This window comes from Oratosquilla oratoria, chromosome 20 (genome assembly GCF_046742065.1).
Source record: "Oratosquilla oratoria isolate Oo_2021 chromosome 20, ASM4674206v1, whole genome shotgun sequence".
In the NCBI taxonomy this organism is placed as follows: domain Eukaryota; kingdom Metazoa; phylum Arthropoda; class Malacostraca; order Stomatopoda; family Squillidae; genus Oratosquilla; species Oratosquilla oratoria.
The window spans coordinates 20,772,045-21,009,544 of NC_134796.1; the positions used below are offsets into that span (position 1 = coordinate 20,772,045).

At 39.5% G+C, this 237,500-nt stretch overlaps 2 protein-coding genes across 11 annotated transcripts; one reads left to right on the forward strand and one right to left on the reverse strand.

Annotated features, from left to right (window-relative positions):
- Positions 1 to 4,338: 4,338 nt before the first annotated feature.
- spict (magnesium transporter spict) lies at positions 4,339 to 226,827 on the forward strand. 3 transcript variants are annotated; one of them, XM_076203688.1, is made up of 12 exons: positions 5,007 to 5,114; positions 24,328 to 24,468; positions 31,197 to 31,263; positions 37,969 to 38,015; positions 44,993 to 45,115; positions 55,989 to 56,131; positions 56,332 to 56,440; positions 56,885 to 57,048; positions 68,819 to 68,920; positions 89,702 to 89,886; positions 101,533 to 101,715; positions 226,811 to 226,827. In XM_076203688.1, the coding sequence occupies exons 1-11, from the start codon at positions 5,105 to 5,107 to the stop codon at positions 101,711 to 101,713; spliced, it is 1,272 nt and encodes a 423-aa protein (XP_076059803.1). In that variant the 5' UTR covers positions 5,007 to 5,104; the 3' UTR covers positions 101,714 to 101,715; positions 226,811 to 226,827. The 3 variants fall into 3 exon arrangements, with proteins under 3 accessions (XP_076059804.1, XP_076059803.1, XP_076059802.1); XM_076203687.1 differs by lacking the exon at positions 226,811 to 226,827 and adding an exon at positions 144,598 to 149,602; XM_076203689.1 differs by lacking the exons at positions 24,328 to 24,468; positions 226,811 to 226,827 and adding an exon at positions 4,339 to 4,355 and having other exon boundaries at positions 101,533 to 113,691.
- LOC143036390 (protein O-mannosyl-transferase TMTC4-like) lies at positions 128,512 to 227,101 on the reverse strand. Of its 8 annotated transcripts, none has more exons than XM_076203683.1 (16): positions 227,040 to 227,101; positions 217,249 to 217,419; positions 216,876 to 217,107; positions 209,212 to 209,392; positions 206,837 to 206,964; positions 206,373 to 206,472; positions 194,359 to 194,476; positions 188,746 to 188,900; positions 187,866 to 188,065; positions 179,363 to 179,537; positions 176,686 to 176,817; positions 169,373 to 169,504; positions 166,498 to 166,659; positions 152,974 to 153,167; positions 151,052 to 151,314; positions 128,512 to 128,845 (listed from the first exon to the last, which is right to left on the reverse strand). In XM_076203683.1, the coding sequence occupies exons 2-16, from the start codon at positions 217,403 to 217,405 to the stop codon at positions 128,838 to 128,840; spliced, it is 2,337 nt and encodes a 778-aa protein (XP_076059798.1). In that variant the 5' UTR covers positions 217,406 to 217,419; positions 227,040 to 227,101; the 3' UTR covers positions 128,512 to 128,837. The 8 variants fall into 8 exon arrangements, with proteins under 8 accessions (XP_076059798.1, XP_076059795.1, XP_076059794.1 ...); XM_076203680.1 differs by having other exon boundaries at positions 151,030 to 151,314; XM_076203679.1 differs by lacking the exon at positions 128,512 to 128,845 and having other exon boundaries at positions 148,646 to 151,314.
- Between the last annotated feature and the right edge of the window lie 10,399 nt (positions 227,102 to 237,500).

Sequence of the window (237,500 nt, forward strand, 5' to 3'; positions counted from 1 at the left end):
ATTTCAGAGGGATTAGCCTGTTGAGTGTAGTAGGGAAGGCTTATGGGAGAATCTTAATTGAGAGGATTAGGAGAGGAACAGAAGGAGTAATTGGTGAGGAACAGTGTGGATTTAGGACGGGTAGAGGTTGTGTAGATCAGATCTTTGTGGTAAGACAGATATGTGAGAAAGCTATAGGAAAGGGGAAGGATGTTTTTTGGGCTTTTATGGATCTGGAAAAGGCTTATGATAGGGTAGACAGAAAGGCACTGTGGGAGGTTATGCAGATTTATGGGATAGGAGGAAAGCTTTTGGGAGCTGTCAAGAGTTTTTATGTGAGTAGTAGAGCATGTGTTAGGATTGGAAATGGAGAGAGTGAGTGGTTTGAAGTAAAGGTGGGACTTCGTCAAGGATGCGTTATGTCGCCCTGGCTGTTCAACTTATACATGGATGGGGTGGTGCGAGAGGTGAATGCTAGGGTAGTGAGTCAGGGATTGGAGATGGTTAAAGAAAATGGAGAAAAGTGGGAGGTGAGCCAGCTGTTGTTTGCGGACAACACTGCGCTTGTGGCAGGGTCAGAGGAGGGATTGAGGAAGTTGGTGGCAGAGTTTGGGAGAGTATGTGATAGAAGAAAGCTAAAGATAAATGTGGGTAAAAGTAAGGTGATGAGATGTACAAGGGGTGAAAGTGGCAGTAGACTGGAAGTGAACATTAAGGGAGAGCGACTGGAGGAAGTGGATAGTTTTAGATACTTGGGTGCAAGTGTAGCAGGAAAAGGTGGAGTGAAGGTGGAGGTAGAATGTAGATTGAGAGAAGCGAGTAAATGCCTTGGTGGTTTAAAGAGTGTAATGAGAAATAGACATTTGGGAATGGATGCGAAGAGGAGACTGTATGAAGGAGTGATTGTGCCAACAGCACTGTATGGGGCAGAAACGTGGAACATAAGAGAAGAAGAGAGAAGGAGTTTGAATGTGTTTGAGATGAGGTGTCTGAGAAGTATGGTGGGGGTTACTAGGCTGGATAGAGTGAGAAATGAGGAGGTGAGGAGGAGAACAGGGGTGAAAAAGGATTTGGGAGAGAGGGTTGATGAAAGAATATTAGGATGGTTTGGACACATGGAAAGAATGAGTGAAGAAAGACTAGTAAAGGAGGTATGGAAGGCAGATGTGGAGGGAGTGAACATGAGGGGACGTCCTAGGATGAGGTGGATGGATGGGGTGAAGGGGGCTTTGGGGAAGAGGGGAATGTCTGTTGAGGAAGGAAAGGAGAGGACGGAAGACAGAGGTGAGTGGAGAATGGTTGTATATGGATGATGTTGTGACTGCATGAGGAGGAATGGGCGGGGGGTGGGGGGTGGGGTAGTATGTGTGAGTAAATTTTGACGCAGCCCGAAGGGATTTCTCCCCGTCCTCTCCTTATATGCAAAGGGGGACGGAGAGGGGGGGTCGCCGATTAAATGAAGCGGCCTTGCTGTGGATGTACTGTGTCTTGCGACACTGCTTCTGACCCAGGGCGGTGGGCGGGGTGCAGGGATGGCCCGTCATCCAGGAGGTGCTCAGATGAGAGGAAGGGTGGGAGGGGTGTGGAGTGTATTTAGGGATGAAATGGGTGGGAGTGTATTTATGCCTTTCCCTTTTTGGCTACCCCCCTTGGAAGGGGGAAGAAGCCTTGGAATATGTATGTATGTATGTATACATTTTTTTGTACTTGGTGACCACATCGTTGCTGCATATTCCAATCTTGGTCTTATCAGAGTGATTAGTATTTTCTTCACCATTTCTTCATCCAGGTATGTAAATGCAACTTTGATTGTTCTTATTAAATTATAAGTTTCACCAAAAATCTTATTTATTTGTTTCTCAGGTGACATATTATTCATAACAATGACTCCCAGGTCCTTCTCATTTTCATTTTTTTTATTATTCCTTCTTCTCCCAATTTATATGATCCTGTTATTCTGTTTTTGCTTTTTCCAAATTCCATTATACTACACTTTTTAGTATTGAACTTCATCTCCCACTTCCTACTCCATTCCCAGACTTTATTTAGATCACTCTGTAGTGATTCATAATCTTTTTCCATGTTCACTTTTTTTTAATAGTTTTGCATCATCTGCAAAGAAGCTCATATAACTTTCAATTTCTTCATCCATATCATTGATATATATATAGCAAACATTATTGGGGCCAAAACTGTTCCTTGTGGAACACCACTTATTACTTCATCCCAATTTGAGTGTTTGTCTCTTATCACTACTCTCATTTTTCTTGCAAAAAGTCTTCCATCCATTTAAGTAGTCTGCCCTGTATTCCTCCTTCGGTTTCTAATTTCTTAAGCAACTTCTTATGTGGTACTTTGTCAAAAGCTTTTTTAGGTCTAGAAATGCACAATCTTATTATATCTATTAGCCTTGAATAGAAACATATTAAATTGGTGACGCATGATCGTCATTGTCTGAATCCAATTTGTCTTGGATTTAGCACATTGTTTTTTCTAAATATTTTACCCATCTACTTTTGACAATTCTTTCACAAATTTTTGCTATTGTACTTGTTAGAGAGACTGGTCTATAGTTGGTAGGGTCTTCTTTATTTCCCCCTTTATATATAGGTACTATATTTGCTTTTTCCAATCTTTTGGAACTTTTCCTTCTTTCAAGGAACTGTTTATTATGCTATGTATTTTGTCGGCCAGTTCATTCCTGCATTCTTTCAGAATCCAGTTTGCTATTTCATCTGGTCCATGCGATTTTCTGACATCAAGATTACTCAAGTGTTTCATTATTTCATTCTTTGTTACTTCTATTTCTTTCATAGGGGGGGGACTTTCTCTTTCTATTCGATCTCTTCAGGTTGTATGTTCTCCCTTGTAAACACTGATTTAAAATGCTTGTTCATAATTTCCGCCATTTCTATTTCCTCTGTGTATTCAACTCCTTCTTGTCTTAATTTCTCCAAATCTTGTTTGTTTTTCAGTTTGTTGTTTACAAATCTGTAAAATGATTTTGGTTTATCTTTACATTTTTCTATGACATCTTTTTCATATATTTTCTTTTCCTCTCTGCACGCTTGTACATATTCATTTCTATAACAAGTATACATTTTCCATTTTTCAGGTCTTTTGTCATTCTTCAATTTGGTCCAAGCTTATCTCTTTTGTCTTTTATACTCCCTACAACTTTTGTTGTACCAGCACTTTACATATTCTTTTTCTTGTTTTTGTCTTGGGACATACTTTTCCACTCCTTTTCTTTTTTTTTTTTTATAATTTTTTGTCAAAATATTCCATTTCTCCTCCACTGTTGTTTCTTCTTTGTATATTCCTTCCTAGTTTTCTTTATGAAAGAATTTTCTTATTTGATCAAAGTTTGTTTTTTCATACATCAATCTTCCTTCTCTATATTGTTCATTTCTTTTCATATATTTTTCCTCATTTAGTTCCAGTTCAATCAATATGTGGTCACTTTTACTTATTGGTGTTTTATATTCAATCTTTTCCACTATTCTTGGTTCAGATGTGATTATTACTATTTTTTCGTATTGACTTTAGGGGGATAAATGTGTTTTGTGCATTAATAATTAGATCTGCCAGATTGCTATACATCTCATCAAGGTACGCGTATCCTCCTTGACCCACTTCTGATTATCAGCCCCGCAACGAGAATCAAGAATGTTTGAAACGTCCGGATTGTTTTTCGTATTCAATTTCAAATAGGTTTTTATATTGTCAAAGTTTTCTGCCGCTGAACGTTGTATATAAGTTTCACAGGAGTACCCCAAGATTAACTCGGTGGGGCGGCCACACATATTAAACTTACACTGTTAGCATTACGTATTGAAAGGGATGGGAAATCTGTCATAAGTCATAATATTTTCCACAGGTGAAGATTATTTCAACAAATGATTTTGATCAGCTGAGGACAGGACCCCACGCTGCAGATATTAAAAGGCCGCAAGAACACAGGATTTCATGAAGGGGGTTCAGAACAACATTCATGATAAAATCATATGTAGCATTACAATAATTAGTAGTAATGCCGCTTACTGTCAAATAACCGGCCCCTTACCCCCATCCCCATCCCAACAGTGACCTGCATACGCCTCAGGTAATTCTGCCCAAATGCACCCTTACATGAGTAAGCTATTATTATTTTTTTCTATTTTAGTAAAGCATACATTTATGAGAGGTAGGTTACTATTAGAATAACTTAGTGGGTTAAAAATCTGTCATGATCGTTTGATAATCCTTCTAGAGTTTACAAGATCACACGTTCACCATCTTTCATGTAATAGGCAAATCACGGAAGTCCACTCCAGGATGGCAGAGAACACTAGTATGGGTTTGGACAGTGTTGGGTTCAGAGCGATATCGTCAAAGTAAGTTTCATTGTATCTAACCAACGCCTTTGGATTACGCTCATCAAATAATATATATATTATATATATATATATATATATATATATATATACATATATATATATATATATATATATGTATATATATATATATATATGTATATATATTTATATATATATGTATATATATATATATATATATATATATATATATATATATATATATATATATATATATGTGTGTGTGTGTATTTACCTAGTTGTATTTTACGGGAAGGGGAGCTATGCTCGTGGGGTCCCGTCTTCATATCTCATTTTATCTAAACTATTTTTAAATTCATGTATTGTTTTTGCACACACACACACACACACACACACACATATATATATATATATATATATATATATATATATATATATATATATATATATATATAATATATACATACATACATACATATATATGTGTGTGTGTGTGCTCAGCGGTGATATATCTATGGCAGAAATCAAAAGACACAAATAAATAATTATGTTTATTTGAACGATATATGTAATGAACAATTTTATTTAAATGTGACCCTAATAAAGAGATTTTTACATAATACGGAAATTATCAATGTGCAATAATTTACACAATGTATAATTGTACCTTGGTACTCTATTTGTTTACAGTTATCACCTGGCAGATAGATAAGACTCATGAGGGTTGGAAGTCGATACGCGTAAAGTTAGTCGGACTCTGATTGTGAGCTCACCAATTTTGAACAAGAATGGGTGATGGTATGTATAATGTGCGTTTAATCATTTTATCATAAAATGGGAATAAAGGGTGTTAGATAGAATCTTGCATTCCAGTGGAGTTGATGACGTAGCCCAGTGCTACTTCACTTATAAATTATTTGTTGGGTCCAATTACAAAGCTATTTAGTATTTGGGAATTTGCCATGTTGAAAAGAACGCAGACCGTTGTTTTTTTCATTTTTTACAGGGAGAACACATTTATTTCAGCATGTATGTTTATGGGAATAGATGACTGATTTGATCATTTGTAAAGAAAAAATAATCATGAAAACGAGATGGTCCTGTATGATTTTATTTTATTAGCTAAAATGGAGATATTAGTCATCTATTAGATTTTAATAGTCCCAAATGCATGGACTGAGGATTATAAAGCTCGTGTCACCTGATTGGTTTTTATGCGATTCTCATTCTGACAATTCTGATATTTGTTTCCATTGCGACCCAATGTTTGTGACTGTCTCCCAACTCCCACACCTGGTCAAGTGAAGGCAGAGAGAAACATGAAGTTGGGATATGGAAAAGCTGCAGAAAATGACAAATTGTATGAATTGTTAAAATGGTATCAAAGTCTATCTATGTAAGTTTTACTTTAGGTACAGAGTAGTCTAAAATGAATTAAAGTAGAGGAAATCTGGCCATTGTATTGCAGTGTCTGTAGACAGAAGGGTAAACTTTTGGAAGTACACACCTGCACCATATCGCTATAGAAAATAATTAATTTTGTAAATTATAATACATCAACATTATATGGTATTTTCTTGGCAGAAATCAATAACAAAAAAGTTGCTAAAACTGATTTACTAATAAATGAAGTCGTGGCGGTTGAATGATATACCATGTTTGTTTTGATAGGTGCCAAGGTCGAAGAAATGAACAGATAATAAATTTGTCAATTCTAATCTAACCTAACCTAACGTATATAACTTAACTTATATTTAGTAATTCAGTACCTCAAATTTTAAAGATCATCTGGGTTGTTGTTTTTGCCATGGATGCTAATGACCTGATTATTATTGTACCTCGGGCAATTGACAGAAATGGCAGAACCCCAGGTTCTCTCATAAAGTCCAAAGAAGCCCTATTGTCTATGTAACAGCACTTATTAATGTCACCTGTAGTTGGAGAATGCCCAGTCCACAATGTGAAAGCCATTGTCTAACTGACAGTGACTGAACTGGACAGACGACAACATGGCGTCTTGACCGTACCCTAGCGGTTTTGTTTGTTAATAGATTTGCTTGTAGGAAGATGTTTTGTTATTTATTTCCACCAAGAAAATTGCATATTATGTTTATGTATTATAATTTACAAAAATAACATTGAGTTTTGTAATACTATATTGTGTGGGTATGCACAACTAAAAAAATAATGACAGAAGAAGCCATGAGAAATACACGGGACCTGAAGAGGGAAGTTGCATTGCTCCTGGAGCAAGGGATTGTGTCAAGCTGGACTGGGTTGGGTTAGGTTAGGTGTGGTTTCTTAAGATAGACATGTTTACTGGTAGATTTTTATCAATATGCAATATAGCAATAGAAAAATAATAATTTTGTAAATTATAATACATCAATGTAATATGTTATTCTTGGCAGAAATCAATAACAGAAAAAAAGTTGTTAAAAGCTATACACAAACAAATGTAGCCACTTTGATTGCTTGAGACACCATCTTTGTATTGTGAGATGCGGAGGTCGAAGAAATTAAAGTATGATAAATTTTTCTCTTCTAATCTAACCTACCTACCTAGCCTAACCTGCATTTAGTAATGCAGTACCTAAAATTTTATAGAGGTCATCAGGGTCGTCATCGTCATCTTCGACCTCTGAATCTATCCAAACAAAGATGGTGTCTAAAGGAGTCGACTCGACTTTGCATAGCTTTTACAATGTTTTCTGTTATTGATTTCTGCCAAAAGAAAAAAGTATTTATTACATTGATGTATTATAATTTACAATATTTGATTTTATAATGCTATATTGCGTAGATATGCACTTCTAAAAAAAATACCTGTCTACCTAAATGTGCATAGTTGGGAAATAAGTATCTGTGGTAATCCCTAACTGGAAGATTGATTATTGAATGGCCATTAAAAGACCATGTGCCTATCATACCTCACCTTGAAAGTGGCAGTTGACGGGACAGTAACCATGTACTTTGGTAGTGCGTTCCATGGCTTGATGGTCCTAATAGCAAACCAGTTTAGCACATTGGCTTAAGAACCTAATGTGGGGGGGCATCTTCAAAGTATCTCGTAAACGTCGATCATGCTTCATTATAGCTGTCGCTGTCCCAGTGTTGGCAGGTCATGAGCCTCATAGTATTCCTTGTAAGTATGAGCCCTCAGCTGAGGTACCAACCTGGTTGCTGTTGTTGGACTTCTTTCATGGTGCTTGATATTACTGGGTTCCATAGTTAAGTATGGATCTGACCAGTGTCAGGTGGAGTGTGTGCAAGGTTTTGTCATTATTGTATGTGAAGCTCTACTTATATTTTACTGCATTGAATGACAGAAGCCACTCTTTACTCCACTTTTGAAGGTGGTCCATATTCCCTTACAGCCTTTTGATGGTCCTGTAGATATTGGTGTTAGGTGCAAAGAATCTTATCTTCACTGATGTACATGATGAGTAGCACAGCATCCAGTATGGACTCTTGCAGGTCCTCGTTTTTGATTGGGTGCCATTCTGAATGTGCACCTTTGATGTAAGATTGGTGGTTGATTATCTACTATCATGGAATCAGTACTATCACAAACCATGTGGATGCAGCTCAGCAGAACAGACAAACAAATGTTGAAAGTCATAAGTTTCAATTCAGATGGTACAGTGTAGAAGCCCTAGGAAATAGAATCTTATAAGATAGATGTGGTTAGCAATGGTTCTTTGACCCTTTCATAGGTATCTTTGTGCAAGGCACTTTCATTGCTTTCCAACCCCTCTCCATAATGGCAGACATCGGAAATGTGATAGATCAGTGTTGCATATATATGCTAGCACCTAATCAGTATGATCAAGCTGTACAAGGATTTCAGACTTCACAACCATAGCCATTCCAACATGTCAAAACTTTATGTGCCCTTCTCACCATACATGCAACCTTATCAAGCTGGATTAAGTCACTGAGGTGAGGTACAGAGGCTGTATCATACCACAGGGGATAGGTTAGTCCTACAGTGGACCATTAAGACTGAACTACTGCAATTGCCACTACTACTACTTTGAAAAAGTACCTTACAGTCATCTTATGTGGAAACTGGGGCATATTGGAGGACTAAGAGTAAATCTTCTTTAATATATGAAAGATGTTTTTAAAGAGAAGGTACCATAAATGAGGAGAGTAGTATAGGATAAGATGTCAGGATGGAGAGCAGTGACCTTTGGATTCCCATAATGTTCATTGCTATCACCTATAATGTTTCTTATCTATGTTAGTAACGTGATGGAAAGTACAAGAAGCTATACGAACATGTTTGGAGATGACACAAAGATCATAAGAAGAGTGAAAAATGAGGAGGACTGTTGCCTGTTGGAAAAAGATCTAGACACTATATTCACATGGAGCCAAGAATGGAAGATTAATTTCAACTCCAAAAAATGCAAATAACTGGAAAAGGGCAATAGCTTAAAAGACCATCATTGAAATACAGTATTCCTTGGGAAGTGAATCCATTACAAAGGTAAAAAAGAGAATTATTTGGGGGTGTTGATAAAAGGCTGTGCCACCAGATAGGCATAACAGTGTGATTGTCTGAGAGACTGATTGCTGTAGAACATTAAGATGGTTTTTCATTATATGGGTGAAGAGATCATGAAAAAACTGAAAGAAACACTAGTGCATCCAAGACTGGTATGGTCCCCACACAGATTGAAAAACACAAGCATGGTTGAGAGAATGTAAAGGGCAGCAAACATACTGGTTCCCAACCTGATAGGTAAGTCATATGAGGAAAGACTAAAAGCACAGGATCTGCCAACATTGAAAAAATAAGGAGAAAGATGTGACTTGGTTACAGTTATCAGGTCACTAAATGGGAGAGACTACATTAATAGAAGTGGTTTCTTAAGTAGGGATGGGAGGACTTTAAGGGAGTGTCGCATCACTTTATAGAGTAGGTGATTTTTTTTTTTTTTCAAATATGTGTTTAATGAATATAGGTATAAATACCCCTTACATTAGTGTGTAATTCCTCAGGGTATTGTGTTCCTCCCATGTATATATAAGGCATAGTGAATATTTGATGGAGATATAATGAGCTCTAGTTAAGCTCTAATTACTTAATGGAAAATCCTTCCACATCATTCAGCTTGGTATGAAATGAAAACTTAGAGTCTGGGGAACAAATCTTATTGAATACATTTTTTCAAACTTACATTAGTGTGTAATTCCTCAGGGTATTTTGTTCCTCCCATGTATATATAAGGCATAGTGAATATTTAATGAAGATATAATAAGCTCTAGTGAAACTCTAATTGCTTAATGGAAAATCCTTCCACATCATTCAGCTTGGTATGAAATGAAAGCTTAGAGTCTGGGGAACAAATCTTATTGAATACATTTTTTCAAACTAATACCTCTGATTTTTTATTAATTTGTTTCTCTGAATAATTAAAAAATGCTGCAAAATTCAGGTTTCATAAATAAAAATAGAAAAATTCAAATTTCTTTTATTTTTTACTGTAGAAAATAAAGAGCATGATGTTTTCTTTCAAATGAAACAAAAATGACAAAAATCCATAAAGAACAACTGAAGATATTACAACAGAAAGAACAAAAACATAAACTTTACAGGATGGGGGATTTAAATTTTTGCGACCATTTGTTTGATGGTTGCAATGTATAGCAAATCTCCAATTTCCTCTTCTTTGCTGATGAGGTGTGAGGTGAGGATGAGTGGTGTGGTGTGGGTGGAGGAGGTGTAAGGTAGGCGTGACTAGTAAATGGTTGCAGAGTGTAGCTTTGCTGCTTTTTTCCTCTTTCTTTTTCCTTCTTGTTTCTATTTCAGGCACTCACAGGCCCTCTCTATATTCTGCCACTTCACTCTCTTATTTCTTGTTAATTTTTCCATGATCACAGCAACAGTACACAGTGAGGAATCAAAATTGATGCGTATGGTGCGAGCGCCAGGAGCAACATCACCTTTGACCTTTGCTAGAGTACTGGTGCCCTGTCCACTGTCTTTGTGGGGTATGCTGGTGGGAGGAGTAGTCATATATCTCCATAAACACAATTCTGTAACAAAAAATGAAATAGCTATAGAAATGTTGATGCTATTTCAATATACAGAATGTTTTTTATGCAATGGGGTTGCCAGAGGTTGTCAATATCTTATCTATTTTATGCTGTATAAAAAAAATAGAAACAAAATACAGTTGTATAACTTTGTATGAGTGTTGCCACCATCATAGAGATTCTTTTGAAATGTTTACCTTAAATTCGCTCATGTATCAGAATTTTTCGAATGATTGCTGGCGACGCTCCCTTAAGAGGTCATGAAAACAAATTGAGAAAAACTAAATAAAGAATGTGAAGAAATACAGTTTCTCAAACAGATGCAAAATTTTTTGGAATAGTTTAAAAGACAGTATAGCCCAGACTGGAACAATACAAGAGTTAAAACCTAAGTATGATAATTGGAAAATCAGAATATCACTCAAATTTGAAGCTCAGTATGATGATTTAGTGTAAGAAACAGAACCCCATGAGTGTTGCTCCTTTTCTCTACACTACAATAAGGTAAACACACTATCATGCACACATGATGGAAGGTACACACACATGAGCTGCCAAACTGTCAACAAGTGCTCCAGTAGGTTGCATCCAAAAGATGAAATTTCTCAATAGTGCAAGAAGAGCAGGAGGCCTGGGTTGTATTAAGTGGGAAGGGGAATGCTTGTGGTTGCCCAAGATGGTCTAGTGCAGTGCTATTAGTGTCTATCGAGTGAAAATAAAAGGGAATCAGGGTGGAACAAGGAAAAATGGTGGCAAGATTGAGGCAAACGTCGACACAAGTGCAGAGTCCTCTAGTGGCACAAAACCAAAGCTTAATGTAGATAGAGGCTTTGAAACTCCAAGGCGATTCCAAAAGCTAAGTGAGGATGAAGCTTTTTTTCTGGATTTGGTAAGTACAAGAGAAAAAACTTGAGTTGAATTATAGACAGAAAAAGAGTTTTATCAAGAGTTCATGGGATAAAGAAATCATGAATCTTTAGAGATTATGAATCTAAGAAAGGAATACTTCAAAGTAAAGAAAGAGGTGTGTGATTTAAAGAAAAAGAATACTGAAATAGATAATGAGCTAAGTGAATGAAAAAAGAATCAAGGTAAAATGTGAAAATGAAAGGATGAAAAACAAAGATACCACCTATAGTGAAACTTAAAAAAAAAAAAAGTTAAATGATAAAATACAGACATTGTATAAAAAAAATTAGGAGAGGAGAATTTGCAAAAGATAAAAAAGAATGGAAAGAAAACCAAGAAAGTGAAAAAATAGCTTTTAAAGATATACATGCATACATACATATACCAAAGGTTTTTTCCCCCTTACAAGGGAGGTAGCCAAAAAGAAAAAGGCATAAAAACCATTCTCACCCATTCCATCCCTAAATACATTCCACTCCCCTCTACCTTCCCTCTTGGCACCTCCTGGATGATGGGTCATCCCTTCATCTTGTCCACTGCCCTGGGTCAGAGACAGTGATGCAAGACAGAGCACATCCACAGCAAGGCCGCTTCATTAAATCGGCGACCCCCCCCCCCTCTCCGTCCCCTCATGCAGAAAAGGAGATGGGGAGAAATCCCTTCGGACTGCGTCAAATTTTTCTCACACATACTACCTCACCCCCATCCCCCCACCCATTCCACCTTATGCATCACAACATCATCCCTATACAACCATTCTCCATTCACCCTTATCTTCTGTCCTCTCCCGTCCTTCCTCAACAGACATTCCCCTCTTCCCCAAAGCCCCTTTCACCCCATCCATCCATCTCATCCTAGGTTGTCCCCTCATGTTCATTCCTTCCACATCTGCCTTCCATACCTCTTTTACTAGTCGTTCTTCACTCATTCTTTCCATGTGTCCAAACCATCCCAATACACTTTCATCCACCCTATCTCCCAACTCCCTTACCACCCCTGTTCTCCTCATTTCTAACTCTATCCAGCTTAGTAACCCTTACCATACTTCTCAGACACCTCATCTCAAACACATTCAAACTCCTTCTCTCTTCCTCTCTTATGTTCCATGTTTCTGCCCCATACAGTGCTGTTGGCACAATCACTCCTTCATATAATCTCCTCTTAGCATCTATTCCCAAATGTCTATTCCTCATTACACTTTTTAATCCACCAAGGCATTTACTTGCTTCTCTCAATCTGCATTCGACCTCCACCTCCACTCCACCCTTTCCTGCCACATTCGCACCCAAGTATCTAAAACTATCCACTTCCTCCAGTTGCTCTCCCTAAATGCTCACTTCCAGTCTACTGCCACTTCCACCCCTTGTACATCTCATCACCTTACTTTTACCCACATTTATCTTCATCTTTCTTCTATCACACACTCTCCCAAACTTTGTCACCAACTTCCTCAATCCCTCCTCTGATCCTGCTACAAGCGCAGTGTCATCTGCAAACAACAGCTGGCTCACCTCCCATTTTTCTCCATTTTCTTTAAATATCTCCAATCCCTTGCCCACTACCCTCTCGCACCACCCCATCCATGTATAAGTTGAACAGCCAGGGCAACATAACACATCCCTGACAAAGCCCCACCTTTACCTCAAACCACTCACTCTCTCCATTTCTAATCCTGACACAAGCTCTACTACTCTCGTAAAAACTCTTGACAGCTACTAGAAGCTTTCCTCCTATCCCGTATATCTGCAAAACCTCCCACAGTGCCTTCCTGTCTACCCTGTCATAAGCTTTTTCCAGATCCATAAAAGCCCAAAAAACATCCTTACCTTTTTCTATAGCTTTTTCACATATCTGTCTTACCACAAAGATCTGATCTACCCAACCTCTACCTGTCCTAAATCCACACTGTTTCTCACCAATTACTCCCTCTATTCCTCTCCTAATCCTCTCAATAAAGTTCCTCCAGTAAGCCTTCCCAACTACACTTAACAAGCTAATCCCTCTGAAACTACTACACTCACACTTGTCCCCTTTTCCCTTGTAAAGTGGAACTATACAGGCACTCCTCCAGTCCTCCGGCACTCTACCCTCTCACCAGCAAACATTAAATAACTTCACCAGCCAGTCCACCATCACTGTACCTCCTTTTTTTTTTCAGACATTCTGCATGGCATCCATCCAGACCAGGTGCCTTACCTGCTCTCAACATTTTAACAACTTCCTTCACTTCATCCTTTCTTATTTCTCCTCCATTTTCCTCACTCATCACTCTCATTTTCTTAGCACTTCCCACTGGAACTACCTTTCCCTCCGTATCCTCCTTCACATTTAGCAACTCCCTAAAATACTCTGCCCATCTTCCCCTTACTGCCTTCTCTTCCATTATCATCTCTCCATCTGCATCTTCTACCTTTTCTTCTCTACTTGATTCGCCTCCTCTTCCTCTTTTAATTTCTTTCCAAAACATCTTTTTATTACTTTCAAAATTTTCTGTCATACTCTTACCCCATTTCACATCTGCTCTCCTCTTTGCCTCTTTAAAGATATAGAACAACAAGAAATGCAGGAGAATGCAAAAGACACAATTATTCAAGTAAAGAAAAAGCAAATTAAGTTAGAGATACAGTGGATAAGAAAAAGTGTATTGCATATGGACTAAAGGAAAAAGCATGGTCTGGTTAGGTACTTGAGAGAAAAAGAAGAGAAAGAAATAGCAAGAACAATTCTAAAAGAAATAGAAGACAGAGATCAAGAAATAGAAAAGGAAATAGAAGTGTATAGAATGAGACAATACACAAAACAAAGAAATTTACCTCTAAAGATATAATTAAGGTCATAAATGGTAACAAAAGACATATTAGCAAAATCAGGAAAGTTAGCAAAGAGTGAACACTATCACAATATATGGATAAAAAGAGAAATGAATGTTGAGGAAAGAGAGAGAGTGAAGACACTAAGAGGTGAATCTAAAAAAAAAATGTGAAAAGAATGGAGATTTAAAAAAAGGAGTTCTATTGGAGTGTGTAGACATGAGGCTGAGAAAATGGTATATTCAGGTAAGGGAAACAAAAGGAACAGAAAACAAGATAGAGAAGAAAAAAAAATGAAAGTGGCTTATACTAACATAGATGGATTGATCTCAGGATTATATGAACTAAATGATTACCTATCAGAAGAAAAACTAGACATACTGGGAATTGTGGAGACAAAATTAAGAGGTCCACTACCACCACATAGTGTTGGACATGGATTATATATTCACTGGATGAAAAATAAAGACAAGAAACAGAGTGTAGGAGTCATGTTTTTGGCCAAGAAAAACTTAAAGGTGACAAAGGTTATAGATTGTAAAAACTGTGGAAATGATCGTGACAAAAGTTGAGGATAGTGACATAAAAAGTAGAAAGTTTGTGGTGATTTATGTGTCCTCAAAAATGAGCTTTTGAAAAGAAAATGGATATTCTAAAATGTTAGAAGATACAAGGCATTCATTAAATGAGATGCCGAAAGATGGAGGAAACCTGGTACTTATGGGAGATTTTAACTGCAAAGAAATCTGTTGGGAAGAGATGACAGTGAAAGATGGAGAGGATCTGTGGGGAAATGTATTACTTGACATAACTATAGAACATACAATGACATGAGTAAAAGAAAATACCAGATATAAAATGAAGAACTGGAGACTAGATTTAACATTTACATCAGACCCTGAAATTGTGGATAAAATTGAATACAAGACACCATTTGGGAAGAGTGATCACATATTGAAGTTAGAATTTTAACTAAAGGAGGAAATATAGAGAGAAATGAGATACAGAAAAGGAAGACTGATGTGTAATAAAATGGACTTTGTGAATGGTAAACTCAAAAGCAAACAGGAAATTATGAAAGTACATCATGGAATTATAGAATACATAGGAGATTTAGAAATGGCTAAACTCAGGAACAATCACATCAAATCTGTTTTCACCAGAGAAAATGTATAGCATTGGGATGAAGGGTGTGAAGTGGAATTCCCCCCACCCCCATGAGGGAAATAATAACACAAAAAGAAATAATGGATAAATTAATGAACCTTGTCATCAGGAAATCCCACAGCCCAGATGGAATTGCATATTGGATACTAAAAGAATGTAAAGAACTAATGGACAAAATATGTAATATAATAAGTTGCTCACTCAAAGAAGGAAAAATACCAAAGGACTGGGAAAATGCCAATATTGTACCAATATATAAAGGAGGAAACAAGGAAGACCCAATAAATTACAGACTGGTTTCCCATACTAGCACTGTAACCAGAATTTGTGAAAAAGTTATTAAGAACAGATGGATAAAACATCTGGAAGAAAACAATATACTAAACTCGAGACAGTTTGGATTTAGACAAGGAAGATTGTGTGCCACAAATTTGATTTGCTTCTACTCAAGACTAATATAATACAAGAAAGGGACAGATGGGCTGATTGTGCTTTCCTAGACATGAAAGCTTTTGACAGAGTATCACATGAAAAATTATTAAGAAAACTTGAAACCATAGGAGGGATACAAGGTAAACTACTGAACTGGATGGAGGATTTCTTGCATGGAAGGAAAATTAGGAGAAGAGGTGATTAGTGGAGTTCCACAGGGATCAGTATTGGCTGCAATAATGTTTGCTGTTTATGTGAATGACATGGATGAAGATGGATGAGCTTCTTTGCAGATGACACAAAATTGCTGAGGAAAGTGAATACAGAAATGGATTGTGAATCATTGCAAAGAGGTCTGAACAAGGTTTGGAAATGAATCAAAAGTGGGAAGTGGACTTAAACATTAAGAAATGTAGCATAATGGAATTTGGATAAAGTAAAAAAAAAAAAAAAAAGAATATCAGGACTATAAAATCGGTACAAAGGACATAAAGAAAGTGGGATCTGAAAAAGATCTGGGAGTAAGCATCACAAATGACATGTCTCCTGATAAACGGATAAACTTAAATTACTGAATCAGGAACAAAGAAGAGAGGTGACCTATTGACCATCTATAGAATCATGGAAGGTGTGGAAATCCTTGATAGAAAAGAATTACTAAATTGGGATAAGAGAAATACAAGAGGATATGAAAAGAAACTCAAAAAGGGCAGTTATAGAAGAGACCTAAAAAGAAAAACTTTCCCCACAGAATGGTGGGGGTCTGGAACAAACTGGATGAAACAATAATGTGTGCAAAAACTAGACATGAATTTGAGGGCAAACTAGACACTTGAGATACAAAGATGGGACACCATGAGTGTAGCTCCCCTTCCCGTAAGATACAACTGGAATTACTAACCTGGATCAAAAATGAGAAAGGGTGATCTATTGGCCATTTATAGGATTATGAAAGGCATGGAAGTCCTTGATAGAGAAGACTTATTAAATTGGGATAGAAGAAAAACAAGGGGACACAAAAAAAGAAAACTTGAAAAGGACAGTTATAGAGGAGATCTGAAAAAAAAAAGTTTTCCACACAGAGTGGTGGATATCTGGAATAAATTGGATGAAACAATAGTGTGTGCAAACACCATATATGAATTGAAGAACAAACTAAATGTTGTGAGATGGGATCCCACGAGCATAGCTCCCCTTCCCCTAGAATACAATACAGGCCAGAGATTAGTGGAAGGAAGAAGGAGAAGCAAGTGTGGTTCAATAAAAGGTGTGATAGCAAAAAATATGTATAAAACATGGCTTGGGGAAAATGGAAAGAAAGGAGAAGCAGTAAAATAAAAGAAACTAGAACAAGCCAGAAATGACTTTACAAGAGTCTGCAGGGAAGAGGTAAATTATTTTGAAAGGGGTGTTGTAGATAATTGCAGAGATGAATCAAAACTGTTTTATAGGTTAATCAATAGTAAATTGAGACAGAAGTAATCACTGAACTAGGTAGAAATAATGAATGATAGTTATCTGTCATCACAAAGGAGAGCAGTTTTTAGAGGAAAGAAAAGTGAGTAGTTACTTGGATTTAGAAAATATTAATCTAGAAATGAAAGTATTGCTTAATTTTTGGGATCATTGTGAGGAAAAACTTCAGGACCTGACAGCTCAAACTGGATGCTTAAAAAGTGTAGGGAACAACTGGTAAGATCCACAGTCATATTGTATGTTTATTAAAAGAAGGAATAGTGTTGCATGATTGGGAAAAGACTAATGTGGTACTAATTCACAATGGTGGAAACAAGACCCCACTAAACTATAGGCTGATGTCATGGACCAGCATAATAGTGAAATTATGTGAAAGGATTATGGAAGATTGGTGGGTCAAATTCTTAAAGAGATATTCGACAATCAGTTTTATTTTAGATTTGGATGGTCATGGGTGTCAAACCATTTAAGCTTTTACTTAAGAGTGATTGATGTGCTGCAAGATAGAGAGAGGGGTGGGTGGAGTCTGTGTATCTCAACCTAGAAAAAGCTTGTGATAAAGCATCTCAGAAACACCTTGTGTGGAAATTGGAGTATGCTGGAGGACTAAAAGACAGACTATTTGAATGGATGAAGGATTTTTTGAAGGTAAGGTTTATGAGGACAGTAATAAAGAATAAGATATCATGGTGGAGAGCAAAGATCAGTGGGGTTGCACAAGATTTGGTGCTAGCAAGCACCTAGAATGTTTTTTGATCTTTGTCATTGACATGATGGAGGGTACAACAAACTATGCCAATATGCTTGCAGATGATGCAAAAATTATGAGAAGAGTGGAAAATGAATTTCAGTACCAAAAAATACAAAGTATTGGAAATGGACAATAGGGGCAAAAAAACATGTTTTAAATTCTCTAGGAAGCAAATTCAATACAGAAACAAAAAGGGTGAAAGATTTGGTACATATATATATATATATATATACCAATGGCTTTTTCCCCCATACTAGGGAGGTAGCCAAAAAAAGGCATGAAATCCACTCCCACCCATTCCATTCCCACATACTCCACTCTCATTTACCCCTCCTCCCTCCTTTTTATCTTTGCTCCACTTGGATGACAGGTCATCCCTGCATCTTGCCCTCTGCCCTGGGTCAGAAGCAATGTATCAAGACAGCACATCCACAGCAAGGCCACTTCATTTAATCAGTGACCCCCACACCCCCTCCATCCACTCATGCAGAAAAAGAGAAGACTAGGAGAAATCCCTTGAGGCTGCATCAAAATATCATTCACACACACTCTTTCACCCCCAATCCCCCATACACTCTCTTCCATGTGTCACAGCATCATACACATTCTCTACACACCCTGTCTTCTATCTTCTCCATTCCTTGCTCAATAGACATTCCTCACTTTCCCAATGCTCCTTTTACCCCATCTTATCCTTGGTCGCCTCCTCATGTTCATTCCTTCCACCTCTGCCTTCCACACCTCTTTTACTAATCTTTCTTTACTCATCCTTTCCATGTGTCCAAACCATCCCTATACTCTTTCATCAACCCTATTTCCCAACTTCTTTTCAACCCCCTTTCTCCTCCTCACCTCCTTATTCCTCAATCCATATAACAAAAGGTGCAGTGAGGCTAAAGAGAGAAGAGACAAAGCCTGGAAAAGATGGAAAAGAGACAAAAAAACATCCAAATGGCAAACATATATAAAACTTAGGAATGAATATGTGAATATATGCAGAAAAAAAAAGAAACTATGAAAAAAATATTATGGACAAGTGTAAGGATCAACCTAAATTCTTTTATAGATATGTAAATGATAAATTAAAGGACAAACATGAAATTGTAAAGCTGCGTGAAGGAGATAAAGAACATATAAATGACACAGAAATGGCAGAAGTTATGATCAGACATTTCAGGTCTGTTTTTACAATTGAGAGCTCCCAAATTTGGGAAGATGGATAACAAGAAAGATCCCCTAAAATGAAAGAAATAAGAGACCAAATAAAAAACCTAGATGTTAGGAAATCGCATGGACCGGATGGAATTGCAAATTGGATACTGAAAGAGTGTATAGACAAACTGATGGACAAATTATACAAGATAATAGACTTTTCACTCAAAGAAGGAAAGGTACCACAAGACTGGAAAGATGCAAACGTAGTACCAATATATTAAGGAGGAAACAAAGAAGATCCTACAAACTGCAGACCAGTATCCCTTAGAAGCACAGTAGCAAAAATATGCAAAAAAGTTATCAGACACAAATGGATCAAACACTTGGAAGAGAATAAAATATTAAACCCTAAACAATTTGGCTTTAGAAGTGGAAGATCGGCGACCACAAACTTAATATGCTTTTACAGATAATACAAGAAAGAGATGGCTGGGCAGATTGTGCCTTCTTGGACTTGCAGAAGGCTTTTGACAAAGTACCACATAAAAAGTTGATAAGAAAATTGAAATAATAGGAGGAATACAAAGTAAGCTACTGAAATAGATGAAGGATTTCTTAAGTGGGAGAAAAAATGAGTGGTACTTAGAGACAAAAATTCAAACTGGGAAGATGTGAAGAGTGGGGTCCCGCAAGGCTCTGTATTGGCTCCTTTAATGTTTGCCATATGTATAGATGAGGGAATGAAGTGTTACATGAACTTCTCTGCTGACGATGCCAAATTACTCAAGAGAGTAAGCACAGAAGAAGATTGTAGATCGTTACAAGAAGACCTGGACAAAATATGGGAATGGAGTCAGGTGTGAAGTGACCTTTAACATTAAGAAATGTTGTATAATGGAATTTGGAAAAAGTCAAAATAGAATATCCGGTCAATATAAAATTGGTAACAAGGAAGTAAAAAAAGTTGCTTCAGAAAGGGATCTGGGAGTGATTATCTCAAGTGACTTGACACCTGATAAACATGTCAATAAATTAGTTGGAGAGAGTTTTAACTTATTAAGGTCAATGAAAGTGGCCTTTGACTACATGGATGAAGAAATGGTAAAGAAAATAGTGGTTGCACTGATAAGACCTAAACTAGAGTATGCTTCAACACTATGGGCACCTAGCACAAAAAAAAAATAGAAAGATTTCAAAGAACAGCGACAAAAATGGCAGCTACACTTTCAAATTTGACATACAAAGTTTGGAGAAATTACATCTATCAACATTGGAACAGAGAAGAGAAAGATGTGATTTGTTGACCATTTACAGAATTGTGAAAGGGATGGAAATTCTTGATAGAGATGACTTATTAAAATGGGACAGAAGAGAAACAAGAGGACACAAAAAGAAGCTAAAGCACAGTTACAGAAGAGATTTGAAAAAGAATAGCTTCTCACCTTCCCACACAGAGTGATTGATGTCTGGAACAAACTAAATGGAGAAACAATGAGTGCCAAAACTATACAAGATTTTAAGAAGAAATTGGATGCGTAGAGATACGAAAATGGGTCACTATGAGCATAGCTCTCATCCCATAAAATACAACTAGGTAAATACATTCCATGTTTCTGCCCCATACAGTGCTGTCAGAACAATCACTCCATACAATTTCTTCTTAGCATCCATTCCCAAATGTCTATTTCTCATTATACTTTTTAATCCTCCAAGGCATTTACTTGCTTCTTTATGTACATTCTACCTCCACCTCCACTCCTCCCTTTCCTGCCACATTCACACCCAAGTATCTAAAGCTATCCACTTCCAGTCTCTCTCCCTTAATACTCTCTTCCAATTTGTTGCCATATTCTCCCCTTGTACATGTCATCACCTTACTTTTACCTACATTTATCTTAAACTTCCTTCTTTTGCAGACCTTCCCAAACTCTGTCACTAACGTCCTTAATCCCTCCTCTGGTCCTGCCACAAGCACAGTGTCATCAGAAAACAACAAATGGCTTATCTCCCATTTTTCTCCATTTTCTTCAACCATCTCCAATCTCCAGCCTATTACCCTTATGTTTACCTCTTGCACCACCCAATCAATGTATAAATTGAACAGCCAAAGTTATGTAACATCTCTGATGATGTCCTACCTTTACCTCAAACCACTTACTCTCTCCATTTCTAATTCTAACATAGGATTAACTACTCTCATAAAAACTCTTGACTGCTCTTAACCACTTATGTATGACTCAAATTCTCATGCACAGCATTGGCTGCCATATGTAATTTGCATCACAGAATCTGGGGATAACTCATGTATAACTACAAAAAATATACATAATCAAGACTCAGATGCCAACATCCATGTGTACCCACGCATGTCCCATGATGCCTATGTAGGCATCATTGTACCGAAATGGAACCGCTTTCCTCCTATCCCATATATTTGCAATATCTCCCACAGTGCCTTCCTATCTGCCTTGACATAAGCTTTCTCCAAATCCATAAAAGCCAAAAAACCATCCTTACCTTTTCGTAAAGTTTTCTCACATATCTGCCTTACCACAAAAATCTGATCCATGTAACCCCTACCTGTCTTAAACTCACACTCTTCCTCACTTATTACTCCCTCTGTTTCTCTCCTAATCCTCTCAAACAAAACCCTCCCATAATCCTTCACAACAACACTCAACAAACTTATCCCTCTGAAAATACTACACTCACACTTGTCCCCTTTCCCTTGTAAAGTGGAAATACAGGGTGCGGCAAAATTATGGCAACTCATTCATTTGCATATAATTTTATTGAAACAAAGAAATTTCAAAGAACGACAACAAATAACATTAATATGGACCTTTGGCACTATCATATTCAAGCGGTTTCAAAGTGGCCTCCTTTGGCGGCGATACAAAGCCTCAAACGCTTCTTGAAATTTTCGGCGATGGGCTGCAGCTCCTCCGGCGTGATTCTGTCCCACTCCCGGCGCAACGATTGCTTCAGCGACTCCAAACTTTTGTGGGGCTTAGCACAGGCCCTGGCCTCCAAAATCGACCATACGCTGTAGTCCATCGGGTTTAGATCCGGAGAGTACGGCGGCCATTCCGCAGATGTGATGAAACCCGGAAAATGGGCTTTGCACCACTCCTGAGTCGTTTTTGCCCTGTGGGCCAGAGTGGAATCCTGCTGGAACGTCCATTCTGCATCGCCAAAGTGCTGCTGGGTCCACGGAAGTACCACGGCCTCGAGGATGTCGCGTCGGTACACGTCCTTGTCGATTTTGACCCCCTGTTCCACGAAAACCAGGGGTGTCTTGCCGCTCGTTCAAATTCCGCCCCATACCATGACGGACTGCGGATTTTGGTGGTGTTCGATGATGGTTGAGGTGCTGGGAGCCTCTGTGGACCAGCTCCTGTCGTTTTGGCGGTTGTGTGCTTGTTCCACGGTGAACAGCTTCTCATCCGTGAAGACGATCCGCTCCCACTGCTGACCTGCGGCCCGGCGAATGAGCTGGCGACATCGTTGCAGCCGTACGCGCTTGTTTTCGTCTGTCAGGAGCTGAGCTTTTTGGATCTTGTAGGGCTTGAGTTCGAGCTCCTGTTTCGCCATTCGTCGCACTGATCGGTCGCTGATGCCAGTTTCACGGGCGATTTTCCTCATGGAGACCCTCGAATTTCGCTGGACTCGCTTCTTGATGATCTGCCTGTTCCTGGGAGTGTTGACGGTGCGTTTTCTTCCTCTTCCTGGACGGTCGCCTTCATGACCAAGCTCCTTGAACCGCTTGACTGCTTTTGAAATGACATCTTTACGAACACCGAGCAAACGAACAATGTCACATTGACGTTTTCCTTGACGATGCAGCTCCAATATTGCGTTATGTTTGTTTGCCATTCTGAAAAAAAATAGGAATTAAGCATTACAAACTTGAGATAAACATAACTAGCACAAAAAAGTACGGAGAATTCAGTATAACAAAAATTATTTGGCTGCAATAAAATATGTTCGCGGTAGGACAAATTTAATTTGGTTGCCATAATTCTGCCGCACCCGATATATGGGCACTCCTCCAATCCTCCAGCACTCTACCCTCTTTTAGACGAACATTAAACAACCTCACCAGCCAGTCGATCATCCCTGTATCTCCCTTTTATAGACACTACACATGACACCCATCCAACCCAGGTGCCTTACCTACTCTCATAATTTTAATAACTGCTTTCACCTCCTCTCTCTATATTTCTATTCCATTTTCCTCACTCATCACTCATTTTCTTAGCTCTTCCCACTGCAACTACATTTCCTTTCCTATTTTCCTTCACATTTAGCAACTCCCTAAAATAATCTTGTCCATCTTCCTCTTACTGCCATCTCTTCCATTATCATATCTTCATTTTGTAGTGTTGATAAAAAACAATCTGTCACCTGACAGACATGTCAGCAGAATTGTGAGAGGAACATGTTGACTGCTGCAGAAGACTAAAGTAGATTTTCTCTATATGGATGAAAAGCTGATAAAAAAAAACTCAGAAATTCTGCTCCTTCCAAGATTAAGATATGCATCAGTGGCATGGTCCTCTACACAGAGTGAAGGATGTAAGCAGTAGTGATAGAATCCCAAAGCAGCAACATAACTGGGAGTGTCTGGCATATAAACCACATGAGGGGTTGGATCTGCCAATTTTGGTAGATCAAAGAGAAAGAGGCAGGTTGACAAAAGAGATATCTTGATTAGGGATAGGAAGAATTTAAGAGGCCATGAGAACAAACTAAGAGAGACATGTCTAAATGATGTGAAGAAATACATTTTTACATATAGATATATATATATATATATATATATATATATATATATATATATATAAATATATATATATATATATATATATATATATATGAATACTTGGAATGGCTTAAAAGGTGATATAGCCCAACCTGGAACAATAATTGAATTCAAATCTAAATATGATAATTGGAAATTAGATGTATAGACTAAGTTGAAACCCTATATGAATCTGAGGGTATGTATGATAAGTTTGTGAGTAGGAGACAGGACCCCATGAGTGTTGCTCCTTTCCTATATACTACAATTAGGTAAATACATATACACATGTATAGAAGTGTTACATTTTAGAACATAAGTCAGGTGGAAGTGCCCAGACTCAGGCCATTTGTTTACTGTGATGTGAATAGGCAAGGATAATTATGTATAAAAGAGGGAGTCTAATTAGAGAGGGCCCACTCTAGCAGAACTATTATTTGTGATGCCATTTCCCTACAGTAGTTAGATGTGAGGCAGCTCTACCGTGTAGACATCCATCCCCTTCCCATCACACAATGTCCTTTGTCAAGGTCATTAAAAGGATTTTGATGGTGTTCTGTGTCACTATGCTTGCTGGAGGCATCTTTACATTGTGGCTTGGTGAGTTGTATTAGTGTCATGGTTGCTGTCAATTCCAAAACTATCTATCTCTTAAGGAGCACTTGAGTGATTGGCCTTAGGTGTCTACATAGTTTGGTATAAATGGGCATTAGGGAAAATTGTAGAAGTAACTCCACATTCTCATGTTGCTTTCTTGTGCTATTTATTTATTTTTAATTTTTATTTATTTTTATTTTTTAATCACCTGTAGCTAGATGGTCTCTAAAACTAAAAGCATGCCATTTTGGTTATGGGATAAAATCACCTTACTATATAAAAAAGCATTGTAATTGTCCATGTCTTTACTGTTATCCATATTATTTTTATTGTTGTTATTCTTATTATTATAATTATTATTACTATTATTAGTAGTAGTATTACTAAAGTTCATCAGAGAATATTGGGATGGTTTGGGCATTTGGAAAGAATGAAGAAAGACTAGGAGAAAGAGTGTGGAAGGGAGAGATGGATGGAGTGAACCTGAGGGGAAGACCAAGAATGGGATGGGTGAATGGATGGGGTGAAGGGGCCTTTGGTACAAGGGGGATGTCTGTTGAGTAGGAATAGGAGAGGGCAAGAGATAGATGTGAGTGAATGATAAATTGATGGAGCCTAAAGGGATTTCTTGTCTGCTCTACAAATTCTTAGTGGATTAGCATGGGAGGGTCACCATATAATGAAATGGTGGGGTCAACCAGGCTTTGCTGTTGGACCCTGCTGTGGAGGTGCTCTGTCTAGCTGCAATGCTTCTGACACAGGCAGGGTTAAGGGACAGGGATGACCCTTCATACACAAGGAACTAAGATAGAGGCAACAAATGGGTATTAGATGGGTAGGATAGGTGAAGGGGGGTGGGTTTTTGTTATTAATATTATTGTTATTATAGTTGTTGTTATTATTATTATTGTTATTATTATTATAATTATCATCTATTATTATTATTGTTACTGCATTCATTCATTTAACATTGTTCAATAAATGAAAGGTGTTTTCTTTTGAAAAAAAAAAAAAAGTTAATGGCATACTGAATATAACAGGTTTTTGGTACTTAGGACTGTTAAACTGTTTTACATGAATTCTGTTCACATCTTACAGGTCCTATCAACATCAGTATTTATTACTATATTTAGATTTGACAGGATTATCTCTTTCTTGTTCAAACTATAGCTAGTTATATTTCTAGACATCCAAGATTAAAATAATTTTATCCCAAGTCTCATTATTTGTTCTTTGTATTTTAGGGCTCTACTAATATAATCATATTTTGATGTAGATTATATTTTACTTTTTAGTTTAAATATACCTGAAAGTCTTATGCACAGTTCTGTGATAGTAAAACTATACTTCTACTTAGGCTATCTCAACTTAGGACAAATAGTACTTTTGCCAACTAATAAGTTTTCCTTGAGGTTGGTTTAGTATTTTAGGACAACAGGCTATTTTGTTACAGATGTTTTATTTTTTTATATATACCCTAAAATAGAGAGTGACACAAAAATCACTGAGAGGTTTTAATTGTTAATAACTGCCATATCATTACAATATAGAGTAGATAATGGAAATTAATTTGGATTAATCCCGTTTTATCAATACATATGAATATACATATTAATTTTTTTTTTCCATTTCCAGCTTCACATATCCCTCCTTTGCAAAACTTTTCCTTCACAGCTTTAAGGGTTTTATAGTCCCAGTTCCCATATTTTCCTAGTAATATTTTCCATCAATTGCTCCATATTTTCTGGTTTGTTAACATTACCTCCTTGAGCCCCTACAAGAACAAGTCAAGGCTGGTCAAGTCTAGGGAATGTGGACAGTTGACAGTAGCAATTGTGAGTAATGATTCTTTGTCCAAACCATTGCCTTGCAACTGCTCATACCACAAGAGAGACAATACAGTTATTGAGGCAATGTTTTTGACTAAGAAACTGAAGTAGTTGAAGGAGAGTATCACTAGGGAAATCAGAGAACTGGACCATGAAGCTATCATGATACATGTTTTGCAAAGGTCATGAATATGTGAAGCTGAAAATGGATGCTATATAAGCTGTCATCTTTACATAGTGCATACCGTATATACTCGTGTATAGGTCACACCAATGTATAGGCTGCAACACTAGTTTGCGGTTATCGAAGTGGTTATTTGTGGTTGACCCGTGGATAGGTCGCACTATAATCTGGCGATTTACAAGACCCATTCAAACATAAGAAATATCAGATATTTACCTTTATTTCAAAACTTTACCCACAAAATTTTAATATCAGGACACATGTAGATTGTCCAACTCACGTGTGCTCATAATGCAAACTTACATAAACAGTGGTTGCATTTCTAAAACTATAATCATAAATAAATGGTTTTTGGGCTGTTATGGATCTGGAAAAGGCTTATGATAGGGTAGACAGAAAGGCACTGTGGGAGGTTATGCAGATTTATGGGATAGGAGGAAAGCTTTTGGGAGCTGTCAAGAGTTTTTATGTGAGTAGTAGAGCATGTGTTAGGATTGGAAATGGAGAGAGTGAGTGGTTTGAAGTAAAGGTGGGACTTCGTCAAGGATGCGTTATGTCGCAAGTGAACATTAAGGGAGAGCGACTGGAGGAAGTGGATAGTTTTAGATACTTGGGTGCAAGTGTAGCAGGAAAAGGTGGAGTGAAGGTGGAGGTAGAATGTAGATTGAGAGAAGCGAGTAAATGCCTTGGTGGTTTAAAGAGTGTAATGAGAAATAGACATTTGGGAATGGATGCGAAGAGGAGACTGTATGAAGGAGTGATTGTGCCAACAGCACTGTATGGGGCAGAAACGTGGAACATAAGAGAAGAAGAGAGAAGGAGTTTGAATGTGTTTGAGATGAGGTGTCTGAGAAGTATGGCGGGGGTTACTAGGCTAGATAGAGTGAGAAATGAGGAGGTGAGGAGGAGAACAGGGGTGAAAAAGGATTTGGGAGAGAGGGTTGATGAAAGAATATTAGGATGGTTTGGACACATGGAAAGAATGAGTGAAGAAAGACTAGTAAAAGAGGTATGGAAGGCAGATGTGGAGGGAGTGAACATGAGGGGACGTCCTAGGATAAATAAATGCACTTGCATAAAACATTTTATAGTCAACTTGACAAAAAAATCAATAAAGTTTAACTGTCAACTGAACAGTATACAACAGTATAGAAGAAAAGCTGATCTTTCTGCTTTCTCCATCCCCTCACTACCTTTTCTGAAACCCCAAACTCCCTTCCTGCAGATCCGTTTCCATGTTCTGGGTAATCCACCACTTTCAGCTTAAAACTTATTTCATAGCTCTTTCTCTTACCGATACTTATGATTAGAGTTTGCATATATTAGGCCTAAAACTCCATATGTTCTTATAGTACGGTAGGCCTAATGGAAGTTTACGAAAATAGTATTTTTTATTATTTAAATTTTTTATTACGAAAATCTTAATTTTTTTTAAGTTATGTTATAGAATGTTACATTACGCTACAAAAATATAATTTGCGCACATATCATAGAAACGCAGCCACGAGTGAAACAGGTAACGTATGGTAAACAAAGGGTAATAATAATAATAATAATTATAATAATAATTTTGTTTGGCAATGAATCAATATACATGAAATGCAAATAATGAAAAGAACACTTAGTTCGAAATAACAATTTCAATTGCCAAGGATAACACAAAGCATATAAGCTTATTTCCATTGTGGTCGCATTGCTTATAAACATAAAGTAATAAACACTATAAAACATATGAAAGAGAATATTGTATGACTTAATTGTAATTGATATATGATTTTGTAGCCACTGAAATTCCGTGTCATTGTCACATTGAAATCACCAATTGTTGCGACTTCGGTAACAGGTTGCACCTCTGATTTGGTGAAATATTTAGTTAAAAAAATTGCGACTTATACGTGAGTATATACGGTATGTGTTGATCTAAAAGGACTAATGCAAATTAATTTCCAATGTTTCCTCTACATTGTATCAAATTCTATAAATTGTAATAATAAAGCAGTTATTAAATTCTATAGATAAAGGCAGTTATTAAAAATTATCCCCCCCCCACGTGACTTTTGGGTGACCCTGTACTTGATAGGATTCGTTATAGATGAGAAAATATTTTGGAAATTATATATTTCCTCAGATATTTGTAATTGTAGATATTATACAAGAAACTGCTTTCACAGTGGTCATATTTATTGATGTTAGGTGTGACCAACAACTGATACTTGCTCGTGATGGTTCTGCAAGATGGTTGTCACAACAAATTACCTCCTTGCTGCCTGTCTTCAAAATCCATCAGAACACTCACCTCTGTCTGGGGGTGCATTCTTAAAGGGCTTGTGCAAACTCAGACCAGACCCAGGATCTCTGTCAAATTCAACTGGATTTCCTAAATATTTTCACACGAAGAGAGCTGACATCTGGCAGCTGCTTCCTTCCTACTCCTATAAGCTGGGAGACATGGAAAGGGTCCCACATTTAATACAGACAACATTCCAAAGTTTCTTTTCATAGAGATCTATGGGAGTCTGAGGACTTGCCAACAACTTTAGGGCTACATGTTTCCAGTTTATGAATTTTAGTCACAGTAATGATTATTATGTTTATAATTGTTGTTGTTGTTATTATTGTCATTATTATTATTATCATTATTTATTATTATTATTATTATTATTATTATTATTATTAATTATTAATAATAATAAAGAAAAGAGGGAGGGAGGGAGGCGTGGTGAATGGGGGGGGAATGGATGGAAGGGGGGGATGAAATGGGTGGGAGTGGAATTATGCCTTTTGACTGGGCTACTTTCCTTGTAAGGGGGAAAAAGCCCTTGGTATATGTATGTATTATTGTAATATTATTATTATGATTATATTATTCAGGGATGGAATGGGTGGGAATGATTTTATGCCTTTTTCTTTTTGGCTACTCCCCTTGTAAGGGGGTAAAGCCTTGGTATATGTATATATGTATGTATGATTATATTATTATCATTATTATTATTATTATAATAAGAGAGGAAGAATTTAAATTTATTTGAGATGAAATGTCTGAGAAGTGTGATAGTGGTGCCTAAGCAGGATAGAGTGAGAAGCAAGGATGTGAGGAGGAAAGTAGGGGTGGAAAAGGAGTTGGGAGATAGAGTTGATGAAAGTTTTGGGATGGTTTGGACACATGGAAAGAATGAGTGAAGAAAGATTAGTAAAAGAAATGTGAAAGGTAGAGGTGGATGGAGTGAAAATGATGGGGCGGCCAAGGATGAGATGGATGGATGAGGTAAAAGGGGTGTTGAGAAACAGAAGGATGTCTGTTTAGGAAGGAAGGGAGAAGACAGAATGTAGGGGTGAGTGGAGAATGGTTGTGTATAGATGATGCTGTGATACATAGAAAGGAGTGGGTGGGGGATGGGGAGGGGGTTTAGAGAGTGTGTGTGAATGATATTTTGACACACCCTGAATGGATTTTTCCTTGTCTTCTCTTTTTCTGTGTGAGGGGACAGAGAGAGGGGGTCACTGATTAAATGAAGTGGCCTTAGTGTAAATGTGGTGTGTCTTACTGCATTGCTTGTGACCCAGGGTAGTGGGCGAGATGTAGGGATGACCCGTCATCCAGAGGAGCCAAGAAAAGAGGGAGGGGTAGTGAATGGGAGTGTAATGGGTGGGCTGTAATGGATGGGAGAGGAATTATGCCATTTTTACTTTGGCTATCTCCCTTGTAAGAGGGAGAAAGCCTTTGGTATATGTATGTATGTATGTATTATTATTAGGATAACATCATTGTTGTGATCATCACCACCATCACCATCATCTCCATCTCCATTGTCATCATCTCCATCATCTCCTACTCCTCCTCCTCCTCCTCTTCTTCCTCCTCTTCAGGTGAATCTTAAGGTTACTTTAGGATCATAAGGACATGTACTGTTACATGTTAGTAGTTAGTCCCATGCACTCTATAGTTTTTTCATGCTTCTTTTATTTCTGCCATCTGCACTTTTTTGTTTTGTTTTTTTGTTTTTACTTCTTTTTTCACTTTTTAACTTACTCATCAGTATGTACTTTAGTTTAAATGCAACTAGTTTTGTGTTTAATGTAGCTTGATGTTAACCTTGAATATAGCATCTTGTAGAACAGTTGCTGAATTCAGCAATTCATGTCTGTAATATATTTTGTAGGGCCTCCAGTGAAACAAATGAAAGATAGGTATAGGTCATCTATATTGCTTTTGTAGGCATCAAGCCCAGTGACTATGACTGAACAGGGCCTAGATATTTGCTGAGAAAAAAATTGCTTGGAACCATCAGATTAATGTGTGCAGTTACTTGTTGTTTTTCAGTGTAGAACTCTTTGTAGAAAATAAGGTAGTAAAAATGTTTGGACTTTTGCACCCATGATAGTTTGCTTTTATAGAAGTCATAAAACCTTTGAGAATAAAGGTATGAACTTTGTGTACAAGTGAGACTTGATTAATTTCATTCATGAGTCTAAGAATAAAATAGTCTGTAATTTTTGTTTTATGGCTCTACCTCTGTGTTGTGATTTATTTTCACAGGGAATCCTGCTTGAGGACATTAATTTTCTACAGTTGAAGGTCAAACAGTACAAGTTGTGGTTTACCTAGCAGGCGACGTTCATTTATATTTCAACTATTGATATAATGTATAGGTAACAGTGAAGTATAATTATGACCTAATTGAATTACAGTATTGATGATACATTTTCTTTCAATGCAGAAACAAGTACATCTTTACCCTCTCCCACTTCTCCTGAAGTAGCAGAAGCCACACCATATGGCCCAAGGTGGGTTTACTGTAGTGATGATAATTGTACAATGATATACTATGTTCCTCTTGCCTTTTAAGCAGGTAAGTTATTTGATTGTAAATGAATCCTTATGAACAACTTTAATTGATCAATCATTCTGAACTTAAGTCAGAATAACATTAGGTTGTGCACTAGTGTTATTCTTATCTGTTGGTGCTACAATGTTCAACTTTCAAGCTGCTGTACTGAATATTGAGAGAGTGAAATGAGGAAGGTGCCCCCCCCCCCCAAGAAAATATAGGCCAACAACTAAGCCCCAACACAGATGCCAAATGGATGCAACGTTCTTCACTTCCTCAAGGAGTTGTGGACCAGAAGGACCAGGCCAGAAAGTTGCTCTTTACACTTTCCCACACAACTCCCCATTATCTCAATTTCTTGTATTCCTGGTTTTTTTTTCACAAGGAGTTCAGTACACTGGTACCTACCCTCCCACCACTCCTCCTATTAGCCAATGACATAGAAACCAATCCAGGCCCTTACACTTGGCCCCATATGCTCTAAACTCATAAACTATAGACACACATCTGTAAAATACAACACTTGCCACTACTGGTTCCACATAACATGTACAACACCAGGGACTAATGATGGGTACCTGCATGTGGTGGTCCAGCAAGAAGGACAGCAAAGCTTCCAATTCTCAAAAACCCATCAACTTCCTCACCTCCAGGAGGTGCAGTCTTCAAGTCCTGAGGCTCAGTCTCTGGATTGTGCCCAAGATATCTCTCTATTAACTTCAACTATTTTTCACACACTTTTGCACACATGGGGAGCTGACCACTGGCAATTGTTCTTATCTTCCAACCTCTTTCAGCCAGTGATCTAGATACAATCCCAGGTTGATAAAGTTACAGATAGCAGTCCAGAGTTTCTTTTTCACTGTCAGTTACTTAAAAAAAAATGGAAGGAAAAAACAGAAACCCAAGAGACAAAGAACCATCAAAAAGATGCTTAGACATAAGTAGGGTCGAATTGCCGTGGGGGTAATCCCGAAAAGGACATGCCTGAACGAAACACCAAAGACGTACCAAAGGTTTGATAAAAAAATATTTTCTGGTTTTGACAGTGGAATTATGTATAGAGGGATAGAAATGAAAAGAGAACCCAGGTTCAAAAATATAATGAGAAATAGGGAAATCAATGACACTTTGGCAGCATCACCCTCTTTCAACTTCTGGACGCTTTTTTTTTTTTTTTTCTACAAGTAGTGGCTTGGTGGCAGGCGCTTGCTCGTTTTGCTCGCGGGAGCTTTGCGCCCTGGGGCTCCACCCCTTTGTTAACCCAGATGTGTAAATAAAAGAAGTTTATGCAAAACATGGTTTTTATCTAGTCACACGTGTAACATTACGTTTCTTAGCCGCAGGAGAGTTGCATTCTTCGTCATCTGTCCCATCAGCGTATTTATCCACGCATATTGATTTACGTTTTGGTGTCTTCTGCCCGCCATCTGTGTCTTCATCACTCATACCTTTGATCTCTGTCAGTATGCTTTCAAACTTCTCTCGCAATTCCTTATTCTCTTCCTTCAAATTGTTACGCAATTTCCAATTCTCTTTCTTCAGCTTGGTTAAGATGTCTTCTTCTACTTCGCATTCTTCTTCCTCTTCTACTTCGCATTCCTCTTCTTCGCGTTCTTCTATTTCTTCTATATACACATACACATATACACCTACACACACACATATATGCATATACTTAAACACATACATTTATATACACATTGACATATATGCATTGGGGGCCCTCAGAGGATCGACGGGGCCCCCAGAGGATCAGCGGGGGCCCCCAGAGGAGCAGCGGGGCCCCCAGAGGATCAGCGGGGGTCCCCAGAGGAGCCACGGGAGCCCCCCAGAGGAGCCGCGGGAGCCCCCCAGAGGAGCCGCGGGAGCCCCCCAGAGGAGCCGCGGGAGCCCCCCAGAGGAGCCGCGGGAGCCCCCCAGAGGAGCCGTGGAGGCCCCCCAGAGGAGCCGTGGAGGCCCCCCAGAGGAGCCGTGGAGGCCCCCCAGAGGAGCCGTGGAGGCCCCCCAGAGGAGCCGTGGAGGCCCCCAAAGGAGCCATCCCATGAATTCAAAGGGACCTATGGCCTGTCGTTACAAATTATACATTTCGATATAATGTAGTCTATGCTTCTTTGCCGTTTCATCTCTTGGCATCGTATCGGTAGTAGATATTGTATAGTCAGTCAGCCTTACGAAAGTGTCCCCCAAACACCGTCATATCTTCCAAACACTCTAATTTGTCAAACATATCGTCACTGTATTTGAGTTGTTTATAGTTCTCTAGAATGTATTTGAAGGCAATCACCCTCCTTTGGAACTCATGTATAGACGCTTTCACCTTAAAGGTCTTGGTATCAGCATACAACCCAGGGAATGTTTTACTTAGTCTAGCTGCCAACACCTTATCTTCTTGGAACGTTTTCTTCGCTATACCCTTGGTAGCCATTAGCCATTAGCCATTTCCATAGGTGGTTCTGTCTACGCCTCTGTCTATGCTTCTTCGCCGTTTCGTCTCTTGGTATCACTTGGACTGCTTCGCGAAAGGGCGTTTCACGCCCTGCCCTTCGGTCGCGGCCAATCAATCATCTCTGTTGCCGTGATGTCAGCGTTTTTGGCAAATCAGTCATCTGCGTTGCCGTGACGTCACCACTCTCGGCCAATCAGTTGTCTCTGTTGCCGTGACGTCACCACTCTCAGCCAATCAGTTGTCCCAGTTGCCATGATGTCATGGGATGTTACCAAAACACCACCGTGACCGAGGAAATTTAGAGACAGTTTTGATTTCATTTTTTTTTTTTTTTATACTTAGATTACTCATTTCTTAAGAACTTGTTTGCTTTTGTTTTATCATTTTTGTATTTTTCAAACAATTCATTTGTCTATTTTGAAGTAAATATACATATTTAGTCAATGTTGGAATAATGATCAAATTAGGGAAAAAAAAATGACTTGATTTCTTTTTATTTAGAAAATGTTAAATTCAATGACAAGAAAATAATGGGTACTAAATAAAAAGAATGAATACCAACTGGAAGAAACAACAAAAGTGAAAGGACCATTAAAGTAGTCATACAAATTAAGGAGAAGGCAGCTTTGAGAAGGATGAAGAGTGGGAATGCAGCAGGACATATAGGAGTGACAAGTGATCAGTTAAAGGCTGCAGGAAAGGAAAAATTGAGAAAACTAATATGTATGTGGAGAGGGAGTTCGAGAGGATTGGAAAAGAGTACAGATACTCCTCATTTAACGACCTACTCGGTTAACGACAACTCGGAGTAACGACAGGCTTTATGACGTCGTGTAACGTAAATCTCCCGAAGTTACGACGTCGTGTACGATAATTAAGTTGGCTGAGGCAAATTTGTATGATGTTATAAATGAACTTGTACGGTGGATATTAGCTGTGAGGTAAAGTGTTCTGAAGCTTAGGTCTACATTACCATCCTGCAAGCTGCAAAAACTACCTGGGGTACAGTGTATACCGGTAGTGGTAATTTTTTAGTTTCGACCATGGGCGCAATATGACAATAGAAAATTAATTATTAATTTTGTAAATTGTAATGTATCAACGTAATATGCAATTTTGTGAGCGGAAAAAAAAAAAATGCTAAAACAGATTTCGTAAGTAACGAAGTCATGTCGGAGGAATGGTACACCATGTTTGTTATGATAGATGCCGATGTCGAAGAAATGAAAGGATGATAAATTAATTCGTCTAACCTAAACTAAACTAACCTAACCTGTGTTTAATAAATCATTACCTGCAAATTAAATGTCATCCGGCTCGTCCTCGTTGTCGTCGTCTTGAGAGACGTTGGCAGATGACAAGATGGCGTCCCGAGCCTATGCTACCGACTTTGTTCATTAGCATATTTTCTTGTAGCAAGGTATTTTTTACTTTCATTTCCGCCCACAAAATTGCATATTACGTTGATACATTTTAATTTACAAAATTAATAATTAATTTTCTATTGCTATATTGCGCCCATGGTCGAAACTAAAAAAATACCCCGGTATTCAATATGGAATGTCAGCATACGCGGATTTGGTCATATACGGTAATTTTAGGAACCTAACCACTGTAAATAAACAGTAAATAAAGCTTTAATGTACTGTATAAAAGAGGGAAAATACACGAAAATAAAGATACATGTATTGCTGGACATTGTACATACAGTACATGTACGTATATGTATACACTTTCGCTTAACGACCAATTCGGTTAACGACGGTGCGCTGGTCCCAATTGTCGTCGTTAAACGAGGAGTACCTGTACTTCTTTTCCAATTCTCTTGAACTCCCTCTCCACCATCAGTCTATTTAATAAGGGAGATACTACAAATTTGCCAAGTATAGAGGAATAAGGCTACTAGAACATAGAGTGAAAGTATATGAAGTGTTAGAGAAGAGACTTGTATGTTAGAGATTGGTAACTATCAGTTTGGGTTTCGGTCAGTTAAGTCCACTCCATGGGTAATATTTATTACAAGGTAATTGTAGAATTACAACCAGGGAAAAAAGAAACTTTAATACATTTCTGTGGACTTGGAAAAGACTTTTGACAGTACTGCAAAGATGGTGTGTGGAACAAAGAGGACAGGAGGAAATAGAAGGAAGGGTAGAGACTGGTGGGATGAGGAAACAAAGAAGGTTGTTGAAGAGAAGAAGTGAGCTTTCACAAATTGGATACAAAATAGGATGAGAGAATCATATGGGAGGTACAAAGAAAAGAAAAGAGAGATAATGCATAAGATAAAGGAGGCAAAGAGGAGAGCAGATATGAAATGGGGTAAGAGTATGACATAATTTTGAAAGTAGTAAAAAGATGTTTTGGAAGGAAATTAAGAGAGGAAGAGGAGGCAAATCAAGTTGAGAAGAAGGTAAAAGGTGTAGATGGAGAGATGATAATGGAAGAGATGGCAGTAAGAGGAAGATGGGCAGAGTAGTTAAATGTGAAGGAGGATAGGGAGGGAAAGGTAGTTGCAGTGGGAAGCGCTAAGAAAATGAGAGTGATGAGTGAGGAAAATGGAGGAGAAATATTGAAAGATGAGGTGAAGGCAGTTTTTAAGATGACAAGAGCAGGTAAGGCACCTGGGTCTGGATGGATGTCATGCAGAATGTCTAAAAAAAAGGAGATACAGTGATGGTGGACTGGCTGGTGAGGATATTTCATGTTTAAGAGAGGGTAGAGTGCCAGAGGACTGGAGGAGTGCCTGTATAGTTCCACTTTACAAGGGAAAGGGGGACAAATGTGAGTGTAGTGGTTTCAGAGGGATCAGTTCAAGTGTAGTTTGGAAGGCTTATGGGAGGGTCTTGATTGAGAGGACTAGGAGAGGAACAGTGTGGGTTTGGGACAGATAGGGGTTGTGTGGATCAGATTTTTGTGGTAAGACAGATGTAAGAAAGCTTTAGGTTAAGGTAAGGATGTTTTTTTGGGCCTTATATATTAGGAAAAGGCTTATGACAGGGTAGACAGGAAGACATTTAACCTACATTAGATCTTTTTTTAATCCCTTAAGCTCATTATTTAGTTTGGAATTTATTTTCTTTAGCTCACATATCCCATTGTTAGCTTGAAAAAGACCTTTCATTAGATTTACAATCTCTTTCCTTAGTTCTTTGAATTCTTTCTCCCACAATTCACTATAAATACTCATCTCCCTTTCCATGTCCAAGATTTGATTCAATTTTCTTATTTCATACTTAACAAAACCAGAAAAAATGTTTTCATTGTACAGTTGGTGTTTCAAGGCCTCTGTTTACATTTAATTTTGGCATAGTGCCTCCAGAGGGCTCTGCGTTTGAGTCGACATTCGGCTCAAAATCATTGTTTTTATTTTCTTGCATTTTCTCTCAGATTGATTTAACACTGCAGATAAATCATTTTGGGTAACCACAAGGGCTCCCCCTCCCATTCAATACAAACCAGGCTTTATGTTTTCCTTGCACTATTGAAATTTTTTGTCTTATTCGGCAGCCTTCGGAACTCTAGTTTAGAGGTGTTGACATTATGTACATGGGAGAAAATTAATTACAAACAGAAAGTGGAGAGGTGATTCTAATATCCATCTCAAAGGACCACAATGTGCAGGTTTCCTTAGTCTCACATTAAGAAGTCTCTTCATTATTGGGTGCTTTAAGAGCACATCTTTCAGTAACAGTAACTTGATGGAACAGCTGAAATGTGATAAGGAGAAACACCTCTCACTAGTAAGGCATACAGAGAAAGAAGTGGTAATCAGTACTTTAATTGGGACTAGACTGAAGTATCAGGAAGTGCTGGTTGATAAATGGATTAGCCCTTAACCCCTTCCATACGATGACACTGACACCAACGTCATGAGGGGGGAGTGCTTATACGAGGATGCTGTCATCAGCTTCTTCATTATATTTTGTAGTTGTAGCTGAGTGATCCTCATATTCTGTGAACTGGCTTGATCGTGTTTTCTGTGGTTATCAACATTCAATGTGAAAGGGAACAAGTAATACAGCTGTAACTTTATATGTTATATTGTACGTATTGTAATGCATCATCAAACACCAGGCAGCCGATGCTGCACGCAAGAATTCAACTTGTATTAAAGATGTTAAATCTTTAATTATGCATTGGTTCAAGGTAATAGATATGTAATTATAGACAGATCTTTCTTTGCTTTGATTTATAATTTTCTCTTTACAGTCTCTACTATGGCTTGGGACTTTCCATTGCTTCTTCAGTGTTTATTGGTAAGTCTTGCATCTCTTATGCTGTTTTGTTATATGATAAGTATATGGTTGGATATTTTCAAACTGTTGTTGTTGGAGGTAAGTGTAAAAGGTAAGAGACTAGAGAAAGTAGTGAGCTATTTGGGGTCATATGTAGTAGGTAATGTAGGAGTGAAGGTGGAGGGTGAGGTATAGAGAAAGAGAAGCCGTGAATATCTACAGAGAATGAAAAATGTTATGAGAAATAGGTATCAGTTGATCAATGCTAGGAAAAGTATAGTAACTTAGAATTTGAAAGAGGCAGAAAGAAAGAGCCTAAAGATGTCATAGAGGAAATTTTAAAATATGCTAAGGGATACAATGATGTATATAGTGAGAATGTAGAGGTGAGGCAGAGTTGGGATGGGAAAGGAAGTTGGCAGATTGGGTTGATCAAAGAATGCTGAGAGAGTTTGGACTTATGAAAAGAATTAGCAAAGAAAGACTAGTAAAAAGTGTGAAAAGTAGAAGTGGGTGAAATGAACTTGAGGGGAAGATCAAGAATGAGGTGGATGGACAACTTTAAAGAAAAAATACAGAATGGAACACTGAGAGTAATAACAGGATACACCAAAACCACCCCAATGGGACACCTATATACAGAAACCAAAACACTCCCCATAGACCACGGGGACCAATGTAGTGATCCTTCAAGATGGACAGCAAAGTTACCCATTTTCAAAACCGATTAACCTATTCACTTGCTCTGAGGGGCTGGCACTCAGGCACTGTACTGGGCCCAAGATATCTCTTTATCAATTTTAACTGTATTTTTTACACTTTTTCACACAAGTATACATACCGAAGGTTTTTTCCCCCTTACAAGGGAGGTAGCTAAAAACAAAGGCATAAAATCCACTCCCACTCTTTCCAACCCCACATACCCCACTCCCATTCCACCTCTCCCTCCCTCTTATCTTGGTTCCTCCTGGATGATGGGTCATCCCTGCATCTCGCCCACTGCCCTGGGTCAGAAGCAGTGTCACAAGACAGCACATCCACAGCAAGGCCACTTCATTAAATCGGAAACTCCTTTCTCTTCCCCCTCGTGCAGAAAAAGAGAAGACAGGGAGAATTCCTTTTGGGCTGTGTCAAATTATTTTTTCACACATACTTTCTTACCCCCTATCCCCCACCCACTCCCTTTCATGCACCATAGCATTATATGTACACAACCATTCTCCATTCACCCCTATCTTCTGTCTTCTTCTGTCCTTCCTCAACAGACATTCCCCTCTTTTCCAATGCCCCTTTTACCCCATCCATCTCATCCTTGGTTGCCTCTCACCCTTAATACTCGCTTCCATCCTGCTGTCACTTTCTCCCCTTGTACATCTCATCACCTTACTTTTACCCACATATATCTTCAACTTCCTTCTTTCGCACACTGTCCCAAACTCTGTCACTAACTTCCTCAATCCCTTCTCTGATCCTGCCACAAGCGCAGTGTCATCAGCAAACAACAACTGGCTTATCTCCCATTTTTCTCCATTTTCTTTAACCATCTCCAATCCCCAACCCATTATTCTTGCATTTACCTCTCGCACCACCCCATCCATGTATAAATTGAACAGCCAAGGTGACAACACAACCCTGGTGAAGTCCTACCTTTATCTCAAATCAACTCTCTCCATTTCTAATTCTAACACAAGCTCTACTACTTTTGTAAAAACTCTTGACTGCTCTTAACAGCTTTCCCCCTATCCCATATATCTGCAGTACCTCCCACAATGCCTTCCTGTCTAACCTGTCATAAGCCTTTTCCAAATCCATAATGGCTCAAAAAACATCCATGCTTTTTCCTAAAGCTTTTTCACATATCTGCCTTACCACAAAAAGCTGATCGATGCAACACTTACCTGTCCTAAACCCTCACTGTTCCTCACTAATTACTCCCTGTGTTCCACTCTTAATCCTCTCAATCAAAACCCTCCCATAAGCCTTCCCAGGTACATTTAACACTCACACTTGTCCTATTTTCCCTTGTAAAGTGGAACTATACAGGCACTCTTCCAGTCCTGCAGCACTCTACCCTCGTTTAAACAAACATTAAGTAACATCACCAGCCAGTCCACGAGCACGGTACTTCCTTTTTTTTTGCATGACACCCATCCAACCCAGGTGCCTTACCTGCTCTCATCATCTTAAAAACTGCCTTCACTTCATCTTTCCCTCCATCAAAAAATGTCATATTCCCCCACTGTCTCCCCATAGAACATGTACATCCTTAACCACTTCCATACTGTGACGCCTACGTAGGCGTCATGAGGAGCAAGTGGGTACGTGATGATGCCGACGTTGGCGTCTTGATTTTATTTATTGCAGTCGTACATACGTAACCTCCATTCTCTCTAAATTGGCTTCATCATATTTTCTATGGTTATCAAAATTCACGGGTGGAAGAGAACGAATGATTGAGCACTGACTTTATTTTTTATAATGCAATTATTATGACGCAACATCGCACGTCGGGCAGCTAATGCTGCCAGATGTGCGATGTGCCCCGGATTGAAGAGGTTAACCTGAAGATAAGATTTCCCTGGATGAAACCATCGAATTTGCGGAGAAATTTATTGCTGCACTTGAGCAATGGCCATTTATTTCTGAACAAGAAATTCTGTGGATTTACAGCCTTCAAGGAAAACTCATCAAAGAGAAGCCCAAATACATGAAATAACGGAAAATCCAGGATATTTTAAAGAAAATCTCCACCCCTACACCACAGCCTCGGTCAACGTCACCTCAACCAGGACCTTCTAGTGCACCGGACCTACCTCTACCTAACACAAGGAGCAGCACACCAGCAGCATCGAACCCTACCCCAGAAATGCCTGATGTGAGTTTACCTGGGTTTTTACATGACATCCAATGAAGACCTAATCCCTGATATCACCCTTGCTGCTTGTAAAACTCCATCCACCTCTATGTAATTCACCTCTGCAGTGATTGTGTGGGTTCTACAATTTGTGAGCAGAAGAAATCACCTACCATTGGTAAATATAGTACAGTACCATGACTCATTTCTGTATTTATGGATTCTTTTTATCATTTACCTGTACCTGTATTTCTCTTATTTAACTTCTTTATTAACTTCTTTAATGACTACTTAATTTCCTTATCTCTAGTACAATTTTTTATTAATTTACAATGAATTCCTGCATAATCCGTAAAAATTTATTATCAGGTCTGGTAAAAATCCTGAGGATTTTGGATAATCGAGACGACTTGTATTTGGATGAGGAAATGGTCAAGAAAATATTAGTTACACTGATAAGACCAAAATTGGAGTATGCTGCAACAATATGGACACCCAGTACAAAAAAGAATATAAAGAAATTAGAATACAAAGAGCAACAACAAAGATGGCACCAACACTCTCCATATTAACAAAGATTGTCCAAATTGGAACTACCAACTCTGGAACAAAGAAGAAAAAGAGATCTAATGACTATAGAATCATGAAAGGAATGGAAATCCTAGATAAAGATTTATTAAAGTGGGACAATAGAAAAACAAGAGGACATGAAAAGAAACTCAAAAAGGATAATTATAGAAGAGATCTGATAAAGAATAGCTTTCCACACAGAGTGGTGGATACCTGGAATTAATTAGATATGGCAACAGTGTGTGCAAATATTATTCAAGAAGTTAAGAACAAGCTTACCCATCTGGGGTATTGGCTGCATGTTATTGTGGCAAAGTAGCATGCAGTTGATACTTTAGAGTCTATATGGGGCGCCCCTACAGACCAGAGCCATACATCATTTTGTCTGTGATAGAAGAGGACTGTTCACCGAGAATGATGGCACTTTTATTATACTGCAACTGCCCCTCTTGTTATGCAGTCCCCCAACCCCTTGTTGCTGTTCTGTACCATTTCTGTGAATATTCATTTCCTTTTTTCGCCTACCCTGTGGTGGGAGATAGAATGCTGCCACCAAGTCTCCCCACTTGAATCGTAAGAGGCGAGAAAAACGGGACGGGGATTGGGACTAGACATCCTGCTCCCTGTAGCTCCACAGGGGACATTCCTAAAAAAAGGAAAGGCATAAAAGGGTCTAGGAGTTTTCCAACCAGTACCCTAAGGTTTGGGTCTTTTAATGTGCATGGATGTAGTACAGATGAGAGTAAAAGGGAAGAGATAGGCAGTATGTTTGTGAGAAGAAAGATGGATGTGTTGGCTTTGAGTGAAACTAAGTTGAAAGGGAGGGGCAAGTGTGAGTTTGGGAGTGTAGTTGGGAGGTTCTCAGGAGTGAAGAGAGGGTGAGGGAGAGAAGGAATGGCTATACTAGTAAGTGAAAAGAGAGGTAAACATGTAGTGGAGTGGAAGGAGGTTTCTTAAAGGTTAATGTGGATGAAGATGAAACTGGGAAAGGAGATGTGGGTCTTTGTAAGTGCATATGGGCCTGGTAATGAGAAGAGTGTAGAAGAAAGGGAGGCTTTTTGGATAGATTTAAATGAGTGCATAGAAAGATTAGGGAGAAACATCAGTGTAGTAGTTTTGGGAGACCTTAATGCTAGGGTAGGAAATGAACCAATAAACGAAGTGGTTGGGAAATATGGAGTTCCAGGGAAGAATCATAGTGGAGAGTTGATGGTGATGTGTCTAGAGAGTTGATGATAATGTGAGTGTAGTAGTTTCAGAGGGATTAGCTTGTTAAGTGTAGTTGGGAAGGCTTATGGGAGGATCTTGATTGAGAGGATTAGGAGAGGAAGAGATGGAGTAATTGTTGAGGAACAGTGTGGATTTAGGACAGGTAGAGGTTGTGTAGATCAAATTTTTGTGGTAAGACAGATATGTGAGAAAGCTATAGGAAAAGGTAAGGATGTTTTTTGGGGGATCTGGAAAATACTTATGACAGGGTAGACAGGAAGGCACTATGGGAGGTATTGTAGATATATGGGATAGGAGGAAAGCTTCTAGGAGTTTTTACGAAAGTAGTAGAGCATGTGTCAAGATTAGAAATGGAGAGAGTGAGAGGTTCGAGGTAAAGGTGGGACTTCATCAGGGATGTGTTATGTTGCCCTGGCTGTTCAACTTATACATAGATGGGGTGGTGCGAGAGGTAAATACAAGGGTGATGGGTCAGGAATTGGAGATGTTTAAAGGAAATGGAGAAAAGTGGGAGGTGAGCCAGGTGTTGTTTGCGGACGACACTGTGCTCGTGGCAGGATCGGAGGAGGGATTGAGGAAATTGGTGACAGAGTTTGGGAGAGTGTGTGATAGAAGAAAGCTGAAGATAAATGTGGGTAAAAATAAGGTGATGAGATGTACAAGGGGTGAAAGTGGCAGCAGACTGGAAGTGAAAATTGAGGGAGAGCGACTGGAGGAAGTGGATAGTTTTAGTTACTTGGGTGCGAATGTGGCAGGAAAGGGTGGAGTGGAGTGGAGGTAGAATGTAGATTGAGAGAAGTGCATAAATGCCTTGGTGGATTAAAAAGTGTAATAAGAAATATACATTTGTGAATGGATGCTAAGAGGAGACTGTATGAAGGAATGATTGTGCCAACAGCACTGTATGGGGCAGAAACATGGAACAAAAGAGAGGAAGAGAGAAGGAGTTTGAATGTGTTTGAGATGAGGTGTCTGAGAAGTATGATGGGGGTTACTAGGCTAGATAGAGTGAGAAATGAGGAGGTGAGGAGGAGAACAGGGGTGGAAAGGGAGTTGGGAGATAGGGTGGATGAAAGAGTATTGGGATGGTTTGGACACATGGAAAGAATGAGTGAAGAAAAACTAGTAAAGGAGGTATGGAAGGCAGATGTGGAGGGAGTGAACATGAGGGGGCGACCTAGGATAAGATGGATGGATGGGGTGAAAGGGGCTTTGGGGAAGAGGGGAATATCTGTTGAGGAAGGATGGGAGAGGACAGAAGACAGGGGGGAATGGAAAATGGTTGTATATGGATGATGCTGCGATGCATGAGGTGGAATGGGTGGGGGGATAGGGGAGTGAGGGAGTATGTGTGTGAAAAATTTGATGCAGCCCTATGGGATTTCTCCCCATCTTCTCCTTTTCTGCATTAGGGGACAGAGAGGGGTGTCGGCAGTTTAATGAAGCATTCTTGCTGTGGATGTGCTGTGCCTTGTTACACTGCTTCTGACCCAGGGCAGTGGACAAGATGCAGGTATGACCCATCATCCAGGAGGTGCCAAGATAAGAGGGAGGGGAGTGGAGTGTGATAGGGATGGAATGGGTGGGAATAGTTTTTATGCCTTTGTTTTTTGGCTACCTACCTTGTAAAGGGAAAAAGCCTATGGTATATGTATGTATATATGTGTGAATTGTGGACCTGCTTTGATAATGTTGTCAACGTAAAGGCCATGGATTGATTGATTGATTGTTGCCAAACATGTGATCAACAACATGTGATCAAACATGTGATCAACAACAAACAACAACAACAGAAAGTTCATTGTCACTGAAGGAGAGATATATTATACATGTCTCATAGTTTGATGTAATAGTAGTGATTTTTGCATAGAAAATCACAGACTGGAAACACAAAAGCCCCTCAGTGACTGGCAATGGTCCCCAAGCTTTATACAGTGCCATGGGAACAATTACAGTACAAATAAGAATGCAAAGTTTCTGCCTAGAGAAATCTATGGGATGGCCTGAAAACTGTTGCTGACTGCTGTGGGGAGGGTTCAAATCATTGAAACTTTAGGTAGCTTTTGTTATTATAACTACATATGAATGTCTTGTTGCATTGCTTAGACCTAAGTGATGAGGCAGGTGACAGGGATGACTTTTCATCTATGGTGTGTTGTAGGAGGGACAATGGGTGTGATGTTGGTGTATGCTGTGACTTGGCCACTTCTCTTATAATGGGGAAAAGGCCTTTAAGCATGTTTGTATATGAATTAATGAAATGATTAATTATTATTTTATGGGAATAAAGTGCTTAAGTTGTTGGGCTTGTATTAATCTCTCTGGCATTTTTGTTATTATACAGGGAGCAGTTTTATCATAAAGAAGAAAAGTCTGCTTGCTTTAGGGAAGTCTGGAGGTGTACGAGCTGGTGCTGGTGGCTATGGATATCTTAGACACTGGCTTTGGTGGGCAGGACTTCTGTCAAGTAAGTTTTAAGTTGTAATAGGTTGTAAAGTTCCTCTAAGCCCTTTAATCACTTAATTAGGGTAGATAATTATTATTCCTCTGTGATGCCCATTTTCCACCCAAAAAACAAAATGTCAAATGTCCATCAAATGTGCCGTCATTTGGTAATAGATGTCTGAATTTTATAATGACAATAATTTTCATGTAAAGTAGAAACAGATTTTCCTGGATCTTCTTGGATTTTTTTTTTTTTTTTTTTTTTTTCTATGTTCAAAAAAGACCATGAGAAAGTGGGGATTTAACCTTTGTTATTTACAGATATGCTGCTTATTTATAGCCATTGTACTTCAAAACACATGTATCTACTTATAAGAATATATAGAAATTGTAAAACCTAGCATTTGATGGTTAATATCATAAGAAATATCCATATGAAAATATGCACCTATACAGTTATGCACACAATAGAACCTTTGGAATTCATGGAAATGGTGCACATACAACTTTATAATAATTTATTTAGTACAGTAGTCAATACATACATATACCAAGGCTTTTTCCCCCTTCCAAGGGAGGTAGCCAAAAAGGGAAAGGCATAAAAACACTCCCACCCATTTCATCCCTAAATACACTCCACACCCCTCCCACCCTTCCTCTCATCTGAGCACCTCCTGGATGACGGGTCATCCCTGCACCCTGCCCACAATGAAGCGGCCTTGCTGTGGATGTACTGTGTCTTGCGACACTGCTTCTGACCCAGGGCGGTGGGCAGGGTGCAAGTAGTCAATACAAAAATTAAATCAATAACCTTTGGCCATGTTATGGGGAGAACTTTTGAAATTGATATGGGGTACAGTTATCTATGCCAGTAACTTTGTGAGTGCTACTGAAGCCCATTACGCCTTTTAGTTTTGTGGGGTTATTGGTCCTCACATTTTGTAATTTTGACCAAACTGGTTTTACACCAATATTACCACCTGTAGAAGTTGAAGAGGACAGTCTCATCCTCACTGTCTGGACCATCATCATCACTGTCCTCCAACTGTTCCTCAGTTTCTGAATTTTTGCAGCCAAAATCTCTTCTATTTCCTCTTGTGTTATCTGTAGATAGAGCTTTAATGGACTATGTAGTGGTAAGTAGGATTATGATAGGAAGAGTTAGGGATGTACATATGCTAAGGGGAGAGGGTGGGGGAATATCAGATCATTTTCTGGTGGAAGGTAAGTTGAGAGTGGAGGACAGATGGAGGAAGAGGAAAGGGACAAAAGGTAGGGAGGTGCTTAGGGTGAACTCTCTAAACGAAGAGGAAAAGGAGAAGGAGTACAAGAGGAAGCTGAAGGAGGAGTGGGAGGGAGTGAAGGATAGAGTGCAGGTAGGTGTGGAGGAGGAATGGGGATGGTTCAAGGAGGGAGTCACAAAGTGTGCAAGGATGGTGTGTGGAACAAGTAGGTCAGGAGGAAATAGAAGGAAGGGTAGTGAATGGTGGGATGAGGAAATGAAGAAGGTTGTAGAAGAGAAGAAGTGAGCTTTCACAGATTGGTTACAAAGGAGGACAAGGGAGTCATATGAGACGTACAGGGAAAAGAAAAGAGAAGTAAAGAAAAAGGTAAAGGAGGCAAAGAGGAGAGCAGATTTAAAATGGGGTAAGAGTATGACAGAAAATTTTGAAAGTAATAAAAAGATGTTTTGGAAAGAAATTAAGAGAGGAAGAGGAGGCGAATCAAGTAGAGAAGAAAAGGTAAAAGGTGCAGATGGAGAGATGATAATGGAGGAGAAGGCAGTAAGGGGAAGATGGGCAGAATATTTTAGGGAGTTGTTTAATGTGAAGGAGGATAGGGAGGGAAAGATAGCTGCAGTGGGAAATGCTAAGAAAATGAGAGTGATGAGTGAGGAAAATGGAGGAGAAATAAGGAAGGATGAAGTGAAGGCAGCAGTTAAGATGATGAAAGCAAGTAAGGCACCTGGTCTGGATGGATGTCATGCAGAATGTCTTAAAAAAGGAGGTATAGTGATGGTGGACTGGTTGGTGAGGTTATTTAATGTTTGCTGGAGAGAAGGTAGAGTGCCGGAGGACTGGAGGAGTGCGTGTATAGTTCCACTTTACAAGGGAAAGGGGGACAAGTGTGAATGTAGTAGTTTCTAAGGGATTACTTGTTAAGTGTAGTTGGGAAGGCTTATGGGAGGATCTTGATTGAGAGGATTAGGAGAGGAAGAGAGAGAGTAATTGGTGAGGAACAGTGTGGGTTTAGGACAGGTAGAGGTTGTGTAGATCAGATTTTTGTGGTAAGACAGATATGTGAGAAAGCTATAGGTAAGGGGAAGGATGTTTTCTGGGCCTTTATGGATCTGGAAAAGGCTTACGACAGGGTAGACAGAAAGGCACTGTGGGAGGTTATGCGGATATATGGGATAGGAGGAAAGCTTCTGGGAGCTGTCAAGAGTTTTTATGAGAGTAGTAGAGCTTGTGTCAGGATTAGAAATGGAGAGAGTGAGTGGTTTGAGGTAAAGGTGGGACTTCGTCAGGGATGCGTTATGTCACCCTGGCTGTTCAACTTATACATGGATGGGGTGGTGTGAGAGGTAAATGCAAGGGTGGTGGGTCAGGGATTGGAGATGGTTAAGGAAAATGGAGAAAAGTGGGAGGTGAGCCAGCTGTTGTTTGCGGACGACACTGCGCTTGTGGCAGGATCGGAGGAGGGATTGAGGAAGCTGGTGACAGAGTTTGGGAGAGTGTATGATAGAAGAAAACTGAAGATAAATGTGGGTAAAAGTAAGGTGATGAGATGTACAAGGGGTGAAAGTGGCAGTAATCTGGAAGTGAGCATTAAGGGAGAGCAACTGGAGGAAGTGGATAGTTTTAGATATTTGGGTGCAAATGTGGCAGGAAAGGGTGGAGTGAAGGTGGAGGTAGAATGTAGATTGAGAGAAGCGAGTAAATGCCTTGGTGGTTTAAAAAGTGTAATGAGGAATAGGAATCTGGGAATGGATGCTAAGAGGAGACTGTATGAAGGAGTGATTGTGCCAACAGCACTGTATGGAGCAGAAACATGGAACATGAGAGAGGAAGAGAGAAGGAACTTGAATGTGTTTGAGATGAAGTGTCTGAGAAGTATGGTAGGGGTTACTAGGCTAGATAGAGTGAGAAATGAGGAAGTGAGGAGGAGAACAGGGGTGGAAAGGGAGTTGGGAGATAGGGTGGATGGAAGAGTATTAGGATGGTTTGGACACATGGAAAGAATGAGTGAAGAAAGACTAGTAAAGGAGGTATGGAAGGCAGATGTGGACGGAGTGAACATGAGGGGACGTCCTAGGATGAGATGGATGGATGGGGTGAAGAGGGCTTTGGGGAAGAGGAGAATGTACCGGTATGTTGAGGAAGGATGGGAGAGGACAGAAGACAGGGGTGAATGGAGAATGGTTGTATATGGAAAATGTTGTGATGCATGAGGTGGATTGGACGGGGGAATGGGGGTGAGGTAGTGTGTGTGAGCCAAACTTTTTGACGCAGCCCGAAGGGATTTCTCCCCGTCCTCTCCTTTATATGGGAGGACGGAGAGGGGGGGGGTCGCCGATTTAATAAAGCGGCCTTGCTGTGGATGTGATGTGTCCTGCGACATTGCTTCTGACCCAGGGCAGTGGACAGGGTGCAGGGATGACCCGTCATCTAGGAGGTGCTGAGATGGGAGGGAGGGTGGAGGGGTGTGGAGTGTTTTCGGGGATGAAATGGGTGGGAATGTTTTTGTGCCTTGTCCTTTTTGGCTACCCCCCTGGTAAGGGGGAAAAAAGCCTTGGTATATGTATGTATGTATGTATGTTATCTGCCAGTGTCTATGGAAGCCAGTCTTCTTTATGTGACCTTTTTGTAGTAATAATGATAATTTATGAACTTGTGATACAGTACAGTACAGTTTTCATCTCATTAGGTCTGGTCAAATGCATGTTACATATTGTCATCATAATTCATGTCATTCTTATTTTATATCGTGTATTTTCTTCTACACACATTTCTTTTACATCAATGTTAACTGTAATAAGTGGAACTTGAGAAAAAAATGTGAAACTCACAGGTTAATAGATATAATGCAAGAAAGGGACGGATGGGCAGACTGTACTTTCTTGGACTTCAGAACAAGCCCGTGCAGAGGGGGGGTGCTGGGGGTGCCCGAGCACCTGCCCCTTTGCCCTGTGCTCCAAAAGTGCCCTTCACAAAAATATATAAAAATGAAAGAAAAATTATTTCTCACAGGCTTTTTCCATTTTCTTACCATTCAGAAATTATAATGTGGAAAATGGTGTTGCACCCTACCAGATAGTTGCCAAATACGAATGATACAAAAGAGTGAAGTGCCCAATTTCCTGCCCAAATCACCTGCCCCTTGCAATGTTTGTGCATATTACTGTTACAGAAGGCATTTGATAAAGTACCACACAAAAATTATTAAGAAAATTTGAAACAACAGGAGGTATACAAGGAAAGCTATTGAAATGGATGGAAGATTTCTTGCATGGAAGAAAAATGAGTGGTGCTCAGAGACAAAAAATCTACTTAGATAAAAATGATAAGTGGAGTCCCACAGGGTTCAGTGCTGGCTCCAATAATGTTTGCTATATATGTAAATGACATGGATGAAGGTGTAGAATGTTGGATGAACTTCTGTGCAGATGACACAAAATTACTAAAGAAAGTACGGAAAAAGATTGTGAATCGCTACAGAGATATCTGAACAAGGTCTGGAAATGGAGTAAAAAATGGGAGGTGAGCTTGACATTTATGGAATTTGGAAAAAGTAAAAAAAAAAAGAATATCAGGACTATATAAAGTTCATGCAAAGGAAATAAAGAAAGTTGATTCCGAAAAGGACCTAGAAGTAATCATCACCAAAGACATGTTCCCAGACAAGCAGATAAACAAAGTAGTCAGGGAAACCTACAATTTATTAAGATAAATAAAGGTGGCTTTTAACCCCTTCCATGCGGTGCCGCATACGTAGGCGTCATGAGGAGCAAGTGGATACGCGAGGCTGCCATATCGGCGTCTTGATTATATTTATTGTAGTTGCCCCTCCGTTATGACATACTCTCTAAACTGAATGTAATCACATTTTCTTTGGTTATCAAAATTCACGGGTGAAAGAGAGAACGATCAATATAAGTGGTGACTATATTTTATGATGCGAGTATTATTACGACACGTCGTGCGGCTGGCATTGGCTGCTGCCCGCGAGATTTAAGGCCCGTACTGAAGAGGTTAAATATTTGGATGAGGAAATTGTAAAGAAAATACTAGTCACACTGATAAGACCAAGTTTGGAGTATGCAGTAACAGTATGGACACCCAGTATAAAAAAGAATACTGTATAAGGGAAATAGAAAGAATCCAAATAGCAATTACAAATATGGCCCCAACACTTTCAAAACTGACATATGAGCAAAGATTGTCTAAATTGGAATTACCAACCCTGGAACAAAGAAGAGAAAGAGGTGATTTATTAGCCATTTACAGAATTATGAAAGACATGGAAGTCCTTGATAGAGAAAACTTATTAAATTGGGATAGAAGGAAAACAAGGGGACATGAAAAGAAACTCAAAAAGGACAGTTACAGAAGAGATCTGGAAAAAAAATGCTTTCCACACAGTGATGTCTGGAACAAATTGATTGAGAAGACTTATTAAATTGGGATAGAAGAAAAACAAGGGGACATGAAAATAAACTCAAAAAGGACAGTTATAGAAGAGATCTGTCAAAAAAAAAAAAAGCTTTCCACACAGAGTGATGATGTCTGGAACAAATTGGACAAAACCATAGTGTGTGCAAACACCATACATGAATTTAAGAACAAACTAAATGTTGCAAGATACAAAGACGGGTTACCACGAGCATAGCTCTCCTTCCTGTATAATACAACTAGGTAGGTAAATACACCCTTGGGTGATCAGCAGATCGGCCAGCTGATACTTTGAGTAATAAACTGTCAATAGCATAATTTTAAGCATCACAACACCACAATGCATTTCTATTTTCACTCCAAAGCCTCTATATCATGTTTATATGCTGAATTCATATCATGAGTGCATAAACATGGCCAACATGAGCAATTCCTGTGACACCCGTGGTGGTCACATTCTTATTATGTATTAATTATACTATTTCACTACATTTCACAACCATATTATGGGTATTTTCTTCTACAGATACTGACATACATCTATCCATCTATGTACCAAAGGCACCCCCTTACCAGGGAGGTAGCTAAGTGTTATCAACCCATTTGATGTCCAGTGTGCATAGGCATGTTTGGAAAAAGTAAAAATAGAATATCAAGGAATTATAAACTTGGTGAAGAAGTAAAAAACGTGAGCTTGAAAAGGGACCTAGGAGTAATTATCAGCAAAGACATGTCACCAGACAAACATATCAATAAAATAGTTGGAGAAACCATCAACTTACTAAGGTTGATGAAAGTGGCTTTTGACTATTTGGATGAGGAAATGGTAAAAAAAATAACATCGTAAGGGTGTTTTTTGGGCCATTATGGATTTGGAAAAGGCTTATGACAGGGTAGGCTGGATGGCACTGTGGGAGGTATTGCAGATATATGGGATAGGAGAAAAGCTGTTAAGAGCAATCAATTTAGATTTTAATGGTAAGAAATTGGCTAGTTATGATGTAAAAGCTCTATTTACAAATATAGGCGTGGAGAATGTATTAGTTGATGCTAAGAGGGTCATATCTATGCATCTGCTATCTACATAGCATGCCTTTATTAGAGAGACCAGTTTCTCTGGTGCTTGAAGTTCTCTGAGGATCCAGTAAAGGTAGAGGGGAAGGAGACAAAAGAGTTCAAGGTAATTAGTGGACTGAGGCAAGGGTGCATCTGAGGATCTAGTAAAGGTAGGGGGGAAGGAAACAGAAGAGTTCAAGGTAATTAATGGACTGAGGCAAGGATGCATCCTATCTCCAACACTCTTCAACCTCGTGATGTAAAAGGCAGCCAGGGAGAGTCTTAACCTCTTCACTCCGGGTCACATCGCACGTCTGGCAGCATTAGCTGCCCGACGTGCGATGTTGCGTCATAATAATCGCATTATAAAAAATATAGTCAGTGCTCAATCGTTCGTTCTCTTTCACCCGTGAATTTTGATAACCATAGAAAATATGATGAAGCCAGTTTAGAGAGAATGGATGTTATGTAGGTACGACTACAATAAATATAATCAAGACGCCGACATCATCGCGTACCCACTTGCTCGTCATGACACCTATGTAGGCGTCACCATATGGAAGTGGTTAACCACTCAGGAGCGAGATTTGACACCGGAAATATAGGGCTTTTAGCCTATGCAGATGACGTTGTGATGATAGCCAAGAATATGGATGAGATTAACGAAATATTCACACCATTCCAGAACACAGCGGGGCAAGTAGGCCTGGTGTGCAATGAGAGTAAGACCGCAATCATAAAAATGAGTAGAGAAGGTGGCAATAGAGGCAACATGCAGGTCGGAACCCTAAATGTGCAATATACAAACAAATTCAAATATTTAGGAGCCCTTGTAATGGAAAAAAATGAGATGGACATTGAAATAAATGAAAGGATTGCAGCAGGAAACAGATGCTACCATGCTCTCTCTACCATCATGAGAAGCAAAAAGGTTAGCAAGAAAATGAAAATGAGAACATACAACAGTGTTATATGGATGTGAGACTTGGACATTGACCAAACAAAGAAAAAGAAAACTTGAAGTCTTTGAAAACACCATTATTAGAAGAATTCTGGGCCCAGTGTATGATGCAGAATTGGGAGAATGGAGATGAAGGCACAATAGGGAAATTAGAGAACAGACAGGACGACAAATACTGCATAATTTCGCAAGTGGGAGAAGGGCAAGGTGGGCCGGTCACTGTGCCAGGATGGAGCCAACAAGATGGCCAAAAATGGTGATAGAGGGAAGTATAAGGGGTAGACGCCCCCAGGGAAGACCTAGGTACTGGTGGAGCGATGGAGTGGCGAATGACGTGGCCCACATTAACCCTGACCTACAAAATTGAAAGGAAACAGCGGAGGACAGATTGGTCTGGAGAGGCATAGTGAAAGCGGTGAGGGGACTGCAGTCCTGATAGCCATTGGAGTAAGAGTAAGTGAGAGGGTCATAAACAATCTTAATGATGATGATCTGCCAGTTCCCAGAGTGGATTATGGTAAACTTGTATCCCTGTATTTATCTAGTTGTACCAGGAAGGGGAGCTATGCTCGTGGTGTCCCACTTTTGTATCTCGCAGTTTGCTCTTAAATTCCTGAATGGTTTTTGCACACACTATTTTTTCGTCCAGTTTCTTCCAAGTGTCCACCACTCTATGTGGGAAACTGTTCCTCAGATCTCTTTTATAACTATTTTTTTTAGTTTCTTTCCATGTCCTCTTCTGTTTCTCTTATCCCAGTATAACAAGTCCTTTCTATTGAGTATTTCTGTGCCCTTCATGATTCTATAGATGCAGTAGGTCGCCTCTCTCTCTTCTTTGCTCCAGAGGCGGTAACTCCATTTTAACCAGTCTCTCTTCATATGACAAGTTTGAAAGTGTAGGAGCCATTTTTGTGGCTGCTCTTTGGATTCTTTCTATACTCTTTATATTCTTTTTGGTACTGGGTGACCACAATGTCGCCACATATTCTAGTCTAGGCCTTATCAGTGTGACTAATATTTTTTAAATAATTTCTTCGTCCAAATATGTAAATGCCACTTTTATTGATCTTAGTAGATTATGAGATTCTCTGACAATTTCGTTTATTTGTTTATCATAGGACAAGTTGTTTGAGATAATTACTCCCAAATCTTTTTTAGATCCCACTTTCTTTACCTTTTTAGTTCCAATTGTATATTTTCCTGATATTCTATTTTTACTTTTTCCAAACTCCATTATGCTACACTTCTTAATATTGAATTGCACTTCCCATTTCTGACTCCAGTTCCATACCTTATTCAGGTCTTCCTGTAGTGATTCGCAATCCTTTTTGGTTTTTACTTTCCTTAACCCCTTCCATACGGTGCCGCACACGTAGGCGTCATGGACTTAGATCTCGGTGGCAGCAGCCAATGCCAGCCGTACGACGTGTCGTAATAATACTCGCATCATAAAATATAGTCACCGCTTATATCGATCATTCTCTCTTCACCCGTGAATTTTGATAACCATAGAAAATGCGATAACAAAAGAATTAGAAAGAATGTCATTATGGAGGGGCGACTACAATAAATATAATCAAGACGCCGATATGGCAGCCTCGTGAATACACTCGCTCCCCATGACGCCTACGTGTGCGGCACCGTATGGAAGGGGTTAATAATTTAGTGTCGTCTGCAAAAAAGCTCATGTAACATTGCACACCATCATCCATGTCATTCACATAAATAGCAAACATTGGAGCCGATACAGATCCTTGCGGAACTCCACTGATCACCTTCCAACCTGAATATTTTTCTCTGAGTACTGTGTCAAATTTGGTGCTTTTACGTTCAGTGGGAAAGAATATAGGAAACACAGAGGTCTTGCAATGGGAAGTCCTCTTTCTGTAGTGTTGGCCAGTCTTTTTATGGAAACTTTGGAGGTAGATAAATACAAAAGGGTTATGGGCAGAGGCACCACGTGGTTAAGGTATGTGGACGATGTTATCGTAATGTCAGAGGATACCAACATTGGATGTAAGTTAAATAATCTCAATAATATCCATAAGTATATACAGTTCACTGTAAAGATGAACATTGACTGCAAGTTATCATTCCTTGATACAATGGTGCACAGGAGGGATGAAAAGGTAAGATCCTCAATGTATAGAAAACTGACTAATAGAGACAACTTTGTACACTACTTCCCAGGACACAGTGAGTAACTAGAAACTGGCATGCTCATAGGTGTCTTCAACAGGGCTTTTCGTATTTGCAGTGAGGACCTTTTAGAAGATGAATTATCTCACATAGATAGTACCTTTAAGAAATTAAGATATCAGGGGGATTAATTTGCAAAATGAAAAAAAAAGCTAGGAACTTTTTCATGAAACTAAATAACCAATTTCTTGAGAGAAATAAAATACATTTCAGCTCCCAACTCCAAGAAAACCAAGGTTATTGACAGATTTCTCATGAAAGGTGGGGTGAAAATAGCAAAGGGTTATAATGCAAAAGTAGGAAAAATGATCAAGAACAATAATAAAAAGATATTGGCCCAAAATATTCTTGGTGACATTTACCGCATTCCATGTAGTAAGTGCACCTCTGCATACTAAGGCAAATCAGGTTGAGGTGTCGAGAAATGCCTAGCTAAACATAGAAAGGACTTGAGATAATGCAGGACGTCCAACACAATCGTTCAGCATGCTGACAAATGTGGACATTTGCCTCACTGGGATGGGGCCGAGATTCTACACAAGGGATTAAAAAGGGGCATGAGAAAATGGTTGAAGCTGCTTATATCAACACTTTTGCAAACACCAATGACAGGGAAGGTTTGGTATGTTTATCTAAGGTAGTTAGTAAATTGATAATAGATTCAATAGGGAAGCATGTACTTGGTATGGGACATATGGGAATGGGAATCTCTAGACAGCCCATGGGATGACCTGTTCAAGTTTCCTACATTGAATGTGTATGGATTTAAGATTCACCCAGTTTTTAGACAAGCTTTCTGAAGAAGACCGATTCGGTTGAAATGTTTGAGTTCCAGCCCATCTTTGTTCTTCCTCCACCCACACAATCATCTGTCAAATCCAATAGTTTTATATATATATATATATATATATATATATATATATATATATATATATATATATATATATATATATATATATAATCTTTTCAACAAAATCTCTAATTTCATATTGCCCTTTGTTTTACAGTGGGGTTAGGAGAAGCCTTAAATTTTGTGGCATATGCCTTTGCTCCTGCAACACTGGTGACTCCCCTTGGAGCATTGTCTGTCATTGTCACAGCCATTCTTTCAGCCAGATTTCTTGGAGAAGCTCTCAATATTCTTGGCAAGGTGAGACATATCATAATTGTTGATGGATATAATTATGTTAAGCAAAATATGTTTTCCATAGAGTATGAGTGGAAATTAATCTCTGAACATAAAATAATGCTGTTTCATGTGTTATGTCCATAAGGTATTGACAACAAATAACAATGCATTCAGTTGTCCAGTACTGATGGTTAAATAGTATTTTGTTGGAACACCCATAGGTTGGATGTGCATTATGTCTCCTTGGCTCCACAGTTGTTGTCATCCATGCACCACAAGAAACGGAGGTTAGCAATATGGAGGATCTCAGCTCAAAACTGGCTGATCCAGGTTAGCATATTCTCAAAGATTTGGATATCAAAAGGACCAGTGATGGGTGCCTGCATGTGATGGTCCTGCAACATAGACAGCAAAACTGTCAATTTTTAAAACACAACAACCCATTCACCTCTATCAAGACTGTCTTCAGACTGGGCCCAAGATTTGTCTCTATCAGCTTCAATTGTATTTGTTACACTTTTACACACTTGGAGAACTGACAGTCAGCAACTGCTCCCCTCTCTCTACCACTTTCAGCTGGTGATATAGAAACAGTTCCACACTAATGTAACACATTCCAAACTCTTATTCCTTAGAGATCTGCCCAATGAAACTTGAAGCAACAATTGATTGATTGGAATATATGAAATTTATGCTCAGTTTGTAGATATGTACATATGCTTGTATAAGAGATTCTCATGGTAAACATTTACTTCATGAGCCTCTTATTTGCAGGGTTCATTGTATATGTAGTCATTGTTGTGATAATGGCTTTGGTGTTGATGTTCCACTTTGGCCCGCGCTATGGCACAAGGACTGTCATCATCTACATAGCCATATGTTCCCTCATTGGAGGATTCTCAGTGCTAGGATGCAAGGCTTTAGGGCTTGCTGTAAAGGTAAAACCTTTGGTGATTTTTTTGTTTTTTTCTTCCAAAATTAGAATAATGAACTGTAGGATTTTAATCAGTTTTCAAAAACTCTAGAAGTTCATGTATATATTGATATGTGATAGTTCTGTCAAGTTTGAATTTTCATCTGCACAGAGGAAGAGAGGAGTTTGTGTTTGAAATGAAATGCCAGAGAAGTATGGTAAGGGTTACTAGGATGGATAGAGTGAGGAATGAGGAGAAGAGTGGAGATGGAGAGGTAATTGGGAGATAGGGTTGATGAAAGAGTATCGGTATGGTTTGGATACATTGAAAAAATGAGTGAAGAAAGATTAGTAAAAGATGTATGGAAAGCAGAGGTGGAAGGAGTGAACATGAGGGGGCAACCAGGGATGAGATGATGGTTGGGGTAAAAGGGACATTGGGAAAGAGGGGGAATGTCTGTTGATGAAGGAAGGGAGAAGACAGAAGATGGGTGAATGGAGAATGGTTGTGTATGGATGATGTTGAGATGCATGGAAGGAAGTGGGTGAGGGATGAGGGTGAGGGAATGTTTGAATCATATTTTTGACATAGTCTGAAGGGATTTCTCCCCACCCTCTCTCTTTCTGCATGAGGGGATAGAGAGGGGGAGGTGCTGTGTCTTGCTACATTGCCTCTGACCCAGGGCAGTGGGCAAGATGCAGGGATGACCTGTCATCCAGGAGGAACCAAGATAAGAGGGAGGGAGGGGGTGAATGGGAGGGGAGTATGTGGGGATGGAATGGATTGGAGTGGATTTTATGCCTTTGTTTTTTTGGCTATCTCCTTTGTAAGGGGGAAAAAACTGTTGATATATGTATATGTATGTAGATATGAAATATATTTAATAAAAGTTATGTGCAAGACTGAGTTACATGACATGTAAGGTTAATAGTTTTTTTATAGGCGATATGTCATAATGTCATTTGAGGTGATGAGAAGCATCTGAATCATAGAGATGCATAATTTTAAGGTAAATATGAACCCATCCTCCTAACCACTAATAGTCTAAAAACAGTTCTTGAGAGCCACACTCAAGGACAATCAGGAAAACTCAGACACCCAACAAACTTGACAAAATAATACATTGAGAATAATAGAAGGATGCACCAAAACCACCTCAATAGAACACTTGAACACAGGAACCAAAATCCTTCCCATAGAACACATTATGAAAATGATAGTTACTCAGTTCTGTGCAAGAGCCCTCAACACTACTCACCATATTACACACTCCATCGTCATTGGAGAGGAAGTCTAGCAGACAAGCTCCAACTTAGCGTTTTGTCACTTGGATCAAGGAAACAACTTGTTATTTTTGGGATGATTGGGCTGTATTCGAGTGACCGGTAAGGTGTAAAATCCAGTTCTGGAAAAAGTATAGTATAGCATGAAATGGAGGAAAGAAAAGAAGATAAAAGAATTTATGAACCAACCAAGAGAGGCCTGGATATGAGTCGAGTGGAATCACCACTAGGTGTAGTACCAAAGAGAATGTGTCTAAACTAAACTCCAAAGACTACTCAAGGGTGGGAAAGCAATGTTTTTTTGGGGATTTCATAGGGAAAGGGGAGCAATAGGAAAAGTTATGGATACAGAAAGAGAAACTAGGGTTAGCAATGTACTCAGGAATCAAGACATCAATGATTTGATGGAAGAATTGATAGTTTTGAAAATAGATTATAGAGCTTTGCACAAACTATAAACTTATGTAGAACTAATGAGGAAATAATTAGAGTTGAATGATCTAAAAAGTGAACTAAGTATGATTAAAACAGAAAATGAAAGAAAGGAAAACAAGGATAGAAACAGAAACAAAGAGCTGAAGAAAGAGGTCCAAGAACAAATACAAGCAGTGACCGAAAAAGTTGGAGAATCAATGAGAGAGATGGATCTCCTTGAAATAACAAATCAGTGGAAACAGGAAAGTGAAAATAAAAAATCTCTTTCAAAGAAATAGTACAACAACAGGTAGAGGAGAATGCAAAAACAACAGTAATGTAATCAAAGAAAAGGAAATTGAGGTGAGAGACAATGGATAAAAAGAAATGCATCGTGGTTTATGGTATAAAAAAAAAAGAAGAGAAAGAAATTGTGAAGGAAATATTGAAAGTGGTTCAGGACGAGGGTCAAGAACTGGACAATGAAATTGGTGACGTGCAAAGAACAGGCACATACTCTAAAGAAAAACACTATAGGCCAATGAAAATCAAACTAAGGACTTGAATGATAGCTGAAGAGATACTATCAAAAGCAGCAAAACTAGTGTTCTGGGTGGCAAAATTAAGACACAACGAAAGTCAAGGCACAAGTATATTTAGATACACAAAAGAACACAAGCACAAAAAATGCGTGCGGCAGTCGTCAAGGCTGCTTGAATACTGACTACTGACGCCACGCTCACATTTTTGGCGCCAAACCATGGCGCGCACCACATCTACTAAATCTTACAATAACACAATCATTGCACTATACACGACAAACATACAACATCACAATACAAGTTAATAGATATATTTATATACACTGTGCCAACACATCAGCAGTGAAAATTTAAAAATGTATGGATAGAAAAGGAAATAAGTGAAGAGGAAATAGAGAAAGATAAAGCACTAAGAAATGAAGCTAAAGGAAAAAATGAGAGAAGAACGAATTTTTTTTGGAGAGTACTGGAACTGAGGCTGAGAAAATGGTACATCAGAGAAAAGGAAACATAAACCAAAAAAGAGAAAAAAGAAGAAATAAAAGTGGCATACACAAACATGGACAGTGTGATTTTTGGAATAATTGAACTAAATGACTATTTGTTATTAGAGAAACCAGACATAATGGGAATTGTGGAGACAAAATTGAAAGGTCCCATATCATCAAGTATGGTGGGACAAGGTCTGTACAACCATTGGGCAAAAAATAGAACAGATAAATAGGGGAGGAGTCATGTTATCGACTAAAAAGAGCTTAAATGTCACAAAGATAAAAGAAGAAAAAGATAACGTGGAAATTATCATGATTGAAGTTTTAAATAGTAATATGAAAAGTAGAAAATTTACAGTAGTATATGTTCCCCCCAAAACACAGGCTTGGTCTGATAGTGATCATTCCAAATTACTGGAAGACACAAAGAATGCACTATCCGAGTTACTGAAAGATGGAAGAAATATAGTAACTATGGGTGACTTTAACACAAAGGAAATAAATTGGAAAGAAATGACAGTAAAAGATGGAGAAGAACTCTGGGGCAACACTCTACTGGATATGATCAATGACTATACATTGACTCAATGGGTCAAGGAAAATACCAGATATACAATGAAAAACTGTTGAGACTAGACTTATTATTCACATCTGAGCCTGAAATTGTGGACAAAATGAATTACAAGGCACCAGTTGGGAAGAGTGACCACATACTAATAGAGTTCATACTTAACCCCTTCCATACGGTGACACCTACGTAGGCGTCATGAAAAGCAAGTGGGTACGCGAGGATGCCGACGTTGGCGTCTTGATTATATTTATTGTAGTTGTACCTGCGTGACCCCCATACTCTGCAAACTGGCTTCATCATATTTTCTATGGTTATCAAAATTAACGGGTGAAAGAGAAAACAATTAATATAGCGGTGACTTTATTTTTCATAATGCGAGTATTATGACGCAACATGGCACGTCTGGCAGCTAATGCTGCCCGCAAGATTTTGGCCCGTATTGAAGGGGTTAAAGAACAAAATGATGTGAGAAGAAATGAGAAACATAGCGAAGAAGATTGTACAACAAAATGTACTTTGCAAGACTTAGAAAAAAAATTCAAAACACAAACTGGGATAATTTTTCAAATGAAGAAACAAAGATGGAAGAGAAATGGAACATATTAAAAAGAAAAAGAAAATACAAGGAGGGAACAGATGAATATGTACCAAAGAAGAAACAAAAAAGGGTTTACATAAAATGTTGGTATAACAAAGTGTAGTGATGCTAAAGATAGAAGAGACAAAGCCTGGAAAAGATGGAAAAGACAAAAAAAAATGTCCAAATGGCAAACATACATTGAACTGAGAAACGAATATGTAGATATACGCAGGGAGGAAAAAAGAAACTACAAAAAAGATATAATAGATAAATGCAAGGACCAACCTAGTCTATTTTACAGATATATAAATGATAAACTAAAAGACAAACATGAAATAATGAAACTGTGTGAAGGAAATCAAGAATATATAGATGATGTAGAAATGGCTGAAGTTATGATCAGGCATTTTAGGTCTGTATTTACAATTGAAAGCTCACAAATTTGGGATGAAGGACAGCAAGGAAGATCCCCTGTAATGAAAGAAATTACGGTGACACAGAAAGAAATAAGGGACCAAATAAATAACCTTGATGTTAGAAAGTCACACGGGCCTGATGGAATTGCAAACTGGATATTGAGAGAATGTATAGATGAACTAACGGACATAATACACAAGATAATTGACTTCTCACTCAAAGAAGGAAAAGTACCACAAGATTGGAAAAATACAAATATTGTACCAATATACAAAGGAGACAAAGAAAATCCAACAAACTATAGACTGGTATCCCTTACAAGCACAGTAGCAAAAATATGTGAAAAAGTTATTAGGAATAAATGGATTAAACACTTGGAAGAGAACAAAATACTAAATCCTAAACAATTTGGTTTTAGAAGTGGAAGATCATGTACCACAAACTTAATATGCTTTTACTCAAGATTAATAGAAATAATACAAGAAAGAGATGGGCAGATTGTGCTTTCTTGGACTTACAAAAGGCTTTTGACAAAGTACCACACAAAAAGCTACTAAGAAAAATTGAAATAATAGGTGGAATACAAGGAAAGTTATTGGAATGGATGAAAGATTTCTTGAACGGAAGAAAAATGAGGGTGGTACTTAGAGACAAGAACTCAAATTGGGAAGATATGATAAGTGGAGTCCCTAAAGGCATTGTATTAGCTCCAATAATGTTTGCTATATATATAAGTGGTATGGATGAAGGTGTAGAATGTTATATGAACTTCTTTGCAGATGATGCGAAACTACTCAAAGGAGTAACTACAGAGGAAGGCTATAAATCTTTTCAAGACCTAGACAAAGTCTGGAAATGGAGTCAGAAGTGCAAAGTGAACTAACATAAATGTAGCATAATGGAATTTGGAAAAAACAAAAGCAGAATATCATGTCAATATAAAATTGGTACAAAGGAAGTAAAAAAAGTAAACTCGGAAAGGGACCAAGGAGTAACCATCTCAAATGACATGACACCAGACAAACATGTCAATAAATTTGTCAGAGAAACTATCAGCTTATTAAAAGAGGAAGAGGAGGTGAATCAAGTAGAAAAGAAAAGGTAAAAGGTGCAGATGGAGAGATGATAACGGAAGAGAAGGCAGTGAGAGGAACGTGGGCAGAGTATTTTAGGGAGTTGCTAAATGTGAAGGAGGATAGGGAGGGAAAGGTAGTTGCAGTGGGAAGCGCTAAGGAAATGAGAATGATGAGTGAGGAAAATGGAGGAGAAATAGGAAGAGATGAAGTGAAAGCAGCTGTTAAGATGATGAGAGCAGGTAAGGCACCTGGTCTGGATGGATGCCATGCAGAATGCCTGAAAAAAGGAGGTACAGTGATGGTGGACTGGCTGGTGAGGTTATTTAATGTTTGTTCAAGAGAGGGTAGAGTGCTGGAGGACTGGAGGCGTGCCTGTATAGTTCCACTTTACAAGGGAAAAGGGGACAAGTGTGAGTGTAGTAGTTTTAGAGTGATCACCTTGTTGAGTGTAGTTGAGAAGGCTAATGGGAGTGTCTTGATTTAGAGGATTAGGAGAGGAACAGAAGGAGTAATCGGTGAGGAACAGTGTGGATTTAGAGGTAGAGGTTGTGTAGATCAGATTTTTGTGGTAAGACAGATATGTGAGAAAGCTATAGGAAAGGGGAAGGATGTTTTTTGGGCTTTTATGGACCTGGAAAAGGTTTATGACAGGGTAGACAGGAAGGTACTGCAGATATATGGGATAGGAGGAAAGCTGTTAAGAGCAGTCAAGAGTTTTTACGAGAGTAGTAGAGCTCGTGTTAGGATTAGAAATGGAGAGAGTGAATGGTTTGAGGTAAAGGTGGGACTTCATCAGGGATGTGTTATGTCACCCAGGCTGTTCAACTTATACATGGATGGGGTGGTGTGAGAGGTAAGTGCAAAGCTAGTGGGTCAGGGGCTGGAGATGGTTAAAGAAAATGGAGAAAAGTGGGAAATAAGCCAGTTGTTGTTTGCTAATGACACTGCTTGTAGCAGGATCAGAGGAGGGATTGAGGAAGTTAGTGACAGAGATTGATAAGGTGTGTGAAAGAAGGAAATTGAAGATAAATGTGGATAAAAGTAAGGTGATGAGATGAACAAGGGGAGAGAGTGACAGCAGGCTGGAAGTGAATATTACAGGAGAGCAACTGGAGGAAGTGGATAGTTTTAGATACTTGGGTGGAAATGTGGCAGGAAAGGGAGGAGTAGGGGTGAAAGTAGAATGTTGATTGAGAGAAGCGAGTAAATGCCTTGGTGTATTAAAAAGTGTAATGAGAAATAGATATCTGGGACTGGATGCTAAGAGGAGGTTGTATGAAGGAGTGATTGTGCCGACAGCACTGTACGGGGCAGAAACATGGAACATAAGAGAGGAAGAGAGGAGTTTGAATATGTTTGAGATGAAATGTCTTGAGAAGTGTGATGGGGGTTACTAGACTGGATAGAGTGAGAAATGAGGTGAGGAGAACAGTGGTGGAAAGGGAGTTGGGAGATAGGGTGGATGAAAGAGTATTAGGATGATTTGGACACATGGAAAGAATGAGTGAAGAAAGATTAGTAAAAGAGGTGTGGAAGGCAGAGGTGGAAGGAGTGAATATGAGGGAGTGTCCTAGGATGAGATGGATAGGGTAAAAGGGGCATTATGAAAGAGAGGAATGTCTGTTGAGGAAGGACGGGAGAGGACAGAAGATGGGTGAATGGAGAAGGGTTGTGTATGGATGATGCTGTGATGCTTGAGGGGGTGGGGGATAGGGGGTGAGGGAGTATGTATGAGAAATAAATTGATGCAGCCCAAAGGGATTTCTCCCCATCTTCTCCTTTTCTGCATGAGGGGATGGAGAGGGGGGGGGGGTTGCCAAATTAATGAAGTGTCCTTGCTGTGGATGTGCTGTGTCTTGGGACACTGCTTCTGACCCAAGGCAGTGGACAGGATGCAGGTATGATCCGTCATCCAGGAGGTGTCAAGATGTGAGGGAGGAAAGAGGGTGGAGGGGAGGGGAGTATGTAGGGGATGGAATGGGTGGGAGTGGTTTCTATATCTTTTTTTTTTGGCTACCTCTCATGTAAGGAGGAAAATAGCCTTTGGCATATGTATGTATGTAAGATCAATGAAAGTAGACTTTGATTACATGGATGAAGAAATGGTTAAGAAAATACTAGTTACTCTGATTAGACCAAAATTGGAATACGCTGCAACATTATGGTCACCTAGTTCCAAAAAAATATATTTAAATAAACTGGAAAGAATTCGAAGAGCAACGACAAAGATGACTCCAACACTCTCCAATTTGACATACAAAGATTGGATAAACTAAATCTACCAATCCTGGAACAAAGAAGAGAAAGAGGTGCTTTGCTAACCATCTACAGAATTAAGAAAGGGATGGAAATTCTTGATAGAGATGACTTACTAAAGTGGGACAGAAGAAAAACAAGAGGACACAAGAAGAAACTTAAGGAGGACAGTTACAGAAGAGACCTGAAAAAGACAGCTTCCCACACAGAGTGATAGATATCTGGAACAAACTAAATGAGGAAACAATGTGTGCTAAAACTATACATGACTTTAAGAAAAAAAACTGGATGCAGAAAGATACAAAAGTGGGTCACTATGAGCATAGTTCTCTTCCCATAAAATACATACATACATATATATACCAAGGCTTTTTTCCCCTTACAAGGGAGGTAGCCAAAAAACAAAGACTTAAAAACCATACCCACCCATTCCATCCCCAATACACTCCCCTCCACCCTGTACCCTCCCTTTTATCTTGGCAACTCCTGGATGGCGGGTCATCCCTGCATCTTGTCCACTGCCCTGGGTCAGAGGCAGTGTTGCAAGACACAGCACATCCACAGCAAAGCCACTTCATTAAATCAGCGACCCCCCCTCTCCATCCCCCAATGCAGAAAAGGAGAAGACAGGGAGAAATCATTTCGGGCTGCGTCAAACTTTTTCTCACACTACCTCACCCTCCATCCCCCACCCATTCCACCTCATGCACCACAACATCATCCATATACAACCATTCTCCATTCACCCCTATCTTCTGTCCTCTCCAGTCCCTCCTCAACTGACATTCCTCTTTTCCCCAATACCCCTTTTACCCCATCCATCTCATCCTAGGTCGCCCCCTCATGTTCACTCCCTCCACATCTGCCATCCATACCTCTTTTACTAATCTTCACTCATTCTTTCCATGTGTCCAAACCATCGCATTACTCTTTCATCCACCCTATCTCCCAACCCCCTTTCCACCCCAGTTCTCCTCCTCACCTCATTTCTCACTTTATCCAGCCTAGTGACTCCTACCATACTTCTCAGACACCTCATCTCAAACACATTTAAACTCCCTCTCTTTTCCTTTCTTATGTTCTATGTTTCTGCCCCATACAGTACTGTTGGCACAATCACTCCTTCATACAACCTCCTCTTAGTAACCATTCCCAAATGTCTCTTTCTCATTACACTTTTTAATCCACCAAGACATTTACTCGCTTCTCTCAATCTACATTCTATCTCCACCCCTACTCCTCCCTTTCCTGCCACATTCGCACCCAAATATCTAAAACTATCCACTTCCTCCAGTCTCTCTCCCTTAATGCTCACTTCCAGTGTGCTGTCACTTTCACCCCTTGTACATCTCATCACCGTACTTTTACCCACATTTATCTTCAACTTCCTTCTTTCACACACTCTCCCAAACTCTGTCACTAACTTCCTCAATCCCCCCTCTGATCCTGCCACAAGTGCAGTGTCATTCACAAACAACAGCTGGCTCACCTCCCACTTTTCTCCATTTTCTTTAACCATCTCCAATCCCTGATCCACCACCCTTGCATTTACCTCTCGCACCACCCCACCCATGTATAAGTTGAACAGCCAAGGCAACATAATACATCCCTGACGAAGTCTCATCTTTACCTAGAACCACTCACTCTCTCCATTTCTAATTCTGACACATGCTCTTCTACTCTCGTAAAAACTCTTGACAGCTCCTAAAAAGCTTTCCTCCTATCCTGTATATCTGCAAAACCTCCCACAGTGCCTTCCTGTGTACCCTGTCATAAGCCTTTTCCAGATCCATAAAATCCCAAAAAACATCCTTACCTTTTCCTATAGCTACTTGGAAGAAAATGGACAAAGAAACAGTTTTCTAACACTATTCAAGATTTTAAGAAAAAACTTGATGCATAGCTCCCTTCCCGTATAATACAACTAGGTAAATACCAAAATCTGATATACACAATCTCTGCCTGTCCTAAATCCACACTGTTCCTCACCAATTACTCCCTCTCTTCCTCTCCTAATCCTCTCAATCAAGACCCTCCCATAAGCCTTACCAACTACACTTAACAAGCTAATACCTCTGAAACTACTACACTTGCACTTGTTCCCTTTTCCCTTGTAAAATGGAACTATAAAGGCACTCCTCCAGTCCTCCAGCACTCTACCCTCTCTCAGACAAACATTAAACAACCTCACCAGCCAGTCCACCATCACTTTACCTCCTTTTTTCAGACATTCTGTATGGTATCCATCCAGACCAGGTGCCTTACCTACTCTCATCATCTTAACAACTGCCTTCACTTCATCCTTCCTTATTTCTTCTCCAGTTTCCTCACTCATCACAGTTATTTTCTTACCACTTCCCACTGCAACAACCTTTCCCTCCCTATCCTCCTTCACATTTAACAACTTCCTAAAATTCTCTGCCCATCTTCCCCTTAATGCCTTCTTTTACATTATCATCTCTCCATCTGCACCTTTTACCTTTTCTTCTCTTCTTGATTCGCCTCCTCTTCCTCTCTAAATTTCTTTCCAAATCATCTTTTTATTACTTTCAAAATTTTCTGTTATACTCTTACCCCATTTCACATCTGCTCTCCTCTTTGTCTCTTTTATCTTATGCTTCTGTTCTCTTTTCATTTGTACCTCTCATATGAATCCCTCGTCCTATTTTGTAACCAATCTGTGAAAGCTCACTTCTTCTCTTCTACAACCTTCTTTGTTTCCACATCCCACCAATCACTACCCTACCTTCTATTTTCTCCCATCCTCCTTGTTCCACACACCATCTTTGCACACCTTGTGATGCCCTCCTTGAACCATCCCCATTCCTCCTCCACTCCTAGTTCTACTCTATCCTTCACTCCCTCCCACTCCTCTCTCACCTTTTGTCCTTTTCCTCTTTGTCACACTATCCTCATGTCTCAACTTATCTTCCCCTTAGAACATGTACATCCTTAACTCTTCCTATTATACTCCTATCTACTATTACATAGTCCATTAACGCTCTGTCTACCACCCTTCCATCCACCACCCTCTCCCATGTGTACTTATGCTTGACTTTCTTCTGAAACACTGTATTTGCTATTATCAACTCTCTAGACACATCTCCACCATCAACTCTCCACTACAAATCTTTCCTGGAACTCCACATATGCCAACCATTCCATCTATTGATTCATTTCCTACCCTATCATTAAGGTCTCCCAATACTACTACATTGATGTTCCTCCCTAATCTCTCTATGCACTCATTTAAATCTATCCAAAAAGCCTCCCTTTCTTCTACACCCTTCTTCTCACTACCAGGCCCATTTGCACTTACAAAAACCCACATCTCCTTTCCCAATTTCACCTTCATCCACATTAACCTTCATTTACCTATTTCTTCACTTACTAGTATAGCCACCCCTTCTCTCCCTTGCCCTCTCTTCACTCCTGAGAATCTCCCAACTACACTCCCAAACTCACACTTGCCCCTCCCTCTCAACTTAGTTTCACTCAAAGTCAACATATCCATCTTTCTTCTCACAAACATACTACCTATCTCTTCCCTTTTACTCTCATCTGTACCACATCCACACACATTAAAAGACCCAAACCTTAGGGTACTGGTTGGAAAACTCATAGACCCTCTTATGGCTTTACTTTTTTTAGGAATGGCCCCTGTGGGGCTACAGGGAGAAGGATGCCTAGTCCCAATCACTGTCCCATTTTTCTCGCCTCTTACGGTCCAAGTGGGGTAAATACAAACAAAACCAACTTAATGCAATAAAAAAAATACACTTGCAGCACACTTCTCATACATACATAACCTACCACCTGTACCACATGACCCATCCATACACAACATATTCATATAGATCACAAAATAAGAACTCCAAGATGGATCTTTTGCTCCATCAGACATTAGCCTCACAGAAAAGTCCCTCCCAAGAGAAGCAAGAACCACACTAGCACAACTGCATCCAGCTCCAGCCACAGAAACAAACTGCTCCAGATGAAATCATCATGCAGAAGACACTAAACACCTTATCCTGCATGGCCACACCCTAGCTATACCTAGACAACAACACAGTATCATATTTCTTCCTTGAGCAACTTATTGACCAATCTACTGATCTACTAAAGTATTTTGAATATCATGATATAAAATCCCTGTCTTTTCAGGAAACAATTCTTGGAACAAATGAATTCACTAATTGGTTGACCTGGTTTGCACTTCTGAGTCTCATAGTGTGTGTCACAATTCAGATGAGCTACCTAAATAAGGTATTGTATATGTGTTTGTATATATGTGTATTATAACTGTGTATATCATAATTCAAATAAGTTGTCCAGACAAACAAGGGCTTATCTTTCTGAACTACACAGATGTAACCCCCATGACTCCCATCACATTGGCTTATACTTGTATACTTCTGCCTTTTGTTTATTGTGACCAGAACATCTCCATACACCTGTTGTGAATATCACACACTTTTCTAAAAGTGTATTGATAGATTCTTAATTTTATTCATTCTTGTTTAGTTAGATATTTACCTCATACATATAATTTTCTCAGATGGCTGGTAATTATAATACACCAATTCCTAGATGGAAAAATGTTACAATTGGAGTTCATCAGGGTTTCATTCTTGGTCCATTTCTATTCATAGTATTTATAAATGATATAGACCACAGACTAAAACCTATTGTCTCCAAATTTGCTGATTATACAAAACTGCAGAATGGCAAGTGATCATTTAAACCAGTTAGATATTCAAGAAGATTTAGATAAACAACAGCAATGATCTGAAAAGTGGCTAATGAAATTTAACAAAAGTAAATGTGAGGTTATGCACATATGTAAAAATAACAAAAAGTACAATTACAAGTTATTTGGAAATTCATTAACAAAAGTGGATAGTGAAAAGGATCTTGGTGTAATTATCAGTTATGATTTCAAATTATCTGAGCACTGTATTTCCACCTCAGAGAAAGCAAATAAGATCCTAGGATTGCTTGGGTGCGAATGTGGCAGGAAAAGGCGGAGTGAAGGTGGAGGTAGAATGTAGATTGAGAGAAGCGAGTAAATGCCTTGGTGGATTAAAAAGTGTAATGAGGAATAGACATTTGGGAATGGATGCTAAGAGGAGACTGTATGAAGGAGTGATTGTGCCAACAGCACTGTATGGGGCAGAAACATGGAACATAGAGAGGAAGAGAGAAGGAGTTTGAATGTGTTTGAGATGAGGTGTCTGAGAAGTATGATGGGGGTTACTAGGTTGGATAGAGTGAGAAATAAGGAGGTGAGGAGGAGAACAGGGGTGAAAAGGGGGTTGGGAGATAGGGTTGATGAAAGAGTATTAGGATGGTTTGGACACATGGAAAGAATAAGTGAAGAAAGACTAATAAAAGAGGTATGGGAGGCAGATGTGGAGGGAGTGAACATAAAGGGACGTCCTAGGATGAGGCGGATGGATGGGGTGAAGGGGGCTTTGGGGAAGAGGGGAATGTCTGTTGAGGAAGGACGGGAGAGGACAGAAGACAGGGGTGAATGGAGAATGGTTGTATATGGATGATGTGATGCATGAGGTGGAATGGGCGAGGGGATGGGGGGTGAGGTAGTATGTGTGAGCAAATTTTGACGCTGCCCGAAGGGATTTCTCCCCGTCTTCTCCTTTATGCATGGGGGGACGGAGAGGGGGGGTCGCCGATTTAATGAAGCGGCCTTGCTGTGGATGTGGTGTGTCTTGCGACACTGCTTCTGACCCAGGGCAGTGGACAAGGTGCAGGGATGACCCGTCATCCAGGAGGTGCTAAGATGAGAGGGAGGGTGGAGGGGTGTGGAGTGTATTCAGGGATGGAATGTGTGGAAATGATTTTATGCCTTTTCCTTTTTGGCTACCTCCCTTGTAAGGGAGGAAAAGCCTTGGTATATGTATGTATGTATGTCATTAACAAACTATATAAATCATTAGTTCGTCCACATTTGGAATATGATGTATCCATATGGTCACTGAATCTTGTTTAAGACATTGACAAATTGGAAAAAGTACAATGACAAGCCACAAATTTTTTTCTCCAAATATCAGAAATAACATGAAAATCAAATAAAACATATAAATCTATTTGCCCTAAAAAAGCATAGACTTGGGTGATTTGATAAAGGTCTTTAAGATTCTAAAGGAAATTGGCATCAAAAGTCATGAAATTTTCACAATGAATGCATATCAGACTAGAAGCTTTAAGAATCATTTAGATAAATACCTAAGTAAGATGCTGTAATGATTATGATTTATGTTATATTTTTTGTTTTTGTTTTGTTATAATTTGTCTGTCTGATTTTCATTTATTATTAGTTATATGTCAATTTATTATCATTTACTATTTACCTGTTTGTTTATTATTTTAACTATACCTATGCATTTATTTATGTATTTTATTTGTTATTTACATTATTATAGTTTTTATTTATTATTAATATGATTTTTTTTTTTTTTGCATCCGACCTAGATATGGATCAAAAGGTCTCCTGTCGGCATGCTCCGCCTTTGTAATCCTTTGTAATCCTTTGAAATAATTGTATCCAATTGTCAAAAGATAAGAGAGAGGGAGGAGGGTGGAGGGGAGTGGAATATATAGGAAATGGTATGGGTGGGAGTGGTTTCTATGCCTTTTTCTTTTTGGCTACCCCCCGTGTAGGGGGAAAAAGCCTTTGGTATATGTATGTAACTGTCAAAAAGTAGATTTAATTTGGAAGTGGGTAGAAACAACTTTGCCAACCATGTGGTAAATGAATGGAATAAACTTCCTGCAGAGACAGTACAAAAGTCATGAAATTTTCACACTGAATGCATATCAGACTAGAAATAATGGTATCCAACTGTCAAAAGGTAGATTTAATTCCGTGTCATTGTCACATTGAAATCGCCAGTTGTTGCTACTTCGGTGACAGAGTAGTGTTGTCCCTCATTAATGTTGAAATATTTAGTTAAAAAAAGTGCGACCTATACACAAGTATATACGGTAGTTGTATTTACCTAGTTGTATTTTACAGGACGAGAGCTATGCTCGTAGTGACCCGCTTTTGTATCTCTCTGCATCCAGTTTGTTCTTAAAGTTTTGTATAGTTTTGGTACTCACTGTTTCCCCATATAGTTTGTTCCAGACATCAATCACTCTGTGTGGAAAGCTATTCTTTTTCAAATCTCTTCTGTAACTGTCCTTCTTTAGCTTCTCGTGTCCTCTTGTTTCTCTTGTCCCATTTGAACAAGTCGTCTCTATCAAGAACTTCCATCCCTTTCATAATTCTGTAAATAGTCAGCAAATCACCTCTTTCTCTTCTCTGTTCCAGTGTTGATAGATATAATTTATCCAATCTTTGTTCGTGTGTCAAATTTTAGAGTGTAGGTGCCATTTTTGTTGCTGCTCTTTGATTTTTTTTAATACTAGGTGCCCATAGTGTCGCAGCATACTCCAATTTAGGTCTTATCAGTGCAACCACTAATTTCTTTACCATTTCTTCATCCATGTAGTCAAAGGCCACTTTCATTGATCTTAATAAGTTTATTGACATGTTTATCAGGTGTAAGTCACTTGAGATAATCACTCCCAGGTCCCTTTCTGAGTCAACTTTTTTGACTTCCTTGGTACCAATTTTATAATGACATGATATTCTATTTTTGCTTTTTTCCAAATTCCATTATACTGCATTTCTTAATGTTAAAGTTCACTTCACACTTCTGACTCTATTCTCATAGTTTGTCTAAGTCTTCTTGTAGTGATCTGCAGTCTTCTGTACTTACTCTCGAGTAATTTGGCATCATCAGCAAAGAAGTTCATATAACACTTCACTTCCTCATCCATATCATTTATATATATGGCAAACTTTAAGGAGCTAATACTGAGCCCTGTGGGATGCCACTTATCACATCTTCCCAGTTTGAGTTTTTGCCTCTAAGTACCACTCATTTTTCTCCCACTTAAATCTTTCATCCATTCCAGTAGCTTACCTCGTATTCCTTCTATAATTTCTATTTTTCTTACATACATGCATACATATACCAAGGCTTTTTCCCCCTTACAAGGGAGGTAGCCAAAAAGGGAAAGGCATAAAATCATTTCCACCCACTCCATCCCTGAACACACTCCACACCCCTCCACCCTCCCTCTTATCTGAACACCTCCTGGATGACGGGTCATCCCTGCACCTTGTCCACTGCCCTGGGTCAGAAGCAGTGTCGCAAGACACACCACATCTACAGCAAGGCCGCTTCATCAAATCGGCGACCCCCCCTCTCTGTCCCCCCATTGCATAAAAGGAGAGGACGGGGAGAAATCCCATAGGGCTGTGTCAAATTTTGCTCACACATACTACATCACCCCCCCATGACACCTCATGCAATCACAACATCATCCATATACAACCATTCTCCATTCACCCCTGTCTTCTGTCCTCTCCCATCCTTCCTCAACAGACATTCCCCTCTTCCCCAAAGCCCCCTTCACCCCATCCATCCGCCTCATCCTAGGATGTCCCCTCATGTTCACCCCCTCCACATCTGCCTTCCATACCTCTTTTACTAGTCTTTCTTCACTCATTCTTTCCATGTGTCCAAACTATCCTAATACTCTTTCATCAACCCTATCTCCCAGCTCCTTTTCCACCCCTGTTCTCCTCCTCACCTCCTCATTTCTCACGCTATCCAGCCTAGTAACCCCCATCATACTTCTCAGACACCTCATCTCAAACACATTCAAACTCCTTCTCTCTTCTTCTCTTATGTTCCATGTTTCTGCCCCATACAGTGCTGTTGGCACAATCACTCCTTCATACAGTCTCCTCTTAGCATCCATTCCCAAATGTCTATTCCTCATTACACTTTTTAATCCACCAAGGCATTTACTCGCTTCTCTCAATCTACATTCTACCTCCACCTTCACTCCACCTTTTCCTGTCACATTTGCACCCAAGTATCTAAAACTATCCACTTCCTCCAGTTGCTCTCCCTTAATGCTCACTTCCAGTCTACTGCCACTTTCACCCCTTGTACATCTCATCACCTTACTTTTACCCACATTTATCTTTAGCTTTCTTCTATCACATACTCTCCCAAACTCTGCCACCAACTTCCTCAATCCCTCCTCCGATCCTGCCACAAGCGCAGTGTCATCTGCAAACAACAGCTGGCTCACCTCCCACTTTTCTCCATTTTCCTTAACCATCTCCAATCCCTGACAAACTACCCTTGCATTTACCTCTCGCACCACCCCATCCGTGTATAAATTGAACAGCCAGGGCGACATAACGCATCCTTGATGAAGTCCCACCTTTACCTAGAACCACTCACTCTGTCCATTTCCAATCCTGACACAAGCTCTACTCTCATAAAAACTCTTGACAGCTCCTAAAAGCTTTCCTCCTATCCCGAATATCCTCAAAACCTCCCACAGTGCCTTTCTGTCTACCCTATCCTAAGCCTTTTCCAGATCCATAAAAGCCCAAAAAACATCCTTCCCCATTCCTATAGCTTTCTCACATATCTGTCTTACCACAAAGATATGATCTACACAACCTCTACCTGTCCTAAATCCACACTGTTCCTCACCAATTACTCCTTCTGTTCCTCTCCTAATCCTCTCAATCAAGATCCTCCCATAAGCCTTCCCAACTACACTTAACAAGCTAATCCCTTTGAAACTACTACATTCACACTTGTCCCCTTTTCCCTTGTAAAGAGGAACTATACAGGCACTCCTCCAGTCCTCCGGCACTCTACCCTCTCTCCAACAAACATTAAATAACCTCACCAGCCAGTCCACCATCACTGTACCTCCCTTTTTCAGACATTCTGCATGGCATCCATCCAGACCAGGTGCCTTTCCTGCTTTCATCATCTTAACAACTGCCTTCACCTCATCCTTCCTTATTTCTCCTCCATTCTCCTCACTCATCACAGTCAGTTTCTTAGCATTTCCCACTGCAGCTATCTTTCCCTCCCTATCCTCCTTCACATTTAGCAACTCCCTAAAATATTCTGCCTATTTCCCCTTACTGCCTTCTCTTCCATTATCATCTCTCCATTTGCACCTTTTACCTTTTCTTCTCTACTTGATTCGCCTCCTCTTCCTCTCTTAATTTCTTTCCAAACATCTTTTTATTACTTTCAAAATTTTCTGTCATAGTCTTACCCCATTTCACATCTGCTCTCCTCTTTGCCTCCTTTACTTTTTGCTTTCATTCTCTTTTCTTTTCTTTATACCTCTCATATGAATCCCTCGTCCTATTTTGTAACCAATCTGTGAAAGCTCTCTTCTTCTCTACTACAACCTTCTTCATTTCCTCATCCCACCATTCACTACCCTTTCTTCTATTTCCCCCTGTCCTTCTTGTTCCACACACCATCCTTGCACATTTTATGACTCCCTCCTTGAACCATCCCCATTCCTTCTCCACACCCAGCTCCACTCTATCCTGCAAGTCCAAGAAGGCACAATCTGCCTAGCCATCTCTTTCTTGTATTATCTCTTATTAATCTTGAGTAAAAACATATTAAGATTGTGGTACACGATCTTCCATTTCTAAAGGCAAATTGTTTAGGGTTTAGTATTTCATTATCTTCCAAGTGTTTGATCCATTTGTTCCTGATAAACTTTTTGCATATTTGTTCCGAAGAATACAAACTCTTCGGTACTCCTTACACTAGGATACTCTCGCGTAGCGCGAATATTTCTACTGCGAAATTAAAATCCTCACTCTGTGGGTCTGGGCAACGCTTATCCTCAGTAAGGGGCCCCATTGGGGCAAGGGGGGGCCCCTTGCCCTCCACCACAAGTCTCGCACACTATAACTATTCTCTTCGCAGTAGTGACCGCGTTAACATCTCTCTACTATACATGTTTAGTTTTTATCGGTTTCCCCCTTAATGGGCCGATTCTCAGTCAAACTCCATTATTAGCGCGGCAGCGAACCGTTAATTACTCAGCGGTTCTATGTTTACGTCGGTGCCGAAAATCAAGCAATCCGCTTCGATTGTCGCCAGCTCACTCTAAGGACGCCAAGGAGTTCGTCGTCCTTCAATTTCATCGGGGTTTTCCCTACGCCATCCTGTGTCCTGGAATTATTAAGTGCTTCTCCATTTCCTGTATTATTCCCTTAACCGCCACCGGGTATCCTACCCTTCACTGTAAGTATGGAATCTGGTTCCAGTATTGTTGTGGTTTCGCCGAAGGGAGATAAGGGGAAAGGTGCGCAAGCATAGAAAATGGCTTCCCTCTTCACCCCCCAAAAACAAGAGAAGGCGGCCTACGGCTTCAGAGGAGACGAGCAATTCTCTCTCTCCTCCATGGCGTAGTAGACAGGAAGCCAAGTTGTCCTTTATTCCTTACCAGGACGGTTAGCGTAGACGGACATGGGCCTCAGGCCACCTCTAGCTACTGTTCCTGTACGAGATTTTTCCCGGATGAGGTCGCATACGGCTTGCCCTCGACCCATCCCAGAAACTCGACAGTCGCCAGGAAGGTGGTACAACGTCCACTTCGAGTCATTCTCAGGCCAAGTTGTCCTCTTCCTTCAACCAGGACGGTTAGCGTAGACGGACATGCGCCTCAGGCCACCGCTAGCTACCGTTCCTGTATGACATTTTTCCCGGATGTGGTCGCTTGCGGCTGCCCCCGAAACTCGACGCCGGCACGGACAAAGGGGGGGGGGCAAAGAGCCCCTTAGTCTCTTCTACTCAGGAATCCCGCAGTACGCACAACACCCACCGTAGGAAGAGCCGGGTGATCAACGGTGACCTTTCCATGCCCTTTGCTCACAGGGACAGAGATCAGGGACGAGGTTGCAGACGCGGTGTTTCTAGATGGCTTCCCCCCTCACCCGACACAAAGAGAAGGCATGCTACGTCGGCGGAGGACGCGGGCAGTTGTCTCCCCCCTCCTAAGCGTAGTAAACGGAAAGGTTGTACAATAGCCGCCCCGAGTCAGTCTCAGGCCACTTGTCTCCTGTTCCTGCCCACAGGGTGGTTAGCTTCGACGGGCACGCGCCTCTGGCCCCCGCGAACCCCCCCGGGTACGAGATTTTTCCCGGATGCGTCCGCCGGCCCCGCGACGCTGCCGGCGGCTCCGCCCCCCCACGGACAAAGGAGCCGAGTTCGGAGATTCGGAGCGCGTCGGCCTCTTCTCCTCCTCGGGTGGCCCCCACATCCACCTTCCACCCGTCGTCAGACGAGCCGGGTCATCGCCGGAACCCTTTCTATGCCCGGTGGGCAGGAAGCCCGAGATGTGCCCACGCGCGCGTTCGTCGTGGGTGACTCAGCTTCGTCCAGAGGAGGCAGTCTCCCCTTGGCGTCTCCCGGACCATCCGCACCCAGGCGGGACTCATCAAGCGGACATTCCCCGGACCTCCTCCCCACTCTCTGTTCACTCGTCACTACGTTGAAGGAACAGATGGAGGCCCAACGGGAGTTTTTCCGCGCTTCTCAAGCGCGGTTTGTGCACCGCACGGAAGCTCGTGAGGAGTCACCGCCCCCAAGGGCCCCCCTCGACCATCTTCCACTTGCTCGGCCCCCCTCTGTACCCATCAGTGACAGGGATGGTAGCGTGAGGTTCCTCTCTGCCCGTGCCGACCCCTCCTACGCCGACGACGATGTCCACAGCTCCGTAGGGGGGGGGGGGGCACGCTCCCTTTCCCCTCCCGTTTCCCAGTCGGAATCCTCGATGGTGGTCCCACCTTCCTTCTCGGACGTCCTCGCGAGGGTTCGAAGGGCGAATCGACTGGGCCACCCGAAAGAAGAGGAAGCCACATTCAAGTCTGACATCTTCATGACGGCCAACTCTCTCCACCTTCCATGGAGTACGCAGACGGCGAGAGCCATGGCCCAGGCCTCCGACGCTCTCGCAACAAGGACGACCGAGAAGACGCGTTGGCTTCCGGTCCCATTGGAACACCAGAAGCGCTTCTACACCCCATCGGGGTCAACCCTCGGAGCAGCCTCGATCCCGGCGAGGTTACCAGAGCTGGTTAGGCGGACGCCGAGTCGCTGCGCAGACGAAACGTCCTCCTCTCTGGCAGGGAAGTCAGCGACCACCTTCAATCACTGGCTCTGTCCCTGGCGGTGAACTCCTGGCTAGAATGCCTCCTTGCCTCGGCGTGGGAGTTCTTACCCGCACTACAACCCCAGGAAGAATGCGACCTCCAGGCTTTTTGGCAAGCGCGAGCAGAGCCCTGAAGCATCAGGTTTCCTGTCTCTCAACGTCCTGGGCCAACTTCGAGTCCCGCAGGAGAGACACCATCCTCGGGGACCCCAGTGACCCCCTCCTCAGGGAGATTTATGTTCACCCACACGCTGATTCCCCCGGATATGGTGGACTCCGAGATCCTAGACGCAAACATTATAGAGGCTCCGGACTCCCCCACAGGACTCCTAGGAATTCGCCAGCCCCTCCGCACAAGATAGGGGGTTGCCTCTCCCTCTACTGGAGAGCATGGGAAGAGGCCGGGGCAGAAGACTGGACCTACTAAGTCATTAAGACGGGCTATTGTCTCCCTTTTCCACTGTCCCAAACCTCTCCCTCTATCCCATCCAAGTCAGCAGCTTCCACCCGGACTCGGCTCGCGGGCGGGCCCTAGCGGAGGAATCCTCCGTTCTGCTCCAGACAGGAACTTTAGAGGAAGTCTCGACTCCGGACCCAGGGTTCTTCTCAAGGCTATTCCTAGTAGAAAAGACAATAGGGGTGTGGAGACCACTCATCTATTTGTCTCCACTCAACAAGTTCCTTTCCCTGACGAAGTTCCGAATGGCCACCCCAGAGTCCGTAAGGGCGTCTATCAGGGAAGGGAACTTCATGGTGTCGCTGGACCTCCAAGATGCATTCCGCCCAGCTATGCCAAGAACACCTGAGAATGGTCCTAACCTTTGTCCTGAAATTGGGCACAGTAGTCAACCCGGAAAAGTCAGATTTCTTACCAGAACAGAGAGTCACGTACCTGGGTATGCTCCTGGACTCCTCCCTAATGGAATCCTTCCCAGTAGGAAAGGGGATCCCGAATCTCGCTTCTCTAGTTGCACAGGCACTATCGACCAGGTTCCTGACGGCTACACAATGCCAAATCCTCCTGTGCCATATGGCCTCCATAGAGAAATTAATCCCCAGGAGTAGACAAAGAATGTGACCGCTACAGTGGCTCCTCAAGTCTCAGTGGGCCCCGCAAGAGGGAGAACCCCTACAACACATCTCCCTCACCGAAGAAGTCAAGGATTCTCTTCTCTGGTGGAAGGCCCATGTAACCTTCTCATGGGGATGCCCCTCGGCCCATCTCCCCCCGAAGTCCTCCTGTTCTCCGATGCCTCCAAGGAGGGCTGGGGAGCCTACCTCAACGACGATCACATCAGCGGTTCCTGGTCCACACTCGAGCGGACAGCCCATATCAATTGGCTTGAGTTGAAAGCAGTACTCCTGGCTCTCTGTCACTTCAAGGATCAAGTCTCAGGAAAAGTAGTGGGCATAATGTCGGACAATTCCTCGGTAGTAGCCTACCTGAATGAGCAAGGGGGGCACAGTCTCCCAGGAATATGCCTTCTGATGATGGACATCCTCAACCTAGCCAAGAATCTCCAGGTGTCACTCAAAGCCCGCTACATCCCGGGGAAGAGGAATGTCTGGGCGGACCACCTCGGCAGGAAGAATCGGATAATCAACACAGAATGGTCCCTCTATCGAGAGGTAGCGAACTTCATCCTCAGCAAATGGGGCTCCCCTCTAGTGGACCTTTTTGCAATGAGATGGAATCACCAACTCCCAATATATTTCAGCCCTTTCCTGGATCCTCTGACAGCAGGAGAAGACGCTCTTCTGCAAAGTTGGGACAACCTGGACTCCTACGCTTTCCCACCATTTCCCTTGCTCCAGAAGGTACTACTCAGAGCAAGACACGCATCCTACCTTCGGATGACTTTGATCGCTCCTTGGTGGCCCGAAGCCCCATGGTTTCCGGACGCCCTCGAGCTAGCAGTAGAAGAGCCTCTGGCCCTTCAGGGAAGACCAGATCTTCTGTATCCACCCATCAACGGGCCTTGGCACAAGAACCCTTCAGCACTCAATCTTCACGCGTTCAGACTATGGTCCAGATCCTCCTAAAGAAGGGTTTTCCCAGAGAAGTGGTTGAGGACATGTCCGCTCCTATTCGCTCTTCCTCAGCTAACCTTTATCAAGGGAAATGCGCCTTTGCAAAATGGTGCCACTCCAGGAAGTTAGTCCCAGTTCGAGCCACCATTCCTAAGATTGCCTCCTTCCACTTCCTCAGGAAGTCCAAGAAGATCTCCCTCTCGGCAGTACAAAGCTATAGGGCAGCTCTAAATCAGGTGTTTTCTCTGAAGGGCATGGTCCTAGCCCTTTCACAGGAAATTTCCATGCTCTTCAGGCACTTCAAAGATCATGCCCCCCCCAGGGAAATCAGTTCTCCTCCGCGGGATGTGGCATTAGTCCTGAACTCTCTGAGGGGTCCCCCTTACGAACCTCTCCGAGAGGCACATCTGAAGGACCTCTCCTAGAGGACAGTTTTTTCTGCTAGCCCTGGCATCTTCCAAGAGAGTAGGGGAGTTACATGCCATCTCTTATAGAGTCGCCCATTCCAAAGGATGGAAAGAGGTCTCCTTCACTTTCATGCCTCAATTCATTGCCAAAAACCAAGATCCTGCCAAATCCTACCCTAGATTCTGGTCCTTTAGTGTTCCATCCTTAGACGAATTTGCAGGGGGAGAATAGACTGAAACAGTTCTATGCCCGGTACAAGCCATCCGGACCTACCTCAAGAGAACCGAACATCTTCGACCAGAATTAAAGAGGTTGTTCATCTCTACTAAAGGTAGCCCATCACTAAGAATTCCATTTCTTACTGGACAATGGAAGTCATCCGCAGAGCCTGCGACATGAACCACACAGATTGCCCATGACCTGAGGGCAGTAGGGACCTCCCTAGTCATCAGAAAGAATCTGTCAGTCAACCAGGTTCTTCAAGCAGGTATATGGAAGAGCCAGAATACGTTCACTTCCTTTTACCTCAAAGAAGTTATGCGGGAATCTTTAGGGAACTTATCTTTGGGCCCCATAGTGGCTGCCCAAGAAGTCCTGAAAATGATATACCACTCCTCAAGAGCACACAGCCGACCCTGACAACTCATCCAGGTTCTGGCTCGGCAACTGCAGGGATAACTTTCTAAAGTCCTTCTCATACTCTTACATTCCCTTACCTCACCCGCGGGCTCTCTAGCATTCCAAGGGAATCAATTCAAGCCCTTCAGTGGTACAAAAGTGATTATAACCTTTCTGTCTCCACTCCAGGGAACAGAAAGGGGTGCACTTCAAAGTGAGGGGAATGTATAGGGGTCTGGTCAACATAGTCTAGCACACTAGATTTTCCTTACAGCGGTTTCCCAGGCTAGATAACAACTTCCTTCCCTCCTAAGTCCGAGTCTCCTAGTGTAAGGAGTACCGAAGAGTTTGTATTCTTCGGAACAAATGTAATTTTCGCAGGAAAATTAATTTTTCCCTGATACAAACCTGAGGTACTCCTTACCTTTAATGGCCCTCCTCAACCACCCCTCTAAACAGTTCCTTCTCCTTGCCTGACAAACCTTGTGCTTAATTCATACCTGGCTCAGAGAATGGTTATAGTGTGCGAGACTTGTGGTGGAGGGCAAGGGCCCCCCCCTTGCCCCAATGGGGCCCCTTACTGAGGATAAGCATTGCCCAGACCCACAGAGTGAGGATTTTAATTTCGCAGTAGAAATATTCGCGCTACGCGAGAGTATCCTAGTGTAAGGAGTACCTCAGGTTTGTATCAGGGAAAAATTAATTTTCCTGCGAAAATTACATTTTTGCTACTGTGCTTGTAAGGGATACAGGTCTGAAGTTTGTAAGATCTTCTTTGTTTCCTCCTTTGTATATTGGTACGATGTTTACATTTTTCCAATCTTGCGGTATCTTTCCTTCTTTGATTGAGAAGTCTATTATCTTGTATAATTTGTCCGTTAGTTCATCTATACACACTTTCAGTATCCAATTTGCAATTCCATCCAGTCCATGTGATTTCCTAACATCTAGGTTTTTTATTTGATCTCTTATTTCTTTCTGTGTTATCTTTATTTCTTTCATGTTAGGGGGTCTTTCTCGTGTCCATCTTCCCAAATTTGTGAGCTCTCAATTGTAAAAACAGACCTGAAATGTCTAATCATAACTTCAGCCATTTCTATGTCATATATTCTTTATCTCCTTCACCCAGTTTTACAATTTCGTGTTTGTCTTTTAATTTATCAATTACATGTCTGTAAAAGAGTTTAGGTTGATCCTTACATTTGTCTATAATATCTTTTACATAGTTTCTTTTTTCTTCCCTACGTATATTCACATATTCATTCCTAAGTTTTATATATGTTTGCCATTTGGATGTTTTTTTTTTTTTTTTTTTCCATCTTTTCCAGGCTTTGTCTCTTCTGTCTTAGCCTCACTGCATGTTTTGTTACACCAACACTTTATATAAATCTCTCTTTGCTTCTTCTTTGATACATATTTATCAATTTGTCTTCCTTATTTGTTTCCTCTTTGGAAAATTTATCCCAGTTTGTGTTTTGGAATTTTTTTCTAAGTTTTTATGAAATCCTTTTTGTTGTACATTAACCTTCTTTCTCTATGTTTTTCATTCCTTCTCGTATCGTTTTTTTCTTTTAGTTCAAACTCTATTAGTATGTGGTCACTCTTTCCAATTGGTGTTTTATACTCCATTTTGTTCACAATATCAGGTTCAGAAGTGAATATTAAGTCTAGTTTTGATGGTTCCTCATTGTTTCTATATCTAGTATTTTCCTTAACCCATTGTGTGTGTGTGTGTGCTTCAGTAAAATCAGCCATCCAGAGTCCACTGTTGAACAAAGGCCTCTTTCATAGCATTCCATGGTTCACATGACCACTCCAATCTCTGCCACATCACTTCAGCAAACTTCTCTATCTTGTCTCTCCACCTTCTGTCTGGTCTCCCTCTTCCATGCTTCCCATCTTGCTGCATCCACTCAATAACACATTTGCTCTAACACTCCTCAGGCATTCACTCTAACTTACCTGCCCAATTCTACTTCCTCTCTTTTACCACCTCCACAATATCTTTCACTCTAGTCTGCTCTATTACCCAATTTGCTCTCTTTTGGTCTCTCAGCATTATTCCCCATCATTGATCTCTCCATTCTCCTCTGTGCATTCCTGTTTTAGACACTCTGCATGACACCCATCAAACCCAGGTGCCTTACCTGCTCTCATCACTTTAACCCCTTCCATACGGTGCCGCACACGTAGGCGTCATGAGGAGCAAGTGGATTCGCGACGCTGCCATATCGGCGTCTTGATTATATTTATTGTAGTCGCCCCTGTGTTTTTACATTCTCCCAAATGCGCCCTAAATCCCATTCTCTGTGGTTTTCAAAATTCGCGGGTGAAAGAGAGAACGATCGATATAAGCGGCGACTATATTTTATGACGCGAATATTATTTCGTTACGTCGTACGGCTGGCATTGGCTGCTGCCCGCGAGATTTAAGTCCCGTATTGAAGTGGTTAATGAATTCTTTCATTTTATCTTTTGTTATTTCTCCACTATTTACCTCATTCATCACTGTCATTTTCTTAGCGGTTCCCACTGCAGTTACCTTTTCCTTCCCATCATCCTTCACATTGAGCAACTCCCTGAAATACTCTGCCCATCTTCCCCTTACTGCTATCTCTTCCATTATCATCTCTCCATCTGCACCTTTTACCTTCTCTACTTGATTTGCCTCCCCTTCCTCTCTTAATTTCCTTCCAAAACAACTTTTTATTATTATCAAAATTTTCTGTCATACTCTTACACCATTTCACATCTGCTCTCCTCTTTGCCTCCCTTATTTTATGCTTTACTTCTCTTTTCTTTGTACCTCTCATATGATTCTCTCATTTTGTAACCAATTTGTGAATGCTCGCCTCTTCTCTTCTACAACCTTCTTTGCTTCATCATCCCACCACTCACTACCCTTCCTTCTATTTCCTCCTATCCTCCTTGTTCCACATACCATCATTGCACACTTTGTGACTCCTTCCTTGAAGCATCCCCATTCCTCCTTCACTCCCTCCCACTCTTCTCTCAGCTTCTTGTACTTCTCTTCTTTCTCATTTAAGAAGTTTACTCTAAGCACCTTCCTATTCAGTCCTTTTTCTCTTTCTCCATCTATCCTCCACTTTCAACGTACCGTCCATCAAAAAATGATCTGATATTCCCCCACTCTCTCCCTACTCTTATCCTGGTTATCACTATACAGTCAGTGCAGAGCATATTATATACTCAGGAAATATACAAAAAAAAAATATATATATAAAATTATTTTAGAAATTACAGAACATACATACATATACCAAGGCTTTTTTCCTCCTTACAAGGGAGGTAGCCAACAAGGGAAAGGCATAAAATTATTTCCACCCATTCCATCCCTGAATACACTCCACACCCCTCCACCCTCCCTCTTATCCTTATCTGAGCACCTCCTGGATGACGGGTCATCCTTGCACCTTGTCCACTGCCCTGGGTTAGAAGAAATTACAGAAAATTATCAAAAACTTATGGTGTCAATGCTATTTACCAGTGGGGAAGTCCTTGGCCTTGATGACTTGCTGGAATCTCTTGGGGACAGAATTGGCCAAATTCTGACAGTGGGAAGCAGGAATTTCCTCCCACATTTTCCAGTTGTTTATCTCAAGCTTGGGTATTGTAGATGTGTTCTGACAAAGGTGTACCTTCATGATGCCCCATAAGTTTTCTATGGGGGAATATCTGGTGACTGACCAGGCCAATCCTCTATGTAGTCAACCTCTTTATCATTGGGCTACTTTATGTCCACCCTTGAGGTGCGGCAAGGGGTGCTATCCTGCTGAAGGATCTCACACCCAGTTTTAACAAAACACCCCTAAATTCTCCTGCAGAAGGTTAATGCACTCAGAATTGACAGTCTGCCCCTTAGAGAGTATTACGAGGTTCTCCAGACCACCATATCCAAGGGCACCCCACACCATAAAATAGGAAGGGTGCTTAACACTCATCACCGTCAAGCGTGGGTCATATGCTGATGTGGTAGGAGACTTCCACACCTTTGTTCCTTTGCTCTCACTTTACAAAAGGTCACTTTGTTGGTCCAAAGGAGGAGAGCAAGCGGAATACAGGAGTCAAGCTCCGGGAGAAGCAGAAGGTATTTGAAGGAAGTCTTCTGGACCTTCTGGACATCACCCACGCTGATGTGTTTGCCCTGATGACCATCAAGGAGGACAAGGACTTCCTCATGGCGCAGTGTGAGAAGGGGAGACGGGGTTCCATGGTGGGGCATGACAAGAAGTTGGAAGCTGGGGTCTGTCGACAAGAGAGAACTGCTGCATGTGGTGGACGCAAACGGTCGCTGATGGCAGAGGAGACCGTGGAATTGGAGACCTCCTCATCCGCATCCTCCAATCCAGTCTGTTCCTCTTCGACCTCCTCATCTGGTGACGAAGGAGCCTCACTGCCCAAGCAAGCGAGAATGCAGGGGACCAAGACAGTCATGTCCCCTGATCTAGTCAGTGCCCCTGATTGGATGGGGGTTAGCAGCCGTCAGGCTCTTCGAATCGTAGCCGCAACGGCAAGTAGCTTAGGCCATGATCCCCAGGAGCTTGTCCTCAACCCAGAGTCTATCCGAAAAACGAGCCAAGTACCGGGCATCGCTGGTGGGAGAAATCAAGGAGGCATTCAGTCCACAGACTCCCCTCACCGTCCACTAGGATGGTAAAATTGTCTCTCAAGATGACGGATCTCGGGCCGACTGGCTCACCATCATTGTCACTGGTAAAGGTGTGAAGAAACTTTTGGGTGTTCCAAAGCTGCATGCTGGGACGGGCGAGGCTGCCGCCACAGCTGTCTTTGAGTGTCTGGAAGACTGGGGAATCAGTGATTGTGTCATAGGGATGTGCTTCGACACCACCAGTGCAAACACTGGCGATGTCAACGAAGCCTGCACCTTACTGCAGGAAAAGATGGAGTGGTCCCTATTCTCATTTGCCTGCTGTCACCAAGTGCATGAACTTCTAGTTGAAAAGGCTTTTGCCTCATACTTGGGACCTTCTTCTGGCCCTGAGATCAACCTCTTTTCGCAATTCAAGGAGTACCGGCAGTTCATCAATTGGTTAGCAATCCAGCCTCTTTCTGACCTCCCCAAGACCTTGGCTGCTAAGAGGGAAGCCATCATCGAATCCCTGAATGCCATCATGATCCAGAAGCAGCCCCAAGATGACTACAGGGAACTGGCAGAACTCACCATCACCTTCCTTGGAGGTGCTTTTCCTAAGATGACGATCCGGCACCCTGGCGCTCTCCACCAAACACGGTGGATGGCATGCATAATCTACTCTCTGAAGATGTTGCTGTTCAGAGAGCAGATCACCAGCTTGGTCATCCTGGGGGAGATTGTAGGCCTCAAGCACTTCTTCTTCATCTCTGAGGTCTACGTCATCCACTGGGTTGAGTCCATGCTCCCCACCTACGCCCCAGCCAATGATCTCCAACTTGGAAAGGACCTCCTGGAATACCATGATTCTCCTCTTGGAAAGGGATGCTTCAAGGTACTGAACCGTCATTTCTGGTATCTGAGTGAACACCTGATCGGCCTGTCCCTCTTTGACCCTCGGCTCTCTCCCTCTACCAAACAAGCCATTGCCCAAGCCATCCTGCACTGAGAAGGAGCAGAGAAAACCCCAAACGAATCATCATTCCCGAAGAGAGTGTAACAATGGCAATGCTGTCTTTGTTTGCCTCTAAGGTCTCGACACCTACTGGATATTCTTGGTATCTTGCTGGACTTCCTTTCCACAAAACTGCAGAAGTGGGAAGAGGAAAAGACGTTTGGTGACGCCTGCCGCCTCATACAAGGAATGCGTGTGGCCAACGACATGGCGGAGCGAAGGGTGGCGCTGATGCAAGCGTTCAATCTTTGCCTGACAAAAGACAAGGAACAGCACCAGTTCCTCATCCAGGTCATTGAAGACCACTGCCACTGCCAACCCAGCACCTTCTCCAAGGAGAGCCTCCTTGGCCAGATTTTGCCAAAAAAGGGCAGAATATTGCCATGAAGCACTCGAAAAAATGACTTCCCTTACATAGCTGAAGGTGGAATTACAAAATCGTCATCCGCCACCCCTAAATATCACCTGACCATACTAAAAATTTGCATGCGGTAGTTCCTCAGTATAATGCAGAATCCTAGTAAAGTATGATAAAAAATTCCAACTTTTAATTTTTATTGGCACCCTAATGAGCAAAGATTGTCTAAACTGGAATAACCAACCGTGGGACAAAGAAGAGAAAGATGTGATCTGTTGACCATTTATAGAATTATGAAAGGCATGGAAGTCCTTGAGAAGACTTATTAAATTGGGATAGAAGAAAAACAAGGGGACATGAAAAGAAACTCAAAAAGGACAGTTATAGAAGAGATCTGAAAAAAACAGCTTTCCACACAGTGGTGATATCTGGAACAAATTGGATGAAACAATAGTGTGTGCAGACACCATACATGAATTTAAGAACAAACTAGATGTTGCGAGATACAAAGATGGGACACCACAAGCACAGTTCCCTTTACCATAAAGTACAACTAGGTAAATATATCTTCCTTTCCAGTTTCACCTTCATCCACATTAACCCCTTCCATACGGTGCCGCACACGTAGGCGTCATGAGGAGCAAGTGGATTCGCAACGCTGCCATATCGGCGTCTTGATTATATTTATTGTAGTCGCCCCTGTGTTTTTACATTCTCCCAAATGCGCCCTGAATCCCATTCTCTGTGGTTTTCAAAATTCGCGGGTGAAAGAGAGAACGATCGATATAAGCGGTGACTATATTTTATGATGCGAGTATTATTATGACACGTCATACGACTGGCATTGGCTGCTGCCCGCGAGATTTAAGTCCCGTACTGAAGTGGTTAACCTTGAAGAAACCTTCCACTCCACCACATGCTTACCAATCTCTTCATTTACTAGTATAGCCGCCCCTTCTCTCCCTCGTCCTCTCTTCACTCCTGACGCCCTCCCAACTTCACTCCCAAACTTAAACTCACCCCTCCCTTTCAACTTAGTTTCACTTAATGCCAACACATCCCTCTTTCTTCTCGCAAGCATAATGCCTTCTTCCATTTTACTCTCATCTGTACCACATCTATACACATTAAAAGACCCAAACCTTAAGGTTCTGGTTGGAAAACTCTGAGACCCTCTTGTGCCATTGCATTTTTTAGATATGTCCCCTTTGGGGCTACAGAGAATAGGATGCCTAGTCCTATTCTCACCCCATTTTTGTTGTCTTTTACAACTAAGTGGGAACACTTGGGAGTGGGGGGACAGCAATGGAGGGATAGTTGCAGTATATTAAAGTATCATTTCTCTATGAATGGAGATTTCCTCCATCACAGACAAAATTATGTGTGGCTCTGGTCCATAGGTTTGCCCCATATAGACACACAAGTATCATCTGCATGCTGCTGAGCAGCTTTTAACCCCACAATAACATGCAGCCAATATCCCGGATGGGGTAATCCTTTGTAATATATAATATTTTAATACTCTCAAAGCTCTCCTAACTAGATTTTTTTACCCCTTCAAAATTGCCTAAATTGAGCTCCCTTGATAACCTATACAAGAGACACCCTCATATTCTTGTCTCAGAGAAAGCAGATAAAGAAGTAAAATTATATTTTGACCAAAAAATAACTGTTGTTAGAAATAGGTATGTTAGGATGAATGTAACAAGAAAATGGATATGGGACTGATAGTGCCCGCACTGTATTGAGTTGAGACTTTGAATTTGAAGAAAACAAAGGAAGACCCCAAATCTGTTTAAGGTGAATTATTTAAGTATAGTGGGGGTTTCAAGGATGGATAGAATGAGAAATGTAGAGATGAGGCAAAACGTAGGGGTGGAAAGAGCTGGCAAATAGGGTTAAGGAATACTGAGATGATATGGGCATATGGAAAAAATGAATTAAGAAACATTAGCAAAATATTTATGGAAAGCAGAGGTCGATTGAGGGAACTTGAGGAGAAAACCAACAATGATGTGGTTGGATTGGGTGAAGGGGGCTTTGAATACAAGAAGAGGAATGTCTGTTAAAGAAGAGAGTGGTAAAGAGTGGATGGAGGGTGGTTGTATGTAGATGAAGAAATAATGCAACTCAAGAAATGTTCTGTTATATAAAATTTTCCCGAGTGGATGAGGAAGCATGAAGTGGTGGGGTAAATCAGTTCCAGCTCTCAAGCCCTGCTATGGATGTGCTCTAATTTGCTACATTGCCTCTATCCCAAGCAGTATGGCAGGGAAAAACAAGGTTCATACAGGTCCTTAGCAACATAAAAAGTCATGAATTTTTACATTATAAAAATCCAATACTGAAAAGTCCTTACATTCTTAAAAAATTGTCAAAAGTCACAAATTTTTTTCCATTTTTGTGTTTAATCATTTTGCAATAAAAACAATTCCCTTATCAACTGTGGTGGTTCTGACTGTGAACAAAATGTTGTTCTTTAGGTCTACTACCCTTGAGTGAAGTTTTCCAGTCATTTTTGCAAGTGCTGGCTATGTAAAATATCCAGGAAATTCTGTACATAGGTCAGGAAAAAGTGTAAGAATGGGTAATGAAATTCCTTAAAAAGTCATGAAAAGAAATAACCTGGCAAAGAGTGGGAACCCTGAAAAAGGGTGACCTTTCATCCATGAGGTGCTAAGATGGGAGGGACAACAACTGGGTGTTTGAATGAATGCAGGATGTGTATAGGGCAGGTGTATGTTTTGACTTGGCCACCCCATATATGGGGGAAAAGCCCTTTTGATATAAGTATATATCATTGCATTATGTATGTGAAAGACTTACCACACTAAAATATAATCTAACATTGAAATATTTTGCACACATTTCCATGCAGTTACAACTATGCACACTGTCATTTGGGTTCTCATTGCTCTTGAATTTTTGCAGGCTCTTGATATATTCAATACTTCTGTGGTGACACCCATCTACTATGTATTCTTCACATCATGTGTAATTTTGGCATCTGCAGTGCTCTTCAAGGAGTGGGAAGGTTTAGGAGCAAAAGATGTCATAGGTGTTTTGGTTGGGTTTTTTACTGTCGTCATTGGAATCTTTCTGCTTCATGCATTCAAGTAAGGATAACTATTTTTTTTGTAACATATTATTTGATTAATGGTTATAGACTGATTTATAGAACTTTACCAACATGATTTCCATTGTATATCTATATTGTAGACTGAAAGAAGCAAGTAAATGCCTTAGGGGATTAAAAAGTGTAATGAGAAATAGACAATTAGAAATGGATGCAAAGAGGAGACTATATGAAAGGGTGATTGTGCTGATGACTTTGCATGGGCCAGAGACATGGAGTTTAAGAGAGGCAGAGAGGAAAAGTCTAAATGTATTTGAAATGAAATGTCTGAGAAATATGGTCGGGGTTACAAGGTTGGATAGAATGAGGAACAAGGTGAGGAGGAGAGGTGGGGTGGAAAAAGAGATAACAAATATGGCTGATGAAAGAGTATTGGGATGGTTTGGACACATGGAAAGAATGAGTGAAAGAATATTAGTAAAAGAGGTTTGGAAGCCAGAGATGGAGTGAACTTCAGGGGATGACTTAGGATGAGATGGATGGATGGGGTGAAAGGGAAATTGAGCAAGAGGGGAATGTCTGTTGAGCAAGAAAGAGAGAGAGAGCAGGGTATAGGGGTAAGTGGAGAATGCCTGTATATAGATGATACTGTGATGTAAGGAAAGGAGTGAGTGGAGAATTGGGGGGATAGGGAGTGGTTATGTATGAATCATAGTTTGATGCAGCCCAAAGGGATTTCTCCCTATCTTTTTTTCTGCAAGAAGGGATGGAGAGGAGGATTGCCAATTAAGTGAAGCAACCTTGCTGTGGATGTACTGTGTCTTGCTACATTACTTCTGACCCAGGGCAGTGGCCAGGATACAGGGATAACCCTTCATCCATGGGGAGCTGAGATTATAGGGAAAAATTGTGGTGGGTGGGAATGGGTTCTTGCCTTTTGAATTGGCTACCTTCCTTTGTGTGTGTGTATATATATATATATTTTTTTTTCTTTCTTTCTTTTTTAAAGCTGTTGAGGTGTCCATATGAAATTTGTAGGAAGTCTCATGGCCCTCAACCTGTTGGTGAGATACTAGCCAAATCAAAGCAAATTGCCAAAATTATTTTATTGATTGGTTAGATCAGGAGCTGTCAAGAGTTTTTATGAGAGTAGTAGAGCTTGTGTCAGGGTTAGAAATGGAGAGAGTGAGTGGTTAGAGGCAAGGATGGGACTTCATCAGGGATGCGTTATGTCGCCCTGGCTGTTTAACTTGTACATGGATGGGGTAGTGCGAGAGGTAAATGCAAGGGTGGTGGTTCAGGGATTGGAGATGGTTAAAGAAAATGGAGAAAAGTGGGAGGTGAGCCAGCTGTTGTTTGCTGACGACACTGCGCTTGTGGCAGGATCGGAGGAGGGATTGAGGAAGTTGGTGGCAGAGTTTGGGAGAGTAAGTGATAGAAGAAAGCTAAAGATAAATGTGGGTAAAAGTAAGGTGTTGGCTACCCCCCATGTAAGAGGGAAAAAGCCTTTGGTATATGTATGTATGTAAAAGTAAGGTGATGAGATGTTCAAGGGGTGAAAGTGGCAGCAGACTGGAAGTGAGCATTAAGGGAGAGTGACTGGAGGAAGTGGATAGTTTTAGTTACTTGGGTGCAAATGTGGCAGGAAAAGGCAGAGTGAAGGTGGAGGTAGAATGTAGATTGAGAGAAGCGAGTAAATGCCTTGGTGGATTAAAAAGTGTAATGAGGAATAGACATTTGGGAATGGATGCTAAGAGGAGACTGTATGAAGGAGTGATTGTGCCAACAGCACTGTATGGGGCAGAAACATGGAACATAAGAGAGGAAGAGAGAAGGAGTTTGAATGTGTTTGAGATGAGGTGTCTGAGAAGTATGATGGGGGTTACTAGGCTAGATAGAGTGAGAAATGAGGAGGTGAGGAGGAGAACAGGGGTGGAAAGGGAGTTGGGAGATAGGGTTGATGAAAGAGTATTAGGATGGTTTGGACACATGGAAAGAATGAGTGAAGAAAGACTAGTAAAAGAGGTATAAAAGGCAGATGTGGAGGGAGTGAACATGAGGGGACGTCCTAGGATGAGGTGGATGGGTGGGATGAAGAGGGCTTTGGGGAAGAGGGGAATGTCTGTTGAGGAAGGACGGGAGAGGACAGAAGACAGGTGAATGGAGAATGGTTGTATATGGATGATGTTGTGATGCATGAGGTGGAATGGGTGGGGGGGATGGGGGGTGAGGTAGTATGTGTGAGCAAAATTTGACGCAGCCCGAAGGGATTTTCTCCCCGTCTTCTCCTTTTATGCATGGGGGGACGGAGAGGGGGGGTCGCCGATTTAATGAAGCTGCCTTGCTGTGGATGTGCTGTGTCTTGCGCCACTGCTTCTGACCCAGGGCAGTGGACAAGGTGCAGGGATGACCCGTCATCCAGGAGGTGCTAAGATGAGAGGGAGGGTGGAGGAGTGAGTGTATTCAGGGATGGAATGGGTGGGAATGATTTTATGCCTTTTCCTTTTTGGCTACCTCCCTTGTACATACATATAGCAAGGCTTTTTCCCCCTTACAAGGGAGGTAGCCAAAAAGGAAAAAGGCATAAAATCATTCCCACCCATTCCATCCCTGAATACACTCCACACCCCTGTTTCTTCATCCAATTTATTCCAGATATCTACTACTCTGTGTGGGAAAACTATTCTTTTTCAGATCTCTATAACTATCTTTTTTAGTTTCTTTTCAGGTCCTCTTGTTTTTCTTTTATCTCACTTTAGTAAATCATCTCTGTCGAGGACTTCCATTCCTTTCATAATTCTATAGATGGTCAGTAGATCTCTTCTTTCTCTTTGTTCCAGGGTTTGTAGTTCAGTTTGGACAATCTTTGTTCATACTTCAGTTTGGAGAGTGTTGGTGCCATCTTTGTCATTACTCTTTCAATTCTAATTTCTTTATACAGTCGTACCTCGGTACTCGACCGCCTCTATACTCGACCAAATCGGTGCTCGACCAAAAAATTCGAGTAGAAAATGCATCGGACCTCGAACAGATTTTCGGTACTCGACTAGCTCGAACAGCGGGTAAGCGTCAGTTCGACTCAGACCGCCAGCGGAGTAAGACGTACGCAGTTTGTTCGAGTATGTCTTCCCAGATTTAAACTTTTTCGTGTTGCTCTAGCCCTTAATAATGGGTCCAAAGAAAGACAGTGATAAGGGGAAAATTGGTTTCGGTGTTCGAACAAATCGGTGCTCGACCACCACCTCAGAACGGATTATGGTCGAGTACCGAGGTACGACTGTATTCTTTTTTTTAGTACTGGGTGTCCATAGTGTTGCAGCATACTCCAATCTTGGTCTTATCAATGTAACTAATATTTTCTTGACCATTTCTTTATCCAAGGCTACTTTCATTGATCTTAGTAAATTGAATGTTTCTCCAATTATTTTGTTGATATGTTTGTTTGGTGTCATATCATCACTGATAATTACTCCGCAGTCCCTTTCCGAGTTAACTTTTTTAACTTTCATTGTAACAATTTTATATTGTCCCAATATTCCATTTTTATTTTTTCCAAATTCCATTATATTACGTTTCTTGATGTTGAAGTTCTCTTCACACTTTTGACTCCATTTCCAGATTTAATCCAGGTCTTTTTGTAGTGATTTACAATTTTCTCTGTACTTACTCTCTCTAGTTGTTTTGCATCATCTGCAAAGTTCACATTACATTCCATACCTTCATCCATATCATTTATATATATGGCAAATATTATTGGAGTCAATACAGAACCTTGTGGGACTCCACTTATCATTTCTTTCCAGGTCGAGTTCTTGTCTCCAAGTACCCTCATTTTTCCCCCATTCAAGAAATCTTCAATCCATTCCAATAGATTTCTTTGTACTCCACCTATTACTTAAATTTTTCATAGTAGCTTTTGTGTGGTACTTTATCAGATGCTTTTTATAGATCTAAGAATGCACAATCTGCCCATCCATCCCTTTTTTGAATTATTTCTGTTAGCCTCAAGTAAAAGCAAATAAAGTTTGTGGCACATGATCTTCCACATCTAAATAAAAATTGTTTTGGATTTAGTATATTAATCTGTTCCAAATGTTTAATCCATTTACTTTTGATAACTTTTCCACATATTTTTGTTATCATGCTTGTAAGGGAGACTGCTCTATAGTTAGTTGGATTTTCTTTGTCCCCTCCTTTTTATATTGGTACAATATTTGCATTTTTCTAATCTTGTGATACTTTTCCTTCTTTGAGTGAGAAATCAATTATCCTGTTTTTATTTTGTCCATTAGTTCATCTATACATTCTTTTAATATCCAATTGGCAATTCGGTCTGGCCCCTGTGATTTTCTGACATCAAAGTTTTTTATTTGATCCCTTATTTCCTTCTGTGTCACAGTTATTTCTTTCATTGGGGGGATCTTTCTCTCTGTACTTCCTCCCAATTTTGTGTACTTTCAATTGTGAATATAGATTTAATATGAAAGTGTGGATAGAATTGAATACAAGATACCACTTGGAAAGAATGATCTTATACTTATAGTGGCTGAACTAAAGGAAGAAATGTATATGGAAAGAAATGAAAAGCATAGGAAAGGAAGATTGATATACAACAAAACGGACTTTGGAAAATTAAAGAAATTCTTTCAGAATGCAAATTGGGAAAAATTCTACATGGAAGAGAGAAAAGTGGAAGAGAAATGGGATATCTTGATGGATAATTATAATGGAGTGAATAGGCATGTACCAAGACAGAAACAAGAGTGTACATTAAATGCTGGTTCAACAGAAGATGCAGGGAGGCAAAAGATAGAAGAGACAGAGCTTGGAAAAGATGGAGAAAAGATAAAAAATAAATAAATAAATAAATAAATGGAAAATGGCAAATATATGTAAAGAATAGAAATGAGTATGTAAAAGTGCGAGGAGAGGAAAAGAGGAACTATGAAAAAGACATTATAGAAAAATGCAAGGAGCAACCCAAACTATGTGAATGGTAAACTTTAAAATAAACAGGTAATGGTGAAACTACGCTAAGGAAATATAGAATACACAGAAGATCTAGAAATGGCTGAAGTCATGAATAATCACTTCAAGTCGGTTTTTCACTACAAGTCGGTTTTTCACTAGAGAGAAGGCACAGTATTTGTATGAAGGAAGTGAAGTGCGATCTCCTCCCATGAGTGAAATAATAACACAAAAAGAAATAATGGAGCATTTAACAAAGCTTGATGTTAGGAAATCACATGGCCTGGACGGAATTGCAAGTTGGATTCTAAAATAATGCAAAGAAGAACTAATGGAAAAAATATATAACATAATAAGTTGCTCACTTAAAGAAAGAAAAATACCAAAAGACTGGAAAAATGCTAACATAGTACCAATATATAAAGGAGGAAACGAGGAATAACCAACTAACTATAGACCAGTCTCACTAACCAGTACTATAACCAAAATTTGTGAGAACATTATCAAGAATTGATGGGTAAAACACTTGGAAATAAATGATATAATAAACCCAAAACAATTTGGGTTCAGACAGGGAAGATCATGTACCACAAACTTAATCAGTTTTTACTCAAGACTAGATATAATACAAGAAGGGGATGGGTGAGCTGATTGTACTTTCTTGACAAGGTACCGCATAAAAAATTATTTAAAAATTGGAATATATAGGAGAGATACAAGGCAACCTGCTAAAATGGATGGAGGACTTCTTGAATGGTAGAAAGATGAGAGTAGTACTCAGAGAAAAATATTCAGGTTGGAAGGAGGCGATTAGTGGAGTACTGCAAGGATCTGTATTGACTTCAATAATATTTCCTATTTATGTGAATGACATGGATGATGTTTAATGTTATGTGAGCTTCTTTGCAGATGACACTAAATTGCTAAGGAGATTAAAAACTGAAACGGATTGCAAATCACAACAGGAAGACCTGAATATGGTTTGGAAGTGGAGTCAGAAATGGGAAGTGGACTTACATTAAGAAGTGTAGCATAATAGAGTTTGGAAAAAGTACATACATACATATACCAAGGCTTTTTCCCCCTTACAATGGAGGTAGCCAAAAAGGAAAAGGCATAAAATCATTCCCGCCCATTTCATCCCTGAAAACACTCCACACCCCTCCACCCTCCCTCTCATCTTAGCACCTCCTGGATGATGGGTCATCCCTGCACCTTGTCCACTGCCCTGGGTCAGAAGCAGTGTTGCAAGACACAGCACATCCACAGCAAGGCTGCTTCATTAAATCAGCGACCCCCACTCTCCGTCCCCCATGCATAAAGGAGAAGACAGGGAGAAACTCCTTTGGGCTGTGTCAAAATTTGCTCACACAAACTACCTCACCCCCCATCCCCCCACCCATTCCACCTCATGCATCACAACATCATCCATATACAACCATTCTCCACTCACCCCTGTCTTCTGTCCTCTCCCGTCCTTCCTCAACAGACATTCTCCTCTTCCCCAAAGCCCCCTTCACCCCATCCATCCACCTCATCCTAGGACATCCCTTCATGTTCACTTCCTCCACATCTGCCTTCCATACCTCTTTTACTAGTCTTTCTTCACTCATTCTTTCCATGTGTCCAAACCATCCTAATACTCTTTCATCAACCCTATCTCCCAACCCCCTTTCCACCCCTGTTCTCCTCCTCACCTCCTCACCCTATCCAGCCTAGTAACCCCCATCATACTTCTCACCTCATCTCAAACACATTCAAACTCTCTCTCTCTTCCTCTCTTATGTTCCATGTTTCTGCCCCATACAGTGCTGTTGGCACAATCACTCCTTCATACAGTCTCCTCTTAGCATCCATTCCCAAATGTCTATTCCTCACTACACTTTTTAAACCACCAAGGCATTTACTCACTTCTCTCAATCTATATTCTACCTCCACCTTCACTCCACCTTTTCCTGCCACATTTGCACCCAAGTAACTAAAACTATCCACTTCCAGTTGCTCTCCCTTAATGCTCACTTCCAGACTACTGCCACTTTCACCCCTTGTACATCTAATCACCTTACTTTTACCCACATTTATCTTCAGATTTCTTCTATCACACACTCTCCCAAACTGTCACCAGCTTCCTCAATCCCTCCTCCGATCCTGCCACAAGCGCAGTGTCGTCCGCAAACAACAGCTGGCTCACCTCCCACTTTTCTCCATTTTCTTTAACCATCTCCAATCCCTGACCCACCACCCTTGCATTTACCTCTCACACTACCCCATCCATGTATAAGTTGAACAGCCAGGGCGACATAATGCATCCTTGACGAAGTCCCAACTTTACTTCAAACCACTCACTCTCTCCATTTTTAATCCTGACACAAGCTCTACTACTCTCATAAAAACTCTTGACAGCTCCTAGAAGCTTTCCTCCTATCTCGAATATCCTCAAATCCTCCCACAGTGCCTTTCTGTCTACCCGGTCATAAGCCTTTTCCAGGTCCATTCAAGCCCAAAAAACATCCTTCCTCTTCCCTATAGCTTTCTCACATATCTGTCTTACCACAAAAATCTGATCTACACAACCTCTACCCGTCCTAAATCCACACTGTTCCTCACCAATTACTCCCTCTGTTCCTCACCAATTACTCCCTCTGTTCCTCTCCTAATCCTCTCAATCAAGATCCTCCCATAAGCCTTCCCAACTACACTTAACAAACTAATCCCTCTGAAACTACTACATTCACACTTGTCCCCTTTTCCCTTGTAAAGTGGAACTATACAGGCACTCCTCCAGTCCTCCGGCACTCTACCCTCTCTCCAACAATCATTAAATAACCTCACCAACCAGTCCACCATCACTGTACCTCCTTTTTTTTAGACATTCTGCATGGCATCCATCCAGACCAGGTGCCTTACCTGCTTTCATCATCTTAACAACTGCCTTCACTTCATCCTTCCATATTTCTCCTCCATATTCCTCACTCATCACAGTAATTTTCTTAGCATTTCCCACTGCAGCTATCTTTCCCTCCCTATCCTCCTTCACATTTAGCAACTCCCTAAAATATTCTGCCTATTTCCCCTTACTGCCTTCTCTTCCATTATCATCTCTCCATCTGCACCTTTTACCTTTTCTTCTCTACTTGATTTGCCTCCTCTTCCTCTCTTAATTTCTTTCCAAAACATCTTTTTATTACTTTCAAAATTTTCTGTCATAGTCTTACCCCATTTCACATCTGCTCACCTCTTTGCCTCCTTTACCTTTTGCTTTCATTCTCTTTTCTTTTCTTTGTACCTCTCATATGACTCCCTCGTCCTATTTTGTAACCAAAGTGTGAAAGCTCGCTTCTTCTCTTCTACAATCTTCTTTGTTTCCTCATCCCACCATTCACTACCCTTCCTTCAATTTCCTCCTGTCCTTCTTGTTCCACACACCATCTTTGCACACTTTGTGACTCCCTTCTTGAACCATCCCCATTCCTCCTCCACACCTAGCTCTACTCTATCCTTCACTCCCTCACACTCCTCTCTCAGTTTCTTCTTGTACTCCTTCTCCTTTTCCTTTTCATTTAAAGACTTCACTCTAAGCATCTCCCTACCTTTTGTCCCTTTCCTCTTCCTCCATCTATCCTCTGCTCTCAACTTACCTTCCACCAAAAAAGGATCTGATATTCCTCCACCCTCTCCCCTTAGCACATGTACATCCTTAACTCTTCCTTTTATAATCCTATTTACCACTACATAGTCCATTAACACTCTGTCTACCACCCTCTCCCATGTGTACTTATGCTTGACTTTCTTCTGAAACACTGTATTTGCTATCATCAACTCTCTTTCTAGACACATTTCCACCATCAACTCTCCACTACGATTCTTTCCTGGAACTCCACATTTCCCAACTACTCCATCAATTGGATCATTTCCTACCGTAGCATTAAGGTCTCCCAGTACTATTACATTGACATTTCTCTCTAAATCCTCTATGCACTCATTTAAATCTATCCAAAAAGCCTCCCTTTTTTCTATGCTCTTCTCACTGCCAGGCCCATATGTACGTACGAAAACCCACATCTCCTTTCCCAGTTTCACCTTCATTCACATTATCCTTGAGGAAACCTCCTTCCACTCCACTACAGGTTTACCTATCTCTTCACTTACTAGTATAGCCACCCCTTCCCTCCCTCGCCCTCTCTTCACTCCTGATAACCTCCCACTTACACTCCCAAACTTACACTAACCCTTCCCTTTCAGCTTAGTTTCACTCAAAGCCAACACATCCATCTTCTCACAAACATTCTACCTATCTCTTCCCTTTTACTCTCATCTGTACCACATCCACACACATTAACCCCTTCCATACGGTGCCGCACACGTAGGCGTCATGAGGAGCAAGTGGGTTCGCGACGCTGCCATATCGGCGTCTTGATTATATTTATTGTAGTCACCCCTGTGTTTTTACATTCTCCCTAATCTGCTCTTAATCCCATTCTCTGTGGTTTTCAAAATTCACGGGTGAAAGAGAGAACGATCGATATAAGCCGTGACTATATTTTATGATGCGAGTATTATTACGACACGTCGTACGGCTGGCATTGGCTGCTGCCCGCGAGATTTAAGTCCCGTAGTGAAGTGGTTAAAAGACCCAAACCTTAGGGTGCTGGTCGGAAAACTCCCAGACCCTCTTATGCCTTTGCTTTTTCTTTTAGGAATGTCCCCTGTGGGGCTACAAGGAGAAGATGCCTAGTCCCAATTCCCGTCCCTTTCTTCTTGCCTCTTATGATCCAAGTGGAGATACTTGGTGGCAGTATTCTTTTCCCCCACCACAGGGAAGTAAAGATAGAATATCAGGACAATATAAAATTAGAACTAAGGAGGTAAAAAAGTGGGATCTGAAAAAGATTTGGGAGTAATTATCTCAAGCGACTTGTTCTCTGATAAACAAAATTGTCGGAAAATCCTAGAACTTTCTAAGGTCAATAAAAATGGCATTTACATATGTGGACGAAGAAATTATTTAAAAAAATATTAGTCACACTTATAAGGCCTAGACTAGAATATGGGGTGACATTGTGGTCACCCAGTACCAAAAGAATATAAAGAAAATTGAAAAAATCCAGAGAGCAATCACAAAAATGGCTCCTGCACTTTCAAAGTTGTCATATGAGGAGAAACTGGCTAAATTGGAGCTACTGACTTTGGAGCAAAGGAGAGAGAGGTGACCTACTGATCATCTATAGAATCAGGAAGGGCACAGAAATACTTGATAGAGAGAACTTTAAATTGGGACAAGAGAAGCACAAGAGAACATGGAAAGAAACAAAATTCATAGTTATAGAAGAGATCTGAAGAAGAACAGTTTTTCACATAGAGTGGTGGACACTTGGAAGAAACTGGACGAAAAAATAGTGTGTGCAAAAACCATTCATGAATTTAAGAGCAAACTAGACACTGCGAGATAAAAAGGCGGGACACCACAAGCGTAGTTCCCCTTCCCATAAAATACAACTAGGTAAATATACTACAGTCAGGTAAATAAATCTACCATCATTCACACAATCCCCCTTCCATCTCAGTACCACTGAGTTAGCTACTCAAAACACTATCTGTTACATTATTAGCACAAGTCTGCCCTGTGCCAAAAATGGGCAAGAGGAAGAGGAGTTGACCTGTTGCAGGTTGTCAGCCTTCCTTATGTGAAAAAGTGGAGGAAAGGTAATTGAATCTGATGCACACTATGGACTTGATCCAGATACCTTAAGGGGAGACAGTTGTATAGGAGTAATGAAGAAAGCAAAGAAGAGTGCAAAAGATAAGAATAAAGATTGTAAATGGATGAAGAAATTTCTATTTCATAATTTTTTCAAGTGGATGAGAGTAGGGGAGGAAACCATGTAATAAAGTGGTATAGGTAAACCATCTTCAGCTGTTGGGTCCTGCTGTGGAGATGTTGTCTTGCATTGTCTTTGACCTAAGCAGTGTGGCCTAACTTGGCTCCATATTGATGGGGGAAAAGTCCTTTTGGTATTTATATGTAATTTGGTCATAAATTTTTCTGAAATTGTTTCCTACTGAATGATAATTTGATTTCATGGTCAATTTAAGAACATTTGGATGTCATCTGTCAGGTGTTGTGTTGTTTGATATCCAAGGTCATGTTTATAAGAATAATCAATTTGTCAGTTAGCAGGTTGCAACATGAGTCAACCAAGACAAACTAAAATGCTTGTAAACAAATTTTTTTGAAATTTTATTTTTCATCATGTAGTAGAACTACATACATACACCAACAGCTTTTTCCCCCTTACAAGGGAGGTAGCCAAAAAACAAAGGTATGAAATCCACTCCCACCCATTCCATTCCCACATACTCCACTCCCATTCACCCCTCCCTCCCTCTTATCTTGGCTCCTCATGGATAATGGGTCATCCCTGTATCTTGGCCACTGCCCTGGGTCAAAAATAATATAGCAAGACACAGCATATCCACAGCAAGACTGCTTCATTTAATCAGCATCCCCCCATCCATTCCCTCATACAGAAAAAGAGAAGATGGGGAGAAATCCCTTCAGACTGTGTCAAAATATGATTCAAACATGCTCCCTCACTCCCTATCCCCCACCCACTCCCTTTCCTGCATTACAGCATCATCCATACACAACCATTCTCTACTCGCTTCTATCTTCTGTCTCCTGGAGTAGAACTAAATGAGGATAACTTTTCTTTCACAGAGACATGGAGATTGCCCCGATAGGTGTGGCATCCCTCTTCAAAGGACCAACAGAAGGAAAACATAACTCAGACCACATTGAAACTGTGGATCCCCTCTTGTATACTCAACCCTCGGATGAAGAGGAAGGCCTTATCACTTCAGAACCAATGTCTTATGGCTCCAGTAAGAGGGGCTATTGATGGTTAGTTTTAACCAATTCTTAACTATCAAGTAAAGTTAACAAAGGAATGCTAGAAAAATGAGGAAGAAGGAACTACATTGTAAGGTTAAGTTTCTTTTCTCTGTATTAATGATAATGATGGAGATTGCCCCACTGACTGGAAACCTGCATCCCTACAGTGGCTGGCAGCAGTTCTTAGACCCATCCATGATCTCCCTGGGAAGAACCTTGGACTGTTGTTCATATTGTATTAGTGTGTGATAGTTTCTATGTCACCAGATTATAGTAGTAGGAAGAAGGGGGCAGTCACTGGTTGTCAGCTCTCCTTATGTGAAAAGAAAAGGTGGAGGAAATACACAAAGTTAATAGAGAAAGAAATCATGGGCAAGGGGCTTCATCTTCAGATGGTGCTGAGAGTATTGATGGGTTTTGAAGATAGTTAACAAGGAGATTGATTTTCTGTGATATCCATCTTGCAGGATCACCACTTCCAGGTACAGTACCTATCATAAGTCCCTCTGTATTGATACTACTTATTGAATGATGAAGATAAAATGTTATTTAAGTACACACTAAGCCAAAATTTTGATAAGCTAGAAAATATTATACATAGAATGTAATTACTGACATATGATAAACATTATCCATGTAAAATGATCATGAATTTGTGATTGAAAGAGGTGAAATCATGAAATATTGGAACAACACCTAGGGTAAACTATGTAATGCAATTTAAAAAAACCACAGTAGGAATTACTTGTTGGTGGACAATATATCATGGATGAAAGGTAGTTACTAATGTACTATGCTAACATAATTTCTCATTTGTGTCATACAAAGTTGTGATAGTAAGTTACTTTCAACGATTCTGTCTAGAGTGGCAGTTGTTCAATTTTCTGAACAGAATGGGTTGAAAGAAGTAACAGTGATTGTTGCAGCAGCTCAACTAAATGACTATAGTGATGGGAGACGAGTTCATAACAAGGTATTTTCTGTCTCATGAAGCCTAAGTTGAATTCAGCATTTTCACTTTATTGTCCAAATGGCATTATGTGAAGAAAACTGGTGACATGTTCCTGCTCTAGGTAAAAAAAAAAAAAAAAAAAAGCACTAGTGTGGTGTTTCTAAATTAAGACATGTTTTTAATAGGTGGTTAAAGGTTCTGTGAACCAATGAGGAGTAGTGGTTAGCATTATTACTTTGAATGTGGAGGGCAGTTTGATCCCAAGGAGGAGAAAAAGGTGATAACATCACTTCTTGGGCATTAAGATCCTGGGTTGAACCCCAGGGTTAGCACAGGGCTATCCAACCCTACCCTGCAGAGGCAGGCAGCAAAAGTAGTGTAGGTCAATGTCACATGTGAATCCCAGTATTTGATGAGCATACCCATACTCATTACATTGGTTGTAGTCTATATTCATGACTACAGCCATTCCAGCACTGTCCCAACACTTCCCATGCATTTCATTCTGAATATGCCACAATGGCAAAGATACACAGGCTGTAAAATCCCTTCAGGGATAGGCTGGCCATCCTGCAGTAGATCCTCAAGACTGTGTAAATGAAGATTTCTGTGAACTAAAGGGTATGGGTGTATGACAATCAATAGCAGCTGGCCATATATCCACAAGTCTTATTTTTATTTTAATATAATTCCTTATGATGAAGGGAAGTTGTAATAATTTATACTCGTATACCATATACATACATTATCAAAAGATCTTTTCCCCCTTATAAGTGATGTGGCTAAGTCAAAGTATATACCCACCCAATACCCACCAAACACCTATCCAAAAACCCGTTCATTGTCCATCCCATCTTAGCACTTTGTGAATGAAGGGTCAGCCTTATCCCCCACCACAGTGTGTGAGTCAGAGGCAGTGCAGCAAGGCAGCACCTCCATAGCAGGGCCTGACACCTCTGGCTGGTTTACCCTAGCTGCTTTATTATATGGCACCCCTACCTCACCCAGTCATTAGATTTATGGAAAAGACAAGAAGAATACTTAAGGCTTCATAATATCCATGTACAACCACTCTCCATTTCCTTCTATCTTTTGAACTCCCTTGCTTGAATGAAAGTACTCATGCACCCAGTATCCCATTCACTTAATCCATCCATCTCATTCAAGTTCACTATATTTACTTCTGCTTTCCATACTCTTTTTGCTAATTTTCACTTGTTCCCACATGCCCAAACCATCTCAGCATTTTTTCATCAACCTGATCTGCTAGGTCACTTTGTGATCCTTCTGTCTGTCTCACCTCCAAGTTTCTTACTACCCATCCTTATAACCATAAACATAATTGTTAAACACTTCATCCCAAACATGTTTAGGCTCTTCCCTTTTGCATCCTTCAGATTTCACAATTTTGCACAATGCAATGCCATGAGCACAATCAGTCTTCTCTTTAGATTCATCCCAAGATATATATTTCTCACAATTTTTTTCATCCCCCCTGTGTATAAACTTGCTTCCCTTACTCTTAATTTACCTCCACTGGTACATGTGACCCCAAATACTTCCATCAACTTCTCATCCTTTAAACTCACTTTCAACCCCCATGTACACCTTATAACTTTATGCCCACATTTACTGTCAACTCTCTCATGTCACACACCTTCCCTAAATTTGTTGTCATGTACTTCAGTATATCTTCTGACTCAGCTACAAGTACATTGTCATCCACAGACAACAACTGGTTTACCTCCCATTTCACTCCACTCTCACTCACTTATTCTAAACCCTTGCCAAACAACCTTGCATTTTCCTTCATCATCACCCAGACAGATGGAGTGGTTGGGAAATGTGGAGTTCTAGGAAAAAATCATAGTGGAGAGTTGATGATGGAGATGTGTCTAGATAGTTGATGATAACAAATACAGTGTTTAGGAAGAAAGTTAAGTATAAGTGCACATGGGAAAAGGTGATGGATGGAAAGGTGGTAGATAGGGGTTTAGTGGACTACATAGTGGTTACCAGGAGAAGAGTAGGAAGAGTTTTGGATGTACATGTTCTAAGGGGAGAGAGTTGGGGAATATCAGATAATTTTTTGGTGGAAGGTAAATTGAGAGTGGAGGATAGATGGAGAAAGAGGAAAAGGACAAGGTAGAGAGGTACTTGAAGTAAACTGCTTAAATGAGAAAGAAAAGGTGGAGTACAAGAAAAAGCTGAGAGAGGAGTGTGAGGGAGCAAAGGATAGAGTAGAACTAGGAGTGGAGGAGGAATGGAGATGGTTCAAGGAGGGAATCACAAGGTGTGCAAAGTTGGTGTGTGGATCAAGGAAGATGGGAGGAAATAGAAGGAAGGGTAGCGAGTGGTGGGATGGTAAAGCAAAGAAAGTTGTAGAAGAGAAGAAATGAGCATTCATAGATTGGTTACAAAATAGGGTGAGAGAATCATATGAGAGGTACAAAGAAAAGAGAAGTAAAACATACAATAAAGGAGGCAAAGAGGAGAGCAGATGTGAAATGGGGTAAGAGTATGACAGAAAATTTTGAAAATAATAAAAAGGTGTTTTGGAAGGAAATTAAAGAGAGGAAGAGGTAAAAGGTGCTGATGGAGAGATGATAATGGAAGAGACAACAGTAAGAGAAAGATGGGCAGAGTATTTTAGGGAGTTGCTAAATGTGAAGGAGGATTGGGAGGGAAAGGTAGTTGCAGTGGGAAGTGCGTAGAAAATGACTGTGATGAGTGAGGAAAATGGAAGAGAAATAAGGAAAGATGAGGTGAAAGCAGTTATTAAAATAATGAGAGCAGATAAGGCACCCGGGTTGGATGGATGTCATGCAGTGTCTAAAACAGGTACAGTGATGGTGGACTGGTGGGTGAGGTTCTTTAATGTTTGTCTAAGAGGGTAGAGTGCCACTTTACAAGGAAAGAAGGGACAAGTGTGAGTGTAGTAGTTTCAGAGGGATCAGTTCGTTTAGTGTAGTTGGGAAGGCTTATGGGAAGGTTTTGATTGAGAGGATTAGGAGAGGAACAGTGGGAGTAATTGGTGAGGAACAGTGTGGGTTTAGGACAGGTAGGGGTTACATGGATCAGATTTCTGTGGTAAAACAGATATGTGAGAAAGCTTTAGGAAAAGGTAAGGATGTTTTTTAGGCCTTATGGATTTAGAAAAGGCTTATGACAGGATAGACAGGAAGGCACTGTGGGAGGTATTGCAGATACATGGGATAGGAGGAAAGCTGTTAAGAGCAGTCAAGAGTTTTTACGAGAGTAGGGAGCCTGTGTTAGAATTAGAAATGGAGAGGGTGAGTGGTTTGAGGTAAAGGTGGGACTTCATCAGGGATGTGTTATGTCGTCTTGGCTGTTCATTTTATACATGGATGGGGTGGTGCAAGAGTAATGGGCTGGGTATTGGAGATGATTAAAGAAAATTGAGAAAAGGGAGATAAACCAGTTGTTTGCTGATGACACTGCACATGTGGCAGGATCAGAGGAGGGATTAAGGAGGTTAGTGACAGAGGTTGGGAAGGTGTATGTGGGTAAAAGTAAGGTGAGATGTACAAGGGGAGAATGTAGCAGCAAATTGGAAATGAGTGTTAACCTCTTCACTCCGGGGCACATCGCACGTCTGGTAGCATTAGCTGCCCGACGTGCGATGTTGCGTCATAATAATCGCATTATAAAAAATAAAGTCAGTGCTCAATCGTTCGTTCTCTTTTACCAGTGTATTTTGATAACCATAGAAAATTGATGAAGCCAGTTTAGAGAGAATGGAAATTACGTAGGTACGACTACAATAAATATAATCAAGAAGGCGACGTTGGCATCATTGAGTACCCACTTGCTCCTCATGCCGCCTATGTAGGCGTCACCGTATGGAAGTGGTTAAGGGAGAGAGACTAGAGGAAGTGGATAGCTTTAGATATTTGGGTGTGAGTGTGGTGGGAAAAGGAGTGGAGGTGGAGGTAGAATGTAGAATGAGGGAAGCAAGTAAATGCCTTAGGGGGATTAAAAAGTGTAATGAAAAATAGACATTTAGGAATGGATGCTAAAAGGAGATTGTATGGAGTGATTGTACTGACAGTTCTGAATGGGGGTAGAAACATGGAACATAAGAGAGGAGGAGTTTGAATGTGTTTGAGATGAAATGGCTGAGAAGTATAGCAGGGGTTATTAGGCTGTATAGAGTGGGGTTGGAAAGGGAGTTGGAAGATAGGGTTGATGAAAGAGTATTGCCATGGTTTGGACACATGGAAAGAATGATTGAAGAAAGATTAGTAAAAGAGGTGTGGAAGGCAGAATTGGAAGGAGTGAACATGAGGGTTGACCAAGGATGAAATGGATGGATGGGGTAAAAGGGGCATTGGGAAAGAGGGGAATGTCTGTTGAGGAAGGAAGGGAGAAAGCATAAGATATGGGTAAGTGCAGAATGGTCATGTATGGATGATGCTGTAATGCATAGAAGGGAGTGGGTGGAGGATGGGGGGTGAGGGAGTATGATTGAATGATATTTTGATGCAGCCTGAAGGGATTTCTCCCCACATTCTCTTTTTCTGCATTAGGGGACACAGAGGGGGGTGCCACTTAAATGAAGCAGCCTTGCTGTAGATGTGCTGTGTCTTGTGCATTGCTTCTGATCCAGGCAGTGGGTGAGATGCAGGGATGACCTATCATCTAGGAGGAGCCAAGATAAGAAGGAGGGAAGGGTGGTGAATGGGAGTGGAGTATGTGGGGATGGAATAGGTGGGAGTGGATTTTATGCCTTTGTTTTTTTGGTACCTTCCTTGTAAGAGAGAAAAAGCCATTGATATATGTATGTACCACCCAGACCATATACACTTTGAACAATCATGGTAACATTACACAACTTTGATACAGCTCCACCTTCACCTCTAACCACTCACTTTAAACCATCACACAAGCTCTACTACTGAGGAAACACTTTTGATGACCTTTAATAGACTTTTCTCTCTCTCTCATACCTGTATAACACATTCCATAATGCCTCTCTGTCATCTCTGCCATATGCTTTCTCTAAATCCATGAATGCCCAAAAGACTTCTTTAATATTCAACAAGAAATAATTCCATATGTCTTGTTACAAGAAAATTTATATATGCTCCTTCCTTTTTCAAAACCTTACTGCTCCTCACCAGTTACTCCCTAAGTTTCCATTCCAGTCCTCACAATTAGCACCCTCCTATACATATTACCAACTGCACTTCACTGACTGATTCTTCCTAAACTATTCATCAATGGACTGAAAGACAGCACATCATCATCATCCAGAAATACTGCATCATATTTTTCCCCTTTTCCCCTTGTAGTGGAACTATACATGCACTCTTCCAGTCACCTGTGCACTTCCTTCCTTCAGGCAAATGTTAAATAATCTCACCAGCCATTCTGCTATATCTGCTCCTCCTTTTATCAGACCCTGCACATGACAATCATCTAACCCAGGCACTTTACATGTTTTAATTTTTTGGGTCCTTTCTCTTTTCCTATAGCTCTCTTATCTGTTATACTCATTTTCTTAGCATCTCCCACTCCAGCAAAGAAAAATTCTATATCCTCCACAGCATTCATTAACAATTCAAAATACTCTTACCTATCTTGTCCTTACCACCTTATCCATTAGCATTTGTACATCTGGACCCTTTACTTTTTTTTTTTCTACCCAACTCGGCTCCCTCCCTTACTCTTTTTCTCTTCCTTCAGAAACAACATTTTATTATTTTCAAAATTCTATGCCAAACATGTACTCCATTATAAATTTGCTCTCTTCTTGGCCTCCCCCACTTTTTAATTTCCCTCCACCCTCTTTATTTTGTATCTCTTTTAAATTATCCTTTTTTTTTTCTTTTTTGGGGCAACTTTTCTTCTTTTCTGCAACCATGGCCTTCATCCCTAAATCCCATTGTTCCTTGCCATTCCATTTGTTCATTACCATCCTCATCCAATGGGCACTCGCTGTGTACTTTAACACTTCCCCCTTGGAATATAATTCCAAGGGGAAGAGGAATTCTTCCTCTACTTTTGTTTCTTCCTTATCATTCACTGCATCACATACTTCTCTCTGCTTCACTTAGTATTCTCTCTTTTTCTTAATTTATTTTACTAAATACTAGGACTTCTGCCTCTCAATTTTCTTCATTTTCAATTTAACCAACACTCACAGTTTTTCTTCCACAAAATAATTTCATAATCCACTGCCCTCTCCCTTGAACACAATTATGTCCAGAACTCTTCCATCTCGTATACTTGATTATATATGATTTAATTTTTTTTACTTGAGTAAGAGTGGGTCCACATAAACTTATATAAATGAACTTGAACAGTTTCACACATAAATGCAGATGCATACTTGTATTAGATTGTGTATGCATAACTGTCCCCTCCTAGGACCTTGTCAAAACTTGGTAACATAGTTTGGCATTAACCAGAACAATTATCAAAGGTGGTGTTTAGCTGTAATAAATTAATCATAAATATACACAGAAGGTGCAAGATGTACATATAATACTTTCAGTATATATATATATATATATATATATATATATATATATATAATATATATATATACAGACGCTCCTCTACTTACGTTCATTAGTTTTACGTTTTTTTTATTTTACGTTTGAACTGACTGTAAAAAAAAATTGTAAAAAAAAAAAAAAAAAAAAAAATTGAGTGAATTTTTTAGTTCCGTGGTACGAGACGTTCAAACGATACTTACGCATGACGCTGCATCCATTGTTTACATAGCACAAATGACAGACTGAATGTGCCTTGCCTCCTCCTCCCCCTCCTCCTTCACCATCTCACTTTATGTTGCTTGAATTTAATTTATTTGAAATTAATGTTATTATTTTACAATGTTATGTTTATAATTAATTATTTATGGGTGTTTTATAAGATATGGTAATAGAATTTATGGATGTATAGTACAGTATGAACGGTCATACATTACTGGAACGTACAGTAACAACTTACGTTCATTTTCACATTACGTTCGGCCGTTCGGAACGTAACTAAAACGTAAGTTGAGGAGCGTCTGTATATATATATATATATATACATATATGTGTATATATATATACATATGTATATACATATATATATACATGAGTCCGTTGAAGTTTTATTTCTGACATTTTGTCCAACTAGGACTTCTTCAGAGTGTACACAAATAAGACAATGACAACTTATATATTCACACAGCTCACCTCGTCCTCGTTCCTCCCCAGTCAATGTTGTTGTCATCTCACTTTCGTCTGGCCTTGTGGAGAATTAGATTGGTTGCTACCCTCGCCAACTTGTCAAAACCATCCCGATGATTGCTACATGGGAGTGAAGTAATGTATGCTGCCTCAATTGTCCTCCATTCCTTTTTGTCAAGCCCCTGCCGGATTTTTCCCAATCCAGCAGGGGACCAAAGTTGTCAATATGTACCACTAATGAGTTGGAGGTCCAGTGGGCTTCGATGTCATTTTTATGTTCCATCGTCCGCTTGGGAATTCCTCTGCTAGTTTTGCCATAGTAACTAGCGGGGCAGCTTTTACATGGACTTCTGTAAACTAAACAGTTATCTTCATCTTTGACTTTGTTTCTAACTTTATTTCTCACAATGTCACCTATTTTTATTCCCGTGTTATATGCCAGTTTCAGGCCTGCCTTTGTTCTATGATATTTGAGCACTTGGAGTTGAATACAGACACGTACTCACGGTTCTCATCACTAACCTCTTTACTTTTGCCACCCCTATTTCTTACTTGTAGCACCTTTTCCTTGTTTCTATATAGAAAGCCTACTGGGTAACATAATTTTTTGAAAATATCAAAAATATAATTAATTTCCTCTTGGAGAAATTCCTCACTACATATTCTAAATGCTCTCAGGAAGAAACCTATAATGATTCCACTTTTCATTTTGTTGTGGTGTGCGGAGTAGTAATACACGATATCGTTTTTGTTTGTGTATTTTCTATGGACTGAAAATGCTGTCTTGTTACCTCGTCTCCAGAAAGGCCAGATGGTTACCTTTCTCACATGGGACTGTTTCTGTGTCACATGCTGAAAGTAGTGGCAGGGGAATGGTTGGAGATTGGCTGCTCTCCTTATGTAAAAAGATGGAAAGAGAGTTTGAGTCTGATCTGGAGACAGTGACCACATGGAGGTGAGGGGGTTGATGGGTTTTGAAAATGGGCAGTACAGAGATGATTCTGTCATCCATCTTTCAGGACCACCACTGGCAGGTACTTGTCATTGGTCTTGATGTCTTGGAAGATCACCTGTAGTTGAAATAGAGAAATGTCTCATGTACTATAGTGGTGATATTCTGGTACTCTAGTTCAGTTGCTGATGTAACTTGCAAGACCTTTTCCTGGTAAAGTAACATGAATCCACAGTAGTCAGAATTTGAAATATTGTTTTCATTGTTTAGTTCTTACCTTGATTAGTTTATATGGTGTTCATACTTTACCCCCACACCCACACACTCCTCTTTTTTTCACTATCATCAGTAACAATTACTATGGTGAAGAGTATGGTCAGTGCTCATTTATAAAATAGTATCAAAGAAATAGTACTATATATTGAAAACTTTGGAAGAAACTTAACAGTATTATAGCAGCAGGAAGAGGATAGTATATAGTATGAAAAATATGGGGAAATTTATTACAAATTTAAGATCTGAGGAATATATGTAAGCTCTAAATTAGTTTCATTCTCTTGTTTATTTTCTGTTCTTGTTTTCTCTTTTGTTCTGTCTCTTATCTCTTTCTCATGTTCTTTCTCTAAGTTTTGCTCTCACAGTCTCTCTTTAACTCTCTCAGTCTCTTTCTTGCAGTCCTTGTCTCTCGTTCTCTCTTGCAATCTCTCAGTCTCTCTCTTGCAGTTTCTTGGTCTCTCTCTTGCAGTCTCTTGCTCTCTTTCTTGCAGTCTATTAGTCTCTCTTTTTCATTCTCTCAGTGGCCCAATAGGTTGTTTAAGGGGTTCTACTGACAACAGAATTAGTTTTTACCTTTAAGAAAAGAATGGCAAATTAACTTGTGGCATTTGCATCATCTCATCAGCAGAAAGGAAGCTTTTAAAGATTTAATGATAGATGCTCTGTGATACTAATGCTTCCTTTGCAAAAGATATAAATTGCACCTAAAGTCAGATAGCTTGTAAACATGTCCTGGTTTTTAAGAATAAAGGTAGAATTTGTAGTGAAATTAGTTAATTTCACAATGGGTGTTAAACGGATTAGTATGCAAGATGCTATTTGTTAATGCATCATGGAACAGCATGGAATATAACGATATAAAAAATTACAAGTGTCCTTTCTTGCATAGAATACTACTTTGGATTTGAAACTGTTATGAAATGTGAAAAATGAGACTGTATACAGTAGTTATTTGATTTGCTTGATTAATCATTTTATTAGCTTTCCAATACACTGAACAATAAATTAGTACCTTAATAGATGTTTTAATGCTGCTAGCATCACAGATTTAGCTGGTATTTTGATTTGCATTAGCTAAATGTAGTGACATACAACTCTGGAAACAAACCCTTAGGTTTGTTTTTAGTGGCTGCTCTTTTTTCAGTGGTTATGTATTTGTAGATTTGTAAATGTAACTTCAACTTTTCAAAAATGTAATAGTATACTATTGAATTTGTATGAGTGGAAATTTATCTATTTTTATGTTTTCACTTCTATAAATAAGGCTGTAAAGTTTGAATAAGTATGGAAATAGATGTGCATCACTGTAGTTTACATTTATTCACAATCCCATTTAAGAGTGGGAAATGTAAGTGATACATTTAATGCTCATCTTTACTTGGCTAGTTTGGCTAGTCTGAAGTAGTATTGGTGAGACAACTGTACCCTTTATCCTAGTAGTGGAAGTAACCTGGTGATTTGCTCATCATGTGGATTGATCTAGTTGATAAAGATGCATTGATGGAGTTTGCCTACACTCCACCATGAAATCCAATACCGGTATTTAACACGAATATATTTGTAATATATTTTTAGATATGGAAGAGTAGGTTTAGACACTTAAAATTTAGGCCGTGAGCAGTTGATAGAATGTGTGTTAATAAATGCAGACTTAGATCACTGAAATCTGTGAATAGCTTACTGAAATGACAAAGGAAGTCACTTGAATTCAAATATAGAGGAATCTTGAATTGCAGGTGGGGAGTATGTAACCCCAGGAAACTATGACTATAGATTTTGTTGTAAAAAATGGCAAATGATTTTACTCAGGTGGGAGGTCAACCCTGTCCAGAATAGGGTCTCGCTGAATTGAGACCTCTTTCAGGCTTCTTGTGGGGAGTACAGTTGTCTGTCATTTGCCATAACAAAACCTATAGTTTATCACTTTTTGAAAAAGATTAAAGGAAAGGGGTTTCATTAGGCCTTTTAATTGTACATTTTGCTTGCAGTATAAACAACATCGTTCTTTGGATGCTCAGCATATGTGTCACTCACACAGATGTTGAGGTTCTCTTCCACATTCAAAACAAATAGCCTCATTTTATTTGGTCACTTGTCTGTAGTATGTCCTCACTTGTTAAGAAGTATTCACAAACTAAACCAATTTTGGGATTTATTCACTTGTTTGGAAATGCTGCACTTGAATGAGAATGTATAGTTAGATTTGCTATACTTACAGTAGACTTATTGTGATGTATTTCACCTGTTTTCAGAGTGTTTGTACAAGATTACACTGTGTGATGTCTTTTACTTTGGAAATGCATAAATGAAAGAAATGCTCTTTATTATATCTCGTGTGATGTAGTGTGATGGATATTGTTTGTATATATTGGTTTGTGCATATCTTATTGGAGTTGAATTTTTTTCCAGATAGAGAATACCACTTTTTTTTTTTAACTTCTGATTATTGTTTCTTCAAATGATGATTGTGATTATAATGACCTGTATATATAGGCTTTTAATAATTATCTTTGCATTCATTCTTGTTTCCCATGGGACAATTATATTTGTATATTATGTTCATTAAAATTTTACTGTTCCAGTAATCTCACATTATGTATATGTTTTTGCCTTTCCTCATTTTCTGTACCATTAAGCTTTATTCACACTGTACTTATGGTCACCTCATTTTGAATATGAGGGCAGGTAAGGGACCTGGGTTGTATGGGTGTTATGTGGTGTCTGAAGAAGGGAGGTACAGTAATAGTGGACTGGCTAGTGAGATTGTTTAATGTGTGTCTAAGGGAAGGCAGAATGCCAGAGGACTGAAGGAGTGCCTATATAGTTCTGTTTTATAAAAAAAAAAAAAGGGATAAATGTGGTTGTATTAGTTTTAAAGGAATTAGTATGTTGAGTGTAGTTGGGAAGGCTTATGGCAGGGTTTTAATTGAGAGGATTGGGAGAGGAACAGAGGGAGTAATTGGTGAGGAACAGTGGATTTAGGAAAGATAAGGGTTGTGTGGATCAAATATGTATGGTAAAACAGATATGTGAGAAAGCTTTAAGAACAAGTAGGTGTGGTATAGTGCTTTGGCACAGGGTACTAGCATAGTGCAGAATACCATAGTGTCATGGTGTGCCTTGACCAGCAGTGATGTGTTTGCATACAAGGGCCCTTTCATACAGCCAACAAGGCCCCTTCTCATACAGCAAACTGTGTGGGAGGGTTGAGTAGGGCCATACATGCCAGGCATAACCATGCTGTCTAGAACAAACTAAACAGTGAATGCCAGAACTAAATACGGGTTCAAGAATATACTGGATGGGGAAAGATATGAAAACGGGTCACAACGAGCATAGCTCCCGTCCCGTAAAATACAACCAGGTAAATACATAGACACGAATGGCTACTCAAACAGTCATCTGTTAGGAATAAGAGGGAATGTAGGTAGAAATGCAGACATTCAGAAGCATGCCAATGTCACACATGGAGGGAACAAGGTAGAGATGATCACAATAAGAGTTGAAGATAGCGACATGAAAAGCAGAAAGTTTGCAGTGATTTACATGCCCCCAAAAATGAGGTCTTGGAGAGATAGACATTATTCCAAAATGTTATAGGACACAAAATCTTCATTAAACGAAATGCTGAAGGATGGAAATAAAGCAGTACTCATGGGAAACTTTAATTACAAAGAAATATGTTTAGAAGCAATGACAGTGAAAGGTGGAATGATCAATAGGGAAATGTATTACTTGACTATAGAACATAAAATGACACAGTGGATAAAAGAAAACACTAGATTTAGAAATAATGAAGAACCATTGAGACTAGATTTATTGTTTATGTCAGAACCTGAAGTAGTAGACAAAATTTAATACACCAATTGCAAAGAGTGACCACATACTACTCAAGTTAGAATTAAAGGAAGAATATAAAGAGATATGAGCAGGTGACAAACTGTTGTTTCAAGAACTGTCTAGTTTCTGCAATCGGAATTTATTGATAATGGGCGATTTCAATTTTACTGACATTGGATGACCCTTGAACATGGCCATATAAGTAGTCACTTGATTGATTTTCTCGGTGACATTTACTTAGTTCAACATGTAAAAGAGCCCACAAGACATGGAAACTTACTCGATCTATTGATCACTAGCCACAAAAGCATGATAACCGATGTAGAAGTCAATGAAACTGTTGCATATAGCGATCACAACTTAGATTCAAACTACTAAAGATTTTTAGAATAGATACTTGTGTCTCTAAAATACCTGATTTCAGTAAAGCTCAGTTCATAGGACTACATCAGGAGCTTCAGCTTACAGATTGGGAGGCAAAATTAAGTGAAAGACCTGTGGATCAGATGTGGGAAATATTTCAAAATACGCTAAGATGATTCATACATCCCTTTTAAGGACAGATGTCCCCTAAATCAGGCTCCCCCAAAATGGCATGACAAAGAAACTGAAAAAAGTATTGCTAAAAAGAGACAGGCTTATAAGAAATACAAGTGCTTGGGTGCAACTAATGACTATCAAAGTTATGTATTAATACAGAGAGAACTAAAAAAGACAATACAAAATGAAAACGACAATACAAAATAAATATCACTGATAAATCCAAAGAGAATCTCAAAGAATTCTATAGTTACATTAGAGATAAAAAGGTTGTTAGGAATCACATTGGACCATTATTATCTGCTGACGGTCAACTTGAATATTCAAATGAAGGAATGTGTGATATTTTAAACAGCTTATCATTTGTAAACGAAACACCTCAAAGTGAACTCCAAACTGAAACCTGTGAAAAGTCTAGGGTAAACTTACTATGGTAAATATAACAAAAGAAAAACGTAAAAGGTGTATAGAGAAACTCAAAGTTAATAAAACACCAGGGCGTGACGGTTGGCATCCAAGAATCTTAAAGGAAATGAAAAATGAAATTGTTCCATTAGAAATTATTTTCAAGAAATCCATCATATCTGGAGATGTCCCAAGAGAATGGAAGCTAGCGAATTTTACTCCCATTTTCAAAAAAGGTGACAAAAAGAAGCCAAATAACTACAGGCCTTTAAGTTTGACTTCAACCGTAGGAAAGATAATGGAAACTATCATCAGAGATGCTATTGAACATCATTTAGAAAGTAACTGTTTGATAAATGATAGCCAGCATGGTTTCAGATGGAACCATTCTTGCGTGACTAACTTACTCGAATTCTACAACACAGTTATCTCGAATTATGACAAAAGAAACAATATAGATTTGATATATCTAGACTTTGCAAAAGCTTTTGATACCGTCCCACACGAAAGACTACTTACTAAATTAGCTTCACATGGAATAAGTGGTAGCCTATTAAGTTGGACTAGTAATTGGTTGAATGATCGAAAACAGAGTTGTTTTAAATGGAAAAACTTATGGATGGAAAAATGTTACAAGTGGAGTTCCTCAGGGTTCCGTTCTTGGGCCACTTCTATTCATAGTATATATAAATGATATAGACCACGGACTAAAATCTACTGTTTCCCAATTTGCTGATGATACAAAACTGTGCGTAATGGCAAATGATCACTTAAACCAATTAGATATTCAAGAAGATTTAGATAAATTATAGCAATGGTCTGAAAAGTGGCTAATGAAATTTAACACAATAAATGCAAGGTAATGCATAAAGGTAAACATAACAGTAAGTACGATTACAAGTTATTTGGAAATTCGTTAACAAAAGTGGATAGTGAAAAGTATCTCGGCATAATTATAAGTAGCGATCTCAAATCATCTAAGCAGTGTATTTCAACCTCTGAGAAAGCAAATAAGATTCTAGGACTGATTGTGCAATCTTTTGACTTAAAAAGTCCATCACTCATTAACAAGCTATATAGAACATTAGTTTGTCCACATTTGGAATATGTTGTTTCCGTATGGTCACCGAATCTCATTAAAGACATTGACAGATTGGAAAAAGTACAATGGCAAGCCACAAAACTGATTACAAATATAAAAAAAAAAAATCATACGAAAATTGACTAAATCATATGAACCTGTTTTCCTTAAAAAAAACGTAGACTCCGAGGTGACTTGATACAGGTCTAAGATTCTAAAGGGAGTTGACAACATCAAAAGTGACAACATTTTCACAATGAATGAGAATCAGATAAGAAACAATGGTCTCAAACTGGATATAGATATAATTTGGAAGTGGGTAGAAACAACTTTGCCAACCATGTAGTTAATGAATGGAATAAACTCCCTGCAGAGGCAGTGCAATGTAGTTCAGTTCGAAGCTTTAAGAATCATTTAGATAAACACCTAAGCAAGATGCTGCAATATAGTTTATTTCATATTATTTGTTTACGGTAAATAACAAATAAAATACATAAATAAATGTATAGGTATAGTCAAATAATAAACATGTAAATAGTAAATAATAATAAATTGACATATAACTAATAATAAATGAAAATCAGACAGACAAATGATAACAAAACAAAAACAAATATAAAATAAATTATAATCATTACAGCATCTTGCTTAGGTGTTTATCTAAATGATTCTTAAAGCTTCGAACTGAACTACATTGCACTACCTGTGCAGGAAGTTTATTCCATTTATTAACTACACGGTTGGCAAAGTTGTTTCTACCTTCTTCCAATTTGAATCTATTTCCGGACAATTTGAGACCATTGTTTCTTGTCTGATTCTCATTCAATGTAAAAAAAAATTCACTTTTGATGTCAATTCCTTTTAAAATCTTAAAGACCTGTATCAAGTCACCTCTGAGTCTACGCTTTATTAGGGAAAACAGATTCATATGTTTTAGTTGATTTTCGTATGATTTATTTTTGATATTTGGAATCAGTTTTGTGGCTCGCCGTTGTACTTTTTCCAGTCTGTCAATGTCTTAAACGAGATTCGGTGACCATACGGAAACAGAATATTCCAAATGTGGACGAACTAACAATTTATATAGCTTGTTAATGAGTGATGGACTTTTGAAATCAAAAGATCGCGCAATCAGTCCTAGAATCTGATTTGCTTTCTCAGAGGTTGAAATACACTGCTTGGATGATTTGAGGTCGTTACTGATAATTACGCCGAGATCTTTTTCACTATCCACTTTTGTTAACGAATTTCCAAATAACTTGTAATCGTACTTACTGTTGTTTTTACCTATGTGCATTACCTTGCATTTACTTGTGTTAAATTTCATTAGCCACTTTTCAGACCATTGCTGTAATTTATCTAAATCTTCTTGAATATCTAATTGGTTTGAGTGATCATTTGCCACTCCGCACAGTTTTGTATCATCAGCAAATTTGGAAACAGTAGATTTTAGTCCATGGTCTATATCATTTATATATACTATGAATAGAAGTGGTCCAAGAACGGAACCCTGAGGAACTCCACTTGTAACATTTTTCCATCTAGAAGTTTTTGCATTTAAAACAACTCTGTTTTCGATCATTCAACCAATTACTAGTCCAACTTAATAGGCTACCACTTATTCCATGTAAAGCGGTGGTTTATCGGACTTTATGGGTTAAATGAGAATTATGAAATCACGGAGGAAGTTGGTTCCCTCTGGTTTGAAATATATGTAGAGGAAGAAAATTACCTTTGAAAAGTTCAAAGAGGAAGAAAATTACCTCGGTTTGAAAATGAATAGAGGGAAATAATACCTCGGTTTGAAAACGGATAAAGGCAGAAAATTACCTTGGTTTGAAAAAACGTGTTGCGATTTGAAATTGGAAAAAGATTCTGAAAATATTTTGGAAACTTATTTTTGTGAAACGATGTTTCAGGTTATCCCTTTTCCTAGGAAAAAATGAGCTACGAAGAAACAGTGTCTCAGGTTATACCTTTTCCTAGGAAAAAAGGAGCTACGAAAAATTGAAAGTCCCACTATGAAATGAATTTTAAAAAGGGTATGTGTGGTTGTGTCCAAGATTATACCTTCCTTGATGAAATTGTAAGTCCCACCAGAAAAATTAAATTAATTTTAAAAAGGGTATGCGCGGTCGTGTCCAAGGAAATTGTATGAAATTGATGAAATTGTAAATCCTGCCAGAAAAAATTAAATGAATTTTAAAAAGGGTATGCACGGTCGTCTATCCAAGGTTTACACCTTTCCTTGATGAAAGTGTAAGTCCCGCCTGAAATTGAAATTATTTTAAAAAATGTATGCGCGGTCGTCTAACCAAGGTTTACACTTTTCCTTGGTGAAAATATAAGTTCCGCCTGAAAATGAAATGATTAAAAAAAAAAAAAAAGATATGCACGGTCAAGGTTACCTTCCTTGATGAAATTGTAAGTCCCGCCAGAAATTGAAATGAAAGTCAAAAAAGGTATGCTTGGTCATGTCCAAGGTTATGCCTTTCCTTGATGAAATGAAATTCCCGATAGAAATGAATTATATATATATATATATATATATATATATATATATATATATATATATAATATGTACAACACTGAATGGGTCCCGGTGTTTAGAGATACATTTAAACAACCACAATGCACTTTAATTCTAAGCCATCAACATCGGGAGACCCAATGGAGGCCACAACCAGAAATTGAAATGTGGTACTGCCGAGGACTCGAACTCAGCTATCACATGTCAAGTGACACATAGTTGGTAAGTCACTGCATCACTTGTCATGTGATAGCTGAGTTCAAGTCCTCGGGAATACATTTCAATTTCTGGTTGTGACCTCCATTGGGTCTCCTGATGTTGATGGCTTAGAATTAAAGTGCATTGTGGTTGTTAAAATGTATATATATATATATATATATATATATATATACAAATAGAGATTATACAGACGCTCCTCTACTTACGTTCATTCGTTTTAGGTTTTTTTCGATTTTACGTTTGAACTGACTAAAAAAAAAAAAAAAAAAAATGAGTGAATTTTTTAGTTTAGTGCGCTCTCCGTAGTTCAAACGATACTTGCGCATGACGCTGTGTCCATTGTTTACATTGCACAAACGACAAACTGAACATGCCTTGCCTATCCTCCTCCCCCTCCTCCTCCACCATCTCAATTTATGTTGCTTGAATTTAATTCATTTGAAATTAAAGTTATTATTTTACAATGTTATGTGTATAATTAATGATTTAGAGGTGTTTTATAAGATACGGTAATAGAATTTACGGATGTATACAGTAACAAATTACATTGTGTCCTAATGACAATCGTCGGTGACTGATTTCTATACAGCAACGGTAGTTAAGGTCAGCAATAAACCTTTGCATGTCAATATAGTGTATAAATATGAACACATACTATATATATTTAAATAGTTATTTGGACTCATAGAAAAAAATTGAATATTGATCTCCTATTAAAAGTGAGAATATTAAGTGGTGCTCTCTCGAAACTAATATAAAGTTCCAAAGATGAGGACGTTGATGTATTGGATGATGTTCTACATATAATTAGCATTAATGCTAATAGTACAAATTTGTTGTATCTAAAGGACTCAGTTTCTTCTTGCCCATTGCCTACCCTCTCTTTCGGCTATGGATGAAATGTAATGTTCAGCTTAAGTAGTTTGCGTGTTCACCTATATGGATTCTGATGTAAACGAAATTGTGAAGTGGTGCACTGTATGTCTAACATCATTTTCAATTCCACTTACAGGATTAATACAGGAACCTATTAGCAAACATTGAAGAGCTATATCCATATTACATAAAATTGGAATAAACAGATTATCTTAATCTCTGCATATGTCAGCCGTGACTGTGAATGATCAACTTATGTCATTATTACACCAATGATTTTCTGCATATGTCATTAGGTTATACCAGTGTCATAATTTGGATTCTTTCTTCGTTTTGTGACCATGGTTTAAATTAAATAAATTGGAAAGGTCTACGTCTTGCTGTTGTCAAACCCAAGATAAGGTAAGCCAAAACTAGTTGTTTCATGTTAAAGTTCCCTTCATCCATTGACATGATACAATTTCCTCATGTTATTGGAATGCTGTACCTCTGATTGAATATTGCAAACATTACATAAAATGAATTATTCGAATTCAAGTACAATAATAACAAGAAACATATGAAATGATATGTGAAGGGCCATCTGATTCAAATTTTTGCTCACACCGCCGCAACTGAAAGATTGAAATCTTATGGACACAGTTAACCTCTTATAAGGGATGAGTATGCTCGCTGATTGCAATAATTCTGTTTTTGCAACATGACTAGGGTGTTGGGAGTGACATTATTGGACTTGAGACCTGTACACCGCGATTTTACTCTTCACATCCTAAGACGGACAGACAAATTACATATCGTTGTTTCCACAATGATTATTGGGACGATTGTGTTGCCTCTGAGACTGTTTTGCAGATACACAGTGGACCGGTCCCATAGGATTTGGCCAGGTCCTGAGACAACTCTGCAGCGGACTTGTCATCACTCTAGACCTGAGTCGCTCGGTTTGTGGGAAAGCACCCATGCTATTCTACTTTGGCCTATGGCTGGGATAAGGCCCTGTCTCTGTCGCCTCAAGGATACTTGGACTCCACCTGAGGCCTGTCTTTGTCGCCTGAAGGATACTTGGACTCCACCTGAGGCCCTGTCTTTGTCGCCTGAAGGATACTTGGACTCCACCTGAGGCCCTGTCTTTGTCGCCTTGGGGATGCATCTTCCATACTATTGACACTGTGAAGAATTGGACCTGCATTAACATTAAAAAAAAGAAAAAAAATATATATATATATATATATATATATACATTTATATATACATTTTGTCTTAAAGATATATATATATTGTGTCGGAGTTTTTTTTCCACTCTGGGCCCATCGTTCCCATGGATGGTTGATTTCCACTAATTTGTGGACTTCTATTCTCCATGAGTTCAAGGCCCCTGGAGTTTTTTCCATTCTTCAGTCTTGTTTTGTGTTGTGTGTGCTGGGTCGTTAAAGGCTGTGACATTTGTTGTGGCATGTGGGGACACATCTCTTGTTGACATTCCTTCTGATGTCCAGAGCCCATTCATCCCCTTCCTCATTTTCTTCCATTTTCCTCAATAATCCCTCCCCTTCTCCTTTTTCTTCACCTTCCTACTACACCACAAGCTTTCCCCTTCCTTACTAATACAGCACAGGTACTCCCTCATCGTTGAGATCCACAAAAATTGCACTTCCTTTCTGGAGTTCCAATCTTTGCTGTGAATCCGACGTTTGTGTGTATGTGTGCATTTACCTAGTTGTATTTTATGGGAAGGGGAGCTATGCTCCTGGTGTCCTGTCTTCATATCTCATTTTATCTAGATTGTTTTTTAAATTTGTGTATCGTTTTTGCACACACCATATTTTCATCTAATTTGTTTCAAACGTCTATTACCCTGTGGGGAAAGCTGTTCTTTTTCAGGTCTCTTCTATAACTGTCTTGATTTTCTTTCCGTGTCCTCTTGTATCTCTACTATCCCATTTTATTAGATCCTCTCTATCAATAGTTTCATGATTCTATAGTTATCAAGTCTCCTCTCTTTCTTCTTTGCTCTAATGTCTGTAGCTCAAGTTTTGCTTGTCTCTCTTCATATGATAGTTCTGGGAGCATTGGTGCCAATTTCGTAATTGCTCTTTGTATTCTTTCAAGTTTTGTATATGGTGACCATATCATCGCTACATACTCCAATCTTGGTCTTATCAAAGTGACCAGTATTTTCTTCACCATTTCTTCATCCAGGTATGTAAATGCCACTTTGATTGTTCTTATTAAATTATAAGTTTCTCCAAAAATTTTGTCTATATGTTTCTCAGGGGACATATTACTTATAATAATGACTCCCAGGTCCTTCTAATTTTCTACCTCTCCCAATTTATATGATCCCATTATTCTTTTTTTGCTTCTTCCAAATTCCATTATACTACACTTCTTAATATTGAATTCCATCTCCCACTTCATACTCCATTCCCATATTTTATTGAGATAATTCTGCAGCAACTCACAATCTTCTACAGTGTTCAGTTCCTTTATCCATATCATCAATACTGTATATATATAGCAAACACTATTGGGGCCAGAACTGTTTCTTGTGGAACTCCACTAATCACTTCATCCCATTTAGAGTGTTTGTCTCTTATCACTACTCTCATTTTCTTTCGTGCAAGAAGTCTTCCATCCACTTCAGCAGTTTGTCCTGTATTCCTCCTGCAGTTTCTAATTTCTTTAGCAATTTCTAATGTGGCACTGTATCAAAAGCTTTTTTCAGGTGTAGAAATGTACAATCAGCCCATCCATCTCTTTCTTTTATTACATCTATTAGCCTTAGATAGAAACACATTAATGTTTGTGACGGATGATCATCCTTGTGTAAATCCAAATTGCCTTGGTTTTAGTACATTGTTTTTTCCAAATGCCTTACCCATCCAATTTTGATAATTCTTTCACAAATTTTAGCTATTGTACTTGTAGAGGCTGGTCTATAGTTAGTAGGGTCTTCCATGTTTCCCCCTTTATATATTGGTACTATATTTGCTCTTTTCTAATCTACTGGAACTTTTCCTTCTTTGAATGAACTGCTTATTAGACTATGTATTTTGTCTGTTCGTTCCTGCATGCTCTCAAAATCCAGTTTGCCATTTCATCTGCTCCATGCAATTTTCTGACATCGAGATTACTCAAGTGATTCATATTCCTTGTTACTTCTATCTCTTTCATAGGGGGGACTTTCTCCTTCCACTCAATATTTCAGGCTCTGTCGTAAGTATCAAATCCAGCCTTGATGGTTCTTCACTACCTCTGTATCTGGTATTTTCCTTTATCCACCGAGTCATTGTGTATTCAATGGTCATGTTGAGCAGGACATTGCCCCAGGGTTCCAATCTACCCTTCACTGTCTTTTCCTCCCAACATATTTCTTTTGAATTAAAGTCACCCATAATTACTGCATTTCCTCTGTCCTTCAGTATATTAGTTAATTCATATGTTGTATCTTCTAATATTTTGGAATGATCACTTTCTGTCCAGGACTTTGTTTTGGGGGGCACATACACCACTACAAATTTTCTACTCTTTATATGTTTGCTTTCAACTTGTATCGTAATTGATTCTACATTATTTTTTCCTTCAGTTATTTTTGTTACATTTAAATCTTTATTAGTCAAAATTAATACTCCACCACCCTGTTTATCCTTTCTGTTTTTTGTCCAGCAGTTGTATAAACCTTGTCCCAGTGTTGGGTGGTGTACACTTTAATACAGTTTCCACTATTCCCATTATGTCTGGTTTTTCTAAGGCCAGATAATCATTTAACTCATTCCTGAAGTTATTCCATCTATATTGGTATAAGCTATTTTTAAATTCCTTTCTTCTTTGTTTCCTTTTTCCTTACCGTATATACCATTTTCTCAGCCTCAGGTCTACCACTCCAAATTTTTTTCTTTTTCTTCACTCTTTTCTTTTTTTATCCATACATTTTTGTAATGTTCACTATTTGCTAATTTGTTCTGGATAGTACTTCCTTGGCAATTGTTTGAAATCTGAGTATCTGCCCATCCTATAGGTCTCCTCGATTTCCCTATCCAAACCTTGTCCTTCCGCTTGTAATTCTTTCAGAATTTCCTTAGCAATCGCTTTCTCCTCTTTTTCCCTCTGATATCTAGGTGCATCATGCTTCTCTTTAATGCCATAGATTACAATGCATCTTTTTTATCCACTGTGTCTCTAAGTTGCCTTTCTCTTTAATTTGACTCGTATTGAAAAGGTAAAGGAAGTCTGAAATGAATTTTATTTTGGTGTTTGGTTTTTACTTTAGTGTACTACATCTTAATATTCCCTGAATATTTATAAAAGAGTATTCATGGATTTGGTCATTTGCGGGGATATCAGAAACGTAACCCCCATGAATAACAAGGGATTGCTGTACATGCCTTTTGACTTGACTACCTCCCTTGTAAGGGAGAAAAAGCCCTTGGAATATGGAAAGATAAATAGGCAAGTACACCTCATATCTTGTTTGTTTTAATTGGTATTACTCATGTACTAAAGGTTTCAATGACAGAACACCATCAGTATTAAGTCTTCAAGCCAATTTGTTGTTTTGGATTTTTGTTTATCTTGTCTGGAGTATATCAATAAAACTCAGTTATATGTTATGCAGGTCTCATTTGTCCTGCAAGGTTGTAATGCTTTTATTTCAGTGGCTAATCATTACAATATGAGAGTAAAACTACTTCAACATAATTTTTTGTTTATACAAACTGATGGTCAACATAATACTCTCCACAGGAAAGGATATTTACTTTCAAAAATTATAAATTTTGGTTGAGCAGTTAATTTTCTAGATCTTCAGCCTATATATAGAGATAATATTTTGCACTAGGTCTGACACATTTATGTCAGTCCACTGATATGTTATAAGCATTAATGAATTTTTGGAGATCCTATTTCCTGAAGAAATAACTGTTTTATCTCGGTAGCACATTAGCAATTCTGAACACAACGTCATTTAATGTACATATTGCCTAAGAGTATCTAACAAGCACCTGTCAGTGTAAATGAAAAGAAATCAACTACATTATTGCAAACAAATTTAACACTAAATATTGAAAAAGAAAAATGTCTTAATACTCTATTACCTTTTTATGCAGAATTTTGGCAAAATGCCAGATGAATATTTTGAGCTATGTTCATAGAACTTCCAAGTTTATTTTTTTATTTGGTGAATGGCTTATAAAAAAAGGTGACTAACTTTACCCCTCATTTTCATGTGATTAATGAAAAAAAAATCATTCTGTGAATAAGTATCTGACTTTCATATTTATTTTTGTATGGCAATTCTTCAGTATCACAGTACATGCAATACTTGAGGAATGCAGATGAAAATCAGAAAAATTATTGAACATCCAAGTTTCTTCATAGAAAATAGAGAAATAGGTCAGTATTCATTTTCTGTCAGCCATTCATAAGATACATTCACTGGCAAAACATTCTTAATTTCTTTTTTGGGATTAAAGGAACTACATTCTGCAGTACCAATGATACTATACTTCAAACTGACCCCACAAACAAAACTTGTGAAAAATAACCAAATAGTGCTAGAAAAAAAAATATATATAATAAAATATATATATAAAGAATGACAAGCCTTCAATTTTTTCTTTCCCTTTAAAGTACAAAATCCTGTTTACGGTACAAGAAAAAAAAATGTAAGCTACACAAAACATGAAGTATCACTGTATCTTCACTGTCACATTAAAAACCTACATCACTGTACTTTACATGCAAAAAGGTTTATAATATTTGAATCTACAATATATAGTGTCACTGAATGTTGGAACCTTTACATTTGGACACATCTGTTCAATAGCATTTGCAAATAAAAGAAATTATTTACATCTTTGAACTTTAAACTGTCTGCACATTTAAAAAATATAAACGGAAGAAACAACTGAAAAACAAAAAATCCACATTGCAAGCAAATTTACGAAGTCTATTGCATAGCCTTCACTCACCCTTATTACAATTCCATTATTATTCAACCTTTTAATTGCTAATGACAAGTTTTATTTCTACTTTGGCTGCTGACAGCTAATTCTATTCAGTTGAGAGAAATTTCTTGCACTGCACATGGGCATTTGATTAATCTTTTCATTGCTTCTGGCAACTTGTATCTCTATTTTGGCTCCTACTCAGCCAAGGAAAAACCCTATGTAGCAAAAGGGTTAAATAACATGAAAAGAAACAATGACTGACTATTACAATAAGAAAATAGATTATTTTCATTACCTTAAAATTCACTTATAAATCTTGTCCCAACACAAAATATGATGTTTCGGCACATTTTAGTACCTAAAATTAATTACCATGAAATGCACTCTTGTCTCACAAAATAATGACCAAGGTACCCATATCCAGGTCTGAACAAATACTGCACTATTTACATCCATTAGTAAGAAAAAATTTAGGTACAGCCTTCACTAAAGTAAAAGAAAAACATCAATAAATTATTTTCAAGTGAACACATTTAATTTTTCAAATACTTATGATATAAAATATCTAGAAATATATGGGAACACCTTTGCTATATAGAAATACAATCACTCATTTGGGAGTTCAGGACTTACTATTTCCAAACAGTGCATCACAGTATGAATCTATCATATACTTCCTGCATGTACAGCTTTACAGATTAGAATTTACATTACAAATGATTCATTTAGGAGTTTACATACATTTCAAATTTACCACATAAAAACAAAACAGCATTTTTCCTTACCATCCATGTCTGATCTTTATATTATATATATATATATATATATATATATATATATATATATATTTTGGTAGGAGGCCATGTTGTATACATGATTTCAAGAAATCTACAGCAACAATGGCGTTGTTGAGTTTATATTGGAGCTTTAATTTCTCTCGTGCAACAAGTTTCTGTGGTGACTCCAAATAGCTGAGAAGGTGTCCAAAAGACATTGGGTGTGGTTTTCTCTTTTTTAATTCTCCTATACGTATTTCGACCTTACTCGGTCATCCTCAGGGAGGGAGTAACAATAGTTGGTGATTACAGGGTTTAAATACAGGCCGTACATTGGCCGAACACTGGGAGAGGTCATTTCATGTAGCCGTGATCCGTAGCGCTGCGTACGTGGAAGTAGCAACTTCCTTGTGGATTGTGGAAAGGGGTGTTATTGTTTGTGTTATGTGCATCTACTGCTTGGGAGTGTGGTTGTGGGCATGAGTTGTATGTTAATGGAAGGTTTCTCGATGTATATGTTCACTGCTTCGGCCATCTTAAGGCGAAGGGGGTCGTGGGCTTTGTAGATTATTTTAGTGTTTTCGTTTAGTGTTTGTCTGGTGAAACGAAAACACTAAACGAAAACACTAAAATAATCTACAAAGCCCACGACCCCCTTCGCCTTAAGATGGCCGAAGCAGTGAACATATACATCGAGAAACCTTCCATTAACATACAACTCATGCCCACAACCACACTCCCAAGCAGTAGACGCACATAACACAAACAATAACACCCCTTTCCACAATCCACAAGGAAGTTGCTACTTCCACGTACGCAGCGCTACGGATCACGGCTACATGAAATGACCTCTCCCAGTGTTCGGCCAATGTACGGCCTGTATTTAAACCCTGTAATCACCAACTATTGTTACTCCCTCCCTGAGGATGACCGAGTAAGGTCGAAATACGTATAGGAGAATTAAAAAAGAGAAAACCACACCCAATGTCTTTTGGACACCTTCTCAGCTATTTGGAGTCACCACAGAAACTTGTTGCACGAGAGAAATTAAAGCTCCAATATAAACTCAACAACGCCATTGTCGCTGTAGATTTCTTGAAATCATGTATATATATGTATATATATAAATATATATGTGTATATATGTATATATATGTATATATATATATATGTATGTATATATATATGTATACACATATGTATACACATATATATATATATATATATATATATTCCTATTTTCTGCAACAATATGCTCTTTATGACAATGATCCCACAACAGTTGGATTTCATTTTGCTGATATGGCACTATTCTCTCTCTTCACTCGATATCATACACACATTTGTCCTGGTTAAATGTATCCTTTCCATGTACACTACATTAAACATACAGAACTAGCATTAATCAAGATAGGTGGTGGAGAAACAGCAATTAGTTTTTAAAACTACAGTTAAAATTACAGAGTAGTGCACACTTACAGTGAATACCTTTCGGGCACACCTCTGATTCACCTCATGGCACACTGAACTAAAACTCTGAAATAGAATCAACAAATGGCTTAAAAACATTTTGTATAAGCTAAGCTTACACATACACCTGTGCTTTGAGAACATAAAATCAAAATATTTGGAATTAATATACAATAAAGTATCCAATATACAGTATGATGAAAATAAATCAGATACAATATAATGTGCATCCCAAGTTCCCTTTATGAAAGCTTGCATGAAAATTTGGCACAATTGATTCCATAGTCTACTTTAATAATAAAATTCTCTGTACAATTTATCTACATAGGCCTATTCATCAGCACTGATATCCCATGCTTCCTAACTTCAAACAGAATACTGCGGGAAAATTTTACTATATATATATATATATATATTATATATATATATACATATATATATACACACACATGACAGTCAAAGTGACAGCAAAGTTTGGAACTCCAGGAAAATATTCAAATTTCGTGGATCTCAACGACAAGGGAGTACCTGTGTTGTACTTCTAGTGAAGGGGAAAGCTCATGGTGTAGTGGGAAGGTGAAGAAAAAGGAGAAGGGGAGGGATTACTGAGGAAAATGGAAGGAAATGAGGAAGGGGACGAATGGGTCCTGGAAGTCAGAAGGAATGTCAACTAAAGATGCACAGATGATAGTGAAATTGAAGAGATTAGTAAAATTGTAAAAATTAGAAATATAGATAAGAGCAGCACAATGGAAGGTGAAGATAATTATTTCCATGGATTTAATGAGGGGGAGAAGACAACCTCCCCCGATTAGCAAGTCCAGAAGAAAAACTAGAGAAAATGAATGAACAGTGGGAGGTAAGGTTCAGTCAACTTACACGGATTACACAAAGAGTTGATAAATTGGAAGAACTAAAGAAGAACCAAAACCTAAATAAAGAAATAGAAGAATTAAAAAGACAGTTAAAGGAAGTAAAGCATGAGAATGAGGAATTAAAGAATAATAATAAAGAGATCTCTCTGCATCCAGTTTATTCTTAAAATTGTGTATAGTTTTTGCACTCACTGTTTCTCTGTTTAGTTTGTTCCAGACATCAATCACCCTATGTGGGAAGCTATTCTTTTTCAGGTCTATTCTGTAACTGTCCTTCTTTAGCTTCTTTTCGTGTCCTCTTGTTTCTATCCTGTCCCATTTTAATAAGTCGTCTCTATCGAGAATTTCCATCCCTTTCATAATTCTGTAAATGGTCAACAAATCACCTCTCTTCTCTGTTCCAGTGTTAATACATGTAATTTCTCCAATCTTTGTTCGCATGTCAAATTTGACAGTGTAGGTGCCATTTTTGTTGCTGCTCTTTGGATTCTTTCTAATCTTATGTTCTTCTTTGTGCTAGGTGCCCATAGTGTTGCAGCATATTCTAGTTTGGGTCTTATCAGTGTAACAATTATTTTTTTTACCATCTCATCTATGTAGTTGAAGGCCACTTCATTGATCTTAATAAGTTATAAGTCTCTCCAAATAATTTATTGACATGTTTATCAGGTGTCAAGTCACTCAAGATTATTACTCCCAGGTCCCTTTCTGAATTGACTTTTTACTTTGTTTCCAATTTTATATTGACTCAATACGTTGTTTTTTCTTTTTCCATATACACACATACATGTATATATATATATATATATCATACATACATATACATATATACAACAAAGAGAGGACTAGATGAATCCAGGATTGAGTCCCCGTGGGGGGTAATACGCAGGAAAAAAACATGTTTAAACGACACACCCAAAGTGACCAGCAGGTACATAAGTGATGAGTATTTCTCGGGGTTTAGGAGGCAAGGGAAACAATGAAGAAGTACTTGGACACTGAGAGAGATTTTAGGATTAGCAGAGCAATACGAAACAGAGAAATTAACAACTTAGCAGACGAAGTGATCGATTTAAGATTAGACTACAAAGCTTTGCAACTAGAAGTAACAAACCTACATACAACAATCGAGGTAATACTAAGGGTATTAAATGAACTAAAAAGTGAACTAAGTGCAATTAAAAGAGAAAATGTAAGGTTATGATTGCAAATGATGAACTGAAAAATGAGGTAAAAGAACAATTGAAAGCAGTAACGGAAAAAATGGAAAAAGGAATGCAAAAGTAAAAAAACTATCATTCACATAAATAGTACAGCAGCAGGTAGAAGAGAATGCAAAGGAAACAGTGATCAAGGTGATCAAAGAGAAGGAAAATTGGGTGAGACACATTATGACAAAAAGAAATGCATTGAGGTTTATGGTATAAATGAAAAACACAATGTATACAAATACCAAAGGGAAAAGAAAGAGAAAGAAATTGCGAAGATTCTAAAAGCGATCCAGGAAGAAGGACAAAGTCTAGATACAGAAATTGATGATGTACACAGGATGGGTACATACCCAAAAGAAAAAAAATCACAGACCAATGAAAATCAAACTGAGAACACAAATGATAGCAGAAGTACTATCAAAAGTGGCAAAACTAGCAAACAGGGAAAAATACAAAATGTATGGATAAAAAAAGGAAATGAATGCTGAGGAATTAGAGAAAGGGAACTGAGAAGTGAGGCTAAGGAAAAAAAAACGAGAAAAGAACGGAGACGGAAAAAAAAGACGAGTTTTTTTGGAGAGTGCTACATCTGAGACTGAGAAAATGGTACATCAGAAAAATGGAAACTTAAACCAAAAAAGAGAAGAGGAAAAAATAGATGAATAAATAAAAAATAATAAAATAAAAGTAGCATGTACAAATCTATCAATAGAGAAACCTGACATGATGGGAATTGCAAAGACAAAACTGAAAGGTCCTATACAATCAAGTATGGTGGGACAAGGATTATACAACATTTGGTAAAAAAATAGGACAGACAAACAAGGGGGAGGAGTCATGATATTGACTAGAAAGGACCTAAATGTTACAAAGGCACCAGAAGGAAAAGATAATGTGGAATTAATCACAGTTAAAGTCGAAAACAGCATTATGAAAAGTAGAAGGTTTAGTTGTTTATGTGCCACCAAAAACTAAGACCTAGACTGACAGCGAACACTTACAATTACTAAAAGACTCAAAGAACAAATTAACCGAGACACTGAAATATGGAGAAAATATAGTAATTACGGGTGACTTTAACACAAAGGAAATAAATTGGGAAGAACTGACAATGGGAGGTGGAGACAAACTCTGGGGAAATGTCCTACTGGATATGACCATAGATTACACATCGATGCAATGGGTTAAAGAAAATACTAGATTTAGACAAAACAAAGAACCACTGGGACCAGATTTGATATTCACCTCTGAACCAGAAATAGTGGAAGAAATAAATCATAAAACACCAATTAAGAAGTGACCACATACTAATAGAGATTGAACTTAAGGAACAAAATGTGGTAAGAAGAAATTTTTTTCAAAATGCCTGTAAGAAAAAATTTGCAAATGATGAAACAAAGACGGAAGAGAAATAGAACATTTTAAGAGAAATATAAAGAGGGGACAGACAAATATGTGCCTAAGCAGAAACAGAAAAGGGAATACATAAAGTGCTGGTATAATAAATAGTGTAGCAATGCTAAAGATAGAAGAGACAAAGCTTGGAAAAGAGAAAAAAAAAAAGAGAATAAATGGCATACATTAAATTGAGAAATGAATACATAGACATACGAAGAGAGGAAAAAAGAAACTATGAAAAAGATATAAAAGCAAACTAAAAGACAAACACGAAATAATAAAACTGTGTGAAGGAAATCAAGAATACACAGATGTAGAAATGGCTGAAGTAATGACCAAACACTTTAAGTCTGTTTTTGCAATTGAAAGCTCACAATTGTGGGATAATAGTCACCAGGAAGGATCCCCTAAAATGAAAGAAATAATGGTGACACAGAAAGACATAAGGGACCAAATAAAGAAACTCGATGTCAGAAAGTCACATGGGCCATACGGAATAGTGAACTGGATATTAAAAGAATGCATAGACAAACTCGCAGACAAAATACACAAGATAATTTACTTCTCACTCAAAGAAGGAAAAGTACCACAAGACTGGAAGAATGCTAGTATTGTACCAATATATAAGGGAGGAAATAAAGAAAATCCAATAAATTATAGACCAGTATCCCTTACAAGCACAATTGCAAAAATATGCGAAAGTTATTAAAAACAAATGGACTAAACACTTGGAAAAGAACAAAATATTAAACCCCAACCAATTTGGATTTAGAAGTGGAAGATCATGTACTACAAACTTAATATGCTTTTACTCAAGATTGCTACACATAATACAAGAAAGAGATGGCTAGGCAGATTGTGCCTTCCTGGACCTCCAAAAGGCTTTCGACAAAGTACCACACAAAAAACTACTAAGAAAAATTGAAATAATAGGTGGAATACAAGGAAAATTATTGGAATGGATGGAAGACTTCTTGAAAGGAAGAAAAATGAGAGTGATACTTAGAGAAAAGAACTCAAAATGGGTAGACATGATAGGTGTACCCCAAGGCTCTGTGTTGGCTCCGATAATGTTTGCTATTTATATAAATGACATGAATGAATGAATTAAATGCTATATAAACTTCTTTACAGATGATGCAAAACTATTGAAGAGTGAATAACAAAGAAGACTGCAAATCTTTTTAGGGAGATCTGGACAAAGTCTGGAATTGGAGTAAAAAGAATTAAATGAATTTCAACATTAAAAAATGTAGTGTAGTGGAATTTGGAAAAAGCAAAAATAGAATATCTGGTAAATACAAAATTGGAACAAAAGTAAATTCAGAAAGAGATCTAGGAGTGATCATTTCAAATGATATGACACCAGACAAACATGTTAACAAGATAGTTGGAGAAACCTACAACTTAGTAAGATCAATGAAAGTGGCCTTTGACTACATGGTTGAGGAAATGGTAAAGAAAATCCTAGTTACACTGATAAGACTAAAATTAGAGTATGCAGCATCACTATGGACACCCAGTACAAAAAAAACAAACAAAGAAACTAGAAAGAATTCAAAGAGCACTGACAAAGATGGCACCAACACTCGGAATGTTGGTGCCATAAGAACATAAGAAAATTAGAAAGAATCCAAAGAGCAGCAACAAAAATGCCACCTACACTGTCAAATTTGACATATGAACAAAGATTGGAGAAATGACATGTATCAACACTGGAACAGAGAAAATAGAGGTGATCTGTTTACTATTTACAGAATTATGAAAGGGATGGAAATTCTCGATAAAGATGACTTATTAAAAATGGGACAGAAAAGAAACAAGAGGCCATGAAAAGAAGCTAAAGAAGGACAGTTACAGAATAGACCTGAAAAAGAATAGCTTCCCACATAGAGTGATTTATGTCTGGAACAAACTAAATGGAGAAACAGTGAGTGCAAAAACTATACAAGATTTTAAGAATAAACTGGATGCAGAGATATATGAAAATGGGTCACTACGAGCATAGCTCTCGTCCCGTAAAATACAACTAGGTAAAACTAGGTAAATTTATATTTGTACACACACACACACACCAAAATCCCCTTATAAGGTAGATGGCCAAGTCAAAGTACACATGAACATCATACTCCATTAAAAGCTACTGAACCACCCCTCCCACATCAGCATATCTAGGATGAAGTATCATCCTTCTCCCTTGTCACACTACATGGGCAAACTTGCAGCAAACTTGTTTTCTCTCATTTATTTTTCTCTATCTCATATTCCAATTATATATATTCTGTTTTCATAAGTTTTCACCATATAGAAACACTAACATTTTTTCAGTTTATTGTTTTACCCAATGTTTGAGCAATATTTAAATGAGAAAAAAGGACAATCTGATTGCAACCAAACTGCTGCAAATGAGCAAATTCTATTTCTATTTCTAGGATAAAAACTTATTAAATATTTTGAGACTGATTAAGTACACTTCATGACTTATTTAATATACATTGCTTTCTTGGGACCAACACTGGTTCTCTGAGAAAACAATGGAAAGAGTCATCTCACTGCCACCTGTCTTCAAATTCTGTGAATACCCTCACTGGAGGTACAGCTACACAGAAAACTATCGTTAGTAGGGGTGTCGAAACATTCGCTAATGAACATAACCTTATGATACCGAAGGGTTGGTATTTCTGAATTGTTCGAATTCCTTCTGAATGAATATGAATCGAATAATAGTTCCGGAGTTCATATGGATTCACTATGACATGATAATCTTATTTCCGATGGAGACTTCAACTTGTCTCAAATTGTTTCGTTGTTTTGTGTCAAAATGATTAGCGTGATTTACTAACGATAGTTTTCTGTGCAGCTGTACACTGGCACTCAGTCTCTGTACCGGGGCCAAGATCTCTGTTTATAAAGTCAATCTTTTTCTCCACTTGTTCATATATGGAGAGCTGGCAACCAGTGACTGCTCTCCACTCCCCCTCTCCTCCTCCCAACCAGTGACATGAATCTTATTTACCATAGACAAAAGTCCAATCTTTTTACTAGAGAAAATGTAAGGGAAGTCCCAAGGACCATTCCTTACTGCTGTGGGGTTGAGGATTTCCAGTCAGTGAAACTCAAGGTAGCAATTATCATTACAGCTGTTCTCTTCCTTCACCTTTCTTGATCTAAAGTTTCATGTACACTTTTTACTTTCAAACTTTTATGGAGAAATAAAATATTTGTATAACTACAGTGCCATTGCCTCTTTGTGAAAACTAGATACATATATATGAGTGTAATTGTAAGTCTTGTTACTCTTTAGTAACATTAAACCTTTCATACATACATAACACAGGACTTTTTTCCATATATGGGGGTAGCTGAGTCAAGCAAACACCCACCCCACACCCATTCAAAACTCAAAATCTTTTCACCTTAAAACATCTAAAATATCCATGACAAGTTTACTACCGAGATATTTGTGACTTCCATTTACTATGGCACTCTGTACCATCTTTTCACAACCCATTATTGGTAATACTTGATTTGTGCAACACTACAGCCTAACTTTAGTTCCTCAGCTTAAAGATACTGCTAAAATTTCAATCATAAAAACTAGTATCATTCATACCAGATGTAATCACCTTTTACTGCTTAAATCTAATTAATTTCATTATCTGACTGAAAAGTCATTCTAAACATAAAAGTAAGCAATGAATATGTGCTGATGCTCTACAGCATTCCTGAAAATTAGCTGCTCTGTTTCATATATCAAACTCTTAAAACTATGTGATCAAAGAAGGTATTAATTCTAACAAGCTGATGAAAAATGATACAAAGTCAAGCTCCTAAAGAGCACATCTCCAACAATTAACTTTTACAAGTCACCCAGCACACACAATACTGAAGTAACCAACTTTTGCTCTCCTCCTCCGTTTTAGTCAAATCTTTCAGATTCTAATGAGGAGGTTCTATGTCAGGTAAATATCTAGTCATAATTACTTGGCTATGATCTCTCAATATTCCATCTCATATATATAATTTTTTCTGACCTCTTGAATGCTCTAGAAGGTTTTTTGTGCAAAAATTAACAACTGTTACTTTAATGTACCGTAATCCTATTTGTAAGAGGTTTTATGAATATGTGATTGCATGAAATTTGTGCAAGTATTTACCTAATTGTAGTACACATAAAAGGAGCTATGATTACCGAGTCCTGTTTCTTAGTCTCCAATCATCATATATAGTTTAATGGTTTAATGGTTCCAGTTTGGGTTATACCATCTAGGCTATTCCAGGCAGTTATATTTACATTTTTCAAAGTTTGTTTCTATGACCTTATGATGCCTCCCATCCCAGAGCATGAGATTGTCAATTTTGTTTACTCCCTTCAGTGACCTCACTGCAGTCAAATTACCTCTTTCCCTTTGTTCCTTTAACAATGTCAGGTCTACTGATTTGATAAAAGATGTGCAGTGACAAAAGAGAGACAAGGCCTGGAGAGATGGCAAAGAAAAAATAAAGACAACAGAAAAGAACCAGAAATGAACATTCAAGAATTAGAAGAGGGAAAGAACTTTGAAAAGGGTAAAACTGATGTGTAAAAATGAACTTTAATTGTTCTACAGATTTGTGAATGGTAAGCTGTAGTACAAAGATTAAATATCCAACTTTACAGTTGAGGGGATTGTGTATGAAGAAACAAGAAACCAAGAAGAAATAATCAGTAATAAGTTTCCAATCAGTATTCACCATGAGAATTTTGAGGGAAAAAAGTTGAAAGGAAAATATATTGAACATAAACTTGGAAGCATGAGCAGTGATTAACCTGATAACTGTGCAATAAGGTTTCATTGGTAATAAAAAAAAAAAAAAAAGTGGCAAAGTTGTGCTTTTTGTCACCTGGAGGTAACGGGCAGTGAGTGGTGGTCATACATGGCTGAGCTACAGGGAACTTTTCTATTATATTCTTTTACATAGTTTTTCACATTTTCTTCCTCACCACTGCTGTTTCAATTATCCACTGTTTCTTTCCTTTTAATAGAAATGTTTTTTGTGTAAGTCATATCTTACACTACAAGAAGTAAAGGGTTGTGGGTTATGCATAAGTGACTGACCTGCCCCTTCCATGATGTCTGAGGAGAATTAAGGGATGTGTGGGTTAGCAGGTCTAGTGTGTGGACTAATTCACCCAGTGATGCCAAACTTCATTTTAAGACATATGGGAGTGAAATATATCCTTCACATCATATGATGTACATCAGTTACATGCTGTTCATATCTATTATTCCCCACCTGTAAATGAACATTTCTTGGGAACTTGGTCTCAAGAAGCACAAAATATCAGGCTCATTTACCAGTAATAATTTAACTACAACCTGGCTGATAGTAAACCATATACATTAGCACAGACTAAATCTAATGTCCTTGGATTGTTTCCTGTGCTATATCACTCTTTCCATTCTGGGGTTGGGTTTCCAATCCTTGAAACTGAAGATAACCATTATATTCCTAGATATTTCCCCCATTCAACTTTTGTATATAGTCATTCTCATCTAATTAATTTATTACCTTTATTTTCTGTTACATATGGGGTAGGGAGGGAAAGATAGTTGCTGTGGGAAGCACTAATAAAATGACAGTGATGTGTGAGGAAAATGGAGGAGAAATAAGTAAAGATGAAATGAAGGCAGTTGTTAAGATGATGAGAGCAGGTAAGGCACCTGGGTTGGATGGAGGTCATGCAGAATGTCTGAAAAATGGAGGTACAGATGATGGTGGACTGGTTGGTGAGATTATTTAATGTTTGTTTAAGAGAGGATAGAGTATCGGAGGACTGGAGGAGTGCTTGTATAGTTCCAATTTACAAGGGAAAAGGGGACAAGTGTGAGTGTAGTAGTTTCAGAGGGATCAGAACAGTGTGGGTTTAGGACAGGTAGGTTGCGTGGATCAGATTTTTCCAGTAAGACAGATAAATGAGAAAGCTTTAAGAAAAGGTAAGGATGTTTTTGGACTTTTATGGATTAGGAAAAGACTTATGACAGGATAAACAAGAAGGCACTGTGGGAGGTATTGCAGATATATGGGATAGGGGGAAAGCTTTTAAGAACAGTCAAGTGTTTTTATGAGAGTAGTAGAGCGAGTGTTAGGATTAGAAATGGAGAGTGAGTGGTTCGAGGTAAAGGTGGGACTTCATCAGGGATGTGTTATGATGCCCAGGCTGTTTAATTTATACATGGATGGAATGGTGCGAGAGGTAAATGCAAGGGTAGTGGGTCAGGGATTGGAGATGGTTAAACAAAATGGAGAAAAGTGGGAGATAAGCCAGTTGTTCTTTGCTGATGACACTGCACTTGTAGCAGGATCAGAGGAGGGACTGAGGAAGTTTGTGACTGAGTTTGGGAAGGTGTGCAAAAGAAGGAAGTTGAAGATAAATATGGGTAAAAGGTGATGAGATGTTCAAGGGGAGAAAGTGGCAGCAGACTGGAAGTGAGTATTAAGGGAGACAGAATGGAGGAAGTAGATAATTTTAGATACTTAGGTGCAAATGTGGCAGGAAAGGGAGGAGTGTAGGTGGAGGTAGAATGTAGATTGAGAGAAGTGAGTAAATGTCTTAGATTAGTTGGGAATGGATGCTAAGAGGAGATTGTATGATGGAGTGATTGTGCCAACAGCACTGTGCAGGGCAGAAACATGGAACATAAGAGAGGAGGAGTTTGAATGTATTTACCTATCTCTCTGCATCCAGTCTATTCTTAAAATCTTGTATAGTTTTGGCACTCACTGTTTCTCTGTTTAGTTTGTTCCAGGCATCAATCACTCTATGTGGGATGCTATTCTTTTTCAGGTCTATTCTGTAACTCTCCTTCTTTAGCTTCTTTTCGTGTCCTCTTGTTTCTCTTCGGTCCTGTTTTAATAAGTTGTCTCTATCAAGATTTTCCATTCCTTTCATAATTCAGTAAATGGTCAACAAATCACCTCTTTCTCTTCTCTGTTCCAGTGTTGATAGATGTAATTTATAATGCAATCTTTGTTCGTATGTCAAATTTGACAGTGTAGGTGCCATTTTTGTTGTTGCTCTTTCAATTTTATATATATATATATATATATATATATAATTTTTTTCTTTTTTTTGTGCTAGATGCCCATAGTGTTGCAGCATACTCTAATTTAGGTCTTATCAGTGCAACCACTATTTTCTTTACCATTTCTTTATCCATGAAGTCGAAGGCCACTTTCATTGATCTTAATAAGTTAAAAGTCTCTCCAAATAATTTACAGACAGGTTTATCTGGTGTCAAGTCACTTGAGATAATCACTCCCAGGTCCCTTTCTGAGTCAACTTTTTTGACTTCCTTGTTACCAATTTCATATTGACCAGATTTTCTATTTTTGCTTTTTCCAAATTCCATTATACTACATTTCTTATATTAAAGTTCACTTCACACCTCTGACTCCATTCCCATATTTTGTCTAGGTCTTCTTGTAGCAATCTGCAATCTTCTTCTGTTCTTACTCTCTTGAGTAATTTGGCATTGTAAGCGAAGAAGTTCATGTAACACTTCACTCTCTCATCCATATCATTTATATACATAGCAAACATTAAAGGAGCCAATACAGAGCCTTGCGGGATGCCACTTATCACATCTTCCCAGTTCAAATTTTTGTCTTAAGTACCACTCTCATTTTTCTCCCACTTAAGAAATCCTTTATCCATTCTGGTAGCTTACCTTGTATTCCTATTATTTAAATTTTTCTTATTAACTTTTTATGTGGTATTTTGTCAAAAGCCTTTTGCAAGTCCAAGAAGGCACAATCCGCCCAGCCATCTCTTTCTTGTATTATCTCAATTAATCTCGAGTCAAAGCATATTAAGTTTGTGGTACACGATCTTCCACTTCTAAAGCCAAATTATTTAGGGTTTAATATTTTATTCTCTTCCAAGTGTTTGATCCATTTGTTTCTGATAACCTTTTCTCATATATTTGCTTCTGTGCTTGTAAGGGATACCGGTCTGATGTTTGTAGGATCTTCTTTGTTTCCTCCTTTATATATTGGTACTATGTTTGCATCTTGCGGTACCTTTCCTTCTTTGAGTGAAAAGTCTATTATCTTGTATAATTTGTCTGTCAGTTCATCTATACACTCTTTCAGAATCCAATTTGCAATTCCATCCAGTTCATGCAATTTCCTAACATCTAGGTTTTTTATTATGTATTTACCTAGTTGTATTTTACGGGCCTTTAGCTATGCTCGTTATGACCCGTTTTTGTATCTCTCTACATCTAGTTTGCTTTTGAATTCATGTATATTTCTGGCATTAACTGTTTCACTGTTCAATTTGTTCCAGATGTCAATCACTCTGTGTGGGAAGCTGTTCTTTTTCAGGTCTCTTCTATAGCTGTCTTTCTTTAGTTTCTTTGCATGTCCTCTTGTTTCTCTTCTGTCCCACTTTAATAGGTCATCCCTATCAAGAACTTCTATTCCTTTCATAATTCTATAGATGGTCAACAAATCGCCTCTCTCCCTTCTCTGTTCTGTGTATGAGATGAGGTGCCTGAGAAGTTTGATAGGGGTTACTAGGCTGGATAGTGAGAAATGAGGAGGTGAGGAGAAGAATGGGGGTGGACAGGGAGTGGGGAGATAGGGTTGATGAAAGAGTATTGGGATGGTTTGGACACATGGAAAGAATGAGTGAAGACTAGTAAAAGAGGTGTGGAAAGCATTGGTGGAAGAAGTGAACATAAGGGGTCGACCTAGGATGAGATGGATGGATGGGGTAAAAGTGGCATTGGGAAAGAGGGGAATGTCAATTGAGGAAGGACGGGAGAGGACAGAAGCCAGGGGTGAATGGAGAATGGTTGTATGTGGATGATGCTGTGATGCATGAGGTGGAATGGGTGGGGGATGGGGGGTGAGGGAGTATGTGTGAGAAATAATTTGATGCAGCCTGAAGGGATTTCTCCCCATCTTCTCCTTTTCTGCATGAGGTGACAGTGGGGGGGTCGCCGATTTAATGAAGTGGCCTTGCTGTGGATGTGCTTTGTCTTGTAACACTGCTTCTGACCCAGGGCAGTGGGCAAGATGCAGGGATGACCTGTCATCCAGGAGGTGCCAAGATAAGAGGGAGGGAAGAGGGTGGAGGGAAGTGGAGTATGAGAGGGATGGAATGGGTAGGAGTGGTTTTTATGCCTTTGTTTTTTTGGCTACCTCCCTTATACATACATACATATACCAAGGCTTTTTCCCCCTTACAAGGGAGGTAGCCAAAAAGAAAAAGGCATAAAACCATTCCCACCCATTCCATCCCTAAACACACTCCACCCCCTCCACCTTCCACCCTCCCTCCTACCTTAGCACCTCCTGGATGACGGGTCATCCCTGCACCTTGTCCACTGCCCTGGGTCAGAGGCAGTGTTGCAAGACACAGCACATCCACAGTGAGCGACCTCCCTTACAATGGGGAAAAAAGCCATTGGTATTTGTATGTACATATGAATCTGTACTAGTGTTTGTTACATACACAAAGACTAATTTTAAATCTTATGTAAAAACTGAGCCATTTATGCAATTGAATCTGGGACTATGCTGACCTCTCAATCTATTATGAATTGGCATATTATATATATATATATATATATATATATATATATATATATATATATATATATATATATATTTTGACTAATTACAAGTTATTACATAATCAAACAAATTACCAACAAATTACACTATGCACTTAACTAATTGTAGTATACAGGGAGCTACACAAAGACTAATTTTAAATCTTATGTAAAAACTGAGCCATTTATGCAATTGAATCTGGGACTATGCTGACCTCTCAATCTATTATGAATTGGCATATTATATATATATATATTATATATATATATATATATATATATATATATATATATATGTATATATATATATATGTATATATATATATATATATATATATATATATATATATATATATATATATATATATATATATAATATATATATATATATATATATATATATATATATATTTTGACTAATTACAAGTTATTACATAATCAAACAAATTACCAACAAATTACACTATGCACTTAACTAATTGTAGTATACAGGGAGCTACACTCATAGGGTACTGATATTTCTTCTACAAAAATATAAATTAAAAAAACAGCAGCAACACTTTTGGCACTGGTTCAAGTCCCAGTGGCGCTATCTAATCCAACTCTCATAACTTACACACTTAAGGAAGACCCAACAAACTATAGACCACTCTCCCTTACAATCACAATAGCTAAAATATGTGGATACTAAAAGAATGTATAGAGTTGATGGACAAAATATACAATATAATTAAATACTCACTCAAAGAAGGAAAGGTACTACAGGACTGGAAAAATGCAAATACTGTACCAACATATAAAGGACTACTTGGATGAGGAAATGATTATAAAAATATTAGTTACATTAATAAGATCAAAACTGGAGTACACAGTAACACTATGGACACCCAGTACTAAAAAGAATATAAAGAAATTAGAAAGAATACAAAGAGCAATGACAAAGTTGGCACCAACACTCTCCAAATTAACATACAAAGATTGTCCAAATTGGAATTGCCAACTCTGGAACAAAGAAGAGAAAGAGGATATCTGCTGGCTATTTATAGAATCATGAAAGGAATGGAAATCCTAGATGGGGATGATTGATCAAAATGGGACAATGGAAAAACAAGAGGACATGTAAAGAAACTCAAAAAGGATAACTATAGAAGAGATCTGGAGAGAGAGAAAAAAAAAGCTTCCCATATAAAGTACTGGATACTTGGAATAAAGCAGATAAAGAACCGTGTGTAAACACTATTCAAGATTTTAAGAAAAAACTTGATGCTGACAGATACAAAGACGTACCATGAGCATAGCTCCCTTCCTGTATCATACAACTAGGTAAAATACAATAAAATTGGTACAAAGGAAATTAAAAAAGTAAACTCAGAAAGGGACCTAGAAGTAATTATCTCAAATGACATGACACCAGACAAACATGTCAACAAATTAGTCGGAGAAACTTTTAACTTGTTAAGATCAATGAAAGTGGCCTTTGACTACATGGATGAAGAAATGGTAAAGAAAATATTAGTTACACTGATAGGATCAAAATTGGAGTACAATGCGACACTATGGACACCCAGTTCTAAAGAAAACAAAGAAACTAGAAAGAATTTAAAGAGCTATAACAAAGATGGTACCAACACTCTCCAATTTGACATACGAACAGAGTGGATAAACTAAATCTACCAACTCTGGAACAAAGAAGAGAAAGAGATGATTTGATAACCATCTACAGAATGATGAAAGGGATGGAAATTCTTGACAGAGACAACTTACTAAAGTGGGACAGAAGAAACACAAGAGGACACGAGAAGAAACTTAAGAAGGAGAATTACAGAAGATATCTGAAAAAGAATAGGTTCCCACACGGAGTGATAGATATCTGGAACAAAATGAATGAGGAAACAGTAAGTGCTAAAACTATACAGGATTTTAAGAGCAAACTGGATGCAGAAAGATATAAAAGCAGGTCACTATGAGCATAGCTCTTTTTCCGTAAAATACAATTAGGTAAATACACTGATAAGACCAAGAGTGGGGTACGATGTGACACTACGGATATCCAGTACCAAAAAGAATATAAGGAAATTAGAAAGAATCCAAAGAGCAACAACAAAGATGGCCTCAACACTTTCAAAATTGGCATATGAACAAAGATGGGCTACAATGGAACTACCAACCCTGGAGCAAAGAAGAGAAAGAGGAGATCTCTTGGCCATTTACAGAATCATGAAAGGAGGTGCTAAGATAAGAGGGAGGGTGGAGGGGTGTGGAGTGTATTCAGGGGTGGAATGGGTGGGATTGATTTTGTGCCTTTTTCTTTTTGGCTACCCCCCTTGTAAGGGGGAAAAAGCCTTGGTATATGTATGTATGTATGAAAGGCATGGAAGTCCTTGACAGAGAAGACTTATTAAGGTGGGGAAAAAAACAAGGGGACATGACAAGAAACTCAAAAAGGATATAGAAGAGATCCGGAAAAAAAAAAAAAAAAAAATCCACAGTGGTGGATGTCTGGAACAAATTGGATAAAACAATACTGTGTGCAAACACCATACAAGAATTTAAGAACAAACTAGATGTTGCGAGATACAAAGACAGGTCACTTGGAGCATGGCTCCCCTTCCCATATAATACAACTAGGTAAATACATACACACACATTAATGCCCCTTTCTTCCTTATAGAAGGGTGGCTGAGTCAAAGGTCACACTAAAATCCATTCAATCACCCTTCCCATTTCAGCACTTTGGGGATGATGGATTGCCCTGCCCCCAGCCACACTGCTTCAGTTAAGAGCAATGCTGCAAATCAAAGCTGGTTTATTCCTATCACTTCACTACATTGTGACCTCTCCTCACTTGTGAGTAAAATTAAGTACAATGAGAAGTCTAATCCTTGTCAGATTGTGTTAAAAAATATCCAGTTGCTCATTCTGCTTACTACCCAAGGGTATATAAAAAATCTATATTTCAGGACTATGAAATCTAAGATAAAGTAACAGCTATGCTATAAAGCTAAATCTTTCATATTCTGCAAAAAATCTCTATGCTTGAAATAACTTATATTGTAGTATTCAACTGTGGTTACCAATGACAGGTGCCTGCTAGTGGTGGTCCTGCACAACAGATGGCTAAGAAAATCTTCTTCCTCTTGCTCATTTTTCAAAACCCATTAACCCCTTCACCTTTGGACAGGGCCCAAGATCTTTCTCTATCACATAAAGAAAGCTGACAGTTAGTGACTACTTCCCGATTCTCCTACTACTTTCTGCATGTGACAAAGAAACAGTCCCATACTAAAACAATACAAAAAATAGTCCAAAAGTTCTTCCTCCTACAATTTCTGGGAATGCCTGAGGACCATTACCAGCCACCGTGGGTGAAATTTGAGGGAACAATCATCATTATTATTCAACTGCTAGTGAGTATTTCAGTTAGTTCTAATCGATGTATGGTATAACCATACCACATGGAATTATAACACAAATAAGTATATAAACATCAAATTTCTGAGAAAAAAAAAAATTGTGAACTCATTCCACAACCTTCCACGTACATGTTACGACCTCATAATCACTTCAGTCACTATTAACAATCTTTCAACTATTCATCTATTTCTACCTAATATATACAACTTATATCAAGACCCCATCACTACCTACACATTCTACATTCCCTCATACATAATTAGTCTGCCTTATCTTTCTCATCCATCTACTTACCTTTTCACAGTAGCAATTCCCCTTTCATCTAATTAATCACATTTATTACCCAACCTCTTATAGCCAATATGGTTTTCCATTCAGAGCTATATTGATTATTTTCAATTTAATAAATTTGCTCTTGTAAGCAGTGCTGTGCAGTCTGTGAAGATACACTATGCACAATTGCATGAGGCATCCTGACAGTATGAACATGTGTCACATGTTGTGTTGTCTATCTCCTATTGGTATATCCTGAGCCTTGAGAGTTGTATGATAACCACAGCAAAATCTGCCTAAGTGTACTTTACCTATCCTGTTTAGTTGTTCATAATGGATGATAAGCACTGATCATATGTTTGTTGGACCAGAAATGAGTATCTACATGAGATGGTTATGCAAGGTGGCTATCAGTCATCCCACTCCCACCCATCTTCAAAACCAGTCAACATCTTGTCTCCAGCTCAGGGTGCAGCCCCAAGGGAATGATACTTGGTCTCTTGACTGGGCCCAAGACCTATATCAACTAAGAATGTATTTCCTCATCTTTTTGCATGAGGAGGGCCAAAGACATGCTAACACAACACAGGCATCAATTCAGTTTCACCCCATTAGAAATCTATGAGAGGGCCAAAGGACCTTTATCAGCTGCTGAGGGGCTGTGGGTTTTCAATTAGTGATGCGTAAGACAATAATTATTATTATTACTTTATTGACACTTATTTTGCTCAAGTCTGTACCAAAATTGCTCTGATTGAGATGAATGCTGTATTTGAGTGTAACATCTGTTATGTGTGACGTGAATGTCATTAAGGTGTTGTATAGGACTATTTTCATCAGGAATATGTGATATGTATGTGTTGTTGAGTGAGGTATGGTCAGATACGATGTTTATGATTGTCACTTGTGAAGAGTGTGATTGTGTACTTGCCAGGTGCTATCTTCAGTTGAAGACTGGAGCAGTGGCTACCTCATGCTTGTGATGCATTTACCTAATTGTAATACACAAGAAAAAATTTATGCTTATGTCATTTTGTCTCTGTCTCTATCAACCAAACTTAGCCTTAAATGCATTTCATGATACTGATTGGAATATTTTTTCTTTCAGTTTGCTTTACAGGCTAGCATATTTGTACGGAAGACTGTTTCCTTCAGTGCTGGGTGGTAGTCTGAGTGCAGGCAGGTCATAGAGATGATAGGAGGGGTTGTTTGGGTAGTGTGTCTAAGGAGAATTTTCTCTTCTGGGTCAATATAAGAGGGTTCTTGATGTAGAACTGGATTCATTGACCTTGAAAATAGTGTTTGTTTTGTGATGCATGTATGTTTCTTTTAGGGTGTTATGGGGGGCTACATTATTGTAGATGTGAAACTAGTGAATTTGGTTTCTTCTTAATGTGATTTGTGCTACAAGCTATCAAACATGATCAGTGATAAAAATGTTTACAAAAAATTAAGTTTTCAACACAAATGCATAAGAGTTTGTGTTCCATAATAGTAATTAAGTTTTACCAAATGAACAGTCTCCCAAATGACCAAAAGAAAAACGAAGGGTTGTCCAATGTTCCCTCTAATTTTTTGCTGGGGTGTGTGCAGAAATTTGCTAGTGCGCAAACTCATGTCATTCTTTGGGTCACAAAAGATCCAATGTCATATTCACTACTTTAAACAAATGGACACAATTTTTATGATGTATAAGATCTGTATATGAAATTGCTTTCTTCTATTTTGAATTCATCATTATGAAATCATGTGATTAATTTCTTTAATGAAAAAATTAAATTCCATCTTGAAAACTTTGTGTGCACACATGCACTGCTTAGAGGGACCACTGGCTGTCTCTCATCCCTACTTGATAGACATTCCATGTGCATCAAGTCCTTTTCATTTCATCCATCAACCTCATTCTCAATCTTACCCTCAAGCTCACTTCATCCACATTTTACTAGACTCATTTTGCTAGTTTTTCTTCATTCATTCTTTCCATGTGCCCATACCACCTCAGCAACTTCTGTTCTACCCCACCCAACAGTTCCCTTTCCATCACTGTTCTCTATCTCAACTCCTCAGTTCTTACTCTATTCTTGGAACATTTGTGTACTTACACCTGCTCTTTTATAATCTATTTACAGAGTTTTTCCCCCTTATAAGGGAGGTAGCCATGTTAGAGACACATACCTATTCCCACCCATTTCATTCCCACCACCCCTCCTATCTCAGCTCCTCATGGACAACAGGCCATTCTTGCATCCACCAACTGCCCTGGGTCAATGCAATGCAGGAAGACAGCTTCACTTAATTGGCAACCCCCATCTCCATCCCCTCATGCAGAAAAAAAAGAGGGGGAGAAATCCCTTTTGGCTGTGTCAAAATATCATTCACACATAAGCACCCCTATCCCCCATTGCTTGCACAACAGTATCATCCACACAGTCATTCTCCAATCATCCCTCTCTTGCCTTCTCCCTTCCTTGCTCAACAGACATTCCCCTCTTGCTCAGCACCCCCTTCACCCCATCCATCCATCTCATCATCAGTTGTCCTCTCAAGTTCACTCCCTCCACCTCTGCCTTCCACACCTTTTATAATCTTTCATCACTCATTCTTTCCATGTGTCCAAAAAATCCCCAAAATCTTTCATCAGCTCAGTCTGCATCTCCTTTCCCACTCCCACTCTCCTCCTCACCTCATTTCTCACTCTATCCAGCCTAGTAACCCCTATCATACTTCTCAGACATTTCATCTCAAATACATTTAAACTTTTCCTCTTTGCCTCTCTTAAATTCAAAGTTTCTGCTCCATACAATGATGTCAGCACAATCACCCTATACACGAGTTTAAAACTAAACTGGACGTGGAGAGATACGAAAACGGGTCACAACAAGCATAGCTCCCGTCCCGTAAAATACAACTAGGTAAATATAATCTCTTTGCATCCATTCCCAGATGCCTATTTCTCAAAATACTTTTTAATCCCCTAAGGCATTTACTTGCTTCTCTCAATCTACAATTTACTTCCACCTCCACTCCTCCCTTTCCTGCCACATGTGACCCCAAATACCTAAAGCTATCCACTTCCTCCAGCCTCTCTCCTTTTAGAATTAATTCTAACTCACTGCCACCCTCTACCCTTATAGATCCCATCACCTTACTCTTCCCCACATTTATCTTCAACTTTCTCCTATCACATACTTTCCCAAACTCTGTCACTAACTCCTTTAATTCTTCCTCTAATCCTGCCACAAGCACAGTGTCATCAGCAAACAACAACTGGCTCACTTCCCACTTCTCTCCATTTTCTTAACTGTCTCCAGTCCCCTATCCATTACCCTTGCCTTTACCTCATACACCACCCCATCCATGTACACATTTTATAATACCTTTACCATTTTCCTTCCTGAACAAAAGAAAACAGCTGAACACTATGTGAATTGGAAGATTACAAGTTGAAGCAATAGAACCATACTTCTACAGAAAGGGAAAAGGTGAGGAAAAACTTTTACAAAATGTTACATGGAATACAACCACCAGTAAACTTGTTCACTGAAATAAAATTCAAATATATATCAAATAGATAACCCATGGATTTTTTTAAATATCTTAACTGCATGATAAAACAAAAGCTAGTCTTCAGTTACACATTAAATATGCCATCTTGTGCATTTTTTATTTATTCATACTCCATCGCATCACTAAATGCTGAGCACTGGAGGTGTGCATCCTTCAAAAATTTATGAAAATAGATTGAACTTAAAATAACTTAAACAAGAGGCAATAGCTTTAAGAACATCAGTCATTTTGCAGTGTTTGGTTGACAAGATAACTAGGATGTGGATTCCTATATATTTTTGATATATCTCCAAGGGCATTAGAGAAAATGATCTTTATAAAAATGTTACTTATGCACAGACCCCCAGAAGTGAACTATTAATGAATAGGTTTAAGATCATGTAATACTACTCCTTACATAAGACTGCCAATAACTTATTCCACAATGAAAATTGGTATGTTATAGTGAACTTATTCCACATGTATAAAAAATAAAAACAATCAACCACCAAAATCTTCCCTTGTCCACATACTTTCAAAAACACATATAAACTGAGTCCCACTGGCAAAGAATCATCCACATTGCAAACAGAATATACATAAAATAGATGTTGTCATTTTCCCTATTAACATAAAAAAAAAAGAGGCAATGACCTTCAGCTTCTGTGGGCCAAGTCAAAAAGACTGTAGTCAATTGATACCACTATAAGAACTGTGACAGTTATCAACTGATGATGGAAACTTTTTGAATTGCTGAGTTTATGTCTCCGAGAAGCATAAAACATATCCACTAGTGTCATCTTAATAGCCCACAGCTAATCAAACCTTGTTTACTTTTCTCTTCTTCCCCCTTCTCCATCCTCACTGCTATCCTGCTCACTCCTTCAAAACTCAAAAAGTATTGTGAATAGAAAATTAAAATTTTGTATATTAGAATATCTACCTGATTTTATATTTTGTATACTATGTATCTACCTAAGATATAAATTACTAAAAACTGATTTGGCAAACAAAATTTTTGGTGAAAATTGTGATAAGCAGGCATGGCCAATGGAACCAATGCCTCACTTACACTCAACCAAGGGAATCTATTACCTTAAACCAATTACACTGAAGACAGAATCTGTATGAAGACTAAGTACTTACAACACTAGAAGTGACCATGTGAGGTAAAAATCGTAAATAACATAAAGAGTCTCCCCATTAGAATGTAACAACTCAAAAGCTAACTGCACTTACCAGTAACACAGGCAACACTAACACAGCAGTTTGTAAATCCTGTATTAGTCTCACAGACTGTTTTTAGGCCTACACATTAATCTAAATAATGCAATGAGTTTAAGTCATAAAATACCACTTGCATTCCATCTTCAACAGATGATGAACAGGGACCAACAATAGGTTCCAGCTAGTGGTGGTCCATCATGATGGACGTCAGAAAGAATAAATTCCCTGCCCTCCACCTTCAAAATCAATCAACACCCTCACCTCTACATGTAGATGCAGCCCTGAGAGGCTGGCACCTGGTCTCTGAACTAGGCCCAGAATATCTATTAACTTGAACCCCCCCAATACACACACATTTTTCACACAAGAGCTACTGGCAACTGATTCTTTTGTCCTCCTGTGAGCTGATGAAACAGACTAATACAACACAGATAATAATCCAATATTTTTTTCTGGAGAGATCCATAGGAGGGATCATGGACCAATGCTGACATATGTGGAGCCATATATTTCCAGCCATTGAAACACAAATTAAGAATTACATTATATGATGAACATTTCTGAAAAAATTCAGTCTCTTTCTCAACTTGTTTACCCAGCACTATGCAGACTTGCCCAACAGTGTTCATTCAACTAGAAGTACTCTATCTCCCTTGAGTTCTCAGACCAGCTCCTCTAATACTACTAACTCAAGAGTTTACCGTTGCTATCTCATTCCCCTACCCAGGGTCTTCATGAGCATGCTCAAGTTATCATGAGCACTCTTCAAGGATGGGTTCAACTTAAGTGCATGTGTGTACATCTGCTCAGCTAAGTCATACTTCCGCCAACGGTGATACAGCACTCCTAGGTTGGCCCAGTAGTTTCCATTGCTGGGATCCAGTTGTGTGGCTTGCCGAAAGTGGGCCTCAGAATTATCATACTGTCCTAGCTTTCCTAGAGTATTGGCTAAGTTGAAATGCAAGGCAGGTTCTGAGGGAAGGTACCTGGAAAATTGGAAATACAGGAAATCAAACAATATGTAAGAATTTTGGATGAATGAATATAAGAAAAAAATAATTATACAAACAGTATGATGAAAAATGTGCTGCGTGGCATGAGTTGCTGGTAGTAAAAAAAAAAAAAAAAAAATGTAGTTACACAAATATATATCCCAAATTTCCAAAACCCAGATCTATCTATATATCAAGGGCTTTTCCCCCTTATAGGAATGTAACCCAGTCAAAAGGCATGCACCTACTCCCATCCAACCTTTCCTATCTCTCATCTTGGCTCCTTGTGGGTGAAGGTTCATTCCTGTCTCCTACCCATTCCCCTGGGTCAAAAGCAATGGAGCAAGACACAGTACATCCACAACAAGTCTTCCTTTTGTTCTCACTACCAGGGCCATATGCACTCACAAAAAAACACATCTACTTTCCTAGTTTCACCTTCATCCACATTAACCTTGAAGAAACCTCCTTCCACTCCACTATACACTTACCTATCTCTTCACTTACTAGTATAGCCACTCCTCTTCCTCATCCTCTCTTCACTCCTGAGATCATCCCAACTACATTCCCAAATTCAAACTCGTCCCTCCCTTTCAACTTAGTTTCACTCAATGCCAACACATCCATCTTTCTTACAAACATACTGCCTACCCTTTTACTCTCATCTGTACCACATCCACACACATTAAAAGACCCAAACCTTAGGGTACTGGTTGGAAAACTCCTCCTAGACCCTCTTATGCCTTTACTTTTTTTGAGAATGTCCCCTTTGGAGCTACAGGGAGAAGGATGCCTAGTCCTATCCCTGTCCTGTTTTTGTTGCCTCATATGACTCATGTGGAAAGACTTGGTGGCAGTATTCTTTCCCCCACCATGGGGTTAGGTGAAGAAAGGAAATGAATATTCAGAGAAATAGTACAGGACAGTAACAAGAGTTGGGGGACAGCATGACAGAGTGACAGTTGTAGTATAATAAAGTATCATTTCTCTATGAATAGATATTTCCTCTACCACAGACAAAATGATGTGTGACTCTGGTCCATAGGGGCACCCCATATAGACCCTAAAGTATCAGCTGCATGCTACTTAGCAGCTTTTAACCCCACAATAACATGCAGCCAACACAACTGAACAAAATTGGGGCATGTTCAATATCTCACCCCACCTAATTCCTTTAATACCCATTGCCAACAAAATTTTAAGCTATCCCTAGTTGCCCTCCAAAATCCCTCTTTTTTTTTTTTCAAAGTCGTTGTCCACCCTCAGTAGAAAATTGCTCACCCTTCTTATTTTCTTCTTCCTTTTGTCCCTCAGTTGTGAGCTAATGTCCTTCACCCAGCCAATTGTTCCACCTTCTCCTTTAATCTTTCCTAATATTTAGTGACCTCCCTCCCACTACCTCCCTTCCTCTCTCCCTACCTCCGTTCCCCTGCTTTTTCTTATCTAATCTCAGTCATGTGTATTACAACTATGTACTTAGAAAAGCTGTGACAAGTAAAACGTCATACTAATAAAGGCTCTGTCTTCACATGGTGTTTATTTTGATAGACCTGTTGGCAGCTGCACTTCATACACTTGCATGAAATACTGACAATTCCAAAACACACTTCTAACTGCACAGTAAGTGTTCCTTATTATGCATACAATACTTACTTGAGAGCTTTGTGAGCTGTGGTGATGGCATGCTGGTAATGGCCTTGGGCATCCAGCAAAATAAGCATGTTGGTCCATGCTACAGTAAGTGTAGGCTTGAGGTTTGTAGCATTTGTCCATGTGGAGAGAGCCAGCTCATGCTCCCCCTTCTCCAAGTACAAGTTGCCCAGATTGTACAGACAATCTGGATATACCTAAAAACAAGAATAGCATAAACTACATTTATTCATCCATCCTTAATTCCTTAGCTATTCTATCTATACACCTATGGCTTTTTCAACCTTATAAGGTAGGTGGCCAAGTCAAAAGGCATGTACCCACTACCATCCACAACCCTTTCCTCTCTATCATCTTAGCTCCTCGTGGAGCTTAAGGAAGTCAAGTCGGCTGTTACTATAGGTAATGGGAATTTCTGTTGAGCAGGAAAAGGAGAAATAGGTAAACGTGTAGTGGAGTGGAAGGAGGTTTCCTCAAGGATAATGTGGATGAAGGTGAAACTGGGAAGGGAGATGTGGGTTTTTGTAAGTGCATATGGGCCTGGCAGTGAGAAGAGTGAAGAAGAAAGGGAGGCTTTTTGGATAGATTTAAATGAGTGCATTGAGGATTTAGGGAGAAATATCAATGTAATAGTACTGGGAGACCTTAATGCTAGGGTAGGAAATGATCCAATTGATGGAGTGGTTGGGAAATGTGGAGTTCCAGGAAAGAATCATAGTGGAGAGTTGATGGTGGAAATGTGTCTAGAGAGTTGATGATAGCAAATACAGTGTTTCGGAAGAAAGTCAAGCATAAGTACACATGGGAGAGGGTGGTGGAGGGAAGGGTGGTAGATAGAGTGTTAATGGACTATGTAGTGGTAAATAGGATTATGATAGGAAGAGTTAAGGATGTACATGTGCTAAGGGGAGAGGGTGGGGGAATATCAGATCATTTTTTGGTGGAAGGTAAGTTGAGAGTGGAGGATAGATGGAGAAAGAGGAAAGGGACAAAAGGTAGGGAGGTGCTTAGAGTGAACTCTTTAAATGAAAAGGAAAAGGAGAAGGAGTGCAAGAAGAAGCTGAAGGAGGAGTGGGAGGGAGTGAAGGATAGAGTAAAGCTAGGTGTGGAGGAGGAATGGGGATGGTTCAAGAAGGGAGTCACAAAGTGTGCAAGGATGGTGTGTGGAACAAGGACAGGAGGAAATAGAAGAAAGGGTAGTGAATGGTGGGATGAGGAAACAAAGAAGGTTGTAGAAGAGAGGAAGCGAGCTTTCACAGATTGGTTACAAAATAGGATGCAGGGAGTCATATGAGAGGTACAAAGAAAAGGAAAGAGAAGTAAAGCAAAAGGTAAAGGAGGCAAAGAGGAGAGCAAATGTGGAATGGGGTAAGAGTATGACAGAAAATTTTGAAAGTAATAAAAAGATGTTTTGGAAATAAATTAAGAGAGGAAGAGGAGGCAAATCAAGTAGAGAAGAAAAGGTAAAAGGTGCAGATGGAGAGATGATAATGGAAGAGAAGGCAGTAAGGGGAAGATGGGGAGAATATTTTTGGGAGTTGCTAAATGTGAAGGAGGATAGGGAGGGAAAGATAGCTGCAGTGGGAAATGCTAAGTAAATGACCATGATGAGTGAGGAGAATGGAGGAGAAATAAGGAAGGATGAAGTAAAGGCAGTTGTTAAGATGATGAAAGCAGGTAAGGCACCTGGTCTGGATGGATGCCATGCAGAATGTCTAAAAAAAGGAGGTGCAGTGATGGTGGACTGGCTGGTGAGGTTATTTAATGTTTGCTGGAGAGAGGGTAGAGTGCCAGAGGACTGGAGGAGTGCCTCTATAGTTCCACTTTACAAGGGAAAAGGGGACAAGTGTCAATGTAGTAGTTTCAGAGGGATTAGCCTGTTAAGTGTAGTTGGGAGGGCTTATGGGAGGATCTTGATTGATAGGATTAGGAGAGGAACAGAGGGAGTAATTGGTGAGGAACAGTGTAGATTTAGGGATGGGTAGAGGTTGTGTAGATCAGATTTTTGTGATAAGACAGATATGTGAGAAAGCTATAGGAAAGGGGAAGGATGTTTTTTGGCCCTTTATGGATCTGGAAAAGGCTTACGACAGAGTAGACAGGAAGGCAATGTGGGAGGTTTTGTGGATATACAGGATAGGAGGAAAGCTTCTAGGAGCTGTCAAGAGTTTTTATGAGAGTAGTAGAGCTTGTGTCAGGATTAGAAACGGAGAGAGTGAGTGGTTCGAGGTAAAGGTGGGACTTCGTCAAGGATGTCTTATGTCGCCCTGGCTGTTCAACTTATACATGGATGGGGTGGTGCGAGAGGTAAATGCAAGGGTAGTGGGTCAGGGATTGGAGATGGTTAAGGAAAATGGAGAAAAGTGGGAGGTGAGCCAGCTGTTGTTTGTGGACAACACTGCGCTTGTGGCAGGATCGGAGGAGGGATTGAGGAAGTTGGTGACAGAGTTTGGGAGAGTGTGTGATAGAAGAAAGCTGAAGATAAATGTGGGTAAAAGTAAGGTGATGAGATGTACAAGGGGTGAAAGTGGCAGTAGTCTGGAAGTGAACATTAAGGGAGAGTGACTGGAGGAAGTGGATAGTTTTAGATACTTGAGTGCAAATGTGGCAGGAAAAGGTGGAGTGATGGTGGAGGTAGAATGTAGATTGAGAGAAGCGAGTAAATGCCTTGGTGGATTAAAAAGTGTGATGAGGAATAGACATTTGGGAATGGATGCTAAGAGGAGACTATATGAAGGAGTGATTGTGCCAACAGCACTGTATGGGGCAGAAACATGGAACATAAGAGAGGAAGAGAGAATGGAGTTTGAATGTGTTTGAGATGGTGTCTGAGAAGTATGATGGGGGTTACTAGGCTAGAGTGAGAAATGAGGAGGCGAGGAGGAGAACAGGGGTGGAAAGGAGGTTGGGAGATAGGGTTGATGAAAGAGTATTAGGATGGTTTGGACACATGGAAAGAATGAGTGAAGAAAGACTAGTAAAAGAGGTATGGAAGGCAGATGTGGAGGGAGTGAACATGAGGGGACGTCCTAGGATGAGGTGGATGGATGGGGTGAAGGGGGCTTTGGGGAAGAGGGGAATGTCTGTTGAGGAAGGACGGGAGAGGACAGAAGACAGGGGTGAATGGAGAATGGTTGTATATGGATGATGTTGTGATGCATGAGGTGGAATGGGCAGGAGAATGGGGGGTGAGGTAGTATGTGTGAGCAAATTTTGACGCAGCCCGAAGGGATTTTTCCCCGTCTTCTCCTTTATGCATGGGGGGACGGAGAGTGGGGGTCGCCGATTTAATGAAGCGGATTTGCTGTGGATGTGCTGTGTCTTGTGACACTGCTTCTGACCCAGGGCAGTGGACAAGGTGAAGGGATGACCTGTCATCCATGAAGTGCTAAGATGAGAGGGAGGGTGGAGGGGCATGGAGTGTATTCAGGGATGGAATGGGTGGGAATGATTTTATGCCTTTTCCTTTTTGGCTACCTCCCTTGTAAGGGGGAAAAAGCCTTGGTATAATGTATGTATGTAGGAAAAGGAGAGGGCAAGATATAGATGTAAATGGAGAGTGGTTGTGAATGATTGATAAATTGATGAAGCCTACTGGGATTTCTTCTCATCTGCTCTGTAATTTCTTGAGTGGGTGAGAATGGGGTTGCCACGTAACAAAGTAGAAGGGGTAAGCCAGCTTTGATTGTTGGACCCTGCTGTGCTTCTGACCTGAGCAGTGGGTGGGGGACAGGGATCATCCTTCATGCACAAAGGAGCAAAGATAAATGGAGTAACGAATGGGTGTTGGATGAGTGAAGGGTGAGCGTATGCCTTGACTGAGCCAACCATGTTATCCTCTTCAATACAAGTCAAATGCTCGTGTGCACACTAAGTTGCCTTTTGCACAATGATGCATCATAACATGCATGTTATAAAACATAAAATAACAGCTGTTTTACTTGTTCTCTTTCACCCAGAATGTTTATAATCACAGAAAACACAATCAAGCCTGTTCACAGAATACAGAGATAACTCAGCTACAACAAAATATAATCAGGACACCAATGCCAGCATCCTCATATACTCACTCATGCTTCATGATGCCTACATAGGCATCATTGTATTTTAGGGGTTAAGGATGTCAGTATGCTAAAAATTTAATTTTCTGACAATTTTGCAAAAACTTGTGGAGCAATCATTTGAAGTATGCACTACATAATGAAGTAAGAGTGCTGTATGGCATCATTTACTATTTCTAATCAATCTTTTAAAAAAATATTTTGAGCAGGTGACATCCCTATTTGAAGGGACATTGCATAAGGCTAGCTTTCTGTTTGACATTTATATTTGCTGTTTTTCTTATTTATATAGAATTTTAGAAGGGTATATCATACATCTGCCAACATATACTGACTGTGATGTGAACACAAGAAATGCAAAGTAACAATTCACTGTGTATTGCTCAAGTGTTGCTGTTGACACTTTTTTTTTTGTGGATCATTATGTAACTAGGGACTGTGTTAAATGTTGGGAAGTGGCTCATCCCTGGTGAAACAAAACCCCAACATGAATCACTGTTTCTGTAATGCCCTAGGAGCAATCCCCTGGTAAAAGCCAATACAAATTTTGGGATAAAGTAATGTAAATAATATCACTAACAAAACACTCTATTTCATTTACAATATCTAATTTATTAGTAATTTTTTTTTTTTTTTTTTGCAGCTTATCTCGGTAATAGTATTTCTGTTACATTTATGCTTATAACTTTGAAACTTCTTTCTCTATATAAATTATTTTTTGTTTATACTTATCCTTTTTTTTAATTGGCATGCTGAATTATGTCTCTAAGAGTAAAACTATAGCTTTTAGCAATATAATTATGCAGACTTTTTTTTTTTTTTTTACAAAATCTGGGTATTCACAAAGAAAAATCCAGTATGGTGTAACTTTTAGACAGAGTAATAAGTTATATAGGATAGGAGGAAAGCTATTAAAAGTAGTCAAAGAGTTTTACAGGGATAGTAGAGCCTGTGTAAGAATTAGAAATGGAGAGAGTGAGTGGTTTGAGGTAAAGGGGGGACTTCACCAGGGATGTATCATGTCACCATGGTTGTTTAAAATGTATATATGGATGGGGTGGTGCGAAAGGTAAATGCAAGGGTAATGGGTCGGGGATTGCAGACGGTTAAAGAAAACTGAGAAAAATAGGAGATCAGCCAGTTATTGTTTTTCTCATGACACTGTACTTGTAGCAGGATCAGAAGAGGGATTAAGGAAGTTAGTAACGGAGGTTGGGAGGGTGTGCAAAAGAATGAAGGTGAAGATAAATGTGGGTAAAAGTAAGGTGATGTCATGTGCAAGGGGAGAGGATTGCAGCAAATTGGAAGTATTAAGAGAGAGAGGCTGGAGGAAGTGGATAGCTTTAGATACTTGGGGTGAATGTGGTGGGAAAGGAGGGAGTAGATGTGGAGGTAGAATGTAGACAGAGAAGCAAGTAAATGCCTTAGGGGATTACAAAGTGTAATGAGAAATACATATTTAGGAATGAATGCTAAGAGGAGATTGTATGATGGGGTGACTGTGCCAACAGCACTGTATGGGGCAGAAACATAGAACATAGGAGAGGAAGAGAGAAAAAGCTTAAAAGTGTTTGAGATGAAATTTCTGAGAAGTATGGTAGGGGTTACTAGGCTGGATAGAGTGAGAAACAAGGTGAGGAGAGCAGGGGTGGAAAAAGAGTTGGGAGACAGGGTTGATAAGTGTTGGGATGGTTGGGACATGTGGAAAGAATGAGTGAAGAAAGATTAGAAAGAAGTGTGGAAGGTAGAGGTGGATGGAGTGAACATTAGGAGATGACCAAGGATGAGATAGATGGATGAGGTAAAAGGGGTATTGGGAAAGAGGGGGGGTGTCTGTTGAGGAAGGGAGAGGACAGAAGATAGGGATGAGTAGAGAATGGATATGTATGGATGATGCTGTGATGCATGAAAGGGAGTGGGTGGGGGATGGGGGGTGAGGGAATATGAGGCGTCCAGTGGTAAAGGGTCGACATCGCCAAATCAACAATTTGGAGTTAGCCCAAGAAAATTATCAAGAAATCCATTTTCTATGATTTCCACATACTGGCCAAGCAATATTGACCCTTAAAACCACTGAACAGAAGGGTGGCACTCCATAGATTTTCACGTTTATTTCTTGGTATCAGGTTTTCCCTCTGGGAAGTAAAGGGTGAACATGGCCATGGTGCGCAAGCCAATGAGCAGCTCCCTTTCATCCAGCCGCGTTTATAGTTTCGTGCTCAACCAACCATAGCCTGCGTGGCACACGAGCACAGTAGTATTAAATGGCCGGTGCCCACGTGGAGAAACAAAGTGTTTTCTTAACTTTTTTGCCATTATTTTGGTGGTTTTACATCGTGAAAATGGCATCTAGTGATAGTGAAGAAGGGTACGAGGTTCCCAAGATTACATGGAAGAGAAAAAGAAATGATATAGAGTGGAAACAGGCAGATGCCAAACTGAAAAGGAACAGTGGACAGGTGTATGTTAGTTGTAGAAGGCAACAGGTGGTCAGGGAATGCAAGGTTGGCCCTCCCTGCCAATGTCAGGATAAGTGCTACACTCGTGTTGGTGAGGAAAAAGTGAAGGAAATTTTTAAGAGTTACCGTACTTTACGGCTTGCAAGACACTGCATCTTGGAAGACACACCCTAATATTTGAAAGAAATTTCTAAGAAAAAGTCATTCTTATACAAGAACACATTCACCATATACCTGACCACTGAACAAAAAAACATAAGAAGCAAGGAGTCTGCTAGACTCTATTGTCTCAACTCTCATCATAAATTTGCTGAAGCACTCACCATTGATTCACAAATATGTAAATAAAAATAGCAGAGGTAAATTTTTTAAAGGTTTTAGTGGCGGGCAACGGCACGTATTGTTTACATTATGTAATCACTTATCCGATTTTGTTTGTATGACGATGACATACTAGTTGGTGGTTAGTAAATATACCTCACATTTTTCATTGTCCAAGGGTGGTTTTATTTTCATAAAAATAAATTAAAAATTTCAAAAATATGCATGTAAAAATAAAAAAAAAATAAAAATATATATATATATTCATCCTCAAATCCCGAGAACTCGTCATTACTGGAAGGATTATGGTATTGGAAATATTTGTAACAGCTAAGTACTGAGTTCACATTATACAAAAGGCTGAATTAAATAGTAATTAAGCTAACATCATAGTGTTATGACTCAACATACAAATCCAGAACGCTATCGGTCAAGTGTCCAAGCCCACTAGAGCCTGGGTGTTGCCTTACAATATAACATTCGTCTTGGAAGACGCACTAGTATTTTTCAGGGTATTCTTTTTAGGAAAAAAGTGCGTCTTGTAAGCCGTAAAATACGGTACTGGGGTTTAAAGGACCATTATGGACAGAGTGCATACATTATCGGTTGTATTACTGAGGTGGAAGTGAAACGAAGTCGTGTGAAGGATAGACCCAGTCAGCAGACAAGTAATTTTCTGTATACAGTGAAGGTAGGCCATGTTGATATTAAAGTGTGCCGTAAGTGTGGCACCAGACATGCATGGTAGGCATACTCCTCCGAATAAGATAAGCGAAGACAGGAAGCAGTGTCCAAAACCACATAAACAGTTTGCAGACGGTTAGTAGTCATTACTCGAGAGCTAAAAGCCCACATCACCAGAATCTTCCCACAGGTGTTAATCTTGGCTCTTTGTACAAAAGTTACCTGGAATTAATGAAACAGGAAAACCATGAAAATGATGCTGTCTCCAAGGATTACTATGAACGGGTATTTAATAATGAATTTAACATAGTTTTTGAACCCCCAAAGTCAGATAGATGTAATCTGTGTGACAAACTTGCCATGGTAAAAAGACAGTTGGATAAAGACAATGATGCTGCTAGAATTGAGGACATCGATCGTGAATTAATGGTGCACAAGGCAACTGCTGATGCAGGTCATATGATTATAAAGAATTAAAAAAAAATATGAATAGTGACTTGATGGTCATTACAATGGACCTGCAACAGGCACTGCCCACACCCAAGTTAAGTAGTGGCCTGCAGTTTTATAAACGCAAATTATGGACATATAATTTTGGTATCCACGATGTTAAAGCCAACAAAGGGTACATGTTCTGCTGGAATGAGACAGCAGCTAAGCATGGCTCATGTGAGGTGGCGAGTTGCCTTTTTTATTTCATTAATAATTTTGTGCTCGACACTGTCACTAAGTTAGCAATTATTAGTGACAACTGCAGTGGACAGAACAAAAATCTTATTGTGATTTTGTTGTACATGCAGCTTATTCATAGTGGGCGTTTTACGTCAGTGGAGCATTTTTTTATGACACCAGGTCATTTGTACCTGCCTTGTGATAGGGACTTTGGCAATATAGAGCAGAAGGTTAAAAAAATTGATGTGTACAGTGATGATTATTACATGCAATTAATGGCTCATGCAAGGAAAACCAACCCGTTCATGATTGTCAAGATGACACAAGAAAACTTTTTTGACTTTGGTGCACAACAGGTGCATGTAACTAAAGCCAGGGTGCAAGGGTCAGGCTTCAAAATCAAGAAAGGTTATGGGACTTGTGAGCCCACCTTTGTGAAACTGCAAGGAAAGGTAGTGAGTGGTGGGATGAGGAAGTAAAGAAGGTTATAGAAAAGAGGAAGTGAACATTCACAGACTGGTTACAAAATAGGACAAGAGAATCATATGAGAGGTAGAAAGAAAAGTAAAGCATAACATAAAGGAGGCAAAGAGGAGAGCAGATGTGAAATGGGGTAAGAGGATGACAGAAATTTTTTAAAGCAATGAAAAAGGATTAGGAAAGAAATTAAGAGAGGAAGAGGAGGCAAATCAAGTTGTTGCTGTTCCTTAGACTGTCTGTCCGAGCAGTCCCATCTCCCCAAGGAATGCCACAGCTGAAACAGGGTTTTCCCACAAATCCTTTATGGAGTGTATGTTGTGTTGTTTGCAAGCGTGATTGTGTACAATGCAGTCTTCCATGACATATTGAATAGTATGGGGTGAAGTGTTACATCCTGGGCATTTGTCCACAATGCTGTCATCCAGTCTCTTCTGGTAGCATGCAAGGGCTGGGTGGTGGCTGCATTGCAGCCTGGCCAGGTGGACTCTGTCCTTTCATGGGAGAGAGGATTCAGAGATATATCAGGGGGTCTGGCATGCAGTAATGTGTTGTCTTTTAGTGCATTAATAGAGCAGTGAGTGATGTGATTATGACTATGTTTCCGGAGATGGTTTTGGAGGAAGAGAAGAAAGTATTTGCATGTGATATAGGTATTTGGTGCTGCAGCGTCATTGTCGTGGGACCACCCCCCAACCCCAAGATTTGGGGGCCAAACAGCAGCAAACATCCCTTGCAGGTGGCACCTATCCCTAGGAGGGGCTTCGGTTGCTTGGGCAAGTACCACAATCATTTCACGACAAATCAAGTAGAGAAGAAAAGGTAAAAGGTACAGATGGAGAGATGATAATGGAAGAGACAGCAGTAAAAGGAAGATGGGCAGAGTATTTTAGGGAGTTACTAAATGTAGGAGGAGGAATGGGGATGGTTCAAGGAGGGAGTCACAAAGTGTGCAAAGATGGTGTGTGGAAACAAAGAAGGGTGTAGAAGAGAAGAAGCGAGCTTTCACAGATTGGTTACAAAATAGGAGGTACAGTGATGGTGGACTGGCTGGTGAGATTATAAAGTGTTTAAGAGAAGGTAGAGTATTGGAGGACTGCTTGCAGTTCTATTTTACAAGGGAAAAGGGGACAAGTGTGAGTGTAGTAGTTTCAGAGAGATCAGTTTGTTAAGCATAGTTGGGAAGGCTTATGGGAGGGTCTTGATTGAGAGGATTAGGAGAGGAACACAGGGAGTAATTGGTGAGGAACAGTGTGGGTTTAGGAAAGGTAGGGGTTGCGTGGATCAGATTTTTGTGGTAAGACTATGTGAAAAAGCTTTAGGAAAAGGTAAGGATGTTTTTTGTGCCTTTATGGTTTTGGAAAAGGCTTATGATAGGATAGACAGGAAGGCTCTGTGGGAGGTATTGCAGATATATGGGATAAGAGGAAAGGTATTAAGAGCAGTAAACAGTTTTTACAAGAGTAGTAGAGCTTGTGTTAGAATAAGAAATGGAGTGAGTGGTTTGTGGTAAAGGTGGGACTTCATCAGGAATGTGTTGTCACCCTGGCTGTTCAACTTATACATGGATGGGATGGTGCGAGAGGTAAATGCATGGGTGGTGGGTCAGGGAATGCAGATGGTTAAAGATGGAGAAAAGTGGGAGATAAGCCAGCTGTTGTTTGCAGACGACATTACACTTTGTAGCAGGATCATAGGAAGGATTGAGGAAATTAGTGATAGAGTTTGGGAAGGTGTGTGAAAGAAGAAAGTTGAAGACAATTGCGGGTAAAAGTAAGGTGATGATATGTACAATGGGAGAAAGTAGCAGCAGACTGGAAGTGAGGCTTGATCACATTTTCTGTGATGTTATATTTATTCAGGGTGAAAAAGAATGAGTATAACAGCAGTATCTTTATATTTTGTAATATATATATCGTGATCCATCATCGTACATCAAGTAACCTGATGTGTGCACTAAAAAGATAAGAAAAGAAAAAATTAAAAGTGGCATACACATACATGGACAGTACGATTTCTGCAATAAATTAATTAAATGACTATTTGTTAATAGAGAAAACATACATAATGGGCATTGTGGAGACAAAATTGAAGGGTCCTATATCATCAAGTATGGTGGGACAAGGTCTATACAACCATTGGTCGAAAAATAGAACGGATAAACGGGGGAGTCATGTTATTAACTAGAAAGATAACAGAAGGAAAAGATAATGTGGAAATGATCATGATTAAAGTTGAAAATAGTATTAAGAAAAGCAGAAAATTTATAGTATATGTGCCCCAAAAAACTCAGGCTTGGTCTGATAGTGATCATTCAAAATTACTGGATGACACAAAGAATGAATTATCTGAGGTACTAATAGATGGACCCAGGGCGGTGGGCAGGGTGCAGGGATGACCCGTCATCCAGGAAGTGCTCAGATGAGAGGGAGGGTGGGAGGGGTGTGGAGTGTATTTAGGGATGAAATGGGTGGGAGTGTTTTTATGCCTTTCCCTTTTTGGCTACCTCCCTTGGAAGGGGGAAAAAGCCTTGGTATATGTATGTATGTATGTACTAATAGATGGAGTAAACATAGTAATTATGGGTGACTTTAATGCAAAGGAAATAAATTGGGAAGAAATGACAATAAAAGGTGGAGAGGAACTCTGGAGCAACATTCTACTGGATTTGACCAATGATTATACATTGACTCAATGGATCAAGGAAAATACCAGATATAGAAACAATGAACAACCAGTGAGACTACACTTGATATTCACATCTGAGCCTGAAATCATGAACAAAATTAATTACAAGACATCAATTGGGAAGTTACCACATACTAATAGAGTTTGAACTCAAAGAACAAAATGATGAAGAAATGAGAAACATAGAGATGGAAGATTAATGTACAATAAACAGACTTTGTAAAACAGAATTTTTTTTCAAATCGCTAACTGGGAAAAAAATTCAAATGAAGAAACAAACATGGAAGAGAAATGGAACATATTTAAAGAAAAATACAAGGAGGGAACAGATAAATATGTACCTAAGAAGAAACAAAAAAGGGTTTACATAAAGTGTTGGTATAACAAAAAGTGTAGTGATGCTAAAGATAGAAGAGACAAAGCCTGGAAAAGATGGGAAAAAAAGGCAAACGTACATCAAACTGAGAAATGAATATGTAGATATACGTAGAGAGGAAAAGAGAAACTATAAAAAAGATATAATAGATAGCTGCAAAGACCAACCTAAACTATTTCACAGATATGTAAATGATAAACTAAAAGACAAACATGAAATAGTGAAAATGTGTGGAGGAAATAAAGAATACATAGATGTAGAAATGGCTAAAGTAATGAACAGGCATTTTAGGTCTGTATTCACAATTGAAAGCTCACAAATTTGGAATAAAGGACTGTAAGAAAGATCCCCCAAGATTAAAGAAATGGTGAAACAGAAAGAAATAAGGGACCAAATAAAGAACCTTGACTTCAGAAAGTCATACGGGCTGATGGAATTGCGAACTGGAAATTGAAAGAATATATAGATGAACTAACAGACAAAATACACAAGATAATTGACTTCTCACTCAAAGAAGGAATAGTACCACAAGACTGGAAAAATGCAAATATTGTACTGATCTACAAAGGAGATAAAGAAAATCCAACAAACTATAGACCGGTATCCCTTACAAGCACAATAACAAAAATACGTGAAAAAGTTATTAAAAATAAATGGATTAAACACTTGGAAGAGAACAATATACTAAACCCTAAACAACATGGTTTTTGAAGTGGAAGATCATGTACTACAAACTCAATATGCTCTTACTCAAGATTAACAGAAATAATACAAGATAGAGATGGATGGGCAAATTGTGCTTTCTTGGACTTACAAAAGGCTTTTGACAAAGTACCACACAATAAATTACTAAGAAAAATTGAAACAATTGGTGGAATACAAGGAAAATTATTGGAATGGATGGAAGATTTCTTGAATGGAAGAAAAATGAGGGTGGTACTTTGAGACGAGAACTCAAATTGGGAAGATATGATAAGCGGAGTCCCCCAAGGCTCTGTATTGACTCTGATAATGTTTGCTATTTATATAAATGATATGGATGAAGGTGTGGAATGTTATATGAACTTCCTTGCAGATGATGCAAAACTATTAGAGTAAGTACAGAGAAAGACTGCAAATCTTTTCAAGAAGACCTAAACAAAGTCTGGAAATGGAGTCAGAAGAGTGAAGTGAACTTTAGCATTAAGAGATGTAGTATAATGGAAATTGGAAAAGGCAAAAATAGAATCTTGGGTCAATATAAAATTGGTACAAAGGAAGTTAGAAAAGTAAACTTGGAAAGGGACCTAGGAGTAACTATCTCAAATGACATGACACCAGACAAACATGTCAACAAGTTAGTTGGAGAATCTTTTAAGTTATTAAGATCAATGAAAGTAGCCTTTGACTACAGGGATGAAGAAATGGTAAAGAAAATACTTGTTACACTGATAAGACCAAAATTGGTATATGCAGCATCCCTATGGACACCTAGCAAAAAATCAAAGAGCAACAACAAAGATGGCACTAACACTTTCCATTTGATATATGAAAAAAGACTGGATAAACTAAATTTACCAACCCTGGAACAAAGAAGAGAAAGAGGTGATTTGTTAGCCATTTACACAATTATGAAAGGGATGGAAATATCTCCAAATCCAATTTTGCCTTTGCCCACATTATTTTTGAAGGTATTTCTCTCCATTCCACCACACACTTCCTTATCACTTACCGGCAGTGCTACTCTTTCCCTCCCATGCTTTCTCATCACCAAGGTGAAATGATATAACATTGCAGGAGGAACACTTACAGCTCTGTGAGTGAGTGCAGTGAGATAACTTGTTTCTGCTGCTTGATGATCCCCTAAAGAGGCCTGTACAATGCCCAAGTTCATCCATGCAGCAGCAAAGTCAGGTCGCAATAATGTTGCATGTTGAAGTAGCTGTAGTGCTTCCTCCAACTGTCCCTGGTCCTGAAATAGTTTTTCAATAATATTTCATGTATTTCTGTTATGTTAAGATGGAAGATACATATTAATGATATGGATGAAGAAATTGAAAGTTATATGAGCTTCTTCACAGATGATGCAAAAATGTTGAAAAAAGTGAGCACCGAAGAAGATTGTGAGTCACTGCAGAGTGATCTCGATAAAGTATGGGAATGGAGTAAGAAATGGGAGATGGAATTCAATATTAAGAAGTGTAGTATAATGGAATTGTGTCCAAACCATCCTAATATTCTTTCATCAACCCTATCTCCCAAACCTCTTTCCACTCCTGTTCTCCTCCTCACCTCCTCATTTCTCACTCTATCTAGCCTGGTAACCACCATCATACTTCTCAGACACTTCATCTCAAACACATTCAAGCTCCTTCTCTCTTCCTCTCTTATGTTCCATGTTTCTGCTCCATACAGTGCTGTTGGCACAATCACTCCTTCATACAGTCTCCTCTTAGCATCCATTCCCAAATTTCTATTCCTCATTACACTTTTTAATCCACCAAGGCATTTACTCGCTTCTCTCAATCTACATTCTACCTCCACCTTTACTCCACCTTTTCCTGCCACATTTGCACCCAAGTAAAAGGAATACACATACAGCAAAACGTAATTATGAAATCAAGGTTGCCAGTCAAGCAAAATCCAACCCAAAGGGTTTCTTTCACCTCTATAGAAAAAAAAATAAAGAAAGAATAGAACCAATTAAAAATTATGAAAATGTCATGACACAATTGGAGGAAAAAATGAGTGAGGAGTTTAACAATTATTTTCTATTGGTGTTTACTAATGAGAGGTTAGATAAAGTACCTGACTGTGATCCGATTTTCAGAGGGGATGAAGAAAGTAGTCTATCTAATATCAGCATTAGTAAAGAAGTAGTCAAGCAGATTGAAAGAGTTAAAGCTACAAAATCCCCAGGTCCAGACAAAATTTTTCCAAGAATGCTTAAGGAGTGTAAATTTGAAATCTGCAACCAGTTAACTGAAATATTCAATAAATCGATAGACACTGGTTTTGTGCCAACTGCTTGGAGGCAGGCAAACATTGTTCCTGTTTTTAAGAAGGGAGATAGATCGTCTATATGCAACTACAGGCCAATCAGTTTGACATCGGTTATAGGAAAAATGCTTGAATCAATAATAGTAAATAGACTCAGAGAACACATCAAAGGACATAATTTAATTCGTGATTCACAGCATGGTTTCTCCAAGGGTAAGTCATGTGTGACTAATCTTCTATCCTTTTACACTAAAGTAAATAAGGCGTCAGATAACAATGATAATTACGATGTTATCTACCTTGACTTTAGCAAAGTGTTCGACAAGGTGCCACACCAGAGACTACTAAATAAAATCAAAGCCCATGGCATAGCAGGAAAAGTGTTAGAATGGATTAGAGCTTGGATTAGTAACAGAAAACAGTGGGTCACCATAAATGGAGTAAAATCTAGGTGGGACAATGTTACTAGTGGGGTCCCCCAGGGCTTGGTTTTGGGCCCCTTTTTGTTCATTATGTACATAAACGACTTAGACGATGGGATAAATAGTGATGTTGGTAAGTTTGCGGACAACACTAAAATAGGATGCCCAATTAGGTCAGGAGACAATGCAGAGATTCTGCAGGATGATCTTAATAAATTGTTAACCACTTCACTCCGGGCCAAAATCTCGCAGGCAGCATTAGCTGCCAGACGTACAATGTTGCGTCATAATACTCGCATCATAAAAAATAGTCACCGCTTATATCAATCGTTCTCTCTTTCACCCGTGAATTTTGATAATAGAAAATGTGATGAAGCCAGTTTAGAGAGTATGTCAGTTACGCAGGGACAACTACAATAAATATAATCAAGACGCCGATATGGCAGCCTCGCGTATCCACTTGCTCCCCATGCCGCCTATGTAGGCGGCACCGTATGGAAGGGGTTAACATGGTCGGTGAAATGGCAAATGAACTTCAATATCTCTAAGTGTAGCATGTTAAACATAGGGCTTCACAACCCTGAAAATAGATATAGCTTAGATAACATGTTTTTAGAAAAATCTGAGTGCGAGAGGGACTTGGGAGTTCTGGTGAGTCCGGACCTTAAAACCAGGAAGCAGTGCATTAGCGCCAGAAATAAAGCTAACAGAGCATTAGGTTTCATTGCTAGGATGGTAATGAATAGAAGTGCAGAGGTAATTATTAAACTCTTGCGATAGTTAGACCCATCCTTGACTATGCGGTGCAGTTTTGGTCTCTGTCCTACAGAATGGACATAAATTCACTAGAATCAGTACAGAGAAGAATGACCAAAATGATTAAATCCTTCAAATGGTTCTGAAGTGACATGAGATAAAATAATGATCAAATTTATCCTGAACACCCTGTACATAGATACAAGCATATACACACTGTGTATTTCCCTCCTTCATTCAATTCTATTTTTTGCACTTTTCCTTGCTCAATAAACACTTCACATACATTCAAAGCTCCCTTCACACCATTTATCCATCTATTTTTGGTCTTCCCCTCAAGTTCACTCCATCCAGTTCTGCCTTTCACATTGTCTTCATTTGTTTTTCTTCATTTGTTCTTTCCATATATACCTATATAACCAAACCACCCCCATCATTCTGTTCAACTCTATCTGGCAGCTCCTTTCCCACCCTATATACCAAACGTGTCTAAGAAAGTGAAGGTACCTTAAGTATATTGGCGAGGTTATTCATGGCTTGATCATAATCTGTATTGAGACGAAGTGCTTCACGGTACCGCCTCACTGCTTCTGGCACATCATTGGTGTCGGCTGCTACCTTACCCATATTGTAGTGCACCTTCAATGGAAGAAATATCACTTCTAATAAAAAAGGTGAGAGTAAATTTAGGTAACACAGGTAGTTACAAAAACTTATTTTTTGATTATGCCACGTTCATAAAAAGAAAGAAATGTGAAGAAAATTGTAAACTTGCAGCCCCATAGGGGCTGGCAAAGGTTCTAAGGCCTTCCCATTGATCTCACTAGGAAGAAACTTTGGACTATGGCTATGTTGTATTAGTGTGGAACTGGTTTTATGTCATCAGTAAAAGTTGTGAGAGGAGGGGACGAGTCACCAGTTGTCAGCCCTCCATGTATGAAAAAGCATAAAAAGCACTGCTCATGTTGAGAGAGAGAAAGATATGTATGTATTTACCTAGTTCTATTTTGCAGGAGGAGAGCTATGCTCATAGTGACCCACAGTTTTATCTTTCCACACTCAGTTATTTCTTAAAATCATGTATAGTTTTAGCACTCACAGTTTCCTCTTTCAATTTGTTCCATGCATTTATTACTCTGTGCGGAAAGCTGTTTTTTTTTTTTTTTTTTTTTTTTTAATCTCTTCTGTAACTGTCTTTCCTAAGTTTCTTCTCCTGTCCTCTTGTATTTCTTCTGTCCCATTTAAGTATGTCATTCCTATCAAGGATTTCCATCCCTTTCATAATTTTGTAGATGGTTATCAAATCGCCTCTTTCCCTCTTTTGTTCCAGAGTTGATAAGTTTAGTTTGTCCAATCTTTGTTCGTATGTCAACTTGCTCAGTGTTGGTGCCATCTTTGTCATTGCTCTTTTTTTTTTTTTTACTAGGTGTCCATAGCGATGCTGTGTATTCCAATTTTGGTCTTACCAGTGTAAATAATATCTTCTTTACCATTTCCTCATCCGTGTAGTCAAAGGCCACTTTCACTGATCTTATTGAATTGTAAGTTTCTCCAACTATTTTGTTTATATGTTTGTCTGGTGAGAAACTGGAGGAAGTGGATAGTTTCAGACACTTGGGTGCAAATGTGACAGGAAAGGAAGGAGTGGGGATGGAGGTAGAATGTAGATTGAGAGAAGCGAGTAAATGCCTTGGTGGATTAAAAAGTGTAATGAGAAATAGACATCTGGGAATGGATGCTAAGAGGAGGTTATATGAAGGAGTGATTGTGCCAACAGCAATGTATGGGGCAGAAACATGGAACATGAGAGAGGAATAGAGAAGGAGTTTGAATGTGTTTGAGATGAAATGTCTGAGAAGTATGATAGCATTGATAGGGATTACTAGGCTAGATAGAGTGAGAAATGAGGAGGTGAGGAGGAGAACAGGGGTGGAAAAGGAGCTGGGAGATAGGGTTGATGGAAGAGTATTAGGATGGTTTGGACACATGGAAAGAATGAGTGAAGAAAGATTAGTAAAAGAAGTGTGGAAGGCGGAGGTGGAAGGAGTGAATATGAGGGGGCGTCCTAGGATGAGATGGATGGATGGGGTGAAAGGGGCTTTACAAAACAGAGGAATGTCTGTAGAGGAAGGACGGGAGAGGACAGAAGATAGGGGTGAATGGAGAAGGGTTGTGTATAGATGAGGCTGTGATGCATGAGGGGGAGTGGGTGGGGGATGGGGGTGAGGAAGTATGGATGAGAAAAATTTGACGCAGCCTGAAGGGATTTCTCCCCGTCTTCTTTCCTGCATGAGGGGACAGAGAGGGGGGTTGACGAATTTATGAAGCGGCCTTGCTGTGGATGTGCTGTGTCTTGTGACACTGCTTCTAATCCAGGGCAGTGGACAGGATACAAGGATGACCCATCATCCAGGAGGTGCCAAGATAGGAGGGAGGGAGGAGGGTGGAGGGGAGTGGAATATATGGGAAATGAAATGGGTGGGAGTGATTTCTATGCCTCTTTTTGGCTACCCCCCCGTGTAAGGGGGAAAAAGCCTTTGGTATATGTATGTATTTATGTAATACCTAGTTGTATTATACGGGATGGGAGCTATGCTCATGGTGACCCACCTTTGTGTCTCTCAGCATCAAGTTTTTTCTTACAATCTTGAAAACTGTTTGCACACACTGTTTCTTTGTCTAATTTGTTCCAACTATTAATCACTCTGTGTGGGAAGCTATTTCTTTTTCAGATTTCTTCTGTAATTATCTTTTTTGAGTTTCTTTTTGTGTCCTCTTGTTTTTCCATTGTCCCATTTCAATAAATCATTCTTATCTAAGATTTCCATTCCTTTCATAATTCTATAGATAGTAGGTCTCCTCTTTCCCTTCTTTGTTCCAGAGTTGGTAATTCTAATTTGGACAATCTTTGTTCACATGTTATTTTGGAAAGAGTTGGTGACAGTTTTGTTGTTGCTCTTTGTATTCTTTCTGATTTTTTTATATTCTTTTTGGTACCGGGTCTCCATAGTGTTGCTGCGTACTCTAGTTTTAGTCTTATTAGTGTAGTTAATTTTTTTTTTTTTTTTTATCATTTCCTCATCCAAATAGACAAATACCACTTTTATTGACCTCAATAAATTGCAGGTTTCTCCGACTATTTTATTAATATGCTTGTCTGGTGTCTTGTCTGTGCTGATCATCACTCCAAGGTCTTTTTCCGAGTTTACTTTTTTGACCTCTTCTTCACCAACTTTATAATCTCTTGATATTCTGTTTTTACATACATATACCAAGGCATTTTCCCCATTACAAGGGAGGTAGCCAAAAAGGAAAAGGCATAAAATCATTACCACCCATTCCATCCCTGAATACACTCCACACCCCTCCACCCTCCCTCTTATCTTAGCACCTCCTGGATGACGGGTCATCCCTGCACCTTGTCCACTGCCCTGGGTCAGAAGCAGTGTCACAAGACACAGCACATCCACAGCAAGGCCGCTTCATTAAATCAGCGACCCCCACTCTCCATCCCCCCATGCATAAAATGAGAAGACAGGGAGAAATCCCTTCGGGCTGCTTCAAATTTTGCTCACACATACTACCTCACCCCCATCCCCCCACCCATTCCACCTCATGCATCACAACATCATCCATATACAACCATTCTCCATTCACCCCTGTCTTCTGTCCTCTCCCGTCCTTCCTCAACAGACATTCCCCTCTTCCCCAAAGCCCCCTTCACCCCATCCATCCATCTCATCCTAGGACGTCCCCTCATGTTCACTCCCTCCACATCTGCCTTCCACACCACTTTTACTAGTCTTTCTTCACTCATTCTTTCCATGTGTCCAAACCATCCTAATACTCTTTCATCAACCCTATCTCCCAACCTCCTTTCCACCCCTGTTCTCCTCCTCACCTCCTCATTTCTCACTCTAGCCTAGTAACCCCCATCATACTTCTCAGACACCTCATCTCAAACACATTCAAACTCCTCTCTTCCTCTCTTATGTTCCATGTTTCTGCCCCATACAGTGCTGTTGGCACAATCATTCCTTCATACAGTCTCCTCTTAGCATCCATTCCCAAATGGCTATTCCTCATTACACTCTTCAATCCACCAAGGCATTTACTCGCTTCTCTCAATCTACATTCTACCTCCACCTTCATGCCACCTTTTCCTGCCACATTTGCACCCAAGTATCTAAAACTATCCACTTCCTCCAGTCGCTCTCCCTTAATGCTCATTTCCAGTCTACTGCAACTTTCACCCCTTGTACATCTCATCACCTTACTTTTACCCACATTTATCTTTAGCTTTCTTCTATCACATACTCTCCCAAACTCTGTCACCAACTTCCTCAATCCCTCCTCCGATCCTGCTACAAGCGCAGTGTCGTCAGCAAACAACAGTTGGCTCATCTCCCACTTTACTCCATTTTCTTTAACCATCTCCAATCCCTGACCCACTACCCTTGCATTTACCTCTCGCACTACCCCATCCATGTATAAGTTGAACAGCCAGGGCGACATAAGACATCCTTGACGAAGTCCCACCTTTACCTCGAACCACTCACTCTCTCCATTTCTAATCCTCACACGAGCTCTACTATCGTAAAAACTCTTGACAGCTCCTAGAAGCTTTCCTCCTATCCCATATATCTGCAATACCTCCCACAGTGCCTTTCTGTCTACCCTATCGTAAGCCTTTTCCAGATCCATAAAAGCCTAAAAAAACATCCTTCCCCTTTCCTATAGCTTTCTCACATAGTTGTCTTATCACAAAGATCTGATCTACACAACCTCTACCTGTCCTAAATCCACACTGTTCCTCACCAATTACTCCCTCTCTTCCTCTCCTAATCCTCTCAATCAAGATCCTCCCATAAGCCTTCCCAACTACACTTAACAAGCTAATCCCTCTGAAACTACTATATTCACACTTGTCCCCTTTTCCCTTGTAAAGTGGAACTATACAGGCACTCCTCCAGTCCTCTAGCACTCTACCCTCTCTCCAACAAACATTAAATAACCTCACCAGCCAGTCCACCATCACTGCACCTCCTTTTTTTAGACATTCTGCATGGCATCCATCCAGACCAGGTGCTTTACCTGCTTCATCATCTTAACAACTGCCTTCACTTCATCCTTCCTTATTTCTCCTCCATTTCCTCACTCATCACTCTCATTTTCTTAGCATTTTCCACTGCAACTATCTTTCCCTCCCTATCCTCCTTCACATTTAGCAACTCCCTAAAATATTCTGCCCCTCTTCCCCTTACTGCCTTCTCTTCCATTATCATCTTTCCATCTGTACCTTTTACCTTTTCTTCTCTACTTGATTTGCCTCTTCCTCTTTTAATTTCTTTCCAAACATCTTTTTATTACTTTCAAAATTTTCTGTCATACTGTTACCCCACTTCATATCTGCTCTCCTCTTTGCCTCCTTTACCTTTTGCTTTCCTTCTCTTTTCTTTTCTTTGTACCTCTCATATGACTCCCTCATTCTATTTTGTAACCAAACTGTGCAAGCTCGCTTCTTCTATTCTACAATCTTCTTTGTTTCCTCATCCCACCATTCACTACCCTTCCTTCTATTTCCTCCTGTCCTTCTTGTTCCACACACCATCCTTGCACACTTTGTGACTCCCTCCTTGAACCATCCCCATTCCTCCTCCACATCTAGCTCTACTCTATCCTTCACTCCCTCCCACTCCTCCTTCAGCTTCTTCTTCTACTCCTTCTCCTTTTCCTTTTCATTTAAAGAGTTCACTCTAACCACCTCCCTACCTTTTGTCCCTTTCCTCTTTCTCCATCTATCCTCCACTCTCAACTTACCTTCCACCAAAAAATGATCTGATATTCCCCCACCCTCTCCCCTTAGCATATGTACATCCTTAACTCTTCCTATCATAATCCTATTTACCACTACATAATCCATCAACGCTCTATCTACCACCCTTCCATCCACCACCCTCTCCCATGTGTACTTAAGCTTGACTTTCTTCCAAAACACTGTATTTGCTATCATCAACTCTCTAGACACATTTCCACCATCAACTCTCCACTACGATTCTTTCCTGGAACTCCACATTTCCCAGCCCCTCCATCAATTGGATCATTTCCTACCCTAGCATTAAGGTCTCCCAGTACTATTACATTGACATTTCTCCCTAAATCCTCTATGCACTCATTTAAATCTATCCAAAAGGCCTCCCTTTCTTCTACACTCTTCTCACTGCCAGGCCCATATGCAATTACGAAGACCCACATCTCCTTTCCCAGTTTCACCTTCATCCACATTATCCTTGAGGAAACCTCCTTCCACTCCACTACACATTTACCTATCTCTTCACTTACTAGAATAGCCACCCCTTCCCTCCCTCGCCCTCTCTTCACTCCTGATAACCTCCCACTTACACTCCCAAACTTACACTCACCCTTCCCTTTCAACTTAGTTTCACTCAAAGCCAACACATCCATCATTCTTCTCACAAATATACTACCTATCTCTTCCCTTTTACTCTCACCTGTACCACATCCACGCACATTAAAAGACCCAAACCTTAGGGTGCTGGTCAGAAAACTCCCAGACCCTCCTATGCCTTTACTTTTTCGTTTAGGAATGTCCCCTGTGGGGCTACAAGGAGAAGGATGCCTGGTCCCACTCCCCGTCCCTTTCTTCTCGCCTCTTACGATCCAAGTGGAAATACTTGGTAGCATTATTCTTTTCCCCCACCACAGAAATTGAATACTCAGAGAAATGGTACAGGACAGCAGCAAGGGGTTGGGGGACAGCGTATCGGAGGGACAGTCGTAGTATAAAAGTGTCATAATTTCTCTATGAAGAGTTTTCCTCTATCATAGACAAAATGATGTGTGGCTCTGGCCCATAGGGGTGCCCCATATAGACCCTAAAGTATCAACTGCATGCTACTTTGCCACAATAACAAGCAGCCAATACCCCAGACAGGGGCCAATACCCCAGACATTTCTTGATATTGAATTTCACTTCCCACTTTTGAGTCCATTTCCAGATCTTGTCTAAGTCTTGTTGTAACTAGTTGCAATCCTTCTCCATTCTTACATTATCAGGGCCAGTACTGATCCCTGCGGGACACCAGTTATCATTTCTTCCCAATTCGAGTATTTATCTCTAATTACTACCTTTATTTTCCTCCCAGTCAGGAAGTCTTTCATCAATTCCAATAATTTTCCTCTGATGCACCTACTGACTCTATCTTCCTTATTAGCTTCTTGTGTAGTACAGTGAGTACATATGCATTCCTGAAAACCTTACCGCAAATTGAAGTTACCGTATACCAAACTCAAGTTTCAACTTATGGCAGACGTACCTTCTCCCTGCTCTTTCCTCTTCAAAATATCTAATTTTACCTCCAAAACACAAGTGGATACCGTATCTGTGAATTTTTCTTACCGTAAATAGAATCAAGGGTAGTAATTACCAAATACCGTCACTGTGAATTTACCAGATAAAGAATTACCATATAAGGAGGACTCACTGTACCTTATCAAATGCCTTATGTATGTCCAGGTTGAAGGCGCGTGTGTGTTGTGTGTACAGAGATATATATATATATATATATATATATATATATATATATATATATATATATATATCTTGGGCCCAGTCTAGAGATCAAGAGTCAGCTCAAAGAGGTGAGGGGTTGACAGCTTTTAAAAATGGGCAGCTTTGCTATCCATCTTGCAGGACTACCACATGCAGGTACTTGTCATTGGTCCCCTCAATGTTGATTTTCATGCTAAATGAAACCAACTTCAAAATGAAAGGAGTACTTTCTCCCAGTGAAATTTACCTTGGCATTAAGTGGACAGACATCAAGCCCTGATCGGAAGAGCTGCTTCTCTGTCAGCCAGTCTTGACTTCTCTGCTGACAGCGTAGGATAAACACTGCCACTAACAGGCAGTAAAACACTTGAAGAACCCTCTGGAAATGGATGTGGAGTCATACTTAATCAGTAACATGAAAACTTTAGTCATAACTTCATAATCCACTGTCACAGTTCCTCTCTTTGTCAGATACTCCATAACACCCATCCAATCCATGTGGCTTAACAGTTTTCATCACTTTCAATGCTCTTTGTATCTCATCTTATATAGACCTGTCATATGTGTAAAATATAAGCCCAATTAAATCTGACAAGGATGCCTTGACAGATATGGAAGAAGAAACAAGTGAGACATTTGATAACTATTTTCTCTTGTACCAGTATTTACAAAAAAGAGATTAGATATGGTATCTGATTCCAACCTGATCTTCAGTGGGGACAAGAGAGATAGACTAACTAGCATCAGCATTACCAAGGAAGATGTAGTCAAACAGATTTAAAGCTACAAAATTCCCTGGTCCAGATGAATTTTTTTCTAGAGTACTAAAAGAGTGTAAATCTGAAACCTGTGAGCAATTGACAGAAATTTAGTAAGTTGGTTGACACTGGATTTGTGCCTATTTCTTGGAGGCAGGTAAACATTTTTCCTGTATTTAAAAAGGGTGATATATCTTCCATGCACAACTCCAGAATCAGTTTTTATTTGACTGAGATAAACAAGACAGCTTTTGACTTTGGCTACCTCCCTTGTAAGGAAAAAAAAAACATTGGTATATGTATGTATGATAAACCATTGTTCTACAAGAACCTGAAAATTATCTTAATCATTGTATCTCAATTAACCTCTTATGACCACAATTTTTATGAAATTTAAGGAGCCCATTTCAGCTAATGTCAAATTCCACTTAGGAAAACATTAGTTTCAATTGCAGTTTAAATGTACAAACAACCAGGCTGCCTTTCATGAAACTAACTGATGATTTAACCCCTTCCATACGGTGCCGCACACGTAGGCGTCATGGACTTAGATCTCAGTGGCAGCAGCCAATGCCAGCCGTACGACGTGTCGTAATAATACTCGCATCATAAAATATAGTCACCGCTTATATCGATCGTTCTCTCTTCACCCGTGAATTTTGATAACCATAGAAAATGCGATTACAAAAGAATTAGAAAGAATGTCATTATGGAGGGGCGACTACAATAAATATAATCAAGACGCCGATATGGCAGCCTCGCGAATACACTCGCTCCCCATGACGCCTACGTGTGCGGCACCGTATGGAAGGGGTTAAAATCTACTGTTTCCAAATTTGCTGATGATACAAAACTGTACGCAGTGGCAAATGATCACTCAAACCAATTAGATATTCAAGAAGATTTAGATAAATTACAGCAATGGTCTGAAAAGTGGCTAATGAAATTTAACACAAGTAAATGCAAGGTAATGCACATAGGTAAAAATAACAGTAAGTACGATAACAAGTTATTTGGAATTTTGTCAACAAAAGTGGATAGTGAAAAAGATCTCGGCGTAAATATCAGTAACGACCTCAAATCATCTAAGCAGTGTATTTCAGCCTCTGAGAAAGCAAATAAGATTCTAGGACTGATTGCGCGATCTTTTGATTTCAAAAGTCCATCACTCATTAACAAGCTATATAAATCGTTAGTTCGTCCACATTTGGAATATGCTGTTTCCGTATGGTCACCGAATCTCATTAAAGACATTGACAGACTGGAAAAAGTACAACGGCGAGCCACAAAACTGATTCCAAATATAAAAAATAAACCATACGAAAATTGACTAAAACATATGAATCTGTTTTCCCTAAAAAAGCGTAGACTCAGAGGTGACTTGATACAGGTCTTTAAAATTCTAAAGGGAATTGACAACATTAAAAGTGACAAAATTTTCACATTGAATGAGAATCAGACAAGAAACAATGGTCTTAAACTGTCCAGAAATAGATTCAATTTGGAAGTAGGTAGAAACAACTTTGCCAACCATGTAGTTAATGAATGGAATAAACTTCCTGCACAGGTAGTGAAATGTAGTTCAGTTCGAAGCTTTAAGAATCATTTAGATAAACACCTAAGCAAGATGCTGTAATGATTATAATTCATTTTATATTATTTGTTTTTGTTTTGTTATCATTTGTCTGTCTGATTTTCATTTATTATTAGTTATAAGTTAATTTATTATTATTTACTATTTACCTGTTTGTTTATTATTTAACTATACCTATCCATCTATATGTATTTTATTTGTTATTTACATTATTATAGTTTTTATTTATTATTTTATTATTATTATGATTTTTTTTTTCGGATCCGACCTAGATATGGACCAAAAGGTCCCCTGCCAGCATGCTCCGCCTTTGTAATCCTTTGTAAGTTACTACAGCTCTAAGTTAATTATATGCATACATACATATACCAAGGGTTTTTCCCCTTACAAGGGAGGTAGCCTACATACTCCTCTCCCATTCACCATCCCTTTCTCCCTCTTTTCTTGGCTCCTCCTTGATGGGTCATTCCTGCATCTTGCACAAGTTAGTTACTTTCCTTAAAAGTGATCACAGTAAAAAATAATAAACAAACAAAAATAGAATAAAATAAATAAATAAATAAAATTATTACCTGGTTCATTCCAAAAACATATCTAAGTTCTCTCATGCCGACAACAACCAGAACACAAAATCCTGCTGCTGGTATGTAAAGCACTCGTTCGGCAATAACAAAACCCACACGGAAGAACACATTGCTAGCAGGAAGAAATGGCACAATACCCAAAGCCATGCCCATGAGGACACATCTGAAAAGATATAAAGTGCACTGACAGACAAAGCAATGGTATTATCTTTACATACAGATTCTGACTTAATTCTACTAACTCCTTATGCCATCAGTACTATTTTCCCTTGGATGTGAAATGATAAAATTTAGATATTTGTGAATATGTGTAATAAGAAATATGTATGAAGGAATAATTGTACCTAGGGTGCTGCATGGAGTGGAGACCTGGAATGCAAGATTAATCCTGAAGTAAGTGGTGTGAGCTAGTGAGGAAGATCTAGAATAAGATGGATGTAGAGTGAGAAGGAACCTTTGAATGTATGTGATATGTCAGTGGGGCAAAGATGAGAGTATAAGAAATAGAAATGTTTAAAGATGACAACTGCCAACAATTTTAGCTAAGTAAACACCATCTGGGATGAAGCCTTAACTGAATGGATATCATTCCATTCATATAACTAGTGAAAGTTAAGGACAGTGGGAGATGAGTCAGTTGTTGTCTGTGGATGACACTGCTTGTAGCTGAGCCAGAGGATACATTAAAGCAATTAGTGACAGAATTTGGGGGGTACATGAGAGCTGGGATGACACAGGGGGATGAGGATGAGAGAAAGGGTGTGGTGGATGGGAGTGGAATGGGTGGGGATGAAATGGGTGGGAACAGGTTTATGCCTTTTGACTTTGGCTACCCCTGGTAAGGGGTAAAAAGCCCTTGGTATATAGATGGATGGACATGAGAGGAGGAAGCTGATAGTCAATTTGGGCAAAAGTAAGGTGATGAGATGCATAAGGGAAGATGTCTTGCATTGTGGATGGCCCTATGGCCCTTTTTCAAAACCCACAAACCCCTTCATCTCCATCTAGTACAGCCCCAAAGTGCTGACACTTGGTTTGTGCACTAGGCCCAATTTTTTTTTCCCATGAACTAGCTGTATTCCTTCCACCTTAAAACATAAAATGAGCTGACAAATGGTAACTACTCCCTTCCTCCTCCTACTTTTAGCAGGTGATACAGAAACAATCCCACAGCCTAACTTTTATTTCCAGAGAGATTTATGGGAGGGTCCAATGACTGTTGCCACCCACTGTGGGGCTGCAAGTTTTCAATCAGTGAAATGACAATCCTAGTCATTATCACCATATGGCTACTCCTCATCCTCATCCACTCTTCAATGGAGCACATGAAAACATCCCCTTAGGATATATCACCTCTGTGTGTGTATTTACCTAGTTGTATTTTGCGGGAAGGGGAGCTATGCTCGTGGTGTCCCGCCTTTGTATCTCACAGTGTCTAGTTTGCTTTTAAACTCATGAATGGTTTTTGCGCATACTATTTCATTATCCAGTTTGTTCCAAGTGTCCAATACTCTATGTGGAAAACTGTTTTTCTTCAGTTCTCTTCTGTAGCTATGTTTTTTTATTTTCTTTCCATGTCCTCTTGTGTTTCTCTTGTCCCAGTTCAGTAAGTCCTCTCTATCGAGTATCTCTGTGCCTTTCATGATTCTGTAGATGGTCAGTGGATCACCTCTCTCTCTTCTGTGCTCCAGCATTGGTAACTCCAGTTTAGCCAATCTCTCCTCATATGATAGGTTTGCAAGTGCAGATGCCATTTTTGTTGAAGCTCCCTGAATTCTTTCTATTTTCTTTATATTCTTTTTGGTACTGGATGACCACAATGTCGCTGCATATTCTAGTCTAGGCCTTATCAATGTAACCAATATTTTTTTTATCATGTCTTCATCCAAGCATGCAAATACCACTTTTATTGATCTTAGCAAGTTGTATGCCTCCCTGACAATTTTGTTAATCTGTTTGTCATAGGACAAGTCGTTTGTCATAATTACCCCAAAATCTTTTTCAAATCCTTCCTTCTTTATACATACATGGGGTAGTGCAAGAGGTAAATGCAAGGGTAGTGGGGCAGGGATTGGAGATGGTTAAAGAAAATGGAAAAAAGTGGGAGGTGAGCCAGCTGTTGTTTGCGGACGACAATGCGCTTGTGGCAGGATCGGAGGAGGGATTGAGGGAGTTGGTGGCAGAGTTTGGGAGAGTGTGTGATAGAAGAAAGCTGAAGATAAAGTGGGTAAAAGTAAGGTGATGAGATGTACAAGGGGTGAAAGTGGCAGTAGTCTGGAAATGAGCATTAAGGGAGAGCGACTGGAGGAAGTGGATAGTTTTAGATACTTGGGTGCAAATGTGGCAGGAAAAGGTGGAGTGAAGGTGTAGGTGAAAGTAGAATGTAGATTGAGAGAAGCGAGTAAATGCCTTGGTGGATTAAAAAAGTGTAATGAGGAATAGACATTTGGGAATGGATGCTAAGAGGAGACTGTATGAAGGAGTGATTGTGCCAACAGCACTGTATGGGGCAGAAACATGGAACATAAGAGAGGAAGAGAGAAGGAGTTTAAATGTGTTTGAGATGAGGTGTCTGAGAAGTATACTGGGGGTTACTAGGCTCGATAGAGTGAGAAATGAGGAGGTGAGGAGGAGAACTGGGGTGGAAAGGGGTTTGGGAAATAGGGTTGATGAAAGAGTATTGGGATGGTTTGGACACATGGAAAGAATGAGTGAGGAAAGACTAGTAAAAGAGGTATGGACGGCAGATGTGGAGGGAGTGAACATGAAGGGATGTCCTAGGATGAGGTGGATGGATGGGGTGAAGGGGGCTTTGGGGAAGAGGGGAATGTCTGTTGAGGAAGGACGGGAGAGGACAGAAGACAGTGGTTGTGTATGGATGATGTTGTGATGCATGAGGTGGAATGGGTGGGGGGATGGGGGGTGAGGTAGTATGTGTGAGCAAATTTTGATGCAGCCCAAAGGGATTTCTCCCTATCATCTCCTTTTATGCATGGGGGGACAGAGAGGGGGGATCGCTGATTTAATGAAGCGGCCTTGCTGTGAATGTGCTGTGTCTTGCGACACTGCTTCTGACTCAGGGCAGTGGACAGGGTGCAGGGATGACCCGTCATCCAGGAGGTGCTAAGATGAGAGGGAGGGTGGAGGGGGTGTGGAGTGTATTCAGGGATGGAATGGGTGGGAATGATTTTATTCTTTTTCCTTTTTGGCTACTTCCCTTGTAAGGGGTAAAAAGCCTTGGTATATGTATGTCCTTCTTTACCTCCTTGGTTCCAATTGTATATTTTCCTAATATTCTGTTTTTGCTTTTTCCAAACTCCATTATGCTACACTTCTTAGTATTAAAGTCCACTTCCCATTTCTGACTCCAGTTCCATACCTTATTCAGGTCTTCCTGCAGTGATTCGCAATCCTCTTCAGTTTTTACTTTCATTAACAGTTTGGCATCGTCAGCAAAGAAGCTCATGTAACATTTCACATCCTCATCCATGTCATTCACATAAATAGCAAACATTATTGGTGCCAATACAGATCCTTGCGGTACTCCACTGATCACCTCTTTCTAATCTGAATATTTTTCTCTGAACACTACTCTCATCTTTCTACCAGTCAGGAAGTCCTCCATCCATTTTAGTAGGTTCCCTTGTATTCCTCCTATGTGTTCCAGTTTTTTTTAGTAATTTTCTGTGTGGTACTTTGTCAAAAGCTTTTTGCAAGTCTAGGAAGGCACAATCAGCCCATCCATTTCTTTCTTGCACTATGTCTATTAGTCTTGAGTAGAAGCATATTAAGTTTGTGGTGCATGATCTTCCTTGTCTGAACCCAAATTGTCTTGGGTTTATTATGTTGTTGTCTTCCAGATGTTTTACCCATCTATTCTTGATGATTTTCTCACATATTTTGGCTATAGTGCTTGTTAGTGATACTGGCCTATAGTTGGTGGGTTCTTTCTTGTTTCCTCCTTTATGTATTGGTACAATGTTAGCATTTTTCCAGTCTTTAGGTATTCACCTAGTTGTATCTAGTTATATCTTACGAGAAGGGGAGCTATGCTCGTGATGTCCCACCTTTGTATCTCACACTGTCTAGTTTGCTCTTAAATTTGTGTACGTTTTTGCACACACTAATGTTTCACCCAGTTTGTTCCAAGTGTCCACCACTCTGTGTGGAAAACTTTTTCTTCAGAGCTCTTCTATAACTATCCTTTTTGAGTTTCTTCCTGTGTCCTCTTGTCCCAATTTAGTAAGTCTTCTCTATCAAGTATTTCTGTGCCATTCATGATTCTATAGATGGTCAGTAGGTCACCTCTTTGTTCCAAAGTCAGTAATTTCAGTTTAGCCAGACTCTTCATATGACAAGTTTGAAAGTGCTGGGGCCATTTTCATGGTTGCTCTCTAGATTCTTTCAATTTTCTTTATATTCTTTTTGGTACTGGGTAACCATAATGTCACAGCATACTCCAGTCTAGGCCTTATTAATGTGACTAATATTTTTCTAATCATTTCTTCATCCACTCTTATTGGTCTTAGTAAGTTATAGGATCCTCCAACAATTTTGTTTGTTTACCATAGGACATGTCGTTTGAGATTATTACTCCCATGTATTTTTCAGATCCCACTTTCTTTACCTCTTTAGTTCCAATTGTATATTGTCCTGATATTCTTTTTTTACTTTTTCCAAACTCCATTATGCTACATTTTTTAATGTTGAAGTCCACTTCCCACTTCTGACTCCATTTCTAAACCTTGTTCAGGTCTCTCTGCAGTCCGTTTTGGTTTTCACTTTCCTCAACAATTTAGCATCATCAGCAAAAAAACTCATGTAACATTCCACATCGTCATCCACGTCATTCACATAAATAGTGAATGTTACTGGAGCCAATACAGATCCTTGCCTCCACTTATCATCTCCTTCCAACCTGAATACTTTTCTCTGAGTACTACTCTCATTTTTCTACCATTCAGGAAATCTTCCATCCAATTTAGCAGGTTGCCTTGTATCCCTCCTATGCTTTCCAGTTTTTTTAACAATTTTTTGTGTGGTACTTTGTCAAAGGCTTTTGTAAATCTAGGAAAGCACAATCAGCTCATCCATCCTTTTCTTGTATTATATCTATTAGTCTCCAGTAAAAACAGATTAAATTTGTGGTACATGATCTTCCCTGTCTGAATCCAAATTGTCTTTGGTTTCTTCCAAGTGTTTTACCCCTCTATTCTTGATAACCCCACAAATTTTGGCTACAGTGCTTTTTAGGGAGACCAGTCTGTAATTAGTTGGTTCTTCTTTTTTTCCTCCTTTATATATTGGTACAATGTTAGGATTTTCTCAGTCTTTTGGTATTTTTCCTTCTTTGAGTGAGCAACTTATCATGTTGTATATTTTGTCCATTAGTTCTTCTTTACCATATATACTTGCGCATAGGTTACACCAGTGGATAGGTCACACTGCTAGTTTGTGGTTGTCAAAGTGGTCATTTGTGGTTGACCTACGGATAGGTCACACTATAATCTGGCGATTTACAAGACCCATTCAAACATAAAAATGATCAGATATTTACCTTTATTTCAAAACTTTACTCACAAAACTTTAATATCAGAACACATGTAGATTGTCCAACTGTCATGTTTGCACATAATGCAAACTTATATAAACGACCGTTGCGTTTCTAAAACTATAATTATAATTGTAAACAAATGCACTTGCGTGAATAACGTTATAGTTAACTTGACTAAAAAATATCAAGAGAGTTTAACTGTCAACTGGATACTATACAACAGTATAGAAGAAACTGTTACCGTACTTTAGCAAGTTTATTCATTTAGCCTAAACCCTCAAGTTAATTTTCACTGTTACCCTCACTGTCAAATCTAGAAAATTCTATTTCACTCTCATCATCACTTTCAAACAATCTTATAATTTGTTCATCAATTAACACATCATCATTGGTCATTTCATAGTAGTCATTCAGCTCATCATCACTTATGTTAGGTTCATCTTCATCCTCATTTGTGCTTGTAGTTGAAGCTACCAAATCATTACTTAATATCTTGTCTGTGCTTGAAGCTGAAGCAACCAAATCCTCATATAATATGTTGTCTTCACTTTAATCCATGGCATTTGAGATGCAACATTTTTTGAAGGACTTGATTATTAGTTCTTCAGGAATACTGCCCCAGGCTTCTTTTACCCATTCTACAATTAAACTCAATCCAGGTCTTTTCAGTGCAACACCTTTAGTAAATTCCTTTTCAGCAGATATCATCCAAGATGTCCACAATTTCTGAATGTAAGTCTTGAAAGGTTTATTTACTGAATCGTCAAGTGGCTGCAGAACAGAAGTGCAACCACCCAGAATGACTGAGGAACAGTGTGGGTTTAGGACAGGTAGGGGTTGTGTGGATCAACTTTTCGTAGTAAGGCAGATATGTGAGAAAGCTTTAGAAGGTAAGGATATTTTTTGGGCTTTCGTGGATTTCAAAAAAGTTTATGATAGGGTAGACAGGAAGGCACTGCAGATATATGGAGTAGGAGGAAAGCTGTCACAAGAAGCCAAGAGGTTTTCTGAGAGTTGTAGAGCCTGTGTTAGAATTACAAATGGAGAGAGCAAGTGGTTTGAGGTAAAGGTGGTACTTTGCCAGGGATGTGTCATGTTGCCAGGGTTGTTGAATATGTACATGGATGGGGTGGTGCACGAGGTAAATGAGCTGGGGATTGGAGATGGTTAACCCCTTCATTCCGGGCCAAAATCTCGCTGTCAGCATTAGCTGCCAGATGTGCAATGTTACATCATAATACTCGCATTATAAAAAATAAAGTCACCGCTGTATTGCTTGTTCTCTCTTTCACCCGTGAATTTTGATAACCATAGAAAATATGATGAAGCCAGTTTACAGAGTATGGGGGTCACGCAGGTACAACTACAATAAATATAATCAAGACGCCGACATCGGCATCCTCGCGTACCCACTTGCTCCTCATGACGCCTACGTAGGCATCACCGTATGGAAGGGGGTTAAAGAAAATGGAGAAAAATGGGAGATAATCCAGTTGTTTGCTGACAACACTGTGCTTGTAGCAGCATCAGAGGAGGGATTAAGGAAGTTAGTGATGGAATTTGGGGAGGTGTGTGAAAGAAGGAAGTTGACAATAAATGTGGGTAAATGTAAGGTGATGAGGTGCACAAGATGAGAGGATGGCAGCAAACTGGAAGTGAGTATTAAGGGAAAGAGACTGGAGGCATGGATAGCTTTAGATACTTGGGGGAGAATGTGGCAGGAAAAGGAGGAGTAGAGATAGAATGTACTTGTAGATTGAGAGAAGTAAATGCCTTGGGGGATTAAAAAGTGTAATGAGAAATAGATATTTGGGAATGGATGCTAAGAGGAGATTGTATGAAGGGGTGATTGTGCCGACAGCACTATATGGGGCAGAAACATGGAACATAAAAGAGGAGAGGAAGAGTTTAAATGTGTTCGAGATGAAATGTCTGAGAAGTATGGTAGGGGTTACTAGGCTGGATAGAGTGAGAAATGAGGAGGTGAGGAGGAGAGCGGGGGTGGAAAGGGAATTGGGAGATAGGGTTGATGGAAGAGTATTGGGATGGTTTGGACACATGGAAAGAATGAGTGAAAAAAGATTAGCAAATGAGGTGTGGAAGACTGAGGTGGGGGTAGTGAACATGAGAGGGCAACCAAGGATAAGATGGATGGATGTGGTAAAAGGGGCACTGGGAAAGAGGGGAATGTCTGTTGAGGAAGGAAGGGAAAAGACAGAAGACAGAGATGAGTGGAGAATGGTTGTGTATGCATGGAAGGGAGTGGGTGGGGGATGGGGGGTAAGGGAGTATGTGTGAATGCTAGTTTGATGCAGCCAAAGGGATTTCTCCCTATCTTCTCTTTTTCTGCATGAGGGGACAGAGAAGGGGGTCAGCGATTAAATGATGTCGCCCTGCTGTGAATGTGCTGTGTCTTGTTGCATTGCTTCTGACCCGGGGCAGTGGGTGAGATGCAGGGATGACCTGTCACCCAGGAGGACCCAAGAAAAGAGGGAAGAAGGGAGGAGTGGTGAATGGGAGTGGAGTATGTGGGGTTGAAATGGGTGGGAGTGGATTTACAACTTTGACTCTGGCTACTTCCCAGGTAAGGGGGAAAAAGCCCTTGGTATATATATCTAGTGGAAACAAGAAACTAGTCATTTGTTGTCAGCTTTATATGAAAAAAAGGAAGTAAATCAGACTAAGTTGATAAAAAGAGATGGAGTACAGGTGTTGATGGGTTCAAAAGACAGGTAGTAACAAGACAATTTTCTTCAGTGGCCACCTCAAAGGGCTACCACATTCAGGCAATAATTTTTGTTTTGCTATCAATACCTTCTTTACATACAGTGCTATTTTCATTTCTTTCTTTTTGTGAATCTGTCCTCAATTTAGATTAACAGATTTCCTGTTGGACTGCATTTCCAAAGGGCTGTATAATAGGGTTATAAAACTAACCTGGATGTGTGAGAGTGGGAAATGACACCTCGACGTAGCACCAGCCCAACACAGATCCAGAGCAAAGGGAGACACAAGAGGCGGAGATCGGTGGCTTGTTGGATGAGGGGAACGCATCCCATGGACCAATCAAAGCAGAGCCAGAGTGGCAGAAGAAGGAGGAGCACATTGAGACTGTAGATATAATGATAGTTGACCACCTAAAACGGAAAATGTTACTTTATTATTACCAATTTAAACACAAGCAAAACAGTAATATTAATCCTTCAGTTAAAATGGCTCTTTACTTGAACATCAAAATGGTGGAGGAGGAGAAAGGGGAGAAGGACAAGGTGGAGGATGGGGGAAGAGGAGGGGAGGAGGGTGGCAATGGGGCAAGTGGAAAAGAAAGAAGAGGAAGGGAGAAGGATGAGAAGAAATTGGGAAAGAGGAGGAGGGAAAAGAAGGAGGAGGAGGGAAAAGAAGGGGGAGGAGGAAGAGGGGAAGGGGAGACGCAGGAGGGGGCAGTGGAGAAGGTGAAGAGGAAGGGAGATGAGAGGGGAAAAGAAGAGGGGAAAAGAAGAGGGGAAAAGAAGAGGGGAGGAGAGAGAGGGGAGAAGGAAATAGAGGAGGAAGAGGAAGGGGAGGGGGAGGAAATCAAGAATAATAATAATAGCAATCTATCATTTCTTGCTTTATTCTATTTGCAGCATCTTTGCACCAGCATCAAGTATGATGGTCTGCAGGCACTTATCTATAATTCAGCAAAGGTAAGAGAGGTACATGAGGGATGTTAAGAACGCAATCTAATTCAGCATGGGCTATTATCAACATGCCTCTATGAAAAATAAACAAAAATAAATAAAGAAATAAAGACTAAAAGCAAATTATTTGAACTCACTCTATAAAACATGTTATCCAGGAAAGAAGCAGGGTTGTCCACTTTCATGAATTTTGGTACTGTTGATCCCATGACAACCCAGCGGCTAGCTAGGAGCACAATTCCAGTCACAAGCAGCACCAAGTGACGACTAAGTAGTCCTCGACACAACCCAGCTGAATGAAAAGGCAGTGATATGATATTACAAGGTACTGGACACCTGGTTATTATTTATCTATTAATAACTAGCTTTTACCCACTAATCAAGATGACTATGGATGAGAAAGACCATCCTCAACCCCCTTTCACTCACCTGTCCTCTGTTTTCACAATATACCTTTCCTGAGTGACTTGTGGACCTGCCCAAAGGCTGTTGCCAGTTAACTGAAGGCAGCAGGTCTTCAAAATGAGACCTGGAGCAATGGATTCATTGATGGACACCTGTACTTTTTAATTCTTCCTATTCAAATCATACAAATGTAATTTTTTCCCCTGCAATATTGCCAAATCTCCTCTAGTAAGCCAGAAATGCTTTCTTTTCTCTCTTTTGTGTGACTATTACATGCACACTCAATCACCAATTTCAGATCATCCATTTTCACCCTCACATACATCCTACATTCATTTACTTCCTTGTTCTTGTATATTCATTCTTGTGCATCTTGATCTGAATAAAGCCTTTGAAAAGGTATCACACAAACAACAAGGAAATAGGAGTATATTGGAGGAAGTCTTTAAAGAAGCCTACTGATATGGATGAAAGACTTCCTGAATGGCCATTAGATGAGAACAGGAGTGGGAACAGGAGTGGAAAGAGCTGTCAGATAAGATAGAACAAGGTGGTTTGATCTTCTGAAAAGAATGAGTGAGGAAAGACTAACAATATAAATGTGGAAAGCAGAAGTGGATGGAGTAAACTTGAGAAGAACAAATAGGTTCTGTTGATGTAATAAGAGCAAATAAGAAATTGAATATCCTAAAATCAGTAGCAAGCACAGGTTTTGGCCAGCAGAAAGAAACCTTCAATACACTTTACAAACAACTCATACCAACCACAGTTGATTACATCTCCCCAACATGGTTCCTGGCAAAAAAGAACACAGGGGCATCCTATAGACAACAAAAATCAAAGCACTAAAAGTAATAACAGGATGCACCAGTTTTCACCAGGGACATAATCAGGAGGATTTGTGGATGACCCTGAATATGGTGGAAAGATGTTGTGCAGGCAGATCTAAGACAAATGGATGGTGCCCCAATCAGCATAGAAAACATACATATACATATACCAAGTGCTTTTCCCCCTTAAAAGGGAGGTAGCCAAAAAAACAAAGGCATAAAAACCATTCCCACCCATTCCATCCCCAATACACTCCACTCCCCTCCACCCTCTACCCTCCCTCATATCTTAGCACCTCCTGGATGATGGGTCATCCCTGTATCTTGTCCAATGGACTGGGTCTGAAGCAGTGTTGCAAGACACAGCACATCCACAGCAAGGCCGCTTCTTTAAATCAGCGACCCCCCCCCCCCTCTCCATCCCCTCATGCAGAAAAGGAGAGGACGGGGAGAAATCCCTTCGGGCTGCGTCAAATTTTTCTCATACATACTACCTCACCCCCTATCCTCCCATCCATTCCTCCTCATGCATCACAACATCATCCATATACAACCATTTTCCCTTCACCCATATCTTCTGCCCTCTCCCGTCCTTCCTCAACAGACATTCCCCTCTTCCCCAAAGCCCCTTTCACCCCATCTATCCATGTCATCCTAGGTCACCCCCCCCCCATGTTCACCACTCCCTCCACATCTGCCTTCCATACTTCTTTTACTAGTCTTTCTTCACTCATTCTTTCCATGAATCCAAACCATCCTAATACTCTTTCATCCACCCTAACTCCCAACTCCCTTACCATCCCCACTCTCCTCCTCATTTCTCACTCTCTCCAGCCTAGTAACCCCTATCATACTTCTCAGACACCTCATCTCAAACACATTCAAACTCCTTCTCTCTTCCTCTCTTATGTTCCATGTTTCTGCCTCATACAGTGCTGTTGGCACAATCACTCCTTCATACAGTCTCCTCTTAGCATCCATTCCCAAATGTCTATTCCTCATTACACTTTTTAATCCAAGGCATTTACTTGCTTCTCTCAATCTACATTCTACCTCCACCTCCACTCCACCCTTTCCTGCCACATTCGCACCGAAATATCTAAAACAATCCACTTCCTCCAGTCGCTCTCCCTTAATGCTCATTTCCAGTCTGTTGCAACTTTCACCCCTTGTACATCTCATCATCTTACTTTTACCCACATTTATCTTCAACTTTCTTCTTTCACGCACTCTCCCCAACTGTCACCAACTTCCTCAATCCCTCCTCTGATCCTGCTACAAAAGCAGTGTTGTCAGCAAATAACAGCTGGCTCACCTTCCACCTTTCTCCATTTTCTTTAAACATCTCCAATCCCTGACCCACCACCCTTGCATTTACCTCTTGCACCACTCCATCCATGTACAAGTTGAACAGCCAGGGTGATATAACACATCCCTGATGAAGTCCCATCTTTACTTCGAACCACTCACTCTCTCTATCTCTAATCCTGACACATGCTCTACCACTCTCATAAAAACTCCTGACAGCTCCTAAAAGCTTTCCTCCTATCCTGTATATCTGCAAAACCTCCCACAGTGCCTTCCTGTCTACCCTGTCACAAGCTTTTTTCCAAATCCATAAAAGCCCAAAAAACACCCTTACCCTTTCCTATAGCTTTCTCACATATCTGTCTTACCCCAAAAATCTGATCTATACAACTTCTACCTGCCCTAAATCCACTGTTCCTCACCAATTACTCCCTCTGTTCTTCTCCTAATTCTCTCAATCAAGATCCTCCCATAAGCCTTCCCAACTACACTCAACAAAAACAAAGAAACTAATACAACAATATACAAACAATGCATACGCTCAGTGATGAATTATGCGAGTCCTGCATGGGCTCCTAATCTCAGTGAGACACACCACAACACCCTTCAAATCATACAAAACAAAGGCCTAAAAACAATTACAGGCTGCACAAATACAACACCTACAGACCATTTACACCATGAAATAAAAGTCCTCAAAGTCAAGGACCACCTCAACATGAGAGGCACACAAACACTTGCTGCAGCCACCACAAACACATCACACCCACTACACTACATAGCAGAACACCCACACACACCAAGAAACATTAAAACAACACCCAAAGACCTGTATCACACACAGATACTCTCTTCTCTTCCTCCACAACCACCAAATACCAGCCTCTGGAAACATATTCATTATCATATCACTCACCACTCCATTAACACACTGAAAGACAACACACTGCTGCATGCCAGACCCCCTGATATCCACCCTTTTGAATCCTCTCTCCCACGAAAGGACAGAGTCCACCTGGCCAGACTGCGGTGCAGCCACCACCCAGCACTTCTAAGCTACCAGAAGAGGCTGGATGACTGCATTGTGAACAGCTGCCCAGGATGTAACACTTCACCCCATACCATACAACACATAATGGTAGACTGCATTATACACAATCGTGCACACAAACAACACAACATACACTTTATAAAGGATTTGTGGGAAAACCCAGTTTCGGCTGTGGTATTCCTTGGGGAGACGGGACTGCTCGGACAGACAGTCTAGGGAACGACAACAACAACACTCAACAAGCTAATCCCTCTGAAACTACTACACTCACACCTGTCCCCTTTTCCCTTGTAGAAGAGCTCAATGAAAATTGTAGATTGCAGGGGTGCATAATCGCAGTCATCAAGTGTTGCAACAGGTCTTATGTGCCAAGAAAGTGAGAATGAGTATTACAAGATGATTTTATTTAACTTACAGGAACACCTCTGGGATTTAATGCATTAAAACAAAATCTATCTATATACCAAGGGTTTTTTCCCCCTTACATAGGAGGTAGGCAAGTCAAAAGGCACATATGCACTCCCACCTTTTTCACTCTCATCCACCACCCTTTCCTCTCTTTCATCTTAGTTCCTCAAGGATGATGGGTCATCCCTATATTCTACCCACTGCCCTGGGTCAGAAGAAATGCAACAAGACACAGTACATCCATGTCAACTCTCATAGCCAATGTTGACTCTCGTCACCCCCATCATCACTGTTACCTCTCTGTAACCCACTGTCACCTCTTTTGCCACTGTTAGTCCTGTCAACACTGTAGCCGTTGTAGTCGCCCTTGTGGTCCTCATTTATGGATAGAGCAACTCACTTCTTTTAGTAGGTAGGCCCTGTTGCTTCCAATCATTCAACTTTGTAAAGTTCTAGGCTGTCTGTTCCTCATAGTGTTGGTTCTCTTCATTGACAAACTTCTACCTCTCACTTCACTAAATTTTTCTTTTTGGAGAATTAAATGTACAATTTTTCTTCTGTATCTTTCTTCCATTAATTCTTATACAGCATGCTCCAAAGGAATCCCCTGAGAGCAGGTATGCAAGATCCTATATGAGCTTTGCAGTGACGTAGTTATTTTTTTAGCCCAATGATCTTTAACTTCATATCTAAGATTCTCCCCAAAGGGCATGATTTCACAATACTGAACCAATTGGATTTTCTCCTCCTCCACCCTTTCACCAATCAGATTTGTTGTTACAAGTCTATATGGCAATATAGTTTACTAAGAATAATCTCAAGTCTATGCATAATTCTCATTTAGGTTACAAAGGAATGTCATGTCAGCAATACACTTGAGCTCCTGGGTATTGTTTATAAACGAGGCAGAAAGGCTGACTCAGGCAGCTTGCTCAGCTATTATTTCATAAACACCCAACCCATAAAATGTAACACCCATCTTCTACCCTTTCTATCAGCCTCTTACAATGCACAGCAAGGCCACTTCACTCAATCGGCAACCTCCTCTCTCCTTCCCCTCATGAAGAAAAAGAGAAGACGGGGAAATCCCTCTGGGATGTGTCAAAATATCATTCACACATAACCACTCCCTACCCCCCACCCATCCCCTGCCATTCCCTTCCTTGCATCACAGCATCATTTATACACAGCCATTTTCCAGTCAACCCTATCTCCTGCCTCTCCCTTCCTTGCTCAACAGGCATTTCCCTCTTGCTTAATGCCCCTTTCACCCCATCTATCCATCTCATCCTCAATCATCCTCTCAAGTTCACTCCATTGTCCTCTGCCTTCCACAACTTTAACTAACCTTTCTTCACTCATTCTTTCGATGTGTCCAAACCATCCCAACACTCTTTTATCAGACCTATCTGCCATCTTTTCCACCCCTGCTCTCCTCTTCACCTCCTTGTTTCTCTATCCAACTTTGTAACCCTTACCATACTTCTCAGACATTTCATCTCAAACACATTTAAACTTTTCTCCTCTGCCTCTTTTAAATTCCAAGTATCTGACCCATACAATGCTGTCAGCACAATCACCCCTTCATATAATCTTCTCTTTGCATTAACGCATTAAGTCTAATGGTCTTCTCTGATATTTTGTTCTGACTAATGCCAGCCAATTTCATTCAGCTTACAGGAGCCTTTCTGAATGCTGATGGGTTAAGTATTTCTGGAAATATGTACTAATCTGTCCACATTACTCACCTGGCATGTTTTTCCACAAAAGCTGAATTTTGGCCTTCTCACGGAAGAGGTAGAGAATTATGAGGCGCCCAAAGGCACCACCATGAGCCAACAGGACATCATATGCACTACACAGCCCCTAAAACATAAACATGGAATAAAAAGAAAAAGGAAATAAAAAACACACACACACTCAAATCTGTATTCACCAAAGAAAAAGAAAATCTACAAAACTGTGATCAAAGAAATGAAGTAAGATTCCCTCCAATGAAGAAATCAAATATCACTCAGAATGAAATAAGGAATCAAATATTAAAGCTTGACGTTAACAAATCACATGGCCCAGACAGAGTTGCAAACTGGATACTAAAGGAATGTATAGATGAACTAACAGGAAAAATATACAAAATAGTTGAATGCTCACTCAAAGAAGGAAAATTACCAGGACTGGAAAAATGCCAACATAGTGCCAAAATATAAAGGGGAAAATAAGGAAGACCCAACAAATCATAGACAGGTGTCCCTAATGAGTACATTAGTTAAAATTTGTGAGAGGATCAAAGATAAATAGACAAAATATCTGGAGGAGAACAATATACTGAACCCAAAGCAATTTGTATTCAGAAAGGGAAGATCATGTACCACTAATTTAATTTGATTCTATTCAAGATTGATATATTGCAAGAAAGGGATGGATGGACAGACTGTGCATTCCTGGACTTACAAAAGGCATTTGATAAGGTACCACACAGAAAATTGCTATTTAAACTGGTAACAATAGGAGGAATACATGGAAAACTATTGATGGAGGACTTCCTATATGGAACAAAAATGAGAGTAGTGCTCAGAGACAAATGTCCAAAATGGGAAGAAATAAGTAGTGATGTCCCACAGGGGTCAGTGCTGGCTCTGAAAATGTTTGCTATATATGTACAGTAAATAACATGAACAAAAGTATTGAATGTTACATGAACTTCTTTGCGGATGACACAAAGTTATTACATACATACATACATATACCAAGGCTTTTTCCCCCTTACAAGGGAGGTAGCCAAAAAGGGAAAGGCATAAAAACACTCCCACCCATTTCATCCCTACATACACTCCACACCCCTCCCACCCTCCCTCTCATCTGAGCACCTCCTGGATGACGGGTCATCCCTGCACCCTGCCCACCGCCCTGGGTCAGAAGCAGTGTCGCAAGACACAGCACATCCACAGGAAGGCCGCTTCATTTAATCGGCGACCCCCCCTCTCCGTCCCAAAAAGTTATTAAAGAGAATAAACTCCAAAATAGACTGTGACTCATTACAGAGTGATCTGAACAAAGTCTCGAGTTGAGCAAGAGATGGGAAGTAGAATTCAACACCAAGATATGCAGTATAATTGAATTTGGGAAAAGCAAGAATAGAATATCAGGAGAGTATAAAATTGACAGAAAAGTAGTAAAGAAAGTAAATTCTGAAAAGAGCATAGGAGAAATCATCACCAAAGGCATGTCACCAGATAAACATATAAATAAAATTGTCAGAGAAACATACAATTTGTTGAGATCAATAAAGGTGGCCTTTAACCCCTTCCATACGGTGCCGCACACGTAGGCGTCATGGGGAGCGAGTGTATTCGCGAGGCTGCCATATCGGCGTCTTGATTATATTTATTGTAGTCGCCCCTGTGTTTTTACATTCTCTCAAATGTGCCCTGAATCCCATTCTCTGTGGTATTCAAAATTCGCGGGTGAAAGAGAGAACGATCGATATAAGCGGTGACTATATTTTATGATGCGAGTATTATTACGACACGTCGTACGGCTGGCATTGGCTGCTGCCACTGAGATCTAAGTCCATGACGCCTACGTGTGCGGCACCGTATGGAAGGGGTTAAATACCTGCATAAAGAAATGATTAAAAAATATTATAAACACTGATAAGGCCAAAACTGGAATATGCAGCGCTGATATGGTCACCCAGTACAAAAAAGAATATAAGAAAATTAGAATACAAAGAGCAATGACAAAGATGGCCCCAACACTTTCAAACCTGACATATGAATAAAGACTGGCCGAACTGGAATTGCCGACCCTGGAACAAGGAAGAGAATGAGGGGACCTACTGTCTACAGAATTATGAAAGGAAAAGAATGCCTTGATGGGAGCATCACCAACAATATTCAAAAAAATTCTGGTACACAAGCAAATTTTAGGTAAATATTTCAAAAGAATCTCTATGATGGTGGCAACACTCATACAAAGTTATACAGCTGTATTTAGTTTCTACTTTTTTATACAGAATCAAATAGATAAAATATTGGCAACCTCTGGCAACCCCATTGCATAAAAAAAATTCTGTATATTGAAATTGCGTCAACATTTCTATAGCTATTTTGTTTTTTGCTACAGAACTGTGTTTATGGAGATATTTGGCAATTCCTCCCACCAGCATACTCCACAAAGACAGTGGACAGGGCACCAGTACTCTTGAAAAGGTCAAAGGTGACGTTGCTCCTGGCGCTCTCGCCGTAAGCAACAATTTTGATTCCTCACCCTGTATTGTTGCTGTGATCATGGAAAAACTAACAAGAAACAAGAGAGTGAAGCAGCAAAATATAGAGAGGGCCCGTGAGTGCCTGAAATAGAAACAAGGAAAAAGAAAGAGGAGAAAAGAAGCACAGCTGCACCCAGCACTCCACAAGCATTTACTAGCCACACCCACTTTACACCCCCTCCACCCATGCCACACCACTCACCCTCACCTCACTCCTCATCAGCAAAGAAGAGGAAATTGGAGATTTGCTATACATCGCAACCATCAAACAAATGGTTGCAACAAAATGATTGTGAAAATTTAAATCCCCCACCCTGTAAAGTTTATGTTTTTATTCTTTCTGTTGTAATATCTTCAGTTGTTCTTTATGGATTTTTGTAATTTTTGTTTTTTTGAAAGTAAACATTATGCTCTTCATTTTCTACAGTAAAAAATAAAAGAAATTTGAATTTATTCATTTTCATTTATGAAACCAGAGTTTTGCAGCATTTTTTAATTATTTGGAGAAACAAATTAATAAAAAAAATCACATGTATTAGTTTGAAAAAATGTATTCAATAATATTTGTTCCTCAGATTCTAAGCTTTTATTTCATACCAAGCTGAATGATGTGGAAGGATTTTCCATTAAGTAATTAGAGCTTCAATAGAGCTCACTTTATCTTCATTAAATATTCACTATGCCTTATATATACATGGGAGGAACCCAATACCCTGAGGAATTACACACTAATGTAAGGGTATTTATACCTATATTCATTAAACCCATATTTGAAGGGAAAAAAAAAAAAAAAAAAAAATCACCTACTCTATAAAGTGATGTGACACTCCCCTAATAAAGAGTGACAGAGGAAAAACAAGAGGACATGCAATGAAACTCAAAAAGGACAACTACAGAAGACCTGAAAAAGAACAACTTCCCACACAGAGTGATAGATATATGGAACAAATTGGATGAAAAAATAGTGTGTGCAAGCACAATACAAGAATTTAAGAACAAACTTGGCCTTGCAAGATACAAAAATGAGTCACCACAAGCATTGCTTCCCTTCCCATAAAATACAACTAGGTAAATACAACACACACACATTTCAAATGACATGACACCAGACAAACATGTAAACAAAATAGTTGGAGAAACCTACAACTTAATAAGATCAATGAAAGTGGCCTTTGACTACATGGACGAGGAAATGGTGAAGAAAATCCTAATTACACTGATAAAACCAAAATTAGAGTATGCAGTGTCACTATGGACACCCAGTACAAAAAAGAAAAAACAAAGAAAATAGAAAGAATTCAAAGAGCACTAACAAAGATGTTGACAGATGAACAAAGATTGGACAAACTCAACTCATTAATTCTGGAGCAAAGAAAAGAGAGAGGCAATTTGATATCCATATATAGAATTATGAAAGGGATGGAAATCCTTGACAGGAATGATCTACTTAAATGGGACAGAAGAAATACAAGGGGACACAAGAAAAAACTTAAGAAGGACAGTTACAGAAGAGATCTGAAAAAGAATAGCTTTCCACATAGAGTGATAGATACATGGAATAAATTGAAAGAGAAAACAGTAAGAGCTAAAACTATACATGACTTTAAGAAAGAACTGGATGCGGAAAGATAAAACTGCGGGTCCCTACGAGCACAGCTCTTCTCCCGCAAAATATAACTAGGTAAATACACACTATTCAAGATTTTAATAAAAAAAACTTGATGCTGAAAGATACAAAGATGGGTCACTACAAAAACTGGAACACATAGGAGGAATACAAGGGAACCTACTAAAATGGATGGAGGAGTTCCTGACAGGTAGAAAGATGAGAGTAGTGCTCAGAGAAAAATATTCAGACTGGAAAGAAGTGATCAGTGGAGTATCGCAAGGATCTGTACTGTCACCAATAATGTTTGTTATTTATGTGAATGACATGGACGAGGATGTGAAATGTTACATGAGCTTCTTTGCAGATGACGCCAAACTGTTAAGGAAAGTAGAAACTGATAAGGACTGTGAAGCACTGCAGGAAGACCTGAACAAGGTATGGATCTGGAGTCAGAAATGGAAAGTGGACTTTAATACTAAGAAGTGTAGCATAATGGAGTTTGGAAAAAGCAAAAACAGAATATCAGGAAAATATACAATTGGAACCAAGGAAGTAAAGAAGGTAGGATCCGAAAAAGATTTGGGGGTAATTATGACAAACGACTTGTCCTATGATAAATAGATTAACAAAATTGTCGGGGAGGCATACAACTTGCTAAGATCAATAAAAGTGGCATTTGCATACTTGGACGAAGACATGATAAAAAAAATATTGGTTACATTGATAAGGCCTAGACTAGAGTATTCAGCAACATTGTGGTCATCCAGTACCAAAAAGAATATAAAGAAAATAGAAAGAATCCAGACAGCAGCAACAAAAATGGCACCTGCACTTGCAAACCTATCATATGAGGAGAGATTGGCTAAACTGGAGTTACCGACGCTGGAGTAAAGAAGAGAGAGGTGACCTACTGACCATCTATAGAATCATGAAAGGCACAGAGATACTTGATAGAGAGGACTTACTAATCTGGGACAAGAGAAACACAAGAGGACATGGAAAGAAAATAAAAAAACATAGCTATAGAAGAGAACTGAAGAAAAACAGTTTTCCACATAGAGTATTGGACACTTGGAACAAACTGGATAATGAAATAGTATGCGCAAAAACCATTCATGAGTTTAAAAGCAAACTAGACACGGCGAGATACAAAGGTGGGACACCACGAGCATAGCTCCCCTTCCCGCAAAATACAACTAGGTAAATACAAGCATAGCTCCCTTCCCATGTAATACAACTAGGTAAACACACACACACACACACAGTAGAGCGGATCGGATTGCCTAGGAACTCTCCGCAAAGTAGCGCTAAATCCAGCTATTTTTTGACCAAAAATTGCCGAATTACCTAGTTGTAAACAGATCGGAGGGGGGCTATGACGAGTGGTACCGAAATGTAGAAAAGTTATTTAAGTGTAACAAGAACAGAAAAATGAAGGAAAATGGATGATAAACCAACTTATGCAGAGACAACCAAAAGAAGGCTGGACATGAGTAAGTAGGAAACGCCTTTGGAAGCAGTTAAAAAGAAAATATATAACATATCCCAAGATATGAAGACGAATCATTTCATGGATTCAGAGCAGAAAGAGGTTTCGATCTCTAAAACATACTAATTACCCAAGAGATATTTGAAATGAAAAGGGATACTGTTGAATGGAAAAGAGAACATAAGTAATTATATAAAGAGATGAGTGAATTGAGGAAGGAAAATGCACTATTAGTTAGAGAATTGGAAGAAATGAAAAAGGAACTGGGTAAAGTAAAAAATTATAATAAAAAGGTGAAAAATGAAGACACAATTAAAAATGAAACTTTGTTGAGGGAAGTTAATGAAAAAATATTAATAGAGGCTGGCAAAGTTGGTGAAAATATAAAAAAAATCAAACATGATGGTAATTAAAAAACAAATGAAGACAAAGAAAACCCAAAAAATACTATCTAAAGAAATAGTCAAAGAACAAATGAACAAAACAACAAAGGACACAGTAATAAATGTAATAAAAGAAAAAAGAGATTGGGTAAGAGAGACAATAGACAAAAAAAAAAAAAATGTATTGTAATCTATGGTATCAAAGAAAAGCATGGTCTAATAAGGTTCCAAAGGGAAAAAGAGGAGAATATAGTAACAGATATACTAAAAGAAATACAGGAGGGCCAAGGTCCCGATAAGGCAATAGAAGACATCTATAGAATGGGCAAATATTCTGAAGAGAAGAATAGACCTCTTAAAGTAAAACTTAATTCACAGAGAATAGAAGAAATATTAACAAATGTAGGAAAACTAGCAAAAAGTAAAAACTACAAAAATCTAGGGATAAAAAAGGAACTGAGTGATGAGGAAAAAGAAAAGGAAAAAACACTTAGGAAGGAAGCTAAGGAAAATGAGAAAAGAACAGAAAAAGAAAAGAAAGGTTTTTTTTTTTTTGAGAGTGATAGACTTGAGACTGAGGAAATGGTACATAAGAGAAAAGGAAATGCAGGAGAAAGAAAAGGAAGAAAAGGAAAAAAATTAAAGATATCATATACCAACATAGACAGATAGATATCAGGAATAGATGAATTGAATGACTATCTAGAACAAGAAAAACCAGATATAATGGGGATTGTGGAGACCAAATTGAAAGGATCATTACCACCAAATAGTGTAGGACAAGGAGTATATAATTGTTGGTACAGAAATAGAGAAACAAAGCAGGGTGGAGCAGTGACATTATTAACCAAGAAAGGCCTAAATGTGACAAAAATTACAGAAGGAGAGAACAATGTGGAACTGATTATGATAAGAGTTGAGGATAGAGATATGAAAAATAGGAAGTATGCAGTGATTTATGACCCACCCAAAACTCACACATGGGATGAAAGTGAACACTCCAAAATGCTGGAAGACACAAGAAATACACTAAATGAAATACTAAAGAATGAAGGAAATCTGGTAATTATGAGTGATTTTAACTCGAAAGAAATATGTTGGGAAGAGATGACTGTGAAAGGTGAAGAAAATCACTAGGGAAACATATTACTAGAAATGACCATTGATTACACATTGACACAATGGGTAAAGGAAAACACCAGATATAGAAATAACAATGAACCCTCAAGACTGGATTTGATATTCACATCAGAACCTGAAGTTGTCGATAAAATCGAATACAGGACACCAATTGGAAAAAGTGATCACATACTAATGGAACTAAAATTAAATGAAGAAGCAAATATAGAAATTAACGAAAAACACAGAAAAGGAAGACTAATGTACAACAAAACAGATTTTGAGAAACTTAGAAAATTCTTTCAAGAAGCAAATTGGAAAAAATTTAATAATGAAGAATCAAAGGTGGAAGAGAAATGGGCAATTTGGAAAGAAATATATATTGAGAGTGTGAATAAGTATGTACATACATACATATACTAAGGCTTTTCCTCCTTACAAGGGAGGTAGCCAAAAAGAAAAAGGCATTAAATCATTCCCACCCATTCCATCCCTAAATACACTCCACTCCCCTCCACCCTCCCTCTCATCTTAGCACCTACTGAATGACGGGTCATCCCTGCACCTTGTCCATTGCCCTGGGTCAGAGGCAGTGTTGCAAGGCACAACACATCCACAGCAAGGCTGCTTCATTAACGTACAGAATAAGTATATACCTAGACAAAAACAGGAAAGAGTATATATAAAATCCTGGTATAATAAAAAAGTGCAGTGGGGCAAAATACAGAAGAGATAAAGCCTGGAAAAGATGGAAGAAGAAAAAAAAAAAAAAAAAAAAAAATGAGAAATGGAAAATATACACCAAACTAAGAAATGAATACGTAAAATTATGTAAAGAAAAAAGAAATTATGAAAAGGACATAATAGATAAATGTAAAGATCAACCCAAACTATCTTATAGATATGTAAACATACATACATATACCAAGGCTTTTTCCCCCTTACAAGGGAGGTAGCCAAAAATGAAAAGGCATAAAATCATTTCCACCCATTCCATCCCTGAATACACTCCACACCCTTCCACACTCCCTCTTATCTTAGCACCTCCTGGATGACGGGTCATCCCTGCACCTTATCCACTGCCCTGGGTCAGAAGCAGTGTCGCAAGACACAGCACATCAACAGCAAGGCCGCTTAATTAAATCGGCGACCCCCCCTATCCGTCCCCCCATTGCATAAAAGGAGAAGACAGGGAGAAATCCCTTTGGGCTGTGTCAAATTCTGCTCACACATACTACCTCACCCCCCATCCCCCCGCCCATTCCACCTCATGCAATCATAACATCATCCATATACAACCATTCTCCATTCACCCCTGTCTTCTGTCCTCTCCCGTCCTTCCTCAACAGACATTCCCCTCTTCCCCAAAGCCTCCTTCACCCCATCCATCCACCTCATCCTAGGACGTCCCCTCCTGTTCACTCCCTCCACATCTGCCTTCCATACCTCTTTTACTAGTCTTTCTTCACTCATTCTTTCCATGTGTCCAAACCATCCTAATATTCTTTCATCAACCCTATCTCCCAGCTCCCTTTCCACCCCTGTTCTCCTCCTCACCTCCTCATTTCTCACTCTATCCAGACTAGTAACCCCCATCATATTTCTCAGACACCTCATCAAACTCCTTCTCTCTTCTTCTCTTATGTTCCATGTTTCTGCCCCATACAGTGCTGTTGGCACAATCACTCCTTCATACAGTCTCTTCTTAGTATCCATTCCCAAATGTCTATTCCTCATTACACTCTTTAATCCACCAAGGCATTTACTCACTTCTCTCAATCTACACTCTACCTCCACCTTCACTCCACCTTTTCCTGCCACATTTGCACCCAAGTATCTAAAACTATCCACGGCAAGCTAAAAAATAAACAGGAAATACACAAATCATGTCAAGGTAACAGAGAATACAGAGAAGATAAAGAAATGGCAGATATTATGAACAAACATTTCAAAACTGTATTCACCATACATACTGTACATATACCAAGGGCTTTTTTCCCCTTACAAGGGAGGTAGACAAAAAGAAAAAGGCATAAAAACCATTCCCACCCATTCCATCCCTAAATACACTCCACTCCCCTCCACCCTCCCTCAAATCTTGGCACCTCCTGGATGACAGGTCATCCCTACATCTTGTCCACTGCCCTGGGTCAGAGGCAGTGTTGCAAGACACACCACATCCATAGTAAGGGCTCTTCATTAAATCAGCGACCCCCCTTCTCCATCCCTTCATGCAGAAAAGGAGAGGACAGGGAGAAATCCCTTCGGGCTGCGTCAAATTTTACTCACACATACTACCTCACCCTCCATCCCCCCACCCATTCCACTTCATGCATCACATCATCCATATACAACCATTCTCCATTCCCCCATCTTTTGTCCTCTCTCGTCCTTCCTCAACAGACATTCCTCTCTTCCTCAAAGCCCCTTTCACCACATCCATTCATCTCATCCAAGGTCACCCCCTCATGTTCACTCCCTCCACATCTGCCTTCCATACTTCTTTTACTAGTCTTTCTTCACTCATTCTTTCCATATGTCCAAACCATCCCAATACTTTCATCCACCCTATCTCCCAAATCCCTTACCACCTCTGTTCTCAGCCTCACCTCCTCATTTCTCACTCTCTCCAGCCTAGTAACCCCATCATACTTCTCAGACACCTCATCTCAAACACATTCAAACTCCTTCTCTCTTCCTCTCTTATGTTCCATGTTTCTGCCCCCATACAGTGCTGTTGGCACAATCACTCCTTCATACAATCTCCTCTTAGCATCCATTCCCAAATGTATATTCCTCATTACACTTTTTAATCCACCAAGGCATTTACTTGCTTCTCTCAATCTACATTCTACCTCCACCTCCACTCCACCCTTTCCTGCCACATTCGCACCCAAATATCTAAACCTATCCATTTCCTCCAGTCACTCTCCCTTAACCCCTTCCATACGGTGCCGCACACGTAGGCGTCATGAGGAGCAAGTGGATTCGCGACGCTGCCATATCGGCGTCTTGATTATATTTATTGTAGTCGCCCCTGTGTTTTTACATTCTCCCTAATCTGCTCTTAATCCCATTCTCTGTGGTTTTCAAAATTCACAGGGTGAAAGAGAGAACGATCGATATAAGCCGTGACTATATTTTATGATGCGAGTATTATTACAATACGTCGTACGGCTGGCAGTGGCTGCTGCCTGCGAGATTTAAGTCCCGTAGTGAAGTGGTTAATGCTCATTTCCAGTCTACTGCCACTTTCACCCCTTGTACATCTACTTTTACCCACATTCATCTTCAACTTTCTTCTTTCACACAGTCTTCCAAACTCTGTCAACAACTTCCTCAATCCCTCCTCTGATCCTGCTACAAGCGCAATGTTGTCCGCAAACAACAGCTGGCTCACCTCCCACTTTTCTCCATTTTCTTTAAACATCTCCAATCCCTGTCCCAACACCCTTGCATTTACCTCTTGGAACACCCCATCCATGTATAAGTTGAACAGCCAGGGCAACATAACACATCCCTGATGAAGTCCCACCTTTACCTTGAACCACTCACTCTCTCCATTTCTAATCTTGACACATGCTCTACTGCTCTCGTAAAAACTCTTGACAGCTCCTAGAAGCTTTCCTCCTATCCTGTATATCTGCAAAACCTCCCACAGTGCCTTCCTGTCTACCCTGTCATAAGCCTTTTCCAAATCCATAAAAGCCCAAAAAACATCCTTACCTTTTCCTATAGCTTTCTCACATATCTGTCTTACCACAAAAATCTGATCTACGCAACCTCTACCTGTCCTAAATCCACACTGTTCCTCAACAATTACTCCATCTCTTCCTCTCCTGATCCTCTCAATCAAGATCCTCCCGAAAGCCTTCCCAACTACACTTAACAAGCTAATCCCTCTGAAACTAACACACTCATACTTGTCCCCTTTTCTCTTGTAAACTGGAACTATACAGGCCATCCTCTGGCACTCTACCCTCTCTCCAACAAACATTAAATAACCTCACAAGCCACTCCACCATCACTGTACCTCCTTTTTTTAGATATTCTGACTATGGACAACCAGTACTAAAAAGAATATAAAGAAATTAGAAAGAATACAGAGAGCAATTACAAAGTTGGCACCAGCTCTTTCCAAATTAACATATGAACAAAAATTATCCAAATTGGAATTACCAACACTGGAGCAGAGAAGAGAAAGAGGTGATCTACTATCTATAGAATCATGAAAGGAATGGAAATCCTTGATGGAAATGATTTACTACAATGGGACAATGAAAAAACGAGGACACGAAAAGAAACTCAAAAAGGATAACTATATAAGAGGTCTGAAAAAAAAGCTTCCCTCACAGAGTGCTGGATACCGGGAATAATTTAGATAAAGAAATAGTGTGTGCAAGCACTATTCAAGATTTTATGAAAAAACTTGATGCTGAAAGATACAAAGACGGGTCACCATAAGCATAGCTCCCTTCCTGTATAATACAACTAGGTAAATACACACAAACACTATTCAAAATTTTAAGAAAAAACTTGATATTGAAAGATACAAAGACGGGTCACCCCAAGCATAGCTCCTTTCACATATAATACAACTAGGTAAATAAATACACATACACAGCTACAATGCTGCCCTTCTAAAACAGCCTTTCCAGGACAAAACTTTTACAATCAACCCTTCCAAAATAAATAGTGAACCACTGACAGAAATTTAACTATCAACTCTTACAAAGCTGAAACATAGCTATTAACCCCTCTAAAACAACAACAAAAAAACATATAGGACTAAACATTTACTGTTTTTACACTCTTTTATTCTTTAACTATTACTTTAAATCCAAGCTAGTGCAATTTCATTTACAATGATAAAAAAATTAATAAATATTTACCAGAGCTGTAATTCCAACTTCTTTGCAAAGCATTGCAATACCAGTTGATACAGCCATAAGTGCAAGAAGAGCGTATGGGTGACTTGCATTGCTGCAACACCTAGATTAAATAGTAAAAAGGTTGGCATTATTATCAAATCTACTTTAGCACAAAACAGCATTCTTGGTTCCACAATAAACTTTTAACCTATCAAATATCATGATGCTAACTTTGAAATGTTGGACATGTACTGATTCTAATCACATTATCTATTCAGTGGTACATTTAGCAAAATTACTAGAAAGGGAGAAGGGGAATGGTGAAATGGGTAGGAGTGGGTGGGTGCCTTTTGACTTGGCTACCTCCATTGTCAATGAAAAAACATGTCCAACGATCAGGGGAGAAGACATCTTTAATAATTTATTGTTTCATCAAAAATGCATAACCTAATTTACTGGTAATCTTTACTACCTTTTTATATTACCTGTATTTATCATTGTGGATGCGTTTTTCCCTTGCCTTTGTTTCCTGCACGGCTTTCACATAACTCAGCAAGGACACAAACACAAAGAGAGCACACACAAGGTCTGCACGACCAACTATCCCAGAGACCTAGAAGACATTAAGAAATGATCATTCTGTTAATAATTAGATCAGCAAAAGTAATATCCCAAGAAAACTAGACCTCTACAGCCATTTTAACACTTTCAACAGTAGATTACATGGGGTGAGGTGATTCAACCACTCCCTTATATGGGGTACGGGCAGAAAGAAGTTTAAATGTGTTTGAGATATAGCGTCTGAGAAGTATGATAGGGATAGAAGTATGATAGGGATGTTGGATAGTGAGAAATGAAGAGGTGAGGAGGAGAGCCAGGGTGGAAAGGGAGCTGGCAGATAGGGCTGATGAAAGAGTATTGGGATGGTTTGAGCACATGAAAAGAATGAGTGAAGAAGGATTAGTAAAAGAGGTGTGGAAAATATAGGTGGATGGAGTGAACTTGAGGGGACAACCAACTATGAGATGGATGGATGGATAGGGCTGAAAAGGACTTTGAGCAAGAGAGGAATGCCTGTTGAACAAGGAAGGGAGAAGGCAAGGGATATGGGTGAGTGGAGAATGGCTGTGTATAGATGATACTCTGACACAGCCTGAAGGGATTTCTCCTCATCTTCTCTATTTTCTGCATGAGGGGATATAGGGGTAGGGGTGGGGGGGTCACTGGTTAAGTGAAGTGACCTTGTTGTGGATGTATTGTGTCTTGCTGCATTATTTCTGACCCAGGCAGTGGGTAAAAGACAGGGATGACCCTTCATCCACAAGAAGCTAAGATGAGAGGGAAGCATGGGTAATGGATGAGAATGAGATGGGTGGGAGTGGGTGAGTGCCTTGACTGGCTATCTCCCTCATAAGGGAGGACCTTGGTATATAGGTAAAATCAATTACAAAAAATATGAGGAGTGAATATGAGGGGGCATTCTAGGATGAGATGGATGGATGGGGTGAAAGGGGCTTTACAAAACAGAGGAATGTCTGTAGAGGAAGGACGTGAGAGGACAGAAGATAGGGGTGAATGGAGAATGGTTGTGTATAGATGAGGCTGTGATGCATGAGGGGGAGTGGGTGGGGGATGGGGGTTGAGGAAGTATGTATGAGAAAAAATTTGACGCAGCCTGAAGGGATTTCTCCCCGTCTTCTCCTTTCCTGCATGAGGGGACGGAGAGGGGGGGGGGTTGCCGATTTTATGAAGCGGCCTTGCTGTGGATGTGCTGTGTCTTGCGACACTGCTTCCGACTCAGGGCAGTGGACAGGAAGCGGGGATGACCCGTCATCCAGGAGGTGCTAAGATAGGAGGGAGGGAGGAGGGTGGATGGGAGTGGAATATATGGGAAATGGAATGGGTGGGAGTGATTTCTATGCCTTTTTCTTTTTGGCTACCCCCTGTGTAAGGGGGAAAAAGCCTTTGGTATATGTATGTATGTATGTAGTTTATAATTTGAAATACACACATATACCAAAGGGCCTTCTTTCCTTTATAAGGGAGTGGCCAATTCAAAGCATGCACCACCCTAAGAACCATGACTTGTTCTTTGTCATACCAACAAGGTTTCTTTTTCCTTATAAGGGAGGTTGACAGCCAAGGAAGCACTCACACCCACCCATCCATCACCCATTTCCTTTTCATCTTAGCTCCTTGTGCATGTAGGGTCTTCTGTGTACCTTGCCCAGTGACTGGGTCATAAGGAATGCAGCAAGACAGAGCATATCCATAGCACGGCCAGCCACTTCATTTACACAGTGATTCTCCCTCCTCATCCCCTCATGTGTAATCAGAGATGAGGACAAATCCCTTCAGGCTACATCAATTCATAATCCATGCACAACTATTCTCCACTCACTTTTGTCTTCTCCCTTCCCTGTTCAACACACTCCCTTTTTACTCAAGGCCCCCTTCACCCCATCTATCCATCTCATTCTCAGCCTTCCCTTCAAATTCACTTCATCCACCTTTGCCTCCTATACCCTTTTTTGCTAATCTTTCCTCACCCATTCTTTCCAAGTGCCCAAATCATCCCAATATTCTTTTATCAGCCCCATCTGCCAGCTCCCTTTCCACTCCCATTCTCCTCCTCAGTTCTCACTCTATCCATCTTCATAACCTCCACCATACTTCTAAAACACTTCATCTCAAACACTTAAACTTTTCCTTTCTGCCTCCCAATTTCAAGTCTCTGCCCTATGTAGCGTCATAGGCACACTTATAATACTGTGCAGGCATTAAAACAATTTAATGCTGGTACAGATTACATTAAAAAAGAATACCACAGAACTGAAGGGATTAGAAACAGTAAACTCACAGCTTCTGTGTGCACTGGGTGTGTAGCAAAGAGGATAGCAGCAAGAGCTGCTGCTCTGTGTCCTCCCGGACCAAACACAACCATGAAAACCCTCAGACTCATGACGCTCGCCAAGCAGTGGAGAAAGATGTTTACTGCATGGTAGCTGACAGGATTTAGACCACCCCATCTATAGTTCAGTCTGGAATAATAAGCCAAGAAAAAAGGAAAATCATTATGGTGGTATAAATTCCTTTTTTACATTTTAAGTCTATCAAAAAAATCATCAATCTGTTATTACAAGCTGACCCTGAAAACTTGTGCTGTTGATAATTAATTTCCACTATTCATGAATTACTAAAATGCATATGTAAAATATGCTGAAAATGTCAGTATATAAGTATCAAATAACATTTAATTACAATGACTATTTATCCAATTTACCACCGATTTGCTCATAAACTACTAAACCTCACAGTTTGAATACAGCCTCACATCATGGTAGGAACACAAGCCATGAATTAAACAATTAATATTGGAGTTGCATTTTTATATTATTTCTCTTTTATCTTATAACTATTAAATTTTTCTATGGCATTTCATTCTAGAGTTACACAAAACACAGATTAGCAACAAATGCATAATTAAGATACTCTTATTAACATGCACAGACTTGCAGAAAAATATAGACTTTCAGGGCCAGACTGTACTACAATATTAAGAGCTAAAAACTCAAGCTCATACCTCTACTCAGCTCAATTCAGGATTCATTGAATGGCTTCCAGAAACTCCTTAGACATGACTGTTAACCACTTCAGTATGAGTCAAATTCTTGTATGCAGCATCAGTTGCCAAATATATGATTAATCACACTACTCGCATTATTAAAATAAAGGCATTGCCATATTACTTGTACTCTTTTACTCTGAGTAATAAACACAGAAAATGTGATCAAACCAGTTCACAGAATCCAGGGATAGCTCATAAAAAAAAAATATATATATATATATATATATATATATATATATATATATATATATATATATATATATATATATATATATATATATATATATATAAAATCAAGATACCAATGCTGGCATCATCATGTACCCACTCACGCCTCATGATGCCTACATAGATGTCATCATACCAAAGTACATACATATACCAAAGGCTTTTTCCCCCTTATAAGGGAGGTAGCCAAAAAACAAAGGCATAAAAACCACTCCCACCCATTCCGTCCCTATCACACTCCACTTCCCTCCCTCTTATCTTGGCACCTCCTGGATGACGGGTCATCCCTGCATCTTGTCCACTGCCCTGGGTCAAAGGCAGTATCACTAGACACAGCACATCCACAGCAAGGCCGTTTCATTAAATCGGCGACCCCCCTCTCCGTCCCCTCATGCAGAAAAGGAGAAGACAGGGAGAAATCCCTTTGGACTGCATCAAATTTTTCTCACATACTCCCTCACTCCCCACCCATTCCACCTCATGGTACACATCATCATCCATATACAACCATTCTCCATTCACCCCTTCTGTCCTCTCCCGTCCTTCCTCAACAGACATTACCTTCTTCCCCAAAGACCCCTTTATCCCCATCCATCCACCTCATCCTAGGTTGACCCCTCATATTCATTCCTTCCACACCTCTTTTACTAGTCTTTCTTCACTCATTCTTTCCATGTGTCCAAACCATCCCAATACTCTTTCATCCACCCTATCTCCCAACTACCTTTCCACCCCTGATTCTCCTCCTCACTTCCTCATTTCTCACTCTATCCAGCCTAGTAACCCCTATCATACTTCTCAGACACCTCATCTCAAACACATTCAAACACCTTCTCTCTTCCTCTCTTATGTTCCATGTTTCTGCCCCATACAGTGCTGTTGGCACAATCACTCCTTCATACAATCTCCTCTTAGCATCCATCCCCAAATGTCTATTTCTCATTACAATTTTTAATCTACCAAGGCATCTACATTCTACCTCCACTCCTCCCTTTCCTGCCACATTTGCAACCAAGTATCTAAAACTATCCACTTCCTCCAGTCACTCTCCCTTAATACTCACTTCCAGTCTGCTGCCACTTTCACCCCTTGTACATCTCATCACCTTACTTTTACCCACATTTATCCTCAACTTCCTTCTTTCAACACACTTTCTCAAACTCTGTCACCAACTTCCTCAATCCCTCCTCTGATCCTGCCACAAGCGCAGTGTCGTCCGCAAACAACAGCTGGCTTATCTCCCACTTTCCTCCATTTTCTTTAACCATCTCCAATTCCTGCCCCACCACCCTTGTATTCACCAATCACACCACCCCATTCATGTATAAATTGAACAGCTAGGGTGACATAACACATCCCTGATGAAGTCCCACTTTTACCTCAAACCACTCATTCTCTCCATTTTTAATCCTGACATACGTTCTACTACTCTCATAAAAACTCTTGACAGCTCCTAAAGGTTTTCCTCCTATCCTGTATATCTGCAATACCTCCTACAGTGCCTTCCTGTCTACCCTGTCATAAGCCTTTTCCAGATCCATAAAAGCCCAAAAAACATCCTTTACCTTTTCCTATAGCTTCCTCACATATCTGTCTTACCACAAAAATCTGATCTATGCAACCTCTACCTCTCCTAAACCCACACTGTTCCTCACCAATTACTCCCTCTGTTCCTCTCCTAATCCTCTCAATGAAGACCCTCCCATAAACCTTCCCAACTACACTTAACAAGCTAATCCCCCTGAAACTACTACACTCACATTTGTCCCCTTTTCCCTTGTAAAGTGGAACTATACAGGCACTCCTCCAGTTCTCCGGGACTCTACCCTCTCTTAAACATTAAATAGTCTCACCAGCCAGTCCACCATAGTTGTACCTCCTTTTTTCAGACATTCTGCATGATATCCATCCAGACCAGGTGTCTTATCTGCTCTCATCATCTTAACAACTGCTTTCACTTCATCCTTCCTTATTTATCCTCCATTTTCCTCACTCATCACTCTCATTTTCTTAGCACTTCCCACTGCAACTACCTTTCCCTCCCTATCATCCTTCACATTTAGCAACTCCATAAAATACTCTGCCCATCTTCCCTTTACTGCCTTCTCTTCCATTATAATCTCTCCACCTGCACATTTTACCTTTTCCTCTCTACTTGATTCTTCTCTTCCTCTCTTAATTTCTTTCCAAAACATCTTTTCATTACTTTCAAAATTTTCTGTCATACTCTTACCCCATTTCATATCTGCTCTCCTCTTTGCCTCCCTTAACTTATGCTTTACTTCTCTTCTCTTTTCTTTGCACCTCTCATATGATTCCCTTGTCCTATTTTGTAACCAATCTGTGAATGCTCGATTGTTCTCTTCTACAACCTTCTTTGTTTCCTCATCCCACCACTCACTACCCTTCCTTCTATTTACTCCCATCCTCTTTGTTCCACACATCATTTTTTCACACTTTATAAGAACATAAGTATAAAGGAGACTGCAAGAGACCATAAGGCCTACACTAGGCAGCTCCATATCCATCACCACCTGTCGTCCCCATCCATAAAGTTGTCTAATAGTTTTTTCAAACAACTGATAGTTTAAGCGCTTACTACATGGTTACTAAGTTTATTCCATTCATCGACCACCCTATTAGTAAACCAATTCTTGCCTATTTCCTTCTTAAATCTAAATTTGTCCAGTTTATACCCATTACTGCGAGTCCTGCCCTGTTGTTTTATTATGATGACCTTGTTTGCATCACCCTTGTTATAGCCTTGGATTCACTTGAACACTTCTATTAGATCACCCCGCACTCTGTGTCTTTCCAGAGAGTGTAAGTTTAGGTGCCTAAGCCTCTCTTCGTAAGGCAAATTTCCGAGTCCATGTATCATTTTGGTCATTCTTCTCTGTACTGATTCTAGTAAATTGATGTCCATTCTGTAGGACGGAGACCAAAACTGTACCGCATAGTCAAGGATGGGTCTAACTATCGCTAGATAGAGTTTAATAATTACCTCTGCACTTCAATTCGTTACCATCCTAGCGATGAAACCTAATGTCTGTTAGCTTTATTTCTGCCGCTAATGCACTGCTTCCTGGTTTTAAGGTCTGGACTCACCAGAACTCCCAAGTCCCTCTTGCACTCAGATTTTTCTAAAAACTTGTTATCTAAGATGTATCTATTTTTGGGGTTGTGTAGCCCTACGTTTAACATGCTACACTTAGAGATATTGAAGTTCATTTGCCATTTCTCCGACCATGTTAACAATTTATTGAGATCATTCTGCAGAATCTCTGCGTCGTCTCCTGACCTAATTAGGCATCCTATTTTAGTGTCGTCTGCAAACTTACTAACATCACTATTTATCCCATTGTCTAAGTCATTTATGTACATAATGAACAAGGGACCCAAAACCGAGCCCTGGGGGACCTCGCTAGTAACATTGTCCCACCTAGATTTTATTCCATTTATGGTGAACCGCTGTTTTCTGTTACTAATCCAAGTTCTAATCTATTCTAACACTTTTCCTCCTATGCCATGGGCTTTGATTTTATTTAGTAGTCTCTGGTGAGGCACTTTGTCGAACGCTTTGCTAAAGTCAAGGTAAAGAACATCGTAATTTTCATTGCTATTTGACGCCTTATATACTTTAGTATAAAAGGATAGAAGATTAGTTACACATGACTTACCCTTGGAGAAATCATGCTGTGAATCACGAATTAAAATATGCCCTTCGAGTCTATTTACTATTATTGATTCAAGCATTTTTCCTATAACCAATGTCAAACTGATTGGCCTGTAGTTGCATATAGACGATCTATCTCCCTTCTTAAATACAGGAACAACGTTTGCCTGCCTCCAAGCAGTTGGCACAAAACCAGTGTCTACCGATTTATTGAATATTTCAGTTAACTGGTCGCAGATTTCAAATTTACACTCTTTAAGCATTCTTGGAAAAATTTTGTCTGGACCCAGAGATTTTGTAGCTTTAAGTCTTTCAATCTGCTTGACTACTTCTTTACTAATGCTGATATTAGATAGACTACTTTCTTCATCCCCTCTGTAAATCAGATCACAGTCAGGTACTTTATCTAACCTCTCATTAGTAAACACCGATAGAAAATAATTGTTAAACTCCTCACTCATTTTTCCTCCGATTCTATCATGACATTTTCATCGTTTTTAATTGGTCCTATTCTTTCTTTATTTTTTGTTCTATAGAGATGAAAGAAACCCTTTGGGTTGGATTTTGCTTGACTGGCAACCTTGATTTCATAATTACGTTTTGCTGTACGTGTATTCCTTTTAACCAGCTTTGCCATTTCGTTATATCTTGATCTAAGGTGTGATTCCCCATTTTTCATTTTTACGTAAAGTCCTCTTTTCATTCTGATCTTATGAGTCCCTCCTTGAACCATTCCCATTCCTCATCCACTCCTACTTCTACTCTATCCTTCACTCCCTCCCACTCCTCTCTCAGCTTCTTCTTGTACTCCTCCTTTTCTTTCTCATTTAAGCAGTTCACTCTAAGCACCTCCCTATCTTTTGTCCTATTCCTTTTTCTCCATCTATCCTCCACTCTCGACTTAACTTCCACCAGAAAAATGATCTGATATTCCCCCACTCTCTCCCCTTAGAACATGTACATTCTTAACTCTTCCTATTATACTCCTATCTACCACTACATAGTCCATTAATGCTCTATCTACTACCCTTCCATCCACCACCCTCTCCCATGTGTAATTATGCTTGACTTTCTTCCTAAACACTGTATTTGCTATCATCAACGCTCTCTCTAGACACATCACCATCAACTCTCCACTACGATTCTTTCCTGGAACTCCACATTTCCCAACCACTCCATTTATTGGTTCATTTCCTACCCTAGCATTAAGGTCTTCCAATACTACTACATTGACATTTCTCCCTAATCCCTCTATGCACTTGTTTAAATCCATCCAAAAACCCTCCCTTTCTTTTACATTTTTCTCACTACCAGGCCCATATGCACTTACAAAAACCCACATCTCCTTTCCCAGTTTCACCTTCATCCACATTATCCTTGAAGAAACCTCCTTCCACTCCACTACACATTTACCTATCTCTTCATTTACTAGTATAGCCACCCCTTCTCTCCTGAGAACCTCCCAACTACACTCCCAAACTCACAATGGCCCCCTCCCTCTCAACTTAGTTTCACTCAAAGCCAACACGTCCATTTTTCTTCTCACAAACATACTGCCTATCTCTTCCCTTTTACTCTAATCTGTACTACATCTATGCACATTAAAAGACCCAAACCTTAGGGTACTGGTTGGAAAACTCCAAGACCTTCTTATGCCTTTACTTTTTTTAGGAATGTCCCCTGTGGGGCTACAGGGAGAAGGATGCCCAGTCCCAATCCCCATCCTGTTTTTCTCACCTCTTACGATTCAAGTGGGAAGACTTGGTGGCAGCATTCTATTCCCCACCACAGGGTAGGTGAAAAAGGGAAATGAATATTCATAGAAATGGTACAGGACAGCAACAAGGGGTTGGGGGACAGCATAATGGAGGGACAGTTGCATTATAATAAAAGTGTCATCATTTCTCTGTGAACAGAGTCCTCCTCTATCACAGACAAAATGATGTGTGGCTCTGGTCTGTAAGGGTGCCCCATATATACCCTTAAGTATCAACTGTATGTTACTTTGCCACAATAATATGCAGCCAAAGTGGTTAATAATAACAATTGTTACCTTAAGTTTCACTAACCCACAGTAGCTGGCAACAATTGTTGCTCCCTTCCCCTCTCCAAGATTTCTCTGGGAACTTAATTTGAACTGCTGTGTGTGTTTAGTGTGGATTTTTCTTTTTGTCACTGGCTTACAGCAGCATTATGTGAAGAGCAGCCACTAGTTGTCAACTCTCCTTGTGTGTCAAGGCAGAGGAAATACAAAGTTGATAGAAATTTGGGGCTCAGTCCAGAGACCAAGTGTCAGTCACATAAGGCTGCACCTCAACATGGTGGTGAGTGTGTTAATGGTTTATGAAGACACATGGCAAGGTGATGATTCTCTCTGATGTACCTCTCAAAGAAATACCATTTGCAGGTAGCCATCACTGATGGGTTCATTCAAGTAGCAACTACACCTAAAAATACCATGTGGTACTCCAACCAGTTAAATTTTTTGCCTTATATGCAATGATATAGCTAATAAGTTACTGGAGAAAAAATAAATAAATATATAAATAAATAAATAAATAAAACAGTGCTATGAAACAAGAACAATTTGTGTTGTAAAAGGCAATTTAATGGAGCCAATCAAGGGGATGAGAGACCCCATCTTTTCCTATCTTCCACCCACAAAGAGACAATCCAAAATTATGCTCTGATTTGGCTAACCTCCTTCCTCCTATAAAGGGAATTAAAGCTTTAATATTTGTATATAATTTTCTTGAAACTACACTATTATGCTTCCCATAAATTATTTCTAGATGTGAACCTGAGCTTCACCACAAATCTCATAGTAACTGTATATACTGCAACAAAAACACAAAAAGTTCTGTAGAATCTTGTGCACAAGCATAAACAAAGCTTCTACAAAGGCTATGAGCAGCATATCATAACTCATAAAGCACATGCTTGCACCCCACAACCATAATCTTAAGACTAGGTCTTACATTTAAATACAAACCTAAATGAAAATACTGTGAGAGGCCTATAAGACTTGTGGCTGGATGGATGGGTGAGGCGAGTGCCCCAGAAGTCATTTCGAAAAAGATTACTGATGGGTGTTTCTGATCGGATGTCATTGTTGTTGACGATGGCTTCAGAATCATCAAAGACAAAGTCCCCAGAGAGAGAGTTGAGGAAGCATGCACAGGCACACAGGCACACTATGGTTGCAGCCAAGGGGAACGAGAGATCTGCAAGGCACAACTAGCTTTCTTCATCTTCCTCAACAAACACTTGAGGGAAAAACAATTGCCAAGGTATTAAACATGACCATACTATTGATATTTTTTCTGGGTTTCTCCAACTTCATATACTATGAATGTAATACATACCAGGTGCTGGTATTGCAGCATCCCATGTTTCATGTGATGGCCTGTGAGGACTTTGAGGGGAGTGCCTGCCTCCACCATCATGGTCCCTTTCCTCATTTACCTCCTTCCCTCGACCTCCATGGAAAAGCCAGCTGCTACACCATCTCCCACTTACCATCCTGTGTCACCCACCTGAAAGTGCACAAAAATTTCCAACTTATAACACAAGTATTCATTAAAACATTTCATTTACTAGCTACTCTATAGCTACCAGGAATATGCACTAGGTAACTTCTGCCTGGTTAAAGATAACATTGGTCTACAAGGTTTTTGGTGTTTAGGAAATAGACACAATTCCAATACTAAATTGGTCTCCTAATTCAAAATATAACCTACATTTTGACCAATCAGGTATAGTTCTCAAGTTACTGAACATCCCTATAATCACTACTTATGTGCGTACTATACATCCACTGCACTGTTCTTTACTTTATTCTAATTCTGATTTCTTTGCTTTTTCTAGATTTGTTCAGATATTTTGGTGAACTAAGAAATAGAAAATGAGCAAGATGTCCTCTCTGAGAAGGTGTTGCATTAATGCTCCAAATTTGTTTTGTTATGTTTGTGGAGAATATACATTACCAGAAAATTGACAAAATATCACAGACTTTGTTGAAAAAGCATATATGGCATACTTTGGGGTCAATCTGGGAGACCAAGATAAATTGGGCCCCTCACAGTGTCTGCAAATAATGCACAGAACATCTGCAACAGTGGACTAAAGGTACAAGGAAAGGTATGAAGTTTACTATACCAACGGTATGCCAGAAGCCCAGTAATCCCGTGGACAACTGCTATTTTTGGGCCCCTCACAGTGTCTGCAAACAATGCACAGAACATCTGTGACAGTGGACTAAAGGTACAAGGAAAGATATGAGGTTCGTTATACCAATGGTATGCCGGGAGCCCAGTAATCACATGGACAACTGCTATTTTTGTGCCCTACATTTGAAGGGTAATAACAGGAAAAATCGACACACCCTTGTCTATCCTAATCTTGCCTCTGCTATCAGACTAGTTCCACACAGTGAAGAGCTTTCTGTTCCTGTCTTCAGTTTCTTGCCACAGATAACTCTGCCCACAACCAAAGACGATTCATCACCTGAAGATGACATGGATCAAGATTTTTCTGTTGAGTGTTGCCTCAGCTATTCTCCCTGGTAGAGTTGAATGATCTAGTTCGTGACTTGAACCTCCCAAAAAATTCTGCAGAACTTTTGGCTTCCCGACTGAAAGAGAAGCATCTCCTAGAGAATGGTGTCTGTGTTACCTTTTATCGGAGTCGGTATGAAGAATTCCTTTCTTTCTTCACAAAAGAGGAAGAGCTCGTTTATTGTAGAGATGTCAGTGGGCCTCTTAATAAGCTTGGTGTAGTTTAAAATGTGTGTTATTACACAATGGAAATTTGTATGGCTCTGTCCCACTTGGTGACTCAACAACATTGAAGGAAAAATATAAAGAAATAAAGCTGGTTTTAGAAAGGATACACTATCACAATCATAAATGGGTCATATGCATTGAGTTAAAGATGGTGAATTTTCTCTTGGGACAGCAATCTGGGTATACTAAATACCCATGTTTTCTTTGCATATGGGAAAACAGAGACTGAGTAAACCAGTATGTTAAAAAAGACTGGCCACCTTGAACAAATATGGTTCCATGTAGAGCTTCGAATATATTGAAAGAACCTTTAGATGAGAGAGATAAGATCCATTTCCCTCCTTTGCACATCAAACTGGGATTGATCAAATAATTTGTCAAAGCTCTTGACAAAAATGGAGAGTGCTTCAAGTATATTTCCAAACTTGACAACAAAAAACTTAAAGCAGGGATTTTTGATAGACCGCAGATCTGCAAGCTCTTGAAAGACAAATTTTGTGAAGACAATGAGTGAAAAAGAAGCAACAGCTTGGCTAGCCTTTGAAGTAGTACAAAATTTCCTCAGGAAACACAAAAGTAAAAACTATAAAGATATTGTGACCAACTTGATTTCATCCTTTGGAGATATTGGCACAAATATAAGCAACAAAATACATTTTCTTTTTAGTCATTTTGATCGTCTTCCTGAAAATCTCGGAGATGTCAGCAATGAACAAGTCAAATGATTCCATCAGGACATCAAGGAGATGGAAACTCGGTACCAAGTATGTTGGGATGCTGTGATGATGGCAGACTATTGCTGGTGTTTAAAATTAATTGATCCTGTTCACCATTCACGGTGCTCAAAGTGTAAATTTGTTCCTTGAATTTTCTTTCAAAAAACTATGCCAAGTTGCATTTTTAATTTAAATTTTTATTTGTTATTTGCTTTGTTTTGTGTTATGCTCTCTTTATGGTTTCATAATATTTACCTCTTGTATGAATAAAATACTTTGTTCAAGAAACAGTCATGTTTAATTCTACAAAAAATCACTAATATCAGCTCATGTTCCTTGTTGGAAATATTTTCATATGAATTTTTAGCACCAAATAGAGCCAAAGTGGAGATAAGGATAGCCAGAAAACTAGATGTCATTCAAACTTTTACGATCCTCAAGAATATTGACAACATAGACTACACTAAGGAAAGCTCAACATGTGGGAAGGTAATGTTTAAACCAGCAAGAAATACAGCCACCAGAGGACACAACTTGAAAGTCCAAATACACCATCAGCCTGGTCCAAGAAAAGGTTGTCTTCCAGCTCGAATTTCGTAAGTCTGGAATAGATTATCACAACACACTGTAAATGTTACCTCACTAGAAACCTTCAAGACAAGACTTGCCAAGAAGTGGGAGAACCGGTCAGACCTTTACCAATATAGCTTTTCGTATTAACCAGTCCACGAGCCAAAAGGGTTGCCACACCAAAAGAAAAGACATCAAGAAATTATAAAGGCCTTATTACCTGAAGGGTATCAAATGACCTCTACTGAAGGTGTATGTTCCATGTTTCTGCCCTGTACAGTGCTGTCTGCTCAATCACTCTTTCATATAACCTCCTCTTAGCAATAGAAAATAAATTATCAATTTTGTAAATTATAATACATCAATGTAATATGCATTTTTCTTGGCAGAAATCAATAACAAAAAAGTTGCGTAAACCGATTTACTAATGAAAGAAGTTGCAGCGGGTGAATGATACTCCACATTTGTTTTGATGGATGCCAAAGTGAAGAAATGAAAGGATGATAAATTCGTCTATTCCAACCTAACCTGTGTTTAGTAATGCAGTATCTCTAATTCTAAAGATCATCAGGGTTGTCATGGATGTTGATGGCCTGATTAAGTACAGACGCTCCTCTACTTACGTTCATTCGTTTTACGTTTTTTCGATTTTACGTTTGAACTGACTGTAAAAAAAAAAAAATGGTAAAAAACAAATTTGTGAATTTTTTAGTTTAGCGCGCTCTCTGTAGTTCAAACGATACTTGCACATGACGCTGCGTCCATTGTTTACATTGTACAAACGACAAACTGAACATGCCTTGCCTCCTCCTTCTCCACCATCTCAATTTATGTTGCTTGAATTTAATTTATTTGAAATTAATGTTACTATTTTACAATGTTATGTGTATAATTAATGATTTAGGGGTGCTTTATAAGATACGGTAATAGAATTTACGGATGTATAGTACAGTAACAACTTACGTTTGGCCGTTCGGAACGTAACTAAAACGTATGTTGAGGAGCGTCTGTACTCAATTGGACTGTGGGGAATAGAGGTGTTGCACAGCTTGAAGGAAGCCCTATTGCATTTGTAACAGCACTTATTGTCACTTGTAGTTGGAAAACACCTGGTGCACAAGGTGAAAGCCATCGTCTAACTGACATTGGCTGGACTAGACAGATGACAACATGGCATCTTGATCCTATGCTCACAGCTTTGTTCGGTAGTACATTTACTTTTAACAAGGTTTATTGTTATTGATTTCTGCCAAGAAAAACATATATTATGTTGATGTATTATGATTAACAAAATAATTAATTTTCTAATGCTATGTCACGCAGGTATCCACTTCCAAGAATACAGAAGCAGCCCGATTTAATGAACTAATTCAGCCATGGTCCAGTCTGCTAAAGTGAATTTTTCGCTAAATTGGAGGTCGTTTTCGACCCCCTATTTAGCGGAATTTTCCGCTAGCTTGAGCTTATTTCCTCTAACTCTGGTTCGGTATTTGAATTTTCCCATCAACTTACTGTTTCATTATTTTGTTTTCCTATTATACCGTCTATTTCTACTTGAATATATTTCTGCTACAATTATACTTTATACATATACTGAATTATATATTATTGTATACATATTATAGTATGTATATATATACAGTCGAATCTCGAAAGCCAGGATTAATTGGGGGGAAGGGCGGTCCGGTCATGCCAAAAGTCCGGTCATCGAAAATGTCTCCCTAACACCCATAGATTTTCGTAGCGGTATACGTATAGGTAATGTATATGGCATAGAAACACATAAGAATAATACTCTAACACTGTAATAATAACAATACAGGTAAACGTCGACTTACGATGGCATTAGGTTTCGATAGAGCCATCGTAAGACGATCTCATCGTAAGTCGATCCCCACTCTGTTCCGTGGTCACTGTACCTAGCCTACCTGTATATTAACCACCAGAGATACTGAATATAGCCTATTAAACATGTACAGTAGTTTATTTAATTATTTTTATCCTTTTTACCATATTCAAACACTATAATATGTATTTTCAGTACGGAACTTAAATCTCGCGGGCAGCAGCCAATGCCAGCCGTACGACGTGACGTAATAATACTCGCATCATAAAATATAGTCACCGCTCATATCGATCGTTCGCTCTTTCACCCGCGAATTTTGAAAACCACAGAGAATGGGATTCAGGGCACATTTGAGAGAATGTAAAAACACAGGGGCGACTACAATAAATATAATCAAGACGCCGATATGGCAGCGTCGCGAATCCACTTGCTCCTCATGACGCCTACGTGTGCGGCACCGTATGGAAGGGGTTAAATTATCATATCGTCGTCGTCGTCATCGTAAAGTCGAACAATCGTAAGTCGCGGCCATCGTAAGTCGACGTTTACCTGTACTAATAATTCTGTAATAATAACTGTAACAGTGTACTGTACTGTATTTTTTATTACGTACACTGTAAATATCGGAAGGTATGCACGCGGGACAGTGGTGGCAGCCAGGGTTGCCGCGTTTTCTACACTGCCGTGTAGAATGGGAGTGTTGCCATACCGGGGCATACATTTTTCTCGGGTGTGTGCAGACTCATAGCAAACTTGTCAAACTTTGAAAAAATGTTGGTTCTAGTTTTTTTATTCTTGAATGTATATAAGGCCCCCATATATTCAGTAAGATATAAAAATTATTTTTTATATATTATTATCGCTAAAAGAAAGCTGAAACTTTAGCATAGAATTATTTTCTACACTGTGAAAATGTATCTTTTGGGGTATAATATTTTATAAGTAACACAATTACCAATAAAAGTCATATTTTGATGTACCATTTATTATTTGATAATTGTTCTATGATTTTTAAACAAAAGTTTAAGTTTTTTAATGTTTTTAACAGCCCGCTGATATGTAGAAAAAAATTCCTCATGTCCTTGTGCAGTTGCCACATGCCACTATTCTACTATGTTTTGGTACAAAATTCTATGAAACGGCAGCCCTGGTGCTAAAAGAAAGCTGAAACTTTAGCGTAAAATTTTTTTCTACACCGTAAAAACGTATCTTTTGGGGTATAATATTTCATAAGTAACACAATAACCAATAAAAGTCATATTTTGACGTGCCATTTATTATTTGATAACTAGTTCTATGATTTTTCAACAAAATTTTGAGTTTTTGAATGTTTTGAACAGCCCGCTGATATGTAGAAAAAATTTCATGTCCTTGTGCAGTTGCCACATGCCGCTATCTTACTACATTTTGGTACAAAATTCTACGAAATGGCAACCCTGATGACAGCCTGACGGGGCTGGGTTTGAGTACATGTGTACGGCCGTCGCTGCCACCTACCGGACAAATAGGGAACTTTGCTTGAAAAGTCCGTCCTTTTTTTCATTTCGACCAGTCATACGAGGGTCCAGGCTTTCAAGGTTTGACTGTATATATATTTATATTTATATACCTCCAAAATACTAAATTATAAATTTTTCCTTGACTCCACCACCACAATCTGGTAACATTTGGTAACATTGGACTCTGAGACACGCATGTGGGCAGTTGACGGAAAATGCGCAACTTAGCGGACCATTCCCGCTAAATTGAGCTATTTCTGTAGACGTGCGTCTTGTCAGCTAGTGGAAAATGGTCAACTTAGCGGACCATTTCCGCTAAGTTGAGTATTTTCGTTATTGCTATTTGCAGTTCGTTAATTTGAGCTTCCGCTAAATTGATATCCGTTAAATCGGGCTTCTACTGTACCATTATTTCAATGTAATTTTGTATTGGAAGGAAATTTCAAAGAAAAATACATTTTTAAGAAAAACAAGAAAAAAAAATTAAAAGTCCATTATGTACTGTATACTTGAGAAATGCACTACACAGTCTCACTTATTTGTAGCTAGCTTTATAATAATCTACATTAGTCACCTGCCTTGCATGCAAGAAAATAAGAATTTGCATTGCAGCTATATGGAGAAACAGAGTTAATTAAACAATAAACCTACTGTACATTATGTTATAATAATAATAATAATAAGAATAATTCTATTTAACAATGAATCAAATACATGAAATACGGATAATGAAAAGAACACAGTTCGAAATTACAATTACAATTACCAAGGATAACACAAAAAATAAAGCATGTAAACTTATTTCCATTGTGGTCCTCATTTGACTGTTATTCTACACTAAGTTACATAGACAACATGTAGGGGTTAAGGGGACCAAAAACAGTCATGAGTAATACCAATCAGTACACATATTACACATAAACATTATTATAGATTTGCTAATATGTAACACGTAGGATTGAGACCAAGATTTGAGCACCAACATAATAAAGGAACATTGCATTATGCATCAGGAACAACAGAATAGTACTAAAAGGTACCAAAACAGTATGAGTGAGTACCAGATCAGTGTAGTACCATTAGGGATATACTACATTAATCTACTGCTGTAGCAGCAAGTGTAGGACAATAAAGAGGGATCCATCCCTGGGTATGAGTAAATATCAAGCATTACGGGACAGAAGGTTGCAGGCCATCAACAATATCAACATGTTGTTATAGTGAATGCTACATGGCAGCTTGGGTCACAGATTAATCAATTAAAAAAATTACCTGTACCTCAGGATGGAGTGAACAATTACACATTAATTTGAGCACCAGAAAGTAGTACATTATAATCTGAAGCACCAGAAGTAGGGTGCAGGAGACCAGTACTCGTATGAGTAAAACAACAAGGAGGTGGAGGGACAAGTCCAATTACCTTGCCTGGTACCCTGATTCACCAGACTTGTATTATGATCAGATCAATAACTGTTCTCAGACCATACCTGAAACACATACCATACTATGATAGGCAAAACAAAGGTGAAAACCAGTTTTGAGTACCAAACATTGTTATACTACGCTAAACCTCTGAAGACAGAACATTTATGAGTGAATGCAGATTTGGATGGTATTACTCATGGAGTCTGGTACCCCTCACTAGGCTAGTAGTACAAAAATCAAGGCTGTTCTCGGTCCATAGCTGAGACGCATAGTAATCCTTGACTTTTTCCTTGAAAGTAACCTTGCTATCTAACTGCTTAATGGTCATAGGTAGTGAGTTCCATAGTTGAACACCTGTGAAGTGAAAGCTGTTTTTGGTGAAGGAACCTGCATGAGTTACAATAAATGACCCTTGACTGGGTTCGGTTCTCAGCAGATAATATAAAATTACAGCTCACATATGAAAGAGCAGAATTATGAACAACATTGTAAACATGGTTTATTTTCAGCTGCCGGACACGATATTTTACAGGTAACATTCCTATTTTGCTAAATGCTTCTGTACCAATATAACTACATCGAGGTAAATTTAGCATGAATCTGATTATTTTGTGCAACCTGTAGCAGAGACTGTTTGCTCAGACTACTGTACCAAGAGCTACAAGCGTAATCAAAGTGATGCTGTATCAGGGCTATGACCAGAAGCTTCTTTATTTCCATATCAAAATTTCTGGCTTTTCTGTACAAAAATTTAACCTTATGTGAACACTTGGATACAATCTTATCTGTTAAGGCATTACCCCACATCTGACCACACTGTGGTGTTTCCTGAGGTTGGGTTTAGATACAAAGATAATATTTTAAGCTTTACCAAGGTATAAAGACAGCTTGTTATCTATGAGCCAGTCCTGAGCTGATGACAGTTCAACACTCAGGTCCTCCTCTACTTCAATTGGGTCCCTACCCGAGACAATTAGTGCGGAGTCATCTGCATATAGCAGTAATTTACAGTTCACCACACCTGGCATGTCGTTGATATAGACCAGGAACAGAAGCAGCCCCAGAATTGAACCTTGTGGTATACCACAAGTTATCTTTGTCACCTGAGCAGGCTCCATTTACCTGTACATGTTGTTTGCAACCTGTGAGGTAGGACTTCAACCAGCCAATATTCACCACCCCTAATGCCTGAATTTTTTTTTAAATAAAATATCATGATCAATTGTGATAAATGCCTTTTGTAGATCCAACAAAGCTAAACTCGTGTAGTTACCTCTGTCACATTCCTGTTTTATCAGATCATAAAGGTATATTAAGCTGGCGTCTGTTGAGTAGTTTGATCTAAAACCAGATTGCATGTCATATAGTAGATTACGTTCCCTAAAGTAAGTATCTGATTCTATATAATGCATTCCAAAACTTTGGAAATAATACCTAGAATTGAAACAGGCTTGTAGTTTCCTGCCTCAGTTTTTGTATTTTTCTTATAAAGAGGTGTTACCCGAGCCCTTTTCATGTCGTTTGGGATAGATCCTGAACTGATAGACAAATTTATTATGCAAGTTATTTGAGGAGTTATAATTGTGGCCCCAGGCCCATCCTTAACAAACTTCACAGGAATATTGTCTAGTCATGTAATTGTACAAGTAACATAATACAGCAGATATTGGTGATGCATTACACCCACTAAGAAGAGAGTATCATACTTAGTGTTCTATTTCAAGACAATATAATTGCAATAGAAATAAAATTTCTGTGCCATGAAATGCTTTGCAGTTTTTAGATTCTGTTCACAATTACACATTAAAAAAATTTAGTTACATCTCGTGTACACTGCACCATACCGAATCATCAGTCCTGTTAATTAATATCTATTAAAACTAGGCAATTATCTGTTCTTTCTGACCTATAAATTGATATTGTAGTAACATATTTTTCTTTCTCCCAGGTAGTTTCGCTCCAGCCATAACCAATGTTGAATGTTTCCGAACCTTCAACTGCGCCTTTAAAATCATAAAATGGTTGCAACATTTCCATTTAAATCCTCTAGTACTGTTCTCACGTGTCTTTTTTTTAACTTGACATAGATGAAGAACGCCTTCAGAAGCAATTGTCTGATTACAAGCCGTCGTCTGGGAAGGGGGCAATGGTTCCAATGAAGCATCTCACCTACTCTCCCTTTGTTCTCCATGGACATTGACTCCAATTGACCTGTGGCTATTTGTACGCCTTCAATTTGTATAAGCCTCCTTCGCATTTCTTCATTCAACCCAAACAATACGGTAGGTTATAAAAAATCAGCAATGGTATGCTCACCCATGGCACAGACACACACTTGTTTACATTTGTCGCTTGTCACTGATCGGCATCCATCATCCCAGCTGACATGTGGAAAATTCTGATTTACTGATAATTCTTTACAAAACATATTAAATAACATATAATAATTAATTCTGTTTTGTTTATAATGGTATTTTGTTTATTATCAAAACATTTAGATTTCTGATCATAAGAAAACAATAATGCGAAATCGAAGTATTCCTGCGCCTGACCCGTTGACAAACAAAATAAAAAGTGCCCAGTTCGCGTACCCTGGGTTAAGATTGATTTTCGTTTTAATGTTTACACGAGTGATATTTTGTATTCATAGATATATGATTTATCTACTCCAGATCTTGGCTGCAACACACCTATAAAAACGTGTAAGGTAACCCATCCACTGTAAATTTCAATTGTTTGCCAAGCGGAATGTTTGAAGACCACGCCAAACACGGACAAAATTGTACTTCATCTGTACCAATTAGAATCCACAACAATATGATACGTTGTAATCATATAGGTGTAGAAATACATGAAGTTCCATTACTGAAACATGAAAAATGTTTCAAATCAGTGGATAGATATGGATATTTCTTTTGTGCATTTGGCAATAACTAAGCATACCGTTGCAAGCACAATCTAATATTTTCCAAATAAATAAATAAAGAGAGAAACAAATGTTGAACATTCTAACACCGGCTCTGATGTAATCTGAAGGTAATTCAAAACTCAATTTCCACTCATGATATCAGGGATAACCTTACACTGACCCTTTACCTCGGTCAGTCTTTTGCCCCCACTCTCTCTCCTTGTCCAATCTCTCTCTCTCTCTCTCTCTCTCTCTCTCTCTCTCTCTCTCTCTCTCTCTCTCTCTCTCTCTCTCTCTCTCTCTCCTACCTCTTTCCTACCATCTCTCTCTCCTTCCCTACCTCTTTCCCACCCTGCTCTCTCTCTCTCTCTATCTATCTATCTCTCTCTCTTACCTCTTTCCTACCATCTCTCTCTCCTTCCCTACCTCTTTCCCACCTTGCTCTCTCTCTCTCTCCCTCTCTCTATCTCTATCTCTCTCTCCTACCTCTTTCCTACCATCTCTCTCTCCTTCCCTACCTCTTTCCCACCCTGCTCTCTCTCTCTCTCTCTCTCTCTCTCTCTCTCTCTCTCTCTCTCTCTCTCTCTCTCTCTCTCTCCTACCTCTTTCCTACCTTCTCTCTCTCCTTCCCACCCTGCTCTCTCTCTCTCTCTATCTCTATCTCTCTCTCCTACCTCTTTCCTACTATCTCTCTCTCCTTCCCTACCTCTTTCCCACCCTGCTCTCTCTCTCTCTCTCTCTCTCTCTCTCTCTCTCTCTCTCTCTCTCTCTCTCTCTCTCCTACCTCTTTCCAACTATCTCTCTCTCCTCCCCTCTCTCTCTCCCACCCATCTCTCTCTCTCTCTCTCTCTCTCTCTCTCTCTCTCTCTCTCTCTCTCTATATCTATATATATATATATATATATATATATATATATATATATATATATATATATATATATATATATATATATATCCTACCTCTTTCCTACCATCTCTCTCTCCTTCCCTACCTCTTTCCCACCCTGCTCTCTCTCTCTCTCTATCTATCTATCTATCTATCTCTATCTCTCTCTCCTACCTCTTTTGTACCATCTCTCTCTCCTTCCCTACCTCTTTCCCACCCTGCTCTCTCTCTCTCTCTCTCTCTCTCTCTCTCTCTCTCTCTCTCTCTCTCTCTCTCTCTCTCTCTCCTTCTTGTCCCATCTCTCTCTCTCTCTCTCTCTCTCTACTTATCTATATCTCTCCTTCTTGTCCCATTTCTTTCTCTCTTTTTTCCTCCTTCCCTACCTCTTTCCCACCCTGCTCTCTCTCTCTCTCTCTCTCTCTCTCTCTCTCTCTCTCTCTCTCTCTCTCTCTCTCTCTCTCTCTCTCTCTCTCTCTCCTTGTCCCATCTCTCTCTCTTCCTTTCCCGATTGACAAAAAATCATATCTAACTTTGAGCCGAAGTGAAATTAAAGAAGTAAAAGTACATATACAGTACATCATCATCATCATTAAAGAGGGAGACACTTGTAAGTTGGGAAGTGAGAGGAGATGTCGTTCCCACCACGCTCCAGAACCGTCCCGTCCGTCCCGAGGCTCTTGCCAAGCAAGAAGCGCTACCGGTGCGGCAGCCGCCCTTCTCATTCCAAGCAGCTCTTGACAGGATCGGCCGACTTGCCCCAGCCACGAGTTCTCCGGACGTCCCCTTTGTCTCCTTCGCCGCCGAGGGTTGTCTTTTGTAGAGACCACCTTGTGGGCGGGATCAACATCATGGAAGCGCGTCACATGCCCATACTGCCCTGCCGGAATTAGAATTGAAGAATTGTGCTGGTGACAGGCTTTCGCTGAATCTCAAGGAGCAGTTGCTGGTTTGATAGGAAAGCATTCAAGGAATAACACATGATTGTGGTGTACACATGTACCCCACAAGTATGCTTGTAGGTGCAAAGTGATGCATTAAAGTTGGATGGTAGTCTGACTTGACTCGACGCTCGAAGGCTAGGGTGGGTCACCCCAATTAGGTCGCGTCTGGTCAAGGCGTCAGATCGGGCCTGGGTATATATGCCGCCTGCACCAAGCGGGCAGGCCACTCAGTCAGTCAGTCATAGTAGATATTCCATGCAGTCTGCTTTCTGTTCTGTAGCTCGCCGCCTCTAGGCCTTCACGGTCCCCCCCCCCCACGTGGGGGACCGCGCCGTGTCAGTCTTTAGGCCGACGGACGACTATCTACCTGAATAAAGCACATAAGCTACACCGAGCGTCAATCTCTCCCTTGGCACCATAGTCCAATATGATCATCTGAAGGCACTTTGTACTAAAGATGTCGAGATGCTTTTCCAAGTCAGCATTCAGTGCCACTGTCTCACAGGCGTACATGACCTATCACTGTTATACACCAAGGTATGCGAATTTATCCAAGACCTCGGTGTCCTTTCCACACTCATGGGCTAACTAAACTATGTCATCATGTTAAGTCCTTAAACATCTAAACTTTGGTCATGGCCCAGGAGACTTGGACTTCTAGGGCGTAAACCTAGATTGCTCGGGTCTCTGAAAGTTTAGCAAATGGGATCAAACCTGTGCCAGCAACAGATGAGAGAGCATCTTGCCCGTAACACAGAGCGATGTAATATCACGGTAAACATTGCAGATTCTTCAGTCTCCTTTCCTCGTCCAGAGACGACCAGCCCCTTTCTCCAATCAGAGAGAATGGTGCCGAGCTGCTAAACAGGCTGCACAACATGCAATCCACGGATGAAGGCCTCACCTCTGGGTTTCAGCAACTCCACGTTGATGTTGTAGATGCCAATCACATTTCCATCGTTCAACTTACAGCCTCCTTGACGTTACTCAGATGGAAAAGATTCATCTGTCTGTGGATCAGCAATGCCAACCCGAACACCAGCCAGGGGAAGCTGGCCACTGAAATAATTAATAATCCATGTACAACGGCTCAATAAAATCGGCCCTGTGAGCTCTATACCCATCCACATCTAATATTAGTTGTTTATATACTGTTTGGACAGTACTCACGTGGGTCACTGTTGTGGAGCGGAGTTTCTTTAGAGCCCAATAAGTAGTAGTGGAGTCATTCGTACTGAAATCGCCCTCTACGTCCTCGGTAATTTCCCTAACATACCTCTCCTTATTCATTCTCATGATAGCTCTATTTTGCCGTTTCAGAGTACTGTAGGCTATAGGTTCAGGTCACCAGTCAATCTGACAGTGCAGCTCATCTCTATATTCTTCAGTGTCTCATGCGACGTAAAATACTCTTTGATCTTGGGTGCTCTTCAGTTCACTCCTCAGCAACCTCCAGATATTGAAACTGCCCGGCAGTTCTTCAGGGTCCTCACGAGTGGCAAATACTTTGAACTAAAGAATGTTACATCAGACTCCCGTCACATGCATGATCTCCGAGCCTCTCCAGACCCTGGGGGGTTACATTTCGGGATTCTCCTGAATTTCACACGCAGCTTGAGTGCTGTACTCATATATCTATGGTCAATCATACATACTGTAGCACTCTGGTAAACCCTGCAGTTCTGTTGGATCCTCTAACGAATACTGACAAATATGCGATCGGCCTTTGTCACACCTCCGGCGTATACCAAGTCTATCGGTATAGCTCTTGCCTCTGAAACCGGGAAACAGCAATCTCAACCATTTGGACTTTGAAAAACCCAGGAGATAACTGTTGGTATTCCTGGTTCCGGAACCATAAGGACCAACGCATATTTCATAGTCAGTTTTGTCTGTGCTAATAACTGCACCAAAGTCCTCCTTGGTAACAGCATATACTGTCATAAGAGATGAAGCACAAGGTGTGCTTCAGCCTCACCGGTATCATACGCTCATCAGCCCGAGTAACGCATACAACGGCGTGCTGTTCTCGGTTAGACATAGCTAACCACAAGAGGTGAGCCATCACTGTAACCCGACCACCTTAGGGTGAACCGCTACTTCCACACTAACCTTCCTGAGCTCCGTTATCAAAATAATGATTATGGCAATATTGATAATAATAATGATAACAATAAAAATAATAATAAAACGAGAAATGATAATGATAACAACAATATTAATTATATCAATAATAATGATAATAATAATAATAATAATAATAATAATAATAATAATGATAATAATAATAATAATATTAATGATAATGATAATAATAATAATAATAATAATAATAATAATAATAATAATAATAATAATAATAATAATAATAATAATAATAATGATAATAATAATAATAATATTAATGATAATGATAATAATAATAATAATAGTAATGATACATACATGTACATATACCACAGGCTTTTCCCCCTTACTAGGGAGGTAGCCAAAAAGCAAAGGCATATAAACCATTCCCACCCAATCCATCCCTATTACACTCCACTTCCCTCCACCCTCTACCTTTCCTCTTATCTTGGCACCTCCTGAATGACGGGTCATCCCTGCATCTTGTCCACTGCCCTGGGTCAGAAGCAGTGACTCAAGACACAACACATCCACAGCAAGGCCGCTTCATTAAATCGGCGACCCCCCTCTCCTTCATACAATCTCTTCTTAGCCTCCATTTCCCACTTTTCTCAATTTTCTTTAAACATCTCCAATCCCTGACCCACCACCCTTGCATTTACCTCTCGTACCACCCCATCCATGTATAAGTTGAACAGCCAGGGTGACATGATACGTCCCTGACGAAGTCCCACCTTTACCTCTAACCACTCACTCTCTCCATTTCTAATCCTGACACATGCTCTACTGCTCTCCTAAAAACTCTTGATAGCTTCTAAGGGTTTTCCTCCTATCCCGTATATCTGCAAAACCTCCCACGGTGCCTTCCTGTCTACCCTGCCATAAGCCTTTTCCAGATCCATAAAAACTAAAAAAACATCCTTACCTTTTCCTATAGCTTTCTCACATATCTGTCTTACCACAAAGATCTGATCTACGCAACCTCTACTTGTCCTAAATCCACACTGTTCCTCACCAATTACTCCCTCTTTTCCTCTCCTAATCCACTCAATCAAGATCCTCCCATAAGCCTTCCCAACTACACTTAACAAGCTAATCCCTCTGAAACTACTACGCTTACACTTGTCCCCTTTCCCATTGTAAAGTAGAACTATACAGGCACTCTTCCAGTCCTCCGGCACTCTACCCTCTCTCCAACAAACATTAGATAACCTCACAAGCCAGTCCGCCATCACTGTACCTCTTTTTTTTTTTTTTTTTTTTTTTTTTTTAGACATTCTGCATGGCATTCATCCAGACCAGGTGCCTTACCTGCTTTCATCATCTTAACAAGTGCTTTCACATATTTCTCCTCCATTTTCCTCACTCATCACTCTCATTTTCTTATCACTTCCCACTGCAACTACCTTTCCCTCCCTATCCTCCTTCACATTTAGCAACTCCCTAAAATAATCTGCCCATCTTCCTCTTACTGCCTTCTCTTTCATTATCATCGCTCCATCTGCACCTTTTGCCATTTCTTCTCTACTTGATTCGCCTCCTCTTAATTTCTTTCCAAAACATCTTTTTATTACTTTAAAAAAACTTCTGTCATACTTTTACACCATTTCACATCTTCTCTCCTCTTTGCCTCCTTTACCTTGTGTTTTACTTCTCTTATCTTTTCTTTGTATCTCTCATATGACTCCCTCGTCCTATTTTGTAACCAATCTGTGAAAGCTCGCTTCTTCTCTTCAACAACCTTCTTTGTTTCCTCATCCCACCACTCACTACCCTTCCTTCTATTTCATCCCGTCCTTCTTGTTCCACACACCATCTTTGCACACCTTGTGACTCCCTCCTTGAACCATCCCCATTCCTTCTCCACTCCTAGCTCTACTCTATCCTTTCCCCGTCTGGGGTATTGGCTGCATATTGTTATGGCAAAGTAGCATGCAGTTGATACTTTAGGGTCTATATGGGGCGCCGCTATGGACCAGGGCCACACATCATTTTGTCTGTGATAGAGGAGGACTCTGCTCACAGAGAAATGATTAAACTTTTATTGTACTGCTACTGTCCCTCCATTATACTGTCCCCCAACCCCTTGTTGCTGTCCTGTATCATTTCTCTGAATTTAATTACCTTGTTTCGCCTACCCTGTGGTGGGGGAAAAGAATGCTGCCACCAAGTCTTCCCGCTTGGATCGTAAGAGGCGAGAAAAACGGGATGGGGATTAGGACCAGGCATCCTTCTCCCTGTAGCCCCACAGGGGACATTCCTAAAAAAAGTAAAGGCATAAGATGGTCTAGGAGTTTTCTAACCAACACCCTAATGTTTGGGTCTTTTAATGTATGTGGATGTGATACAGATGAGAGTAAAAGGGAAGAGATAGGTAGTATGTTTGTGAGAAGAAAGATGGGTGTGTTGGCTTTGAGTGAAACTAAGTTGAGAGGGAAGGGCAAGTGTGAGTTTGGGAGTGTAGTTGGGAGGTTTTCAGGAGGAAAGAGAGGGCGAGGGAGAGAAAGGGTGGCTATTCTAGTAAGTGAAGAGATAGGTAAACGTGTAGTGGAGTGGAAGGAGGTTTCTTCAAGGATAATGTGGATGAAGGTGAAACTGTGAAAGGAGATGTGGGTTTTTGTAAGTGCATATGGGCCTGGTAGTGAGAAGAGTGTAGAAGAAAGGGAGGGTTTTTGGATAGATTTAAATGAGTGCATAGAGGGATTAGGGAGGAACGTCAATGTTATAGTATTGGGAGACCTTAATGCCAGGGTAGGAAATAAACCAATTGACGGAGTGGTTGGGAAATGTGGAGTTCCAGGAATCATAGTGGAGAGTTGATTGTGGAGATGTGTCTAGAAAGAGAGTTGATGATAGCAAATCCAGTGTTTAGGAAGAAAGTAAAGCATAAGTACACATGGGAGAGGGTAGTGGACGGACGGGTGGTAGATAGAGCATTAATGGACTATGTAGTGGTAGATAGGAGTATAATAGGAAGAGTTAAGAATGTACATGTGCTAAAGGGAGAGAGTGGGGAATATCAGATAGTTTTTTGGTGGAAGGTAAGTTGAGAGTGGAGGATAGATGGAGAAAGAGGAAAAGGACAAAAGGTAGGGAAGTGCTTAGAGTGAACTCTTTAAATGAAAAGGAAAAGGAGGAGTACAAGAAGAAGCTGAGAGAGGAGTGGGAGGGAGTGAAGGATAATAATAATAATAATAATAATAATAATAATAATAATAATAATAATAATAATAATAATAATAATAATAATAATAATAATAATAATAATAATAATAATAATGATGATGATGATGATCATGATGATGATGATGATGATGATGATGATGATGATGATGATGATGATGATGATGATGATGATGATGATGATGATGATGATGATAATAATAATAATAATAATGATAATAATAATTATAATAATAATAATAATAATAACAATAATAATAATAATAATAGTAATGATAATAATAATAATAATAATAATAATAATAATAATAATAATAATGATAATGATGATAATAATAATGATAATAATAACAATAATAATAATAATGATGATGATGATGATGATAATAATAATAATAATGATAATAATAATGATAATAATAGTAATAATACATACATATACATATACCAAGGCTTTTTCCCCCTTCCAAGGGAGGTAGCTAAAAAGGGAAAGGCATAAAAACACTCCCACCCATTTCATCCCTAAACACACTCCACACCCCTGCCACCCTTTCTCTCATCTGAGCACCTCCTGGATGACGGGTCATCCCTGCACCCTGCCCACCGCCCTGGGTCAGAAGCAGTGTCGCAAGACACAGTACATCCACAGCAAGGCCGCTTCATTTAATCGGCGACCCCCCCCCCCCGCGCACATACAAGGCGAGGACGGGGAGAAATTCCTTCGGGCTGCGTCAAAAATTTACTCACACACACTACCCCACCCCCACCCCCCCCGCCCATTCCTCCTCATGCAGTCACAACATCATCCATATACAACCATTCTCCACTCACCTCTGTCTTCCGTCCTCTCCCTTCCTTCCTCAACAGACATTCCCCTCTTCCCCAAAGCCCCCTTCACCCCATCCATCCACCTCATCCTAGGACGTCCCCTCATGTTCACTCCCTCCACATCCGCCTTCCATACCTCTTTTACTAGTCTTTCTTCACTCATTCTTTCCATGTGTCCAAACCATCCTAATATTCTTTCATCAACCCTATCTCCCAAATCCTTTTTCACCCCTGTTCTCCTCCTCACCTCCTCATTTCTCACTCTATCTAGCCTAATAACCCCCACCATACTTCTCAGACACCTCATCTCAAACACATTCAAACTCCTTCTCTCTTCCTCTCATATGTTCCACGTTTCTGCCCCATACAGTGCTGTTGGCACAATCACTCCTTCATACAGTCTCCTCTTCGCATCCATTCCCAAATGTCTATTCCTCATTACACTATTTAAACCACCAAGGCATTTACTCGCTTCTCTCAATCTACATTCTACCTCCACCTTCACTCCACCTTTTCCTGCTACACTTGCACCCAAGTATCTAAAACTATCCACTTCCTCCAGTCGCTCTCCCTTAATGTTCACTTCCAGTCTACTGCCACTTTCACCCCTTGTACATCTCATCACCTTACTTTTACCCACATTTATCTTTAGCTTTCTTCTATCACATACTCTCCCAAACTCTGCCACCAGCTTCCTCAATCCCTCCTCTGACCCTGCCACAAGCGCAGTGTCGTCCGCAAACAACAGCTGGCTCACCTCCCACTTTTCTCCATTTTCTTTAACCATCTCCAATCCCTGACTCACTACCCTAGCATTCACCTCTCGCACCACCCCATCCATGTATAAGTTGAACAGCCAGGGCGACATAACGCATCCTTGACGAAGTCCCACCTTTACTTCAAACCACTCACTCTCTCCATTTCTAATCCTAACACATGCTCTACTACTCTCATAAAAACTCTTGACAGCTCCCAAAAGCTTTCCTCCTATCCCATAAATCTGCATAACCTCCCACAGTGCCTTTCTGTCTACCCTATCATAAGCCTTTTCCAGATCCATGAAAGCCCAAAAAACATCCTTCCCCTTTCCTATAGCTTTCTCACATATCTGTCTTACCACAAAGATCTGATCTACACAACCTCTACCCGTCCTAAATCCACACTGTTCCTCACCAATTACTCCTTCTGTTCCTCTCCTAATCCTCTCAATTAAGATCCTCCCATAAGCCTTCCCTACTACACTCAACAGGCTAATCCCTCTGAAATTACTACATTCACACTTGTCCCCTTTTCCCTTGTAAAGAGGAACTATACAGGCACTACTCCAGTCCTCCGGTACTCTACCCTCTCTCCAGCAAACATTAAATAACTTCACCAACCAGTCCACCATCACTGAACCTCCCTTTTTCAGACATTCTGCATGACATCCATCCAGACCAGGTGCCTTACCTGCTTTCATCATCTTTACAACTGCCTTCACCTCATCCTTCCTTATTTCTCCTCCATTCTCCTCACTCATCACTCTCATTTTCTTCGCATTTCCCACTGCAGCTATCTTTCCTTCCCTATCCTCCTTCACATTCAGCAACTCCCTAAAATATTCTGCCCATCTTCCCCTCACTGCCATCTCTTCCATTATCAACTCTCCATCTGTACCTTTTACCTTTTCTTCCCTACTTGATTCGCCTCCTCTTCCTCTCTTAATTTCTTTCCAAAACATCTTTTTATTACTTTCAAAATTTTCTGTCATACTCCTTCCCCATTTCACATCTGCTCTCCTCTTTGCCTCCTTTACCTTTTGCTTTACTTCTCTTTTCTTTTCTTTGTACCTCTCATATGACTCCCCTGTCCTCTTTTGTAACCAATCTGTGAATGCTCGCTTCTTCTCTTCTACAGCCTTCTTT

What these genes read in the sequence shown, in the direction of transcription:
- LOC143036390 (XM_076203680.1), bottom strand. Translation starts at nt 217,405, where the DNA reads ATGGTAAGTGGGAGATGGTGTAGCAGCTGGCTTTTCCATGGAGGTCGA. An exon ending in ACCCAGTGCACACAGAAGCT is followed by an intron (nt 206,965 to 209,211) that starts GTGAGTTTACTG and finishes AATGTCTTCTAG; the next exon opens with GTCTCTGGGATAGTTGGTCG. An exon ending in TCCCACTCTCACACATCCAG is followed by an intron (nt 179,538 to 187,865) that starts GTTAGTTTTATA and finishes ATATCTTTTCAG; the next exon opens with ATGTGTCCTCATGGGCATGG.
- spict (XM_076203688.1), top strand. An exon ending in GCCACACCATATGGCCCAAG is followed by an intron (nt 31,264 to 37,968) that starts GTGGGTTTACTG and finishes TTCTCTTTACAG; the next exon opens with TCTCTACTATGGCTTGGGAC. An exon ending in CTCTCAATATTCTTGGCAAG is followed by an intron (nt 56,132 to 56,331) that starts GTGAGACATATC and finishes GAACACCCATAG; the next exon opens with GTTGGATGTGCATTATGTCT.